The 270,184-nt window shown below is 40.0% G+C and overlaps 1 protein-coding gene across 28 annotated transcripts; it reads left to right on the top strand.

Moving 5' to 3' along the window:
- Positions 1-38,173: 38,173 nt before the first annotated feature.
- MAP4K4 (mitogen-activated protein kinase kinase kinase kinase 4) lies at positions 38,174-229,064 on the top strand. 28 transcript variants are annotated; one of them, XM_035001817.1, is made up of 33 exons: positions 38,174-38,404; positions 38,755-38,820; positions 121,415-121,471; positions 155,400-155,525; positions 156,768-156,878; positions 160,862-160,952; positions 163,019-163,149; positions 165,686-165,740; positions 167,222-167,300; positions 170,697-170,872; positions 173,259-173,331; positions 174,715-174,925; positions 186,763-186,924; positions 189,700-189,786; positions 190,361-190,573; positions 191,535-191,696; positions 194,283-194,516; positions 195,464-195,570; positions 197,027-197,178; positions 197,838-197,935; positions 198,750-198,758; positions 200,033-200,208; positions 200,702-200,822; positions 201,924-202,115; positions 204,188-204,305; positions 204,629-204,799; positions 210,545-210,688; positions 217,545-217,679; positions 220,101-220,201; positions 221,759-221,932; positions 222,462-222,621; positions 223,364-223,503; positions 225,447-229,064. In XM_035001817.1, the coding sequence occupies exons 1-33, from the start codon at positions 38,348-38,350 to the stop codon at positions 225,528-225,530; spliced, it is 4,173 nt and encodes a 1,390-aa protein (XP_034857708.1). In that variant the 5' UTR covers positions 38,174-38,347; the 3' UTR covers positions 225,531-229,064. The 28 variants fall into 28 exon arrangements, with proteins under 28 accessions (XP_034857708.1, XP_034857709.1, XP_034857710.1 ...); XM_035001818.1 differs by having other exon boundaries at positions 197,030-197,178; XM_035001819.1 differs by having other exon boundaries at positions 194,289-194,516.
- The last annotated feature ends 41,120 nt before the right edge of the window (positions 229,065-270,184 follow it).

The following is a 270,184-nucleotide window of genomic DNA, read 5'->3' on the forward strand; positions in this document are numbered from 1 at the left end:
TGACATATATTTGTACATTTTCATCTAATAAATTTATAAGCTCTTTTTTTGTGCTATAGCTGTTTTGCTTCCTCATTGCTTGGCACATATTAGGTGCTCAATAAATGCCTGGGAGAGTGAATACCCAAGAAATTTCCTATTTTCTAGTAATCACATTAGAAAAATGTAAAAATATGGGGCGCCTGGGTGGCTCAGTTGGTTAAGCATCAGCCTTCGGTGTGGGTCATGATCTCCAGGTCCCGAGATCAAGCCCCATATCGGGCTCCCAGCTCAGCAGGGAGTCTTCTTCTCCCTCTCCCTCTCCCCTGCTTGTGCTCTCTCTGCCTCTCTCTCTCTCAAATGAATAAATAAAATCTTAAAAATAAAATGTGAAAACATATAAAACAGGTAAAACTAATTTTAATATTTTATTGAATTCATTGTATCCAACATATTGTCATTTCAACAATCAATATAAAAAATGACTAAGCCTTAGAAAGTCAGTGTGTATTTTGCACTTAAAACTGATATCAATGCAGATGCTAAATTTTCATCAGAGACACTTGATTGGTTTTTAGATTTCATAAAATTTAACAAATTTAAAAAGTATGTTCACATACCGAAGTTGTTTGATACTTACTTAAAAGTTTTCCAATAACTGAATTGTCAGCTTTTAAATTTAAATATTAAAATTAAATAAAATTTAAAAATTCAGTTCTTTAGTCATACTGGGCACATTTTAAGCACCCAACAGCCTCATGTGGCTACCTAGAGGCTATAGTATTAGACAGTGTAGTCCTTGTCCATGAAGATATTCATGGAGCACAAAACTGCCTTTTCCAAACTATTCCTCCTTGCCTTGTCTGCTGGCCTATGTTAGGTTATAGAACTTTCCATTCTGACCTCAATATAAAGCAACTTTCCTGCCTAAGCTACTATGTAAGAAGTAAACTAGCTCTGGACTATCAAAGCAGCACCTCTTCCAATAGCCCATGAAAATTTCTATTTAACAATAGCACTAATCACATTACATTCTTTGTCAAGATCAGTAAACTACACTTCAAAAAATATTAAAACCTTATGTAATGGAAGCAGTAGGGTAGTTTGCAAGTGAATTCACAGCACTAGATTTCAGAGGACCTCAGCAAGAAAGTGGTGAGAATTCCCTGGGTCCATTCTCTCCCCAATCTCCAAATTGACTGCCTCTGGGAACAAAGTGGAAGGAGAGCTCCTGGCAACACTGCTCCCTGTGTTTACCCACCTCCCACCCTCCAGGGCTTCATTACAAGCACAACACCAACACACCAGGCCACCTGTCTCCTCCTTCCCCTGCTTGGCTTGGTCAGAAAGGAGGGCTTATTTCAGCTAAAGAAACTAAACACCCCGATCAGGTCATTCTTTCCACTTTGGCATAAATTCAAGACATGCAGAACCCTTGGGAGACTCTTCACCACATGGCCATGTCCTCTTTTCCTCTCAAGCCTTGTCCTTCCAGCTTGTGGAAAGAAAAACTCAGAAAAACAGTTCAAGGGCTCTGCTTCTGGCATGGCTACTGACTCACAGTGAAACCTGGAGCAAGTCTTTTTGGCTGAGATTCTAAAACAGGAATAAAGTCTTCCCTACTTATATCCTAGACTATCATGAAGGTCAAAGGAGAATACATAGTCTACATAAAAATACCTGGAGAAGTATAGAGTACTTTACAGACCTAAAGTATCATTTTAAAATCATGTTGGCTGCAGGTTTCCCAACATATACCCAAGAAAGACTTAAAAAGTAGGTAAGCCCAACAGGCCTTCTCATTTCCTGTTGCAGATATAAATCAGAATAAACTTTTTGGAGGGAAATGCGACAGTATCCATCAAAATGTTAAGTGTTCATAGCCTTGGAATCATAAATTCCATGTCTAAGAGTAACCAGAGAAATACTCATATGTGTTGAAGAAGACGCATGTGCAAGGATTTCACTGAAGCATGGTTTGCAATAGCAAAAACTGAAACTTGCCTGAAGTTCCAGCCATAAGTAGTAATAAAGAGAACTACGCAGCTGCTACAGAACAAGGGAGACCTATGTATATCTATGCAAATGAGGCCACAACCTTCGGATAGTTTATAAAAGCAGATTACAGATAGAATATATTAAATAGTATAAATATATTATTCATATTGCATTAAAACTATGGAAAACATCAGTAAATGATCTTTTAGGAGACAGACTTTGGTAGTAGATCTTTCACTTTTTACTTTTGTTTCTGTACGGTTTAAACTTCACATTGAACATATGCCACTTTTTGATAAGCAAAGGCAGTAAAGATGTTTCCATCTTAAAAAAAAAAAATGGCGCCTGGTGGCTCAGTCATTAAGCGTCTGCCTTTGGATCAGGTCATGATCCTGGGGTCCTGGGGGCTACCTGCTCAGTGGGAAGCCTGCTTTTCCCTCTCCCACTACTCCGGCTTGTGTTCCCCTCTTGCTGTGTCTCTCTCTGTCAAATAAATAAATAAAATCTTTTTAAAAAAATGATGAAAGAGAAAAACTTATGCCAAAAATGCACTCAGCAGTAGGGATTTGAAATGATTAAAAGCTATGGTCCATTTCCTTGAGGGATTTGCAAATTAGGCAGGCATATTTAAAGAAAAGAGCAGCTACTCCTTCCTTACCCTCCAAATAATTATCTCAGTTTTCCAAATAACTTTGTATTTTATTTTTCCATAGTTATGTGAGACCTTCCTTTTCACTATTTTTAAACCTTTTTTAGCTTTCAAAGTCCCAAGATATATTTAACTGCATTTTTTATTTGTTCATTCAAGAAATATTCATAATGTACCCCACAGCCAAGGCACTGTACCATATACTATGGTGGAATGGAGGGATTTCTTATTGTGATCTTGGAGAGTTTGCAGTCTGATGGGAAACACAAGGGATGTGTATGAAGAATAATAATGCAAGGGAGAGTGACAAGTGCCCAAAGGGATAAACTAGATAAAGGATTCTGGGGCCTCAGAGTGTATGCCCTGGGGAATGTAACAGGCAAGAGGGTGGTGAGAGATTTGTGAATGGGGGTGTTGGCCCTGGGTTGTGAAGTGGTGGGATTTGGAAAAGTAAATATCACTTTCCAAATGTAGAAATGAATTAGAAATGTATAGGAGTTAAAGCAAGTGCCAAAGTTTACTGCTTTTTAAAAAAATATATTTTATTTATTTATTTGACAGAGAGAAACACAGCGAGAGAGGGAACACAAGCAGGGGGAGTGGGAGAGGGAGAAGCAGGCTTCCTGCAGAGCAGGGAGCCCGATGTGGGGCTCGATGCAGGGCTCTATCTCAGGACCCTGGGATCATGACCCGAGCCGAAGGCAGACGCTTAACAGTTGAGCCACCTGGGCACCCCTACTGCTGTTTTTATTTCCAATGACTAAACCGACCCTTTTGCCACACACCAGTCCTTTGTTGTTGTTTAACCAAAGGGAAAGGATATGAACTTGGTGCCCACTGGTGGTCTACCACTCTCCCTCCCAGGGTGGGCCTTTGGAGCTCTGACTGAGTTTTGGTAGTGCTGGTTCAGAGTTAGCACCCCTCCCCCATAAAAGGAGCTGTTGGGTAGATTTTTCTGGTAACTGGAAATCTCTGAACAAACCTGATCTCGGAACTGAGTCAAAAGTCATGTCTGTGTGCAACCCATGCTCCACCTTCTGCACATGGGGAAGCAGCTCATGTTCACAGTGGCCTGACACATCCAGTGGGACGGTGTATGGAGCCAGTCAGTGCTGTCTTTCACAGAACCAGGCCCTTGAGCAAAACGCTACTCTGTGAAGGAGCAATTCTAACCATTTCCTCCTAAATCCTTATTTCAACATTCTAGAATGTCCCTCAATAAAGATGCTCATTTTCTTTTTTTTTTTCTTTGTTCTCACAATAGTTTAAAGAAAGCTTGTAGGAAGGTCACCCCTTCCTTTGGTAGCAGGGCTGAATCCTGATAACCAAGAGGGGGCCATCATGCGACTGGTGAGTAAAACATCATTTGATTGAGTAAAACATCATTCCAGCAAACATTTTGGGAACCCCTGAGACTGTGGGCAACAGATGTTCAGAGATGCAGTTAGCCAGGTTCGTTCTCTTCCAATCTGTTCTACAGATATTTATTAAGCAGTTAATATGTCCCAGGCACAGGGGATACAAAGATGAATGACCTGGTCCTTAACCTCTAGGCATCTGCAGTTTGGGAGAAGAGATGTTGTGGCAAATCATATTAATAGCTAGCTAATAGCTTCTGGGTCAGATGCTATGCCAGTATAGTTTCCGTCATATTCTACAATCCTGCAAGATAGATTTTGTTAGCTTCTTTCCACAGATAAAGAAGCAGAGGCCTCAGGGAGCACAGAAGAGATACACAGAGCATAGGAGAGCCCAGGTAGAGGCTGGAATGGGATCTGTCCAACCAGTGAACTGGAAGTGTACACAAGGCCCATAGTGAGGAGCAAAAGCGTGCACAGAAGCTGGGAGTTACGATAAAACAGAGAGGACTCTAAGAGGCAGGTGGAAAGGTAGGCAAACAGCCCTGAGACATGAGAGGTCTATAGAGAGAGAGTCCCAAATCCATGAAGCTGGACAGACAGAGAAGGCAGCACTTGTGACCAGGAAAGAAGCAAGAGCTATGCCTCCAGGGCAGAGGTGGTATGAGCTCAATCTTCTTTTATTCAGCTGTACTTCTGTCAGCCATCTTGAAGCTTCAGGAGGGCAAACTCAAGAAAGACGTAGAAGGAGCATGCTAATCTACTTTCCTGGAAGGGTGATACTCCACTGGGAGTGACTTGGCAGAATCACTTCATGTCAAGCAGAGCACACTGTGTGTTTGCCACAGACCAAATACTCCAGGGGAGGGAGTGGGCCAGTGGGCTGGTCAAATTTGCACTGGTCCAAGAGGTTTATTTACCTTTTCCCCCATTTCCCAAAAGCCCTGCTGGTAGCGGTTGAACTTGATCTGTGACATAGGGCAAGACACACTTCCTGCAGATGCTTACTGACTCATCTATATAATGTGCAGGGTTGGACATGCTGATTTCCAAGGTCCCTCCCTCCCTGCTCTCAATGTCCACAAACTTGAGTCAGCATTTTGAGAAGATAAATTCTTACACCTCTTCACCCCTATTTGATGAGCTATTTTTATTGCAAAAGTCAAACTTTACATGTGGAAAGAAGTATCCAAAGCCCTAAGCATATTGTTACACAAGGGGAAAAAAATTATCCTAAGCCCTAAATGTATTGACAGAATATAGAAATGTGGGTGTTGAAGATCTTAAAAGTGGCAAGTGTCAAAATGAAGGTTTTAATCTGGGTTCTATCACCTATTGGCTACTGAGCTTTAGACCCACTCTTCCCAAACCCCAGTTTCTACATCTGCCAATTGTAGGAAAGCATCTTACTGTGTAGAATTGTTGCAAGGATTAAATAAGATGATAAATACAAAAGAGGTTTTAGAAAGAAAAGAAGCTAGACAAATGTATGTTAGGAATAGAATTTCCAGTATTAAATTCCTGATGGTCCAAGATTGGGCTGGCAGGCAAAAGACAAGAGGAAATGTATTATGGGAGAACAAGGCCAATTACGGATCAGGGCCCAGTAAAGTGGAGGAAAGAGCTTGCTGACAAAATAAGAATTGGAAAAAAAGGGTGATTTGATTTCATTTGAGAAGGGAGAGAGCAATTGGGAGCAGTTAAGAGTACTTCAGAGGAAAGACAGAACCTTATTAAGCAGGTTCTTCTTTATGTAAACGTATCTCCTCCTATGGGAAACCAAGCACCAGGGTCATAAGTGCTAGAGTTCATGTTGCTTCTCAGATTGCTCACCCTGGGATCATCTGGCTGCCCCAACCATGGCATTTAAGGATGAGGAGACAGACCAGGGAAGAAGAGATGACTTACCTGAGGTCACAGGAGTGGGAGCAAACTCAAAGGGCCTAGTGAAGGGAACTCCATCAGAAAGTGAAAGGTGCATTCATTGCCTGAGCTGGAGTCTGGCACTGTGCAGAAGGCCGACCTCACCTAATTCTAAAGGGTAGTACAGGGTCCTACCAGGAAAGGATTTTAACCTTCAAGAGGAGATTTAAGAGATTCTTGCATGAGAAGCAGGCCAGAACCAACAGGACACAGATGTATATCTTATGTTTTATCAAGTTAGGTTCAAGGATAACAATGTAAGTTTATATATTACCTACCTTTATACAGTACCATACAGTACTACATGGTAGATTCCTCATGTTATGGTAAAGTAATTTTGTACTCTATAAAGCTTCTCTGGGCATAGGATGTGCAAATGAGCCACTAACAACTGGTTTGTTGTTGTCATCCCCATTAAAATGGTGGAAATTATTATTTTGTTATATCATTATGTCTATTATGTACTCAGGGCCTTCCGTGTGTTCTGTGCTGTGCCACTATGTATATAACCTCCAATCTGCACAACGACCCAGTTACATAGGTATTTGCAGATGAGTAAACTGATGTTCAGAAAAGTTAGGTAATTTGCCTGAGGTCACACAGCTGGTAAGTGGCAGAGCCAAGGTTTAAACCCAGTTATGCCTGACTCCAGAGCCCAGCCAATGTTATTCATAACTACTAGTGCTTGGTGCTCTAGGACAAAGTGATGGCAGAGAAGCAAAGAAGCAACTGCAAGAGTCAAAACTCTGAATGGTCTCTGTAGCAAAATTATTAAATTGACCAAAAGTTTAAACTTGAGTCAGCAATCAAAATCATTATTTCTGCAATGCACCTAACTACTGTTGTATTTAGTTCAAGACAGCACTTCCTCAGTTTGGCAAAGAGAGCAAGTCTGCCAAGGTAGCAGGAAGTCCCATTAACATGGGATCTCAAAGAAGATGAGGATCCATGTCTGTGGGGTGTTGAGCATGCCACAGGAAAATATTTACTCTCAGGTAGCATTAGCTGAGTCAATTCAGCAGGGACTTTTTGAGCATCAACACTTACTAAATCCTGTGTATACTACCTGGGAAGGGGTGTGACGTGACCTGCAGGTGACATGTAAGAAGACAACATCATTATATTTGACTAATGCTTATTAAGTGTCTTGGGACTCTTTTTAAAGATAATCTTTATTAGCTGACTCCATAATTTCATCCAGCCAGGCCATATTACAGAAATGATTTAAAGAAGCCCTATTTCTATCACATGACTTAAAGATCTAGAAGAGAAAGAAAGAAAGGAAGAAATTCAAGTGATAAGCTTGGAGACATGAATCATTACCTTAGGCAAGATGAAGGAGGAATGGAGTGGCCCAAGGCAGAGCAGTTGTGTCTCCAAGTTGCTATTATGGAGATGTCCAGAGGTACAGGCCACAGTTGGGAGCTACCTGCATCCCTTGCTGTCTCCAAGGGCACTCCCCCATCCCCTCACAAATGTCAGGAACCCCGGAAATGAGGTGGCAGGGAAGCCAAGCTGGAAATATTCTAGTAGGGTAGTATTAAGTCTTAGGGGTTACTGACCCTATTTCAGGAACCTGTCCCTTTAAAATTATTCATTAATAAAAATAATAACATTTATTAATAGCTACTAAGAGCCAGGCATGGTGGCAATATCTACAGATACTATTTCTTTCTCTCTCTCTTTTACCAACTACCTTGTGAAGTAGATTTTAATATCTGATTTTTGGACATGAAAAAAACCAGAAACTCCGTAAGGTTAACTTGGCTGAGTTTACATATCTAGGATTTTCACCCTTGCTTTTCTAATTCTACGGCCCAAGCACTCCCCTCCATCTCATACAACCGTTGTGTCTTTAAGCCAACCAACATTTACTGAATCTTCACTCTGAACAATCAGAAACTGTTGTGGAGGAATTCAAGAAAGCAACAAATGTATGTCTGGACAGCAGAGAGCTTAAGATCTAGAACAGCAGACAGATTCACACAAGAAAAATAACATCACTACAAGGCACTGAAGAGATAATTAAATGCATGAAAAGAGGGCCTGGTGGCTTGCACTTGGGGAATGTTACCCTAGGCAGAGCGGGAGTGACGCAGTTCATCCCTGAACTGGTCTTGAAGGAGTGAATAAAAATTAGCTGGAAACAGGCGGGGTTACATATGTTCTAGCAGAAGATTTCCCACAGTAAACTTTCTTTTTTTTTTTTTTTTTAAAGATTTTATTTATTTATTTGAGAGAGAGAATGAGACAGAGAGAGAGAGAGCACGAGATGGGGGAGGGTCAGAGGGAGAAGCAGGCTCCCCACCGAGCAGGGAGCCCAATGCGGGACTCGATCCCGGGACTCCAGGATCATGACCTGAACAGAAGGCAGTCGCTTAACCAACTGAGCCACCCAGGCGCCCACCACAGTAAACTTTCTTGTTCCAGAGAAAGGACTACAATCTTGGGTCTTGTGAAGTCTGGGGAGAAGCAGCACCAGCATTCTGGAGACATTTTGAAAGATTTGCTACTTCATTTTAGTTAAAAAAAGTACTGAGGCAAAATTTACATGGAGTGAAATGCACAGATCTTAAGTAGAAATTCAGTGATTTTGATAAATATATACACATGTGTAATCACTCTAATCCAAGTATAGACCATATATGTTACCCCAGAAACTTCCTTCATGCCCCTTCTCAATCTCCACTCCCTGCCCCAATAGGCAACCTTGGTTTTGATCCTATATCCATAGATTAGAACTTCATATGAAAAGAATTGTATCTTGTGTGTTATTTTGTGTCTAACTTCTTTTGTGCTGCATAATGCTTTTGAGGTTAATTCATGCTGTTGCCTGTATTAATTGTTCATTTCTTTTTAGTTCTGAGTAGTATTCCATTGTATGGAAGTTTTGTTTATTGATTTTTCTTTTGTGATGGGTACCTGGGTTGTTTCCAGTTTGGGGCTACTATGAATGAAATTGCTATGAACATGGTTGTTACCCCAGTATCATTTAAAAATCCATTCTCTGATCTCTTCTCTCTCTCTATTTTGTGAGAATTCAGATGACATCCTGCCTTAGACACTAAAAGACCTAGAGCTCAAGCCCCTTCGCTGTTAGAATAATCACACACACGAAAGCCTTCATGTTCAGATCTACCCATATCAAATAAGAAAGTCAGTATGTGTACTTTGTTTATAAAGAGGTTTTAAAAAAGATTTTATTAATTTATTTATTTGAGAGAGTGAGAGAGAAAGAAAGAGAGCATGCATGTGAGCAGGGAGAGGGGTGAGGGGAGGGGCAGAGGGAAAGGGAGAGAGAGAATCCCAAGCAGACTCCGCAATGAGACACAGGGCTCAGTCTCATGACCCTGATCTGAGATCATGACCTGAGCTGAAATCAAGAGTCAGACGCTCAATTGATAGCACAACCCAAGAGCCCCTGTTTATAAAGAGTTTTGATAAACTTGGATAAAATTATTTGCAAGAAGTTATGGAAATACAGTTTTACAGTTCACAACTCATGGAAATTTTTAGCGGCCCCACATTTTAACTACTCTGTGTCTTCCTGAGCAATGTTATAGTAACAATTTCCCCAATACATACACAAGGATGTCCCACCCACTCATCTATGAACCTATGCTGTTAAGAATGAAAGAAGTAAAAAGAAAATGGAAGCAACATTTCTTTCTCTTTCTTCCATTTGCAACAAATTTGGAGTCAATGAGGTTAATAAACTTGACCTAGAATCAGAATTCTTTCCATATACCACTTTGGCATTCCCTCTGCAAACCCCCAACTCAACCCTAGTTGGCACCCTGCAGATTGTGAGTGCTGAAGACTGACCACCTTTGTGATGTGACCATCATACCACCCCTCATTCATTCACATCCAAGGTAGCTTTTCCTGTCATTTGATGTCCATGTTTGAAGACCTCTCTCATTACCAAGATTCCTGATTCATTTAGAAAGGCCTCTAGAGGAATGTGTAGTTAAGTATGGTAGACTGAGTCATGTATTTGTCTCTATTCTCTCCCAAATCTTCCATAAAATAACAGACATGAGTCTAAAAGAAAGAAAGAAATAGAGAAAGAAAGAGAGAAAGAGAGAGAGAGAGAAAGAAAGAAAGAAAGAAAGAGGAAGAAAGAAAGAAAGAAAGAAAGAAAAAAAGAAAGAAAGAAAGAAAAAGAAAGAGAAAGAAAGAAGGAAAGAAAGAAAGAAGCAAACAAACCTACAAGGACACTGAACAAGAGAGAAAATGACAGTAACAGAATTTTAGAGCCTGGAAGTCATATGGGCTTTTTGCTGACACATTTTGCACCCTTGAGAAAGCTAAAATCTAAACTAGCAGAGGAAGAAATTCAGAGGTAGACTGACTTCCAGGAGAAAGCTAGAAAGAGGGGCACCTGGGTGGCTCAGTCGTTAAGCGTCTGCCTTCGGCTCAGGTCATGATCCCAGGGTCCTGGAATCGAGCCCCGCATCTGGCTCCCTGCTCCATGGGAAGCATGCTTCTACCTCTCCCACTCACCCTGCTTGTGTTTTTGCTCTTGCTATCTCTCCCTCCATCAAATAAATAAATAAAATCTTTAAAAAAAAAAAAAGCTAGAAAGACTCAAGAACTAGAGGCAATATAGTACCTTTCAAAGTGGGAGTCCGAGTGAGACTAAAAACAGGTATATATAGTTTAAAGTCACTTTCAGAACCAGTTACACTTGAATTTCCCCTCTATCCTAAGCAACTAGGCAATTGTCCCAACCCAAGCTGGGATAAGATTCACTCTCTGGGGAGGAGGAGCTAGAGAGATTCTGGCCCTAAGGACAGCAGGAATGGTGGAGAATGGTGTTACCATACTGAAAAGAGGGGATTAAGTGAAGGTAAACTCTTGGGAGAGTGACATCTCTTATCCCTTCCCCAATCTGACTCCAAGGACACAGACAGCCAGGCTTGTGTCTCCCAGGAGGAAAAGGAGGACTTCCTCCTACTCTTTACATTTGGAGATTTCCCAATAAAACATCTCTGTCGATGACCCAGTAATGAAGCCTAGCAATCAATAAGCATCACAACCCCACATAGAATTTCCACTCTCAATTGTAAATGGGTCACCAGACTTTTGAGAAAGTCTAATATGAACTACAAGGGTCAAAACAAAAGGAACTGGGGGTGGGAAGTAGGGAGAAATAGGCAAAGAACAGAAGAAAACATATATAATTAATATCCTTATAGAGATAAGTAAAGATATTGCATCCAAGAGACAAGAACAAGAGGTTATAAAAGAAATTTTTAAGAAGGGAGTCCTCAGGAATTAAAGATACGTAGACTTCAATAAAAGGGTTAGAAAAGAATGGTAGGTAACATCACAGTCATAGAACAGAGAGAAAAATTTAAAAAGTTGGAAAAATTTTTAAATATTAGTGAATAAATCAAGATGGTCTGATATCTGGAAGGGCATTTGAGAATGAACAAACAGAGAAAGCAAGGAAAGGAAATAAACCAGTCATAGGAAACAGTTTCCTGGAATGGAAGGATGTGCATATACAGATGGGGAGAGTTCACCAAGTGCCCAGAGCAATGGAGGAGCAGCAATGCAAAGGCCACGTGAAATTTCAGAACAGCAAGAACAACAGAATATCTTAAAGGTTGTCAGTGATAAAAAAAAAAATTAAAAAAAAAAAAAAGACACAGTCAAAACCTTAGGAACAGATGAGGAATCAGAGAAGCTCAGACTCCTCCTAAGTGACAAGGATAATAATACACCTTTTAAATTCTATGGGAAATTATTTCAAAATCAAAATTCTACCAAACTTCAGTGGAGGGTGAGGGTAGAATAAAATTTGTAAAACTTAGTCTTACTTTTCACCTCCCATAGTTTTTTTTTGTTGTTGTTATTTTTGTTTGTTTGTTAAGGAATGCTGTGCTCTACCGAAATGAGGGAGTGATCCAAACAGAGGCAAAGATGGGATCCAGGAATAGGTACTCGAACTCAGCTGAGAGAGAAGGGTGTCTGTTCCATGCTGATGGGGACATCCTGTGTGACTTCAGAGAAGCAGGCCTGGAGTGCTACCAGTTCAAGTTGAAACAGGAGGATAAAGGGTTATAGGAGGGATGTCCCCGGGGGGGAAGCGAAATTGATAAATTACCTATCATATTTATACATATTGAGAGGCAATTTACATTCTGGGAGATTAATTAGTGATTGGCACATGAAATCTAAATAGAAAAATTAGGGCTGTTCTTCTCTTAAGAAAGCAAAACAAACAAAAAAGACTGAACAAGAAAGAAAAAAAATTATAGTACATTACATGCCTAAGCTTCCAGTAATATTTCCAAAGTCATAATAATATAAATACTAGATACTAATTCGTACCGCATACAAAAGCAGAATATATTTATATGGGGAGGGAAAGTATAATGTATGTGAGCTAATTCTTCTCTTCCACAGAAGAGAGACAAAAGATAAAATCAAAGTAGAAAAATAAATAGGAGCATATGCAAGTTATTTTAAAAATATGGAGGCAAAAATAAAAAATAAACAGCTAAACTAATTGGAACTGGGAACCTCTTAAAGTGGTAATCAAGGGTGAGGAGGCTGGCATCGGGGCTCCTGCTTTTGTTACAAGCTTATAAAATGATTTCACTTTTAATGTATGCATATAACCTCAAAAATGAGAATTTTCTAAAGCAAAGAAAAAAGGTATAGGCTTCTGGAAATCTTTGGTGTCCAGAGACATGAGCACATTGAGTATATAGGATGTGATGCGTATAAAAACCTCTGATCCCACCGGACACAGCCACCCACAAGACCCCAGGGTGGCATCTCAGCTTATTCAAGGACTTCCACCTGTCTCTGGTTCCTCCTTCAAAGTTGTTCTACGGGCCACTAAAGGCAGATTGATTTCTCTTTGGCAGCTTATATGTGGTGACCAGAATGCATGCTATAGCTACAGGATTATCTTTTTTAGTGTGTGAAAGAAATGCATAGGTTGGCAGGCGAATGAACTACATGTTATATTTAGCTGGGAAGATAACCTATCCCTAATGTTTGGATTTATCAAAACAAATTCCAGATGGCAGGCAAGCCATAGAGAGAGGGGCCATCTGGTAAGTTAAAGCAGGGTTCATTTTTTTTAAAAGGTGAAATGTAGTAAATGTCAAAACTTCCTATGGTGAAAATACATCTATCTGTTGCTTATGACTGGAGGAGCACTCCTGAGCCGCATGTCTTATATGTGCTAATTCAAATATCTGTGACATTATGCTCTTTCAAATACGTGAGTGATTTTTTTTAATGATTTAAAAAACACTTATTGAGGGGCACCTGGGTGGCTCAGCCGGTTAAGCGGCTGCCTTCAGCTCAGGTCATGATTCCAGGGTCCTGGGATTGAGCCCTGCGTCAGGCTCCCTGCTCAGCGGGGAGCCTGCTTCTCCCTCTCCCTCTGCCTGCCACTCTGCCTATCTGTGCTCTCTCTCTATGTCTCTGTCAAATAAATAAATAAAATCTTAAAAACAAAAAACACTTATTGTATATAAGAAGATTTCATTGTATACCTGCTAAATGTATATTGTATGATGGAGCTGGAGGCATTAATAAAACCACTTAACAGAGTCTACAATTACACAAATTCTTTGAAAGTATAAACCAATAAAAACTGAAACAATTTTTTTTTCAAAATGATTTAAGATGTTGCTGCCATTTTTGATTTAGCTCAGCAGTGCTATTTTTAGTGTATTTTTCTGTTTGACAGAATGTTTCTTGCGCATATTTTCTTCTCTCTCCATTCCCACTGCTCCCTCTGAAACTAATCATTACATGCCTGTATTTATTCACCAGTTTCCCACCCCGTCCTCCTGGCCCCACTTGCACACAACGTCCAGCTTAATCTTCTTTAAACATTGCTCTGTTTATATAACTTCCTGGCTCAAAAAACAGTCAATACCTCTCCAATGTCCAGAATATAATGTGCAGGCTTCCACTCACTGACACCCCCACCTTCCCCATGATACCCCCTCCTCCCCTCTCTCCAGGCTGCAGCCAGGCCATCACCCCCCAAGAAGTGGAGCTCTGCCCCTACCTCAGTGTCTCTGGTGGGGGCCCTGATTCTCTCTGCTGGGCCTAATAGCCTTCTCCCCCATGAGCTGAATCCAAGATGCCATGGTCAGCATGAAGGTGAAAAGTGCTCTAACACAGAGAGGCTTCTGTGGCCGAGGCCACCTCCAGCAGAGCTTCCAGGGGTGATATCATAGCCTAGATCTTATGTGATGGAAAATGTTGGTCACCCACCATGGTGGCTCCCCAAAAATGTCCTTATCCTCATTCCTGGAACCTGTGAATATGTGACCTCACATGGCAAAAGACTTGGCAGATGTGATCGAATTAAGGAATGTGAGACAGAGGATTTTATTCTGGATTATCTCAATGGACCCAATGTAATCACAAGAGTCCTTATAAGAGGGAGGCAGAAGGATCAGTCAGAGAAGATGATGTGATGACAGAGGCAGAGGTCAGAGAGAGAAATTTTGAAGGTGCTAAACTGTTGGCTTTGATGATGGAGGGAAGGGACCATGAACCAAAGAATGGAGGCAGCCTCTAGAAGCTAGAAAAGGAAAGGAATGGATTCTCCCCTAGATTCTCCAGAAGGATCCAGTCCTGCCTACACCTTAACTTTAGCCTAGTAAGACTGATTGGGACTTTTGACCTCTAGAACTGTAAGATAATAAATTTGTGTTGTTTTAAGCTACTGAATTTGTGGTAATTTGTTCTGGGAGCTAATATAGCTTTTTTGCAGGCTCTCCTGGTTCCAGCTCCAATAATTCTGGCCTACGCTCATCTCTCTCTTGGCCCATATTGAAGTCCCAGCAAGTTTAGGTTAATATTAACGTAGGTTAAAACCTACATTAACCACTAGTCACATGTGGCTATTTATATTCAAGCTTAACTGAAATAAAAGAAAATATTCAGTTCCTGTTATACTAGCTGCATTTCAAGTGTTTACCAGCCACATGTGGCTAATGGCTACAGAACTGGATAGTGAAGATAGAGAGTAATTGCATCATCACAGAAAGCTCTACTATATAATTGACCATATATAATAATATGCTGTGGACCACTAATTTTTATAAGCCACTGAACTCTTGATTCAGTCTGGTTTTACCTTTCTCCCAGAGGTCTGAGATAATGGTATAGGTCCCTTGGGTTTCCAGGGTGTGGAAACAGGGCTTAGAAGTGACTGAAGTGGGGCGCCTGGGTGGCTCAGTTGGTTGAGCGACTGCCTTCGGCTCAGGTCATGATCCTGGAGTCCCTGGATCGAGTCCCGCATCGGGCTCCCTGCTCGGCGGGGAGCCTGCTTCTCCCTCTAACCCTCCCCCCTCTCATGTACTCTCTCTCTCTCTCTCTCATTCTCGCTCTCTCAAATAAATAAATAAATCTTTAAAAAAAAAAAAAGAAGTGACTGAAGTGAGCACACTTGGGCGAGTGTGCATCCTGAAATGCTCCCACTGCCTGGGTCAGGGGCGGAGTCTTGAACAAAGCCAGGGAGGTCCCTTCAGGTCAGCCCCCAGTGATAGGTCCTGGTCTTGCCAGGGGCTGCCACCTGACCTCAGGGAGCACGTCTGGTCTTTTGAATTGCTTAGGAAGTCTGTCCTTGTGGTTTGATGATACAAATATTCTTCATTATTTTCTTCTAGTAAACTCAGAGTTCTTACTTAAAACTTTCTTTAGCTCATCTGAAATTTATTTTTGTGTATGATGTAAGGTTGTGATCTAAGTTTATTTTCCCCGATGGATAGCAAATGTCTTTATCATTCCCCCTCTCCCCCATTTTGAAATGCCACTTTGGTCCTACAATAAATTCCCAAGTATAAACAGATGTTTTTCTATTTAGTCCTACATGACTGTCATCCTACCTTAAATGTTATAGTTTTGCAGTCTATTTTGCCATCAAACAGGGAAATTCCCCTTTCATTGTCCTGATTTTTCAATATTTTGTTTGTTCTTGTTGTTTCCTCTTCCTGATGCACTTCAGAATCAGTTTGCCAAGTTTCACCTAAATATCCAGCTTGAAATTTTTTTGGAATTATTTTGAATGTAGACAAATGAGAACACTGACATCTTAAAAATATTGAGTCTCTTGATTTAAGAACAAGATTTCCTGCCATTTATTTAGGTGTTTATTTTTTACTTCTTAAAAAGTGTTATGCTTGTTTTCATTTCATTGTTAGTCAATTCTAAGGCTTTTGTTGTTGCTAATGTGAAAGAGTTTCCTTCCCATGGATTTTTAAATTGCTTAACGTTCTTATACAGGAAACTGTGGATTTTTGTGTATTGCTCTCTTACCGAACCCTTTTTCTATTTTAATAGTTTTTCTGCTGATTCTCTGGGATTTTCTAGATAGACTATCATACCGCCTACAAACCAAGATAGTTTTTCCTCCTTTGTTCTTGGTATCTCTATCTCTTCCTTCTTTTCCTGGATTCATTTAGTGGAATAACCAGCATGATGTTGAATAGTAGTATCCCTGTATCTTCCTGGCTTTTTAAAAGGAATACTATTAACTCACCATTATGAATAATGTTTACTGAGGAAATTTCTTTCTTTCTTTAATTTGCTCAAAAGGGATGTTGAAATTTAAACCAAATATTGTTTTACATTTGAAACAATTATTGGCTTTTTCTTTAAATTGTAAATGTTGAATTCTAACAATAGATTTCTTAATATTGAACTAGACTTGTATTTCTGGAATAAGCCCTACTTAGCCAAATACTTTAGAATTAACCTTTAAACACACTGGTAAATTTCATTTGTTAGTATTTTGTTTGTACTCCTCTTTCAGGATTTTGCATCTATATTTTTAAATGATGTTTCTTTATAGTTTATTTGTTTATAATTTATTATTTGAGTCTTGTCCAGTCAGGTTCATATTAGCTTTGTAGAAGATTTGGGAAGCTTTTTCTTTTTTCTAGCCTCTGGAAACTGTAAATGTCCTAAGTCTGGGAGAATTTCGCTGTAACTGAGACCAGTTGCTTTTTAAAGATACATCTTTCACTAACTTTAATTTCTTCTATAGTGACTAGTTTATTCTGTTTTCTATCTCTTTAAAGTCACTTTGGCTCCCATGTTCATTGCAACATTCATAATAGCCAAAATGTGGAAACAACCCAAGTGTCCATCAAGAGATAAATGAATAAACAAAATGTGGTATTTACACTCAATGAGATATTCACCTATTTTTAAAAAAAGTTGTGATACATGCTACAACATGGATAAATTGAAAATATGCTAAATGAGGGGCGCCTGGGTGGCTCAGTTGTTAAGCATCTGCCTGGGCTCAGGTCATGATCCCAGGGTCCTGGGATTGAGCCCCACATCGGGCTCCCGGCTCAGAGGGAAGCCTGCTTCTCCCTCTCCCACTCCCCCTCCTTGTGTTCCCTCCCTCACTGTCTCTCTCTCAAAGAATAAAATAAAATCTTAAAAAAAAAAAAAAAGAAAATATGCTAAATGAAATAAGTCAGTTACAAAGAAACAAATAGTGTCTGATTCTACTTTTTTTTTTTTTTTAAGATTCCATTAATTTATTTGAGAGAGAGGGGTGGGGGGGAAAGCATGAGTTCAAGCTGGGGGCAGGCAGGGAGAGGGAGAGAATCTCCAGCAGACTCTGTCCTCAGCGTGGAGCCTGACGCTGGCTTGATGCAGGGCTTTATCTCAGGACCCTGAGATCATGACCTGAGCTGAAATCAAGAGGGGGTCACTCAACCAATGAGCCACGCAAGCATCCCTGATTCTACTTTTATGAAATATCTAGAATAGGCAAATTGAGAGACAGAAAGCAGATCAGAAGTTACCAGGGACTAGGAGAGAAGGGGAATGGGGAGTTATTGCTTAATGGTTATGGAGTTTCTCTTTGGGGTGATGGAAAGATTTGGAAACAGATAGTGATGAGAGTTGCACAACAGTATGAATGTATGCTTAAAATGGTTAAAATGACATATTTTATGTTATCTATATTTTATCATAATAAAATTTTTTTAGCCCACATAAAGTGCTTTTTGTTTAAAAAAGTCATTTGGGGTAATTTAGATTTTCCTAGAATACCTTGCTTTTCTCTAGATCATTACATCCGTTGGTATGAATTTTTAGTTTTGTCTTTTCCTTAATTTTATGTCTTTCCTTTTCTATTGTTCAGGCTTGCCAAAAGCTTATTTATTTTATTGTTTTTTCCCCCTCTTCCTCACAAGAAATAGCTTTTGGTTTTATTGATGAAATATGTTGGGTTTTTTTTCCTTTCCAATTAATTCTTCCTATTATCTTTGGAGTTTCTTTTTCAAGAGTCATTTCATTGTCCTTTTTAGCTTCTGTTTTTGTTGTGTAGTCCCTCCACTATCCTTTATTTCAAAATAACTCAAAATTTTAGTGAAAATTTATTTTTTTTATCCTAGGGGTTAAACATTTTAAACAATTTATTACAAATTGATTTTTTTGGCCACCCTTTGGTTGTTGCTTCTTTCTTTTTTTTTTTTTTAAAGATTTTATTTATTTTTTTGAGAGAGAGAGAGCACAAGCAGGGGCAACAGCAGAGGAACAGGGAGAAGTAGGCTCCCTGCTGAGCAGGAAGCCCGATGCAGGTTCGGGTTCTATCCCAGGGTTCTAGGATCATGACCCAAGCTGAAAGTAGATACTCAACTGACTGAGCCACCCAGGTGCCTCTGTTGTTGTTTTTTCTAATTTTATTGCCTCACAGCCAGAGAATGTATCCTGTGCATATGATTTGTACATTTTAAACTGTACTGAGATTTTTCTATGTGGCCTGATTCACATGGTGTTCTGAGGTTAACAGAAAAGAATGCATATGAATATATACATATGTATGTATATGTAAATATATGTGTGTCTGTATTATTCAATAGTTAATTCTATTATTCAAATCTCCCACATACATACCGAATTAATCTTTTGTCTGTTTAATTTTTCAATTTCTGAGAAAAGTATCTTAAAACGTCCCACTAAGATTTTTGACTTTTTTTTGCACATTTGCATATATATTAAAGTTGTGTTAAGAGGGCAAAGATCTATGACAATTTGTTTTCTTGGCAGATAGTACCTTTTACCATTATCAAATACCTTTTCTCATTATATCTAATACTTTAGCCTTAAATCTTATTTTGTCTGGTATTAATATTGCCATTCTTACTGTCTTTAAATTATTTTTTAATCTCTATAGCTTTTAATTTAAATGAGTATATGGTTTTTAAAATAACTTTACAAGACTTACAATAAAATGAACTCCTTGAATCACCTCTCCCACTCTGATTTTTCTCTCCTTAGAGACAACCACTTATTACTCTTTTCATTGTTTCTTCTGATAATTGCTTCTACATTTCTAAGTAATAACTTTTCTCACTGCTATCTCTTGCTTTTTCAGTTTTAGGTTTTATCTATTTCCTGTTGTGGAACGTTATTACTTAGCTCCCTTACATCACTCCATCACATTCCCACTTCCATTCCCCACATCCTCCCAACATAGTTATAATTTTTGATTAGATCAATATTTAATATTCATAATGATATCTATGAGAGTTACTTAGTATATTTTGATTATATATCCTTTTAGGTATAACTTTCTATTTTCCTTGGAGTTAATAAATTTTCCCCTTTGCTTGGCTAAGCATGTATCACTAACCCACTCCCAACTTTTCACCAGGAGTGTACATCTCCCATCCACATCACACAGTCTTCTCTCTGCCCGCTGGTGCCATTGGTTGATCTCAAGACCTCCTGCATCACTGTCCTCCTTGGACTTCTATGTGCCCTCATCCCGAGCATCCCTCGGATCATTCTCCTGTGTGTTTATTCTCTAGTAAATCCTATCTTTCTTTTCTTTGTTTTTTACTCCCTTGTTTTGGTGGGCCATATCCAAAGCTTCTGAGGACATGATACATAAGGGTAGCCTGTCAGAAAATGTCTTTATTCTACTCTTACATTCGATTGATAGTTTGGGGGTATATGTAGAATTCTAGGTTGATAATCAGTTTTCCTCAGGATTTTGAAGGCATTGCTAGTTTCTAGTCTTGCTGTTGAGACATGTGATGCCAGTGTGATTCCCACTCCTTTGTGACCTGTTTTGCTTCCTGGAATCTTTAAGGATCTTTCTTTTGTCCCGAGTGCTCTGAAATTTCACAAAGAGTTGCCTTGGTATGGATCTCTTTTCATCCACTATGCTGGGGGTTAGTTGGTGCTCTCCACTTAGAAACTCATGTCATTTATTTCAGGGAGATCTCTTTTGAGTTGATAACTTGGTAATTTCTTCTCCTTCATTTTCTCTTGGAAGTTCCAATTTCTCAGGATAATGAGACTGCTAAACTGTTGCACTGATCCTCTATCATTTCTAGTCCATTTTCATCCTCTTTCTTACTCATGCTCATTATTCCTTCTACTTCCGGGGAGACTTTCCCTGATTTATTTTCTTATCCTTTCATTGAGTTTTTCATATGCACTATTATTTTAAACTTCCAAGACAACTTCTGAATGTTCCTTTGTTCTTAGTCTATTGGTCTCTTTTTTCATAGATACAGTTACCTTTTTTTACTTGTCTGTAAACAGCTTTATTTTGCTTCTGAAGTTTCTTGTACTTATACATTGTTTCTGTCTCCCCCAAATTTCGTTTTTCTCTTTTGTTGATTTTTGTTTTGTTTTCTGCTTGTATGTGGAAGCTTTCTTTGAATATCTGGCAATCCCTAGATGATTTTTCATAGTCAGGAGTAAGTCACTTAAGAGCTTATTGGAAGCTCCCTATGAGTGGGTGTGGCTTGTGTCCTAGTGGGTACACTATAAGGAGATCTGGATGGGCAGTATAGTTGGAGGACCCCCATTATTAATATTTGAAGGTCTTTCACTTAGAATAGTCAGATTCCTGAGAGATTGTCTCCAATGCCTGCAGTAATAGTGCAGACTACCATCATTTTTGGAGCCAAATGGAGGAAGGAGATCAGGGGTTTATACTTTATACTACTTTATAGTAGCATTTCCCTTAAGCTTACTGAGTCCAGGCTTACTCTAGTTTATTCTCTCTCCAGTCTTCTGTGGAGGTGGGGAGGATAGTTGGAGATCTAACTACATCACAGATGAACTTCAATCAATAATCCCATTTTTAGTCTCATATACACCCCACCTTCCATACTCAGAGTGGTGCCTCCTACTCTTGAAACTTTCTGGCACATAGTTGCTTACTTCTGGGTTTCTCCCCCACTGCCAAACAAGAATGAGCTTTTTAAAAAAAAAAAATCATTTATCAATTAGATATCTAACTGCTTTCCTTTTCCTGAGATGTTGTTTCATGTCTTTGTCCTTATGGGTCTATGTCTATATATTAAAAAAATTCCCTTTGCTATATCTTCAGTGGGTTTTTGGGTGGGCGTGGCAGCATCTTCAATCCATTATATTTAACTCAATGCTCTCTATTTATTTTTACCAGTATTTGCTTGCCCTATCTTGGACTGTTCCTGTATTTTCCAACCATTTTGTTTCAGGTGTCTCTTACAGTACTAATAAGAGCTAACATTTCTTGAGCACACTATTTGTTAGGTACTTTACATATATTATACATGGATTGGGGTACAGATATCACACATGCATTATCTCATTTAATACTCATAAAACACTATGAAGTAGGTAGTACGCATTATTCTTATGCTCACTTTACATATAACTAGTAAATGGTGTACCCAAGATGGAAATCCAGAGTCTATACTACTGTACTAACCACTGTAGTACTAGTAAAGGCACCTAGTTTTTTTAATCCATTAGTGTCTGTCCTTTAATAGGGAAATTTCAACCCATCACATTTACTGGGATAATTAATATGGATGAAATATATTTTTACTATCTGTGGTAAATTATTACAGAAATAATAATTATATTACAAATTTAATAATCATATTATTTCAAAAATAATAATTATTTGTAGAAATTCACTCTCTTTTTCATCTCTGATATTGGGTTTATACATGTCCTTTGTTTTAGCCAATTGAATATAATAGGTGGCCTAGGGGCGCCTGGGTGGCTTAGTCGTTAAGTGTCTGCTTTCAGCTCAGGTCATGATCCCAGGGTCCTGGGATCGTGCCCCATTTTGGGCTCCCTGCTCGGCAGGAAGCTTGCTTCTCCCTCTCCCACTCCCCCTGCTTGTGTTCCCTCTCTCACTGTTATCTCTCTCTGTCAAACAAATAAATAAAATCTTTAAAAAAAAATATAGGTGGCCTCTCTCTCCTTTTCCCACTGCCATGAACACAGATATGTCTCAGATAAGGCTGCTCCTTCATTCCAGGTCCTACAATGAGAAAAAACATGGAACAGACCTATAGCCTGAAATAGAACCATACCCAAGCTATGGCCATCACATAATGTGAGCTGGAAATGAATGTTTATGTCATAAGCTACTGAAACATTTTTTAAAAAGATTTTATTTATTTATTTGTGAGAGAGAGAGAGCACAAGCAGGGGGGAGTGACGGGCAGACAGAGAAGCAGGCTCCCCGCTGAGCAGGGAGCCTGATGCGGGACTCGATCCCAGGACCCTGGGATCATGACCTGAGCCAAAGCCAGTTGCTTAACTGACTGAGCCACCCAGACACCCTGCTACTGAAATTTTTGATCTGTTTGATACAGCATCTTTTATCTTCTAAATCCATAAAAACTTTTCTTTTGCTGAAGTATATTCTTCAGTATTATCTTTCTAACAGGTCCTTTGGAACATAAACTTTCTTAATCTTTGAATGCCTAAAAATGTCTTTATTTTGACCTCCCACTTGAACATTAGTTTGGCTGGGTATAAAATTTAAAATTTGAAGTAATTCTCATTCAGAATTTTGAAATTAGTTTTTAGTTTTTTGCCCCATCCCCACCCCATGTCTATTGTTTCTAATGTTGACCTGAGTTTCATTCCTTTCTAGATAACCTGCTTTAATTTCTAGAAGTTTTAGGAATTTTTCTTTATTCCTGAAGCTTTAAAATTTTAAGACGACATTTCTGGATTATTTTTCTTTTTTTCTTGCTCAACACAAAGTGGACTCTTAAATCTGAAAATTCATATTTTTCCATTAGTTCTGGGAAATTTTTTAAAATTATTTATTTGAATATTTCTTCTTTTCTTTTGTCTGTGTTACCTTTAGAACTCCTGTAGGAAAAAATGTGCAATTCTCTTCCATGCCTTATGCTTTCTGTCTCATGATTGACAATTATCATTACTTTATCCTTTAGAACTATATTGAAGGAGAAATTCTTGGTTGATCTTATACTTTCAGCTGAATCCATTCTTCTATGTAGCCCAATTATTTAAGTTTTCATTTCATAAATTACTAGGTATTAGAGTCAGGATTCAAATCCAGAGCCTGTGCTATTAACTACTACATTACAAGTAAATGGTATTTTTTCTTTAACCTAATTGGAGTCTTTGTTCTATAATAAATAAATTTTAACCCACCTACATTTATTGAGATAATTGATATGTACAAATATGTACTCTTATCATCTTGATTTAAGGACATGAAAATCTTTAAAATTTCTCTGAGGATATAACTTATAAAGTACTTTTCTCCTTTCCTATGTTAAGGCTATTTACTCAGGGTTGTTGTGTTTTTTTTTTCCCCCCCAAAGTGATTTTGATGCCTTTCTCAGTGTTGCTTTTCCACAAATAACTAGGTTAATCTTGGCTATTTGCATTCATATTTGAGATTCTTTTTTCATCTGTCATTGAATGTTTTGCCTTTTTTTTTTTTTTAAGATTTTATTTATTTGAGAGAGAGAAAAAGACAGAGCATGAGTAGGGAGGAGGAGGGAGAGGGAGAGGGAGAAGCAGATTCCCCGGTGAGTAGGGAGCCCAACATGGGGCTTGATCTTGGGACCCTGAGATCACGACCTGAGCTAAAGGCAGATGCTTAACTGACTGAGCCACCCAGGCACCCCTGTCATTGAATGTTTTGCTTAGAATAGTTTGCCTCCTTCTGATTGTGAAGAAGGATCAGCATTTGGGATTAGATTGGCATGAGAAGCTTGTCTTCTGGACCTCTCTCCCTCCTTTTGGATTTCATTTGTTCTCTGGAGCCCTAGCCCCATTACCTAGTTTGTGGGTCTCCCATGCCAAATTTCCCACTTAGGAGAAGCATTCTTGTACTTTGGAAGCAAATATGGAATCAGCTCTTTCTACCTCTTTCTTAATGTCCCTCAATGTCCCTATGAAGGTCTGGAGGCCCTTCAGAGTCCACCTGTATCCTTCTTTAACCCCAACATAATGAATATTTCTCTTTTGAAAGCAGTTCACTTTTGAAAACAGTTCTATTAACCTGGGGACATATGCTGCTGTTACCACTGGATGTGCACAGTGAAAGAAGGGGAAGGGAAAAGACTGCTTCAGATATAGTTATTTAACTTACTGCCTTCACATTTGTTTGGAAGTCCAGGCCTGTTCTTTGTAATCCTTTATGCTGAGTGTTGAGATATTTTAGAATTGCTTTTGTGGCCCTGAATTTTAAACAGGATTTTCCTTTTCTTGTTTTGCCACCAATGCAGTCCTATTCACCCTTTGTCTTCTAGGAATTTCTAACATTTCTGGAGTATGAAAATTTCTTTCTTGTATTTTTTTGTGTTGCTAGTGTTCTGTTTAAGTTATTTCTTTAATAGAGGCAAGGATAATTCATATCTTCAGTTCTTCAGTTAGCCAACTTGATTCAGTACTTCATTTTAAAAATACATTTTTTAGTCTCTTAAACAAAGTAAGGAAAGGGAAAGAAGATACATTTGTGGGTGAATTGCTTCCTCACAGCCACTTCCAACAGGTTTAAGTGAGGGACCTTTATCATCAGTCTCATAGTCCACACCCACCGGAGACTATGATGTCTGGCCAAATCAGACTAACAAAAGTTAACTACTTTTTGAATTTCTTGGTATACTCTCCCTTTTAGTTTTATGTTTTTACTTGATCTTCTCCCTCAACCCACCTTTTACCTAACTTGAATATTCAGAGTTGTCAAGTAGTCTATTTTCTCCTATATAGAAAATCATCTAAGACATTAGTTTGCGGGGTGCCTGGGTGGCTCAGTCGTTAAGCGTCATCTGCCTTCAGCTCGGATCATGATCCCAGGGTCCTGGGACTGAGCCCTGCATAGGGCTCCCTGCTCATTGGGAAGCCTGCTTCTTCCTCTCCCACTCCCCCTGCTTTTGTTCTCTCTCTTGCTGTCTCTCTGTCAAATAAATATATAAAATCTTAAAAAAAAAAGGTATTAGTTTGCATTAAAATGTTAGGAATTTAATATGTTTTCCCTACCAGTAACATGTATACTTTGAAAATGATGAATGAAAGAAAGCAATGCTAGCAGTGCTCACCCTAAGGGGTTGCTATGGGCTGAATGTGCCCTCTAAAATTCATGTTGAAATCCTAATGCCCAATGCAATGGTATTAGGAGGCGGGGTCTTTGGAAGGCAATTAGGTCATGAGGGTGAAGCCCTTATGAATGGGATTAGTGCCTTTACAAAAAGACATGCAAGAGCTTGCTTCTGCTCTCTCTGCACTTTCTGCCTTGAGAATACCATGAGAAATCAGCTGTCTGCAATCTAGATGAGGTCCTCATCAGAACGTGACCATGTTGGTGCCCTGCTCTGTCTTCCAGACTCCAGAACTGTGAGAAATAAATTTCTGTGGTTTATAAGCTATGCAGTCTATGGTAGATAGCCCTGCCTTCTACAGGTGAGGTAAGTCCCCTCACCTCACCACCTGGGCTGGATCCTTCAGCAGCTCTGTTCCAAGTGTGCAATGTGAACTGTTGACAGTCATTTATTTTCTTTTCTTAGTCCTTTATAGTAAAATATAGTAATAATGCTTATTATTACTATTTTGAGCAAAAGTCAGTGAAGTCCCCTGGATATTTGTTGGGGGTAGTTGGTTGGGTAGTTATAAATAGGCACCTTTGAAAAAATAGAGGGTATGATGGATGAGGGTACAAGGGAGGGATTTCATTTTTACTTCAATGTCTTCTGACTTTTCTATAGAAATGGTATAAAGACAGCAAGAATTTCTGAAATCCCTCCTCCCTGCTTTGTGATCTCTCTTTTAAGGAAGTTTCCTGGAAGGAGATAACTCCATTGTGCACACCTGTGGCTGAGAGGATTAATCCACACCAAAGTGGCCAATCTATAGAGCAGTGTCAAATCACTGAGGTATGCACATGAAACAGGATAATTATTTCTGACAACTGCCCCCAATAATTGGATCCCCCTTACATTGGGTGGCAAGGACCTTAATGTCTTGTCCAGATTCCATGCCTTTCCTGCCATTTTGGGTTTTTTAACAACTCCCTTGATTTTCATTCAATTGCTTTGGTAAGCTTGGACTAGAGTACTCTGATCTATCCTCCCTAATTTGAGGTTCTTTCTTTCTGCTTCACCATTTTGATTCCTGTCAAACACAGCAGTGTTTTTTTTTTTGTTTTAAGTTGAGGTATAACACACACTAATCTTAAATGTACACTATGATGAATTTTTACATTTGTACACAACCGAACAGCTAGATCAAGTTATGAAATGCTAGCCATTACCAGCTAACCTAATGGTTTTACATTATTAAGTTTAGAATGAGTGAACATAGCACTATAGTGTCCATGATATAAAATGAAAAAAAGTTGCACAATCCCATCACAGTTTAGAATTAGAAAAGTTAGGATAACAGATTTGCTATAATATTGCTATCTTTGCATGCTCTTTCTAGAGCCATCTATGTAGGAACACCATGAAAAATGTATTTTTAATGTTAAACATGTTTTAATATGCAAATTAAAACATAAAATATTAAAGCCTCCGTGTTAGCCACACTTTATCACTCATCTTCCCCATCAGAGTCAATTTCAGGGTTCAACAGGCTATTCTCTAAATTCTCCTGGGTGTCCACCATGGTTACTTTAGAGTCACAGAGTCACATAAACCCACATAGTAGCCAAGTCCCTGAAGAGCTATAGCTACAACTTATTTCTTTTACAAATGATCTCATGCTTCCTATTCCTGCCCCAGTTTAATACTGTATAAGGTAAGTGTTTGGTAAAGTTTATATCGTTGTGTGTTTGTAACATTAAATACATCTGAAATAAATAGGCAAACCTGGAACTACTCTCTAGGTTTTGTTTTTCTTCATTTTTAGTGAATTTAAGTATACATCACACATGATAATCCCTGGCTTTCTGGTTTTGACGTTCCAAAATGGCACATGGGCTCACACTTGGGGTTGAGCCTGTTTGCCTTTGTTCAAACCAACAAACTGGGCATTGTCTTTGCACAGTTATTTAGAGCTCTAAATAGTTGTCAAGAATGTGTAACCAGACATGTAATTGCCCAAAGTGCCCTTTTTCAGACCCCATGTTAACTAAGTGCATTCCACTCATTTCTCACATTTGCCAGGCTTGTTAGTTTCTCAAGCTTGCTAGCCCAAAAGCTCAGTACTATCTGTGTTTAGGACAGCATCTATGCAGCTGGAATTCAGCAAATGTAGAGAAATAAAGATAATTACTTGTAGAGCAAGTTCAAGGGTTCCTTAATATAATACCAAGTATTTCCACTTGTTGAGTGACAGAATCTTTTACATAGAGGCTTTTCTCTTGAGGAGAGGCAGCCTGATATAGGAGAGTAGGACAAGCCAGACATCGTCTAGGCTTCTCTGCATGAAGTGGTGTGACCTTGAGTAAGTCCCCTCACCTATATCTGACCATCATTCTCTGCAAGATGCCAATGGTCATAAAGCTGTATCATTTCAAGGCTGTGACAAAGATCAGAGGAAACAATGAGCAGGAACACACTTTGTTAACTAGTAAATGTCCTGCAATCTTTGCAACTGCTTTACTTATTGAGAAGCAGTAGTTTCATGCTTCTCAGGGATCACTGAACTCACAGCCTTGAACAGGCAGTGTACATCCTCTGTTCCAGCCCTTCTCTGGTAGTCCACAGGTCCTTCTTGGACCCCACTAGGAGACATCAGGAGCCTACCCATAAGGTACGTCTTGAGAAGTGATAGGTGGTCTACAGTTTCCCCACAATATCTCCTGTACTACAGCCTGTTACTGGAACTTGAAATACCCGTCTTCAAACCTTCCCATCTCATAATTTGGCAAAGCCTTTTCGGAGAGAGTTTGACAAAATAGACCAAGAACTTTACAAATGTTCATAGTCTTTGATTTTTCAATTCCATTCCTAGGAATTTAACTTAAGGAAATACTAGCATGTGTGATATTTAGAACAGTGACTGATTAGAAATAATGTAACCATACAAGATTGGTTAAATAAATCATATTACAGTCAACACAGCTATTAAAAATTAGATTGTAAGAGAATATTTAATGATGTTGAAATGTGCATAACATATGAAGTGAAAAAAAGCAGGTCACCAAACTGCACAATTCTGATTATATTAAACACACGAGCACACATGTGCACACCCACACACACGCCTATGAAAACAAAGTACATATATTAAGTGTTAATTATTGTTGGTAAGGATTATAGGTGAATTTGTATTTTTTATTTCTCTGTATTTTCTTCAATGAATATATGTATATTTATAATCAAAAGAATGTAATTTTTTAAAATCCCTCTTTTGCATTAGAGAATTAGATCTTCCAAAACTTGGTAAAAACGCGTAAGTTACCTAAAATTTACTGGCCAAAAGCATGAGTTGTCCACGTGAATCTGGTTTTTAATCCTGGATTTGCTACTTTCTAAAGGTGCAATCACGGCCAAATTACTTAACGTTTCTGCATTTCAGTTTCCTCGTTGATGACAAGGGGACAGCAAAAGTACTTGCTACACAGGGTCATGCGAGGCTTAAATAACACAGATAAAGTGCTGAGTATAGGGCCTGGCACATGGTGAGCACCCAGGAAGTAGCAGCGGCGGGAGAGCCCTGCATTCTGCCGCACTCTCCCCCTGCGACATCAGCACAGGCAGTGGGTCAGTCTGATTTGTGGCTGCCTTCTTGCGGAGTACAGAAGGGAAGTTGGGAGGGGAAAAGGTTGAGGACCCAGGGGCCAGAGCTGGAGGGCACCTTCTTCCCATCTGGCTGGGTCAACCCTGCCAAGAGTCCTGTGCACTGAGTGGGGAGAAGTGATATTCTTTTGTATCCTGATAAAATCTTCATGAGAAAAAAGGGCCCCACTTTAACTTTTCTGACATACAATGTTCCGAGTAGCCCAATACCAGCTGCTGGAGGAACGACATATTCTAATTTCCTGACTTGTACACAGTAAAGTTGCATTGTATTGACAGAGCCTTGCATTTAATTTCCTTAGCTTTTTAGACACAAACAAAGCATTCCTAACTAGAAATTGGAAATAAAAGGGAATAACTGCACAATGGAATACACATGCTGATTTGAATATGTCATTGAGTCTCATAAATATCATTAAAATAAATGCATGGCTGTGACAAGGGAAATAAATATTTTTGCTTCCAAAGGCATGCAGCAGCAATATAATCATATTTAGAAAATATAAAGAAAGTCATCCTTTTTTTACCCATGCCACAATATATTCCCTTAGTTACAGTATTACGTCAAGGAATTCTGTCAAACTTAGCAAAAGACAGCATCCTTTCAAAAAATTAAATAAACATGCTTAAATTTCAATTAAAAAAAAAAAAGAAGCTATTTCTAGCAACACAGTGGGGGAAAGTCACAAAGAATAGTTCAAAGCCAGTAAGACACTACTTAAAAACATTTAGCTTATTTACAAATATCCCAACCAAACTGGGGATTACTCTATGCCAAAAAATATTCCTTTTGGCTTTACAACAAGCAAAATTAATTTCTATTTGGACCACTTCCTCTTTAGTTTTTTTCTTTTTTTTTTTTTCTGTCTGTAATATATTTGTAAAGAGGTCTAAGAAATTTGTTTACAGTCTAACTTAGGATAATTCTTTACGGTGATTTGCAAGCTGAAGTCATTTATTATAACATCAGTCTATCTGAAAATTACAGTGTAAATGAAAGCTACTTGTAGCTAATGGTTAGAAGGAAGTTTTGTGTCATTTTTAAATTTTATGGGTTTTACACAGTGCTACGAACTCAGTGTACGCCTAATAAATACATGTTAGATAAGGAGAGGGATGGCAAGAGAGCAGGTGAAGAAGTCATAGTAAAAACTATCAAAACCACCACTTTTCTAAACTATCCATGTGCTAAAATGGAAACCACCAAATTAGGGTCAGAAAGAATAATGGTCTTTAACTTCTATAAGAAACATCAGAATGGTTAGATTACTGTTATAGGTTGAATTGTGTCCTCCCAAAGAAAGACATGCTGAATCCCTAAACCCCAGTACCTCAGAATGTGTTCTTATTTGGAAGCAGGGTTGTTGAAGATATAATTAGTTAAGATATAGTCATACTGGAGTAGGGTGGACCCTTAATCCAATATGACTGGAGTCCTTACGAGAAGATGGCCGTGTGAAGACACAAAGGAAACGCCATGTGATTGGAGCTACGCAGCTGTGAACCAAGGAATGCCAAAAATTGCCATCAAACTACCAGAAGTCAGGAAGAGGCAGGGAAGGACTGACTCTCCTACAGGTTTCAGAGGGAGCGTTGCCTACCAACACCTTGACTTCAGACTTCTGGCCTCCAGATTGTGATACAATACATTTCTGTTGTTTTAAGCCACCCAGCTTGTGGTACTTTGTTAGGGCAACCCTAGGAAACTAATCCAATCACTTTATTTCATTTTCTTTTACAATGTCAGTTTATATTTTTTAATTCCTAAAATAAGGCATGTTTGTAGAGGGAATTTGTAGAACATGTCTTGGAAGAAGAAAAAAATATCATTCACAGTTTTGCCAGCCAAAGAGTACTAAAATTTGATGTATTTCCTCCTAATTTTTCCTTTAAATAGTTTTTAACTTTTGTGCAGCTATGACTATAATCTCATACCAACTTATAGCGATATTTTCAAATAGCACAATAACACACATTTCTATATTACTACAAACTTTTGGTAAACATCCTTGAAATTTGTCAATATAAGCAGTGTTGCCCAGATTATTTTTGGGCAACTCTATTTTATTATTCTACTGTTTTCATTTTTTCAGTCATTCTATTGGATCTGACTTTAAGAAATTAAAAATCATCATCTCATCAATTCTCTCTACATCGTGCTGTGTGAGAAATTGGAGGTAGGTTATTTAGTAAAAAACAGGCCGTCAGGTAGACCCTAATAGATCATGGTCATACTTAAGACAGGAATTCTCAGATCTATGTATATAAGAGGTAGTATGAGAATGAAGCATTTGATAATTAGTGAACCGGTTAGTGACTACTTGGTCTCATGACACCAGGCTGTGACAGTATAGACTCTGGTAGAACCAGAATCTGGTTTCCTGATTCCCACTCCTGCATCATTTCCACTCAGTTCATGGCCATGATTTAAAAATGCCTTAAGTGCTGCTTCGTTTTGAGCTCAGCATAAATCTAACAGATATCTGTGTCATGGGATCGTAGAAATCTTGGTTCTAAGTATACCTTAGCTTGTGATTTGCAAACTTTTCTCAGCCATGGAAACCTTATCTTCATAAACTGTTACTCATATTCCCCATTTATAAAACATAGAAAAGCAGAACCCATGTGATGGCACAGAGGGCCAGGCAACAAGCTCAGCAGTCCTATTACCAAGTCCCTAACCCTCCCTTGGGATCCAGGCAGCCCCTGAACTGCCTTTAGGAAACCCCAGGGCTTAGGGGAACACCTTTTGTAAAAGAGAACACATCGTCTAGTTCTTCATCCACTGCATGTGTAAAATGGCTATACAGAAAGGGAGTTTCTTAAGGTCTGTTGTGTGTAAAGAATTAAGTTATGAAAAACAGCTTTTCAATTTTTCCTAGGCCTAGTTCTCTCTTCTGAATGACTGTCTTGTTCCCAGTTCCTGGAAATTTCAAAATGGGTGGTGACATTTATAAGTTGGTTTATGTTGTTGCCATATCCAGAGCATTCCCTCTTCAATTCCCCTTGCCATCTATTGGCACTCCACTTCCTCTGCATTTTCTCCTCTCTATATAACTGAAAAGCTAAGTTGTGAATTCTAAAGATCATTTTTGTGTAACACTTCTCCACAAGTACTATTATAAATTTGAATACAGGTAGGCAGCTAATAATGGTAAGTTCGAATGCAATAAAAGATGCAATTCTGTGAGAATAAGTGGTCTTTCCTTTTTGTGACTCTGAGTTGCATGTCTAGGAGCGATAAACACTTTATGCTGATCTAGATACACATTCTTGTCCAGCTTGTCCTCTCCCCAGCACCAGGGTCCGCACTCCCAACTAACCTCATGGAGCTGCCTGTAGCCAAGAATTAGGACAAATCCAGGTGATCCATGTCAGTCATGGCTGGCCTCTTGATCTGGTCCTGATGATATTTTCTAAGTTAGCTGGCCACTAAATATAGAATATACACAGACAAGAAGATAAAGATGATAATTATATTTATTCAAAAGAATAGGAAAGGCCTCACATTTTGTAATTCATAAATATGGCATTTACAGTTCATAGTTTATCATTGGTAGGTCACCACTTAACCTTTTATTATAGAGCATATTTTAGAAGATTTTGAGAGCGGAATCACTATAATCAACTGAGAACTGCAAATCTATAGCACTGGCCAACTTGCATATCACCAATGGAGACTTGTGGTTCATTCATTTTTAAAGGGATAAACTTGATTATGATTGAACTCCTCTTCAATGGAGGTTCTGATGCATATTGGCCAGGATCTGATGCATCATATTCAAACTCATGATCCTATTTCAGTTGTGAGATATTAAATGGCTGAGCATAAGAGAGGCCCATTGGTCTAATCACTTCCTGAGATTTCGCTGTACAGACCTAGGACACAAATATGTGATCAATAAAAGTCTGTTCTCTCTTCAGCTAGCAGGCCTACCTTGGCCTTCTGTTGGCAGAGCCTGATTCCACTCATTCAACCATCTATCAAAACCAGACATACTTGACAACTATTTAATGTCCCCATCCGGCTTCTCCCAACCACTTCCTATGGCTTGCACCTTGATTTCTAAAGCTAGGGCTATCTCTGACTTCATTTTTGAGGCCCCTTGATGATTCTGTAGGTAAAGGACTTTTCATAGTGGAGCTTGATTGAAGCAATCCTTACATGCAAAATACAAATTTACAAAAAGGGGATTTTTTTGTAAACAAACAAACGGTAATCCCCTTCATAAAGCATTTCAAATAGGTGTTCTATAAAGAGCAAGTTCCTCTGCGTTTAAAATACTGTTCTGTTTTTTAAAAATATGTTTACCAAAAACTTTTCCATGAACACATAAAGTAAGAGGAATCTACATTTTCTTTTTCTAGCTAGCTAGGGACATCTAGCCCAGTTGCCCAGAGTGAAAACCTGCTCATTAACACACTCCTCATTGGCTCATCTCCATGTTTCACTTTTCCTTCTCTTTCACTTGGGCTTCCTGCAATCATCTCTTAAATAAACTACCTGCACCAAATCTTTGTGTCAGGATCTCCTTTTGGGAGGTCTGAGCTAAGATGACTTCCTCATCACAGAAGTGACAGCATTGATAGCCCTGGTAGCTAGGGTAGGATGTTTGTCTTGCCTCTGGTCTGCTTCTTCTTTTGTTGCCCATTTGATCTGCTTCTGCATCCCTCGCCTTCCAGCCTGTTGTGCACTAGAGTACTTGCTTCCTTTTAATTCAACTGATATGCCAGTCAAAAAAGATTCTTATTCTCTCTACCAATGCTCAAAGATGGCTTTTAAACGACTGAGCTTTGCTGCCAAATCTACAGCAACCACATGTTCCATGAATTTCCGTTGCTCATATCAACCCCTTTCCACTCTGGCTAAGAGGTATAAGCAGATGTAGGGCTGAGGCCTGGGTTATAGGAGTCTCTAAGGTCCTAAGAGTCATTTCCATCCAACCCCCTAATCTCACATGTTAGAACACTGAGGGGCAGAGAGGGTGAGCATTTGCTTAACAACTTGTCCATCAGAGAAGAGGAACTCAGATCTCTGACCCCTAAGCCAGGCTTTTCCCTTTTTGAGATTTTCCTGAACACATTCCACCATTGCTTCCTTTGCTTGACTCAATTCCCCCTGCTTCCAACATTTATTTCCAGGTGTCCTAAGTCCTCACTAACCCTGAGCTCTTAAGTTATATTCATGCAGTCCAGTGTCACAGATCTGCTGCCCTCCTTGCCCTGCCTCAAACTGAGGTTAAAAATTGCCATCAATATTTTTGCAACAAAGGAAAAACTAGGAAGTAAGTAAAGTGATATACAGGGGTTGTCATTGACAACTTCTTGCATAATTCAGCTCTCCTTGGGATTTCTGTGACTGGGTGAGATAATTGCCGACTGGCCCATTGTACCCTGGGAAGATGCACATTATATCCCACAGCCAGCTAAACACATAAGCATCTAACCTGCCACTGGGGCTCTTGGAAGCCAAGGCTAGGCTGCTCCTTCCTTGACTTGACTGATAATCTGGCTTCTGTTTTTAACTCCACCTCACCCATGCCTCAGCTGGGTCTCCTGGTCCCACCTAACCGGTCTAGATTTATCTCTCCGGGTTCTCTGAGTGAGTCCTCTGGCCCAGTGTGGCCAGTTTCCTCATTTTCAACTTCACGTTCTTTGTCTAAGCAAGCTATCTTTTCCGCCAGCCTAAAATGCCAAAGTAGCATTTATTTTCCAAATTATTATCTTGATTATCTTTTTGGGTGGGTTTGTGTTCTCAGACAGATTCTTAAGGACAAGGGCCATGACTTAAGTCTACTTGCTGATATTATGTATTGCACATGGCTTGTAATGGACTGAATGTTTGTGTCCCCCTTATATTGAAACCCTAAGCCTCAGCGTGGCGGTATTTGGAGATGGGGTCTCTAAGGAAATAATTAAGTTTAAATTCATAAGGTCATAAAGGTGGGGCCCTGATAGAATAGGGTAGGTGTCCTTAGAAGATGAGACACCAGATGGTTCTCCCCCCCCCCGTGTACTAGCACTGAGGAAAACCCATGTGAGGACAATAGTGAGAAGGTGGCTATCTGCAAGACAGGGAGACAGCTCTCACCAGAAACCAAATCAGCTGGAACATTGATCTTGGATTTCTAGCCTCCAGAACTGCGAGAAAATAAATCTCTGTTATTTAAGCCACACAGTCTATGGGATTTTATTATGGCAGCCTGGGCTAACATAGGGCCGCTGACTGAGAAAATGGTCCTTACCCTTGGATCTCAAGCAGAGTTACAAGCTGGGCAGGTGTCACTGCTTCTGCGTGAAAAGATAACTAACTTCCCACAGAGTCCAAAACCTTCCTTTGTCACCACCACTCAACAACTCCTATCCTTTCCTCTGTGCCTGACAGTATCCTCCCAAGTGTGAACAAAGCTCTGGGCCACAAGCAAATCTTTTACCCCCTTGTCTACACTGACTCTGGCATCCCATCAGATGCCGAGTCTTAAGAGAGTCTACTGGCCCAAAACCTTGTATCTCCTTTCTCCAGGCCTTATTCCTTTGGCCTGTGCTCTTGAGATGGCCCCTTCATGGCTCTTCTAAGCCCTAGTCTTCATCTCGTAAACAGAAGAAGAGACAGAGGCTCAGAATTTAAACATGTTCAAGGTTGCACAGTTGATAGTAGAACTAGGTTCAAACCTAGTTCAGTTTTGCCTCAAATCTAGCATACTTTTCATTAGACCTGTTTAATGTTCTTTCTATACAGCCAGAATTTATAATGTTCTGCCTTTAACTATAGATACTTCTGAGACTGTCTCATACTCATTATCAAATTGTAAGTTCTTTGAGAGTAGCTGGCTTCATCTTCCTTATATCTTGGGCAATGGCTAAGTCAGTGCCTTGTGCTCGGTAAGGCACTTCAAGAAAAGGTCCTGAATTGAAAATGAGAAGTAACTGTCACAATGGTAACATGGGCAATAGCAGTTTAGGAGAGATTCAGAGAAAGCTTGTAGGAGAAAGAAGAGTTGGTTTCTGAGTTGAGCTTGAGGTGATGGAGAATCTGGCCAGGCAGAGAAGAAGGCAGTGGTCTGAGTTGGGCCTCAATATCATGAGTGAACCTGTGGAGGGAGGTTGGCTTGGGGTTGGGGGTGGGGGGCGGAAGGGGCTGCATTCCTGCATTGGGTTCAGCTGTGCACACCAAGCAAGTCAATTAACTTCTTTAAACATTGGTTTCTTAATGTGTAAAGTGGGAAAAATAAGAGTACCTACCATTCGGGGTTAATGTGAAGAATAATGAGATAATGTATATAAAGGACTTAGCACATTTTCGGGACTGAGTATGTGTTATCTATTATTAATAATAAATACTATTAAAATACTATTAGTAGTAATATGGTCTGAAATTTCACATGCTCACCAACCTAGCTGAGTAAATAATTATTTACACCACAGATAATGCCAATGCTGTGAATACATTAAAAAACAAAATCATTTAAAAGTACTACTGAATTCATAGCAACATGTTGGTTACCATGATTTTCCTAATCAAAGGATTCCAGGAGTCCCTTACAAGGGATTCTCATAGTTGAAAATCTTGGAAACCAAACCCTTGAGAGGCAGGAGAGTGCTAAACATATTCCTGGTAAAAGATTAACTTGGCTGAATCAGAATATTGGATTTTCAGAGTAGGCTGACCTAGTGAGAATCCCTGTTCTACTTCCAGGCTGTGCTTTTAAGGAATTTAGGCACATTTCTTATCTCTCAGTACTTTGGTTTCCTTATCCTTAAAATGTGGATACTAATACACAAGGGCTATAAGTACTGTACATAAAGCAAGAACTGCTGGATGATGATGACGGTGATGTTTGTGAAGCCTAATTGTGAAGGGCCTTAGATTTTCATCCTGTAAGGCTCTTGTTCTCCAAGTGTGATCCCTGTAACAGCAACGTTAGCATCATCTGACAACTTGCTGGAAATTCATATTCTCAGGCCCATCCCCAGACCTGCTGAACTCTGGAGGTCGGGTCAGCAATCAGTGCTTTTACAATCCTTCCTGGTGATTCTGATGCACTTCGGTTTGGGAACCTGCTGTGAGGTAATAGGGAGCCATTGATAGTTTTTGTACAGTGGAGTGATGTGATAAAAATGACTGTTGTGCACAGACAATATATTCCTTTTAACAGGATCAAATTACCTAACTACCGACAAGCTTCCAAAGTTGCTGGCAGAAGCCGGTTCACTGATCCTTAACGATCTCTAGGCACAGAACGGGGGGTTAGCACTTAGTGCTCCAAACATAGTGCTCACCTACTGAGGGAGGTAAGGAAGACAGCGCTGTTTTGGGTTCTGTTTCCCCCGAAAGCCTTGGGCCCCGGCGGCCAGGTGATGCTCAACGAATTCCGCACCTACAAGCCTGTCACAAACGTAGCCTGCAAGATAGAGAGGAAAAGAAAACCGTGTAGGGAAACCGGAAATGAGGGTTTTAGGAGTATAGAATCTGGCGGTGGGGGAAAGGGATGGGATACGCGGGGGGTGAGGGGAAAGGCAGGCCCCTTGTCGCTGGGGGTGGCTACACCCCCTCCGCGTCCCTCTAGAGCCCGGGCGCGGCCGGCCGGCGGGGCGGGATGCAGCCCTTCCCGGAGACAAGGGTCCCTCCGCCTCCGTGCGCTTGCGGCCAGGGTCCAGGTCACTTCTGCTTCCTTTATTGTTAGTGCGAGATGGGGCGTTTCCTCACCCTCGGCACCTCACCGCGGACGTCCCGGTCCGTCCCATCCCTACTCTGGCCCTTTCCGCCAGCCACCCGCCGCGTCCCGGCCGCTGTCCGCGCTGCCCGCCGGCCGGCCATTGTTCGGGCCCCACCCCTGCTGAATATTCACGCCGCGCGGGCGCCTCGCCCCGCGCCCTCCCCAGCGGGGCTCGGGCTGGGAGTGCGTTTCCGCTCGTTTTTCCTGCCGGGGAAGGAGAGGGGGAGCTGTTTTCTCTCTCCTCAGAATATATTTTCGGTGTCCCGTTTCTCCTCCTCCCTCCCCGCCGCCCCCGCCCCCTCCCTCCCCGCCTCCCTCCCCGCCTCCGCCCCCGCCCCCCGGGTTATCTTTGTCTCGCTGCCTCGCGCTCACTCGCTCAACTCTCGGCGGCGCCGCGGCCCCACGCTCCGGGCCCGTCCTCCAGGCGCGCGGCGCGGGGCGCGGGCGCCGGGGCCTGAGGCGGCGGGCGACGCCCGGGGGCCTGACGGCCGCCCCGCGCCATGGTGTGAGCGCCGCCGCCCCGCGCACGCTCCGTCCGCCGTCCGCGCGCGGCCCGGGCCGGCCGAGAACCGCGACCAGCCCGCCGCCGCCGCCGCCGCCGCCGCCGCTCCCGGCCGCGCGAGGCGGAGTCCCGCCGCCAGCTCCCGTGCGAGGAGGCGCCGTCGGCGGCCTGGCCTGTGACGGAAATAAATAGAGAAACAGATATATTATTGGTACTATTTTGTTTGGTGGCAAAAAGGGAAAATGGCGAACGACTCCCCTGCAAAAAGTCTGGTGGACATCGACCTCTCCTCCCTGCGGGTGAGTGGCCACGACGGGCCCCGCGGCGAGCGCGCCGGGAGCGGGGAGCCGGGGCCGCGCCCTGGCCCGCCGGGCGCTCGGGCGCCGCCGCGGGCAGAGCCTCGGGCGCGGCGGCCCCTTTGTCTGCCTGCGTCGGCATGTGCGGGGCGGCGGGGCGCGACCCTCCGCCGACGCCCCCACCCCGCCGCGCCCCGCGCCCCCCGCGCCCCGGGCGCGGCCTCGGGCGCTGGGGGACCGCGCGGGACGAAGCCCGCCCGGCTTGCAGTCGCCCTTTATCCCCAACTGCCCCGCTTTATTTATTCATTGTTGTGCTGCTTTTAAATTCTAACCCCTCCCCTCCTCTCCTCTAGGATCCTGCTGGGATTTTTGAGCTGGTGGAAGTGGTTGGAAATGGCACCTATGGACAAGTCTATAAGGTCGGTGTGAGGCGCCGTCTTTGTTTCCCGTGGCACGTTGGAACTTCTTGTTGGGGGACGAGGAGAAGAGTGATAAACACGCTGCTGACTGGAGGCCACGCCACTTGGCCAAACTTGGGAAAGGGGTTTCGCCTTGCAGTCCCTCTCTTTTTAAACAGGAGTTTATATTCAGGCTGGCCTTAAAAGACCTCATTTCCTGGCTTTGAGATAAGGAAATAAGCTACACTCTTAGGCATGCACTTTTCTTCAGTAAATGGGAAAACATTTTTTCATAAGGCGACCTTAATTCTTCGTTTACCCCAATTCCGGCCGTCTGAGTTTGTGTGTCTTAATTAAAATTCAGTATAGGCAGGCCTGGCCTATGATTATCCTAAACCACTGCCTTGGCCTTCTTGAAAATTGTCCTCGTGTTGCCTCGTTTTAATGTTTGCAAAGTGCTTAAGGTGAGGAGTTTGGTGTTACCTGGGACTGCTTCTTAACTTTATCATACATGCTGCTGATGGATACATACATATTTTGGGGAAACAGGGAGGGGTGTGTGTTTGGGCACCAGGAGCAGGAAGAATTACAGCATGAGGATTATAAAATCTGAATTCCAGGAATAACCTGTTTGACAGGTGTGTAATTGAAACAGATGAGGGAGAGCGAGGAGTCAAGAGGATGCCCAGATTTCACACCCACCCCAGGCCTGTCTCTTTTTTTAACACCCGCCTCCCAACGGTAAATGAAACTAACAAATCTGGAGACTGTGCGTCTACTCTGAGTGGCTGACACCTGATGTGACTAACAGTGCTGTTCATTTTATTCAGAGCACATTCTAGAGCTTCTGAAAGAGCTGTAGGTAATGGAGGCGCAGGCCTTGAAGATTCGAAACAGAATGTTAAATTTCCCCTGTCCTGATTTATTTCTTATTGCTAAACTTTTTCTAAAAGTAATCTGCACTGGTGGTGTTTTCTGGCTGTTAGAGTGGATACAAGGGGCTAGAAAAAAAATATGAGCAGGGCTTTGTGGTTCACCATGAAGAATTGTCATTGTCTCATTAGAAATGGAGGGAGGGGGTTGGAAGCTGACTGTAGACATTTTCTTAGGCCAAATTAAGTGTGGATCCTATTGTCTCTTTTATGCTTTATGAATAGGGTTTATCTATCCCTTGAACGCCTCTCCCCAGCTCCAACTTCCCCTGGCCTGGGCTGGGTACCGGGCTGTGTACCGGCCTGTGCTCTGAACTTGAGTCAGTATTCTTAGGTGATCTCAAGTGAATTAGCATGTGTTTTGTTGGTTAACTGTTGGGGCCGGGGCCAGATTTTTGAATTTGAAAGGAAGCCCTGTTAACTCAGCCTGCTGGGCTCAACTGAATTTGGAAGCCTTTGGAAAATTTTGGAAAAGATTGTGTTGCAACTCACTGAGTGGCCTGGTAACTGGCTCTAAGACACTCTCCCCAGCCCCAGTGTTTGTTTAAGCCCCAGTCGTTTTTTTCTAACCTAGTTTTTCTGGCCAAATCTAAGTGGTGAGTGTACTCTTCCAAGTGAGTTAGCCAAAGCTTGTTTTTGACCTGGTTACACAGTAGTTGGATTGTTTGTATCTTCCTCGGTCAGCATGGATGGATGTGAAGGGTAGTGAAGTGAACTAGAAGCCAGCAGTCCATTTTTAAACCGTAAGAAGAAAGAAAGAGTGAAACCTGAATGTGTACTAAGTGGCTTTAAGAGGTGGGAGTTCTTTATGGTAACAGTTTGGGCAGGTTCACTGTTAAATTTTTTCCCCCTCTTCATTTCCTTTGGTTCCACCCCTCCTTCCCCCAAGCTTTTGAAATAGATTTGCTGAGCGGTGCAGTTGGGAAGCATTTGGGATACTGGCGGTGACACAGCTCTCTGACTACAAAGTCTGTACAGTTGAGAAGAAATTCTCAAATTATGCAAACCTAACAAATTAAGAAATCTGTGCAAAAGTGGCATACACACATACAAAATAGTGCCTGAGGTTTTGCTCACCAGCAGTTCTATTTTATTCTGTAAGATTTCAAGCATACACAAGGAGAGAGAGATCACCCAACTTAACAGTTAATCAGCACATGACTGATCTGGTTTCATTTATAGTCTTTCTCCGTTAGTATTTTAAGGTTAAAGCCTAGATACCATTTCACCCATAAATAGTTAAGTATGTATTGTTTTTGTTTTTCAGATAATCACAGTGCCATTCTGACACCTAAAAAGTTAATTCCATAGTATCAGATATTCGGTCTTAAGGTTTTCCTGATTTTTCATAGATGTTTTCTTGCATCACAATATGAACTGATACTGGGAAGTTCAGTCTTGGTAGATGGTAGAAATAGGAGAAGCATTTAACATCTCCATTTGCGTCTCCCTTTCAATGTCTAATTTCTAGAATGATTTATATTATGCAGAGGAGTTTATTTAGGATTTGTTGGCATGGTTTGCATGTGGTGGTTTGGGGATTAGATTATTAATATTAGCATTTATTTATTACTAAACATCCACTAGTGTGAATAGCATCTGAGTTGGGAAAATATTTGTAATAACTTGTTTATAAAGAAGCTTTTTTCTTAACATAAATTCAGGTAAAATACCTTTAAGCTGACCAACCTGTAGCCCTCCTTTGTTTCATTGCTATATCTTCTATTTTCTGTTTTTTCTATGAGCTTTTTATTTTTTAGTGATTGTGGTTGCTTATTTTGAGAAGGCTGTATTTATGTGAGGCGAGTGAGTAAAAAGAGGGAGTTTTCTGGGTTTTGCTGTTAAAAGTGACTTTTTTAGGGGGTGGTTTATAATTTTCTCTATCGTTGACAAAATTGGTAAATAGTCTGGGTATAGTTGAACAGTATATAACTATCTTTAAATATTTAAAAAAATTTTTTTTAAGGATTTTATTTATTTATTTGACAGAGAGACAGAGAGGGAACACAAGCAGGGGGAGTGGGAGAGGGAGAAGCAGGCTCCCTGCCGAGCAGGGAGCCCCATACGAGCTCTATCCTAGGACCCTGGGATCATGGCCTGAGCGGAAGGCAGACGCCCAACGACTGAGCCACCCAGGCGCCCCCGCGAACAGTGTATAACTATCTTAAAGGAAAGAGTTGAAACACAGAATATGTCCTATTCAGAGAAATACATTTTTTGCATTAGGTTTCTTAGGGATCACTGGGAAGAATGCTCATAAATTAAAACTTAAGAAAAATATTGTGAATTTCAGTTTACAAGGTTTCATTCAGAATACCATTTATAAAAAAGTGTTTATAAGGTGATCTTGTGCATGTTAAGTAAATCTAGTGAATTTTAATTATTTTCATCAAAGGGGGACAGTGACTGTTTAAAAAACAAAACCAGAAAAAATGTTTGTTTTTGTGTTATATTGGGTTTTATTATTTTTATATTATATATAATATTTTTAATATTTATTTGACCATTTTTGTTTTTTCCTTGGGGTTATGGTTACCCTGTTATTTTGTATTTTGTAAGCATACAGTGACTGGTGTTCCAAATGTCTTGACTAGGAGAAGGAAAATCCTACACCTGGAAAGGTACTGTAGGTAGTGAGAGGGGAAGTTAGGGAGTTTAGAATCCAGCAGGTGCAATGTCTGGCATCAGGACTTGCTCACAGGAAGGATGGATGCCTTTTTTGAGGACTGAGCATCTATCTTGACCCTGTCTGACCCTGTCTGACCCTGTCTTTGGAGGATAGGCTGTAAACCTTGAAAGTTGAGAAGGAGAGTACTCTGGGCCTAAAGATCGTAAGCAGAAGCAACACTGAGAGTTTGTTGCCGTTTAGGGCATGGTGCTAAGGCTGTCCCCCTCATTACTGAAGAAAGGGGGGGAGGGGTGTGTGTGACAGAAGGGCTGAGGGTGACCTCTTTGGGAATGACAGGAAGTTTAGGGAGTAGTGGGCATCTGGGGAGAGATTATTTGTTCGTGAGTTAAGGAGAGATGAGCATTGAGGGATCATTGAAGATTTTGTTGGGTTTGGAGACCCCTGGGAGTAAGAAACCTGATTAGATGATCTTTGGGGAAGGAGCAGGTAAGATGGTTGGCCTAGGACAATGGTCCAGAAGAGAGGAGGTGAAGGCTGGGGCAGGGTAGTAGCAGTGGCGGTAGAGAGGAATGTTGGGCTGGATTCTTGGACATTCTTCCTTGCTGAGGTCAACCTGCTAAATTCATTCTCTGCAGGCTTTGGTGTGGCCCTTTAAATGGGTACACTGTTTGTCCACTGGATTAGGAGGAGCCTTGGGATCTGTGAAAGTGCTAAAATTACTTCCGATTGCTCAGCAATAAAGTGCTGTATAAATTGTGTGGCTTTTAAAAATCATTAATATTTTGGATCAAACACTTAAACTTTTTTGAGGGGCTTCTCTAAATGTTATCCCTTAAGTGTAGCATCTATTTTTCTTAACTAGAGGTAAAGACATCCAGTGGGGCAAAATGAATTTTGAGGAACTAAATGTTTTCATTACGAGGAGGATTGACTTGCCACTGAATGGCATGTACAGACTTGTTCTGAGACATAGGGCTCCTTCATGCTAGAAGAATTCTGGACTTGGGTAAGGTGGAAGGAAGCCAACCCCATTGAACATGTATTGGTGTGTAGCTCTCCTAAAAGATACCAGCCCTAAATTTCCCAAACTCTTCAATTAAATAAAATCATAAAATAAAAGCCTAACAAAATCCAACCACCAGATAAAATCCTACTCATGGTGGTTTTAAAATTTCTTATTGCTTGAAACTTTCTAATAAATAAATATTCATTTGCATAGCTGCAAACTTGTAGTTTTGCCTTTTTTTTTTTTAACCAGTTTTGGATATATGTATATTTCTACATATTGAGATAATCCAAAAGTATTATCTGGGGGCACTTTTGGTGCAGTGTGTGTGTTTGTAGATTTTGTGGACTGATACTAGCAGGGCAAAGACTTTGAAGTAATACATCCTACTTTTGAAATAATGCATCCCTGAACAAGTGTGCTAATAAGCCAAGGAATAATCATCTAAGGCGTTTCATTCCCAGGGAACTAAAAATAGTATAAACTGGAGATGGATGCTTTTACATGAATTTCATCCATGGTCTTTTATTGTGTTTCTTTGCTTTATTAGTAAATACTTGGTCATCTTGCTTAAGCCAAGAGATTGCCTACTCTTAAGGCATCAGATGTTTTCTATCTATTGAGCTGTTTTAAATTTATGATCCCTGTGCTTCCTATCATTAGTATCAGTGCTTTCATTTTTTTATATTCCATCATTTTTAAAATTGGTAGAGAGCAATAGGATATTTAAATAACTGCACAAGTGTACCGCTTTCAGGCCTGAAGCACAACTGTTGACCGGAGGGCAGCCCTAATATGTGATAACCTGGAAGGCTCACTCTCCATCTTATATATGGGTCTATTATGGACCTTGTACACAAGTGCAGACCCCATGACAGTTGACTGTATTAGAGGCAAGGGCTTATTCCACAGTAAGTTCTTAAAATCAAACAGTACTTACTTAGAATTTCTGATAATTTTAAGGGTTGAAACAATTTTAGGTCACCATCTTACCTTGTGAAATCAGTGCTTTAAAAACGTTCATAGATAGTGATCACAGATCATCTGATTAACTACTTACAGGTAATTGCTTTGAATAGTTACTACAAACAGATTTTTCATGAATTCAAGTTGGTTTCTTACAATACTAGTGTGAATTGCCCACTGTGTTAAAGTATTAAAATATATTTAATATTTAATTTGGGACCAATTTATGATCGGGGGTAGAGATTTCCAAGTGCTTATTTAGCTTTTGGAAGATTTGGTTGGCAGTTATTTTGTTCTCATAACATGATAACACCAGAGTTGAATCAAGATAAATATATGGAGGGATGGCTAGGAGGAGAAGGGAGAAGGCCAGGTGATATATTGCCAGTGACCAGTGTGGCAGCCATATGCTCTTAGGTTTTATAGTGCTGTACGACTGTTCACCGGACAGAATATGATATTCTGTTAGGCTGATTCAGTAATAAAAGTCCACTGGCATTATTCAGAAGAGAAGTGATGTGGGAGGCACTGAGTTGGGACACAGTTTTTTCATTATTTATTTGACAGAGAGAGACACAGCGAGAGAGGGAACACAAGCAGGGGGAGTGGGAGAGGGAGAGGGAGAAGCAGGCTTCCCGCCAAGCGGGGAGCCCGATGTGGGGCTCGATCCCAGGACTCTGGGACCATAACCTGAGCCGAAGGCAGACGCTTAACGACTGAGGCACCCAGGCGCCCCTGGAGGCAGTTTTTTCTATGAGAGTTTAAAAAGAAAGGGTAGAATGATAAGTTTTAGGACTTTTGGAAACCCTGACATCTGTGTGGCATTATGAGGAACTTAGAACTAAGTTGGGGAGACAAGATGCAAAATGATTAACCATAAAGGGCTGGTTTCATGCCACTTCCAGTTCTCATTGCGCTCTTGCCCAAGCTGGGCCCTGGGCACTGCTCTGCATGTTGGGTATATATACAGTGGTGAACGAAGCAGGCAGTTGGCTTACCCTCAAGGAACTCAGGAAGGATGGGGGGATGGGCACAAAATGCCAAGCATGTGATATGCACTCTAAATCCAGTAATGTCTCTGTCTCCCCAGGTCCTCTGCCCAGCATACTTGCATTCAGACACAGCACATGCACTAGGGCATGAACTGGCTCAGACTTCAAGTGCACTTTTTCAGCCTCAGAGGGCTTCTTTGTCCTGTAAAATACAGTACAAACAAATGACTAGAAAAGTGAAAGGAGAAAGTAGACACACAAAATACCAGCCTAAGTCTTTTTATTATTAGAATGAAAAGCCATAATGTTACATTGTTAAATTGCTATAAAAATTTTTACAGTTTTTCTCGGTTTCTGAAATTATCTCCTTGTGTACCCTAGTCAGCAGACCACACTTTGAGGAGCACTGAACTGGCAGGATTGATTCTGGGCTCAGGGCTCTTTATGAGCCTTTGGGTTGATCTGCTGCATCAGCAAGCTGGAGAATTGGGGCCATTGTCCAAGCCTAGCAGGTGTTCTCCCACCCTGGAGAAGGAGGGAGCCCAGAGCACATGCTGCCCACAGCTTGGTGCTTAATTTGCCTTTGAGCCCCCGGGGCATTGTAACTATCTCAGTTAGGGCCCGATGCTGACAAATTATCCTATTAAATTTAAATAATGGAAAAAACCACACACTTTTACATTATGACTTTAAAAGTTTATTTTCGTTTTATGATAAATAGAGCTTTAAGAACCTATCAAAGTTATGAATGCATGTGGTTGCAGCCAAATGGTACCGAAGTTCTCCTATCAGACCTTGGAGTTTTCCTGTTTCCAAGAGGGCATCTATTTTCAGTTTTTGGTTGCCATCTCTGAAATTTACTTCCGTATTTTTAAATTCTGTGCTCATGTGGCTATTTCTTGATTTATCAGTTTTATGCATTTCTTGACTTACTGTAATAGTAGTTACAGTTGTTGAACTATGGTTTTTGAACTTCTGTGGTAGTCGAAGATTAGCTCTTAAACTCACCTCCTCTCTTACATGAGTACGTATATCATAATTTTGGGTTGATAATTGTTTATATTATCGTGACTATGTAAATACCATTTATCTCTGAGCCGCGCAGTCTAATATAATATTTCCTTTTTTAAACATCCCTTCCCCCTTACATTGACATACTTTTTCATTCGCTTAGTTTTCTGTATACCTGTGATTACTTTCTCCCCCATATGCCCTAAAAGATACATCAAATGCCCAGCAAAGTTAATCCTTTATCAACAGTTTTTCCAAACGCTTAAATACATCAGATGATTTTTTGTTTCAGATAACCTATTGATTCTACTTGTTTTTTTCTCTCAGGAGGTACCTCAGAGCTGGCCAGGTATGGTTGCCCCTTAGACCTGGTGCATAACTGTTCCCTTGGATCATTTCTCTTTCCTGGATATGATAGTCTTCTTTTTGGATTTGCTACCTTATTTTTCTGAAGCACATCCTCTAGTAGCTTTATAAGAAAGGGTGCATAGCATGTAAAGGTTTGAAGTCCTTGGATGGCTGAAAATGTCTTTATTTTTCTTTTGCATTGGATTTTTATATAATCTGGTAGAAAATATTCTAGGTTAAACATCCATTTTTCCCTTGGAATTTTAAGACATTGCTCTTTTGTTTGAGTGTGATCTGTTTTATTTTTTTATTTTTATTTTTTTAAAGATTTTATTTCTTTATTTTAGAGAGAGACACAGAGATAGAGGGAGAGAGAGTGGGAGCAGGGAGGAGAGGGAGAAGCATCTCCCCGCTGAGCAGGAAGCCCAGCATGGGGCTCGATCCCAGGACCCCGGGACCACGACCTGAGCCGAAGGCAGACACCCAACCGACTGAGCCACCCAGGCGCCCCTGAGTATGATCTGTTTTAGAGAAGCTTTTAGGATTTTCTATTTATTCCTGGTGTTCTTAGATTTTATGAGTATCCTTCATTGTCATTCACTGTTCTGAGTACTTAATTCTTTTTATCTGGAGATGTCCTTTTTTTCCCTGGGAAATATTTTTGTTCTCCCCTCCAACTTCTCTGTTTTCTCTTTCTGGAAGTTCTCTTAGTCACCTCTTCAGTTTATTTTCTTATCTTCTCCTCTACTTTTTTTTAGGGGGCGTCTTTTTGCTCTATTATTATGAGATGTCTTTGACTTACACATTTCAATATTTCTGTTGGGTTTTTAACTTTATCATATTTTTAATTTATACGAGCAGCCCTCTTTCATACCTTTTTTTGGTTTTTAACTGCATGTAATCTCCTTTGGATATATGTCATCTATCTGAGGGTATTGAGTATAGGTTTTTTTTGTTATGTTGGTTTTGTTGTTTTCTTGTGCTTGTGGATTTTCTTCTGTTTTTTCCAGATTTTATTTTTCCTGTTTATTTTGGTCTCTTTTTGATACTAAAGATTTTCCTTAAGTGCCTGGAGATTCGTGACTCTGCTCATATTTAAGAGTAAGGCACTAGAAGTGAATTGGAGACTCAGTGTGTATGGGCAGGTGGCTGTTGACTGGTGGTACTTAAGTGTAGGGAGGGCAGGTGGGGATCAGTATGTTCTCATGGATGGGGAACCCCACCTCTTGATACCTGTGGATCTTTTCTTTGGGTTCAGTTTCTCTAAGAAGAACACTCAGAGGCCTTTCCTGCCTAGGGCCTATCCATCTGTTTATTGGACTTCTGGGGCTCAGGGTGGAGGAATGAGACTGGAGTTCCTGCAGTCTAATATCTTAACTTTTCAAGCCTGTGCCCAGCACTGTGTCTCAAGTCCTCTCATCTGGAGCATTTGTCCTTCAGTTTCTTCAGAGACTAGACCTCTGGTTTCTTATGTGTATGGTGTGATGTGAAATAGTCACCCGACTGTGAGATTGAGAAAGAGGTTCTGGGGTATTCAGTCACTAAATACCAGTGCTCTGGATTTTATTAGTCATATACTTTATACTTCGTAATATGAGTTGCTTCCAAATATGATCTTCTCAGGGTTCTGTGGGGGTGTATTGCCTCACTTGGTGTCCTGAAGCAGGCACTTAGGTTGTACTGTTTTCCTCTTTACTAAGTGAATTACCTCTCCTTCCATTTTTAGCTGTCAAAACCTGATAGAAATGATTTTGCTGTCATCTTTTCCCCTTTGTCTCTTTATTCTTCTGTTTACCTTACAGTCATTTTCATGGGAATTAACCCTCATGACTCATGTGATCAGTCCACCAGATTAGAAGTTAACTAGTTTTATCTTTGATTTTAAACTTACCTTTGATTTTAAAACTACAGTTTACTGAGGTATTTGCTACTTTTTGTCCAGAACAACAACAGCAACAACAATATTGAAAACAGTGCCTTAGTGCATGACCTCTGGACTGATACTTGATTTGGGAGATGCCAGCCCGGGGAGGTGATGATGAGGAGGGGAAGTGAGGCAAGGTGCAGAGCAGTGCACTGTTACATGTATCATGAGGCTTGCTGCTTGCTGAAGAGATAGAAGTTTGTTCAGTGGATTTGTTTGGGTTTTTTTGACAGCTTTCTTGAGGTACATTTTAGTATATGAAATTCACCCAATTCAAGCTTAGATTTCAATGATTTTAGTAAATTTGCCTAGTGGTACAACTATCACCACAGGTCATTATTAGGATACTTTCATACCCTAGCAGGGTCCCTTATACGCATTTACAGTTAATCCCTATTCCAGCCCAGAGCCCTAGACAACCACTTATCTATTTTCTGCCTCTATAAATTTGTCTTTTTTGAACATTTCATATAAATGGAATCATACAGTGTATAGTCTCTGGCGTCTGTTTACTTTTACTTTGTGTAATGCTTTTGAGGTTCATCTGCACTACTAAGTATGGTATTTGTTCCTTTTTATTGCTGAATGGTTTTCCAGTGTATGGATAATGCTGCGTTTTGTCTGTCTGTTCACCAGTTGATAGGCATTTTTGGGGTTTCTAGTTCCTGGCTGTTGTGAGTATGCATTCAGCACGTGTTTTGGCCTGGCACCCTGGACTTGTTCAGAAGAGCTATACAATGGGATTGCACCTTGGAGCCTTATGTAGAATGGGGTAGGAATTTACCTGCTTGGGTCTTCCCATTTCTCAGCAGTATAGCCAAACACCTCCTATGACCCTATGTGTCTGTCTGCTTCCCTGAAGCCTGTACCTTCCCCACTCTCATTATTAGTTGTCCCTGGGTTTAAGTCATTTCTTTAAACATGAGTACAGTTTCTTATCTCTGTAAAGACAAACTGTTCACTATCAGTGAGGTCATTGGTAACAAGAACCAGGCTAAACCAGTTTTTCCTTCTCACTATTTATTGGGGGGATTCCAATGTGCAATAGTCAGCCCATGTGCCATGTGATACTAAAGACAGGAGTGTTATTTTATCTTGGGCGGAAGCTATTGACTCGCCATGATTTAAAAACAAAACAAAACAGAATCTATTATCTTTGGCCAGAGGATGTATACCAAACTAAATATAAGTGATTTGTTATGTCATATGGGAGAATATGAGTAATCATGTGATTTGCTTCAAGTGTACCTTTTAGAGTATTTTTCTCATTTTTTATTCTACATACTTTTATGATACCTTTTATTAGGGATTTATGCATTAAAATAAAATTAATTAAATTTAATAATGTGTATTTTTTTGAAATTCTTGGGCTTAGAGCTTTCATTCTTATCTGCTTATGATAGTAACAGAATACTGTTGACTACCAGACCCTCCCCCCCACCCCCAAATCAGGTTTTCTGAGACTCTCTGTATGTAACTGCTGTGTAGTTTTATGATTATTCTGTTTTGAGATCTCAGGTCAAAGACTGAATATTACTTGAGTTTGGGCTGTACCTCCCAGGGACATACAATTTATTATTATAGGGATCCCAGGTTAGGCACTGAGTATTGCCTGAGGTTGAGGATGTGCATTCAAGTGATGCACAGTTCATCGGATGTATTCATTCACCTGCTAGGGGCATGCCTTAATTCCAGGGTCTTTCCTCTTTGAACTTCGCATATTAGAGCATTCTGTTCTCTCTATATACATACAGTCTTTCATCCATTCTTGTTCCTCCTTCCCTTAATTCACAGGAAAAACTTGTGCATGTTTACTTTTTACCCTTCAGTGATTTGAGGGTTCAGTATCCGTTTTGTGTTTCATTGCCTGTAGATCATTTTGAGCCTGCTCTGCTAGGCATGATTCCTTTCAATCATTTATTACTCAAGTACTTAAGGCATACAGGGTATGTGCCAGGCGCCATGTGGGGCTTGCTCACTGGTGACAATGAACAAGGAGAGCAGTTAGTCAGCTTATGTTCTTGTGGAGCACATAGCAAGCAAGCAATTTTAAGAAGATGATAATTGCAGATGGGGAAGAGCAGGGCTTATGGGAGTGTATAGCTAAGCTGGATCTGATAAAGTAGATATGGTTATATATGCAATGAAGTTTTGTGATTTAAATTCAGATTCTCTGGGTGAGGCATAGATGGGTGAGGAGCAAAGAACAGTGGGCTTACTTTTCCATGGAGCTGATGACTCATCATCTTGGTTAATAGAACTTTGAATAAAGATAGGAAGGGGTGTATTCCATTGATTATGGTAATTGCTGGCCCCTTTTAGTTTGCCTTGAGCCATCTGTCTCTTGGGAGGCCTTGCATCCTACATCTGCTGCTGTTTTTGGTTTTCATTATTTTTCATATTTAACCCCTGTTAACAGTTAGGGGTTATCTGCTTATCCATTTAGTACCCTCAACATCCCCATACGAGAGGTAGGGTGGAGAAGGGGCTCTCATCGGACCTCTCAGAGTATCTTGTGAGCAGCATCTGGAATAATATCTGGAATATTTGGTGAATGGATGGCCCAGAGTAGGCCACATTGTGCCCTACACTGTACACATAGGAGAGACTACTTTATTCAGCTGCTGGTCCTCCCCTTGATCTTAAGGCTGAAAACAACCTCTGTAAAATAGGAACAATGGTGTGCAGCTTTGTGATATTCAGATAGTTTTAAGCAAGTTTCTGGAGTTCGGGTTATACAAGGAAATGATTTAAAAGATGAAGTTTTGGGGTGCTTGGGTGGTTCAGTCGTTAAGCGTCTGCCTTTGACTCGGGTCATCATCCCAGGGTCCTGGGATCGAGCCCCACATCGGGCTTTCTGCTCAGCAGGAAGCCTGCTTCTCCCTGTCCCACTCCCACTGCTTGTGTTCCCTCTCTCACTGTGTCTCTCTCTGTCAAATAAATGAATAAAATCTTAAAAAAAAAAAAAAAGTTTTGCATTTCTTTTCAGGTGTTACGTATTTGCTTTTTGATAATATAGACAAAAGATAATTTTCTTTTCCAGAGCCTCCTGAGTAAAATGGTTTTGTGGGCTTTTTTTTGAAAATAATTTAATATCAAGTGAAATATTTCTAACCTTTCACTAATCATACTGGAAAAAAGGACTTTTTAATTATTGATGCCATCAAGGTGTGAAATTCTTTTTATTTTATTTAAGCAAGGCCTCTGTCAGTCATCAGCCCCAAGATTGAATTAGACGTTTTATTAGTTTCCTATTCAATTAGCTGAAAATATATATTCTCCTTTTTACTTATTATATGAAAAAGGTGATTTAAAATCCTAAATTTTATATGTAATTTTTTCCCTTGACCTTTAATTTTATTCTCTGTTTCATTTCTTTCTGCCTCTCAGTATTGAGGACTTGTTCTCATGGGTGGCTTCTTTTTCCCGTTTTGCTGCTTTCTTTTGGAATAATTGAGTGTTTTTATGATCCCATTTTTTGGTTTATTAGCTTTAATTTCTATTTGTATTGTTTTATAGGTTGCTTTAAGGTTTATAGTACACACTTTTCACCTATCACAGTTTACCTTCAAGTGATAGGTACTTCATGTATAATGTAAGAACATTATAGTAATATCACTTTCATTCTCCTTCCTGGCCTTATAGTATTTTTGTTATACATTTTCCTTTTATATATGTTGTAAGTCTTAACATATGTTGGTGTTGTTTTGTTTAAACAGTCAACTGTCTTTTGTTATTTATTTATTTTTTGTCAACTATCTTTTATTTATTTATTTTTTATTTATTTATTTATTTTTTTTTTTTTTTAAGATTTTATTTATTTATTTGACAGAGAGAGACACAGCGAGAGAGGGAACACAAGCAGGGGAGTGGGAGAGGGAGAAGCAGGCTTCCTGCGGAGCAGGGAGCCCGATGTGGGGCTCGATCCCAGGACCCTGAGATCATGACCTGAGCCGAAGGCAGACGCTCAACGACTGAGCCACCCAGGCGCCCCTCAACTATCTTTTAAAAAGATATAAATAATAAGAATAAAACCCTTATACTTGTACCCATGTAGTAACATTTCTGGTACTCTTCATTCCTTGTGTACATCTATATTTCTCTCTGGTACCATTTTCCTTCTGTCTGAAGGACTTTATCTTTTTTTTGTAGTACTGGTCTGTTGGTGATGCATTGTTTCAGGTTTGTATATCTGAAAACTTTTTTTGAGCCTCCATTTTTGGAAGATATTTTTGCTCCATAGAGAATTCTCGGTTGCTGGGTTCTTTTCTCTTCTTTCTTTCGGATGTTACTCCATAGTCTTCTCACTTGCATTGTTTCTATTGAGAAATCTGCTGTCCTTGTTATGTTCCTTTGTGTGTGTGTGTATGTGTATATATATATATATATATATATATATATATATACACATGTCATTTTTTTCTGATATTTAAGATTTTCGCTTTACCCCTGGTTTTGAGTGGCTTGATTGTGATGTGTCTTGATGTACTTTCTTCACATTTCTTGTGGTTGCGGTTTGTGAATTTCTTGGATCAGTGGGTTTGGAGGTTTCATCAAATTTGGAAAATCTTTGGCTAGTATTTCTTCAGTTTTGTTTTGTTTTGTTTTCCACCTCCCTTCTCTCTTCTTAGGCTTGGGAACTCCCATTACATGTTTACAAGTCCACTTGAAGTCTCACAGCTCACTGATGCATTTTCTTTTTTCCTTTTTGGGCTTCATTTTGGCTGGTTTCTTCTGCTGTGCTGTTAATTAAGTTTTCTTCTTCACTGTTGATTCTGCCATTAATCCCATCCAATGTATTTTTCATCTCAGACGTATTTTTTATCTTGAGAAGATTTGGGTCTTTAAAAAAATATTTTTGAGGTCTCTATTTAACTTTTCAAACATATGGGATACAGTTATAATACCTATTTTAATGTCCTTGTCTGTAATTCTAATATCTGTGTCAGTATTGAATTAGTTTCAATAGATTTTTCTCATTTTCGTTATGTGTTTCTGTCTGATAACCTTTGAGTGGATGCCAGACATGATAAATTTTACCTTGTTGGATGCTGGTATTTTTGTATGCCTATAAAGTATCCTTGAGCTCTTTCCTTGGGGGTGCATTTAAATTACATGGGAATAATTTGGTCCTTTTGTGTCTTGCTTTTATGATTTTTGTCCAGGAGTTCTGGAGCAGTGGTCGGTTTATTGCTAATTACGCCCCACTGCTTAGGCAAGTCCTTTCTGATACTGCTTAATTCCCCATGATACATGAGTTTTTCCATTTGTTTTGTGGAACAAATACTTTTCCCATCGCTGTGTGAGCACCTGCATTGTTCCTTCTAATCCTTTTGAATAGTTTTCTTTTTTCTCTCCCAGCCTTGGGTAGTTTTCTTAAGATCAGCTGGAGTTGATCATAACTTGGCTGAATATGTAGGGATCTCTCTGCAGAGCTTGGGAGTTCTCTTTTTTTGTGTGTGCAGCTCTTATCTCCGGTACCCTCACCTGGAACTCTAGGTACCTTGGTCTACCTAGAGTCCATGCTCCTTCTTCTCAGCTAAGGGGGCCTGCTGGGCTCTGCTTGGGTTTCCTCTCCTTGTGCCATGCCCTAAAACTTTGTAAAGGGAGTAAGTTCAGGGAGTCCTGTGGCTTACCTCATTTGTTTTGTGTCTCTCAGGGATCACTATCCTTCATTGTTTCATGTCTAGTTTCTTGAAAACCAAAATTTTCATGAATTATGTATGGGTTTGTTTTGGTTGTTTTCAATAGAAAGGTAATTCCAGTCCCTGTTAACTCCATCTTGGCCAGAAGTGGAAGTCCAGTGATAGGTCTAGTCTTTCTGTCTATTCACTATTCATTCATTATGAGACATCAGCAACATGGCAAACTGTGGAAACAACTCTTCTCCCTTTTCTGATAGGTGTAGTGGGGCATAGGAGGGGAACAACATTGAACATTGGATTTTAAAAACATCATTTAAAAAAAATTTATTGAGATACAGTTCACATACCATTTAATTCACCCATTTAAAGTGTACAGTTCAGTAGCTTTTAGCATAGTCACAGAGTTGTGCAATCATAGCCACATTTTAGAACACCTTCATCACTAAAAAGAAACCCATTACCACAATCCTCCTATGACTACCTCTCTCACTTCCCTCACCTAATGCCACAGGTTACCACTAATTATTTTCTGTCTTTATGAATTTAGTTATTCTAGACATTTCATATAAATGGAAAGAAAACAGTATGTGTTTTGTGACTGGCTTAATTCACTTAGCATGTTTTCAAGGTTCATCGGTGTTGTATGCATTGGTACTTCATTTCTTTTTATTGCAGAGTAATATTCCATTGTATAGATATACCACATTTTATCTCTTAATCAATTGATGGGCATGTTGATTGTTTTTACTTTTGGGCTTTTAGGAATAATGCTGCTATGAACATTTTTATACAAGTTTTTGTGTAGACTGTTTTTAGATCTCTTGGGTACATATCTGGGAGTGGAATTACTTGGTCCTGTGAACTCTGTCTAACCTTTAAAGGACCTGCTAGACTATTTTCAAAGCAACTGTAATATTTTACATTCCCACCAGCAGTGTATGAAGGTTTTAGTTTCTTCACTTCCTTCCCAATACTTGTAGTTATCTGTGTTTTTGATTGTAGCCATCCTGATGATATCTCATTTTGGTGTTTTTAATGTGCATTTCTCTGATGACTAAGGATATTCAGGATTTTTTCATATGCTTGTTCACCATGTGAATTTCTTCTTTGGAGAAATGGTTATTCAGATCCTTTGCACATTTTAAAATTGTGTTGTTATTTTAATATTTGAGTTTTAAAAGATTTTTTATGTATTCTGGATATAAGTCCTTTGCCAGGACTTGTTTTTCTCCCATTCTTTGAGTTGACTTTTTTCCTTTCTTGATGTTCTCCTTTGAAGCACAATAGCTTTTAATTTTGAGTAAGTCCAATTTGTCTATTTGTTTTGTTGCTTGTGCTTTTGGTGTCATATCTAAGAAACCACTGCTTAAGCCAAGGTTATGAAGATTTACTTCTGTGTTTTCTTTTAAGCTTTATAGTTTTAGCTCTTATATTTTAGTTCTTTGATCTGTTTTGAATTGATTTTTGTACATGATGAGAAGCAGGGATACAATTTCATTCATTTGCATGTGAATATCCAGTTATCCCAGCACCATTTGTTGAAAGGACTATTTTCCCATTCATTTGTTTTGGTACACTTGTTGAAAACCACTTGACCTTGAATTGGAGGGTTTCTGAGCTCTTTGAAATTTCTGGACTCTTAATTCTATTCTCTTGATCTCTGTTTATCCTGTACTAGTACCACACTGTCTTGACTACTGTAGCTTTGTAGTAAGTTTTGAAATTGGGAAGTGAGTCCTCCAGCTTTGTTCTTCAAAATACGTATTGATTTTGTTAATCTTTTTACTAATCACTGACCCTTAGCACATACTTGGAAGGAGGAAGCTTTTTTTGTGATTGCCAAACATTTTGTGATTTGGAATGAACTCCTCTCATGATTAAAAGCTTTAATGTTTTGCAGATTAATATCTATTCATACATATGTCTGTTATCATACAGATAGTAGGGTTCCCTACTCCGAAGCACATATTTGTGAGAGAGCATCTAGAGATACTCCTGAATCCTCTTACTCCTGCAAGTGCATTAATAATCTGATGATGATTCTTCCAGAATCTCAATGACCATATAAATTAAATACCATATAGCACAAAAGAGGAAAAAATAAAAAAATCTAAGGAACCAAGCCAAGATATCTAGATGTAAAATAAATCTACCTAGATTTTTTTATCATTTGTTACAAAAATTTCATGGTAAAAAGTTTATATACGTAGGTAGCATACCTATCATTTATCAGGAAAGTATAGGGAAATAATGTTCTTTAAGGAAGATCAAAGACTCTGGCCCTGAACCACTAAGAAGTAGTAATTTGCCTTGAACTTCAGTGATTGATTAATCAGAAATTTCTGTGAAACTAAAATCTTTTTTATGCTTAAAATACTTCATCTAAGAGGAAAAATGTGCTTTGCTCACCAGATATTCCAGTATGACAATGATAAATGAAAAAAGTTCCTCATCTCCCATCACCCTGTTCACTAAAAGTAACAAATACTCAAGGAGCTTTCCATTTCAATTGTAGTCCTGAAACTCAACTGACCTTGTGGTAAGAGCAAGTTGTTTAATCTCTTTGTTTAAGAACCTCCCTCATAAAAAGAACCTCCCTCATAAAATACAGATAAGTCTCAGATCTAAGCCAGAGCATTGCTTCATGAAACAGTGGTGACTTTAAGGCACTTTGGAAATCTGATGGTGCTGTATAAATGCTAAATTATCAAGTCTTGTCAGGTATAATTTAACATTAAGTATTATACCCTCAAAATATGGTTTTCATTGAACTTTTTCAACTGCTTGTTTATAAATATTAGCAAAAGAGGAACTACCCAGAACACAGATTTCATCCAGGCACCTGTTCAGACTAAATTACAGGGAAGGAAGATTTTGCTAAAATACACTTCCTCTGCTTGTGTAGAAACCTTTGTTGAGAAATGATCTTTAACTCTGAGAAAATTATGCCATCTCTATGCAACATATTTATATTTAAGAAACATAATTGTCTTTCATTTCAAAAGAGGTTCTTGGAAGAAAGCAGCAAGAAAGCCCCTCTCCCCTAAAAAGTATAAGAAATATGTTCTACAACTATTTTATATAACTAATCATAAGGGCTCATCTTTGCTTTCATCAGCAAACTATGGGAAAACTATCCTTCTGTGAAGTTCAACACTGATATCAACCAAGCCCTAATAAAAATGGGAATTAAAACTCCTTTTCACATTATTTGCAGAAGTCATTTGAACATTCTGATAATTACTCCATGTGTGCTCATTGACTGTGACGGCTGGGGGGAGGCTTGAAGTTATCTAGTCCAAACTTTGGTAAAAGAATGGATCTAAGATTTATTCTAAAGAGGCTGTAGAGGTCACAGAGCCATCAGTCACAGAAATGAGACTAAAACCTAACTTCTTGTTAAAAATAAGTTCAAAAAATTGCTTGCCACCCAACATTTCTTCCATGAATTCCTCAATAATTTTTTATTTTTCAGAGAATGTGGTAAAAATATGAGTCCATAAGAACTATAAGAACAGATGTATGTGAACAACATGCCTGTATTTGCTTGAGTTGCCATAGCAAAATACCACAGATTGGGTGGCCTAAACAATAGAAATTTATTTTTTCACAGTTTTAATGGCTAGAAGTCTAAGATCAAGGTGTCCATAGGTTTGGTTTCTCCTGAGGCCTCTCCTCTCGCCTAGGTTTGCAGATGGCTGCCATCTTGCTGTGTCCTCACATGGTCTCTCCTCTGTGTGTATCCCTGGTGTCTCTTTGTCCAAATTTCCTCTTCTTATAAGGCTACCAGTTGACTCTTAACAGCCTCATTTTAACCTCATCACCTCTTGAAAGGTCTGGTCTCTAAATATAGTCACATTGTGAGGTATGCCTGGGGTGGGGGGGGGGTGTTGGGTGTTAGGGCTTCAACATACAAATTTTGGGGGTGGGGTGGGGGAATGACACAGTTGAGTTCATAACAATACCTTATTGGTTTTTTTTTTTTTTTTTACAGTAAAGACAAAACAAATGTGATGTAATGTTTTATTAACTAGTAAATTAAGACTTCCATTTAAAAACTAAAATTGCATGTGGTCTTCTCCGATGTACATATAGCATATTTATTCAACACAGAAATACTACAGACTCGATTTGAGATGATGGAGGTACAGATTAGCAAAAAAGACACAGTTTGTGTTTTCATGGAGTTTAAGAAGACAAAAAATATATCAGGTGGTGATAAATGAATGCCTTTTTCAGTTGGCCTTTGCTGGGTAACAAACTGCCCCTAAAACGTAATGGCTTAAAACAGCCATCATTTTATTTGCTTGTGATTCTATGGGTCAGCAGTTTGGACTGGGGCCAGGCTCTGTATGGTATTCTTTGGCTGGTTTCTCCTAGGGCCCCTCAGGCAGCTGCAGTCACCTGTCCTCTCACTGGGAGCTATGAGCTATGCAGTGAAGACAGGGGCTGGCAAACATTTTAAGCACCCTGTTGTTTTCTTTGATCACTGTTTTCTCTGTCATGTCTCAGTTGTGTCTCTTCCTTCTGTTCTTCAATAAGGAATATTAAAAAGGTTTTGGATATTGTGGAAGATTCCATTTGGGGGGGCTTGAGATGGAGATACAATGCTGACCTTTTAAAATATCTTTATTTTTATTATTTTTTAAAGATTTTAAGTAATCTCTGCACCCATCATGGGGCTTGAACTTCCAACCCCGAGATCAGGAGTTGTATGCTCTACCTACTGAGCCAGCCAGGCACCCCTAAAATATCTTTATTTTACAAAAAGCGTCTCATTGCCATTAATTGCAGTATTATCACATGTCCTGTTTTACAGTTAGGAGTTGGGATTTTTTATCCATTTATTGGATAGGATGACAGTGGCAAAATGATAAATAAGTCAAAGTTTGCTTTGGTTTTAGGTGCTCAAATGCCTCAATTCCTGTATGGCAATGCTAGACCTGCTTTTCTTAGCTCAACAGGAAATAGAGTAGGGCTTGGACCAGAGGAAGTCATGCATACCCAGCTTGCAGTTTGTGGGCTTCTTATTGGTGGTTAGGAGAGTAAGTGAAGTTTATTTCCTTCTCAAAAATGTTGATTATGAAGAGGAAATGAGATCTGTCTACAGGTAAACTAACCAGATTGTATCTGCTGCATATGGGTCAGAAGATAGAATTTGAAGATGAGTTCCAGTTCTTAGGACAAATAAAAGAAACAGTGGGATTGAGGTTGGAAGTGTCTGAGGTTAAGGCTCTTGTACATTAACTCTTAATTTTTTTATGTGTCGGGAAAAAAACAAACTCTTTACATGAATTATCAGTTACTTCTAAAATTCATAGCTTTCTCTCAGAGGAAAAGTTGGCATAGGCTCCATTATGGGGTCATTTTTTAGTTTCAGTCGGTCGACGTATGGGGAATGAATATCTGGGGTATGCCATAGGCAGCGCACTTTTGTTTGAGAGTTGGGTATTATCCACAGTGATTTTGGTGGGTTTAGAAAAGAACCAAGATGTGGTAAGCTCATTGAGGATTCATTTAGCCTTTGGTAATGTTGTTATATAAATTCATGAAAATTGAGAGGGGAAGACTTAGAATAGAAAAATTGTTGACATGGGAGGCTGGACTGATTTGTGCAAGATTAGGAACCCACATGCTGTGATTGAGTAAGTGAAGAGAGGGGACACCTTGACAGTGTGTTAAAAAAATAAGTTATTTCAAGTTCTGACTCAGATCTTTTACATACATTTCCTCATTTTTATCTTTATGTCTGCATAGAGAGGTTAAGTAATTTGCCTATAGTCACATAGCTAGTAAGCAGTGGAGAAACCAGATTTTAAGGCCTTTCAAGTCTTGACTTGTAAGTTTAGCACTGACCCATTTGCCAGACTTTCCCAGGATATTGACAGGTTGAGTTGATGGGCAGCATGTTTCTAGGCAGAGAGAAGGTAGAAGAGTTGGGAACCCTGGGTGACAATTGGAAGAGGGAGGGGAGGGAGTTAGGATGGGGTTAAGCAACAAAGGAGGGCAGATGTTGCCAGCCCTGCTTTTCCTTTTTCCCCCCTCATTTTTCTGTGCCTGGTTCAGTGCCTCTCAAACTTGAATGGTCACTTGAGTCTGCTGGGGAGCTTGTTAAAGTGCAGGATGCAATTCACCAGGTCTGGGATGGGGCCTGAGATTATACATTTCTAATATGCTCTCAGATGGTGCTAAAGTAATTTCACACTTTGAATGCTAAGGACTTAGGCCAAAAAAAAAAAAAAAATTAGAGCAGGAAGTGTTGGTAGTTAACAGCTGATTTAGACATTTCTTTGGAACACAGCTGTAAGAGTGGCTTATTTGGGCTAGGATTATGTCTTATCTGTGTGTTGTATTTGTCTTGAGTATCTTTGTGTTTAAAATTGGTGATTTCGTGAATGGGCCATAACTTGAAGTTGGGATTGTAGGCTCTCTCAGAACCATAGGATGTTTATGTCGGGAAGGCTGTTAGCAATTATGTAGCCTGACCTCTTGGGTTACAGATGAATAGTGAGGGACTTTTGGCCTGATCAGGACTAGGGTCACAGAGGTCTGGGGTCTCCTCTGCCCTCACCCTGAAGTGCTTTCTTTCTGGGTGGAAGGCAGTGCAGTGAAGTGCTACCCCTCCCACCCTGTTTGGTGATTTAGTGACATGACAAAAGTCAAAATAAGAAACTGGTTATGATTCTCATATTGCATTTCAGTTTCTAGTGCATTTCTTGGCACAAAAGTGTCTCAGAGAGTGAATGAGTGAATGAATAAAGGAATGAGCCAAGGTTTCTGGGTGAGGTGGTCGCAGACTGGGTCAGAGGCTGAGGGTGGTATCTGAGCCATGGTGGTAAGTTTCTAGTGAAAATAGATGATGCCATTGTGGTGTTGTAGAGAAGGTTGCAGACCCAAACAGAGGCAGGCCTTTCAGACAACAGCTGTGTTTTGAGTCAAGAGAAGAAAAATGGGCAGGTATAAATATAATCAAGTGGATAACTTGGCAAGACTTTTAGGCATGCTGTTTGGTTCATGATTATATGCTCTCTCTTGTGTCTGGGAAAACAGGCAGTAGAAGGTGTCATTGTTGGAATTAGGACATTCAAAAGCCTGGTTGTGAAAATAAGGAAGTTCTAAAAGGGGGACTGGTGGATGAAAGGGAGAAAGAACTTGAAGATTTAAAGTACTGCTGAGAAGCAAGAAAAAAATCTGTGCAGAGATGTGTCTGTCACAGTGGTACTTCAGGGTGTATCTTGGGGGGGTGGGATAGTGGGTAAGGTCGGTGGTTTTTCTGGTGAAGGCTTGGAATCAGACTGAGTTCTGAAAAGAACTTCAGAGAGCATCTTATTCAACCTCAAGGACCCAGAGAGGTGGAGGGAGCAAATGGCTTAAGATATTTATCAGCTGTATAGTAAACTGCCAAATGGACTTTGCATTTTTCCCTGAAATGACTTGTTGATACTCTGGCTTTCTGTCATCTTACTCATTTTTTTTTTTTAAAATACACTTTAACTGCATGCCTGTTATGTGCAGGCATTGTAATAAACATTTTTCTTTTTATCATTTTCCTTTGATTTTTAGCTTGTGCTTTCTGAAAATTCAGATATTCAGGCTGATTAATTCAGTAATCTTTTGCTTCTGTTTTCCTGATGTAGGAATACTTAACTACATTTATCTGTCCTAGGCTTCAGTTTGGAAAGCAGACAGAGTTTTTGCTGAAACTGGTTTTGGCAGAATTGGTATTTTGCAGTTTGTTGTCAGTTGCATCAGGCTGTTCTTTGGAGAATATTTTTAATACTTGATTTTTCTATCTGTCGCCTTAATAAAAACCACATTTTATAATTTGTCCTTTAAAAGAAAGAACTGTACTCCAGGGGCGCCTGGGTGGCTCAGTTGTTAAGTGTCTGCCTTTGGCTCAGGTCATGATCCCAGGGTTCTGGGATCGAGCCCCGCATCGGGCTCCCTGCTCTGCGGGAAGCCTGCTTCTCCTCTCCCACTCCCCATGCTTGTGTTCCCTCTCTCGCTGTGTCTCTTTCTCTCAAATAAATAAATAAAATCTAAAAACAAAAACAAAACCAAAAACAACTGTACTCTAGCTGAATGGCCATTAGCACTACTCATAGAGCTTTACCAGCGTGAATTCAGATCTCAGTCATTTAAAAAGTACAGAAGTAACAGTCCCATTTTACAAATATGGCTTTATAAAACTAAATTTCCACTGTAGAACATGTTTAACTCTGAGGTTAAAGAGAGAGTAAAACCTAGAAATTGTCAATATTTCATGGGAGACATTGATATAAAGGTAATCCCCTAAAATAGCCTGGAGAATCTGAAATCCACTTCTAAATGGCTTTGAAGAGGTGTATTGTTTTCCTCTAGACTAGGGTAAAAAGGCCATTTTGAGAGAGGAGGTGGCCCAGACTTTGTGAACTTAGGGGGTTGGCTGATGGGTGGGGAGGAAAGGCCCCAAGAGATAACCTGTATGAGAAATGTGTTTGAGTAGTATGTTAAGATTAGGCGTGGCATGTTGCTTCTTGTTTTTATGTGGTAATTCCTATAGAATATGAGTTTTCCTAAAGCTGTAGTAATGCTTTCTTTCAGTTCCCTAGCAAATGCCTGGCAGGCAGAGTTCCTCTCTCATTTTCTCCTCTTCCCTTACCCAGTAAAAGTCAGCAAGACAGTAGGCTCACTTTCGGCCGATAGCAACTTCTCTGGCTAGTTTTATTAACTAACTCCCGCTGTACTGGCTAAACAGAGGTCCTTCTGAGCACCTTCTTGTGGCCTTGAAGCTCCTGACTCCAGTTTATAGCAGAGAAGCAGATAGTAATAGTGGGAAATCCGAAGCCATAGGCAGGAGGTTCTCCACCCTTATGTACCTTGGAATCACTGGGGAGCTTGTGAGCCTCCCCTAAACCAGTGAGTCCTAGCCTTCCTGCATATCGCAGTCATCTAGGGAGCTGAAAAAAAAAAAGATAACTGAGCTGAAACCCCAGAGACTCAGAATTGATTGTCTTGGGGGTGTCACCTGCATTGTGGGATTTTAAAAAGCTCTGTAGGTTGTTCTGCTGTGCATTCATAGTTATAAACAGCTTGGTCAATGCTTGTCTGGAATTGGTAAGCTTCTGCCCTGTGGCTCTGCTAGCAGTTGAATTTGGAAGTCCTTTGCATCTTTTCTTCTTACTTTTGCTCCTTCTACCTTCATTTTTTTTTTTTTAAGATTTATTTATTTGAGAAAGAAAGAGTGTGAGCATGCGATCAGGGGGGAAGGGCAGAGGGAGAGGGTCTTAAAGCAGACTCCCCACTGAGTGCAGAGCTCTGTCTTCTGACCCATGAGATCATGACCTGAGCTGAAACCAAGAGTTGGCCGCCCAACCGACTGAGCCACCCAGGTGCCCCCCCCTTCTACCTTCATTTATAGTAACTCAGTTTTGGAGGACACAGATTCAGTTGATTGTGGAAATTTGCTCCTTAGCTAGTTTTGTATTTGAGAGGAAGAGGTAAATCAGAGTCTGCTTGCTATGTTTTTTTTTTTTTTTTTTTTTTTCTTTTCTTCTCCATCCCTGAATGAAAAGGTCATGAATTACTATTGATTTTCTGACGGACTTAAAGTTTTCAACTAGGTATTATGTTGGAAGTTCTTCCTTTGGGAGTTTGTTGTTAATTTTCATGGTTTGTAAAGATTTCTTTTTATAGATAGGACTTTATATGTAACTTCATTAGAGGACATTTTTTAGGGGACACCTGTATTGTTTTTGGAGGAAGAGGCTATTGAGGCTAAGGACTAACAGGGTTTGAGAATCATGTTTCTTACCCATGTTCTCTGTGTTCTGCAGAATGATGCATAATTGAGTTGATCTTGCATATATCAACTAGTAGAATGATATGATACTAGTAGAAGTATACAGCATCTTATCTGAGGATATTTCCCGTAATTTTTTTGCAGGTAATAAAGACATCTTGTGTAAACTAGTACACTGGTAACATTTTCTTGTAATTACTTGTAGTAAATATAGGATAGAGTTGCTGAAAGTGTTTAGTTGTATATAGTAAAGGTAAGAAAGATAGGCTTTGGATAAGCACTGAACTTGGATAAAGCAGATTATAATTTGCTTTTTGCATAAGCTCTGGAAAACTCTTAGACTCACCATTTCTGTGAGGTTAGGCTGAAAGCCTCTGCCATTGTATAGCTTCCATGCCTTGTGTAGCCAAGACCTTGGGCCAGAAACCTGATGAATAGAGGCTGTAGGTTTCACATTAAGAAACTTAGATATGATCTTTTGAAGGTTCAAAACATTAACTACTTATTTTTAAATTCTTTGTTACCAGTCTTGTTTTGTTCTCTCAGCAGAGATTGAGAAGAAACCATAAACTGGCCTAGTGAAATGAGCTCTTGATCAGGGAAATGGAGAAGGAGCTTATAGGTTAACTAGTCTGTGCTTCCTCCTGCCCACATTCAAGAAGCCCTCCTACAGCACAGCCTCTCTGGCCAGTTCTTTGTCCTTGTCCCTTGCGAACTCATAGGGACAGGAGCTCCTGGCCACCATTATTTACATTGCAGTTACAAATGTCGGCGGAACTTTTCTTCCCTGTAACTTTTGCCCTGGTGAGTGATGACTAGCCAGATAATGGAGACCTCACTCATGTCTCCCGAAGGCTTCTTAGCTTTAGACTGAGCACTTTAGTCTTCTCTGTGTTTTTATTTTTGATGATCTCTTTGTCTTTGTCATGATAATTGTGGATGTGTTCCAGTTTGATAATGACCTGTTTAGAGATGGTGGTGCTTAGGAATGGACCCAGTGTTTGTCCTATCTAGCCAGTGTGCAGGGTAGTGTTATACTTGCTTGCCAGGCTGTGTACCCTGGAATAGTCCAACGGAACCAGATAACGGGCAAAGCCATGAGGTCAGTGAGCAACAAAGCCTCAAGGGACCAGGAGGGGATCCTTCAGTGAATCAGTTATCTTGAGCTGGTCATTGCATTTCCTTGGGCCTTAGAGTTCTTTTCTACAAAAGGAAGGGGTGGGCTAATGTGGGCCCATTTATTGCTAAAATTTTGAGTGCTTTCAAAAGCAGCCTTTTTGAAACCTCTAGTACAGGGATTCATTAGAAGGTGATTGATTTACAGGGCACCTGGTTCCACTCACAGGCTATATCCCCAGACAGTGTTTTAGGTCTAAATTGGTTTCTTGGTTTGATATTTTTGTCACATTTTCCACATTCAGAAGATTCTCTTTTTTGAGGGAGTGAAACAAAAATCAACTTTGGATCTAGAACTTAAGGAATAGTTCTGTTACAGTTGTGGGAGATTTTACCCTGAAGGATTACAAAACTGATTACAGTACCTTACCTACACCTACTGCTGAGGCCCAGAAGTCGGCTTTTTTTTTTTTTAAAGACTCTGCAAGTGACTGTACAGCCAGTTTTGGGACATACTAGTTTCCAAGGCATTTGCTGCTTATAAATAGTGAAGTGTTTGCAGATGAAATACATGCCTGGGATTTTACTTCAAAGTAGCCCAGCACAAGGAGGAGATGGTTAGGAGTAAAGATGAAACAAGATTGATCATACATTGATAATTATTAAAGCTGGTGATAGATGCATGGGGCATTGTTCTACTTTATTTTTGTGGTAGGTTTCAAGTTTTGCAGACTAAAAAGGTAAGCAAAAAAATGTTTTGCGTTTTGAAACCATTTACTCTTGCCCATTGCATTCATTCTGTAGTCACGAAAGGTAAATAGTGAGAGGAGCATGATGCATACCTTATCTGAGACTTATTTGAATTAGATCCCTTGGATAATCAAACCTTTCCCCCAACTTCTATGCAAGCACACTAGAGACACTGGGTGTGTTAACTGATGTAACGATGGATTAAAAAAAAACTGCTCGTCATCATTTTGGCTTCAGGTCTACAAGATAACATGAAAAGAGACGTTCTCTCATCATGTCTTGTGCCAAAATCAGCATCTCAACACTTTGGGTGTGAAAGGAAAACTCTGGTGGGTGGCATTTGTGGCCGATGATTGGGGAGGAACCAGGACACCTGTTGTCATGTGGTATGGCATTCAGAATTCTGCAGAGCTTAGCCAGGGAGTTTGTATCCTGGGTTTCCTCTCTGTCTGTCTTCTTGTCTTTACACGCTGTTTCTCTGTGGCCACCTCATTTCTACTGGTGGAAGCCTGGGTCAAAGCTAAGTGTCAGACCCATGTAGGGAATTCTTGACCTGTTGTTTTTAGTTGCACAGCCTCCTCAGGTTTGGGTGCGGCTACTGGCTGGAACTTGGGAGTCTGGTTGGGGATAACACATTCAGCCATGCCAGCTCTTATATTGTCACTGAGGACAAACCAGATTGATTTATACACTAGAGAGTTGCAAATTTAGACTTTTGAAACTAGTTTTCTGACCTTTGAGGGAGGATTCAGAATTATAAAGGATTTTGGGGGGGCTTGCTTTTTTTTTTTTTGGTGGTGATTCAAGAACTTTGGAGGAATTGTGAAAACTGATTTTGAACTAGTGTGGCATTTACTATCCCAGGTTATGTGGTCTGCTTTGGGTAGGTAGGTAGATATGGATGCTATGCCACAGGGAACCAGTAATTAGCTAATTTATGAGCCTTTCCTCTTTAGTATTTTAGTTTTGATTTTATTGTTGATTAAACTCCATCAGTTTTAGCTAAATATCAGCTAATGCTAGCTACTCATCTTGGAGTTAAATTATGGGCTTTTAATGGTTACTAAAAAGTCTTTTTTTCAGTTTTCACTTTGCAGTTGGCCTGGCTGATACTGTCACATGCCATCATGAAGGCTTCAAGTTTTACTGAGAACATAAAAAACTTTATTTTGGAGTGAAAGGGCTTTAGTGGACAGGATTATAGAACATGTTCCTTAAACTACATAGGAAAGAGCAAATGTTGTTGATTTGTTTTGCCTGATTGTTTTACAAATGAGATAGAAGAGAACTTCATTTCTACTCTTCCATAACTTTCTAATGCTTTATGTTTGAATAGTCTGCAGGTGATCTATAGAAACAGAACATTTAGCATTTTCTCATGCACCTACCATTTTCAAAAAGAAAAGGATTGATTTCTTGTAAGCTCAGTAGAGTGTATTTCCAAGGTCTTGAGAGAGTTTACAAAAAATATTTCAACAAATACTATTATCTCAAAACCCCAGAGGTGTCAAAGAACCTTGTATAGTAGGGTGAGGTTGTCTTTTGACTGTAATTGTGGAACTCCTTGAAGCCAATTTTATTTATTCATTTTATCTGAAATGAAAACTATTTTTCTCAGATGTAGCTTACCAAATAAATGCCCTGTGTTTTAGATTCCATATATTTTTGCAAGTACAGATTAATATAAGATGAAAGAGAAATAGGCACTTAACTGTTGACTTGGCGGTTAGCTCTTGTGTTAAAAATTGCAAAAAAAAAAAAAAAAAAAGATTGTGCTGAGTACATTTAGGACTCAGTGTAGAAAACATGGAACAAAAAAGCTAGAGCATCATCAAGTTCAGCTTGCTCTCATGAAGTAATAAGGAAACACCCAGAACTGGTAACTTTAAGATTACAGCCCAAGTAGTCTCCTGATTTCCCAGCCTAGAGCATTGTTGGAATTTTGATTCAGACGTACAAGACTGTCATAGCATATTTTTCTGCAGCACATTAGCAAGGTCATGATCAGTGCTTTTCCTTCCCTGGGGCACTTGCTGAGCCCCACCTCACAGTGTAAAGTCCAGTAGATCTAGAGTGGTGCTAGGAATCTGTATTTCTAACAAGTTAGTGGGCACTGTGGAAGCTGCTGGTCTGAGGACCACATTTCAAGGTAATGTTTGTATATTATAATCACCTGAGAAGCTTTCCTCTCAACATTTTATTATGAAAAATTTTAAACCTACAGAAAAGGTAAAAGAACTGTAGAATGAAAAATTATATATATAATATCTTTTAGGTATTATAATTAACATTATATTTGCTTTCCCACATAATTATCTGATAGTCCGTTCCTTTTTTTTTTTTTTAAGACTTTATTTTCATAGGGTAGTTTTAGGTTTGCAGCGACATTAAAAGAAGGTACAGAGATTTCCCATGTACCTCCTACCCCCACATGCATAGCCTCTCCTATTATCAATATCCCCTACCACAGTGGTACGTTTATTACAGTTGGTGAAACTACACTGATACTTTGTCATCACCCAGTCATAATTCATATTAGTTCACTTTTGGTGTTGTACATCTATGGGTTTGGACACATATCTGTCATTATAGTATTAATACAGAGTATTTTCACTGCTCTAAAAATCCTTTTTTTACAAATGAAATGATGTATGGAGGCTAGGGGGAAAGGAAAGGATTTTGAGCCTGAACCTGATGCACCCTGTTCCTGTTTTTTGAGATTCCTTTTAAATGAAATAAGTTTTAGTTCCTGTTGGCAGATTTTACCATTCTTCCCTTCCTCCAGAAATGATTGGGAAAATTATTAGGACTCCCGTAATCTTCTATGGATGTACCAATATAGTGAATCCTCCCCTTAATTTTAAATTATTCTTCAGAATTGGAAGGGGAAGCTGGTTCTGCAAGTTTCTGTGTAACGTGTATAGTAAAACCAGCATCAAAGGAGTAGGTGTGGGTTTTAATATAATTTATTATTAATTTAAAACTCAGTGGGAGATGAAATGGGCTCAGAAAGCCCACAGGAGTAGCTGGTTTGTAATTTACTGTGGCCTGGGGATGAAGTGACCCACACACCCTTCCTTCATAAACTCTCCAGAACTTATTTATTTTATGTTGATTTTATTCCTTTGAGAACTGATTACTCCTCAGGATTGTAATCAAGATGGGCTTTTGTGGAGTGGGGCTGAAGGGAAAATGGCGGGCACCCATCTCAGAATGAGTGGTTTTACCATCTTGAGATGAGTAATGCTTAAAAGTGTTGCTATTCAGAAAATGGGATATTATAAAATCCAGGGGAGTTGTTTCCTCTACCTGGCCTCCTGTCCCTTTCCTACCCTGTGCAACTACGTTTCCCCTCTTCTCTAGCTCTTTTGACAGAATGGAAAGCAGTCTCTCCTTCTCAGGTCTTGTAGAGTGGTTTCAGTTAACTGTTACTCCTTCCCCTCCCAACTGCGAAGTGTTGATGGGCTTGGAAAGACAAAGTGTAGTCTCTTAGAGCCTTTATCCTTTGTGTATTTAGAATCTTGGAGCTGTCAGTCCTTCTGGCCTGGGACCCCGTGTCAGTTGACCTCTGAGCCCATATTACAGCATCCCAGAGAGGCATTTCGGGTGACTTCCAGGACTGTGGATTGGAACTGATCGGATACTTGTGTTGTGGAATCTCCCACTCAGTGAGCCGCAGTGATCTAAAGCCAGCCTGTTATTCGGAGGCTTTCAGAATGCCCCTGGCCCTGGCCTGGAGTCTTTGTGTCTGCAGGAGGACAAAAGCAGCTGAGCCCAGACCTGGAGCATGTACCTGACCCCATGTTAGTGAGGAAGGAAGTGACTATTGCTGGTGATGGTTAGGAGAGGCCTGATTCTTCAGGGAAGGATGAAGGGATGTCTGGAAACCACTGAGGGTAAGGCCTGTAGAAGACCTTTGTGGTCATCTGGTCCGTTAACCTCAGGGGGCCCAGAGAGTTTAAACTTCTTTCACGAGGTTCCCAGCAAGTTGGTATCAGTCAGGTTCTAGCATTAGAACTTGGGTCTCTCTGAAAGCTGGCACTAGAGAGATGGACACTGCGCATTAGGCAGTGCCATTGACCTGGGAGCGGCAGCAGACACACTCCAATGTTGAGGGAGAGGAGCGGAGTCAGGAAGGTGTAGGTGGTTGGCTTGCCAGCCTCCTGTGGCTCTCAGCTTGTCGGGCCAAAGGGCAAAATGTATAGAGATTGTTTGGGGCAGTGAGAACAGGGATTTAGAGCCAGACAGACCAAGATTTAAATATCTTTTCTACCATTTAGTAGCTTGGAAACCTCGGACAAATTACGTTCTCTTTGAACTTTAATTTTTCTGACCTGAAAAATGGAGATAGTCACCTCCCCTTCCCTCTCCCAGTTAAGTTTCACCTTGAAGAGGTGTGTGCAGGTGGCCTTGTACAGTGCCAGCCCAGGGTAGGTGATCAGCACATAGTTGTCTTCCAAGGGCTCACCAGCTCTGGGCAGCCATTTTCCTAGACAGATGACAGGCTCTGCTATAGAAAGAGCAAAGCTTTGGAATGGTATTTCCGAGCCAGTGTCACTTCTATCACAAACTGGCTGTGTGACCTTGAAAAAGTCACTTAACCTCCTGGAGCCTTTGTTCCCTGCACTGCAGCTTGGGAATAGTAACCCTGCCCTCAAGAGGGATGGGGGACTAAGGGTGGATCCAGCAGTGTGTGGCACATAGTGGCACTTCGTAAATTTAACAGAGCTTGTCCCCTGAGACTGTCTGGTAAGAATTTCTTTACCTTTTTTCTTCTGTTATTATTGAGATTGTGGATAGAAAAGAGATCCTATGAGTGAGTTGATTCATTATCCATTATACAGGGAATCATACTATAGTTTCTTTAATAATAGAGAAGATTGAAGTTTGAAATCTGTATAGAATCAGATATCAGAAAATATAAAGACAGCAATCACCTGGTAAAATGTTATGCCCATCCCTTAGCATCTTAGTTTTTCTTTTACATTGTAACAGCTGATTGTTACATGTACAGAGTTTACTATTAAAAAAACCCCTAAAACTCACAATATAAATCTGAAGCACATAATTGTCTATATGAATGGTAATTTACTACCAATATCAGGTAGTTTACTTAAAAGATTGAAATATCCCTTACTATATATAGCAAGCCAAAATTTTTATATATATGTATTTTTTCCCATTTCCATTCTTTTGTATCTGTGATCATGTACCCATTTGCCGGATGAACAGCATTTGGTTGTTACCCATTGACTCATGCACACATTGGCAAGCTCAGTGCCCTGCGTGTTGCTCTCTCAGAACTGGCCTACCTTCCCTATGCTCCCATGGCCTTAACTGCAGAGGGTTGGCTGCTTTGACTGTGCAGCCAACCCTTCTTCCTTGCTTGCTTTCTGGTCCTGCTTTGCAGGGAGAGAGGTTCTGGGTCTGTGTGCTGGTCATGTCATGCTGTGGTCTGGCTGGAATCGAAACCTGGGGTGGTTGAGGAGAGAAAGAAAGCTCCTGAGAAAATGGGCTCAGAGTTCCTCAGCATTGGTGGACCTGGAGGAAAAGGGGATGGGAGTCAGAAGGGGCCAGGCGCAGTAAGCTTATGTTCTGACTTGTGACTGTGGGCAGGGTGCTGTTCAGAGACAAAGAGGAGGCATCAGACAAAGATTATACCACCCCCCTTCTCACTGGCCAGAACTTAAAATTGCTCTGTGCAGCACTAAAGCCTTTTGTTTTCCCTTTATGTACGATAAAGGCTTAACATGCAAATGTACAGTGTAGTGACTGAGTTTCAGTTGCTGTATAAATAAATTACCTGTTAGATGGCAAGGAGATGTTGAGCTGGAAAGCAGGAAAGTTCTAGGGCAGAAAGGGAGAGTGGAAGGGATGAGGGGCTGTCTTGCAGTGACAAATGGGGTTCTCCTTGGCAGACTTCCAGACCAAAATTTTTGCCAAGGCTAGCCCTGTTTATCTTCATCTCTGTATTAGACAGGTGGAAGTTGTCAGAGGGCAAAGGTCTTCCTATTTCTTGGACAGTGTCTGAACGGAAGGCTCCTTGAACAGCCTGGTCAGGGCACCAAGGAGGCACCATCTGTTTTATTTTTGTAGTAGGGTTTCCTTCAGAGATCAAATGAGAAATCTGTAGGTTTTGGAATAAATGCTTCCCATAATACCCTTAAGTCACTCTTCTCAGTCATTTGTTGGGGGTGGGGCAGGGCCAAGGCAAAAAGGCAGGCAGGGGCCAGCTGGCCCATAGGAGGCCCTTTGCAGCTAGCCAGAGGAATTCAGGTTTCATCCTGAAGCTGCAGGATGAAGGCTTTGAAGCAGCTTGGCGGGGTTGGGGGAGAGTGAGTCAGGTTTGAACTTGGAAAGAGCTCTCCAGCAGCAGTGGGGAAGGTAGCATGGGGCAGAGTGTGGCTGAAGACAAGGAAGACCGTTTGGATGCTGTTGGAATAGGAGCTAGAAATGGGGGTAGAGAGAAGGGTGTAAATTCGAGAGTGGCATGAATAGGATGGCTGACTGGCTAAAGTGTGATTGTGACACTGAAGTCTCAGAACTTGGAATGGTTGCTGACAGATGCTCTTGGGACAAGTGGTGCTTTTTCTGCAGGGGAGAAACCCACTTCTCCAACCTTCTGTTTTCTATGCTTTCCCCCCCGTTATACTTTACAGAAGTCCACTATTTGTAGGTGTTTTATTCCACCAAAAGCAAGCGAATATTAGATACTTTCAAAGTTTAAAAGTTCTAGAGGTGCTGCTGCAGCTGAGGTCTGAGTTCCTTCCCATTTGTTTTTACACAGTCCCTGGCAGTAGCCTTCATCCTAACTGACCTGGCCTCTCTACATCTGATCTGTTCCCCACAGCTCAGCTGTAGGGATCTGTTCAGAACAAGAGCTGTATTAGGTCTCCCTCCTTCAGCAATTAGCCATTGCCCATAGGATGAAGGCCAAACTCTTTAATATGACTCTATGCCCAGGCTGGTCCAGGCTCTGACTCAGTCCAGGCCCCAGCTGGGTGCCATAGTCCCCTCTCTACTTCATGCTGCCATCACACTGGCCTTCTGTCAGCCCCTACTTCTTGTTTGGGTCTTACCTGCCAGGCACCTCAGACTTCTGCAGGTCCCTCCTGGATGTCCTCAGCTGGATCCTGGTCACAAAAACAGGCACTTTTAGCACTGTCTCTTGCTGACATAGCTCGTGGCACAGTTGTGTTATTACATTTGTTTGTGTAATATTTGATTAGTGTTAGAGAGGGATCACCACTATGTGCCCCTTTGCCTATCAGAGTGGCCTGGCACATAACTGCTCCTTGTGTTTTGAATTCAGCTCTATTGCATTACAGTAACTAATTCTGTTGCAGATTCTCCATCATTCAGGAAAGTTGTATCAGTGTGTTTTTTCTGATTGTCCAACATAAGATAAACACCATTGCAGCTTGTCCCCCAGTACCCTGTTCTAAGTTTGTAATACTTGTTTTTGTGAATTTTTGCTCCCTACTGCTAGGATGTAAGCTTTATGAGGACCACAGAATTGCTGTTTGTGACACTTACAATATTTGGCACCTGGTGGGTACTTAATAAAGGTTTGTTGACTGAAAGTACACTTTAGAAAGGTATCCATTAAAATAAAAGTAATGAAGGCTTTGGCATCAAAAAGATTAATCTTTCCCTCCTTCTCCCTCTTTCTTCCTTTCTCTCTCCTTCCTCATTTCCTTTCTTTCTCTCTTGACAAGTCATTTTTACTATCTCAGTATTACTGCTTGCTGCACTATCATGAGCTGTCCATACACAGGAAAAAGGGGCTATTGGGTAGTTTGGAATTTTGATTATGAGAAGTTAGTCATTATGACAAATTTATGAAACCCGGATGATAAAGCTGCTAATAAAGTTTAATCTTGTGTAATTATTTGTCACCTAGAAGAACTGCCATTCTGACATTTGTGCTTTTTCTCTCAGTGAGGTGTGTGGGTTTCTGTTGGCCAGACATGTTGAATGATGTCTGGTTTCTGGGAGATGTGAAAGTGGGGCCAAGGCTGTTAGTTTACTGTAGCAGTAGTAAGCTGCCACCCTAATTTGGGGAATGAGGGCCGTGTCCCCTTTTTAATTCTTGGATTAAATTAAGTTGGTTACATGGTTCAAAAGAATTTATGAATGTACATTATTGCTCTGAATTACTTAAGTTAGTTAGGAATTATCTGATGTGAGCTGTTTTTTTGTTTTTTGAGTTTTTTTCCCTATTACTAATTATTGTCTCTGATGGATCTGAGATTGGGAAATATTCAGTAGTATTATCTGGAAAAGAAACAGGCCTGGAGTAGTCTGGAGCTAGGGCTGCTTAGTGTTTCATTAAACATGCTGATGAGTGCACACATTAAAGATGATGGGCGTTCCTTTTCCTTTCTCTGCCACTCCTTTTGAATTGCTCAAGGCCAGGAGTGTATGTCTGGAACAGGTGACTCAGATGAAAGAAAGTTTGAAAAGGAAAAAAGCTGTCATTTTCTGGTTACTCACTATCATTCAGGCCCAAATTATGCTTTTCTTTCTACTCTGTCCTCCCTTCTTGCTCCTTCATTTAGATTCCTGTCTTCTTCTGGCTTTTTAAAAAGTTTGCCAGGAGTAAATGAACATAGAAAGGAAGACTGTGAATTAATATTTGTTGATCCCCTGCTCTGTGGCAGGCTCTGGAAACATGATGAAATTCGGAGAGGTCACCTAACATGTCAACGTACTGTAGCTCGTAGGTGGTAGAGAGAGCTGGGCCTGGACCAGGGTTTGACTCAGAGCTTGCTTCTGCACCATGGTGCCTCCCCTGCCTTGTCACCACGACACACGTGCTTCAAAGTCAGCAGTGACAACTGCCTGCCCTGTCCCTGCAAAAAATTTTTAAAAAATGGAGACAGTTCCTTTTTACTTCTCTGAAGTCACTAAAATACATTCCTAAAGACTGGGATCCTCTCTTAATACATTGAACAAAAGAAATTAGAAAAACAGCTCCTGACCGGAAACTGACTTGGACTCTTAATGAACACAGGGGCCAACCTGAGAGATTAAAGCATTTTAGGCACAATATACTGAGAAGGAAATGCTTGCAGTCAGTACTAGAAGTAACTTATATGCAGATTTTTCTGTTTTTAAAAGCAGTAGGATGTCTTTTTTTATACTGGGCAATTAAACTCAGTTTCCATTGAACAAAATTGATAGTAGTTGCCTCTGGGAGGCGATTTAGTGCTTTGAGATTTGTAAAGTGAAAGAAATAGGATAATGATCTGCAGAAGGTTTTTTTCGGTTCAGTGATTTTTTTTTCTAGACCTCTTGAATCTGTCTTATTCCCCCACCATTCTCTTGTACTTTTGGAGTACCCTAGGGACTTAGTCTCTGGTGCTTTTTGCAACATCTAATGACCTCCCTTTCTTTTTTTGGCCCTTGTGACTCTGCCTTGCTTTCTGGGTTCTCCTGTCCCTGTGCCAGTGTAGTTTACAGGAAGTACCAATGGTGGACAGTTTACTGTTTGCCTGGGCTGCCACCAAGTAGGAGGGGACCTTGGGAAAGTGACTGAACCTAAGAACCCATTTTTTCATCTGTAAATTATGGTGAATGACGATAGTGCCTTTTTCATAAGGTGGTGGTAAGGATTGTCAAAGATGAACAGAGTCAGACACTAAAGTAGTAAAGACAGATTTTAATCTGTAAAAACTGTTCCAATAGGGAAAAGAGTCCAGCATGAACTGAACTCAACCTCAATCTATACAGAGATGACTGGCCATTTTAAAGGGAGAATGAAGGAATAGGGAGCAGGGTGAGCAGGACCTCTGTAGAGTCAGGAAAGTGGAAGGTTGGTCCCTGTGACACCCATCTGGGTTTGCTAGCTAGCCCTTACTGAAGTTAGTCTCCTCCCCTCCCACAGAGGCTGGGAGACAGGGGCCCTTTCTTCAGGTATCAGCTAGAACTGTCCCTTCTTTTGGCAGCTTGAGTTTTCTCAGGAAAGTACTTTAAGGGGAGGGGGACATTTTAGGGATGTGCCTTGAGCTGTTAGAAACTGTTTGAGCTTGTTTGAGTCCATAGGTTAAGGCCTGGTTGAGAAGAGAGTTTCAGAGGAGCCTGGCTAGAATTTATTCAAGGAGAGAATCTCCCAGTGAGATTGTGTTTATAAAGTGATCCATGTAAGCATGATTGCTGGCCATCATATTCCTTGGTACTTCTGGCAGGACATTTGACTTATTGTTTTTTTAATCATGGTTGCATCCTGTTACGTGGTAGTTCCTGGAAGGCAGAATTTGTGGCTTAGAGATGGTGCTGCATGGTAGACAGAGTAGGCAGTGAAGCCACTCCGATAGTCCCGTGGTAGCTGACTGCAGTTCCTGCAGTTGACTGCTGAAATGAAAGTGGCATTCAGCACAGTGCTTTCCTTCCTTGCACGCAATTGATGTTCAGTGAATAGACACATTAAATCAGGAGAGTAGTTCTGTTTTAAAAAGACCAGTGAGGGATATAGATTTCTGTGTGGCACCAAATCCTGCTGTACCCGGACTCAGTGGTCCAGCCCCTAGGGCTCTTTCTTTGTGGTTCTCGGTACTGATGGTTCTAGTGGGAAGGTGTTTGTTCTTTTGCCTTCACTTTACAGCATGGATGACCCAAAAGGAAAAACACTTATGAAGACATGTCAGTATAGGATGTAAATGACATTTGCCTTTTACATTGTTAGGAGTCCTCAAGTGGTTTTTTTCCCCCTGAAATATCATTTAGTTCTAAAGGTTTTGTTTTTGTTTTTGTTTGTTGTTGTTTTTTGCTCTTTTTAATAATTAAGTACAACTTAAGAAATACAAAGCAGAGGACACTTCTGTAATAGTTGGTGCACTGTTGTGGGTTGTTCTTAGTGTTTGTAATTTAAGTTCCCTGGAGGTTGCCAGCTGCTTTTTCAGTGCCTTATTGGATTAAGGTTTAAGGTTTGTTATATAGATTTACTTTGCATAAGCCCTGTGGACTAAATAAAGTTTTAAAAAAACATGTAAATAAACCTGACTCTGAAAACTTGTTTTTTGTTTTTTGTTTTTTTTTTTTTTTTTTACAACATGGCACATGAGGGAATTTTTAGGGACTCTCAAAATTAAACTCCAGAAATGAATTCAGAATTCCCTCTGATAGATTAGGGTTGTTAATAGATTAGGGTTCTTTGGCCAGGTTTAAGAAGTCAACTGTAGAAATATTGAGGGAACCAGTCTTGGGACTGTCAGAATGGCTTCTGCCTCTTACCTATAAATGAAGAGGGCCCTGTCAGTCTTTTTGTTAGCAGGCTCCTTATGTCTGAGATTCTGGCCCTTCCTATGTTATATGTGGGTTATGGTCCCTAGGCAGCAGACGTTGAATATCCTGGGAGGATGGAAAATACTATTGGACCTTCCATAGAACCTCTGCCCATGCCTATGGCTTCAGAGGTGATTTGTATCGCCTTGATTTAGTTTCCTCTAACTATCAGAATCTAAAGTCTACTTTATTGTCTTGTGATTCTAACTTATATAAATTGGACTTCCACACAATTAAGGTCATTTACTATCTCTAGCAGAATCAGGATTTGAAACAGTGCTTTTTGACCTTAATACAAGGTCAAAAGCAGTAGCTGTTCTTTTCAAGCTTGCTGTAAAGACAGAAAGGAATGTTGACATTCAGATGGGAAAATAAATATTTGAAGATGGGTTTTAGTCTTCTCAGTTTGCCCTGTCAGCATAAGCAAGCCCCTTCCCTTATTCACGTATTTTTAGAGTAAGGGAAGGAAACATGTCTGTTCAGAAAACCTTGCTAAGTTTTGTGGAAGTGGAAAATTCTCTCCTTGGTCCTTCTCTTCCTTTCTATAGCTAATAATAATCGTAATAATTACAGTCAGCATTTGAGTGTTTATGCGTTGGACGCTATGCTGAGTTTTGTAACGTAAAAATACCCCCGTAGAGGTTATTTCTCCCACCTAAGACCAAGAAGAGTTTTTTTTAAAAAGGGACCTGATAATTAAATCCAACTTTGTGTTGCTTGAGGACTCTTAAGGACTCTTGAAGACACATTATTTTATTATAAACTTTGTAGTTTCGACTATCCAGCTTATACAGGGGAGTGTAGAGGCGATAGATCCTTTTCTCCCTTGAGCATATCACAGATTCCGTGCTAATGAGGGATTCCTTGCCCATTTGCTAAGTTAGATCAAAGGAGTCTTACTCTTTTTCTCTCCCTCCTTCCCTCCTTTAATTACTCAGTTTTAATTTCTAATGTGGTAAGTATTGTTATAACCCTCCTAAACAAAAGCTCTTTGGGGTTTTTGATTTTTATGAATGTAAAGAGATCCTGAGACTAAAACATTTGAGAACCACTGGCCTGGTGGTTAAAAGTGTAGGCTTTGGGTTCAGCTGTCCCTGTTCTAGCATTATTAACTGTGGGGCCATTGTGAAAGTTATTTTTCTGAATCTCAATGTCTTGAGGGGGCCAGTAATGGTAACTAAGAGGGTTGCAAGGCTTAAATAATGCATGCCAAGTGTTACAGGGTCGGGTGCTCAGTAAGTATTGTCGTTACTGCTGTACTGGTGGGGGTGATGCAAAGATGAGTGTCTGCCAGTCTTCAAGGAGTTCGCAGTTGTTTTGAGGGAGGCAGACATGTAAACAGATGAATGAATTTGTGTTTGTAGGTGATGCAGTGAGCACTCTAAGAGCATGCTCTTTGTATTGATCTTTGGCTTGAAAGAGATATGTTATCAAATGCATAGGAGTGTTGCAAGAAAGGTTTCACATGCCTCAAGGGTCTTTCCATCTGGGCAGTAGGAACGTTGTTAAGGACTCTTCAAAGTCCTGCACTCCTGGGTTGGGCTCATCCTAACTGTGGAGGGACTGTGCTGCCCAGCAGCAAATCTGAGCCCTAACTTCCAGGCTCCTGGAATCTTGCTTAGAGGCCTCCCAGGCAGGTACCAACAGGTTCTGACCTTGATTAGTTTGGGCAGACTGAGGAGGCCACAGCCCAAGGCAGCGGATCAATGGACCCACAGCTGATAGGTAACCTAGGGAGTGCCTGTTCTTGTCAGTGACCTCTTTGGACTGGTACTTTTTCCTTAAGCCTTTATTTAAAATAAGTTACTTCTTTCTAAGTTTTTGGCTTCCTGTGCCAGTCCTTCCATCTCCCTTTGTGCCACCCCCTCTTCTCTCCCTTCCCTTCCCTCTTCTCTCACCTTTTCTCCCCCCACTGTCTCTGTCTTTTCCCTCCCTCTAGGATGTTTATGATAAATAAATATGTGCCAAAGAGAATGAAGTGTCATTTAATTTAGTGCTAGCTTTGGCCTGAATAAAATGAGAAGTAGAATTATTTATTTAGTACTCCTTTCTCAGCCCTACCTTCTTTATATGGAAAAAGTCCCACCTCTGGTTGTTTTTCAGTAGCTGGCAACTGGGAGAGCTCAGAGGCTTTGCTCACTAGTCTTCTTCCTGCAGTGATAGTGAGACATTCAGGGTTCGCCAGGTAAAAGAGAGGGAACACTTACCAAGTACTTAGGACATACAGACATATCACTTGTAACTGTATTTTATGAAGTGGGTAAAGGAAGACTTATGAATTATTATTATCTTGGAATGGGATGGTGAGAACTAGCTTCCACCTATACCCCCCGGTATATAAGTTATAATTTAGAAGCCTGAAAGAACAAACCCACTTTTCTCCAGTTTTTAAATCTAAAGTGAAATGAGAGGCTTTCATCCAGCCCAGCACACCGCACCCCCCCCCAAGATGTTTTACTTAAATAGATTTTTAAAAATAGAAATCTGTTTACATCCAGTTCTAACTTGGCCTCAAGTTTTGTGTTTGAAGGGGCTGTTGGGACTACAGCAAGGTAAACTCAGACTTTTCCAAAATTAGAAGAGCCTGAGGGATGTGTGAGAGGGATTTCTGTTAACCTGATGTTAACATATCTTGGAGACATTTGAAAAGGGGAGGCTGCCTTAATTTTTAGGACTGGAAGGTCAGATGTTTCTAAAATGTATATACTGACCTGAGAGGCTTTTTTAGGGTTTTCATTTGGTCAGCAATATTCCTAACATGGGGAAAGTAACAAAACAAAGAGTTCTTCATAGGAGTACTATGGACCTTGTCTCAGTAAATGACTTGTAACAAGGAAGAGCGTTGATTGGGTCATTTTTGGATCAAGTGTTATTAAGGCCCCAACTCTCAACAACAGTGATACTTTTCAATAAGTGTTGTCTGTTCCCTACCCATGTGACAGGACTGCCCATTGAGCTCTTCATGGGGACTTACATTTCTCTGACAAGATGCTATTACTCTTTATTTTTACTCTACCCGCCCCCCACCCTGACACAATAACCATTTTTACTGGGGATAAAAACACCCCACATTTTACACCAGGCTTAGAAACAAATAATACTTGAAAGAAGAAAACTGTGGTGAGGGAAAGGGATGGAATCTGGCTGTTAAAGCCAGTGTAAAATTTGTCAATGGAATTTCTCTTAGCATATTAAAACAAAAGAACATGGAAGTCTAGAGGTGACTCCTGAAATTGGACAGAGCAGATTTAGCGAATTTGATCTTTTTATCACTTACTGAAACTTGTTTAGTTTTCTTTTTTTCTACTTACTGAACTGTAGATGTTGGATTTGCTGAGCCTGCTTTTTGACCAGCACCAAAGGGTTCAGATGCCAGAGGTTTCTGTGAGGAGGTAAGGAGGCAAGGAGACCTGAGCTGGTCTGTGGCCTTTTCCGTAGCCTGGGTCTGCAGGAGCGCTCATGCCCTTGACCATGTGGGCTCCACTTCCCCTCACAGAGCCTGCCGCCTCTTGCCTCACTTGAAGACACAGTGGTGCAGAGGGCATTTTCTGGCCATCTGCTCTTTGCTGATCCTTCCCAAGAACAGAATTGGGTGGCCACTACAGTTAGCTCATGGTTCTGAACCTCTGAGACCTGTTATTTGAAAGAAGCAGGAAATGAGTTATTCTGAGCAGTCAGTTTCCCAGAGAGCAACTCCTGCAGCACCGGAAGTTTATTTAGTAACTTCTATGGTGGGAAGAGTTCTAGTACTTCTGTCATCTCTAATGGGGTAGAAAATTTTAGTTTCGCTTTATTGATAGTACAATATTACGTTTTTAATATTCTGTCTCACCATATGAGTAGCTAGTATGGGAGATGTGACTAGTATGAAACCAAGAGTTGGACATAGATGAAATACAGCACGTGCTGCCTATGAAGATAGCAGCTCTGGATGATGTATTGCAAGATTTCTTCTATAATTACATTCCATATTATAAAATTGGTTGAATCAGAGAGATACTAAAAGACGGAAAAAAGTGAAAACACCCCTCCTCCCCCCTCCCCCATCGTACTCCCCCCCTTTTCTCACAGACAATACCACTTCAGTTAGAGTGGGTGTTCTGTGGTAGTTTCTCTCACAAAATGCTGAGCGTTATCGTTTGCCCCCAGGTAAAAAACAGAAGTAATAGGACCTGCATCTTCTGGCTCTGAATCCTGAATCTGTCCTATTTTACATAGCTACCTTTGGGCCTTGAGTTCTGAGCTTTTCCTTACTGTGTGTGTAACTCTGATGTGCCCCCTGCTCCCACTTCTCCCACTCACAGGAGCCTTTTAGAGCTTTGGGTCTTAAGCGCGTTCCAGTTATGAACACTGACTGTGTGCACACATGTAGCCAGTCATAGCCATTAAGTGCCCAGCTGAACACTGTGTGTGAAAGTGTGGTTAAAACGACCTTTCTGGTTGTGAGCTGCCAAATTGATATTTGGAGCCATTTGCTTGGGAAACAGCCCTAGAGTGTAAATAAACCCTCGACTTGCTTTTCTTTCATTGCCTATTTTTTCCCTTTTAGGTAAAATTGGCCCCTACTTAGTTTCTCTGCTGTTGTTGCTGCCAGTCATCTACACATACCAAATTTCTTGAGATCCTATATTCACGTGTCCTTTTGATTTTTTTTTTAATTAACATATAATGTATTATTTGTTTCAGGGGTGATTTTTTTTTTTTAATAAACGTGTATGCTGGTATTTTTACTGTTGGCATGATAAATGAATATGGTTTTCATTGTTTTAGAGAACTTGTGAGAGACTTATATTTTCAGTTTCAGAAGTGGCTTAATTTGTTGATACACCACGGTAATGTATATTATATTCAGGAGAATTGACTGCTTCTCACAACTGAATCATAGACGGGCACCTGATTTATACATCCTATCTTTTGGAATTTTAATTTTATGGGATTACTTTTCTCATTGCAAGATGAGAACTTGCTATAAAAATGCTATTTTGTGGGTCTTGTGCATTTTGGACTATGCCTTTAACTATAAACAGTATATTTAAAGAGATTAAAACTCCTATTAAAACTAAATTACCTTTCACTTTTGAGAACATTACAGACCGTTGTGAAAAATTATTTTGTGCCAAAGTGGACCTGTTTCCTGAAGTTCCCCCTGCCCCCCCCCCCCCATTCTCTTAGGTAGTTTTGAATTTTAGATCCATCCCATCTTTTTTTTTTTTTTTCCCTTTCCCCAGTTCTTTATAGAAACCTGAAATTTGTAGCATAGGGTGTATTGTTGCCAAAACGTAGGTAATATCCTCAAAGAGTTATTAGCAATTAACTACCTTAGATAAGCAAAATGTTATGTCTCCACCTTTTTTCCATCAGACACATTTTGAGGTTGACAAGATGGAAGTAACTGAGAGTTTAGGATGAGACCCTAAGAGAGAAATCTTAAGGTTTGTCCTGGGGCTGCTTTTATGTCAAGACTGGTGTATGTTTCTGCTGGGTTTGGTGAGGGGAGAGTGATGAATCTGGTCCCCATGGCAGGGGTAGGCATTTCAAGGGTGGAATAATTAAAGACTTCTTTAAAGAATAGATATTCCTACCTTCTAATTAGAGAAGACCTGTACCACAAGTGACCACAAATTAAAACAGCTCAGTTGGGACAGAAGATTAGATGCTAAGTTACAACAATCTTAGGTATCTCTTCCCCCTTCTAAGATTTTTTTTTTTCCCCTCTACGCCTTTGATAAGGGATTAGGACAGTTGTGTGAGGAAATGAACAAACTAACCAACAAACAAAAAAGTCCCAGTGTTTCATTTCACTACTAGTTGTGCCCGATTTGGTACAAGAAGTGGGCTTGGTTCATCTTTGCAGCAGGCTTTGAAAATGATTGGAAACAGTATGAATGTGAAGCTTTCACTTGAGCCATTTCATCTTGTGATTCTAGTGGAAAACGCTTGGGAGGCAATTGAGAAACGGGAGTTGTGATTAATAATAGCACTACCAAAGTGAAGGGTAGAGTTACTTCCTTCAGAGAAGCAGAAGGGCTTTTTTTTTTTTTTTTTTTAAGATTTTTATTTATTTATTAGAGAGAGAGAGAGCACAGGTAGGCAGAGTGGCAGGCAGAGGGAGAGGGAGAAAGAAGCAGGCTCCCCACTGAGCAAGGAGCCCGATGCAGGACTCGATCCCAGCACCCTGGGATCATGACCCGAGCCGAAGGCAGACGCTTAACCGACTGAGCCACTCAGGCACCCCGCAGAAGGGCTTTAATGTCTTCTTAGCACATTGATATGTTGGGTATATTGTAGTGTGTTTTCTAGATTGTATAGTTCAAAGGAGCAGCTGCAGCCTGAGTCTTTGGTGTAAAACAGTATTTTATGGGATTTCCAGAGAAAGTTGGTGGGTATAGTCTGTCAATAATATACCTTGCTTTTTGCTTTGAAGAAGAGTCTAGAGTTCACAAAGTGAAGCTGTTCAAAGCAGGGAAGCACCGGAAATGGATTTCCATTTGAACACCTTAAAAAACTTATGTGCGGGGGGGTGTGTGTCTGTGTGTGTATATGGAAGTAACAAATGCTTCTGGTATTTGCCTTTTAAAAGCAAACAAGCATAATAGCAAAAAATAGTTCCCACTGTTTTGCTTTGGGATTGAAACTAGAATTGTTTACCTATCACATGATGAATTTATGGAAGAGCTTTCATGTGTCCACTTAATTTCTATTTACCATTTCTTGACTCTCAACTTGAAATGCGCAAGACTGCTTTTCAAAATAGGGAATGAAGAGACATGTCCCAGGGTCAGCAGGATGACCTCACAAATGGGGAGGGATCCAGGTAATGTTATCTTCTGCTGTAAGCAAGCTGTCTTTTATCTTTTCATTTGACTTCCTCCTGGCCCACAGCTTGGGAGAAGCTCCATGGGCTTGTGTTGATTCCTGCTGCTGGGAGGGAGGGAGCCTTTCTTGTTTCATTTTGTGTGCCACTTCCGCCTCCCTGTTGGTGTGTTGGGAGAGTGTGACAGGGTTTTAATAACAGCTTCTCAGTTGTGAATTAGCATTTCTGCAAAGAATTCAGTGTTCCACAGTTGAACATACATACGTATTCTTTTTTTTTTTAAAGACAGAGAAAGACAAAAAAACATCTCTGTTTATTTGACAGAAAGAGAAACAGCGAGAGAGGGAACACAAGCAGGGGGTGTGGGAGAGGGAGAAGCAGGCTCCCCGCTGGGCAAAGAGCCCGATGTGGGGCTCGATCCCAGGACCCTGGGATTATGACCTGAGCCACTGTCTGAGCCACCCAGGCACCCCATATATACATATTCTTATTAGATGAAGAAGCATGAAGTCAACTAAAAAAGGAAAGGAGAAAACAATTCAGAAATTGGTAAACTTTCAGTAGAATATATTAAAAAGGATACCAACTTTGTGGAAACGTTTTCTTTCCCCCCTTTTTTTATACAACTGAGAGTGGAATGCTTGGATGAGAGACCTATTCTCTCCGTGTTCTCAGTGCTCCTTCCTCTTCCCAGCTTTGTGGGACAAATCGTTTAACCCCTAGAGTCTAACATGTCTCATCTACAGAATGGGGCTCAGAGAAAAGATCAGAATAGGTGATTGCCTGAGGTCCCTTTAGTCATTCAGCTAATATTTATTGGGTACGTACTGAGTGTGAGGCACTCGTCCCTAGGTTTTCAAATCCAGGGAAAGGAATGGAGCAGATAGGGTAGTACGGAGCACGGGCATGAAACAGACTGCTCCTAAATCAATGCTGATGTGGCCTGTAGGTTGAGGTACTGTTAGAGGTGCTGAAACTTAAACTGGTGCTGGCTTCTACTCAGAGATAGGTGAATTGTCCTTAGTTAGGGGCCCAACCATAAGCAGCTGCAGACAGCTGACTTAGAAGCACAGTGTGGAAGCTTTGATGAGCATCACTACCCTTTGAATGTGTGTGTATTGTCCTGGTTGGACGCCCGGAGTTTGCGTGCATCTGAAATGTCTGCAATCTACTGTTAAAATCAGAGGTGTTGCTAGGATTCTCAAGGTTGGTCAGTCCTAGTCAAGTCTGTAACTTCTATCTAGGTCACTTTTGGAAGGTTCCTCTTTTCCTGGCAGGCCAATTAGCTTTTAGCTGATGGACTTTTTTGGGTAGACTTTTGCTGTTGTTGATTTGAGGCTTGATCTACAACTTAGGGAAAAAAACATTCACAGCTTCAAGGATAGTTCTAGCCAGAGAGAATTGTCTGGAGGCCATAAAAGTTGAGATACTTGTGTTGAAATTTGCTTTGGAGTGAAAATGTTGCAGTCTACGGAACTGTAAATCCACATGGGTAAAAGGGTTTCCTTGTCACAAGTCTGTAGACAGTTTTATGTGAAGTGTCTGCATGGATGGTGGGCCCTGCTTGTAGCCTGTGGGAAGTCCCCACCAGTGAGAAAGGACAGGACTAGGCGTCTGCAGGCCAGGTGCTCATGTTAATAGTCTTTGGGTAAATGACAACCTCTTAAGTCTCAGTTTCTGCACTGGACACAGTGAAGATGAAACCTCTGACCTGTGTGCCTTTCAGAAAATTGACCAGAGGACACAATGGAGGAACTTTTGTAAGCTGCATCGATGTATAAAAATGATCATTGCTGTCTGTGGACAGTCTCTTCACTATCCTAGGGTCTTTGGTGGTAGTGGTCTAGTAGTTCCCTTCATTGTTACAAAAGGATAGTGATACCCTGCTGGTTCTGGGTCTAGCAGTATCAGCAGTGATATGTCTGCATTGTGTTCATGTGCTATTGCTTTTAAGTCTTTACTTTAAATAGCACAGGTTCAAAGCATATTTCTGAGGAATAACCCATGGTTTGGTGGGGCTTGGGGGAGGATACCATTTGTGAGGCTTGAGTGGACTGTGGTGTGGTGAGGACATCACCAAAAGCGTCTGTTCTTCTGACCAGCGAAAGTGTCTATTGTTATGACTCTTAACCTCTGAGCACCGGATCCCTGGCCTGGTACTTCTGGATGAGCAGTTCTTAAAGCACATTCCTTTCTTTCTCGTGTCCCTACTTGCAGAATGTGGGAGAAATGGTTAATGGAATAGGCAACTCATCTCTTTCTCTCTCTCTCTTTACCCAGCATTTAAAAAAAAAAAGTTCTTTATTACCTAACTTCCCCAAAAAGGGTTAGGAGGGTGTAGGGTGAAATTTGGACAGTGAGGGGATAACATAGAGTGGAGAGGGGGGTGCATTATTACTGATTCAAAAAGTACCCTTTAAAATGCCTTTCATACTGCACTATTTGAACCTTTAACTCCCTCAGATGTATTAATCTTCACTACAGTCTGGACAGTGTGTATCACATTCATTCTTATACTTGGGCCTTTCATTTATACTGGATTCTACCTCAGCTTGGTCCCAAAGGAGCCAGCACTGGGGGCAGGTGTCAGCTGTTAGGCCACTGTTTCCTTATCAGAGCTTTATAGACTAGTTGTTTTCACTGGTCAGGTGACCTCAGGGTCTGGAAATTGAGCCATGTGAACATTCCCTGAAGATGCTGGAGAGCAGCACTTTCCAAACTTTATGTTGTTCACTACCCTATTTATTTTTTGTTATATTTTTCTTCTGAAAAAGGATTGTAAAGAGGATTAAAATGATTTTTTATATTGAAATTGGGAATTTTTTGGCATTCCCAAGGATAAATGAAGTTTTACCCCAAGGTATTGAAAACCTGGTCTGTGAATGAAAGATTACCTGAAAGTCAAGGAAAACAAAATAACATAGGGATTACACGGCCACACAGGTATAAATTTCATAGGTTATGTTCACAGTGCACCGGCTTGTCTTTTATTGAACAGTTAGTTTCTCAGTGATTCATGCTCTTATCTGAAAGGTAGCATTATCTCTGTTAGTCCAATTGTGTGTTGTTTATTCTTGGCTCTGGAGAGAATGCCACTCCCTGTATCAACCTACATTTTCTCTTGTCTTTATTCATATAACACCCAGCCCATTTTCTGATTATCACAGTTTGACAAGCTCACACCTTATGCCCAAAGGCACTTAGATTAGGAAGTTACAGGATAGAGGAGGAGGGAAAGAAAGGGTGATATTTATGGTGCACTGAGCCAGGCACTATGCTAGTTTTTCACCTGCAAGGATTAATTTAGGTAAATGTAATATTCCCATTTAATTGAAGAGAAGCCTAGGGCAGGCTAGCAAAGCTAATTACCTGTCTGTGATCATAGAGCTGAGTTGGATAACTTAAACTCATCATCGCACTGAACTGCACCAAGCAGTTTTCCCACAATGTCCACATCATTCTCACTGCCGGCCACTGCCCCGTGTCTGCTTGTGAGACCAGGTCAGTCTCAGGAGACCCAGTCTGGTCTCGACTGGTGCCAGGCTCCAACTGCAGGGAGTCACAGCATTGGAGGCCAGCAGCAGACCATAGGACAATGCTGGTTCTGTGCTTGTTGCAGAGTAAGTGATGATCGCAACAATACCCAGCATTTATTGCATGTTTTATGCATGCCAGGAATTACTTAGCTCCAGGAGTAGAGCGCACTTAGACACACGCTATCTCATTTAATCCTTCAAATGAATGCCATGAGGCAAGCACTGTTATTATATCCATTTTTTAGATGATGAAATTGAAGTTTAGAGACATTTTTGCAACTGGCCTGAGATTATATAGAGCTAGTCAGTGGCAGAGCTATGATTTGACTTCCTTGTTAAGCTGAAACGCCTTCCCAGCTTTGCCTTTGATTAAAACAGTTAAGTCAGTTTCTTGAGTGCACTCTCTCCCCAAGCTCACCCTCCCCCCAACATGCTTTTCAAAGAAAATCTTTGTTTTAAATACAAGTTTTTGAAATGTGCCTGTGGCATTTTGAATATAAACATTCTCATTGTGCTCCTTACAGGAGATCATGCAAGTGCATTCCCTCGAGGACTTAGCAAAATAGGGTAGATACCGATCTTTTTTGTTGAGAAATCAAGTCAGTGACAACCTAAGGTTTCTCTAGCTCTGATATATGAAATAGTGGTGTGGTTTTTAACAAGTGTGTATACCACTTCTAGCATTTTGTTGTATTGTCCTTCCAGACATTTTAGTCTGCAAGTATCCGCCGAGTTTTGTTTAATCTGAATGCATGACTATAGGACACCCAGTGGAAGCATTTCCTTGCTCCAGTCTAAAAGGCAATCCAGTTGTTTCAGACAATACTGACTTCAGAAATTGCCAACACATTAAGGGATTTTGGTGATTGCTTTGGATTTAATCCCGTTATGCACCTCTTAGACAGTTACCTCAGCCTTTTGTGGCCTAAAGAGTTAAGGGCCATTCACACCAAGATGGATCAACTCTTGAAAGGACAAAAAGTTGAGGCAGAAGTTTCTTGTGGGCATCTTAACTCCTGCTGCTTAGAGATGTCTCTGTGGGCCTTGCAGGAACCACTGAAGCACAGCCCGTAGAAGGGTGGACAGCGCTTACGGGATCTTTATTATTAGTTACTATTTGCAGTGAAATGAACAGGAGGGGATGATTCACCAGCCAAGTGTGTGTGGCACTTGTTTTATTTCTATTAGTTGAAAAGCCTCAAAGAATGAATTGCTTTTGTTTTTTAGTGTTGTTAATCTAAAAATCTTCTGCAATCTTCAGTTTATGTGAATGTGAAATGCTTTCAAAGGGAGAGATAATCTGCAGGACATCTCTTAACACTAAATGTTTCCATGTTTCTCACCAGATTCAGGAACTGGTTGCTGCCAGATTCTGTGGGAAATGACTTTAAAGTATGGCTTTTGATGTGCTTCTATTCACAGTATATTGGAGGCTCTGAGTTGGGGGACAGCATTGTTGGTGTAAGTTTTCACTAAGCAGAGTGAATTAAAACAAAGCCCCAGAAGAGAGTATAGGTGGCATATTGGCTGGAGCTAAAAGCAGCAACAACTTCTCAGTGCTCAATAGCTCCTTGTTGGAAAAGGAAAGCCTGATGACTTTTTTGGTTTTGAATTTTTATGAGGGAAAGAAAGGTATGGAGGTAGGAAGGGAGGTTGAAGGATGAAGGGGAAGGAGCCAGAATATTGTTTGTAATGGCTGCAAAAACCCAGTGACTTGTATGCAGTCCAAAGATTAATGAACTAACATGGTGTGGTTCCATTATTATTTTTTTTATTTATTTACGCCTTGCCCCAGGAAGAATTTAAGGGGACTATTTATTATCTAGGTGAACCTGTTGAGGTAGTGAAACAGTTAGGGACATGCACAGCTACTCCCTTGACATTAAATCAGCAAAGAAATCTTAATGAGAAATTGACCTGATTTGCTAGATTTGGAAATCACTAATGACTAAGAGTGACAAGATTTGTCATGCTTTTTAAAATTTCATTTGTTTTGATGTCTTCTTTTGAAAGCAGGGTGAAAAATTCTATTCTAGTCTAAAATTCGTAAAGGTTTTCTTGTGGACTTCCTAGTAAAGGCTCTTTGTGTGTTACACACACTCTGAATTCACATGACCACTGCTGGGGATAAATAAGTGCTTAGAGGCTGCAGAGGGAAAGGCAGGCCCATCTTCTTGTTCCTTTCATCCTTGTTTATTCTGCAGCCCTGGGCACATCTTTCCTATTCCCCATCCCATGCCCTGCTGCACATCTCTCCAGTTATCGCTGTCCTCAGAGAAACTTGAAGAAAAACTTTACTTTGTAGGTGGCCTGTCCTGAGACAACTGTTGAAGGAACAGAAACTCCAGAAAACGATACTTTGAGATATTTTGAGAGAGAGAGAGAGACCACATTCACATAACTTTTAGGAGAAAGATTTGATTGCAGTACGTTCTTAGGCCCATTTTTGATAGTGGGAAGAAGGTAGTAAAATACAACTCAGCATTTTTTGTTGGAAGGAAAAATATTTGTCCTTACAAACACTCTGGAGCTTTAGACCATAAGCACGTGCATAAAGTAACAATTCTTGGCACTTTGCCTTAGTTCATTGACTGAGGTAGTCATGAAGCAATTTCAGGAGTATTATTTTTCCCCTGCTTCCCCCTGAAGTGGCTTGAGTAGTGGGCCTTCTTGGTTTCAGCATTAGATTTACCACATGATGAGGGGGTGGGGTGTGTGGCTGGAGATCTGTCTTCTTTTTACTGTGCTGTACTGGGTTATGTCCTTAGGCTTTCTGGGCACATAAAAGTAATTTCCTGGGTTTTGCTTGCCTTGGAGAGCTTGTTTAGTTTTGGTTGGGGATGTGATGGGGAGAGAGGTAGTTTCATTTTGCTGATGAGTTTTAAAGTAAGCTCACAAAAGTGAGTAATTTTGAGTAGAAAGGTATGCTCACTTTCAGCCTAAGTTATAAGCGGAATAACGTACACCACCTCTACCTGTTTTTGGCTCAGCTGTGTTTCAGGAAGTTATAAAGACATCTTGATCTTAATGAAACCATGGGATCCCAATGCTCCTTCTTAGACCTCCTGTAAGATTTCAGTATGAGCCTTAAAAATCTGATTAAACTAAGAGGGAATCTAGAAGCTGGGTAGATGCCATCTAGTTCAACCTGTTCCTATTTTGCAGCTGGGAGTACCAGTACCTGTCTCCTAGCAGTTGAAAAATACTGTTGAAATATTGTTGAAAGTGAGAGATGAAGAGGTTGTTAGTGACAGGACTGGTCTTTAACCTGTGTCTTCTGGATCCCAATTCGCCTTTACTACTGGTGTGTTTTATTATTGAATGTCCATTATCACTTACAAGTTCTCCTATTCTGCTATGAAAAAATGTTTAAGTATTTTCTTGGTGGGTTGTGTTTGGGTAAGATCCTTAACGCCAGTGTTATTTATGCTTCCATTTTACTTCATGCAGAATGCAGTGGTACAGGGCTGGTTGGACTTTTAAGATCTCATTTAACTCTTGAGATCTCAGAAGTATGTGTGTGTCCCTTTGGGGTAAGGGACATGCACGAGGGAAGCTTCTTTCACAGGGAAAGCTTAGGGCATTAAGAGCCTTGGGGCTTTGTTTTATACAATTACAGTGCCATTAGAAACTCATTGAAATAATTACAGTTTGGCAAATGCTTTTTGAGATAATGATATATTTATTATTTTAGATCATCCTCTCTTTATAACCTCAGGATACTTTGTACAGATTACTATATATACTATATATATATATATATACTATATATACTATATAGTATATATATATATACTATATATACTATACTATATATAAACTTTTTGTTTTTGCCTCTCTTTCTATAAAATTTGAGAACAACTTCCTGGTAAATAATGAGTAAATAATAACTAGTAAGCGAATAGATTGGATCTGCAGAAGAGTAATCTCTACCTTGCAAATATGAAAATCAAGACTTGAACCCAGTGCAAGATTTTTTTCCCAGTAAATCAGATATATAGTAGTAGTGATAAGTCCTAAATATACAGATAGCAGGAAAAACAACTTTAAAATAGCTTTTATAGTAACAAATATAGTCATGGAAACTTCTATTCTTGGAAGATGATAAATCAGGGATATCAGCGTTTCAAAACTAGCCAGCTATTTCATATCCTTTATTTGAAAAGGGATGCTACAGAGGGATTTTTAAGGACACATCAAACATTGTCAGAAACATCTTATTCCTCATTTGTTTATGCTTCAGATCAGGTTATTGATCAAGGGCAATAAAGTTCTTTATTTACTGAAATTTTACCAGGATTTAGGTTTTTCAGCCTCTCTCCCTTGATCATCTTAACCCTGACTGATCCCATAGGTTTTCTTTAGATGCTCATCCTTTTAGGAGGAAATGTGCTTTGAAGAAAGGAGAGAAATCTAGCAGAGGTCGATAATTTAGACGTTAGAATTAATGGGGTTAAATTTGATCTCCTGGGAGTCTGACACTATAAAGCAGAATGGCCATTTTAACTTTAGATATTTTAGAATTTTTGTTTTAGTTTTCATTAGACTGTAAAGGCTCATTAAGTTAGACTTCTCTCTGTTTGAATGAAATTTGCTTCCTTGGGTCTCCTTGGGCATTTTTCTCCTAGAAAGAGGTCTTATCTATTTTCCTTTTCTTAAGGGAGTCTTGTATGACACCATCTCCTTGGCATTTCCTCTGAGTTTGTTCTCAAATTATCTAAGAGGAAGGGGTTTGTTTGTGAAGGGGAGCTGTGATATAAGTGAAAATTAACTGAGCTTTTCCTCTAATTCCTTTTTAAAAAGAAATTCAGACTCTTATTTCACTTAAGCCTTTAAAATATTTGTGGGTTTTCATACTATATGGGTTCTTAAGCTGGCTCTCAGACATTCTGAGACATCTATATAGGAACTAGAGAAGATGTTCTTCTACTGAAAAAAATCAAAGTGGTGGAGAGGCTGTTAGAGTAATATAATTTGGGGGTGGGGCTCAAAACTGATTATTTTAACTTGTTGGCAGTTAGATAATAAAGACTAGATTGAATCCAAAGAACCAACTTCTTATTTTTGGAATCCTAAGTCAGTTGCGAACAAACATATTTAAGGAATAATAACTACAGTTTTAAAGTGAAATGTTTGTGTTTTATGAACTCGGCTGTAGAAGTTAAAAGTACTGTTACAGTGGTGTGGTTTTCTTTTCACTTGGTTTTGGTATAAATGAAGTACTTCCTTTTTAAGGTTATGTAAAATAAGATTTGGGGGGTTACTATTATTAGATGTATTTTTTTTCTTTTATGATTGGGTAGATTGTGGAGACAGTGTTGCTTGACCTTTTCCAGTGACTTGTCTGAGATTTTGCTTGGGCCCAGTCATCCAGCAGACACTGACCCAGTGTGCTTTGTTTGTCTGGCATTGCGCTGGGTTCTAGAGATAGAGTAATGAGTGAGAGAGTCAACAACCCTTACCCTCAAGATCCTCTTTGTAGGCAGGCAATTAAATTACAGTGAAAATGGGAGTTCTGGGGAGAAAGGGACACTATAATCCTTCAGCTGTAACTGTTCCCCTCTGTCACCGACCGCATGCCCCACCGGTACAGAACCAGGGCCTCTGCACACCACTTTCTTTTTAATGATCAGTGACAAGGAGGAAATGTGGTTGGAAAAGGGTGAGTAGATAAACTGTGAGTTAGGAGACTTGGGTTGACTCTCAAGTCAGTGGGCTAGTAGGTCTGTAAGCTTGGGCAAATTAATTAGCCCCTCTCAATTTGTTTCCTTGTCCAAAAAAATAGGACCAGGAGTTCCCCCTGCCAAGCCGGGTTGTTTTTAGGATTAGAAGGTGTACGGAAGGTGAACTTCCACTTAAGCATTCAGTAAACGGTGTTATGATTCAGGTGATGACCTTTGGCGCTAGGAGTTGTGTATCCTACATTTAGAGGTACCTCATTTTAATTTTTTTTTTCTAAGATTTTATTTATTTGCGAGAGAGAGAGAATGAGAGACAGAGAGCATGAGAGGGAGGAGGGTCAGAGGGAGAAGCAGACTCCCTGCTGAGCAGGGAGCCCAATGCGGGACTCGATCCCGGGACTCCAGGATCATGACCTGAGCCGAAGGCAGTCGCTTAACCGACTGAGCCACCCAGGCGCCCAGAGGTACCTCATTTTAAATGTCTGGGAGAAATTGTCTCTGAGAGAATATGGAATCTGGCAGATTGCCGTGTCTTGATAAGCTACTAATCTCCCCTGACTTCTCTGTGGTGGTGAATCTACGGCTGACACAGGTAGCGCAGTTGGTCATGTGCCCTGACGCCAGCCCCTCTGGGCAGTGAAGGTTTTCCCTTGCAGTGATTTGGATTTCTGGGATTTAGAATGCCAGAGGATTTTCAAAGGAGGTCCTTCTGAATAGGACCTCTGTCCGGCCCAGGCTCTCATACTCCCATTCAGGCCTGAGTACAGAAGTACTTTTGATACTGTCTTCTGAGTTGTCAGCTCTTGTGGAGGTAAAACGGCTAAAGTGGCACAGGGGAAGATTATTAAGGGCATGGCCATCTAAATGGGAGCTCTTTAACAAAAGTCTGCAGTAAATGGACTTTCCTCATTCTCAGTTGCTGGTGAGGAAACCTCCCAAGCATGTGTCTCACAAAGCTTTACTGTTGTCTTACTGGGGGCTAGCAGAGGGCTGGGAGGCTTTCCCTCTGACTTGATAAAATCCCCTCCTCCCTAGCTTTGCAGTGCTCCGTTCTCCCTGTGTGGGTGTAATTGGAACTGGGAAAAGAAAGGGTTATGGAAAGCAGTAGTCTGCGTTCTGCTAGTTTCCAGCAGCTGTTTTGGGCTTGTGGGGGCTGGGTGTTGTGGAGAGTTGGAGTGGCTGCCGTTTGTGGGAATGTGGCATCTGATCAACAATTGATAGGTAGTTTGATGGGGTTCCTTGAGGCAGCCTATCTGTTTCATCTCCTGGGGGTACGAAGCTGAATAGAGTCATGGCTCAGGGCCCAGACTCTGTAGCCCCAGACAGCTGTGTTGGAGCCCTGCTCTACTACCACCTACTAGTGTGCCCTGGGGTGGGCTACCTGGGCAGTTAGGGAGCAGTGAGTCTACTTCATCAGTTACTACAGAACTCCAGGAAGAATCCTGTATACTGAGGGACTTAGGTAGCAGAACTTCCAGAACTGTTTTTCTCATCTACCGCTTCACCAAAGGATAAAGGCTCTGTTCTCAGGGCTGCTATACAGTTGGATAGGAGTTAGGTCACGGCAGAACCACTTTGCAGAGTGTAAAGCACAACACAGTGATTGGTATTACCTCTTTACGAGGTAACCCAAGTCCTTGGGCTTATAAAATATATTTTTAATTCATTTCTTTCTGATGGGAGAATGACCAGAGTTGTTATGAGAATGTGCAAAAATGTGCACAAGTCCTTCCTTGCATTTTGTAGTTCAGGTAACAATTTGCAGATTTTAAATCCACTGGCAAAGAAGGCATGAGGTTTCACAGACTCTAGATCGCTTAGTCTCCTCAGAATTTCTATGAGAAGCATAGAATTCTGATATTTCTGTAAAATAGGGTTATTTTCTGATTTTGGAAATACCTTTTACTTAAAAAAGAACTCTCCTGGTGCATTTAAAATGCATTCTGACTTAAGTAAATTCAATGCCAGTCAATGTCCAGCACAAGACTGTGGGTGAAGAGAGGCTAGAGAGAACTAGACCCACGGAAGCCAGGCTGCACACACGATGATGTTTTGCTTTAGAAATAGGGATTGATTTTCATCAGAGCTGTCATATATCTTTTATTCTTTGTCATGTGTGGCTATCGTGACAACTTTATGTGGGAAGTCTGTGTAGGATCGATGTTGCTTAAAGAGGATTTATTTAACATACTTATAAATATTGTTTACTCAAATAGAGGAACAATGAGATTGAAAGAACTATATGTATTACATGTATATATGCCTATGCGTGATACTATACGTATATAAAATACGAATGTATTCATATAGCTTTACACTGTGGTACTACATGTAATGGTGTTTCTGAGAAATTGTACCCAAATTGAACCCTACTGTTAAATCATAGCTCATTTTATTTGAAAGGTCATTGTACTAAGTGTCATATGACTTGGAATTTAACCTTGGTTTTGACATTAACTGTGATCTTGGCTGAATCATTGCCTTTGAGTTCAAATTCCCATTGGTAAAATGAGGATGTGAAAATTCTTGCCCTTCTTATTTCCCTGGGGTGGTTGTGATGATCCACTGTGTGAGTGTATATATATGGAAATGCATGTTTGGAAAGCATCTAATGACTCAGAAGATGGTATTCCATACATACTGCATTTTTAAATGTATTTTAATGGTACCTGAGGAATTAGCTGTGTGGATGGTTTTGCAGTATTATTAATCACTAGCTAATTGTGTCTGCCTTAAAGCTCTTAGATTTTTCTAAAGGATATTATACACGAATACTACAAACCCCTCATTTTCTGTTCACATTTGTCATTCTTAACTTAGGCTAATTTACTTGAAGTAAACCAAGACCCCGACTTCCACATTTTGGCTCATCTGTTTCCCTGATTTTTGCCAATTATTCCCTTTTTCTTTTTCCTGTATTCTCTTTTACTCATTTATAAACATCCCTAGAGATCCTAAATGCTTTTAAGTGAAATAATTACAGATTAAAACATTTATCCCACTACATAAGTGATCGAGTATAGGATCACTGATAGTGGACAGCCTGACATAGCGTAATCCCTTGCAATGCTATAGAAATACAAAGTGTTACCTATGAAATACTGTTCCAAAAATTATTAATCAAAATCTAAGGTAAAATTGGGGATGGAAGAACAACAACAAAATAATATCAGGGAATAATCAGATAAATCCAAAATGTAAGCCCTTCTGTAAAGCAGCTGGTTTCATTTCCAAAAAGTCAATGCCATGGCTATCAAAGGAGTGTTGGGAGGGATTGTTGTAGGAACAAGTTAAGAAAAAAAATGGGGAGCGGGGATTAGAAACCTTTGAATATGGACTAGGTATTGGACGATATGGGGATTGTTGTTTTTCTTAGTTGTAATAATGGTGTGTGATAATGGCCAGAGAATATTCTTAACCTGTATTTAGAAATGAGGTTTTTTTCATGTCTGTAACTCACTTTGAAATGGCTCAGGGGGATATCTATCTTAATAAGAGAAGTAGATAAATATGTCACATGTTAACAAATGTTGGCTCCAGGTATTAGATATTCATTATATTTAGGACCATCACTTCCTTTTTTCTTTATGTCTAGAAATTTCACAATTAAAAGTAGAAAAATAGTATTTCCATTTTTGAGGCAATCACTCTGCAGCTTATATTTTAAAATGTAGGCACACACGAATTCTAAAGGTGTTTTTTTTGGTTGTTGTTTTTTTTCATATCGACTTTCGCCTCTTTTCAGCTTGCTTGTTGAATCTCTAATGATAAGGGACTGCATACCCTACACCCTGGCATGGGTGGTTGGGGAGGTGCTTGTAAATGCTCTTGACAGGCTTGGCACTGGCCTTGTGGCTGTCTCACAGGCCCAGCTGTGTCTTGGTCAGAGTATTGGACCCTCTTTGTCCTCTACTGCTTCTGGGGAGACTTCCTCCCTCACCTGATGAATTAAACTACTGTGAGCACCTGGCCTCTGCTCTGAGTCTTGAAGTTATGGAAGAATGAAGTTATTGGAGTGATTGTGCTTACTCTTTTTGAGTGGGTAGGGGCTGGACCAGAGGGGGAGCTGGTGGCAGTCACACAGGCTTAGAGGGAAGGAAGTTATGTGTGGGGTTTAGAAATCAAGTAAATTGATTTGATTTTTGTGTTATGATTAGCATAATCTTTTTAAATGTCTTATAGTTAGACTGGGAGGGCGCTGGAGGCTTGGGGTAGCCCTTAGCTCAGTCTTTGGGGTGTGGCTCAGGCTTCTTGCAAGTTACTTTTCTGTATAAATACAGATGCAATTTGAATTGATTGGGTAATTTTGAAGGAGAGTAACCTTAAGCCTCCAATTTCCAGCCATAATGAGATTTAGAGCCTTATTGTCTAAGAGTTGTTTAAGTTTTCTTTTAAAAAAGTTAAACATTGTGTATTTTTTCCTAACTTGTTTCTGGCTTCAGGATATCTAAGCTCATTCCCGTTATGTTTCCTGCACTAGGAAATAATTCTTTCAGACTCTGGTCACTTCTTTGAGAGATTTGTTGACAGTAAACAGGGGATGACTAAGTGGAACAATGGGTAAGTGGCCCAATCTGGTGAGAAAAGCCACCGAGACATATTTGGGATACTCCTTTAGGAAGAGTAAACCAACAGCCACACATACTTTGCAAACGAGTTACCTCACTAGCAGTTGGGCAGAGAGGTCCTAGAATTTAACCTGGTTTTTATTAGAAATTTTTCAAAATTCCAAAATTGTAAAGAGCTCATCTCTTCTCCCACAACTGCAGTTTTTCAGAAGCTCTTCAGTTTTCTTCAGAATTCAGAGAAAGGTAAAGCTGCTCTTTGAAGATAGAGGTTCTCCTTGGGGCAGTTTGCTTTGGCTTGTCTTTGGCTTTTGATTTTGCTGTAATCTGTTATGTCCAGATTGGCCCTGTCCTTTAATTCTCAGACCTCAGGAAAGTACACCGATACTATGCATTTGGTATAAACAAACATCTCACCTTTGGAGATGCTTCTGCCTCTATTTTTATTCAAACCAGAGTCTTCCCTGGGCAGAGTCCTCCCAACTGCTGTCTCCAGACTGGTCTCCCAGACAGGGATGTTCCCCTCTAAGTGGTACTGTTTGTGGGGTGTATGGCAGGTTGGCCTAGCCTTTAATTAGTCAGGAAATTTGCTTTAATAATTGCTGTAATAGTTTGGCTTCCTAATAACTGGGTTAGAACGAGCTGTAATACTCTGTTGCTTGTACTCAGACATGGTTTTTTGTTTTTTTGTTTCCCCCCCACCTTTTTTTTACTTTCCCATAAATAAAACTGCCTTTGGATTTGGAGGCTTACTATAAAGCAGTACTGTTCAAATAAAAGATTTGGAGAAATTAATTGAAACACAGATTTTCTTTATTTTGTTTCTTCATCATGCTTCCTTTTTTACATGTGGCCTATTACTGCAGTTACTTATACTGCCTCTCTAAGTATATGATTATCTTGCATTATAATCATAGTAATATTTTAATATAATGAGTTGGGGGCATCAAGGTTTGCATTTCCACATCCAGTTTAGGGGGTATTTGTGCTTTTCAGAAAGATTTTGATCTATTTCTTCTATAATTGACTAGTGGGCTTGGGAGATAGAGAACATTATTGTATTTAATACATGCTGCTTTTCTTTAATTAGCAGTAACTGCTTTTACCAGAGAATTAAGTGTTGGATTAGAAAAGACAAAGTTAGCTTCTCAAGGAGCAAAAAGTACTTGTTTTGAAACCCACAGTGGGGTCTTCAGTGTCCAGGTTTTGGCTTTGGTATTGTATGCTTTTGGTTTAGTCCTGATATTTTAAATTTTGCTTGCTTTTCCTTAATGTTAGTGTCTGCACAAACCATATAGTCCACTTTTTTTTGGTGTATACCTTGGGATACTGTGGTAGCACCTGTCTTGCCTACTCCTCAAGTAATAGTATGTAGCACTACGTGCTTCTTTCCTCTGTTAGTGGAAGGGTAGGTGGGTATGGGGTTAGATGGGCAGAGAGATTTGTTCCAAAGCAAAGTGTATTTCTGATATCTAGCCAACATCATTGGTGTTAGTATTTCTTGGGCAGTCTAAATCTAGAGGTTTTAGGAGATAGTTAAGTGTCTGATAACTCCCTTTTCTGCCCTTTCAGTGTTGCTTCTTTTATTTTAATAAAAAAAAAAAATTATTTATTTATTTAAGAGCATGAGAGTAGGGGTAGGAGCAGAGGGGGAGGCACAAGCAGACTCCATGCTGAATGTGGAGCCTGACGAAGGATCCCACAACCCTGAGATCATGACCTGAGCCGAAATCAAAAGACGGATGTTTAACTGACTGAGTCACCCAGGTGCCCCTGTTGCTTCTTTTTAGCAGAAGGCACAAATGCCTTTTGTTTGCTCTATAGTGAAAAGATGCCAGTTCTTAGGTACCAGGATGTCAGTGGCCACAGTTGGTATAAGCCTGTTCAAACCCTTCTAATTTAAACCCTAATAGTGTTTGGTTATAAAACTGAAAGGAGAAGAATCTTCGAAGGTCCGGAATTTTAGTTATTATGTACTAATTTTGTAATTATAGATGTATTATAATTAAAGAATATGTTTGCCTTTTGGTTTTGCCAAAATCTTTTGCATATGTTTGATATATGTCTTCTTGGAAAAAATTACAATTCACTAAATCTTAAGTGGTATTATGTGACTTCGCTTTTTTTTAATGTGAAATTAACTGCTTGATTATTTTAAAGTCGCATTTATTCCTGTCTTATCATTTTAAATATTTTATTTATTTATTTGACAGAGAGAGAGAGAGAGTGAGAGCAGAAACACAAGCAGGGGGAGTGGGAGAGGGAAAAGCAGGCTTCCCGCCAAGCAGGGAGCCGGATGTGGGACTCGATCCCAGGACACTGGGATCATGACCTGAGCTGAAAGCAGATGCTTAACGACTGAGCCACCCAGGCGCCCTCCTATCTTATCATTTAAACAAAAAAGCAGAGTGAGTTTCAGCTCCTCCTAACAAATACTTACTGAGTATTAGCTAGGTGCTAGAATTACAGTAGTGAAAAGTCAGCCAGGTAAGGTCCCTGCCCTCCTGGTGCTTACAGATGCATGAGTTCTTAAATAGAGGGTAGGGTGGTCATGGTGGATAGAATTTTGAGAAGACATAGGCTTAGTTGATAGGAGTGGAGTAGGGTGGGAAAATCATTGAAGATTTTTGTGGTATGAGCTTCTACATTATATTACAAATGAATTAAGTTCTCATGTTTGCATATTTTTTTTAAGTGTTTTATTTTTTAAAAGATTTTATTTATTTGTCAGAGAGAGCACAAACGGGGAGCGGCAGACAGCGGGAGAAGCAGGCTCCCTGCTGAGCAAGGAGCTGGATGTGGGACTTGATCCCAGGACCCTGAGATCACGACCTGCCATCGGCACGGCTTCTGTGCAGTTAAAAATATTGTAGTAGGAATGAAATTCAACCAGAGAGAAGGGCTAGAGACAATATTAGTGGCAGTAGTTTAGTTGGACTGTGGCTCCACTTAATGAGGCCAGATTCACCATTGCTGTTCCATCATTCACATAATGATTTGAGATGCACAGTGCTCCAGGATGGATGTCATAATACAGTCGTATTATGTTATTAATATGCAAACATGGGGACACCTGGGTGGTGTCAAGAAGTGTCGAGATTTTTGAGTCATGATTTTGAGCCATTTGTTGGGGGTTGTATATTTAAAGCCATGTCTGGAGGGAAATAGGGGATGACTGACCACTTTAACAGCTGACTGATATCAGTGAGATAAAGTTTTCTAGCTTTTATTAATTTGTTATCAGCAAAATTATGTTTCATAAATAAACTAGGAGGATGAACTAGGTGTGTTCATATTTCTTAGTTACTGTTGATTTATCATATCACTTGTTCACTTCAGCAAGTAAGTTTTGTACTTTAGATGCTGGTAGTTATTTCCAGTTAATAACATGTTAACATTCATGTCGTTTGGAGCATTCAAAGATGACCATTAAAAATATGCTTTAGGTCTAAATTTCACAAAACATTATATTTTTGTTCATTCTGATTTTTGTAGAATAAAAATATTACACTGTTAAACTCTGTGGTCATGCATATTCAGTTTAATGTGATTAGCAGTAGCTTGTCTTTTTATCTGGTCTCATTTCTTAAATAGAGGATGGGTCTTCATGTCCCAGTAGTCTCCTTACCTAATCTCCTTGGATTGGACTAAGAAGTCTAATTTGGGATTCTTAGAATTGCTGATGCTATCTTGTATGGCAGCCGGCCAGCCACAGGACCCATTATTTCCCAATAGGTATTTAGGCTGGAGCAGACAGCTGTCACCAGGTGGTGCCAAATTGTGGCAGGAGCCAAGATGAATGTGGATTGCACATATGGCTGCTTCTCTCCTCACTCCACCCCCACCCTCCCATGGGGAGGAGATGCTGGTACTTAACTGAGTGAGTAGCAAAGGGGAAGGAGCAAAAACAAACCTTGCACCTTCCTGGGGTCATGATGGTCCTGATTACCTTGGTGGGGAGAACTTTTTCTAGACCAGCAGCATCTGCAGTGAGATTTGAAGATGGCATGGCCGTTTTTAAGTTACATCTCCTTTGCTGTATCACTTACACTTAGGCCCAGGTCTTCTTTAAGCATGCCATCCCATCCCCTGTTGTCCCGTCCAGTTAGGCAAGCCCATTCTCCTTTCACATATCCTTCTGTGCTGGCTGCTCAAACTCTGCTGAGTTTTAGGAGCCTACTGGAAAGAACAGGGAGCATTTTCAACCTAATATTGTCTCTAGCCCTTCTCTCTGGTTGAATTTCATTCCTACTACAATATTTTTAACTGCACAGAAGCCGTGCCGATGGCAGTCAAGTAGTTTAGTTGGACTGTGGCTCCACTTAATGAGGCCAGATTCACCATTGCTGTTCCATCATTCACATAATGATTTGAGATGCACAGTGCTCCAGGATGGATGTCATTATTTGAAGAATTTGAAGCTATAATGAGAAGATGCCCGATTAACCCCATCCACTGTCATTCTTTAAATAGAAGCAAAATCCCTTCTTAATTTACTAAAATCCAAACACAATAGCTGATACCTTGTGATTGGTGGTTTGAAAATTAACTGCTGGTGGTCCTGAATTGTGGTTCATAGTGGGTCATCAGGGCTTCTTTTTGGGCCTCTCAAGTCTCCCACAGCATAGTAAAAGCCAGACCTCAGGCAAGACCTGCTGTCCCTATGCTATGTGATTGCTCTGCTAGGGTTCAAAGTTCTGTCGCCTAAGTGTGTTGAAAGAATGTTGCCCCAAATTGTTGCCCTTGGCCTCTACTTGAGTGTACCCCTCCCTGATGGAGAGGTCTGGGGAAGAGTCCCACAGATTTGTACTCAGCATCTCAACCACCTGCAGATCATTCAGAAACAAAGTCTTTGTTTCTTACTCCCTGAAAGGGCAGATTGTCTCCCCAGGACTTACAGTCCGCTGTCTCCCATTTTAAATAAATCCTGTATTCAAAGTTGTAGTTCACACACATGAAAAAGGACACCCAATAAAATTTCTTCAATCTTGATGAACTTTAGTGACTTGCAAAAAATTCTTTGATCTAAATACCAGCTGTAGGAACACATCTACTGATTGAGAACACAGCTATAGAAATATTTGTGTGTACATGAATTTTGTTCCTTTTAAATTGTGGATTGTTGTGACTCCCTTTCCAAAGATCAGATGTGATTATTTTGTGTGTTTCCATCCAAAAAGGATGAGAAAGAAAAGTTGCTACTGAATTTTCTGTTATCCCCCTAGTCTGGAATAATAGTGTGCTTCTCTTTCAGTGTTATGTGGCAAAAGTAGTGCACAAAGCACAATTTAGTGATGAAGTTCCATCTGGCATCTGTGATACAGAGGGTTTCATCAGTTTCATATAATGAATTGCTTGTGCAATCATGCTGTTTAATGCTTCTTTATATTAGCATGTCCTGGGCACTGTGCTAGACTTTCCACACATATCCTTACATTGGTCCTTGGCTTCTCCCTGAGGCATAAGTGTCAGTGAGGGGACTGGGCTCCTGAAGTTGAAAATTTTGCTCACTGCTTTATTTAATTACTCTGCTTTGCTTTTATCTGCGTTGGCTGGGTTCATTTTCTTTGCATTGGGTTTTCAGAAGGTGAGTACACCTTCACGTTGGTGTAGGATAGTGCTTTGTAAATGCTGCAGAATCTGTGATCTCCTGTCCTGCGCTTCTTTGTTCCCTAGTGGGCCTATGGTGGCCCAGCTTTTTCTCCTTGATAAGTAGCATGTGGGGTAGGAATGATAACTGCCCTTGTATCTTCCTAACTGGAGACCTGAATTGTAAGTTTGTCGCATGACAATGTCATAAGAATAGGAAAAGTAAAGGCCAGGAGGGGGAGGAAGGGAAGATAGTGCCAACAAAGCAAAATCCCTAAGCGGATATGTCTGTCTGTCTGAGGGGCCCCTCACTGAGCAAACAGGAAAAGAGGCTGAAGGTCCCAGAGGAGTCCTGGGTTTTGATTATTTTTGCTTCCCTTCAGTATTTAAATTTTATTTTAAAAATTGTCATAAAATAAAATTGACTTTTGTTTTCTTTTGGTGTACAAGTCTTTGAGTTTTAACACATGTATAGATCTAACCACAGTCAGAATACAGAACAGTTCCATCACTCCCGAAAGCCCCCTTTGTGCTATTCCTTTCAGTTCAGATTTTGAAGGAATGCCTTGGTGCTGAAGAGACTTACATTCTTACTAGGCAGGGCTCTTTGGTAGGACCCAGAAAGGGGCTGTTGAGGGGCATGGGTATGGCAGAAAATGGGCAGCCCCCAGTTCTTCCCAAGAAGCCTGGAGTGTACTCTCAGGTATGCTGGAGGCCTCTCCCTAGGAGTCTGTGATGGTGTGCATCTATTCTAGGTCTCATTGCTCATTGTATCACACTTCAGTGTTGCTTATCCTGGTAATGAGCTGGAGTTTCCTCTTCCTTTAAAAAAAAAAAAAAAAAAAGTCTGGATGATGATGGTTGTAGGCATTCATGGGTTTTGTAGTTGTATTTCAGGACTTCCCCTGTCAGTCTTAACCCTTCAAGCTTCCTGCCTATTGAGTGGCTTTCCAGGGCAAGTTATGGGGGGTAAGTTCCTGAGGGCAACTGGCCCACATCCATAAGGAACAACACGGGGTACCTAGCCCTAGAAAAGGGAGAACCCTGTCTACCCCAGAGGCAGGTGGGGGAGAGTCTGTACCTCAGAAGGAAGTCGACTCTTGGGTCCTATTTGGCCTCCTCCATTTGATTGTATTTCCTGTGAAGAATTTGTATCTGGCCAAGTTTATTCCTGTATGGTCTGTTGAGGTAGGGACTGCTGTGGTAGACTTGCCAGGGAGCCCCTGGGGAGAGATCATCTGAGCCATCTGAAGGTTGTACCTCTTCTTTGAGATTGCTTAAAGGTTGTGTTTACAAATGACTGAATAGATTTGTCATGCCATCTACCACTCATGACTTGGCCTTCATTGGCCTCCTGAGTATTCATTGAAAAACCATTATTGAGGGCCTGCCATGTGCAGGCACTGTGTTAGGGGTGTTACTTTTCCTGCCTCTAACTTAGGATCTAATAATTAGAAAGTCACCACCTGGGTGTTTGTTGTTTTTGTTGGTAGTGGGGTTTTTTTGGGGGGTGTGGGGTGGGTGCTTTGTTCCTTTAAAATAAAAATTCTTGAAGCATGGTGCAGTGAAGGGGGGCGGTGACCATACCTTCTGTTTGTCCAATGCAATGCCGGTTTACATCTGCTGTCCTAGCTTATGACTAGTGCCTCATTCATTCTCAAGTGTCCTGTTTGGATGATAAATTAATATGGTCGCCCCAGTGAAGGGGAAAAGGAGAGGAGGGCGCTTGCTTGGTCAGCCGCTAGCTGGTCGGTGTTTTTGATGGAGTACATCTGTCGTTTGGGCTTCTCCCACGCTGTCGGGGCCACACCTGTTTGTTTTACATGCCCAAGAGATAACAACCTTGCATTTGTTAGCTACCCCACGGTGCTTAACTTATCCTAACAGGGGAATCCAGGGTGATGGTGTTCTGGGGCTTTTTATTTTTTATCGAGAATGTGGGTTTTGTTGGTACATACTAGAGTCTTTCTGACATTACTCCTCATGGGGCCATTGTTGCAGTTACTCTGAATTCTGTAGAGGTGATTACAACATATGGTTGCTCAGGCCCCAGTCCTAGGGATTTTGATCTGGGTGAGGCCTAAGATGTATAATTACAAACAAAACAAAACACCCAGCAACAACAACAAAAATGGTGACCGATTGTCAGCTAGGGTTGAAGAACCACTGCTTCAGTCTCTGATTGAGGACACTTGGCCCATGGTAGTACGTACATATGTGAGTATTTGGAGGAGTGAGGGCTGTGGGGATTGCTGGAGAGCTCCTGCTGGCCTCCTGGGCAGCCTCTGCTCAGCTCAGCTCTACATCTTGTTTCCATGGGTCTAGGGACCCAGCTTTAACAAACCTTTTTTTTAAGAGAAACGTAAAACTTAAAAATCTGGGTTTAGAAATATGCAGCCTCTTCATTTTTGGGAAAAAAGCACCCTCTGCCACCACTATAGGAAATGTGATGTCCAGTTTAGCCAGTGAATTACCAAGGAGAAGAACCTTGCTATATTAGCATCTAGAAAGTGGCTTCAGGTCTTCGAACTCAGAAGAATTGCCTTTGTAAGATGCCAAGATAATCTGAAATGGCAGAAGCACAACCACAACAAGACGACACACTGAAGCTATGAATATGGCTCTGGTAATAGACTTTTGTTATCATTCAGCCATCGACTTTTGTGACCTCACAGCCCAAGTAGTCTCATACCAAATGTTAGTATGCAGTGATGTGTGCACCATAAATTTAGGGATTTAGTTTTCAATTAAAAATTTGTTGTGTTTTTTTTTTTTCCTGTTGTTGTTCTTGTTTTCCCCTCTTCCTCTGAGTATTGCCCTTAGAGGAAGAAGGGAGACTTTGGTTTCAGTGCTTGGTTAGAAAGTCATAATCAGGCTCTGCCAACAGAGACCTGATACCTCAACCTTGAGGATGGGTTTTGCTGAAAAGAAGCTGTGCAGTCAGGTGGAAAATGGAGAAATCTTGCAGCTCTTTTTGGTCCAGAGCCTCTGGTTTTGCCTCTCGCAGCCCTCTCTCTCTAACCCAAGCCTGAGCTTTGCAGGAGGACGTAGTCCATACTGAGAATGGTTTTGCTTGCCCAGAGAAAAGGTTCTGCGCTAGATGTCCATGTATGCTGGGTGGTGCCTGTTTTCACAGAGATGTTCTTGGGGCACTGTGTCTGCTGTTGACAGGAAGGAGTGGAACATGTTGCCGTTATTGGAGCTTGAATAGAACCACCATATTGCCTACAAGCTGCAGAGGATGCTGCCCTGGCTAAGGTAGTAGGGCTAGTGTGGCGTACCCTGGGGCGCCTGTGAGTTTTTCTGTGTAGATGAATTCTGGCTCAGAAGGTCCTGCAGGGCAAGTCATTCATCACCTTCTTCGGCTCTCTGCCCAAATGACAGGGTATCAGAGAGGCCTGCCTCCCTGACCACCAGTATAAAATAACAACCGCCCCCATCCTGGCACACTACCTCTCCTCTTCACTCTGCTAGGTTTCTCCCTGTAGTCTTTTTTTTTTTTTTATGCATCAGAACATACTCACAACAGCAGCACTGGTGTATTGCTCGTGTCCCCTCTTAGAATAAAGAACACAGACTTTATCTACTTTGTTCACTCTTGTATCCCTGGAGTGTGGACCTCAGAGCCAAGAACATTTTAGAGTGAGATGACCACACTTCTGAGAAGTTAAGTCATAAATCTGTCTAGTGGCAGAGTGAGCAGTTGACTCAGTGATCAGAATTTTTGTGTACTTCTAGTATCTTGGGTTTATCTTGGGAAAGCAAATTTTGGTGTCTTCGTGGCTTGAAGAGTTTCAATTCAGTGTTCTCTTTCTAATGCAGTTCCATAGGGTAATTTTGGCTGCCTGTGTCTGGGTTGAAGAGAACGACTTCCCTGGAGCAGCACATTCATTGCTTGCTCAGAGTCTATGAGACCTTGTTTTATCAGGGCGTTGTTCAAAGGGAGGGGCTGAACCACAGGGAGGCAAGAGTGGCACTGGGCATCTCCTGCCATCTCAAGTTAAACACGTTGAAGGACAGAGTTAATTAGGCAATTACATAGATTCGTGAGTGCTCACAGTCACTTATCCTGGATTTGCTTGGCCAGCAAACCATGTGAGGCCATGGCTTCTGATCCCCTAGGTGGTTTGGTTTCAAAGTTAGGGCTTTCTCCTTTGTATTATTTTTCTGAGTCCTGCCCTTTTATACTGATAGTCCCAGGCTTTTTGCAGACCTCAGTACAGAATCCTGCAAGGCAGGCACTGGATAGGAGGTGTCTTGTGGGGGTAGCAGCAGAACTTGGGGTGGCTCCTTGGCAACTGTCCGGTTTCTCAAGGTGCCTTGATGGCGACACCTGAGGCTGTGGAATGAGTAACGGGATGACTGAAAAGGATTAAGAAGAGTTGAGAGGAGAGGGCTTTGATAAAACAGCCTATTGAAATCTTCCCTCCGCCTGAGGGGGCAGGCAGGGAAGCAAATAAACTTGTATGGAGGCACATACCAGCAGCCCCTGACTGACCACAGGTGCTTCGTACCACGTTTCACATGCCAACTTCTGCTGCTGGCTATTGTCAGTTACTGAGATGGGAGCAGGTTCTGGAATGCAAACCTTTAGCTTTAAATTGCTATGGCCTGTGAGAAAATGTGCTGATCCAAGTCACTGATTCAGGTACCTAGAGCTTTGAAGCCGTTTTGCCCTCTTTCTAGCTGTGTGACCTTGGGCTAGTTTTCCAATCTCATGGAACCCCACTTCCTTTCTTTCTATAAAATAGAAATGGTTTTCTTCTTTGTAAGGTTGTTGCAAGGGCTTCCTGTGCTTTATATTAAAGTACTTGTATATTTTTTAGTGTGCCAGGCACAAAAATACATGTTATTGAAAATATTGTGGAAAGAATGAACACACAGTGTGTGCTTCTTTACCATCTTTTCCTTTGTGGGATGGGAGAGATTTATTTGTTGGTAGGAAGAAGGAAGAAAGGAGGAGACAGAAAAATAGAGGGAAGCATAAATATCATCCCCATTTCACTTTGCCTTTTCATTGAATTATGAAATGTGATCGTTGCATGGCGTGTCTTACAGAGTAGTCAGGGAAGGCGGTCAGAACACTGCCTTTATCAGCCCTACGGAGTTTATGTAAGCCCTAATAAAGTCCTAAAACTGTTTTTTATTTTATTTACTTATTCACAAAGTCTTTCATTGTGATTCTAATTCTGAGAAAGCTATAATATAATGGGTGTGCACAACTCAAAAAGAAACGGTTACATAACTGAGGAAAATTCATCTGTTTTTATAATATGGTTCTTTGTAGTAGATCATGATTTTTAACAAAAGATGCTTTGAAGAGAGAATTTTCTTTTTCAAATGCCAAGGCAAGAGTTCTTCCTATTTTCTTTGGAAATATCTTCTAAGCTGTCAATTATCTTTATTGATTTTGACCTAGTTAAATTTTAGATGGACATGGTATGAGTTTGCATGAGCATACTTTGACTTTGAAAACTTGAGTTGATGGTATGAATGCATCATTTCTGGTAAGAGATGCTATCAAATGGACCTCAAAGGGAAATTCTAAGGGTGGGTTTTCTCTCAAATCTCTTTTTTTAAGGAAGAATAGGGGAATTATGAGGAATGAATCAATTCATGAATATGCTTATGAATATTCAACACAAGCATATTAAGGGTTGGATACAGACTTTGAAAACCAGAAGGAAATAAGAAGTATGCCCTCTACACTGTGTCAGTGCTGAGGACACAGCAGCAGAAGTAGTTGAGGTTCAGAAACTAGGTTATATTTGTATTTAGAAATCTTACAGGGAGACACGAAGCTGCTTACAGGATGACATCATATGAATACTGTAAATATATCTGGGTTCAAGGGCAGTGTTAGTGTCAGCTTCTTGAAGTGCTGAGAAGAGGTAAGGAACAATTTGAAAACCTTAATTAAAGGTTGGGTTGGTGATAAGTAGGAAGGGACCATAGGCGGATCAGGAGCCCAGAATGGAATCGGAATCCCTTGCATCGTTTAATCTCTTGCCTCTTTTCTTTTCTTTTCTTTTCTTTTCTTTTTCTTTTCTTTTCTTTTCTTTTCTTTTCTTTTCTTTTCTTTTCTTTTTTCTCTTCTCTTCTCTTCTCTTCTCTTCTCTTCTCCTCTTCTCTTCTCTTCAATAATCTCTACACCCAACATGGGACTTGAACTCATGACCCCAAGATCAAGAGTTGCATGCTTTACCAGCTGAACCAGTCAGGCACCCCTAATCTCTTGCCTTTTGATTTGTGTCTGAAACTTCCAACTCTTTTTCTCTGTCTAGGCCAATGAGAAGAGTTCGGTTTGAGTGCTTTAGTGATGCGTGAAATGATATTTCAATATTGAAATTGTGCTGTGGGTAAATACTGAAAATCTGGTGTCCTGTGGGTTATGGGGAGAAATGTAGGGGAGCTTTTTGGTGGAGTAGGGGGTTAGTGATTGGAGGAGAAGGAAGGGAACCCACAAAATTCTGTGTTTCATCTTTTGTGGGTAAATGGTTAGACATTGTAATAAACAAGCTTTTCATTAAAATTCACTGCTCTGTGTATGATGCCTCCTAGAGTCTTATAGGAATCACGGGAATCCTGGAACTCTGGGCTTCAGCACTATGTCTGCTCTGGCTTCACAGTGGTTGGTGTAGTTGAGCCCTTTTGGTTGTTATGCTGTGGTGTAACACTGGGCTCCCCAACTGGTCGATCAGGTCACAAGGCCGCAGTTCCCTTCTCTGAGTCTTTCTTATCTCCTCATTTGAGAAACTAAAAAGTTAGACCTATATATAAAAAAATAAAGACAGGATTCCCTGCTTTGGAGTTAGGGACCTGTGGTCACCTTACATAATGCTAAGGGAAGGCCAGAGGAAGAGGAGTTCAGATTGAGGATTATGTTAAGGATAAACATGGATCATTAGTATTGTGGTAATTTAAAAAGGAAGTGTAGTATATGATGTGGTTTTACGTAAGAAAATATTTCAGTGTCTAATAGTAGTTACAGGTACTGTTAATTTGTATGGGGTCTCAAGAGAAAAATGCTGGTTGTGTATTTTGTTTGAAATCTTAATGAATAGACGTTAATTACATTGTGATAGATTTGTATAAGTAGGTTTATCTCTCCCTCTGCCCAAAGATATCTCACATTGGAGGGAAACATCTAGCATGACCATGGTCGTTTTGAAATTGGGAAGGTTTGACCTTGAAGGACCTGCCCCCTGCCTTGAAAGCTCCTCAGATGCCATGCTCAGCCGTGCTGACCTCTCTGCCGATGGCACTGCTGCCCTGTCGGTGCTCTCAGTCATGATACTGCCCCCTGGCACCAGGGCTGCCGCCTCGTGTGTGACCTATTGCAGAGGGTTATGACTGTCACCATTTCACACAGGAAGCAAATGATGTCCAGAAGAGGTTAAGTAACTGGCCTGAGGTCGCCCTCCTAGTGTGTAGTGGACTTGGGCTTTGGATCTAGGGCTCCCGGCTTCAGTGCCTGCTTTGGGTGCCATTCTTCTGTAGTATTTGAGTATCTTACTATGTGAAATAAGAGGAACTGATTTTTAAATTTTCTTATTTTTCTCCCTTAAAAACATTAATAGAAATTTTTATCATAACAATAGCAATCATACAGAAAAGTAGAGAAAGGTGAACTCACCATTTTTTGTAGCTTGAGACCGTCAACAAATATGAAAATAATGTTCATTACATGCAGTTCTTGCTGTGAGAGCACTTAAGTAGGGAATGTGTGTTCTAGGAGTTGTGCATTGTATCTCCATTGGTCATTTTCTTTTGTCCAGTGCTTAGTTAAAATACCGTCAGGAGTATAGTATTTTAATGTATCTTGAGAGAGTCATGCAGCAATCAAATTTCAGTTCTAGCATTACCACATTGACTACTTAGCTGTTGAATATAGCATACTGTATCTCATGGTGGCTAATAACTTTATTCATATGTTTGCCTATAGTAAAGGATATGGAGTTTGTTATGCTATTAGACATTCTTTTGTTATTTTAAACTAAAATTGCTGAATCTGAAGTCAGTTGAGTTTTTCAGATAATTAGGGGGAAAGGCAGTTGCATATGCGTATTAAATGTTAGTGATAGCTTGTTTGCAGAATCCCAGATCTCTTGTTTTAGATGCTTGGATTTGAAGATTTTCCAGTGCCTTTTCTTTTATTATTAATCTAAGAATAGATATGCTGATTTTTTTTGTCCTTTGTATTTTCTGAATGCTTACTATTGGTGCTTTTTAAATTTTCCAGTTTCCCTTTTAAAATAGGATTCCTCACACTTGGTACTGTAGTCCAGCCACTGGCTCACGTGAGTACCATACCACGGGGCTACTGCCTCCTTTGAAAGGGGCACTGTCCTCTTTAATGCAGCTTTACTAGGTGTCTTTAAAAAGCAGCTGCCCTTCCTTCCCACCTGACCCACTACCCAGCCATATCCCTCCGTGTCTTTGAAGGAATTATGATAAACTCTCGTGGCAGCATTTCTTTTCTTGCCCCTTTCATGTATGTGTCCATCTAAATTGTCTCCACTTCTCAACATGAAGGTGCTTTTTGCTACAGTGCTGGCTTACCTAACTGGAACTTGCTTGCTGTCTGTCCAGCAAACACCCCCCGCCCCCCGCCCGCCCTGCCGAATCTGTCCTAGAACACAGCTGAAAATGACAGAACAAGCATGCAGAACCCAGATGACTGAGCCCTTTCTTTGTAGGAGTCAGAATATTACCACCTTACGTAATATTCCCTGAGGCTGTCACTTAATTGCAAGGACAGGATAGTAATTGATGTTGATAATAATTTCCCTGAGCCATTAAGAAAAGTAACTTTAATGTACTCAAGATTTCAGGATTTGGAAAGATTTCCATCTAGATTGGGCTTTTAAAGAGAAAAGATGTATGCATCAAAACGACTCATTTATTGGGGAGTGGGCACTAGAAAAAAGTTTTTCATGCTGATTATTTTGATTGTAATTCTTAGTAGACATTAAATCTGTACATTCTCTGCTACTGAGGCATAATTTTCTTTTTTTTTTTTTTTAAGGATTTTATTTATTTATTTGACAGAGAGAGAGAGAGCAAGAGCAGGACACAAGCAGGGGGAGTGGGAGAGGGAGAAGCCGGCTTCCTGCTGAGCAGGGAGCCTGATGTGGGGCTCGATCCCAGGACCTGGGACCATGACCTGAGCCGAAGGCAGACACTTAACGACTGAGCCACCCAGGCACCCCAGCATCATTGTCCTTAAAGGGAATGTTGTTCCAGATAAGATAGCTCCAACCTAAGAAAGACATAATTCTATATTGAGGTCTTTAATTTTAAACTCTTGAGGGAATAGAAGCACTGTCTTCTTATTAAATTGCAAGTGTGGACTGATCTCCTAACGCTCACATATTCCTGTGCTTTCTTTGCCTTCCTGCTCATCCACAGCCCTGATCATGGAAGGGAGGAAGAGGCAGATAAACAGTTGTTGACTGTAATGAGAAATATTAGTTACAAGGATTAAATGTGCAAAAATATGAACCTACTTACCTCATACTTGTTTGGGTTGTGGAGAAGTGTGATGGGAAAAGCAGGTGTCGGTGGGGATATGTTGCCATTATTCCTGCTCTGTTGTAAGGAGGTGTTTAGAAGACTGAGGTGTTTCCTGAAGTGCTCTGAGCTGTCTCTCTCAAGTTAATTATGTGGTTCCTTATCTTAAATGGCTTATGGAGTGCTGTCTGGGTAAATATGCCTCTCCTCTTTGGTTGAGTTTTGGAATTTTCACAGACACTTCCTAGAAAAGAGCACTCAGGAGTGGGGGGACTGTGGTTTTGGGTTTACAGTGCAGAACCGGTGAAGCTGGTCTTTGCCTTTGGGGTGGATGGATGTGGAATCTTAGAAAAGAGTGGTCAGTGGATTTCCCAGTACTGAGCTCATGCCATTCACACATGGTCATGTAGGTTCATATTTGTCCTTTGAAATAAGGAAATATAAGGGGGAGCAGATTGGAATTTAAAAAAATGGTTTAATCTTTATTAGGGCAGTTTTAGGTTCATAGCAAAATTGAGAGGAAGATACTGAGATTTCTATATACCCCTTGTTCCCACATGTGCATAACCTCCCCCATTATGACATCCCCCACCGGAGTGGCACATTTTGTACAATTGATGAATCTACACTGACATGTCATAATCACTCAGAGTCCATCGTTTACATTAGGGTTGCTCTTGGTGTTATACCTTCTGTGGGTTTGGACAGATGTATAACAACCTGTATTCATCATTATGGTATAGTACAGAGTAGATTAACTTCCCTAAAAATCGTCTGTGCTCCACTTGTTCACCCTCCCTTCTCCTGTTGGAATTTTTAAGTTGAACTATGTGTGATGTGATAAGACATCCTGGGGAGAAAATTGGCACACTGGGGGCATAGCCCCACTGGTGTACGTCCTTCCTGCTCTCTGGGTGTACTTTCTTGTCTGTAAAATCAGCTGTTTTGTTAACTAGGCTTGCCTATCCTTTCAGCTCCTGGAAATTTCAGAACATAAGTTCTTTGTTTTTATTATAAACATATTTGACATTTCTTAGAGTTTATGTGTTATAAATCTGACCTTCACATATCAAAACCCCCAGCTAAGACAATGAGTGTATATGTTACTGTAAGTAAATACTGTATAGTCCAAAAAGGATATGAGGGCTTGAATTTGGGCTTTTTAATACAAGCTTGGAAAAGTGATTTCCAAACTTCAGAATGCATAAGAATCACTAGAGACTGGCTTAAAAAGTCATGGATTCCTATACCCCACTTAATGGAATTCTCACGTGTCAGTCTGGGATGGAGCCTGGAGATCTATACATCATGGGTGAAAGTGAGTGATTTTTGTAATTGACTTTGACATGCTTAATAGAAATACTTAACATCTCTCTCTCCCATAGTAAACCTCTTATATCTAAAATATTACATCTGCAAACCAATAGAACACCACTAAAAAATCATTAAGATCAAGTAACAGTTCCCAAGTTGGATGGGAATGAGGAGCAGCTGGTCCGTTGCCTCTTCTGCGGCAGCCATACACATCACCCCTTGATGGAATGCCCTCTTCCGACTCAGTGGGAGACTGGCATCTTCTTGGTCGGGTGCAGAGTATGAAAAGCTCCTTTTGTCCTTATGTTTGGAGAGAAGTGATGCAGTTTTGTGACAGATCTAGTCCTGGGTGAGTTGCTGAGTTCTCCCCCTTCCTCCTGGCCCGTTGATACCTGTATAAACTGTCCCTTTCTGGGATTTGGTAAGGAGTATTTGCAGTTCAGATCTCAAGTGATCCGCATCTTGTCCTTTGATGATCTTTGAGAGCATCGGGGCAATCCTTGAAGGCCCTGCTACAGCCTCCATGGTGGGTCTACACTATTAGCCTCACAGTGATGGTCCCTTTAACAACACCTTCTGCGCCTCGTGCCAGAGCAGACCAATTGGTGTCACACTGTCCTGTTTGCTAAGTGTTTCTGCTACAGAGTACAGTGTTTCTCTGTCACCATGTTAGTGCCCCTTCTTGTGGATTTTTTTTTATACCCCTGTAAATTATAAACTTCCTGAGGGCTGATGTGGTGTTTTATCTCCCCTGGAAGCATAGGGCATGTCCTGGGCACTGGTTAAAAATAGTCAGTCTTCAGTTCACTGAGTTTTGGTGTTGATGGGTTTTTCTGTTAAGCAAATAGAAAACCAATATAAGGAAGTTAATCTCTGGAGTTTTTATTTCAGGTTAAACTCAGCAGAAAGGAAAAGCATTCTGATCTCCAGTATTTATTGAAAGAAAATTTATGGTGATATGAACAAGCCTGTTCATATGGTGATATGAACAACAAACAAGCCTGTTAACGAGTTTCAGAAAGCCAAGGGTGAGGGGCTTGAATGTGTTCACATATACCTTCAGATTCCCTAAAGAATTCCTTCAGGATGTTCTTTCATTGACTTTTACTGATTTATCATAGGAGAGTAAAGTCAGATTAAGTTTTTATTATTGGTTACTACATTTCCATGTTTGATTATAATCACTTAAAATATTTATGTTACAGAATAGTATACTTGGCAGCTCCTATGTAAGTTGGTTTAATGGGGCGTTTGTGGTCATTTCTGTTTTAAAGTTTACAGCCTTGATATAGGGAACAAGTCTGGGTATGAATCTTGAGCTGATTAACTTAACCACTTAATCTTTTTAAAGCTTCAGTTTCCCTTTCTATGAAATGGGGACATTGGTACCTATGTTGGGTTGTATCAGGAGTAAGTGAAAGTGCATAGATAATGCTTTGTTCACTACATGCCCCAAGAGTGGGGACATCCTGGTGCCTTGTGTCCTGTTCTTACAGTCCTCTCTCTCGTACTGGAATGCTTCCAAGGAGTCACAGGGGTCATACTTGCTGGAGTTCAGGCTGTGATGTGCACCCCTCTGGGTTGTTGAGGGAAGAAAATATTTGTTGTTCCTGAATTGTGTTTACTTATCTTGCAAAGTGTCATAAATTTAATAGAGTTTTCTTCTCTAATAGTCTGTCCACTCTCTCAGGCTGAGTGAGTACAAAAACTTTATGATTCTGTGAAGAAAGGTAAGAGTTAAGTAGGAAGCTCTGAGTGCAGAAAAGGAGCTGCTAAGTTGCAGTGCAGGTCCTTGTTAAGGCATGCGATGCTGATGCCGTATAATGACAAGGGATGATTGGTGTTGAACAGCAGCATGACCATCCCCGAGGAGACGAGTCCTGAGTTAAAGACTTGGTCTTTCATTTCTTAGATTCATTTGCACCCCCTCTAAGTTTCCTCTTGTGAATGAGACCATCAGATTTTGCCTCTCAGTATGAAGTTTTGTTTTGTTTTAAGATTTTATTTATTTGCGAGAGAGAGAATGAGAGACAGAGAGCATGAGAGGGAGGAGGGTCAGAGGGAGAAGCAGACTCCCTGCCGAGCAGGGAGCCCGATGCGGGACTCGATCCCGGGACTCCAGGATCATGACCTGAGCCGAAGGCAGTCGCTTAACCAACTGAGCCACCCAGGCGCCCAGATTTTGCCTCTCAGTAAGCATATGTATTCATTAAGCGTGTTTTAATGGAGTTAACTGGGGGTCTAGGTAAAGATTATGTAACATGAGTTAGTTACCTAGTAGTTGGTGATATGCCATCTTTTTCCTCTTGGGATTTAAAAGCTTCCCTTGGATGCTGTTCCTTCTGCCACTAGGTTCCTTTTTGTGGATTAGTGACAGACTTCATTAGAGACAGACGGACAGGCTGCCACAGTGCCCTGCATTTTAAAGCCACATGGTGTGTGTGCATGTTTTTTTTTTTTTCTTTTCTTGGAACATGTATCATAAATGTAATGCATATTTGCAGATGCAAGGTGGCAGTTTCGACTCTGTAACAAACATGAAGGAGAGTTAGAAATTTAGGGCATTTTCCTTAGCTTGAAGGTCTATCAGGAACAGTTTGAGTTTTCCTTTTTAAAAAAGAAACATTCATTTCCCCCATTTAAAGACCAAAAATGAATCAAATGCCACAAAGGTTGCTCTACTAAAGGGGACAATTCTGGTTAGTGTGAGCCAGTTTGTGTGAAATATTTATTGCAGCAACAGTTTTAATTACAAATCTTGGTAACCCTTTAAGGGCATTGAGGGGAAATAATTTAAGCTATTTCTTTAAAAACAAAGGACCTCAGTAGAAGGAATTTGACAAGTTGGTAGAAATGGTAGGAGTCCATCCCTTGCATTTTATAGAATCATTGTGGAAAGGGAATCCGGCTGCCATTGTACCATGGGCAGATAGCTTAATAACATTCACCTCAGAGTTCTTTATCTGTAGAATAGGATAATGGCCTGTTTTGCTGGCCTTCATCAGATTTTTTTAGGAGCTATAGCTGTGAATGGTATTTGGGGGCTTTTCCTCATTGGGTGCCTCATAAGTGCATTAATGTTCACATGGTGCCTCATATAAAAAGCCAAGGGCCTTTAGTCTCTTCCTTCTGGCATTTTATAACACTGGATGGGACACCATGTCCAAGAAATGAGGCAATAGGTCAAGAGAGTCAAGTTCATAAATGGATGTTAGGTATGTATATTTAATGCTGACCAAATCATATACTGGGGTGTTCTAAAAGTGGATGATACAATGGAAAGAAAGGTCCTATTATTAAGTTCCAAACCTCTCCATGCACAGGCTAGGCATTTCAGTGACACAGCATGCTGGATCCAGACTCAGATGAAGGAAAGTGGTCATACTGGTCATCTGTAGGGAGCAAACTGCATGAAGCAGCCTTTAGGAGATGGTATAGAGGTCAGAGTGGAATGATAAGAGTACATGTGAAGCCTCAGACTTCAGTGAAATAATGCCTTTGCTTGTATCCTTGAGTTGCTAGCACAATGCAGTTGGTTATGATTATGTGTATTTTCTCTTCATGTACTACGGAGGGCCGTTGGTTATAGCTCTAAAGTGATGCCAAGGGAGCACGGATAGGGCCTCCCTGATGGGTGGGGGCACCTGACTTTTGTAGACTTAAGCTTGTAACCTACCCCGAGAGTAACCTTTAATATATTCTCTCTGGGGTAGTGTTGAGTAAATCATGGACAGATTTTTATCCTTTCAAACAACTCTTCATATGACCTCCTTTGTGCACAATTATATGCATATAGATGTTTGGTGCATTTCAGTCCCAGCTGTAGTTTTTCTCCTTGGGCTGTTGCTCGCCATTTTGGTTCTTTTTTGCAAAGATAACCTATCTGAGTGGATAGATTATTATTTGTTTCAAATTTAGAGGTTTTCTTTTTAAAAAATAATTAGGGATGTACATTACTTTCGTACCCTAACTGCCTTTCCCCATATTGGCCATGCTTTTTGAAAATGAGAAATGGGCCTAAATTGACTAGGGTTAGGGTAGTGGCAAAGGGAATTAAGGAGAAAGGGTTCGCATAGACCTCTGGTGGGAGTGGAGAGAGGAAGACTCTCATCTTAGAGCCCACTATATGCCAGATATGATGGCCAGAGCTTTATGTACTTTATGCATTTTATTTCTAGCCTGCCTATTCTAAAAAGGACATTGGGATCCTACAGTGATCCTAGGAAGCTTTCCCAAGGAAATATATAGTAATGAAGTGGTATCAGAGAAATGAAAGCCAGAATCCCAAATCTCATTTCTTTCAGTATGTTGTCTTGTTTCTTAGAAAGGAGGGAGACAGAATTCTTAGTTTCCTGATTTAAATTTAAATTTGAAATGGACCTAATTTTGGAAGACCTGGTATGCATTAATGAAGACTAATGCTTTTGCATGGTCTACCCTCTGACACAAAAATAATTGATTAGTTGTTAGGTCCTGATTCTCTAATCCCTTAGTAAGGGAAACTCATGTTCTGTGTGAAACAAATACCGAGTGAATTCACAACTCTAAGCTTTTATGCCACTGTCAAACTGCTAAGTTTTGAGAATACTCCTGTGGTCTTGAGTTCAGGCATAGAGGGAAATACTGCTATATTACATAAACATCTGGAGTGGTTTTTCCCCTCCCCCACACCTCCCCTAACACATTCCCAGCACAGTGCTATTTATCTCTTTAAAAAGAACAAAAGCTGGGGGGCAACTCTTGTGACATTCTCTCATCATTTGGTTCTGTCAGCAAGAAATTTGTTTTAGTAATTTGGAAATAACCCCACTGCAGGAAGAGTAATCAGTATGTGTTTCCAGTTTTGAGGGCTGCCTGGATGCTAAGGAGATAGATGATCTTTGTGTCTCTTGTATAGAAAGCACTGGAAGGTTACCTAATACTCTGTTCTCCTGAGTTCTCCTCTTTGCTCTTGGATTTAAGGAAATCATAATTTGGCTTCATGGTTCTGTTAACCAGTCATAGTCATGGGAGTTGTTTTGATACTATGCTAATAAATTAATTTTCCATCTTCAGGGAAACAGGGTCCAATTGTATTTTATTGCCGTATTTATTAATTTATTTACCATTGACCGTGGGTACTGCACGGCTCATTGCATTGTAGTTATTCTTCATGATAGACCTGTGAGTGAAGTGGGCACCACTGTTCCCCTCTTGTACAGACAGGAGGCTGAGGCACTGTTATGTTATCAAGTGGAGGACATGAAGTGTGGACACAGTCTTGATGCTGGAGTCCATGCTCTGGGTCACTATCCTGTAGCTTTAGGATCCTGCCAATGCCCATGACATGAAGGACAGCTCAGTTTCCTGTGTATTAGTGCTTAGTACAGAGCTGGGGTTTACAAAGCTTAAAAAGGCTGAGGTTACAGATCCAAAACACACATAGGCAAAAATTTTAAATGAGTGATTCAGGAATGGGCATTATGAAAAGATACTGAATCTTGGACAGACAGGTAGTAAAAAATGTCAGTAGAATCAGAAATATGGGAGCCCATATAACATTCATAAATTACTACTTTCCTGACACACAGTTGTATTCCATTCTGTACGTCTCTGAGGTGGAGCTTCTGTAGATGTCAGATGGCTTCTTAGATCATTTTGTGTGCTGTATGGTAACACATATACAGGGAAGCATTTCTCTTTCAGAATTATGGGTTACTCAGCTGTGAATGCAGAAAGAATTCCAGACTGTTCAGCAGGGCTGTGTGACGATGTTGGGGAAGGTGTGATGATGGAGTACTGAAGCCACAGTTGAGGGGACAGTTCAGATCTGCTGAGGCTGGCCATGCTGGAAAAGCATGCTTGTGGAATGGTAGCTGGGAAATAGCTGACAGGGCAGGAGGCAGTTCCTTGGGCCGTGGACCAATGTGGGACAAGCCTGCTCCCATCAGAAGCAGAACTTGAGACGGCCTAAACTGCAGGTGTGTGTGTTGTGGGAGTTGGTGCCCCCACTTGCATGGAAGCACTTTTGAAGACGAGGAAGGTAGTTCACTTTAGAGGGAGGTGGTGGTATCTGTGGGTCGGTGAGAGTTGGGATGAAGTTCTTGGCCTGTGGATTTTATTTGTCCTGGCTACCTGTATGTTACTTTGTTGTGTAGTTCTTGCTCGTGAACTGCTGGGCCATTGCAGGACTCCATGCCACCATGACCTCATATAGTTGAGATGTAATTGTAATACAGTGTCATTTTCATGAAGTTGTTTTGTCCTAGATGTAACTTGAGTTCCCGGGTAAGCTTTCCAGACTAAATGGAGAGCTTTCCTCAGGTTTCAAGTTCTGAAGTTCATAACTGTTCGTCATGAGACCACAAGCGAGGCAGGAGGCTCTTGGGAGATATAGTGATGTTCTTTCTGTTTTACATTTGTTGAAGAAGGACCATTGTCCACAAAGTCCCGGGGTAGATCAAGCCCAGGAGATCTGGGTAGCTCTTTGTTACTCACCTGAGGAATGGCCACCAGAGCACTGCAAAGAGTGGATGGAGAGACACAGGGCTGACAGGAATTAAATGTAGTCCTGTTCATCTGGGTGAGAGATTGACCTCACATTGGTTTGAAATGCCCAGGGAGAGAAATAATGAGTTTTAGGTCCTAGGTGAGGAATTATACTATCACTGTAAGAAGACTCTCTCTCTTTGTGCATCATCCCTATCTCTTTGTACACTCCCTTATTCTGGGTAATTATTCTCCAACTTCCCTACCATGGGACTGCAGGAAAGCTTCAAAGAAGACTGTCAGTATAACTTTTGTAAAATCAAGTAATGGGTCTTGGGAGTACACTAGGGAAAAATGACTGCTATCCATTTCTGAAAATAAATATCAAGAGGCTTTTTTGGGTCATTTCATTCATGCAGAATGTTAAGAAAGAATATGTGGTCAACTTGATGTATAGAAGAAAATATTTAAGTTGCTTAGGTTGAGAGGTAATGATATGCAAATTGAACCTGAGAAAGAAAGGAATTGATACTTTATCAAAACTCATTGGCTCTATTACTAGTCTTGTTTATTAAGTGGAGTTCATTGGTATTACAACCCATATTGTTCTACTGGAGAGCACGGGACTATTTCATCATCACTTTTGGGAAAAAGTACAAAAGAGATAATTTATTGAAACTTCAACCATCCTGTTCTAATGATCATGCAAAACAGTGGTGCCAATTATCTTTCTTTTCTCTGTTTTTCAGGGTCGACATGTTAAAACTGGTCAGCTGGCGGCCATCAAAGTTATGGATGTCACTGAGGTAAGGTTGGGTCACAGATAATTTTAAAGAAATCATTATATAAAAGACAAGATCCTCCTGTCCCTCCAACCCCAATTTAATAATATTGTTTTGTTTGTAGAATTGATCTTCAACAAATTGCCCCCCTGTGACATGGTGGGTTCATAAGGCCCAGCAGACTAGTTGGCTTAAATTGTTGCAGATGGTCCCCAAGTAACTAGGAATCAGTAGCATTTTCTTTAAAAAAAAAACAAAAACAAAAACAAACTGAGTGATGTCATCCTTGGCTACTTAATGGACCATAATTGGAAACATCTTCTCTAATGGAAAAGAAAAAATTTGAGAAGGGATCGTGGAGGTCACATGAATAGGGAGATCGAGGGGTGTGGGATGGGGAAAAGCTTCTCTAGGGTATTAGGCCACATTTGGGCCATTTCTTTTATTTTTAACATGGGGAAAGAAAACAGATCCAGCCAAGTTCCCAGAGGTTTGAAAACAGAAACATCTGGTAGAATGCTGAGCAGATTGTTGGCAAAATTTAGTAGCAAAAAATAGTTCTTGAAATGGTCACATGAGGATTTACTCTGTAGCTTTAGATGGGAAAGAGGAGAGATTAACTCACACAAAAGTAAGTGTATATGTTCCTGAAGTCCATACTTAACTTTTTAAAGATAACCATGGACTGTAGTGAACCAAATCCATTTTACTTTATTTTTATTTGAAATTTTACTTTTTATTCTCATGGTTACTTCTAACTTACCTAATTATGAATAAGATTTACCATCATATATCACAGATTTTAGAGAGAGTTAGCTAGCAGCCATGGGGATCTGGGATATCTTTTTTAAATTTTATTTTTCTTTGAGAGAGAGAGAGCGCATGAGCACTCTTGTGCAGGGGGCAGGGGAGGGGCAGAGGGAGAGGGTGAGAATCTCAAGCAGTGGCTCGATATCACAACTCTGAGATCATGACTTGAGCCAAAATCAATAGTTGGACATTTAACCGACTGAGCCACCCAGGTGCCCCGATTTGGGATATCTTTAAATCAAGCCATAGTCTTCCCCAAATCTGGGGTTGGTCTAGGGAAATAATGGCTAAACCGATCTCAGGTGTGCAGTTGAGCATTCTAGAGAGGTTTCCTTCTCCGTCCTGTTCTCACCTTGGTTTCTAAGAACATGCTCATCTCCAGTGTGGATATTTGTAGTAAGAATTAGAAAACATTGTTACCTGTGGACTACGGGACAAATGATAGAACTTTATATAAATATTTAAAGATGGGACATTTTATGGGCGCCTGGGTGGCTCAGTTGTTAAGCGTCTGCCTTTGGCTCAGGTCATGATCCCAGGGTCCTGGGATCGAGTCCCACATCCGGCTCCCTGCTCCACGGGAAGCCTGCTTCTCCCTCTCCCACTCCCCCTGCTTGTGTTCCTGCTCTCGCTGTCTCTCTCTCTGTCAAATAAATAAATAAAATCTTTAAAAAAAAAAAAAAAAAGATGGGACATTTTATGAGATGGCTGTTCTTTTTTTTATGCCAAAGAGAATCCTGGAGACTTTACAATGAAAAGGGACCCAATGCTTGGTTGAATGGCCTAAAGATTCTTGTAACCTACTGAGATAATGGACTATTCTGTCGCCTTATAGTCACCCTATCTTGGTGTACAACTTGGGGAAATTGGATGCTTTCCAGTTAAATATTATTTTTAAGATTATTTCAAAGAGTGGTGAAGGAATAAAAATGGTAACTTAACTGTGATTTAAATACAATAGTCAGGTTATTTCTGAAGCGCCCTCCGTGAATGGAATGATGGATGGCACATTCCTCTCAAGCCTCCATTCCTGCCACTGTGCATGGTGCTGGTGCCTCAGTGGGAAATGGTGTAGCTGGAGCCTGTGTTCTTTGGCATTTATTAACACACTTCCTGACTTGTTTATTAGCAGACTGGGCACCATTTTAAATATAAGCTTTTGGGATTTTATGAGGCATCTGGAAGTTCTGACAGTTGCATTCCTTTTTTTTTTTCTTTCTTTCTTTCCTTCTTATTGTTTGAGAGAAAGAGGGAGAATGCGAGTGCACACGTGAGCCGGGTTGGGGGCGGGGAAGCAGAGGTTGAGAGAATCTCAAGCAGACTCCCTGCTGCGCATGGAGCTGCTGCAGAGCTTGATCCCAGGACCCTGAGACCATGAACTGAGCCCAAATCAAGAGTCAGACGCTTAACCAACTGAGCCACCCAGGTGCCCTGAAAGTTGCATTTCTTTTCTCACTTCAGCCTGTGCTGCCCTGGCTGACGGAGCTTTTGTCACCAGCCAGGCTGTGCTCCCTTCCACATCTCAAATGAAATCTGAACGAGGTTTGTCTTCTCCAGAGTGACCCTCTTCCCCCAAGCCCAGCTCTGATGATAACTGTGCAGTATATAATCACTGCTTAAAAAAAAGTGTAAAATAGAGGAAAATATATATTTTTTAATTTATTATTTATTTGACAGAGAGAGACAGCGAGAGAGGGAACACAAGCAGGGGGAGTGGGAGAGGGAGAAGCAGGCTTCCCGCCGAGCAGGGAGCCCGATGTGGGGCTCGATCCGAGGACCCTGGGATCATGACCTGAGCCGAAGGCAGACGCTTAACGACTGAGCCACCCAGGTGCCCCTAGAGGAAAATATTTTAAAAAATTAAATCTTTATACTGCTACGTTATAGTAACCACTGTTGGTGCTTTGGTTTATTACTTTTAATTATCTTTCTAGGAGCATAGCTATGAAACACATATCTACGTGTGTGATAGATGCTTTTGTATTCCACTTTTGTTGAGTTATATACAAAAGGTATTTCCTTGCCTGCAAAATCAGGCAATGTTGGACAAATGCATTTTCAGGACTCCTTAAAAAATAATTATGCAAAACCCATGTGTTCAGGTAAAATGAAAACCAGATGGTGAGTCTTCAGAACAGATACAAACCCAATCAGCCGTTTACCATATTGGCCTCTCAGTAATGTTTCTTGTGTGCTGTTTTCTTACAGTGACCTCTCTACAGAGTAACTTCTGTGCTGTAGCTTGGGGGCACATTGAGGGCTCAGAGCAAGTGTTGCTTATGGAGAGAGGATACTGTGCAGCCGGCACCCTGGAAAATATGCCCTTGCCACCCCTCACATCAAGGGCCTCCTAGCTCTTGTCATGTTTTAGGCATTGGCCTGGCGGGGGTGGATCTGGGAGCAGGAGGGAAGCAGGCTGGCATGAGGGGAAATTTGCGGCTGATGTTTCTGGTTTCAGCTCCAGCAGAAGGGGCTGTTGGAGTGGTCCTATTGATGAGAGGGGGATTCTGTATGGTTCCTGAATTCCACTCAGTTTCTTCTCAGGAGCAAAAAGTGTGAATGCTTATGCTTTGGAAAAATCACAGACGTGTCCTGACTCTTGAGCCTCTTTCTTAGATGAAATTGAGAGGTGATTACCAGCCTAGTTATTCCTCGGGCTCAGAAGGCCAGAAAAGCAGCAGACGTGGGGAGGTAAATGGCATGGCTGCTCTTCTCCCCAGCTGTCATCTGTTGGCATCCCTGAATGAACGTGCTCTAGGCTGGCTGCACTGAGTCCTCATCACCTCTGTACTTGATTTTGTGATCCTGGAAAATGGAGCCAACTGAAATTCATATTTCACCCTGGGTGAAGTAAAGGTACTATGTAGGGAAGTGAGGAGTCTAGACGGGAGGCGTTTATTTGCAAGAGATGTAGGGATCTCTTTGTATGTCTTCTCAGACTTTCACAGTTTTAAGAATTGACTATCTTTAGGATTTTGAAGAGTTCTTTTTAAAGAAAGCTTGTCATTTATCAGATTGGTTGTGGGAAAGGGTTTAAGGAGCAGGTTAAGGATATGTTCAAACTGGAGAAGATCAGAACATGAGATCTATAATGTGGTGTTTTTGTTTTTGAAATAATTATAGATTCGAAGAATTTGCAGAAAATCATACACGGGGGGGGTGGTGCATGTACCCTGCACCCAGTTGTCTGCAGTGGTAGCATCTTCATAACTGAGGCCCTTGCCCAAAATCAAGCAAAGCAAACAGTTGCTCTTAACAAGTTAAGGATTTGACCCATACTCTGATGTTCGATTATAGCAAATAAGCCTGCACCATTACGCACGTCTGCCAGCATGGCTTCGGACCAGTGCAGGCCACCGGCGCTTGGCCCAGATTCAGCCCACAGAGCTTGTTCAGATTTCCCCGGTTGGACATGCACTGCTGTGTGTATATATGTTTTTGATGTGTTTTCAGGGAAACTTGATTGAAGTGATTGTTTGGATTCTTGGTTAAATCCTTCCTTTCAGTCCTTGTGTCTTAACGTGAGGGGCTGATAGTTTGTTTCTTACAGTTTTGGGATATCCCATTACTTTGAGTTAATGCTGTGGAAGGTAAGAAGATAAATTAACTTACATGAATAATTCTCAACTTGGGGTCTATAAACTCTCAAGAGTAAGATTTATCTCCCAATAATTAAATTTTATGTTTTTATTTTAATAATTTCCCCCGAACTTTTTACTATGAAAATGTTCATAATTACAGAACTGTTGAAGGAATGAACACGCTCTATCCCTTGCTTAGATTCAATAGTTGTTAATATTTTGTGTATGTTATATGTATATTATTGTGGCACCATCAAGACCCTTCACTTGTATGAGTGTGCTTCTCTTAAAATATGGTCTTCCACATAATCATAATAACAACTAAAAGAATTAATGCTTACAGAATATTCAGTCTGTATTCAGATATCCTCAAATGTGTCAAGGCTTGTGCATTATATTTGGTTATCTTTTGACTCAGTTTTTGTCTAGATCAGTTCCTCTGTGTCCTCCTGGCCATGCCCTGCCCTGCCCTTCCCTTCCCTCCCTTCCCCTCCTCTTCCCTTCCCTCGTCTATTTCATTTTTAAGAAATTGACTTTTGGGGCGCCTGGGTGGCTCAGTTGGTTAAGCGACTGCCTTCGGCTCAGGTCATGATCCTGGAGTCCCGGGATCGAGTCCCGCATCAGGCTCCCTGCTCGGCAGGGAGTCTGCTTCTCCCTCTGACCCTCCTCCCTCTCATGCTCTCTGTCTCTCATTCTCTCTCTCTCAAATAAATAAATAAATTCTTTAAAAAAAAAAAAATTGACTTTTGGAAGAATCCAGCCAGTTGTTTTGTAAAATATCCCACATTCTGGATTTGACTGTTTCCTTGTGTTGGCTTTAACTGGTCCCTCCCTCCTACATTTCCTGGAAACTGGAAATTAGGTTGGGAGGCTTGATTAGACTCTTGATTAGATTGTGTGTGTGTGTATGTGTATGTGTATGTGTATGTGTATGTGTGTATTGGCAAGAATGCCTCATTCGTGGTATTAGATCCTTCCTGTTGTATCGTATCAGGAGGCACAGCCCTTCTAGTTGTCTCACTATTAGTGAAGCCAAGTTCAGTCTTTGATTAAAGAGGGAGCTGCCAGAGCTCTCCTCTCTCAGGATGCACTGTTAGCTTTGCACTTTGTAAATAATCTCCAGGGCGATCCTTTGGCACTGTGTGAATATTCTGTTCACCAACAACTTTTTAACTAACTGTTTTGGCATTCATTTGGTGATCCTTCCCTGATTCAGTTATTGTGGTGAAATGATGACTTTTAGATTCTGTTCTCTATATTAGTTAGCATTGGTCTATAAAGAAGAATTTCCTTACCTACTATCACCCTTCTTTGTTTTCTCTCTTTTTCATGGGCAATTCTATTTATTCAATGTGTTTCCATCAGTTAAAGCTATTACTACTTATTTAATCAAATTGTGCCTCATCTGGCCATGGGAGCTAATCCATGCCCTTTGACAGGACTCCTTTAATTTTGAGTACTTCTGTGTTTTCTGGCACAGGTAGGTATTTGAAGCTCACTGGCCAGAATTTGGAATCTCTTCCGCTCAGGAGCCTTAGTTCCTTTTAGTGGGAAATATATTTAGAAACCAGTATCTGAATGCTTCTCCTCTGAAGTGTTTTTCCTTAGAATATACCTCTTAAGGATTTATAGTCAGAATGCTATGCTCAGAAGTTACTTGAAATAATTCCTTTCTCTGCATGGTTCATAAATTTGTTATGCAGCTTGGTTCAGTTTCTGTTGAGTCATTTATAGGGCTTGTTTTTTCTCCGGATTAAATTTAATTTTCAAATGTGTAAATCATTTACATTGTTCAAAGTCAAACTATATAAAAAGATACGCATTTTGATAAACAGTTTTTAAAAAGCTTAGTCTAGGTCATCTGGATGATGGACCCAACTATTGCCATGCAGTTTCAGTGTCCTGATTTGTGTTTGTCATTGCTTTGGGCAACATAGGGCTAAACATTTCTTGGGGTGATGCAGAGAGAACAAAGGCAAACTTAGTATGTCGTGTTTCATGTCAAACTGAGGTGAAATGGTGCTCTGTGGAATGATGTTTCATTGCAGTTCATCACCATGGAGTGGGAGAGTTGTATCCATTCCAGTCTTCTGGCCAGTCCCATAGTCTTTTCTCCACTTGGCCGTTTGGGCATGGAATGGGGTTAAAATAGTAGATTCTCTAAGTATAGTTTCTGGACCTGCACCAATACCTGGGAACTTGTTAGAAATGCAGTGTCTCAGGTTCCACCCAGACTACTGCATCAGAAATTCTGGGTTGGGGCTAGGACCCAGCAGTCTGGGTTGTAACAAGCCCCCTTGGGGATTCTCTGTACACTCAAGTTTGAAAACCCTTACTTTAGTGGAACCTTGGGAAAGAAGCCTCATATCTATGAGTGAAGAATTCTTGCTCAGGATTACATTGCTAGTTAGATTATAGGGATTAGAACCCAGATCTTTGATTCTCAGTTGAATGAGTCTTTGAAAGTATTAACAGTTTCAAAAATTAGATTCTAGGTAGAACTGATTTGATCTGGACCTTAAAGACTGGATGAGTCTTGACCATTTTTCTCCTTTCTAAAGTTTGTTTTTAGCAAATCAGCCAGAGCAGACTTTTTTTTTTTTAAGTCTTAGGGCCAAAATGTTTGTGGTTGGTAATCATGGCATATTCCTTGGAGGAAGGGAAGATGCTGGGCCTGATGCTCGTTGGGGTACAGGAAGCCAGCCATCATATTTTATTGAGTACCCTTCGTATTCCTTGCACTGTGTTCCTAGGGATGTGAGAATAAAAGTTATGCAAAAATATGCTTTGCCTGGAACAGCCAGTACAAACCTAGCCTCTGCCCATCATCAAACTGGAGAGTCAGGAGCCACAGAAGGGACCCATTGCTAAGCAGTATAGATCACATCTGGGAGAACAGTGTTTGAGCACCATCTGAGCTAGGTCCATGGAAGAGGAGGGGGACAAATTTCTTGCTCTTCAGGACTTACTGCTCTGACAATAGGGAGCAAAACAAACTTACTCTAGTGACAAAGCAAGGCCCTGTCAGGCTTCACAATTTTATCTCTTTTCATTTGGAGGGGAGCACAATGTAATGAATGTGCTGTTCTTGTCTAGACTGAAAATAAGAACAAAAGGAAGGGAGGGAGGGAGCGATCTCTGTGGACTGTGGGACCTGTTGTTCCTCAGAGACCAGTGAAACGCTGCAGGCCTTCTAGCGTGGTACTGGCTTCTTCCCTTTCAGGCAGCTGCTGGCCCTTGGTCCCTGCCCTTCTGTGGCTCTGGCCCACTCACCACAGCACCACTGAGGGTTGTCAGGAGAAGCCGGCTGTGTACCCGTGAGGCTGCGTGCAGCTGTCAGTTTTCACAGCAATTGGGCGCCCTCCTCCGCCTCCCCCCACCCCTGTCCCAAATTGTCTGTCTGTCCTTGTTTTTTGTTTTTTACCTTTCTTAACAAACTATCTTCTCTCTCTTTGCGCCTGAGACAGAAACTGATGTGCCAAGTTTATGGGATGCCAAATTTCCCTATCTGGCATTTTCTTATCTTTGATAATTTCTAACTTAATTTAGATGATCTTGATCTTAGATTGCAATTCCTAATTAGGATTGTTTTCCTTAGTCAGCTTTTTTATAGGTAAAGATCAGAAGTTGTACAAGTTGGACCTCTTTTATTATTATTATTATTTTAATATTGGTACAAGTCCTTGAAGAAAAACTCTTAAAGAAATTGACTAAATTTTGATTTGTTTTAATTAAAAAGTATGACAGTGATTTTGAGAACTAACAATTCTACTGTATCCTCAAAAAATATAGCAATATTTCTCAGCCTTATTTTCATTATCACCTCCCTAAGAAGCCTTTGAAGATATTTTTTCCTAATCACTCCTTATGGAATTTTAAAATGTCTATATATCTGTTCATGTTCTGTATGTATATCTTTATGCTCTATACATAAAAGTGATGTTTTTTCCTCCACCTTCAAAACCTACTTTTCATCCCTGTTGGGGAGGGGGATGATATCACTCCAATTGAGAATACCTGGTATATACATAATAAAATAAATTAAAATTAAAAATGAGAATACCTGGTATAGAATAAGATAAATATACAACCTTATACAAATAAGCCAGAGTAAGGATTATGCTATTTCTAATATTTTCTCTTTATAAAAAAATTTCCTAGATATTAGAATTCATCTAAAGTGATGAAGAAGATCTACTGACTGGGAAAGTGTAGAGTGCATGAAGTGAACTAATATATTTTTTTAAGGACTTGTGCCAGCCATCACATATGGTATGGTACAGGCACTTGCTTGAATTCACACAGCAGACTTTGAGACAGAAAGCACCCCTCTTTTTAGAAAGAAAGAACAAAGCTTGGGACTCGTTTCCAAGCTTTTCTGATTGTAAAGCTTGCTCCTCTTTCTTCTGAATCCATCTATCCTTCTTTTCCCAAAGTAATATGAAGGGTAAAGGTTGAACTTCTCAAGAAATAGGTACCTGTTGAAGGGTTTTAAAAATAACTATGCTGCTGGTGATATGATAGTGAAATTTTTTAAAGGATTAGGTTTTATTTTATTTTATTTTTTTTGCAGAGATAGAATATATTTCTGTTTTAGATTAATGGAATATATTTCTATTTTGGATTAATTCATTTTAACTTAAGAATGTAACTGGATTTTACATAATACCAAAATTCTTCTATTCTATCTATTTAATAAGTAAATAAGCAAAGGAAGATTAAAACTAAGTCAGCTATATATCTCAGACATTTTAGGTTTTTCATGTTGAAAAGCCTTCATTTTACTTATGGATGACAACAGTTGATATTCAGAAAGGCAGTCTGCCCAAAGTTTCATAGCTTGTTGTCAAAACAGCATCCCAGTCTTCCTTTCATTGCACCATGATATCTCCTGGTTCACATTAGGAGCATGGCACAGTGGTGTTCTGTAGTTGGGTTCTAACACAGTAGCAAATGACAAGTTGCAGTGCCTTGTAAGTTGTAGGTACTCAGATCTTTGATGAATTGTATAGGATGGTCTATTTTTGGTGGACACTTGGAGAAGCTTATAATAGATATGCAGTATTGTTTCATTGTCCAAGAAAATTACAGTAATATATTGTTACCACAGAGGACTTTGAGGATATGATCCTGTTTTATAGCATTCTCAATCTTTGTAATAAAAAATACTAAAAATAATCATGGATGTTATACATTAACCATTAATCCCAGCGATGCATCATCCCAAGCACCAATTCAGTGCCTGGCATATATAGAAGGCATTTCATGAATGTTTGTTGAGTGAATGAATAATGTCAGTTCTAGGACACATTAGAAATCTACTAGAGTGTCCCTTCTTTCTTTTTCTATGTGAAGAAAACCCAAAGCCTAAAGAAGTTATATATAGTTGGTTAATGGTTTTGTATGAGTGTGTGTGTGTGAACATGTGTGCTTTTGTTTATGAAACTATTTGAAAATTAAACTTTTAATCTTTTAATTATATATCCTGATACACCCTTTGAGATGTGGTAAAATGGGGAAGCAGTACAATTGGAAAGAACAGATTTCAAATATCCTGTGCCCATTCCATTTGAAACACTTCACCTTTTAAAATGGTAACCCTTTTTTGTAGTCTTTTTTTTTTTTTTTTTTTAAGATTTTATTAATTTATTTCACAGAGAGAGAGAGAGCACAAGTAGGCAGAGCAGCAGACAGAGGGAGAGGGAGAAGCAGGCTCTCTGCTGAGCAGGGAGCCTGGTGCGGGGCTCCATCCCAAGACCCTGGGATTATGACCTGAGCCAAAGGCAAATGCCCAACCAACTGAGCCACCCAGGCGCCCCTGGTAACCCCCCCCCTTTTTTTTTAAAGATTTTATTTATTTGACAGAGACACAGTGAGAGAGGGAACACAAGCAGGGCAAGTGGGAGAGGGAGAAGCAGGCTTCCCGCAGAGCAGGGAGCCCGATGCGGGGCTCGATCCCAGGACCCTGGGATCATGACCCGAGCTGAAGGCAGATGCTTAACGACTGAGCCACCCAGGCGCCCCCTGGTAACCCTTTTTAAAAGGACCTCCTCAACGTCCCCAGCCATGTTTTTCTAAATTTAATTCCAATAGCTGCTTCCTAATTGAAATTCTTTTTATAGGCCCTGAGTATAAATTCATAGCCTAAACTAAAATGCCTGTATAATAAAACTTACTGGAATTGCTTGTTTTCTTACTCTGTCAGTGTCCAGTGAAAATCCACAGTAAGAGCATATGGTGTCTTAAGTTGCTATGACAACAAAAGAGCTTTTAGAATAAAAGCTTTGTTTAACTGGAGAAAGCTCACTGCCTCCCTTCCCTTCAGCATCATATCCGGAGAGAAGAAAAGTGAGAAATCTCTAGTGACAGAATCCCTATCTTCTAATTATTCTGACTTTTGTACTTACCTTATAGAAAAGAGTGTTGACTTTAGTGGGAATGATCTAAAGTAAGATTAGAGAAACAGCTAGTTGGTTGGTTAAGTTTTTAGCTTCCACAACTGCATTATTGTGGGTGCACTACTAATCCATACATGGCCTTCAAGCAGTGCAGGAAGCTAGGTTCTCTCTACCCCAAGGTAGGAAGGCTGTCCTTTGGTGCAAGAGCAGACCCTGAGAGAGCACCCTCTCTTCCTATTACTCCCCATGACAGCTCGGCTGTGCCACAGATGAGACTCTGTCCCCTAGATTTTTAACTCTACACGCTGATGTGGCATGACAAAGCCTAGATTATATTATAACTTGTAATCCTGCCCCAAAACTTGTGTTTCTTTTAATTGTTCACTTTCACAGATTCAAATTTGTCCCTTTGAACCTTGGGCATTATATTTATTCAGTATGTGTTAGAGGTTTTCAGTGATCTTTAGGGTCATTGTAATTGTTCAGCTTCTATTCAAAGCCATGGTGAGGTGAAAGAAATTGACCTGCTGGCTCCTCTCCCTCCTACTCACTGCTGCTAATTGGTCTCCCACTCTGACACAGAGCGAAAGCCCTGAGTAGGTGGAAACCTGCCTCTGAACCCAGACTGCTCCTGTGATCTGCGATCCAGTGGTTGTCACGGTGTCTGGGGGCTCTGCACCCATGCCAGTTTTTATCTTGTTTCTTTTATCTGGACATTCTCAGGTACCTTTTTTCTTTCTCCTTACTATACCTGTGCTGTAGCAATGTGTTTTCAGGTTTGAAAAGGTTTGGAAGAAGCCACTTCTCAAGGGTAATTGTGTCTACTTGCCTTGTCTGTATGTGAAGTATAACATGAATACAGAAAAAAGCATACATTATAAGTTCAGTGAATTTCCAAAATGTGAACACATCTACTCATGAACCAGCAACTAGATCAAGAAACAGAACATTGCTAGCTCCCTAGGAGTGCCCCTGGTGCCCCCTTTCAGTCAGTAATTCCTTCCCCCCCAAGAATAAGCAGTATCCTGAGTTCTAACACGAGAGATTATTTTTGCTTGTGTTTGTACTTGATATAAATGGAACCATACGGCACTGTTAGGTCTGGCTTCTTTCACTTAACATTATATTTGTGAGATCCATTCATGTTGCTGGTTTATTTATTTTCATTTCTTCTAGTATTCTGTTGTGTCTCACTAGCTTCCAAGTGAATTCATCTCTCCAGTTGGGTGTTAGAGCTGGCCATGCAGCCTAGCACCATCTTGCACATAGTAGGTACTGAACTGACTTGCTGCAGAAATAGAAGGAAATTTATCCGGTGTAGGAACTTCTCCTTTAATAGATAAGAGATGCTGAAGTGTATGTTATAGGGACACCTTCACTTCTTTATTTCTCATGTTTGGGCATGATTAAATATTTAACCTCTTTCCTGATTTAATATTATTTACTTAACTGCAAGAGTCATGAGAAAGAGTGGGTAATGTTGCTAACTTTTGGTGACTGGAAATAAAGTATTATTTAGGAACTTCTTTGAGAACTCCCATCTTCACTGGAGACAGAACTTTTTCCACTGTCACAAGTCTTCAGCAAAGAGTTTTTTTAATACCGCGCCCTTGGGGATTCTTGTTTGGCTTGGGTCTTAGCAGTGATGTCACACTGTTGTCGAATTTTCATCCTGTTTGTGAGGCTGGTTGGCTTTTCTGCTGACCTTGCTGCACTTGGAGCATGTCCTCCCCACCTCCCTTAAGGTTGTGGAGGTTTGGGGTGAAATAAAGATAGGGAGATGAAACCAAACATAAAATTCCAAGCAAGCCTGTGTTCTTGCCCCCACCCTACCCTGTCCAGTTCCCTCCCTACACCGGTCCCTCACGGATCTTCAGTTGAGAAATGTCTCAGGGTCTACTCCTCATTTCTAAAGGACAGGAATGTTTAAAACAACAAAGTCTTTGGTGTGACATTCTGTCATAACTAAGAGTGCAGCAGTAACTGTTACTGTTAACAGTAGTAACTGTTAGGATGTGGGAATGTGTCATTATGTGGTATTTCCTGGTGGTGAATCACCTTCCCATGAGCCCCTTTGGTGATCACTTCTCTTGTGAGTGAGTGAGTGAGAGGAGGTGTTCTTATAAGAAAAGAGTGGACAGATACTTTCTTTGTCTCTGTTTCACTTTTAATGTGCCTGGGCTACATCCAGTCTCCTCTCATTTTTGTTCACTTACTGAAGATGCTGGATTTTTTTCCGCCTGAGGCTAGAACTAAAGAAGATTCCCTGGTTATTTGTTCTTGCCTAAGTTGTTTAGAAAGAAGAAAATCACTACACAGATGTTTTTGTTCCAAAGGGGAAAGGAAGAAAAGGCTGTTAAGATAGAAGAGATTGAAATTTGGACCTGCAGGGTGAAGCAGCAGCCTCTCTGGGTCTTTGTGAGAACCGTGGTGTGATTGGACCCGGTTACTCTGTGATTTGGTACATTGGAGTGATACTGCTCACACAGTTCAAGCAGCCTTTTCTCATCTTTTCCCTTCACCTTCTTTAAACTAACAGGGCACTTCTTTATGATAGTTTGAGTAAGTAGACCAACATCGCATCTTGCTATATTGGTGTGCTTTGTAATGATACTGTGGTTCAAAGAGGGTATGTAAGGTAACTGCCATTACCCTTTAGTCAGTCCAGAGACAAAAGGGACAGGAAGGTGGTAACATTGTGATCAAAGATGCATCTTCATAGTGAAGTCCAGCAAAGTGAGTTGTTGTTTTCAAGATAAGCCCCACTGCCTTACGTCTAGTGACCATCAGTTCTAGTTCTTTTCCTCTGTGTGTTTTTATTTTCCCCTCTAGGAGGATGGGGAGTAGATATCCATTTCTCCTGACTTTGCCAGTAGGAAATAATTCAAGATGAGTGCTGTTAGGGGTTGTGGCCTGGGAGCTCATGGAGAAGGGTTGTTGGCTTCATGCAGACAGATGCAAGGACTCTGCATCTTCCTCTTAACCCATGGAGCTGGTGGCTGTGGCCCCACTTCTGGTTTGAATACAGCAAAATTTACAGCTGATGTTGCTGCAGGTAGAGCTGAGGTCATCACAGATGGTGAATGTTTTTCTAACTGCTCTCATCATGTTAGCTTAGAAGTTCACGGTCTTTGGGGCCTTTTAGTTTTACTGGTAATGCTTATCTTCTCAATGGTAAGAAAATGAAAATTTATCCTCCCCTTCCTCTAAGAAAAGATTAGCATACTGACAGTGGTATATGTTTATATTTATTGTAAGTTATAATTTTATAATAAATTGTATATAAATTAGATACATTTGTGGTATATAAATTATAGCTCAATAAAACAGTAGGAACAAAAATTTAAGTGACTTCTGGAGTATTGTTTTTGTTTTTTAGTTTATGAAATGTAGATAATCTAGGGAGAAAATACAGAAATAAAATGATGAAAAAGCATTTCATAATTCTGTCTCCTTGGCTTAATTACTGTTAACGTGTTAGTGTATGTTTTTCTAGTTTTATATATATGCTAGATATATACATATGTGCCTATATATAAAAAATTATTTTTAAAATGATAAACTAGCCCTTTTTCTAACATTAAAAGTAATGTACTGTCTAGAAAATTGAAAGATGGAAAACCTTTTTCCTTACCGTTTCCTTACCTTTCCTTACCCTGCCCCCCGTCCCCTTCCCTCTGCTGCTGCCTCCCCCCACAAGATCACTATAGTTGACTTTTTGGTGTGTTTCCAGTCTTTTGTGGATTAAAGCTATTTCTTATTGCTGCTAATCACTCAAGGAACTCCCCACTGAACATGTGTGTTTATTTATATGGCTGCATTTAGTTTAAAAATAAGTTTGTTTTTATTCTAAGAAGATTTCTCCTAAACAGTTTAGATCAGTGCTTTACTCTTATGCAGTCTTAAACATAAACTTAAGTCACTGCCTCACAATACATTTCTATCTTTAAGCTTATTAATAGTGCATATATACTCTTTATTTTCATGTAGTGGTTACTTCTTCTGTCCCTATACTTCGTTGGGGTTTATATAGATTATAAAATACTGCAGAACAGGCTAGTTTAAGTAACTTCATAATACTGTGCGGCTGGAAGCACTTTTTTGTTTTTAGTTGTTTTTCTCACTGGCCTGGAAGATACTGAAAGGTGGGGACGAATCGCCACTGTACAGCATGGTTACTTAATCTCAATTCATTTTCCTTGATAGCTGCTCCATAAATGACAAGGTATTAACCTTATTATTTTAACTTATATGAATATAAAGAAAATGGGAGTTAGGGAAAGGAAGCAGTATATGACTTAGGAAAAGCCTAACTATTTGAAACTAATGTACTATTTTTAAACTTCTTTGATAGATTCTATGTATTTCTACTGATACTTGATTAAAATCTTCCATTAGTTGCTTAATTGAGGTAGTTTAGTCTCAGTATTTATTTACATACTATCTTCAGCATCTGTTGCTTCATTTGTATGGAGGGAGGATAGCCGGCTGCCAGCCCGTCTCTAAGCTGAACTGTGACCTCATGTCTGTGATCGATGGACACAGCTGTGGGGTTTCCATGTGTGCTTGGCAGCACCAACACCCAGAACATCTGGTCTAAGAATGTAGTTCTCTTCTCCTGCAACTATATGAAAATTATTTGGTGTATAATGGAATAATACTAAGTATCCTTACTCAGTATAGAAGTCACAAGTGACTCAAGATGGCATTCTTTGTAGACTTGAAGATTTCATTGAATTCAAAGTATCATTGTCTTATTGAGTATATACTTATAAATCATCTGGTCCAGTGCCAGTGGATACATGCTACTTTCCTTCATTCTAAGTTTAAGGAATGGCTATTTTGGTGTAATAGGTAGCAAAAACAGCAATGAAGGTTTTGGCCAGAGTGAATTTAGTTTGATTCAAATCTCACAAGGATTGCTGTGTCTGAGATGCATTTCTTAGCAGTTCCTGTACATTTTTAGTGAGGATATTGAGGCAAGATTACGTAATACCACTGTGGGTTTTTCCTTTATATAGATAGTAAATGCATGCATATTAAATTACTTATATTTATCTTATATATTATACATTTATATATACTATCGTTTATATACTTAATTAATATGAAACCAGTTAACCTCTCTAGCCCTTGCCTTGGCACTTGTGGGGAAGTCTTATTGTCTGGATTGGCACTTGTTTTTATAGTATCTGAAGACTTCCAAATAACCATTTAAAAACAGAAAGCTCTCCAGAATTATGGATCTCTAAGATTTTATGATTTTTTTTTCCTCTCAAGGAATTAAGGATGTTATTATCTTCAGTTAAAATTAACCACTGAGGGGATCTGAGCTCTGTATAGCAAGCCCCAAATTAACCCATTATTTACTTTGGACTCTTAAGTCAAGAGACATTTCTTTTTTTCCCTGTTGATTTTGAGGTTTTTCTTTTAAAGATTACAAGCCTTAGAGAACCTTAATTTTTTTCTTTTTTTTAAATTTTAATTTATTATGTTATGTTAATCACCATACATTACATCATTAGTTTTTGATGTAGTGTTCCATGATTCATTCTTTGCATATAACACCCAGTGCTCCATTCAATATGTGCCCTCTTTAATACCCATCACCAGGCTAACCCATTCCCCCACCCCCTCCCCTCTAGAACCCTCAGTGGGTTTCTCAGAGTCCATAGTCTCTCATGGTTCGTCTCCTCCTCCAGTTTCTCCCCTTCATTGCACATACCCTCCCCAATGTCCATCACCCAGCCACCCCATCCCCCCCACCCCCCACCACTCCAGCAACCCTCAGTTTGTTTCCTGAGATTAAGAATTCCTCTTATCAGTGAGATCATATGATACATGTCTTTCTCTGATTGACTTATTTCGCTTAGCATAATACCCTCTAGTTCCATCCATGTCGTTGCAAATGGCAAGATTTCATTTTTATTGATGGCTGCATAATATTCCATTGTACATATATACCACATCTTCTTTATCCATCCATCTGTTGATGGACATCTTGGCTCTTTTCCATAGTTTGGCTATTGTGGACATTGCTGCTATAAATATTGGGGTACACGTGGCCCTTTGGATCACTACATTTGTATCTCTGGGGTAAATACTCAGTAGTGTAATTGCTGGGTCCTAGGGTACCTCTGTTTTCAACTTTTTGGGGAACCTCCGTACTGTTTTCCAGAGTGGCTGCTCCAGCTTGCATTCCCACCAACAGTGTAGGAGGGTTCCCCTTTCTCTGCATCCTCGCCAACATCTGTCGTTTCCTGACTTGTTAATTTTAGCCATTCTGACTAGTGTGAGGTGGTATCTCATTGAGGTTTTGATTTGGATTTCCCTGATGGCGCGCGATGTTGAGCACTTTTTCATGTGTCTGTTGGCCATTTGGATGTCTTCTTTGGAAAAATGTCTTTTCATGTTTTCTGCCCTTGATTGGATTATCTGTTCTTTGGGTGTTGAGTTTGATAAGTTCTTTATAGATTTTGGATACTAGCCCTTTATCTGATATGTCATTTGCAAATATCTTCTCCCATTCTGTCGGTTGTCTTTTGGTTTTGTTGACTGTTTCCTTTGCTGTGCAAAAGCTTTTTATCTTGATGAAGTCCCAATAGTTCCTTTTTGCCCTTGTTTCCCTTGCCTTTGGCAATGTTTCTAGGAAGAAGTTGCTGTGGCTGAGGTCGAAGAGGTTGCTGCCTGTGTTCTCCTCTAGGATTTTGATGGACTCCTGTCTCACATTTAGGTCTTTCAACCATTTTGAGTCTATTTTTGTGTGTGGTGTAAGGAAATGGTCCAGTTTCATTCTTCTGCACATGGCTGTCCAATTTTCCCAACACCATTTGTTGAAGAGACTGTCTTTTTTCCATTGGACATTCTTTCCTGCTTTGTCGAAGATTAGTTGACCACAGAGTTGAGGGTCCATTTCTGGGCTCTCTATTCTGTTCCATTGATCTATGTGTCTGTTTTTGTCCCAGTACCATACTGTCTTGATGATGACAGCTTAGTAATAGAGCTGGAAGTCCGGAATTGTGATGCCGCCAGCTTTGCTTTTCTTTTTCAACATTCCTCTGGCCATTCGGTGTCTTTTCTGGTTCGATACAAATTTAGGATGATTTGTTCCATTTCTTTGAAAAAAGTGAATGGTATTTTGATAGGGATTGCATTAAATGTGTAGATTGCTCTAGGTAGCATTGACATCTTCACAATATTTGTTCTTCCAGTCCATGAGCATGGAACGTTTTTCCATTTCTTTGTGTCTTCCTCAATTTCTTTCATGAGTATTTTATAGTTTTCTGAGTACAGATCCTTTGTCTCTTTGGTTAGATTTATTCCTAGGTATCTTATGGTTTTGGGTGTAATTGTAAATGGGATCGACTCCTTAATTTCTCTTTCTTCTGTCTTGTTGTTGGTGTATAGAAATGCCACTGATTTCTGTGGATTGATTTTATATCCTGCCACTTGACTGGATTCCTGTATGAGTTCTAGCAGTTTTGGGGTGGAGTCTTTTGGGTTTTCCACATAAAGTATCACATCATCTGCAAAGAGTGAGAGTTTGACTTCTTCTTTGCGGATTTGGATGCCTTTTATTTCTTTTTGTTGTCTGATTGCTGTGGCTAGGACTTCTAGTACTATGTTGAATAGCAATGGTGATAGTGGACATCCCTGCCGTGTTCCTGACCTTAGGGGGAAACCTCTCAGTTTTTCCCCATTGAGAATGATATTCGCTGTGGGTTTTTCATAGATGGCTTTTATGATATTGAGGTATGTACCCTCTATCCCTATACTCTGAAGAGTTTTGATCAAGAAAGGATGCTGTACTTTGTCAAGTGCTTTTTCTGCATCTATTGAGAGGATCATATGGTTCTTGTTATTACTTTTATTAATGTATTGTGTCACACTGATTGATTTGCAGATGTTGAACCAGCCTTGCAGCCCAGGGATAAATCCCACTTGGTCGTGGTGAATAATACTGTTGGATCCTATTGGCTAATATTTTGGTGAGAATTTTTGCATCCATGTTCATCAGGGATATTGGTCTGTAATTCTCCTTTTTGATGGGGTCTTTGTCTGATTTTGGGATCAAGGTAATGGTGGCCTCATAAAATGAGTTTGGAAGTTTTCCTTCCATTTCTATTTTTTGGAACAGTTTCCGAAGAATAGGTATTAATTCTTCTTTAAATGTTTGGTAGAATTCCCCCGGGAAGCCATCTGGCCCTGGGCTCTTGTTTGTTGGGAGATTTTTGATTACTTCTTCAATTTCCTTAGTGGATATAGGTCTGTTCAGGTTTTCTATTTCTTCCTGGTTCAGTTCTGGTAGTTGATACATCTCTAGGAATGCATCCATTTCTTCCAGATTATCTAATTTGCTGGCATATAGTTTTCGTAATATGTTCTTATAATTGTTTGTATTTCTTTGGTGTTGGTGGTGATCTCTCCTCTTTCAGTCATGATTTTATTTATTTGGGTCCTTTCTCTTTTCTTTTTGATAAGTGTGGCCAGGGGTTTATCAGTCTTATTAATATGCCCAAAATCTAGTGTGTGGCACTGATCTATTCAACAGCCTGATCATATTTGATCATATTCTTTCTTTTTTTTTTAATCTTTTTTGTTTTCTTTTTTTTTTTTTTCTTTTTTCTTTCTTTCCCTTTCTTTTCCCCTGGTTTCAGGTCTCTTCTGATTTGTTTAGTGTATATTTTTCTGGGAACGTTGTTACCCTGTTAGCATTTTGTTCTCTTATTCATCTGTTCTCCTCTGGACAAAATGACAAGACGGAAAGAAATCACCTCAAAAAAAAGAACAAGAGGCAGTACCGACTGCCAGGGACCTAATCAATACGGACATTAGTAAGATGTTGGAACTAGAGTTCAGAATGACGATTATAGAGATACTAGCTGGGCTTGAAAAAAGCATGGAAGATACTAGAGAAACCCTTTCTGGAGAAATAAAAGAACTAAAATCTAGCCAAGTCGATATCAAAAAGGCTATTAATGAGGTGCAATAAAAAATGGAGGCTCTAACTGCTAGGATAAATGAGGCAGAAGAGAGAATTTGTGATATAGAAGACCAAATGATGGAGAATAAAGAAGCTGAGAAAAAGAGAGAGAAACAACTACTGGATCACGAGGGCAGAATTTGAGAGATAAGTGATAGCATAAGACAAAACAATATTAGAATAATTGGGATCCAAGAAGAAGAAGGGGGGGGGCAGAAGGTATCTGGAGCAAATTATAGCGGAGAACTTCCCTAATTGGGGAAGGAAACAGGCATTGAAATCCAGGAGGCACAGAGAACCCCCCTCAAAATCAATAAAAATAGGTCAACACCCCAGCATCTAATAGTAAAACTTACAAGTTTCAGAGACAAAGAGAAAATCCTGAAAGCAGCTCTGGACAAGAGGTCTGTAACCTACCATGGTAGAAACATTAGATTGGCAGCAGACCTATCCACAGAGACCTGGCAGGCCAGAAAGGACTGCCATGATATATTCAGAGCACTAAATGAGAGAAAGACAAAGCCAAGAATACTCTATCCAGCTAGGTTGTCATTGAAAATTGAAGGAGAGATAAAAAGCTTCCAGGACAAACAAAAGCTAAAGGAATTTGCAAACATGAAACCAGCTCTACAAGAAATATTGAAAGGGGTCCTCTAACTAAGCAAAGAGAGAGCCTAAAAGTAACATAGACCAGAAAGGAACACAGACAATATACAGTAACAGTCACCTTACAGGCAATACAATGGCACTAAATTCCTGTCTTTCAGTAGTTACCCTGAATGTAAATGGGCTAAATGCCCCAATCAAAAGACACAGGCTATCAGACTGGATTAAAAAACAAGACCCATCGATATGCTCTCTGCAAGAGACTCATTTTAGACCCAAAGACACCTCCAGATTGAAAGTGAGGGGGTGGAAAACCAATTACCATGCTAATGGACACCAAAAGAAAGCTGGGGTGGCAATCCTTTTATCAGACAAATTAGATTTTAAACCAAAGACTATAACAAGAGATGAGGAAGGACACTATATCCTACTTAAAGGGTCTATCCAACAAGAAGATCTAACAATCGTAAATATTTATGCCCCTAACATGGGAGCAGCCACTTATATAAGCCAGTTATTAACAAAATCAAAGAAACACATCCACAACAATACAATAATATTGGGGGACTTTAACACCCCCCTCACTGAAATGGACAGATCATCTAAGCAAAAGATCAGCAAGGAAATAAAGACTTTAAATGACACACTGGACCAAATGGACTTCACAGATATATTCAGAACATTCCATCCCAAAGCAACAGAATACACATTTTTCTCTAGTGCACGTGGAACATTCTCCAGAATAGATCACATCCTAGGTCACAAATCAGGTCTCAACCGGTACCAAAAGATTGGGATCATTCCCTGCCTATTTTCGGACCACAATGCTTTGAAACTAGAATTGAATCACAAGAGGAAAGTCAGAAGTCAAATACATGGAGGCTAAAGAGCATCCTACTAAAAAATGAATGGGTCAACCAGGAAATTAAAGAAGAATTAAAAAATTCGTGGAAACAAATGAAAAAAAACACAACTGTTCAAAATCTTTGGGATGCAGTCTTAAGAGGAAAGTATATAGCAATACAAGCCTTTCTCAAGAAACAAGAAAGGTCTCAAGTACACAACCTAACCCTACACCTAAAGGAGCTGGAGAAAGAACAGCAAATAAAGCCTAAACCCAGCAGGAGAAGAGAAATAATAACGATCAGAGCAGAAATCAATGCAACAGAAACCAAAAGAACAGTAGAACAGATCAACGAAACTAGGAGCAGGTTCTTTGAGAACCTTAAATTTTAAAGTCAGTTTGTACCCCACTCTGTGTCTATGGTTAGTTAGGCGAACAGATCAACCTAATTAATTCTGCAAACAGGCTATATAGTACTCTTGTGTGTCAGTTTTTAGTTCAAGGCTTAGGTATTCAGTAGAAAGCCTAGTTATTGAATATACACTGGTGTGTAAACATCCATGCACAGTGAGTGAGCACTGTTGATGAACTCATACATGAGGTTGCCAATTTATACTAAGCCTGACAGGAAAAGAGGGAATTTTCTTGATTTCTCTTACAGATTTGTTTTATCGATAACTTAGTCTAGGCTCAGAGAATTTGAAAGTAGTTTTGCTGGCCTGCGAGTGTTGTTGCTTCATCCTGTATGCTACGTGATTCCTCTTGTCTGGATTTCTTTTAAACTCCTTCCCAGCATCCTTAGGTCTGTAAGATCTGCCCTACATGCACCCAGGAGATCTTTTCTAACCCTCCAGGGCAGCTAGTTGCCCTTTTCTGACTCTGTCACTGGCCTTCGATTTCTGCATCCTGTCCTGCTGTCTCTCTCTTTCCAGTGCCTTCACAGTGTCTTTTACAAAGTGGGCCCTCAACATGCTGATCGAATACATTGGTACCAGCTGATGGGCATACATAGGGACGTGGTTCTTGCTAAAAGGCTGTTAAGAAAAGTGACTTAGCAACTTCCTAGCCTTCATTTTTGGGTCATGGTAGATGGTAAATTTAGCAGTTTATATTGCTGGGTAGGGGCAGATGAGTTGGGCAGGTTCCAACATGGTAACATCCTTCTTTGTTCTTAGAGGAGTTTGGGTTGGTGAATGACCTTTCAGGGTCTTCACTGGACAAATTTATTTGAACATGTAACTAAATGAATTGCATTTTGATCTCTGTAAATCAATGTTTTCTTTCAGAGGAGATGCCATTTGAAGTATTTACTTTGTGTGTTCTGATGGTGATGATTTACTTTCTTTTGTGCAGAAATCCATCCATCTCCCTCCCCCCCCCCCCCCCCCCCCCCCCCGCCCAAGTCTTAGGAGTAGGCATGGGCTAATTGGTGTTCTTTTTTCTTGCCCTCTGTGAGAGTTCTCGTTTTAAACAGTTGTTCTTACTTGGGAGGCTCCACACAAACACTCACCATGTGTTTTGCTTCCATGTCATTCAGAATACAGGGGGCCAGTTATCCCAAGAAAGGGAGGACTGCCATGTTCTTTAGGGAGTGGCACAGTTTGACCTTTGCCAGACGAAGAGCATCTGTAGTGTCCTCAGGCCTTCCTTTCAAATCTGTCTTCCGGTGATTCCAGCCTGCAGTTTAATTTTTCACTGTGTGTGTGGGTGTGTGTATGGAAGGAGGAAAATGGATTAAGGAACATGATCTCAAGTTAATGAGCTATTTTTAGACCAAAATGACTTACTACAATTTTGTGAGATACATGTAGTAGACTGCTGTAAAGTTCTACATAAACTGATTAATAAGAAAAAATTTGCTAATCACTTATTTTTCTGGTGATGTAAAAAAAAATCTGTACCTTTCCTTTGCTTTAAATAATTGCTGTACAGCAGGCTTGCTGCTGGTTGGGGTGGGGTGGGGGGACTATATGAGGTAAAAGAAGCAAGGTTAAGATAGGATATGAATTTATGTCTTCAAAATTTGTGGAAATTTTATTTTGGTTGGCCTGTTTAAATTGGATGACTTTAATCCTATATTATTGCCTTCCATTCTAAAGATTTATTTTATGGAAAATACTTTTTATTCCTATATGCAATAGAATTTACGTTTTAAATAATAATCCTGTATATCATTTAAGATCACATTTAAGGAAAGGTTTTCTGATAAAATGCAAATAGTACTCAATATCAACAGTAATATGTATTGTGTTCAGAACATGTCTCAGAATGAAAATACTTGAAGTTGAGGCGGAAAGAAGTGCCCATGGTAGTTGTAACATTCCTTAAGCCTTGGGAGTATATTGATTAATACCAATCACAGAACAAGTCACCTTACTTCTAGTTAAATTGCATATTGAAGATAATTGGTCATCTGTTTCCTTCAGTCTTAGGAATCTGGATTTTGGTATCTTTTCATGTTTTTCCAAGAGGAGCACCTGCAGTTTATCACCATATCCTTGTGTGAACAGAGATAACTGCATATAGGCTTAAGGACACCTGTTGCTAATCATTCTTAGCACTAGACCTAACCTAACTATAGCAGTCAGAAAGAAAATGGTTACGGTGGTGTTACCTGTTTTAATTGCTGGCCGATGGGTTAGTTGATGGCTGGCGTCCTTGCCTAGGCCTTCTTAGCCCGTCACAGCAGTGAGTCGGTAAGCCTGGCAAAGTGTGTGCTGTTGAATGTCCACCTACCTGTTGCCAGAGGCAGGTGATGCCAGAGATTTATGTGGTTTGAGTTCAACTGGGCTTCCTCTTTTACAGGCTACTTTAGGAATGCTTTGTGTGAGTACCTACTATGTGCTAGGCACCATCGGGGTCTTTTTTCATTCACCCATCCTGGCTTGTGACTTAGTGGCCAGTAATGGCTTAGGGTTTCTCATTGTACACGCAAGGACGCTGAGGCTCAAGGATTTACTCTCTCTACACTCGGTGTGATAGGCACTGTCAGGGTACAGAGATGAACAAGATAGAGTCCCTGTCTTTGGAGCTTATGTTCTCATAGAGAAGATAGATTTTAAACTAATCGTTGTGGAGCAGTGAACAGCTATGAAAAGTAATAATCTGTCTCCAGAGCATGTGGTTTCTGAGTAACTGAATGTTTTCATTGCCTTTCCGGATTCTTCTGGAGCTTGAGACTTGCAGTTGGCATGGGGCAAAGCTAGAGTGAGACTTCTAGAGAGGAGGGGCTTTCTTCAGCTGGGAGGCTAGGGGATACATTTTGATGAATTTCTGTGGCTATTATGCAGTATACTGGTTTTTGGTTCAGAATAAAACTTCCCTTTTGGGTTTTATTAAGTGATGTGGGGTCAGTTCACATATCTAGTCCAGTGCAAATGGTGGTCCTGTGGAATCAGATCCCCCACTAGCTGGTCAAGTGTAGTCCTTTTTCTGTTGGGATTTCGAAGCTTCTGATTCCATATTCTCTTTTCAGATGATTTGGCGTGTTTCTAAAAAGTAGAGAAAGGTGGGAGGGAGACACATTTTAAATAGTTTTCCTAGTTGGAGTTGAAAAATAAGGAGATGAATTTTAATTACTGAAGTCATTATTTCTGGTGCCATTCTGTAGCTTTCCTCTGCACCACAGTTGTGAGAAATGATCACACAGATTTAAGTTTTGATTTTACGTGTTGGAGTGGTCTCCATGTACGTGCTAGTAAGTTCCATCTTACCCAGAATGTGAGTGGATGCAGTGTGATATTGCCAAATGAATGATCTTAACCTGAATTGTGTCACCTAAAAGCTCTTAAATGGGGGATGTCTGTCAGCATTTAGAATATCTTGATTCTATTTTCTGTCTTGCCCAAAGAGATATTTGGAACTTAATCATTGTCTTCTTGAATCACTTCTATGGTAAGCATCTTTGAATACTCAGAGCTCAGGGAATGGTTCTAAATATGTGGTTTCCACAAGGATCTTCCAGAGACTTCTCCAGGCATGTGAAATGTGTGTCAGAAGTCACTCAGTTGTATTTGAATGTAAACTGCCATTTCAGAACAAAGAAGGGAATCCCTTTCCAGATATGCAAATTATCCACAATGAAGAGAATTATTTGAAAATAACAAAATGGTAGTATACATACCTTTAAACTGGAGCTTCTTTCCTTTTTGTGGTAATTGGCACAGTTGGTCTCCAGAGCTTGCTGGTGCTCTCTGTGCTGCTAGCTCTCTCTCCTCTGTGGTCTTTGTCCTGCCAACTCCAGCTGCCTAGTCTTCCCAGCCTCTCAACTCAGAGAATTGCCTGGGCTCCTATTGGGTTTCCTCCTTCTGTGAGAGACCCTGAAACCTCTCTCAAGGCAGTAAACTGGAGCAATTATAAAGCTTCTCTGATGTTTCCCATCTCTCAGGGGTCAACTATCATTCAATCCCTGATGTCCAGGGTCTTAAAACTTTTTCATATGTTTTGTCTATTGTAGTTGTTCAGTGGGAGAATAAATCTGGTCCTTGATAATGCATCTTGGCCAGGAGCAGAAGTGCCCATCATTCCTTTTAACTGAAGACATTTTTCAGAGCCCAGCCTTTATCTGATTTACCATGTCAGATATGAAGCCGGAGCCTTTGTGTTTGTGAGCACACAGATGGATCCAGTAGGAAATGCACAAACATGTACTGCTTAGCATAGCCATACCTTCCTCAGAGCTGTGCCACTTGTTGCCATTTATTACTTGGGCCTGATTTTAGGGTTTTAAGCAAGACTTTATTCAGTGTGCACAGTATTCTTTTCTGGCTTGAACTATGGGAAGCTTCATGGAGTTTGCCACTGGCTTAGGGAAGAATGTGAATGGACTGGGGCAAGATTCTCTTTAAGCCATCCTCTGGCAGGTCAGGAAGGTGAAGATAGCATGATGGTTGCTCCTGGACTCCATTTACCTTCTCATTTGCTCTAGGATAAACTTAAGCTTGAAAGATCTTGGTCTTAAGAAGTTACAGGTCTGGATTGGTACCATTGTAGAAAACAGTGAGAAATGACTGTGAAGGCCAGAGTTCTATGCTGCAGCTGACCCAGTAGAAGGCAAATTAATCAGCAAGGTTCTGGTACTTCAGGCTCCCATCAGTTTCTCCTCACAACTGACAATTGGTGGAAGGGAGATTGGCAATGACTCTTGAACAGCATGGAAGGGGTCAGGACCCTTATTCCAGGGAGACAGAGGGAGCCAGACCGTGTGAATTGCCAGAACAAACTCATTTTGAATTCTTACGGAGCTGTCTCCTCTAACCTGAAGTCTTCTCTTAACTTTTCTTTTTCTAATTAGGAGAATAGTACGTGTCAGTTATAGAAAAATAAGTAAGTTAAAGAAGAAAATATCTATAATCCAGAGATAATCTTTGATAACATTTCTTTTTTGCTTTGTGTCTGCTCCTTAAAACATGTATGTAAATACCTAAATATACTTACTTGTGTTGTAAATGGCAAAATGTTGATGTCAAGAATATATTTTATCTTCTGAGCATTTGGGGTTACTGATCTCTTTTTGGTCTCATAATAAAATTGCAAGTTTGATTATATAGAGGAGGAAGAAGTCTTTCCTTCTGTCCTTCTAGGTTCTTGACTAATGCCCCTGTAACAAAAGATAGATTAGCAAGAGAGAAACAGAAGTGTATTAATGTGTATCTCATATATATTAGTGGGAGTCTTTGCAAGAAAAACGAAGACTCAGAGAAATGGCAAAACCCAAGTGCTTTTATACTAGGTTGAATAGAGAGAGGCAGTAGTGGAAATGTAACTAAAATATATGGGGAGGCTAAAGGAAGATAAGAGATATGTTAACAAGATTTGCTTGTATCAGAAGTCTCTTGGCCCCAACTCCCTGTCTCTGGTGATAAGAATGTTTTTTCCAGTTGGTATAGGAAGGACATCTTTCACATGGGAATGTTATCTCTTGCTTTTAGGAAGAAAAGGGGAGGTTAGCATGCCCTCTTACACCTGCTGTTTTTCAAGTGCCCTTAAGTCAAAATAACCCTTATGTCAAAGCAGCATATTTTGGGGTGACATATTCTGGTTTCCTTCAATTATAGTAAAGTGTTTGAGTGGGAGATTTTATTTTGGCCACACTGAGCCTTATCTGGCGATCGGCTTTCCATTTCAATCAGAGTCTAGGTTTCAGGTCCTGCTTTAGGTTCCTATACTTCAGGGTCCTCTAGAGCAGGTACTCCTGTTGTGTCTGTATCTGTGTGTGTGTAGCTAATTCCCTCATGGAGGAAGAAAATGGATGGATTCTGAAGTTAAGTACTAACATGAACTGTTTCAAGTTACACTACCGAAGGCATTTGTACCCATGGTGTTATGTCCTGTAGATTGGAGCTTGATGCCAACTGTTAGGGCTTCTGGGTTTTGATGACAGCAAACTTTGGAAAGTTGTAATGGTTTCATTTAGTTCCGAGAGGAATCGTGATGTGTCTTATTTGACTTGCTTGTTTGAGTAAGAGTATCATGTTTATTTGCCGTGTTGAGCTTTTAGGTAGGGGGTTATTGCAGAGATGTATTTTGGCCTCCTTGTGGTTCTTGGTGTCAGTCATGGAAGCATCAGTCTCCCAAGGCTGTTCATGAGTAAGAAAACGGAGTGAGGTGTATTCACCATCCTGCATCATCTCGTCACAGCCTCAAGTTGTCCCTCATCACTCACCCCAGCATGTCCATCCAGGCGAATGGTGCTATTGTTTCATTCTCTTCTTTACCACACACTTTCTAGGTACCAGTTGAGTGATAGAATCTCATTGAAATACAGCCAGTAAAGTGGTCTGACAGACTTTGTAGAAGACAGAAGAGCTAGAGGGCTCTGTGAGTACTTTGTTGTGCCAAGTAAAAGTTCTGTGTGGTGCCTGTAGACACAAAAGACAGCAGGGTAAGGGCCTTGGGGCCATTGCCCTTAGACTTTGGAGTCCCAGAAGAAGTTCATTGAGTAGCAAAACTAGAGAGTGTGTCTTTTTGTCTGAAATGGGTCCAAAACAGTGTTTGTTGTTTTTTTTTTTAAGATTTTATTTATTTGTCAGAGAGAGAGAGCACAAGCAGGGGGATTGACAGGGAGAGGGAGAAGCAGGCTCCCCACTGAGCAAGGAGCCCGATGTGCGGGACTCGATCCCAGGACCCTGGGATCTTGACCTGAGCCGAAGGCAGCCACTTACCCGACTGACCCACCCAGGCGTCCCAAAACGGTGTTTCTTCTTAAGATGTCTCAAGTGTCTGATTTCCATTTGGTTACGTTAATTTTGTAATTTTTCTGTTGGATTTTTATTCTGGGACTGACTGATCTTGGGAGAAGTGGGCTGATTAATTTTAAAAACATGCCATTCCTTTCTCAACCTACAGAACCAGATCCTGTAACCTTATTTTGTTCCAGAATTTTGCCTACATCGGTCTGTTCACTTTTGTTTGGTTGAGTTGTCAGTGAATTTAAGTTGTATAACTTTTTGTGTGTCTGAGTAAAAATAATAATAATTTTGATTAATTCAACTGGTATGGTACTGAATAATACTCTCAGGTATAATTGGGATTTGTCTGTGAAAGGTCATCTGTTCTCATTTTTCTACTAGTTCACAGTCACAGAATGGAGGGTTTGGTAAGAGTTTACTAAAACAAAAAATAGATAAAACTGGTCTTTTTTTCTTTTTTTTTCTTTTAGAAATATGCCCCCCCCCTTTTTAAAAGATTTTATCCATTTATTTATTTGACAGAGAGAGACACAGCAAGAGAGGGAACACAAGCAGGGGGAGTATGAGAGGGAGAAGCAGGCTTCCCGCTGAGTAAGGAGCCTGATGCAGGGCTCCATCCCAGGACCCCAGTATCATGACCTGAGCCGAAGGCAGACGCTCAACCGACTGAGCCACCCAGGCGCCCCTGGTCTTTTTTATTTTCATTCCAAGTGTATATTCATTTTTACATTTTGATGGTGAAATCTGACAGATATTTGTATATCTCATTTTATCAGCCCTCTCTCCACTGGCAAAGATAGAGCGAATAATGAATTACCCTTCCTTTTTTGTTCCAACTATTATTAATGGGTAGATCTAATTCTGTAAAGAATTATGCTGGGAAAAAAGATGATTACTCAGAATATTTCTCAATCCTCTGGGTTGTTCCCAATTAACTTATCTGAAGTCTGCCTGTCTCTCCTTACATCATTACTGCCATCAGTGGAAGGAAAGAGAATTTGGGTAACAGTTTAAAAAACATTTTAAGGAGTCAATTTAAAAAAACGCACTCATAATATGTACTCCTCTGCTCAGATGGTGGAGTGGGCAGGGTTTGCCCTATGACTTATTTACAAATCCATAGCTGCTTTTGAAAATTACCACTATTCAGATGTTTCCCCCTCCTCCATCCTCTAAGCAGCCAAGGAAGGCAACAGAAAACTACTTGCCTAGTCCTATTCCAGTCAAAGACAAAGACCTTTTCTATGAGAGTTGGCTCTCCTGGTTGGAGTCCAAAATGCTAATTGGCATCAGCTGCATTAAATCGCTGAGTGGAGCCTAGCAGCTGCCTCATCATTGGAGAAAACCAGGAGGGAGCCTTCCTTTTCTCACCAAAACGTCCTCTTTCCTTTCTCTAGTTACCTTTAGTTTAGTTTAGTTTAGTTTTCATCTGTATATGATTGTGCCCTTCTACTAAAGAGGAGAATGAAGGGCAAGGTCGTTTGGACTTGGCCTAGACAGATGGGATATATAAACTTAGGTCATGTCGTTTTGTCCATTCCACTTTCTTTCATATATGGGGTTGTTGTTGTTAAATTTCAGTTCTAGCCTGCCCGAACTCTGTTTTCTACTGTATTTTCTCAGGCTAAATGAGGTGTTTGGTGGTGGTAGTGGTGGGTATATATTTAAATGTTTGAATGAGACCACCAAACTTGCTTTTAACTAATGACCAAAAGGAAATTTGAATTCAGAGGTTGGTTCATTATTACCCCAAAGACATGTATTATATACATTAGTCATAATTAGGATTCCAGATGTAGTTGGCTCAGAGCCATTGGCAGATTCTGCATTTCTGATGCTTTTTCTCTAAGGTGGGCATTCTTAATTAGTATATGACAATTAGTGGTGCTAAATATCCTTTTATTTTATAAGATGTGTAATAGTCATTTTTGAATCATAGAAGCAAGAGAAGGAATGTTCAAAGTATTGTATAAACTAGTTCCTAAAACACTAATTTGAGAGGACAATATGTTCCTCTTGATATTTTTGGTAGTTAAATTTCATATGCTTCCAGGATTTAACTACTTAAACCTCAGAAATACTCTGGCAAGTGGCATTAATCTGATTACTATATTTCCAGATGATACTTGGATGTTTCAGTGTATTGCCAAACTTGATTGTATTTAAGTTGTTCTTATATCATATTTCATTGTTTCTAATATGTAGCCCAATTTAAAAAAATGTTACAGTGTATGTCTGTGGTTCATGGTGAATCATAGTTCATTACATAAAGTACTTCAGTATCTCTATCTAGTGGCATCTTGGATTTAAGGAAATAGATTGTGCTGTGATAATCTGCCAGAATTATCTACCATTATGCATATTAAATGTCTTTCACACCAGTGACTAGCACTGAATTTAAGCCTGTGACAATTTTTAAATGTATGAAATGCACAAGAATTTCAACTCCATGGGCTCTGAAAACATTAAGTGCCTCTGGAAGCTCTTAATTCTTAGAAAAGAATGGCAAACAAGTCAGATCCTAGAAGACATTGGTTTGTGTCGCTAAAAGAAAAAAAAAAAACAAAAACAAAATACGTTGTGATCCTTAATTATTGCTCAGGAAGCTTCTCATGGGAGAATTGTAGAAGTGAAACGTACTGGCAGAGCATCCTATGAAATAATGACCCTTGGAATAATTTAGCCAATATGGGGAATGGAGGTAAGTAGTTAGGGATGAATCAATAAAGCAGTCTTGAAACCCAATAAGATGCACATACTGCATGGCATAATTGGCTGCAAATACACAATTAAAATCAATATTTTTATTTCCCTTATTTTAGTTCAACATTGTTCTTTTTGCTTGCTTTTTTATAGTCTTTATACCCCAGATCTTTGTACGTTGACTGATTTTGGATAAAAGGAAAAAAAATCAAACCTTTAGTTCAGTTTCTAGTCATCTAGTCATAGTCCAATGGAAGGAAAATGGGATGTTTAACTTTTCAGGGCCCAACATGTTTAGCCATAGGCCTGAATCCAGGAGTGACACCGCATGCCTTTCTACTAGAGAATGTTTATGGCCATAGTCAGGTGCTTTTTGTTAGGAACCTATTGGTCTTGACAAGTCCCATTTGACAAGTGCATTCTGTCCCTTTTGCAGACACATGACACAGCAAGGGCTCTGCCACACGAACTGCAGAGTTAATAAGTAAGATTCATGGATAGCGTGAGAACCAGGGGAAAGCAGGGGAACCATGGGAGTGAGTTGTCAGTTGTGGTGACTCAGGACGGAACAGGCTCCATGTGCTCTGTGCCAGCAAGTTGTGGTCATTACACACTGCCTGTGATGTGAACGTGTGGAAAGAGCACAAGATAAAGCTTTAGGTGAATTGGGCTTTCTAGTCATGTTTGGGGCATGCTTCCTTGTGCCTTACATTAAAAAAACTGTCACCCTTTTATGTTTTAGTATAAAGTTCCTTTGAAGAAAGGTCCCAAATAGAAGTGTGTTCTTTTGTAATACTAGCCAGGCTAACCACTGCCCGTCCCCCTCCCCAAGGCTAAACACTGCTTTTGTTTAGGATTAAGGTAGTTTTCCTAGTTATCCAGTATCTCAGTTTTTATTGCTACTTTAAATTTAAACATGGCCATGTTTAAATCAGATTGAAATGATACGCATGTGGTGTATTTTCATATATACAGGGTTTGAATGAGAATTAGTGCACACAGACTGCTATATAGACTGTATGTGTCTATGTGGCTTTGCTTCATATTTGCATCTACCATCTGCCAGAGTCACGTGACAACTATGCCTATTAATATGCTGTAATATTCTGATACTTATGTCTGGGGACCAAGCTGGAGGCCACCATCTTAAGAATCACTGTTCTAAGATGATTCCATGTTTTGTTACATGTTGTTTCTAAAGCGGTAGTGTACAGCTGAAAGTTGTATTTTAAGAAGACCTTTTCTTTGGGGCGCCTGGGTGGCTCAGACAGCTAAGCGTCTGCCTTCGGCTCAGGTCATGATCCTGGGGTCCTGGGATCGAGCCCCGCATTTGGCTCCCTGCTCAGCGGGGAGTCTGCTCCTCCCTTTCCCTCTGCTGCTCCCCCTGCTTGTGCTCTCTCTCTCTGTCAAAAATAAATAAAATCTTAAAAAAAAAAAAGACCTTTTCTTTTTCATTTGGTCTCATCACTAATATCTAATTAATGATGTATCTTTTATCTTAACCGTATTTTCCAAACCAAACTTACTTTAGGTTTATGAGGCCTTATGAATGGTTTTTGGAGCAAGGCTGCAAGACTCGGTTTCTTCAGCTGTGTGCATCCACATGGATACACTAGCTTTCACATGCACGGTCTTTCTCTTTTTCTCTTAGACACGCACATACAGGCATCTTGACTGCTCAGAAACCCTGAGTCTTCCTGCAGAAGGAAGAACATCAGTTATAAGTAGAATGAATGTGCCAATGGGGAGAAGTGAGGACATTGTACGGAACCAGTCATTAAAGGAAATTACAGAGATCTGATTATCACATTTTTCTTTAAGATCTTTATCTTCCCTCAAACGTGGCTTTTCTAGCCAGAGCTGGTTTTTCTCTTTTCCTCCACCTTCTCTCCTCTTCATCACTTTAACTCTGCTTTCCCCTGGTTCTCATGCTATCCATAAATCTTACTTATTAACTCTGCAGGTCGTGTGGCAGAGCACTCACTGTGTCATGTGTCTGCAGCAAGGGACAGAATGCACATGCTGTTGCAGGTTCTGCCCTGGGGGTGGATGAGAGAGAAAAGTGGAGACTGGCAGTCCTCCCCATTCACAAGGGCAACTTAGTTTTATTTTCCAGACCTGTGCCTCCATCTGTTCTTTCATCCCCCTTCTGATCTGCTCACACAAACTCTATTTCTTCTTCTGCTCATTTTACTTTAATAAAGCAAGAGGCTGGGGGATGAGCCAAGTCTAAAACAACCTGCTGTCACTGAGTGATGTTTTATTACTGTGGGTCCACCGGACTCACCTGAATCTCTTTTTGGGGTAGAGGATCTCATTAAGCCTGCCATCCATCCAGGGCTTGCGGTGCCGGTCTGTATTCAGTAATCTGCCTGTGGCCACACCAGAAGGTAATGTTCTGGTGTAAGATTGTCATAGGTGAACCTTCTCTGCCGTAGCTGTGCCAGATGATTTCTGTTCACAAACATTTTCTAGAAAAGAAACAGCCTTTCCTTGTAATTAGTTGAAATAGTATCAATCCGTTCTTTTCTCCCCCCCATTTTTTACAAATGAGTAAATTGAGGTTCAGAGGTCATAGTTTGTGGGAAAGCTGCTTCATCTACCTCTTATATACCTCTGTAACTTTCATACTTATGTATTTCTTGCAAAGCTTATAACGGCATTTCAAAGGAGGAGTCCTGTTAAAGTCCCCAATTCTTGTCACAAGGATAAAGTGAATGTGTCTTCCACTATTGCTGGAGGGACTGGGAACTTGTGTTCTTGCCTATGGGTGGGGAAGTTAAAATTATGCATGACATTCAAAAGCCACACATTTTATTTTTTTATTTTTTCTTAAGGATGAAGAGGAAGAAATCAAACTGGAGATAAATATGCTGAAGAAATACTCTCATCATAGAAATATTGCAACATATTACGGTGCTTTCATTAAAAAGAGCCCTCCAGGACATGATGACCAACTCTGGGTAGGCAAACGTTTCCCAAGCATTTTGTGTGGTTTCCTCTTTGGTGATACTCAGAGGACATTAAGGACCTTCTAGAGGGAAGGGAGAGAAAAACAAACTCAAAGGGGGTAGTGCCTGTTATCTTCCTTGGCCTTCTTGGTTAAAGGTATACTGAATGTTTATTTTTATGTTGATTTCACATTGCATGGAAAAGAGTTAACTTTATGTTTCAGGAATAAAATGGCATGTTTTAAAAGGAATGTAACCAAATAGCAAGGAAATTAGGAGCTTGAAAAATCCATACAGTAAAAACTGTATTTATGGAAATTAATTAATATGGAAGTGCAACTAAATGCATCTTCTTTACAACCTGGAAGTAAGGGACAAACATACAAGTATTAATAATATTAATGATAACAGTTAATTGAAAACAGTAAATTCCAGGGAAATTTCTGGAATTAATATATGTGCAGTCTTATCTCTTATTCAGCCACATCTATACTGACGATGATGACACTGAGATGCTGTCAGATCTATGGTTAGCACATTGGTTATGCCAAAGGTACTGGACTTATGAAGCAGGAAGATAAATACTTTTTCTAATTTTTTTAAAGCCATTATAGAAAATTTGTAACATTTTGCTTTAATTTTAACCTTTATTTTCATTGCCCAAATCCAATCAAAGTTAAAATTTTAAAACAGCTCAATTCAGTTCATTTTCTAGATATTTAAAAAACATGCTTTTGTTGATACTAAATGTTGTAAACATTTAGGTATTGTAAATAATGTATTTTTAAAATTATGTATTGCTTAAAATAGCATTTCTCTGAATATAAAGTAGTTTGAGAATCATAATGTGTGAAAGAGGATATCTTTGACTCTGGCAAATGAGAAAAGATGTTAGAGTATCTCTATCAGATATCTGATAATTGGGTACTGATTAAGGACAAAATGGTCCTCCCATGCCCATGTACTTGGGAGGGAGGAGGAATACTTCAGAATCTCTGTACTGGGGGATGTGCTGTAAAATACCAGAAACTCTTAATCTCCTGGACCAAACATACACAGTGAATAAATTGGATGGTGAAATGAGCTCTCAGTAACTTGGATGCTTCCAAAATGATCATATATCCAGATCTTTAGGAAAGGCGGAAGGAGTTAGATTCTGCTTTCCTGACTAATGTCCACTGTGTACTGATCGTGGTGATGCTCTCGCTGGTTGCTGGGATGTGCTAGTCACCGCCTGTCTTTTCTGCCCTGTAGCTTGTTATGGAGTTCTGTGGGGCTGGGTCCATTACAGACCTTGTGAAGAACACCAAAGGGAACACACTCAAGGAAGATTGGATAGCTTACATCTCCAGAGAAATTCTGAGGGTAAGGAGAAGGTGTCCCGTGCATGGTCTTGTGTTCCCATTTTCATTTTCCTGGCCCGAAATATTTCTCTGCATTAGTTATAACTGTATAGATTGTTCTTTCATGACAGCCAAGGGCTCTGTGTAACTAGCTGGCTTTGATTGTTTAAGCTACATCATGGTTTTGATTGTGACAAGTATCTAAAGAAAGTAGACTTAAACAAAAATAGTTTTTTGCATTTCCCTGAATTCACCCTCCAGGTGTTAAAAACAAAATCCAAGTGAAGAGAAATAGTCTCTGTTGTTTTTATCGGAATCCTTTGTCTAAGCTTATGAATCAATATTAATGTTGTCAAACGCTGGCTCTCAAAAATCATCTTGTGGACTTTGGCATTAGCTGTTAGATTCTGTTGCAGTATTAACAAGGAAAAGTTTGAATGTTTAATGTTGTTTACAGCCATTTGGAAAGCCGGTTTATGATGTTAAAGTTTCTGAACTACTGTTTTAGCAGATTCTAAATGATTGCTTTCAGTAGTAGAGCTATGCTGACACGACAGGCAAAGGGTCTGTATATTTTGCATTTGAAAAGTGCATGTGTTACCGGTGAGCCCCTTTCCTTTGGCCAGCTGTCCCAGTTTTTCTCTCTACTTTACCCCTTAATTACACATTTAAATTACTTGGTAGGATTTCATTTACCCACCACACTTAAAAAATAAAGACTGTGGAGTTAAACTGGAATCTAATTTTTATGCTTCTCTCACTAATAAAAAAACCTGTTACTTATTTTTTTTTACTTATAGGCAAATATACCCTACTTTTATGTTTGAATTTCATAGAGGACTGTAGGTTTAAAAAATGCTGTTTAGAATTCACAGAGATGAATTTTAATTCCTTTTTATTTAGATGTTTTATGAAGCCCTTGAAAAAATAAGCAATTCCCTTAAGAAAATTAGTTGTAGGGGGTGAGGTGGGAGAACCCTCTTTTTGTAATCACTCTCAGATTTCATTATTAAAACATGAGGGTCCTATCTTTTATGGTTATTATAGGAGGCAGAGTCTAAAAGTACAAAACTGAGTATCCTGCCCTGCACTACTATGAAGGAGTTCAGCAAGTGGGCAGATGTATTTATTATGTTAACAACTAAAACTCTTGGCATGGTCAGCAGGAAAGAATAGTGGTTAGAGTGAGTCAGACATGGGTTTGAGTCCTGCCTTTGCTACTTACCTGCTGCATACCCCTGGCAAAGTTACTCCCCTTTCAGGGCTTACTTTCTTCTGTAAAATTAGGATACCAATCCAATGAAGGGAGTACCACTGTAATGAGAATTAGATGAGTTGGTATATATGAATCATTTAATGTAACATGTGGGTACATAACTGATTGTCAGTAAATATAGTTGTTGTTATTGTTTTCCATTATAAACATATACATACCTTTTCTATATATAATTCCAGTGTGGGATTTCTCAAGTGGAGAACTAGATTTTAGTATAAATGTCCTAGGCATCAAATGTATTTCAGCCATCAAAGACAATTTACATGTTTTTTATATATATAGGCAAGCATTGTTTACCTATCATGTAATAGGTATATTTAGCTATTTTAATTCCGTTGATCTCAGGCATCATTTCAAAGACAGCCAGGTTGTTTGAGGCCCCTGACTGTCAACCTGAATATAATACCTTAATGGACATCGTTTTGAGATACATCAAATGTTTTCCATCTTGGTGGGCACCTGAAACAAGTGTTTCCTTCATTTATATTTCATCTAGAATGGGTTTTTTTTCCTACGACAAAAGTCTAAGTGAACTAAAAACAAACAAGCCTCTGGATGAGTCAGTGTGTCATAAGCTAGTGTGTGTTTTTCACAGGAATCACTGAGAGTCCACTTTGGTAAAGAGAAAGCAATATGGTAAGAAGGAGGTGAGCTGTTGGAATGCAAAGAGCCAGCCCGAGTGGATAACCTGGGTTCTCAAAGACATTGCTGGGTTAGCTCTTTTCTGCAGTGGCAAACTTGTCCTCATCCTTTAGTAGGTGTTAGATTCACATGCCGTTATTATGTTAAGATCCTCAAAAGGTTGAGAGTCATGAGCTTGTAGGCCTCAGGCTTAAGTAGGAAAGCTCTCTTGGGCTCGCCCACTGAAATCCTTGAGACAAGAGGTTTACCAACAAAGTCAGTGTGTTCATCCCAGCCCACTTCCACGTTTATAGTCTCCACAGCCATTGATTCGTTTTAGTAGAAACCGATGTTCATACTGAGTATGGGTACTTAACAGTGTTTCATAACCAATACTGAAGGACATCCTTTGACTGTTCCTTTGTTCGATGTCCATGAATGAGATAGAGTTACAGGAAAAATGTTTTCTAGCTTTGAAACATTGATGCATTTGCTCTAGGATGATATTTAGTGTGTATTTTTATCTGGACTATCTCTGCTAAGGAGGCATAATTGTGGCTTTATTTTGGCATGGAATAGTTGAACATACAAGAGTAGTTGAACATACATTCTCTCTTCATATAGGGAAAGATGTACTCGTTTAGAATAATCATAACTCAAGTTCACATTGCCTGCAAGGTATTAGACACACCTTGAGTGGTTTCACCTAGAGACACAGCAATCCTTCAGCAGTAGGACCAGGAAGTAGATGTTTCTTAACGTTTATCGCTCTTAAGAAACAAGAGTGCACACAGGCCACATTGAGAAGATGTGGATACTTAAGTTTGTTGCTAAGATAATCCTATGAAAGTATAAGAAGGGGGTTTGGGAAAGTTAGAGAATGTAAAATGAACTGAAGGTAGTAGAAGTAGGAATTATGAAAGAATTAGGGAAGCTACTTTTTTTGGTTTCTTCTTTGCTGTTCAGAGTTATGCCATGCTGAAAGGAGAGACTTTCTTCCTAACTATAGCACTAACATACCATATATTTTTAGCGCTTTTTCCCCTAGTCAGTGCTTTGTGGTATAACACTGCACATCCTGTGTGGTGGAAAAATAAACAGAGCTATCAAGTACGCTCTATTCTGCTTTATAAGCAGACTAGTAAGTTACTGTTTAGAAACCCCCTGTGTTAGAAAAATTAGTGTTCTAGAGCAGCTGCTATATTTAATGCATATCCTGCACAGTAATGATAATAGAACCTCACACAAAAAATCAAACAGGAAAATTAAATAAATGCTTGCTTCTGATCTAGCCTTTTTGAATTGAGACATTCCAGAATAGATAGCTCGTTTGTATGTTAAGGAGGCAGGCTATAGATTCGGCTTCTCTAGCTAAAGACAGAAAAAATACAGGAGTTGTCTCTCAGTTCATAGTTGGATGCAAAATGTGGTTTTGTCCTTCCCGCACCTCTCATAAGAGACATGCTCTCGGGCTTTGTTCCCGATACAAGGTCATCAGAAAGTGCTGTATGCCCAGTAGGGTTTATTTCCTTGGGAAAGAAAGCTATTTTATTTGAGCATAAAGCTCTTTCGATGGCAGAATTGTTTTACACTTGGGGTGGAGGTGGGATTGGTCAGCAGTTAGCAATTTGTCACTATGCGGTGGGAAAACGAAGCAGTGTTCAAGAGCCAGACTTGAAACCCCACTCTGGCTCTTTGTTTTTTCCCCTGGGATGGGTCTAGTTCAAATATACCCACAGGGTCACCCACTGAAAGATGGACGTGTAGCGTGGGAAAGGAACCACCCTATACACAAATAGCACAAATTACAGCAGAGAAACTGCAGATGGTAATCTAGAGTGTGTCTTCAAGGAGCAGCTAGAAACTGGTCATGTTGCTCACACGGGGGACCTAACCCGTTGGAACTGGGAGGTGGGTACTTCTTTCTGTTTGTGTGGTACTATTGGTGATGTCTTCCTGGAAATGCACTAAGACTGACTTGTAGTATGTTCTAAATATGGTTCATAAAACTTGTGGCCTGCATGTGTACTTTGTTATAAAAAGTGTGTTCCAGGCTCTTTATTTGCAGCAACAAAGAACTAAAATTCAGATCTGTCTCTCCTTTTCAGGGCCTGGCACATCTTCACATCCATCATGTGATTCACCGGGACATCAAGGGCCAGAATGTATTGCTGACTGAGAATGCAGAGGTGAAGCTTGGTATGTGACGCATGTGCCACATGATCTAATACTTGCCACTGGTGCAAACCAGCAGCACTCCCTACCTCGTTGGCATTTAGCTAAAAGCTCTGTTACCCACATTTTCTCTTTCTGTTCTATTTAAGAAGTGGGAAGTGGGCTTATTGCTTTGTCTGTCTCCAGCCTCCCTCCCCACCATGCTTCTCCCCCTGTTCTGCTCTCCATATAGTAGACAGACTAATGTTTAAATCAGATCATGGCACTTTCTTCTTTAAAGACAGTTAGTGGCTTCCTATTTCACCTGGAATAAAATCTGCATTTCTTACCATGGCCCATAAAAAGCCATGGCCCTTGCTACTTTCCAGCCCCATTTTGTGACCATCCTCACTTCTCTCCTTGTCCAGTTCACTCATTTTTTGACTTCCTTGGAATGTCTCGCAGGGTCTTTGCACATACTGTTCCCCATTGGGAACAGCTTTGAGGTTGCAGTTTTTCCCCTCATCTTCAGAGGCCTTCCCTAACACTCTGATCTGTATTCCCTGACTTTTTGATCTACGGCTTATTTCCTAGCTAATCCTGATCACAATTTATAATTACATAGCTATTTGTTTACATATATTTCTGACTTATTTACTAGAATTTAAGTTCTGGAAGTGTAGCAACTAGGATGTTTTATTTACAAGAGCATTCTTATCTGGCACCTAGCATAGTGCCTTAAATGTAGTAGGTGCTCAGTAAATTTATGCATGGGTGGATGGAGTCCAAAGTATCTTCCTGGAGATGATTTTATAATGGTTTTTCTGTATTTCTTGTTTCCTTTACCTGGTTTTGAAATTTTTTCAATCCACTTTTATATAATGGTTCTGTCAAATTTTTAACAATTAGCATTAAGTTTTCTTCCACTAAGGCATCACACAAAAAAATTGTTTATGCTTATAAGAATCTAGTCCATCTTTCAAAAATCTTAAGCACAGTAGTTACACCTTAAAAATAAAATCTTCCATTATTGCCTTCTTGTACAGTACCTCCATTTATTGCTCATCTGTGGAGCAATAGTGTGCCCATTGGGGAAATCCCCTCAAAGCTAAGATAGGAGGCACTTGAATTGTTCTCATTCCCAGTGACTCAGTAAGCTGTGTATTTCCCTGCGCTGGCCCCCTGGTGCTAGGACTGTGATGGTCCTTCCGTAATCACTTGGTGATCACTTGTGACTGCTGTCTGAGGTGCTGCAAATGGCATGTATTGCCTGGCCCAGGTGTCTCTGTGTCAGGACATGTGAGCCCACCTCCTGGCCAGTTGGTTTCCTGAGCATGTTCTGCCTACAGAAGTTGAATCTATAACCCAACCCCTGTGAGTGATTTCAGCCCTCCCTAAGGCCCTTCTGCAGGAGCTCATCCACCATCCTGCAGTCCTCCTAGGGGTAATGGCAGTGTGCATAGTGATGCCGCAAACATTCTGTTAGAGACCCTGGTCTTCCTGTCACCTCTGCCTCCCAACCTGAACTTTCCTCTAGACCACTGTCATTGTTCAGTGGCATGGGATGTAGGGGTCACTGTGAAAAATCTGAAGTCCCGGGTACTTTGAGGAGTGTTTCTTAGTATATTTGTGATTTAGCTTGATTCTCTTTATTGAATTCATTACTGTGTACTTTCCCGAAAACCTTTGTGGGTTTCTTCTCTTTCTGTGGTTAAGTGCTGCTTAAGCAAAGTCACATGGGTGTTAGTCAGTTCTCCTGAACTTGGAGCTTTCTATGACTTGATCTTGTTTGTAGCAGGCATGTTTCCTGCAAGCACTGAACATCCTAATTCATCCAAAAGTCCCTCTAGTGGTCACTGTCGTGGAAGCTCAGGGAAGTAGCTGGGTCCAGGCCGCCCAGGAGCCGGCAGACTGGAAGAGGATTTTGTCATTTTGGCAGCTTTGCTTTGGAGACAGTGCTCCTTATCGATGCTGGTGACCTTAAGGAGTTTGCATGTCCATAAAGTATTACTCTTTGAGTTTACACTGAAGACACCTCCTCCTCACATTTCTTCGTCTTGTGGCTTACTTGTTTGTTAATTATGTTCTACTCCTTTCTCTTCCTCCCACAGTTGATTTCGGTGTGAGTGCTCAGCTCGACCGGACGGTTGGGAGAAGAAATACCTTCATAGGCACGCCCTACTGGATGGCTCCTGAGGTCATCGCCTGTGACGAGAACCCAGATGCCACCTACGATTACAGAGTAAGCCTGTGCTCCGGGCCTTCACTGGGCCCCTCGTGTTCCTGAGGGATGGGCGCTCTGTTTATAGATAGCACAGCTCTTATCCCTTCCTGCTGGTTCAGTGAGGAAGGCTTGGGAACCTTGTTGCAGGTGCAGATTTTCCGGGGCATTACTGAGATGCTGTCTTGTTGTTGTTCGTTCCCTGTCACCTTTGTTCTCCTTACTAAGTAATGTACTGCTTTCACAGCAGCATGAATCACTGTCTTGTGCATAGAGCTTTTTGTCATGAGTAAGTTAAATACTCTGCCCTGTTTGCTGTCCTTTTAAACTTGAAGAATATATTATAATCAGATATTTATTATACTTTTAAAAATACTGTTGGAATATATAGCAGTAGCTTCATCTATGTGAAATTTTAGAGTATTGTTAAAGAGCTTTACAGCTTGATTTGGTACACAAATAAATTATTAGAGTGACCTCTAGGGACTTATATCAATAATGCACTTTTTTGATCCCAATGTAAAACCCATATTTGATCATCAGATTCGGGTTGAATATGTTTGCAAAAATTATTTTTTTTAAAAAATTGTTTTGCCATAATTAAATGAGTCAGAGTCTATTATGTACCTGTTAATGTTATTCAAACTTGAGTTCATATCTTTACACTTTCCAGTATATTTTAGTATTTATTATAAATACCCAATTAATGAAACTTATTTTAAGTTTATGGTATGGTGGAATTTTTATTTTATTTTTTCATATGCTGGAGTATTTTAAAATAGATTATATAGACTGTATGGCTTTTTACTCTTGAATATGTCATTTTGTTATCTCCAAAATTTGAAAACATCTTCCAGCATACCCAAAATATTATCATGCTTAAGTAAATGGAAAATAATTTCTTGGGGCACTTGGGTGGCTCAGTTGGTTAAGCATCTGACTTTGGCTCAGGTCATGATCTCCAGAGTCTTGGGATTGAGCCCCGCATCGAGCTCCCTGCTCAGCGGGATGTCTGCTTGTCCCTCTCCCTCTGCCTCTTCCCCTGCTCGTGCTCTGTCTCTCTCTCTCTCAAATAAATAAATACATAATCTTTAAAAAAAAAAAAAGAAAAGAAAAATAACTCCTTAATATGGAGTCTATAATTAGTCCCAACTGGTTAGTATCTGACTTATCCAAACGAGTGTTTCATATAGAACAAGACATTGTATTTGGCTGTTTGGCTACAGAGTATCTTTTAATCAAGGCTGACCAGCCCCTTCCTCTTTTTTTCATGACACTGACTTGTTGAAGAGGCAGTGTTCCACCATCCAGATTTGTCTTAACCATTTTTGAATTTTAATTTTACAGTCTTTGTAAGGCATTTACCTTGTTTCTTATAAACTGGAGAAATTCAATTAGTATCAAGAAAGACCTAAAGCAAGATTGCCCCAGGAGATGGGTATGGTTTATGTTACATCACACCAAGTGGCATGGAACATCTGCATGTCCCACCGCTGATGCTGCTGAGATTAGTCACTGGGTCAAGTTGGGTGAAATCCCTCCTTTGCACCCTATAGTAGAGAAAACCTCATAAAAATAAAGGAGAAATTTGTGGGCCTATCCTTCTTATAATCACACGTGTTTGAATTGTGTAACGTAATTATAGGTTATTTAGAAAATGCTTAAGCTGAGCAACTTTAAGTAATTCTTTCATTAGAATAGTATATAAACAAGAGAATGCTAATGATAATAACTACCCATGGTCTACTTTTAAAAATCTTGCTTGGATTTTAAGAAATCAGCCAATGTTTGTTGAGTGCCTACCACATGCCAGTCACAATTCTGGGGATACTAAGGTGAATAAAACAGACTAAAGTGCCTGCCCTCATGAAACTTGTATTTGAGTGGGGAGTGAAGTTAAAATTCAAATTTTAAAATTAATATTACAGGGGACTCAGAAGGAAGAGATTCCATGCACAGAAAGACAGCTTATTGCTCACCCCTTATTAAAGTTTGATGGGAGAGTGGAGAGGCTCATCAGCACTGTGATTCAAATTAGTGAACTACAGTAGATTTTATTAATTCAACTGTTGGACCTTTTATAAAAGAGTGCTTTTTTAAAAAAAATTTTATTTCAAGTATAATTAACATACAGTGTTATATTAGTTTCAGGTTAGCCTTTAAAATTTTAACATCTTAATTAAATTTTAGATAATAACATAAAACATAAAATTAAACATAAATCTGGGCCAGGGGTCCAGGTTAGTGAATGTAAAGAAATGAAATATACTGAGCAGCAGGGCACTCAGTGGCAGTTAGAAAGAAGCTTTTCTGTGGGCCACCTCTAGTTCAGTCATAGATGCGAGTGGTTCTAATTAGCAAACCAATTTTACCTTTATTTTTTCATTCATTCATTCATTCATTTGGAAGGTATTCTTACATATGTGTTTGCTTTTAATTTCATGGCAAACTTCTTTTCAAAAATGCCTTTATATCATTTGTGTGAGTAGCCAGCCGTGGTAAGTTAGTGGTTTCCTATCTAATCCAGTACCTGTAACATACTGTTTTATTTTTGCAGAGTGACCTTTGGTCTTGTGGCATTACAGCCATTGAGATGGCAGAAGGTGCTCCCCGTAAGTAACGTTCTTTCCTTTTTAGCCCAGTTGTTATATGTGACTTAAACCTAGTCTCAAGGCTTCAAACAGAACGGCTTCATGGGTAAAGCCATTCCTAGTGGGACATTCAGATGAAGGAAGCATAAATACAGTGAAGTTTTAGATGTAAAAGGATTCTTGGCATCCAGTGTTCCTTTTGAAGATCCCTGAAGTCTGTAGGTTACATTTTATCTTTTATTTAAGTTGTATTCAGATGTGTGACCTGAATTACGCTGACATCAGAATAATAGGCAGTAATTTTCATTTTACAATTTAAACTTCAATGAAACTAAATCCTAACACATGAAACTGGTCCTGACACATGAAATTTTAGTAATACTTCCGTTGACTTTACCAACAGAGGCATAACTTTTTATCTGTAGAATAAGGTCTGGGTTTTTTGTGGGGTTTTTTTGTTTGTTTGTTTTTTTGTTTTGTTTTGTTACTTGTGAAATTTGCTTCTCCTTTGAATTAACTGAATGCCAACTTCATAAAATTGATTTTTGAGCAGAGACAGGGGTAGAATTGCAGAGAATAGAGATAAAACAGCATTATCTGCTGGTCCCCTTAAAAAGGGGGGGTATACAAAGAATGTATACTTGTCTGCTGCCTAGTTGCTGCTGAATAAATATTTGTTGAATGAATGAAAAAAATTTCCAACGGCTAAAATTTAGTTTGCGGTACAAGAAATGGATGTCAGTCTTGACCACCATGTGTTTCCTCATGTTTCCGTCTGAGGAATTGAGACGGGGGTGTATTGCCGGATCCTTTGTTTCAGTTTTCTTTCACAGTGGGAATAGATTGTCTTCTTTGGCCCCCATTTCCCAGCTGCCTTGTAAGATTCTCATGAAGGTAAATAGACACACGAAAATGCACATTACCTACTGTGAGATTGCGTGCACCTGACATAGCTTTATTGGGCAAGTGGTAGAAGTATAAACGGTACTTGCACAGGATCAAATAGTCTGTTTTATTCTCTCGTCTTTGCTCCTTCCTAGCACTACAGCGAACGAACAGTTAACATTTCTGGAGGGCTTCACAGCCGCTTACTGTGTCTAGGCACTGTATGAATGCCTTTACAAGCAGTGTCTGATTTAAATCCTCACCACGACCCTGTGACAATAAAATTATTTTCATTGCGATCTTATAGATGATTTAGAAACTTAAGCTGTTCACTCCCTTAAGACTATAAATCTGTATTTATCTTTGATTTACAAAAACTTTCCAATGTCAATTTGAAATTGTGTATTCTTCTTGTTGCTCTTGACCTCCTTATATTTTGCTGTGTTTAAATGGGGAACTCAGGTTATGCCCTAGGGTTCATATCTGAATGTCTAGACTGCTTGACATAAAGATTGTCCGTCAGGTGATGGGACAGCACATTAGATATTTTGAGTGAGCCCTAGAAATAAAGAATGAGTAAAAAGTGCCATACTGACGTCACCGTCTCCTCTCCCCAGCTCTCTGTGACATGCATCCAATGAGAGCACTGTTTCTCATTCCCAGAAACCCTCCTCCCAGGCTGAAGTCAAAAAAATGGTAAGCTATGTATGCTTTGTTGTTGTTGTTGCTCTTTCCTTTTACAAAAAACTGTTACTTTTCAGTTTCACTCCAGTACAAAACTCTAGTCATTCCAGTTCCCAAAGAACATAAGAGCCAGTGCCCTGAAACACCAATTAAAAAGTATTTTTTTAAAATGTTTTTTTCTTGATAAATTCTCTTTTAATTACAAAATAGTAACAAGTGACCATAGGAAACACTGTAACATGGTTAAAGAAAAAGTTTCATTTTAATATTTAAGCCCTCTTTTAAGTATAATACATTTCTAAGCATTTTCACATTCAAAAGCAAAGCTGTACTGACTTTGAAGCTCCTCAGGTGAAATGGGATTCGAATGTTAATGGAGGCATTTACTCCTAATTGTTGCAAAACATTGAAATTAGGTGCATCTTTTTTCATTCCAGAAATGAAAAGAATGGTCCTGTCTTTGGGCTGCCACTTTTCTCCCTGTGGCCCTCATATATTTGCTCCAGAAAAGTCACTTATCAGTGAAGGGCAATGATGGTGACCTTCCCTGGCGAAAACTTTAAGAATTGTGGTGGTGCGGGAAAGTGTTGATTTGGTTTAGTTTTAAAAGTGTTGAGGGAAAGGGTTTTTCACCTGAGAATTTTGCTTACTTATTTCCTCTTGAACTTTTTTCTGAGTGCTTTCCTCTCAATTCTGTCTCCACTCAGGCTCCTCGTGCATGTGGGCCCTCTCCCCTTCTGTTCCCGTTTTCCTGGGCACATCGGTCTTATTAGTGCTCACACCTGCTACCATGGTGGTCTTTTCCCCTTCTGTAACTATTCTCACTGGGTTTCCAGTGAGTGTCGTCTCTTCTTGGGTTTTCGACTCTAATTGTGAAATATGCAAAAGATCTCAATTTCAAGCCTTTTTCTCTTCTGGATTTGGTCTTTTAGCTCTTGCTGTCTGTTCTTTTCTTCTTGGTTGCTCATTTTCTGATGTCCTGTAGTTCTCTTTTCCCATCTGTGGGCATTATATGCACACACGTATTTTTACTCTTGCTTCTTTCACACTTCTCCCTGTTCCTGTCTCTCCCCACCTTTTGTTTGCTGGCAGGATTTTTCTCATTCTTTTTATACTGTCTTTAACCACATTCAACTCCAGATAACTGAGCTTATCTAGTTCCACTTACCAGGTTTTAGAGAGTTCTCTAAGGCAGTATGGTTGCCAAGATTTTAGCCCCGGTTGGTCTCTTGTATTGAAACTTGATAACTCTGGACATCTATGGTGGCCAGCCCTAGGGAAACCAAATGTATATAGTGGGCATCACCAAGGAGTAAGCTGTGGGGCTGGCCAGCTAAATTAAATAATGCTATTTTTTTAAAAACGGAGTTTATGCTCTGTCTTCAGGGTACCTCGCAATTCACAAGTCTTGTCAGCTGGCCCCACTCTGATTATTCTGTCCATTACTTGCATTTGGGGATTAACCACTCTGTGCATAATACAGTGATGTAAAGAGACAGATGTAGATGACAGATTCTTTCTGTGTTCTTACATGAAACTTTCTTTAAACTTGATTAGATGCATTTTCATCCATTTAAATCATTGTTCTCATTTTACCCAAGTATTCCAAAAGATGAGATGATTGCACACATAATGTTCTTCCTCCTTTCTGATTGCTGTCTTCCTATCCACCAATGTACATTGCTACTGCTGGTTTTGGAGAAGTGATCAGCGAACTCTCTTCCAGCAGAACTTAACAATCGATTTTAAAGAAAATATTGTAGATCATTGATTCCCAAATGTTAATTTTTAGACTTGGTAGGTAAGAATCCCTTTGGAATCTTTTAATTTAGGGTTTCAGCCTTAGTGTTTCTGGTTTGTTAGGTCCGAGGAATGACCCAGGTATTTGTATTTTTGATAAACTCCTCAAGTGGTCTTTGTGGGCAGTGGAGTTTAGGAATCTCTGTGTTAAAAACAAAGTCCACTACAACATTCTCATTAACCACAGGATAAAGTCACAACTTCGCTGATGACTTTGAGAGCCCTTCTCTGAGCCGACCCTGACCTATTTTTCTGTTCTTTTCCACTTTTCATACTAGCATCAGAAAATGATTCATTACTCTCTAGTACTTTTCTACCTTTGTTCATGTTGTTCCTTTCATTCTGGAATGGTGGCTTCTCTCTCCCATCTCTAGAATATCGACTATCCTACTTTTTTTTGATGTCTAACCTCCTGTAGCAGTAGTTCTTTTCTTTCTTCCTCTGGCAGTTTGATAACACATCTGCTGTTGTTTGTACATAGATTTCCTCCACTTTATTTCCTATGTGTATTTCTTACAGAGCCTAGCATAAACAAATGTAAATTGTTGATATATAAATATTTGTTGAATTGAAAAAAATGGTAAGTTTGAATGGAAATACAAGACAGTAGACATGATTCTTAAAAGCAGTGAAGTAATTGGAAAGAACTGAACTAATTTTCTAAATCACATTTTTAAAAGACTGAACAACTCATTCATTCAACAAAAATTTATTACATACCTCTTGTGGTCTGCCCATGCTCAATGTTGGGCATTGCCGACATTGAAAAATCAGAACCAATTCCTGACCTGTACCTCAGCAGAGGAGACAGAAACATAAACATGACATGTACAGTCTATTAAATGCAGACAACCTAGAGGAAAGGCTCCTAACTATGGGGATGTAGGGGTAGAGTGTTGCCAGGAAAGCCTTACCTAAAGAGACGACGCCTTACCTGAGTCTCAAAAGATAGGATGGGTGAGTGTCTTGGCCAAGACCAGGGATGGGGGTCATCATGAGCCAGGCATGGAGAAACAGGCAAAAATAGTTGTAGCTGGTAGGGTAAATGTAGGTGACAGAATCCTTGCCCTCCTTAGAACTATTACGTATTTCTACCTCTGTACATTAAGCATAGAGAATTGATAGATAAATCAGTTGGAAACTGATTGAAATGTCTTATTAACAGGTTCAAGAGCCCCAGCATTTGGTCATATACCGACTCCTTATCTCTATGTCCATCCTTGTCTTCCAGGTTCCAGACATCTGCTGTCCTCTGTCTGCCTTCATTTTCACAAAAGCCTTCCTTTACCCCCTTGCTTTCTCCACCTCTGTGATTCAATGATTAATAAGCAACATTACATTTAAACCCAGTTTGTTTAAATCTGACTTCCTTCAAAGCTCTCTTTTGGTGATTTGTTGTCGATGATGTGGCATAACTCTTAAACCATGCTTAAATAATGCTTCTTATCCACCATGGTCCCGAGTTCCTAATATTTTCCTGTGCATTTGCAGAATGTTCACAGTGAATTCTGAAGCTCTTATATGTTTTCAGACTAATAATTCACTCATATTATGGAGTCTTGCTCTTTGCAGTGGAAATTTGATGATCTTTTTTACTTCCTCTTATAGGTCAAAGAAATTTTTTAGTTTTATAGAAGGGTGCCTGGTGAAGAATTACATGCAGCGACCCTCCACAGAGCAGCTTTTGAAACATCCTTTTATAAGGGATCAGCCAAATGAAAGGCAAGTTAGAATCCAGCTTAAGGACCACATAGACCGGACCAGAAAGAAGAGAGGAGAGAAAGGTATTGACCTGTTTTTATTTTCATCTTGAAAAAATAATATTTTAGGTTTTTGCCACTAGAATAGGTTACTCCTTTTCCACCCAGGAGTGTGTGCTCCCTTGGCCAGTGCTGGAGTAGCTTGTCTCTGCTCTGCAGGTCAGTCATGAGCATGAGCCTCAGGTCCAGCCTGGCTCAGGTCGAGCTGACTGGAGCTGCGTGTTGTGTCGCCAGGCGGACACCAGATAGAAAGCGCTGTGGCTGGTCAACACGGAGGGGTGTTTCTCTCGTTCCCCCACAGGAGCATGTCTTTGTGCTGCTCTTTTTCTTCATTATGGGCGTTCTGAATACATCACTCAAGGTTTATTGAGCATCAGCTGTGAACATCTGCATCAGTATGTTCACCCATTTCTCTCCTGCTCAAGAACCCTCTGGGTTTCTTATTGCTGTACTCTGTGCAGGTGGCGTGGTCACCTGACTACTTTTCTCTCGTTACGGCACAACATGAACATGCCCTTATGCCAATTATTTAACATTCCTTTCTGTTCCCAGTATCTTGGTTTTATATCTTTACATGTTCTGTGTCCACCTGCTTGGAGTGCCCTCTGTTTACCTCTGTCCAGCAAGGTGTAGTCAAGCTTCGTCACCGTTTTCACAGCCCTTCCTAAGGCCTCGAGCTCACAGTGATCAAAGAATTATGAATTTATGAATTCTTACCATAACTTTACAGAAAGACATTTGAATACCTGGCATCTTGATAATGAATTTTTCTTGACATTCAAACTTTAAGGTCAAAGAAAAAAACTAAAAAGTGCAAGTTCAAGGCGATAGAAGAGTTGTTCACAGTCCTCTTTGGAGGTCTGTTTGAGCTTTTTACATGTTCATTTCAGTCTTCAGAGCTAAATCATCAGTGATGCTCACAACAGCTTTTTGGCCCTCTGATAAATTCAGTTATAAACGTAATTAAGCTTTGTACGTTAAGCTATGTAGTTACAACAAGTGAACTAAAGTTTGTAAACAAAGCTTTTTCTTGGGAAAAGGTTATTTGTAGATTGGATCATTTTCCCAGTATGTATTTTCTTAATAATAGCTGACAGTCCTGGAACATTTGCTGTGTGCCAGGCATTTACTGGCTACTCAGCCTGGAGTCTCGTGCACATTTGCAGGTGGGAACAGTAGAGCACTTTATCTTCATTTTCTAGTTTTCAAGTCACAGTGGCCTTTTTTCCCGCTTGGCATTTATTTACCTTTCAAATACCCTCATCCCCTTGTCAATAAGGAAGAACTTATAGTACAAAATTTTAAACATAACACAGTACTATTTAAAGGAGTCCAAAGATTATTTAGGTTGGAATTTCCTTTGGAAGATAGGCTATTTTAATGTTCTTTAAAATTACATAGTTTTGACTGTCTAGCAATGAAAAGAACTAATGTCATATAGAGAGACTCATGAATTTGTAGAAATATTTATGTATAATTGTATATGATATAGACTGCAACCCCATTTTAAGTTCTCAGATTTGTTTTCTTTAACCAGGACACCGATTTTCAAGTTCTGTGTCTGAAAAAAGTTGGAAATGTGTTTTGTGAATAGATTGGTTTTGTAAATCTCTTCAACCTTTTTAGTTTTGATTGCTCTCTGGAGTGCAATGCTCCCTCAAAGTTGGGTACTGACGTTAGGTACAGCGTCCAATAAGATGGGCTGTTACAAAAAAAAAAAAAAAAGATGGGCTGTTACTTTGGGGAAAATGGCATAAAACCTGTTGAAGTGAAAACAGGTTGCTCATGTTGAAATTTGTGCTTTATCTGGTGAGAGGAGAGCAACTTTTCTCTCCTTTTGCTGTATTGTTTCTGCATCAGTTTTTCCCCGGCTTCATCTTTGTAAATTTGTGGGAACATTTGATTCATGTCTTTATGCTCTGAGTGCTTCCTGCGCTTCACCCGTGGTCAGGCCTGCAGACCTTTCTGCTGGGCTCTAAGTGGTTCCCTGAGTGCCAATAATAACCAAATGATGTCTCCTAGTTGCCTTGGTTTGGGCTGTTAAATCTCTTTCTTTTGCATTTTGGCATCAATGGGACTTTCCGAATTTGCTGACTCTTTGGGACCACTTTTCTTATGTGTCAAGAGCTTGAGAGCCCCTCTCACAGCCCTGGACCCCCTCCCCAGTGCATCCCATAAGGAGCTGTCTGGAATGCAGTAGAATCCGCTCTTCATGCGGAGTAAGGGTAGCCCAGGGAATGCTGCCGTTCACTCTAGGAATTGGATGTCACACTTCTCCTCTTTCCAGGTTCTCTGTACACGTTATTATTTTCATAAAGGACATATTGTTTATTTTTTGCTGTAATGCTATTGGAGATGCATGTGTCATGATTTGTGAACTGTCCCGTTTATCTTGCCCTTTTCTTTATAGATGAAACTGAATATGAGTACAGTGGGAGTGAGGAAGAAGAGGAGGAAGTGCCTGAACAGGAGGGAGAGCCAAGGTAATGATAAAGCCACTCACTGTTCAGCTTCCTGCTTATGAAGAAATGGTTTTATATCGATGCCAGGATTTCAAGAAATCTTCAAGTACCTTGAAAGTGCCTTAACATCTCCCCCCTCTGGATCCTCGCATCCAGTGGTGCTTCCCCGAGATTGCATCTGGCAGCGTGTGGGGCTGCATTTGGTTCTGGGGACGGGGAGCCTACCGCTGGCGCTTGCTGCTCTAGGAGGCATGGATGGTACGCGCTGTGCAGTGTATAAAAGAGTCCTGTTCACAAAGACTTGTCCTGCCCAGGGGCCAGTCGGGCCTCCGTTGAAAAACACTACAATCTTTCCCAAAATGTTTGTTTTGTTTTGTTTTATTTTGCTTTTCCCACAAGTATGGTTATCGGCAATACAGTTCTTCTACTTGTGTATATTCTGCCCTGATCCATCTTACAGACTATGTTTTGGGTGTCTGTGACTTCCCAAGGTACAATGAAGCAGAAGGTTGAAGGTTTGGTAGTATGAACCTTAGAGTAACTAATTATTCAGAGAATGGAGGGTTTTAAAATTTTAATAATGGTCTTGCCTGGCAGTCCTTCATGCCTTCAGCTACACATAACTTGACTCACTGGACAAAAAGAGCCTGGAAGGGTATGTTGAAAGACCTATGGAGACATATGTCCAGGCAATGGGAGTTTGAAGAGAGCAGATGAAGAGATAAGAAAATGTACTGTTAAAACTCCATATGTTTTTCTTCTTACATAGAATATTTGAATCCATTTGAGACTAAGTATTTTGGAGTAATTTGAACTGATTTCGTGAGCAGTGTAATTGTCTTGGGTAGGAGCATGACACAAGGAAAGAGGCGGTTTCAGGAGATTGATTTGCCATGTTTTTCTGGGTATCGGAAATGGAGCCGTGGCTCTCAGCAGGGAGACCAGCTAGCGGTGATGCTGTTTATCTGTGCCGCGGCTCATTCTTGGGACCCACTTGGGCTCAGCTGCTTACTCTGGAAACAGGCAGTGGGAGAGCATACATGGTAAGACTTGGTAGGAAGTAAGGTGGTCAAAGAGGAAGGTGGGTCCACTTCTACTCATCAAGTGGGAGAAGGGGATTTCCACCTTTCCTTGTACAGAGTTTGAGTTGATGTGAGAATCCTGAGTAGAGATGTCTTATCAAGCAAACATCCAGGATGGAGTTGAAGATACTTGTGAAACGGATAAAAGATGTAATACTATTGAATGTAGATACAGTTATTCCCATGGGTTTATTAGTTGAGCCTCAGAGAGGGAGGAACTCAGTAGGAGGATGAATAGAATAGCAGGCTGAGGCCCCGGTCTCACCTGGAGGGCAGAGTGATCTGTGCGCACCCCTGAAAGCCCTGCGTCCTCCTCTTCCAGCTCCATTGTCAACGTGCCTGGTGAGTCGACGCTTCGGAGGGATTTCTTGAGACTGCAGCAGGAGAACAAGGAACGTTCCGAGGCTCTTCGGAGACAGCAGTTACTGCAGGAGCAACAGCTCCGGGAGCAAGAAGAATATAAAAGACAGCTGCTGGCAGAGAGGCAGAAACGGATTGAGCAACAGAAAGAACAGAGGCGGCGGCTAGAAGAGGTGGGAAAAGGGAAACGTCCAGTTGGTTTTCTCTTTCTTTATTCACATTGGTAGCCAGACACTCAAAGGGATGTTTTCTGTGGCCTCCTGACATAATACCTTTCCCCTGGCTTACCTGTTCAGGTAACTTCGGAGGGAGAGCTTACACTTTTGGACTGGCAGGCCTTCACATTCCTTGTGGTCTTCGAAATGTTTTCCTTGCTTGTAAAAACTTAAGGACCTGCCCCACAGTTACTCATCAGCATATTGTGCTTAGATGCAGAACAGCAGGGGCCCAGAGATAGCATCATACCAGTTCTGCAAAGGGTGTTTCTGTTTGTGGTTTAAGTTGGCGAGCTCAGGCTTGACCTGATTTCTTTTCTTCTCTTGGCCTCTGGGTCTAAGTTCATGTGTACATATTTTTCTGAAACTTCAGACTTTTTCACAGGAAAACATTTTTTCCAAGAATGCCTTAACTTTAGGAGTTTTTTTTTTTTTTAAATGAATGCCTCAACTGTAGCTCCATTTAAGAGTAAGGGATGAAAGGGGCACCTGGCTGGCATAGTCAAGTGGAGCTTGCAACTCTTAATCTCAGGTTGTGAGTTCCAGCCCCATGTTAGGTACAGAGATGACTTAAAAATAAAATCTTTAAGAAAAAAGAGTAAGGGATGAGAAAAGAATTACATTGGGTATAATACACCTGCTCTTCTGTAATCTAGTTGTTAATGTAGTGGAATTAGTTATATTCTGCAGTGGGAAAATACATTTTGTACTACCTGCTCATTTAATTCATTAATACTATTAACATTGGTGCTCTGGTTACCCACAGCGTTTTCATTTGTAATTCATAGAAACGTCATTTCTCTCTATTTCACTTGGGGCTCAAAAAACACCTTTTGATTTTTTTTTCCTTTTATTATGTATTTCACAGCTCCAGATTTCTCATTCATAGTAGTTTCTGTTTCTACTTAATTCATACACCTTGATTCATATTTCCTACAGCAGAAAAAGAACCCAAAACAACAAGAAAGCCCTGTATTGATACTAAACAGTGGAGGTTAATGTAAATAACAACACATGGTTTATTACCCAAGTTATTTAAGAGTATTTTGGGGTTAGGGGGAATCTTTATGTGTTTTGTAGTCTCAATCTGAAAACTTTATCCTTTGTTCCTAGTTTAGAAAACCAGTGCCTTTCTAACTAAGGAGACTGGAAATATTCAGCCCGGGCTTATGGAAGAAAACATAGGACGTAACCTTCCTCTGTAGGAGGGACAACATTGCTGTTTGTGTAACCCTTTTTGCAGTTTATTTGCAAACTCTTTTGTAGTATTTTTGAGGCTCTTCTCAGTGCTCTTTGAACATAACAGAAACCCAGAGTGGCCCAGGGTTTATTGAAGTTGCATGTTGACCATTTGAACTTCGTATGTGAGAATGCTTGAGTGTTGAGGCTCCGGCTATTTCTAGTACTTTATGCAGTATTCTCCACTGTCCATTTAAACCCTAGGCTGTACTTTGCCTAAGGACACGATACAGGTTAGTTTGGTGGTTTATAACTTCAGCTCAAGCTCATTTGTAACACATGCCACGGAAATTGCTTTCAGGCCCAGTGGTAGTGAGACAAATGTCCATTATCCAGCATCTATGGGGAGGAGGATTGCAAAGTGAAGGCCAGCATTGGTTAGAGGAGAGAGACTGAAGTTTGACAGCCATTTTGTTTATTAGTTAAAACAAAGACTAGAGGATTAAGGATGTCTGCTAAATGAGAACTTTGGACTTTACTTGCTTCAATTAGCCCTTTAATTTCAGCTTCTCAGTAAAAGTTCAAACTCAGAGTCACCTCTTGGCACCTCTTAAGCAGGAAAGATGGAGCTGGGTATGAAAGAGGGAACATTTGCATGAATAGAATCCACTAATTTGGATTCCTGGTGATCTAGCTCCTCTTTACTAGCCCGGGGTAATTAAGTGTTATCTACACTCTAGGTCCCAGAAGGTAATTTGGGAATATTTAAACCATAAATCATTTTTAGCTCTTTATTGGCATTAAAGCTTCAATCAGAACTGTTTGGGGAATAGGGATTCCTTTTGTTATTAACAAAGTAGATAGAGATGGTCAGCCCTAAGTCATAAGATAAATGACAATTAAAACTGAAAGGAGAGGGGCGCCTGGGTGGCTTGGTCCATTAAGCATGCAACTCTTGATCTCAGCTCAGGTCTTGATCTCAGGGTCATGAGTTCAAGCACCGCCTTGGGCTCCATGCCAGGGTTAGAGTCTACTTAAAACAAACAAACAATCAAACAAACGAAAACCCCCCCAAAATGAAAGATAACAAATATTTGTCATTGACTAACAAAAAGAAATGGCCCAAAAGTCGGTTGCAGGAAAACTGAGTACAGATTTTCTTCTCTTTGCAGGTGAGTGCTTTTGCCCCTCATGGGTCCTTCATCTTTTAGAAATCAGTATGTGTGGGGCACTTAGGTGGCCCAGTAGGTTAAGTGGCTGCCTTCGGCTCAGGTCGTGATCCCAGGGTCCTGGGATCGAGCCCCACGTCGGGCTCCTTGCTCAGCAGAGAGCCTGCTTCTCCCTCTGCCCGCCGCTCCCCCTGTTTGTGCTCTCTCTCTGACAAATAAATAAATAAAATCTTAAAAAAAGAGAAATCAGTATGTGTGTATACTCCCCTTTTCCTTTGCTCCTTGAGATGTGCTGCTGCTGGCATCCCTCTCCTTTAGCTTCCTCCACTTCCCTCTCGGCTCCTGTGTGAACTGGAGGTCTTAGAAGTCTTTGCAGATATTTTCAGGCTGTCTCTCAGTTTAGCTGGAAATGAGGTTTCTGTTTCTGTTTTCCATTTTCCTTGTTGCTTTTGGTTGGTCCCAGGCTGAAAGGGGGAGAATGCAGAGCTCAGGCAGCCGAGTTCACACTGGCAGCTTCGGTCCAGTCCTTTCCTGGACCTCACAACCCCTCAAGTGGTTGAGTCTGCTCCCCAGGCTTTCTCATCAGGACCCACTCAGGGTGTTCTCCGCTTACTGAAGTACTGCATCCAGATTCAGAACCCCATGTGGTAATGACCCCCTGAATAAAAAATGTTAATATGACTGTATTACCTTTCATATTTAGATGCATCATCATACCTCTGCCTCAAATAGAATGTTGCCCCTAGCTCATTTTTTTTTTCCGTAAAAATTTTTCACAGGCCAGCTTTTTCTCCCATTCCATGCTTTCCCTTTTTTGGGGGGGGGGGGGGGGGCGGCACAAATGAAGAATATTTAATTGTATTGTGTTATCCTAATGGTTTGTGCTCTTGTTCCATTGAGTCTTGATTTGATATCTATTAACTATTTTTCCCTACTCCCCTGACATCTACATATTTGATTAGCATGTTTTCTCATTCTTTGTCTATTTTTAATACAAATATTAAGAGCAAAAGATCAGTGGTCTAAGTTAAGATTACTACATTAGTTGGTATGCTTGGATATGTTTTTGAACCTGTTACAGATTTAACTGTTTCTTGTCTAGTCTATATACTTCTTCATTTTGACCTCATGGAAACTTACCAAATTATTAGTAAAAGCAAGATATGTTTGTGGTTTGTTTGCTACTTTAGTAAACTTCAAAAAAAGACAATTTCTTAGGGAAGATTTGTTTTGAGCAAGCCTTTGGTGCCATCATAACAACAGCACCTTCTGGTTGGGTTATTTTAACGGTGTATAAATGATCTTTTTAGTATATATAGGAGTCAAAATCAAACTTTCTGTTTAAGGTTAGAATTTATCCTTTCCTTTAAAGAAAAAAAAAAAAACCCAATTCCCTATCTCTTCCCAGTCTTACCCTTTGGGAAGATGACCCTGTGCCTGTGCTCCGTAGACTGTTTTAGCCCTGGGGTTGCCGTTGTCACTTGGTGATTTTGGTTGCCTCAAGTCGGGGGTCAGTGTCAGCCCCAGCAGTTTCTTTGCTTTTTATTCCATCAAGAGGACACATGGTTATATTCATTTCTAGCATTTCTACCAGTTCCAAAGTGACTGAAATTTTAGAGAGGTGGGTGGAAGTGGAAGAAATTAAAAGCAAAGGAAAGCAAGAGAAAAATGAGATCTGTACTGAAGCTAAATTGTACCATGAGGAAAATAAACTTTCTAAGAAAAAAATCAATAAACTGCCCAATGTATTTGTTGGCTCTATCTTGGAAGGAAGACATGGTGGACTCCTTCACCCCTACAGGGTCTTCATGTATCATAAAGAAAGAAGAAACATTTCCTCACCCCTCTTTGCCTACACAAAGGCCTTTGTGTGGCAGATCATGACTATCTCACAACAAGAGTACACACTAGCACAATGCTACCTTTTTTTTACAGTTCAACCTGTGATACATGCATTGGGGCGTGCAAGTGCACCTACAGCCCAGGCCTTGCTTTCTGTCAAGTTGGCAGCTCCGGGTTTTTTGCAGAGGGTAGCTGTCTTGTCTTTCAGAACTCCATAAAAGTTCTCAGGTGTTCTTTTGACATCCTAGTCTAGTGTTTGGTTATATTTACAGCTAAATTTTCTAAGAGTTAGCTTAATTCAGCAAATGTTGCTTGTTGCCTCAAGATGGGGAAGAATTGTCTTTGGGGAGAAGCAAATAGTTTTTCTACTAAGGCTTCATCAGAACTTGTACAAATAAACCTCAACGATTGGTGGTATATCTGTGCAGTAAGTAACATGACCTCAAAGTGCGTGGAGGTAGCTGAATGTGAACAGGCTGGTTTATTAAAGTCGGTTTCTGCTAAAGCCAGTAAGTCCAGTGGAGTGTGTTTAAATGGACCTCACTATTAATCAGTTGACCTATTTAGAAAAGTTTTTGGAATTGTGAGATGAAAGCATTACTTTTAAATAGCAAACTAGAAAGGGAGCCTAATTAAAGCATAGCTGGAAAAGTACATACTTAGGCATGCTTGGGAAAATTTAAGGAATAGGAAATCTCTTTACAGTTTGAGAGATTTGGAAATCACTTCACAGCATCATGCAGTTTTTCAGTTTGTTTGATTTTATTTTCAAAGAGTGATTTAAGAAAATAATGATGACATCAGTTTGCAAATGCTTCACAGGATTATATCATGTTAATCATTCCTAGTGGGGAAAGCCTGAAAAGGCATGTCTGTTAGAGTCTCCTAGGTTTTGTTACTTGAAATCACAGGCATAAGGTTAATCCAGTATGAATTGATGTTACTTAGTTGATGGTTGACGGCATATGTGTTTTATTTTTGGCTACCTTCTTTTGAGGTTCTATTGCAAGAGGCCAACTTTTCACATTAATCATCTATTAAGATACATTTACTAAGGGCTTTCTTTTAGTTTTAATCATCCTTCCTCCCTTAAATTGAAAGCCTGTTCTGAGTGAGGTGGTTTTTATGGTTGATAGTTTAAAATCTTGCTCTGGGTCCAGTTTACAGTTTCAAATGTTAAAGCATAATGTGGAAGAGGAATCAGTAATTGCGTTTTTTTTTTACTTTAGCCTCAGTGTTGTCAACCAGTTGGTTTGCAAACCAGAACTTGCTTAGTGGTCTATTCCTAGGAAACTCAGCACTTTCCACATTGTCTTGTGGATTTTTTTTAAAGTGTATGGTTTATGAGACTTGAAGGAGAGGGACTGTCTAGTTTATCTTTGTGTACTGATCATGGTGCTTAATATTTCTCAAATGGATGAATTGGTCATTTGTAGTCCTAGATGCATCTCTGGAAAGAAGGGACTTGTTCTTGAAGTTTATGCCCATTCTTAAATGGACTTTGGGGCTTGAGATCTCTAATTTGAGTTCCAGAGACACCTTAAAGTACTTTAATGGACCTTATAGAATATCCTGAGGAAGAGGAATCAGTGTTACACATGAAACATGTGTTGTAAAAAGTATGAGGCACTATCCAAATGTAATCATTATTGTTTAAGGCTTTATGTACTCAACAAGTGATCTCAAAAAGATGGCTTTAGGATTTGATTGGATCTTGTTAGGACATAGAGATAGGAATGGATTCTTTAGTCTTTTATTACTCTAAATGCTAAATGGCATCCAAGACAGCAGCAGTTTTGTCTTGGATGCCATATGTTCAGTGTAAGAGTTAGATTCAACTGAGAAAAGTATTTACTATGATATCTATGACAGAGTGAAAAAGATGAGTGAAACATGATTCCTGCTCTCCAGGAGTTTATGGTCTTTTTTGGTGTGTTGATCTTGTAACCAAGAGTATGGTACTTTCATAGGGAACAGAAGAAAAAGCCTTTTGGAGGTTTTCATTTGACAATTGAGAACATCAGTTGTAGCCTATTCTTGTTTGTAAGTTGTTTGCTTACTGTTATTTTATGGTGTGCATTTTGAATTAAACTTCTGATAATTTTAATTGTGTTAATTAAAATAAATAATTACATAATAACAATTATATTGACTTTGGAAAACAGTTTGAACAAAAACAACATGATGCTTATCTCACTTCCATTGAGAAATCCTGGTAAAGTGACAGAACAAACAAAAATGGTATAAACAACAAGGACAAACGAAAACAAGGAAGGAAACCAAGTTGTGGAAATTAGATAGTGCATGGAAGAGTGAAGACTGTAAGAAGGCTAGTACTGCAAATTCTGGAAGAGAGTCAAAAATGAGAGGCAACAGGTGAGGCGGAAAGCATGTGTATGTGGACAGTTAGATTCTCCAACCCCAGGCAGCCAGGCTGCTGTGTTCCTTCTCCTCGGCCGGAGCAGATACAGACTTCCTAGAAAAAGTGAACAGCAGAGCATCAGAACAGAGAACTCCGGCACAACTGAGTATATGGAGAGAGGGGTACTGCAAGCACTCTCACCTTAGCTCCCATAGTGCTGGCAACCACACTTATCACAGAAGCCACCTTTTTTTCCTACACCTGCTGCTCAACCCAGGCAGGAGATTGGGAGGATGCTTAGAATATTGCAGAGATTCCTCTGTGGAGATACCGACTGGCCCAAGGGACATAAGGCACCAATGAAATGACCATACTGCCTCACATCACCTTGCTCTAAAGCTTAATAGTTACCAAGTGCTCTCCACAGCCCTTAGGTGGCTTTTTACTGTCTTACATGTGAGTTGGCAGCCAAGATTGTGGGCACTGAGAAAAATCTTTAACATGAAAGATTCTAAGACAAATGGAAGAAGGACCTTGAGGGAAGTAGACAGTGTAGGGAACAGAGTAAATATTTCACACATATGCACATGCACAGAATCTTAATAGTCTTAGAATGAGAAGAACATATATTCATGAAATAAGAATGTTCAGAAAATAAGAATTTTTGAAAAGTTTTTTATAAACTAAAACTCCCAAAAAGTAGGTGTGTGTCTGGGGCGGGGGGGGTGTTAAGTTTATGGGGAACAGAGGAGAAACAAAATCAATCCAGGGGCTTTAACTTCCATTTAATTAGATGGTCCAGGAAATACTATAGGGAGAACTATGAAAATAATTCAAGGAAAGTTTTCAGAACTAAGAAATAGAAATTTCTGGACTGAAAGATGTACTGAGTACCCAGCACAATGAACAAAAAAAGACCCATAAAAACGCACATACATCATCTTGACATTAAGAATGTCTGGGATGAAAAGAGGATCCCTGAAAGCCACGGTGGGGGGAGCCAGGTAGAGGGGTGTGCGTGGGTCTTACACTAAGTATCAGGCATCTGAATGGTCTGAGATTCTCCAGGAACACCGTCAGAAACTAGAAAATGACATGGTTATACTTGTGGAAACCTGAAGGAAAATTACTTCCCTCAGCCAAAATTATATGTACATTGTGAGGGTAAAAATTCTGTGCCCTGGCCTGCAAAGTCCCTAAAGCCTTTGGCCTTGTCTTCACTCCTCCTCAAGAAGCTACTGGAGGATGTGTTCCCACAAATGAAGAAGAAGGTGACAAGGGCTCTAGGAAATGGGATCCTGTACAGGAGAGAGTTGAGAAGGGCTCCTAGTAAGTTTGTGGGCGAGTACAGGATGCCTGAAGAGCAAGCAGTGTTGGTTGGCAGAGGGGAAGAGAGTGCTGTGAGAGTAGTCTCTAAGACTGAAGGAAAGAATACCTGATTGACTTTGACCATATTGGAAAGAGGTCTGTGGGGGTATAAGACTTGACAGATGATTTTGTGATAGACCCATAGAAAGGCAGTGAAACAGATGACAACAACAACAAAAATAAGGCAATTAATAGCTTCCTAGAAAACTCAAGTTTGCCTTGAATATGGTTTTTATTTAACCAGAAATTATTACAGGACTAGATTGGGAGCATAGGATGGTGCTGTATGATGGATATTCTTTAGGAGAAATCAATAGATGGTATCTAAAGTGGAAAAAATTTTTTAAATAGCTCTCTCATGATCGTTTCTCCCAGACCTCAGCTTGGCAACATCCAGGACTCCCACTGAAGTTGTTTCCCTCCTGGCTCTCTGGAGGAGTCCTTGCTCATAATAGCCAGAGCATCAGCAGAGATGATGAACCCCTTCTTCCTTGCAGTCATTTCACTTCTCTTTCTAGGATTCCATGGTGGACCCAGCAGAGATGAACCCCTGTTCCTTGACCCCAGCAGAGATGAACCCCTGTTCCTTGAGTCATTTCACTTCTCTTTCTAGGATTCCATGGTGGACTACAACTTCTCAAAGGACCCCTCTAACCCATTTTGGCTTCTTTGTTGTCTAAAAGTTGTAAAATTCGGTGTCCGTGTATAAAGTTCTTTGCCTCCTCTGACCTGTTCCTATTAATCTGATTACTTGGAACCTAAATTCTCAGAAGCTAACGGGGAATTTTAAGGGTATAGACATTGCTTTCCTTTCTTTTTGTTTCCCTTTTCTTCATTCTCCTGTTTTCCTTTTGTCTAACTTGGAAGAAAATTGTGTACATACCTTATTAGGTAGCTTTCTGTCCAGCTTTGTTGTAATTGTGGGTTCTTTCTTTCATCCAGAGGTGAGGCCCTTCTTGCCTGGCCTGCCAGGTGTTTGCTAAACCCAGTGTATTCTAGCAAGTCATTTCTCTTTTATAAACCTTAAAGTGTCCTGATTATTGCCAGCCTTGCCCATGATTGTTCTCAGAACTAAGCAGTGCTGAGTCTCTCTGTAAAAATCATAGGGTACATGAAACCACTGTCACTCCTCAGGATGGAAGCTTCCACAGAACTTCCATGTTCACCTCTTCAAGGAAAACATACCATTTTAAGCTTTCAAACTGATTGAATGAGAGATTCTTCGTGTTTTTAGGTTTATTATAATGGAGGCTTTTTGTTTTATTTTGAATGTCTTTATATTCAACAGAGAAGTTCTGAAGCTAGGAATACCTGAAGGAATTAAATAATTTCTATTTAAAGCAAAGAAACCGGTTTCCCAATTGGCAAAACATAATGATTTTTATGACCAGCATTAGAAAAATGGTTGTGTTAGCTACTGTATATTTGTTATAAGCGATGTACTGGTAAAAGCCACTCACTTCTTTTTGCTCCTGTATCGAAAAGGCAAAAGATAGAAAATAAAAGATCTAACTTAATTTGCTTTGAAGTAGAAAGGCTATAGTAACACTGCTTGAATGAGATTCTCATATTTCTTTTTTTTAATTTTTTTTATTTTTATTTTTTTTAAGATTTTTATTTATTTATTTGAGAGAGAGAATGAGAGACAGAGAACACGAGAGGGAGGAGGGTCAGAGGGGGAAGCAGACCCCCCGCTGAGCAGGGAGCCCGACGTGGGACTCGATCCCAGGACTCCAGGATCATGACCTGAGCCGAAGGCAGTCCCTTAACCAACTGAGCCACCCAGGCGCCCCGAGATTCTCATATTTCTTACCTCAAGTTTCTGTGTTACATTGCTCATGAAGTCCTGGGGCTGGGGGAAGTGGTTTTGTTTATTTTCTGGTAGCTGGTTTTAAAAAAGAAAGACCTCCCAGGGGTGCAGGGCAGTGCTCGGGCCTGGTGCCCTGAACACAAGCCTCACCATGGCAGTAGAGAAAGACCTCGGTACAAAAAGCCCTCGATCCTGAGTTCTTTGGCACGTAGGCGGTTGCTCTCTGTTGTCCTCCCTAGATTTGATTTTGAATAGGGTCCTCTTTTTCTCTTTTTTCAAGATTTAAAAAAAAGTACAAAGGCATTAAGCCAGCAAATGACAGGCAGCAAGTGCATTGTACGGGGCAGTGTAGGTGTTTGAATTTAATAAAGATGCCTTGGCTGTTAAAGTTGTAATTTCTAAACAGACGGGAACTCAGTTCTTTTTATGACCTCCACCCCCACCCATGGGAACTGGTGCATTTTTGTGCATTGAATTCTAAGAGCAGACAGTGTGGGGGAAAAAACCAGTGAAATGTATGGAATAAGAGAGGAAGGTGAGCCAAAAGCTGATTCAGGACTGTATTGAGAGTAGTGGTGATGTGGTACTTAGCCGAGAGAGGCCAGGTACCAAGTAATCCTCTCTATCCAGAGGTTCCACACATAAGACATTTCTGTACATTTCTCAGGAAATCATTTTAAATGTCTGCCTTCAGAATGAATGCTTGTGGTGGGGATGGGGGTAAAAGGGACCCAGAAGGAATACTGAAACTATAATAAATACCTACTTTTATACCCATTATATATATTTGCATCTAGTATCTCCAGTAGCTTTATCCCAAACTTTCTTACTTAATAATCTCAGTATCACATTAAAGTTTGTGGTAATAATATCAGCTTCTTGTGTCTTAAGAAATTCGGTAGCTGTGTATTCTTCAGCACTTTGTGGTCCGACATAGTAGCCACTAGCCACATGTGGCTATTTAAACTTAAATTAACTTCATTGAAATAAAATTGAGAACTAAGTTCCTCAGTTGTGCTAGTCACATTTCAGGTACTCAGTAGCAACCTGGGGCTCTTGGCTACTCTAGTGAATAGTACTGAAACCGAACATTTTCATCATCCCAGAGAATCTCTTGGACGGCGCCAGTCTAGAGGCTAACATTTTTCATATTCGTGAGAAGAATTGGTTAATTTATGCTTCATACTGTGGAAGTAAGTGCTTTATTGACAGATATCTGGGGCTGGATGGGACAAGTGTTCTCTTCTGTGGGGTTACATAGGATAGCCGGGATTAGGAAGGGCCGTCAGCGTGAGTCTGGTGATGAGTGGCACCAGCCTCCCCGTTGATAGGATGCACGATTGGGTCTGGTTAGTACTATAGGCACTAGAGGCAGAGTGGCCCTTCTGGCCGGGGGCTTGTTTCCTGGGTGACACTGGGCAAGTCACTTAACTCTTCTGAACCTGTTTTCTCATTTGCAAAGTAGGAGTGAAATACCTACTTCCCAGGTTTGTTTTGGGAATTATGTTAGATAACGGAAATGGAGCAAAGACTATCCGACACTCAGCACAGTTCAAGACACATAGTAAGCATGCGTGCCATAGCAGTTTCTTACATTCATAGTAATAATGCTGGCATTTGTTACCCTTGTTGATGTCCGTTTCTCTTTTTCCTGATATATGCTTCCTTTCCTTCTTTTTAATTATTTCTTACCTTTCTTTGCTCTATTTCTATTCTCTTTTATTCCTTTGTCTTCTTTTTCTTTGGCTTACCACGGGCCCTGTGTAATTCTGTTAGCGATATGCAAGGATAAAGAATTTCCTGTCCCTTGGTTGCTCTTTTAATACAGTGAAGAATGGGGAATAGTTGATATCAAAATGGAACCAAACCGTGTAAAGATTCACAGAAATAGACCACCTTTGACCAATATTTATGAGGACGCTAGTACATAGGGGCCAAGGGGCAGTGTGGAAATCACTGGCCAGTAGAGCTCCCGTCATTAGCACCTACCTGTTACTGGTCAGCAGACTGTCATGAGAGCTATAGGGGGAAGATCCCTGCTGATTACATATCTTCGCTCCTGTAGCAACAAAGGAGAGAGCGGGAAGCTAGAAGGCAGCAGGAACGTGAACAGCGAAGGAGGGAACAAGAAGAGAAGAGGCGTCTAGAGGAACTGGAGAGAAGACGTAAAGAAGAAGAAGAGAGGAGGCGGGCAGAAGAAGAAAAGAGGAGAGTTGAAAGAGAACAGGTTAGTTCACAAAAGAATGTTCTACCCATGAATTTTTGAGGTTTGTTGCTTAGTAGAGTTGGGGGATTTAGGGCAAAAAGTACACACACGTGAGCGTATGCACAACCCATTCAGGACTTCAGAGGTTTCAAAATGCTGAAGCACAATTGGAAGCACAGCAACAAATTGAGTCTCATCTTTAAAAACTGATGGATAAATCTTTACATTTAGAAGCCTTGAAACCGGTCGAGTGGTCTCCAAATAGTGTGGTACCCAAAAGATTTCTGAAGATGTCTTCTTGGGTTTGGCTTAAATGCTTTGAACCCCAAATATCTGGATGATAATTAACCTTTTCTCTAGTGAAATTAAAAACCAAACACAAGAGATGTTTGAAGTATCCAGCAGCTGAATATTGTAATAAACATATTTGCATATAATGCAGTGTATATCTCTGTAGCATTAGAAAAACTAATAACATTGTGGTTTTGTTTAGCCAAAAAAGATCATCCATGTTTTGATAATACTTAGAGCATTTTATTGATGCCAGCTATAGTTGTCTTTAGAAATCTCTGTTCCCTGAATCACCTGGGCGAATAAAACCTGACCGTGCTTTTTTGTCTGTGCTGTCCGTGGGAGCCCCTCAGAGCCTCTTCAGCTCTCACATCTCTGAATTGATCATTCTTTGTTATGAGGTTTGGGTAAAAGAAAAAAATATATGAATGGGGACTGATTTAAATAATACTTGAAATTCGTACTTAAGATACTTATGAACAATGGTATTAACTTCCAAAGTTGATTATTCGGCCGCTGTCCTTGATACTAATCATATGCTTCAGGTTTTTTGCATGTTTACCAGTTCTTCCTAGGAATTTAAGTGATACTTTTTATTTGTTACCTTATTGACATTCTTGGCCAGTTGAACTTGGTGTGTGTTGGGGTTTTTTGTTGTTGTTGTTTTTTTGGTTTTTTTCCCACATTGTAATTTTTACTTGGGGACTGCAAAGAGGTGTAAAATGAGCTTTTAAAAATTAAATGTCCTCGGGATAATTCTTGCAATTCAATGGTGAGAGGCAGGTATGAAAGTAATAATCTTTAATGTTCTAGGGGCAGTCATTAGCTTTTGTGTACAGCAAGTATTCTTCACCTCTTAAAAAAAATAGCATCAAAGTAGTTTCATTCTGCTTTGCTTATTGTTTTGCAAAATAGTCCCCGTGTTAGCAGTGCTGTGAGAAATGTGTCATTTCTGCATTACGTGTGCATGTTTGTGTATATGTATAATTGTATTCTTTGTGCTCGTTATATGTTAGGACCTTTGTGATTTGGATAGATGTGAATTTCCTGGTTGTCATTGTGTTTTGAAGGCAAAAAACCCCCAACTGTGCTAATTTGATCTTTCAAGTTATGGTTCAATGCTGTCTAGTTCCAAGAAGAGATGAGTTGGGATTCAGATCCCTTTCTCAGCCGTTGCAGGGGAAGGCCACACGTCACACTAGGGCAGTGCTTGGCATAGCATGTGCCATGGATGGCTAGACTTACAGGCATGGGGCTTGGAGCCCAGTTGGAATCAGATTGACTTTTTTGGGCGAAATTTATTGTGTAAGATGAAGGTTTCTAAGGAAATACATATGTCATGATTTGTGTTATCCACCATTCTCTCAACCAGAATTATTGCTGAACTAAAACTTCTGTCCAGCCCAGATTTATGGCTATTTTTAATTTTAAAGTGTGTGCCATAGTATAAGTGGATGGTCAGCATTAGACACAGTAAAGACATAATCTGAATTTCAGAATAAAATTTCTTATAGACCCTTTAGTCTACTCCCCTATGGAGTAGTTAGCTTTTTTCCCTGTTGAAAAGGAAGGAAACTTCTTTTGTTTGTATTTCAAAGTTGTTTCATGTCTGTGTCCTATTTGAACCTCACAAAAAATCTTGGGAGAGTTACAAAAGAATATTCTTGATACTCATTTCTCAAATGAGACAGAAAATGTGAGGGCTTTCTAGAGGTCATAGGTAAAGGTTTCTTGATTTCCTAGTCTCTTAAATATGCATGCAATTTCAAGGTTGGATTTCTCCTCTTTACATATTTTGGGTGTGTTTACCTGTTTTCATTGTTGCAGAGACTTGTTTTCTTCCCCTTGAAAATAGGCTTCCCCCAAACCCCCCACCTACCCTGCTCCCCCCAGACATACACACACTCTGTCATAGTCTCATCATGAAGAGCCTGGACTTGTTCATTTGTGAGAAATCACCTGAGTCTGGTGTCCATGGACCATGGCTTTCAGAATTAGTCATTCTGTGTACCTTCTTTGTCATAAGAGAAAACACAAATCCTGTTTGCTCTGTTTTAGTATCAAACAGGTTTCGGTTTGGGGTTTTAAAAATTGGCAGTCCATGCTAGTTATAAATAATGACTAATAAGAACCCTCTGGGGCAATGTGAACCCTCTGGTTTATCTAATTAAACTCTTGATTTCTCTGGAGTCTACCATCCTTAAGAGGAATATCATGGTCCTTTGAAATCCTGTTTTTGTTTAACAGCTGTGTTCTAACAGAAAAATTTTCAGATACTTTTGTATATATCAGTGGAGTGTATATCATCATTTGTTAGACTCTTTAGATCTTGGCCAATTTGATGATCTTGGGGAAAATCCTTCACCATATGCTTTGGAATATATTCATCACTAAGTGAATTACCACTGAAGACCATTGGGGCAAATGGTTCTTGGTGCTCCATTCAGGTGGCTCTGATGCTTTCCTTTTGGATAAATTGATTGCTGGGTAATTTCTGTGTGACAGGAGTATATCAGGCGACAGCTAGAAGAGGAGCAGCGGCACTTGGAAATCCTTCAGCAGCAGCTGCTCCAGGAGCAGGCCATGTTACTGGTAACGCCCTGTATCTGTCTTGTTCCGTAGCATTAGGGCTTGTTTAGCTATCCCTCCCCTGAGCTTTGGGCAGAGCTGTGGTGATCACCAGACCATTTTGGTTAGTGCTGTGGACTGACAGGCTCAAATGGAGACGTCCTCTGTGGTCATGCTACTTTGGGCAACTTTTCGAGGTGGCTTCTATATATTTATTTCCCTGTTAAAGAGTTAACTGTTCTCTTGGTAGATAGCAAGGTTTTGAATAGAACTTGGCATTCTGTGAACAAACTAGAATGCTAAGGGCTGAAAGCTCTACGCACACACCATAGGATTTTTGTCTAGATATTCTTACTTTTGAAACCACCGAAACCAACTTTTAATTGAATTCTTTCTCTGTCCAGTGATACTATGGTTAGCAACAAGCTGTCAGATTTTTCCACAGGTAATATGCCATTTAAAATCCCAGTCATTTTGCTCTGTTATCAAACAGGGGGGGCAAAGGGCATTGTCTTTTTAAAAAGTCGAGAATGAATCCAGAGAAGAGGCGAGCTCTGCAGTGTCCCATAGATTTAGTGTTCTCCTCTCCCTCTCCAAGGAGTGCCGATGGCGGGAGATGGAGGAGCACCGGCAGGCAGAGAGGCTCCAGAGGCAGTTGCAACAAGAACAAGCATATCTCCTGTCTCTACAGCATGACCACAGGAGGCCGCACCCGCAGCAGCCCCAGCCACCGCAGCAGGAAAGGAGCAAGCCAAGCTTTCACGCTCCCGAGCCTAAACCCCACTACGAGCCCGCTGACAGAGCTCGAGAGGTATTTTCTTTCCTTCGTTGCTTAAACGTTGATCCGGTGTCCACTGTTCCCTAGAAAGTAATAGAATGATGCTTAGGAACTGTGTAATACTAAGGCTAGAATGGGGCATAGAGACCAGTTATGAGCCATTCTCTTGGTTTCCTAGCTGAGAAACTGCGGTTCAGAGAAGTGAAAGGACACTTGCCCAAGGTCTCTTATCTGCTTAGTGGTTTTTCCACAGATGACTAGAGTGCCTCTGTTAACAAATTGCAGAGGAATTGAACACTAAACAGAGAGAAGATTGTATGGCAGAATCATTCTTACAATGTAAACAAAGGGAATGGTGGCCTGGTTAGCTATTTTTCCAAAACCACAATGAAAATAAAGTGCGGCTGTAGCCCAGTTTACTAACTTTTCACAGACTGATTTGTCACTGTACTGGCACATTTGGGCTACCCAGAGCCTCACAGTAAGGATGTGGCAAAGCAGTAACTGTTTGGGGATACTAGGAATAGGGGGACCTGGGCAGCTTCTAGAGTGTGTTTAAACCTGGCCTATAGGTGGCATCCTTCTACCATGTCTTACCCTAATTCTAGGAACAAGTGTTCTGCTGATTCTGGAATGCCTTTATTTTTGGTAGAATAAAATGTGTTTTGGCTTCCTGGTGATAATCTTTTAATCTGTTGTTAAGTTTGTTGTGACATTAATTTTTTTTTCCTAGTTTGTCATCATGTACAATCTAAGAATTCTTGCCAGGAGATTTTAAAGGCTTAATTTTTATCTTCTTAAGTATTTCTTTATCTGAAATCGAATTTTAGCCCTATTTTATTTGTCCCCTCTCTTTTTAAGCCACCCCTCTCTTTCCTCATAGTTGGAGAAAAGAGAAAATTTCTCTCTAGGGCCCTTCCACTTTCAGGCTTTCTTTGGGATCTCAGCTTTTCCCTACTAACACCGAGTTATGTCTTCTAATTCTCTGATGCAGGTGGAAGATAGATTTAGGAAAACTAACCACAGCTCCCCTGAAGCCCAGTCTAAGCAGACAGGCAGAGTATTGGAGCCACCAGTGCCTTCCAGATCAGAGTCTTTTTCCAATGGCAACTCCGAGTCTGTGCATCCTGCCCTGCAGAGACCAGCTGAGCCACAGGTAGCAACAGCCACGTGGCTGTGGGCCGAGGAGACTCACACCATAGCTCACTAAGCCATGGGCCTGCTTGTAATGTTGACAGTTTGGTTTGTTACCACATTTAGAAAGAAAAGAGATCAGTAGGAGTGATTTTCGATTAACATACAGGCAGTATACCCTCAGTTGATAGAGGAAAGGGGAGGGCTTTTTTGTTTTTTGTTTTTTAAGATTTTTGTTGTACTTACTAAGAATATCTAGACTCCGTGATTTCTTCTTTTAGTCTTTTTGTCTTCCCTATCTCAGATGTTCATAAACAAGTGCCTCCTTTCTCTAATACAAAAATTTTTCAGTTTAGGTTTTGGAAAGTTAGTATCATAAGTACATAGAGGGAGAACCAGAACCTTTTCTTAACCTTTGGTCCTCGGCTCCTGGCCGGTTCCATGAGTGGGCTTTAGAAAACCAATGTCTGCCCTGAAATTGCATGTATAATTTCTTGATTTTGTCCAACTGTGCATATTTTTCTGGGAAAAGGGGCTTTTATTAGATTCTCAAAAGGTCCAAGAGCCAAAAGAAAATACGCTCTAGTAGGTTAAGTGTGCATTCCCCTAAAGTAGGTCAGGGTAAAGGTTATGACCTTTCATTGGGTTGGCCAGAGCATTCTGCCTAGTCTAGGTGAGGGAGAACCTCCTCTGGGCTGAGTGCTGTGTGGTTAAAAGAGAACCCCCAGTACTATCCAGAGAAGGAAGGCAACAGCAGGGATTGCCCATGTTAAAGATCTGAATGATCCTTAAAACGCAGATTCCTATTTTCTTACTGAAAGTAAGTGACTTTTAGATATTTTGCTCCTTGAAGCTGTGTAATCCAGAATATTGGGAACAGGTTCTTAAGCCTGAGTTTACTTGTCACTGATGTTTGCAAATGTTAGGGGACAAAAGTTCATATTTTTGTGATAAAAGTAGTTGTGGTGTTCTGAAAAATCCAAGCGAGGATTTGAACATGCTTTACAATCAATAGTCCCAGTGTGGAGGAGTTGTTAAAAAAAAAAAAAGAAGAACCAGAACTAAACAAAGGGCATGTTTGTGGCGGTGGGGGTTATTGGGGGGCAAGGAGATACTTACATGGGGTCAGCAGTTTCTTGATTCACACAAGAGCTGACCCACAAGCCAGAGAGTGAGGAAAGCAGGACAGAGGGAAGGGAAAGAGGACTGGCAGAATAGATTTGACAGCACTTGTATGAAGAGTCCAAGACTAAAATCTCTATTCTGAAAGTTAAACTATACTGCAAATTGAAAATTTTTATCTGTTTGGCCACTAAAAGTTTAAGAAATAGGAATTCCTGAATTATGTAGGCTACTTCTATATTAATTAACTAATGTAGTGCCTAGAGATAGTCTCCTTTTTCCTCCTTCTACCTAAAGTTGCTTTGGGCTGAAACCTCTACTTACGAAAACATTCTTTGAGGAGACTAGGATTCTATTTTGAAGCCCATTTTTTATTATAGTTACAGATAATAGTTTCATTTTCAAATTTTTCCCCCTGAAATTTTTAAGCATTTTAAAATGTTTAATTATTCCACTCTGAGATTTTTCCACCAATAAGTGGAATTTGTCACTCTCCTGGAAGACATAGAAATCATGACCTGGGACTTATTCTGAATCTTGCATTTGGAGAGATAGAACCAGTAGTGATTTGGATTTTTAGTTTTCTTAAATGTGTTGATATAATGGATAGCATAGCTAGAATTATGTAAATGGCAATCTTGAACACTTATTTTAAAATGATAAAATACAGATTATTTCAGAGATTGCTTTACCAACTTAAAAAACAACCAGATTAACTCAGGTGACAAGTAGTTGTCCTGTTTCTTCAGTTGTCAGGTAGAAGGCATATACTCCAGTAGCAGTCAGTAGAGGGAATGATAGTACTGAATATTCCTAAAGAAACCAAAATTCCTTTTTTTGTAACTACTATGAACATGGATGGAGATCTCTAAGGTTTGAGTGTTTTAGGACCTGGGAGAAGAAAGAGGCAAAATCGTGGGTGTATTTGAAAAGTTGGCTGTTTTTAAGTTGTATTACCATAGTCTGCCAACACACAAGGGGTTTGTCTTTGCTCATGAATGTGTTGTTTTGTGGTTATTTGGTCTGAAACCTTATGCTGCCAGGTGCCATGAGGATGGATAGCTAGGTCTGAATGTATGGCAGTGTCTGTCTTGTGATTTTTCTTTCCTCCCTCTCTGTGCCTGTCAACTCTGCTTTGACATGGATGTGCATGGAGCACGTTGTCCTCCCTTTTAGGACCGGAGGTCTACCAGGGTTTTTTTGTTTTGTTTTGTTTTGTTTCATTAATCTTCATGTTTACTGCTATCTGTAATGTTAGTCTGGATATTAAAAGTTTTCTTTATAAATGTACATTTGGTTTTTTCTATATATTGTGTTCCCCAGACTGCTTTTTCACTTAGAAGTGTAACTGTTCCACTGCTTGGCTTACCTAGGACTGTATTGCCCCTGTTTGCCTTTCCCCATTTCTTGGTTTGGATTTGGTATTGACCGGAAAAGCGTTTTATGCGGAACGCATTGAATGTTTTGTGTTTTGTTTTCTTGTAAGGTACAGTGGTCCCACCTGGCATCTCTCAAGAACAATGTTTCCCCTGTCTCGCGATCCCATTCCTTCAGTGACCCTTCTCCTCCCAAATTTGCACACCACCATCTTCGCTCTCAGGACCCATGTCCACCTTCCCGCAGTGAGGTGCTAAGTCAGAGTTCTGACTCTAAGTCGGAGGTACCTGACCCCACCCAAAAGGCTTGGTCTAGATCAGACAGTGACGAGGTGCCTCCAAGGGTAAGAAGCAGAAAGACAGATGTGTGCTGCTTTTTTCCTTTTTGTTATTTTTTTTTTAATTATTTATTTTAACTAAGGGTATGGTGACTTCACCAGAATGAAGGGGCAATGAAACTTCAAAGGAACTTTTTACAGTGGGGAAAGTTCCATAGTTACTCAGTTAAATTCAGCCAGCAGCCAGTTAGCTTTTTCTGGTTGTCGTTAACTCTATACTTAAACACAAAGTAACAGAATAATATATGAGTAAGTCTATAAAGAATATACTCCTAGAACAAAAAGAATCAAAATATATTTTAGCTGTTGTCTTAAACATTTATACAAAAGCTACAAATTATTTTGCAATATTAATGAATATCAAAATTTTCAGAAAAGGTTCTTTTAAGAAAAATTTTACATTAAAATTCCAAAAAAATGATTTTTTTTTTTTAATTGAGGGATTTTTGGTTTCCTTTTCAATTTTTTGTTGTGTTGTTTTGGTAATTACTTAATGGTGAAATTAAACAAAAGGCACATTTTCATTTCGTTTATTTTTCCTCCACTTGGAATTTGCTTCCTCTGAATATTTTCTTGCTTCCTACCAGTCTTTGTTTCCTACTGATCCATTTGTAGACCATTGTTTGATTCCTTTGAGCTTATTTTCCTGATTCTCACATTATCTCAGCAAAATGCTTTGTATGTCCCTTGCCATGAAGCTTCAGTCCAAACATCATTTGAATGTTACAGAAGCATAGAAAGGCTGTTTGTCCTGCCTCCTTTGATGCCTTTGACTGAATTTTCTCTATCGTATTGTATCAGTGGAGGGCAGAGAAGGATCAGGGATGGGGGGTGGGGGTTAGTGATAGTAAGGCTCACATAAGTAGGACTGTTCTAAAAATATGTTTTGGTAAGGAAGTCTTTTTTCTTCTCATATTTTCAATAATTTAATTGCTATGTTTTTCTACCCAAAGGTTCCTGTGAGGACAACGTCTCGTTCCCCTGTTCTGTCCCGTCGGGATTCCCCACTGCAAGGCAGTGGACAGCAAAATAGCCAAGCAGGTCAAAGAAACTCCACCAGGTAAGAGAAGAGGGAAGCTTAAAAACAGGTTTACTGCATGGCATATTACATCATGTTTGTTTTCATAAAAATGTTCATAAACATGGAACGTCTGAGGTAAAGAGATGGTCACTTTATAAAAGAAAAACTGCCAGAAAATCCATTATCGTGAATAACAGCAAACTGGTCTCTAGTGAGTCTGAATCCAGTTGTGTATTTCAGCACTTTTAAAATGAAAACTCTCTGGCTCTGTAAGAGCAAGTGGATGGAACAGCAGGGAAGGCATGGGAGAGATTAAGAGAATTGGAACCTGAGGGAGCTTATCATCTAAAGGATGTCCCAGGTGCTTTGGATTGGTACAGAAATCACAAACAGGCTACTAAAGAAAAGTCACTGGTTGACTTACAGTCTGTAATAAACTAGTGAATTAATCAAATAATATTTTTAGGTTGTAGAGCTGTTCTGCGTACTATACAGTAGCCGTTAGCCACATGAAGCTACTTAAATTTGTATTTAACTTAATTAAAATTCAATAAAATTAAAAGTTAATTTCCTTAGCTACACTAGTCACATTTCATGTGCTCAGTAGCCACATGCAGGCATGGCTACCATGTTATTACCAGTCAGCTATATATATATATATTCATCCTGTCAAGTGATTTCCATTGGCCAGTGCCATCCTAGGGGAAGGAAGGAGCACTGTTGACTGTTTTGTACTTAATCTCACTGAACCTCTGAAATTAGCCTTCTGCGCGTGGAGCCTTGATATAACTTGGAGCACAAAGATGGATGACAGACCAGAATCTGCAGAGAGCATTCTTAGTCCTTAAATGATGAGGGTGCACTGTGGGATTCTCCTGTGACTGAGCCTGTATATTAATTGTGTTCTAGCAAATTTAGGCTCTGGATGCATCCTTGGCCAGGGAGCATTGTAGCCTATGCTCTGTGGCATTTCTAACTCCGTTCATACAAAGTGTAAGTAAGTGTCAGCTCTTAATGGCATTGATGGTCAGTGAGATCAACAGCCTAGAAGCAGCATAATTTTGTGTGTGACTATATTAAGTGGAATTTTTTTTATAATAAGAAACTGAGTTTATAGCTGTGACAGGAATAGTTAACACTTTTCGACTGAGCAGTTGGATTTCCTGTCAGTCGTGATGAAGATTTGGGGTCTGGCTAATGGTAGCCTGTTATTTAACATTTTTTATTTAAGCTTATCTGAGATATTTCATACACCCAAAACTAATGTAACGTTGTGTGTCAGCTACAATTTAAAAAAGGGTATCTGAGATAAAAACCCATGAATGATGTCGTTGTAACTTTTGATGAATTTAATGTTGAATGCTGTTTTTAGGCCATTTTTCCCCTCATTTTACCTACATTTCAAAGACATTGGTGGACACTTCATGCATCTGTTTATCATTTGATACTACATCTTGGGATAATGCATTAGCTGTTCTCTCTTCTTTTCTAACAGCAGTATTGAGCCCAGGCTGCTGTGGGAGAGAGTGGAGAAGCTGGTGCCCAGGCCTGGCAGTGGCAGCTCCTCGGGGTCCAGCAACTCAGGATCCCAGCCTGGGTCCCACCCTGGGTCTCAGAGTGGCTCTGGGGAGCGCTTCAGAGTGAGATGTAGGATACCTTTGCTTTTCCCTTTCCCCATTAACGCTATTGGGCTATATGATCAGTATATTGGAGATCCTTTTCAATCATGTAAAAAGGCCTGTGGTTTTTTTCACAGCTGCATATCACAAAACAGTGTTTCAGTGCAGGTTGCTAATGATACCATAATCTTTTGAGAGCTTATACATGCCTAGCACTGTGAGCACTTTATATGCATTATCTCATTTAATCCTTAAAAGAACCCCATGAGAGAGAGAGAGAGATGTATTGTGTCTCCATTTTATAAACTTAAAGCAACTTCAATTTAGTGAGCTGAAGTAACTTGTCCAAGGTGATTAGCTAAATGTCCGAGCTGGGATTTGAACCCACTTCTTTCAATATGGACTCCCATCAGTGTTGTCATTATCATTGGTTATTTTAACCCTCAAAATAATAAGCTAATGAAAATCCCCTCTATTGTATTATTGACATAGTGTAACAACGTATTGTGAATACACGTTAAGCAGAGTCAGGTCTGCGTGTGGAGACCTGCCTTGAGTGGGGCTACCAGAAGTGGGCGGGAGGGAAGGGGAGAGAAACAAAGGCTAGGGGTGGGCTGGGTCAGATTTGTGACACACATCTCTGTGCTTATCTGTTTCTGCCTTTCTTGTTTTTCTTGAATTTCACAGCATCATCCAAATCTGAAGGCTCTCCGTCTCAGCGCCTAGAAAATGCAGTGAAAAAACCTGAAGAAAAGAAAGAAGTTTTCAGACCTCTCAAGCCTGCTGTAAGAATTATACAAAATCAGTTTTATTTATTCTAAGCTTGAGTGAGTGAGGTCTTTCTATTAAAAACACGTAATCGAGAGGCCTGCAGTCCTTTCTGTGGCCGCCCCCTCCTCCCACCCCGCACAGATTTGAAGAATTAGAAGGAATGCCATATCCTCAGACACATTTGTGCACACCCCCACACACCTCGCTGTTGTAGTAATTTTTTTTTTTTTTAAGTACAAAAGAGAGAAAAGCCTTTTTTTTTTTTTTTTTAAAGATTTTATTTATTTATTCATAAGAGACAGACAGAGAGAGAGAGAGGCAGAGGGAGAAGCAGGCTCCCTGCCAAGCAGGGAGCCCGATGCGGGACTCGATCCCAGGACCCTGGGATCATGACCTGAGCCGAAGGCAGACACTTAACCATCTGAGCCACCCAGGCGCCCGAGAGAAAAGCCTTTTTATAAATTTTATCTTTGCTCAGCATTAACCTTGACATATTCTTGATGAGTTGGGCATTTACAAAACTGGTTTTTAGAGTAAATATTTTTACATTCCCTTTTTCTTCAGCTCACCTATTGATTTAACTTCTGCCTTTGTTACTGGGAGTGACGGTTGTGACTTCCTCATACTTGGCCTGTAGTCCTTGTTGCATTAACTGACCATGTAACTCTGCCCATTGTGGGATTGTAAGCCTTTTGGAATTTTGATTTCCTGCTTGAATTGATTCCTGTCCTTCCCCTCACTCCCCTTCTTTGTCCCATGCTTCCTTGTGCTGTGCGTTCTTCATCCCTGATGGCTTCTCCGGCTCAATGAAACTGCTCTGCGCTGAAGGGCGAAGTGGTAAGCCCCATGTCTGGAAAATGCCACAGCCGAGCAGCATTCCAATTGCCTCTTAAGCTTAGATTGTAGTCCATCTACATTTCCTTCCCTCTTTCAACTTGCCTTTTTTTCATTTCTAGAATTCAAAAGTTCTAAGCTTTTGCTTTATCTTTTTTAACATAGAATTTGCTGTGTATATTTATTATTATTACATAGAACTTCTAAAAATAACTTCTTAAAAAGCCCCAGTTGTAATCATGAAATAGTAAGACTGAAGGTCTGATATTCTGTTATTTCAGAGGCTCAAGCTCAAAGAACAGCAACATACTCATAACTGCAGAGAAGGAAACTCCTTTGGAACTGCTAAAAAGAGAAAGGAAAAATGACTACATAGCCCGCTTTTTTTTTAAAAAGTCATTACTTTAAATTATAATGCCCAAGTAGAAACCTTGGACTTCTGCATGAAGGTGTAGAGTATAAATAATAATCACGCTTAAAAATTATCTGTGGATAATTGCGTATTAAAATATCTCAGTATGGAAGAATCATGGGAAATGAAGCTGCTTTTGAAAAATGTCTTTTAAAGTAGATTTCCTTTCTGTCTGATGTTCATATTTGTTGGCAGTATTGCAGGAAAACGTGGGTCAGGTGGTGCCAGGGAAGCACCTTACCTCCTGCCCACAGCAGCACATGCTGCATCCACTTTCTCACTTCCTGTGCCGTGGACCTTCTTAGGAATGTGGCAAGTTGTTAACACTCTGTGAGGTCAGATATACTCACTTTTTCACTTTTCGTAGGTCTGAAATTGTTAAAATAAAAGGTGGAGTTAAAAATAACAAGTTCACCAAAGAAAAACTTTCAGTCAGCCCAATTTAACTAAAATCTTGCTTTCTGGATAATCTCTTCGAAAGAAGACTTTGTTATATAGGCAGAACTCCAAGGATTTTCCTTCACAACATGTGTTGATCTAGAATTTTATGTTAGGGTTTTTAAAAAGCACTGTTAGCCTATCGTAAGCAGATTTATGTTTTTTATTGTTGTGAGATTTGAACTATGTACATTGGTAGCTTTTTATTTTTCCCCCTATTTTTTCACATTTTTTGGTCTTTTCTATCAAAAGCTTTAAGAGCTCACCTTCCTATGTTACTGGTAGATACAGAATAGCTTTACAAAATGGATGTCGTGGCTATTTTATCATAGTTAAAATGAAGAATGTCTCATAATTTGCTGTTTTCTTCCCAGTACCCCTGGCGCACACCCCTTTGCCTTACTCTCTTTTCTGTCCTGTGCGTTAGGATTTGACTGCACTGGCCAAAGAGCTTCGAGCAGTGGAAGATGTGCGACCACCACACAAAGTGACAGACTACTCCTCATCCAGTGAGGAGTCAGGGACGACAGATGAGGAAGACGATGATGTAGAACAAGAAGGGGCCGAGGAAGCCACCTCTGGACCAGAGGACACCAGAGCAGCGTCAGTCCTTGGTGTATTTTAGAGCGGCTGAGAGTGTCTCCACTGAACTCTTTCCATTTAGAACCAGTTTTTTCTAAACCTATCCTGACTTTATGAACATTTAACATTGAGTTCTCCTGGGTTCAGCAACAGGCAGCCTTCGTGTTCTTCCCCCTTCTCTTTGTCTGCATGCGTGGGTGTGTCAGTGCTTCTCCCCAGTACCCCAGTGTATTTTATTTTTTTCTTTTTAATTTGACAGTATGACAAAAGGGAAGTTTCAGTTCAGTTGAACCACATCAACCATGAGAATTCATTTAGATGTTTTTGCTCAAAAGCAAACTATACTGGCAGGCAGTTCTTTGTTGAAGGGGAAGAGCTAAGCATTTGTTTTCTTTGAGGAAACGCTATCTGTAGCCTGATCTCGTCTTAGGCCTTTGGGAAGGTGAAGAATCTAAACAGGATGTCCTCAACTCATGGGATGATAGCCCTTCACTTCTGAATTTTGTCTCAATAGGTCATCTCTGAATTTGAGCAATGGTGAAACAGAGTCGGTGAAAACCATGATTGTCCATGACGATGTAGAAAGTGAGCCAGCCATGACCCCATCCAAGGAGGGCACTCTCATCGTCCGCCAGGTACCTGTGTCTTCTCTTTGTTGTTAGAGGCAAAGCTTCTCCTGTAGTCATTAACCCACTTGCTCATTCACTCACTCATGCTGTTTCTACATCATCATCTGTTTTCATGTTAACAAGACCCAGAGGGTAGAGTGTCGGGGGCTAAGGAGGCAGATATGTGCTGCATGCCAAGGAGGTAGCTAGCAGTCTTCCACCCCACATTGCTGCTCCTCTGCATGTTGTGCGGCAGCCCTCATTCGAGCACCACGCTGATTCTCACAGTCTGTGTCTGAGTAGTAGAAAAGCCACAGGGAGTCCCTTCAGCAGGCTCGCAGAGCGAGGAGGCAGAGCCCAGGCTGGAGCAGAGCAGCCACGGAGGTTCTGCAAAGAGCTCCCAGCTCTGAGCGTCCGCCGTGCTGCAGCAGGAGCAGCCCTTATTAGGCAGGAGCAGTGGACGAGCGGATGAGCCTCATCAGTCACAGGAGGGCCTCATGGAGCAGAAGGGTTGGGAGGACTCTCCTGGCGTGTTCTAAAACGTTAGTTTCCTCACTTGTTGAATATTAAATGTGTACCACCCCGATGTGCTCAGTTCGGATTACTCAGCTTTACAACTGTCTGTTCATTTCTTAGCTTAGAAGACAGAGAAGTGATGTGCTTCCCATGACAGAACAGGCGCCTTTCTAGTGTTTTGGACTTTTCCTGAGTGTGTTTCATGCAATGGCAATGCATTCGGATAGAAAGTGGGAAGAACGTGGAAAAGACCAGGATTCAAAGAAGCGACAGGGTACTCTCTAGAGCTTTAGACAGGAAGATTTTTTAAGAAAAAAAAAAAGGGCGAGTGGTTTTGGTGACAACAGCTAGTGTGGCAGAGAAACCAAATTAGGCAGTCACTGACGCTCAAGTCCTGTGGCCACCAGATGATGAGGTACTTTGAATTCTGTTGGCTCAGTCGAGGCATTTGGCGAGGAAGTGTGAACAATTCCGACCAGTTTCCTGTGGTCTTTCCTTGATTATTTAACAGAGTTTGAAAAGTCACACAGCACCTTTAAGTCAGTTATCAGTAGGGTCATAGGGAATGTCAGCAGCGTTTGAGCGAGACGAGTGTGCCTGTTTTTTCTACAGAGTACAGTTGACCAAAAGCGCGCCAGCCATCATGAGAGCAATGGCTTTGCCGGTCGCATTCACCTCTTGCCAGATCTCTTACAGCAAAGCCATTCCTCCTCCACTTCCTCCACCTCCTCCTCCCCATCCTCCAGCCAGCCGACACCCACCATGTCCCCACAGACACCCCAGGACAAGCTCACTACTAATGAGGTATGTCTCGCACCACAGCTGGCTGCTTTCCTAGGGTTTGACCAGCACTGCCTAGTAGCTAGTTTGCAGAGGAGACCTTTCCCATGCCCCTCACCCCTCCTTCCCCACCCGCTTTCTTCTGTCACCTACCCTTCTCCCCAACCCCAAGTAACATGTTTCAGATCTGCATACAAATCCCGTAACCCTAGATCAATGTCCCTCCAACTTGCCAGTTCACTGTTTACTTTTCTCTAGATAAGTGTAGTTGCATGGCTTTCTTTATTCAGTTTATTTTTTTTAAGTCTAAATAAAATGATTGCTGTGTTCTCAGATCCATTATGTATTTGGCATGAAACTCTTGTAGTTGTTTGTGGATTCAGCCCTTTTCATTCTTTTTATCTGACAAATAAAATATAGAAAAATTTGGTTAAGCAGACCTGGCCTTATCTGGACACACTTGTTATCCTCTACAGGAATCTCCTTCAAACAGGGCTGGATTGGTTTTTTGTTTTTGATGGGGGGAGATTGTTGGTTGGTTAATCATTTGTTTTCACCAACCCTGTTAAAAGGACTTCTTTCCTTGAAATTCACAATCACTCAGAGTTGTAAGAAAAGGCCAAATGATTTTTAGGGAAATCTAGAAAATTAGGATGCTAAGAAGAGCAAAGGTCTGAGCATGCTTTTAATTTAAAATTTTGAATGGGAAATCCCGTGTGCTCGTTTGAAGGCTTGGCTGTGGTGCTCAGTCTGGGTGCTAGGTGGGTGATGCTTTGATCTTTGGAACAAGATGATGCCCCCAGTGCAGTGACAGAGTCCACCTTGAGCACCCTGTACTAAATTAAACAAGTGGTTTGATTTCTTGGGAGGTTTGGTTTAAATGCATTTGCCTAACAGTTGAAGGAGGTTGAAAGTGGCATGGAGCTTCAGCCAATCTTGTTAATGTAAGCATTTAACTGCGAGCCTGCTCCTATTTTGGTTCCCTTTTTAGAAAGAATCAGAATAATCCTCTCCCCCTGAGGAGCAGGGCCAAGTCAACTGCTTCTAAGGTGGGCTTGCATAAGATTGGCCATTGGATGGATTGGCCATTGATCATAGGACAGGGTGGGAAGCTTGCCAGCAGGCAGCTGTGTCAAGTGGAAGGAGAGAGCCTGGGAGCCTGGGTGGGCTTGGGCTCTAGGACATGGCGACTTTTAGCTGCCCATGGAGGGAGAGAAGGTTTTCAGGACTAAAAAGCACTTGCTTGGAAGTGTTCTTTTTTCTCCAGTGATATATCCCACCTACACTCACATTTCTCCTTATATTTATATTTAAACTTGGCTCCATTTTGCTCTAATGTACAGTATTTACTATAACCCTTAACTCACTAAACTGGCAAGTTTATTTTTCTGTTTGTTTTGTTTTTAATTGTCATTACATTTCCACTTAACAATTTGTTTCACTTTCTTTGTGTTTTTTTTGGTCTTAAGTTACACTATTAACCAAAACACTAGTGCTCCTAAAAGAGCAAAAGTATGTGCCATATCTTATCATTTGCACCTTTCACTAATGAGCCCCTGTTCGATACGGGTTTCCTGATGATGCGCCTAAAATGGTGGTCGCCAGAGCTTCTGTAGCTTTCTGGCAAGAGGCTCATGTTAAAATGAATAATACGAAGTAAAGATTTGCCAATATTCCAACAGAAGTTAATTGGCCTTTTTTGGGTAGAAGAGTAAATTCAGAAATTGATGAACTGAGATAGACATTTCAAACCTCCTTTAGGAGTTTTTATTATAATTATTTATTTAAAAAAAAAACAAACACAACAACCAGGAGCATGAAGTATAGATTTTGTTGGTAGCTTGCAGCATTCCTGTCTTAGATGAACAGTATTTCTGAAAAGAGATGTAGCTCTTTTGGTGGTTCCAGGTTGAACAGCCTACTGGTGGGGTGTGTTGTGCACATGCAGAGGCACCCCTGAGAGTATCTGGGGGGAATGATGCAGGAGGAATAGGGCTTCCTAGTGGGAAACCGTGCAGTACAGAAGTGGATTGAAATGTTTTATGTTCATCTTTTTAATGTCATTTGTATTAATAAAATTGAAATTTACATTGCAGACTCAGTCCGCTAGTAGCACACTCCAGAAACACAAATCTTCCTCCTCCTTTACACCTTTTATAGACCCCAGATTACTACAGATTTCTCCATCTAGTGGGACAACAGTGACTTCTGTGGGTAAGTAAACTAGCAACAAGAAAGCAGCTGACAAACAGGACTTGGTCACTTTGTGTTGCTCTTTCTGGTGGCTTAGGCATGGCACGGTGGTGGTTTGCAGGCACAGACCTCAGATACAGAAACACCCATCCTGCTTGCATTGCCTTATTTGCAATGAGCTGCATAGTCAGTTTCCTTTTTCCATATACATTTCTTACAAATTTCTTTTCCTTGACAAAGAGTTGGTTGTAACATGCGAATATTTACTTGAGGTGTAGTCAGGGAGGGAGGCAGATGCAGTGTTTGTGTGTGCAGAAAATAATTTCAAGTGTACTGTGTTCTAGTTGGATTTTCCTGTGATGGAATGAGACCAGAAGCCATAAGGCAAGATCCTACCCGCAAGGGCTCAGTGGTCAATGTGAATCCCACCAACACTAGGCCACAGAGTGACACCCCGGAGATTCGTAAATATAAGAAGAGATTCAACTCTGAGATTTTGTGCGCTGCCTTATGGGGTAGGTACCTTACTCCTACTGTGACTGTCATCGTTCTATTTTCCTGAAGGGTGGACTGGTCTTTTAGAGAAGGTACTATTTTGGACAGTTTGGGGATTTTGTAAAGAGTTGTTGACAGATAAGTGGGAAGACTTCCATGATGCCCACCCTTGTTACCTTCTCCTGCAGAAACATGCAGGTGTATGTGCGGGCTTGCACTTGTTTCAGCCACCAGGTATTGGAATGAAGGATTAAGTTAGATTGCTTTTTAAATGTTTCCGTTGAACATTTTTGCCTTGCTCTTCATGACTTGGGCCTAACGTGGAAATGAAGCTTTTAAAAGCAGTCTGCCACGGGCCAGAGTGTACAGAAGGAGCCTGTGGTGCCATCTTCCTGTTCCTTCTCCACGGTGGTGGTGCAGCCTCTTCACAGCTTATGACAGCACGAGAGGCTATGCCTGGGGAGGCCGCCACGTGAGGACTCTGCCCTCTCTCATTTGGGGGCTGGCCTCTCTGTCTCCCCTGAGCCATCACCTTCCTCACTCCCACAGATAGACCCTCTGTTGGCTGTACCTTATCTTCCAGTCCCACACTTTGTTCTTGTTCTCCTTCTGCCTAAACCCCGAAATCAGCTGTTTTTAGCAGGGACCCTCTTTCTAGTCCGTTTCTTCATCCCTTGAACGCAAGTGCCAAGTGGACAGAAGACATGTGATCCATTTTGGTTTAAGTGCACAGCACATCGACCTCAACATGCTGTTTGTTGGAGTGTTCATGATGGCCTCTGCATCCCCAGTGACCAGATCAGCCCTCCTGTCCCCGCCCACCTTACCCCTCACCCTCAACCCCTAACCTTGCTAAAGCCTTGAGGCTGACGTGAGGGTCTCAGCTCTCACCTCCTGAACCTCGAGATGTTCCTCGTTCCTGTTGAAGAGAGGATCTGTTAAAAGTTCCTCCTCGTCCACCTTTTCTGCTTGTATGTGTCTGTTGACTTCTCTCCTGCCTCTTTCCCAAGCTCCTGCTCAGCCTCTCCCTCGGGGTTCGGGAGAGTCTTCTCCCCTCTGCAGACATACCCACTTTTTCTTTCACTCTTGCAGCTCTGGATTTCGCTCCTTGTCACCACTGAGTATCTTAAGTCCCCTAATGATCATAAGGCCTTTTCTGTATTAACCTCGTAGGTAAAGGTAACAGTAGCCACTTTGAGGGGATTACCAGGCTCGCGTACGGCAGCTTGGTCACCGCACGGCGTGCTGAAGTGTTGCTCTGGGAATGCCAGTTGTGATCACATCACAGGGTTGAATTCCACCGTGTTTGGTCTTTCTGAAGGCCCTTCGTGGGGAGTGTGTATCATCAAAATTCAGTACATTACAGTTCGTATAGAAATTAAGTAAGTTAATTCTTTTGAAATTGCTGAAGTCATTTTTATCTAGAATGTTTGCACTTATTAGCAGTCTTACACTGATTTTATATTCCTCTACTGTCCTGCAAAGTGCTGGACCCTATTTTGTGCCATTAAATGATTTTTTAACTAAAATCCTTCTTTTTCCTAATTAACTTCTTTAATACCTCAGAGAAGAGAGTATCTCGAGCTTGTGTTTTTAAAGATGCAGTGGAACTTTCCATTTTATCAGTAGGTGGAAATGAAAGATAGGCAGATGACATAAAGTTGAAATCTGTTTCTGTAAATTGGTATATTTGAACTTTTCCTTGGCTTGGGGCACATCGGTGGTGGGTTTCCTTAAACTGCCTGTGATAGCTAAGCTAAAAGGTAAGTTAAAAAAGTAAGCCTTTTAAGTTAAGTTAAAAAAAAGCCTTTCAGAGACTTAGACCTAGAAAAGTTAAAACAAGTACTGTAAGAGTGGTAGACTGACAAGGGGAGAAAATTCAGAGGACACTGTAAGTATTAGTTTGAAATGGTGACACATTTAAGGTCTGCTGACCAGTGTTGGATAGGTTAGATGGGTTTTTTTTGTGCCTTTTTGGAACATGCTAGCCTCAGCATTCTTTTTTAATCATGTTACATAACTGACTTTTGTGAGTTGCTATATATTTATTATATTTTTGTAATAAGACACTTTTCCCATTTGCAGCCAGGATAATTTTAACACATATTTTGAACATCATTGTTCCCACCTTTTTTTTTTTTTTAATTTTTTTAAATAAAATCTCTACAGCCAACGTGGGGCTCAAACCTATAACCCCGAGATCAATAGTTGCATGCTCTACCAACTGAGCCAGCCAGGCACCCCAGTTCCCCACTCTTAATAGTAAACTGCAGTTTACTACAGAGCTTTGCCTGTAATATCATCATAAAATTTAAAGGAAACTTTAAATCACATGTTATAGAGCTCTTAGCCATTTTTCCCATCAACCTATACCAGATTCCTATGAATACAATTGTAGTGCCTAGTACAGCTTACCTTTGAGCAATTAGCATTTAAAGTTTAATTATATCTAACAGTTGAAAGGTTTAAAAAACACATTTATAAAAGGTTATTGCAGCATGCAGCTTAATTTTTTTCATAGGCCCATAATTTCCAAGGTGGTTATTTTCCAGTGACTGTCAATATTCCATTGACTGCTAACACTTAGTACTTCACAAAATTACACAGTTCTTAGAAATATATAATGGAGAATTACAAGGAGTGTAAGTGCCAAAATATATGCATTCTTTGTGTTTATGAATAGACTTTTTCAGCTTTGTCTTTTATTCCTTTATTAATTCATTACTGTAAAATCTTGATTGATGTTTGCATGCTATTTATTTTTGGAAACCACAAATAATAGGAAGATTTCAAAGGCTCATACTTCTGGTAGTTATTACCAGATTCTTGACATGGATTTTTTCAGCTAACTTGATATTGAAGATTGGGAAAATACTGACATGCTACACGAAATGGAACCTTTAGAATGGACTCTATCTGTAAGCAACTCTGTCAATTAATGTTTTGTTTTTCTGCTTCAAATAACTGAAACTAGTTAAAATTATCTCACCTAGGTATATGGAGGGAAAACACTAAGAATAATGTCCTATTATAGTTCTACATTTGGTAGGGAGATAGTCACCACAAAAAAGTAAAATGATACGAAAATGAGTGGAGCATTACATAAATGTTAATTTCTCTTACAGTGATGATAAATGAGTTTTTAAATTGGACAGCAGTTTTTTTCTTAAAATTCAGTCATTATCTGATGTGTATGATATTTCTATTAAAAAACTTTTTTGTGGAAAACATGATGGCCTGCCTGTAAGCCTTAAAAAAGTGTAAGGCTGTGAGCCCCACTTCAAAGCCACAGTGTTACCTGGTGAGTAAAATATCAGTATCAACCATAGCTGCACTGGTTGTTATGATAACCACTAGTCTCATGTGGCTATTTAAACTTTAAATGAATTAAAATAGAAAATTGAGTTCTTTAGTTGCACTGGCCATATTTCAAGTGCTCAGTAGCCACATGTGGCCATTGGCTAACATGTCCGACATCAAGGTACAAAGTTCTGTTGGACAAGGCTGATCTGGATGGCACATCCTAAAAATCTTAGTTATAGGTGATAGATTGAGCCATATGCATTCATAAGCCTTTTTCCTTATCTGTGCAAATGATCATATTTTGAGGGTTTTGTTTACTTTTAAGGATCACTCTAGATGGATAGTGAATACTCAGATTTTTCTCTTTTCCCAAAAATTCGAGAGGCTTCCCTCAAATTTTTGGAAGCTGTTTCATAGTATGCCAGGCTCTAACAAGTTCTCACTGCCGTTGTACTAGGTGGAAAGCACCTGTGATTTGGTGGAAGTGTATGTGGGGCAGCATAGACAGGGATACTCTCATAAAACTTAGGCCAAGGGCAAGATGGAAACCTGCATCATATGCCTAATAGATTTTTTTTTTTTAATTTTTTTATGCCTAATAGATTTTTAATGGGGTACTTTTTTCAGGTCACACTATTACTGGAAACTGTAGATGTCTAGAATTTATGGGCACCTCTTTACACGTTTTACGTTTTTTGAGGACTCTAGGGATTGTGTTATGTTAGCTTAGAGCCTAAAAGTGCTTCGGCATATTGGTAACTGTCGTCCTCGTGAACCTGGCACTCTGTTAGTTGGTGAAGTTCTTACTTGATTTTGAATGGCAGTGATAGTAACTGCATATGTAAATTCCAGGTTCCCAGCTTCCCCAAGATCCCAAAAGTTGCTTCCAGTTTCCTCAACAAGAATTGCTTGGGTAGATTTTGTCCTCCAAGTGTTCGGGTTTCACTTGCTCAGTACAGAACAGGCACAGAGCTGAGTGGGGGCTGGGAGAGTGTTTCCTTGTTGCCTTCACAGTTGTTCGTTGGAAGTTTTCTGGAAGCAGGGTGTGTGTGTGTGTGTCTTGTGTAATAAAACATGGATCCTATGATTCAGGAAATACATGTTATTCTTTCCTATCTTTCCATCTATCTGAAACTATTGATTGAACAGTTTGTAAAAGCACAGATACTTTATTCCTGTCTCAGTAAGTTTATTAGCCAGTTTAGGGAATCAGTGCAAACATGTATGTGCCCAATTGTGTAGGAGTATAAGGTGATCTGTACTATATGTTACAAAGTTGGCTTAGACAATGAAGGTTAGAGGTCAAGGAAACAAGGCATTTAGGGAAATAAGGGAATGATAAAGAGAAAAGTAAGTTGGTTCAAGGTATGGAGAGATTTGAATGCCAAATTGAGGCTTTTATACTCACCTATAGAGAGTGTATAGTTCTGAAAATATGGTAGGACCTAATGAGTATTGTAAGAAGATTAGGATTGTTTTGATTGCTACCATGAGAAGGTAGAGGGACGGTGTTGTAACAACCTCTGTTAAAGTCTCTGTCCATCAGTTACAAGGTGGCCAGTGCCTCAAGTAGGGTGGGAGCAGAGGAAAGGGAAAGGAAGGAGGTCTCCTCTGGTTCTGGTGGTAAGTTTGGCTGGTTGTATGGAGCAGGTGGTGGTGCTGTTACAGAAAAGGCAAAAGTTGAGAAGCTGGTCTCAGTAGAAATTTACAGCAGGTAGAAAAGCAGGTGGAGTATGGAATTATGAGTTGATGGTTCTGAGATGCTCCTCCAGCAGACAGCAAAGGAGAAATGTGTGTTTAAGAAGCAGAGAAGGTGCATGCAAACCAGGAAGGAGACTCAGTGCAGCTGGAGAGTGGGAAGACATGGCAGCACATAGAGAAGCCAGGACTGCTCCCATGGGGTGGTCATGGTATTTTAATATTCCTAAGAAGTTCAAGGGACAGAGGACTGAGTGCCATTGTTTCTTTTTTGATGATGATGGAGAATGGTCTTTAAGAAAACCTTAAGGTGAGTAATGGATCAGTCATAAACTGGTAAGGATTTGAGGTGGCTATTTATAGCCTGTGCCAGAAGTTTGCCGATGAAAATAAAGACAGATAAAGGAAGCACGAAGAAGTCATGGTATCCGACAAAGGTTTGTTCAAGTGTCTAATGTGGCTAATGAGATACAGAATCTGTAACACCAAGGAGATGGTGAGCTCGAAACATTCTGGGGAAACTGGTGAATTATGCAGGAGATTGAGGGGATGTGGTGTGTGTGTTTTCTCTCATATCCTTTTTTAAACTGCCACTTCTCTATTTGTTGTCATTTGGTCCCTTTAACCTCTGACTATTCCAAGCATTTCTTTTTGTGTGTGATTAAGGAAACCACTCTTTTCCAGATAGGTGCTGTTATCCTTTCCATACAACCAGACTGCCAAGCACAGCATAAAATTCAGGTCTTTCTGTGTCCTTGAAACAGGAGTGAATTTATTAGTGGGTACAGAGAGTGGCCTGATGCTGCTGGACAGAAGTGGCCAAGGGAAGGTATATCCTCTGATCAACCGAAGAAGATTTCAGCAGATGGATGTCCTTGAAGGCTTGAATGTCTTGGTGACAATATCTGGTAAGTGTTCATTTAGTAAAGCAGGATTGCTTCCCAGCACTAAACTTCCATTAGTTCTTTCTTTCTTTCTTTCTTTTTTTTTTTTTAAAGATTTGGTTTATTTATTTGAGCAAGAGAGCACAAGGTGGGGGGGCAGAGGGAGAAGGAGAAGCAGAAGCAGGCATCCCACTGAGCAGGGAGCCGGACGCGGGGTTTGATCTCAGGAACCCTGGGATCCGGACCTGACTGAAGGCAGACCCTTAACCAACTGAGCCACCCAGGTGCCCCTAGGTCATTTTTTGAAGTAATGGCTAAATGAGGTAAAACCATAGCATGGTTTTACAATAAGGTGATAGAAAAATGTATTCAGATGTGACTGACAAGTACACCCTGAATCTGTGGCTCCTCTAAAGAGCAGTCTTGATATGCACTGTCTAGTAGACCTCTTCCACGTGACCACTCTGCCCTGGCGCTTGTGGGGCTTAATGTGGCTTCTCCAGCGTGTAGGTTTGTGCCCACTTCCACCCACAGGACTCTTTTCATGCAGAAGGAACTCTGCCACGATGGTAAAAGTACCATATTATGTTTTTTTTTCTTACATCAGTTAACACTTACATACGTTGCTTTTTTTTTTTTTTAAGATTTTATTTATTTATTTATTTGACAGAGAGAGACACAGCGAGAGAGGGAACACAAGCAGGGGGAGTGGAGAGGGAGAAGCAGGCTTCCCACAAAGCAGGGAGCCCCATTCGGGGCTCGATCCCAGGACCCTGGGATCATGACCTGAGCCAAAGGCAGATGCTTAACGACTGAGCCACCCAGGTGCCTTCATAAGTTGCTTTTTAGAGAGTATTTTTTTCATATAAATTATGTAATATATGTTATTCTAGAAAATAAGAAACTAGTCAGAAAAGCAAGTAGGAGAAATGAAATGTAAAATCATCCAGAGATACTATACCTATTGACTCTTCAGTTTTTAACTTCTCATCTTTAAGCGTACACACACTCAATACAGACTTAAAGGGGGAAATTCTGCGTAAAAATGGTTATGCAACATTTCAAACATACAGAAAATAATAATGAGAGAATAATTACATAATAATGACACCCATGAGCTGATGAGTTACTTTTTTTTTTTTTAAGATTTTATTTATTTGCGAGAGAGAGAATGAGAGACAGAGAGCATGAGAGGGAGGAGGGTCAGAGGGAGAAGCAGACTCCCTGCTGAGCAGGGAGCCCGATGTGGGACTCGATCCCGGGACTCCGGGATCATGACCTGAGCTGAAGGCGATCGGTTAACCAACTGAGCCACCCAGGCACCCTGATGAGTTACTTTTAACAGGTGTTAAATATACTCTTGTACTTGTGGTTAGCATCCCCTGCCCCATCTAGCTGCCGTGGTAACCACTGTAGTGAAGTGAGGGTGTATCTTACTCATTCTGGTTTGTCCAGATCATGTGGCTTGCTCTTTCCATGTTATTAAACATTTCTCTATGACATCTGTTTTATGTGGCTATAGAGTGTTTCTTTGCATACATACTCTAAAATTTATTTACTTCTGTTGTCTTTTAGTTTAGCCCTTTTTTTCCCTCTCATGTAAACATTTTCACGTACATCTCGTAACTTAACCATTGTGCGTACATATCCATGTTGCATAGATAATAATTTCCTAATAATTTGTATTATTGCTGGAGTCAAGAGTATGCAAAATTGGAACACTTTAAATAGGTCTTATAATAACCAGCAGCAGTTTTGATTTAATCATCTGCTAACCCAGCTTCTTACATTTGTTTATATGTAACATTTCTCAGAGTTATTTTAGTTTTCAAATAGGCTTTTGGTTGTAAGTAAAAGACCTTTGTTGAAATGCAGAAATTTCTCCATCCATCTCATACTTAAATGAGAAAGCAGCCATTTACAACTTGAGTGTTGACAGGGAGTAGGTTTAAAATTAGAGGAAAAATAAATCTGCTGCTAAAAATGATTTAAACTTCATTTTGTGATCCAGTGAACAAGACGATTTATGGGGATCACTGATCAGCTGACAACATAAAAAATTTTTTGGTCTACTTTTCTATATTCTTTTCCTTATTTTATTTTATTTTTTTTAAGATTTTATTTGACAGAGAGAGAGCAGGAGAGCACAGGCAGGGGGAGTGGCAGAGGGAGAGGGAGAAGCAGACTCCCCATTAAGCAGGGAGCCTGATGCGGGGCCTGATCCCAGGACTCTGGGATCATGACCTGAGCCAAAGGCAGTCATTTAACCAACTGAGACACCCAGGTGCCCCTCTTTTCCTCTTTTGCAATGGTTTCTACAATCATGAAGGTAATATGTTAATTTTGGGAAGCTTTGAAAATAGAAAAAACTTAGGAAGAATAAAACAAAATGCTACCCCATCTCAGAGACAACTCTTGTTGACTTTTTTTTATATTTCCTCCTCATTTTTTTTTTTTTTAATATTTTATTTATTTATTTGACAGAGAGAGACACACTGAGAGAGGGAACACAAGCAGGCGGAGTGGGAGAGGGAGAAGCAGGCCTCCCGCAGAGCAGGGAGCCCGATGCGGGGCTCGATCCCAGGGCCCTGGGATCATGACCCGAGCCGAAGGCAGACGCTTAACGACTGAGCCACCCAGGCGCCCCCCCCTCCTCATTTTTTTTAAAGATTTTATTTACTTATTAGAGAGAGAGAGAGAGAGAGAACAAGCAGGGGAAAGGGCAGAGGGAGAGGGAGAAGCAGGCTCCCTGCTGAGCGGACCCTGGGATCATGACCTGAGCCAGAGATGCTTAACCCACTGAGCCACCCAGGCGCCCCTCCTCCTTCTCATTTCTATAAATATTTATCACAATATGGGAATGAAACACTATATACATAAAACTACATGGTTTTTGTTTCATTTAACATTTTATTGAATATTTTCCCACATTCAAAAAGTCTTCAAAACCTAAAAAGATTAAAGTGCAGGATGTAATACAGAAAGTGCACAGATTATAGGTATATACTCAATGAATTGTCACAGAATCCATCCACCTAGGATCCATTCACCTACCCTGGTGAAGAAATGCAACAATCCCAAGTAGCCCAGAAGCTCCCCTGCAGTACCCACTCTGCTGCCTCCCAGTCATTGCCCCCCTGGTCCCCAGAGGGAAGCACTGTCTTTTAAAATACATTAGGTTGGTTTTACCTTCACTGAAGTGAATTAATATAAATGGTAAAATGGTAAGCATTCTTTTGTGTCGCGCTGCGTTTTTTAAAGAGCACCTTTAAGTTTACAGAAAAGTTGAACAGAAAATACAGACAATTCCCATATTACACCCCCACCTCCTATCATCTTTCCCTATCATCTGCATTAGTGTATCACATTAGTGTAGTACAATTGTTGTAATTGATGAACCAATATTAACAATATTATTATTATTAACTAAAGTCTGAAGTTTACATTGAGGTTCACTCTTTGTGTTGTACAGTTCAGGGTTCTGACAAACACATAATTATCCACCTTTACAGACTGATTTCACTGCCCTAAAAATCCTCTATGCTCCATTTATTCATTTCTCCCCCAAAGTCCCTGGCAACAACTGTTTTTTTTTTGTTTTTTTGGGTTTTTTTGGCTCTCTATATGACCTTCTCCAGAAAGTCATAGTTGGAATCATGTAGTATGTAGCCTTTTCAGACTGGCGTCTTTCTTTAGCAATATGTATTTAAGGTTCTTCCATGTCTTTTCATGACTTGATAGTGCATTTCTTTAGTTGCTTTAGTGTGGATGTGCCACTTTGTTTATCCATTCACTTATTGAAAGACCTCTTGTTTGCTTCCAAATTTTAGCAATTATGAATAAAGCTGCTATAAATATCTGTGGACAGCTTTTTGCATAGACATAAGGTTTCAACTCATGTGTTTAGTTAAAAACCTAGGAGCATGACTGCTGGAGCGTAAGATAAGGCTACATTTAGCTTTGTAAGAAATAGCCAGCCTGTCTTCCGAAGTGGCTGTATCATTTTGATTTTCTACAGGCCTCAAATGAAGAGTCCCTTTTGCTCCACATCCACATCAGTGTTCTGTGTGGGTCTATTTCTGGGCTCTCTGTTTTGTTCCATTGATCTGTTTTTCCTTTTGTTAATACCATATTGTCTCGATTATTTTAGCTTTATAATAAATCTTAAAGTCACATAGTATCAGCCCTCCAAAGTTGTTCTTTTTCAATATTGTGTTGCCTGTTCTGGCTCTTGCCTTTCCATATAAACTTAAAGTCAGCTTATCAGTATGTGTTAAATAACTTGATAGGATTTTGATTGGGATTACATTGATTCCCTAGATGAGTAGAACTGATACTGTAGCAATATTGAGTTTTATCCATGACCATTGAATATATCTCCATCTGTTTAGATCTCCTTTAATTTCTTTCTTCAGAGTTTTATAGTTTTCCTCATAGAGATCTTATTTAGGGCTCCTTTGTTAGATTTATAACTAAGTATATCCTTTGACCTTAGTGCTTTTTTTATTATTTTTTTAAGATTTTATTTATTTATTAGAGAGAGAATGAGAGAGAGAGAGAGAGCACATGAGAGGGGGGAGGGTCAGAGAGAGAAGCAAACTCCCTGCTGAGCAGGGAACCCGATGCGGGACTCGATCCTGGGACTCCAGGATCATGACCGAAGGCAGTCGCTTAACCAACTGAGCCACCCAGGCGCCCCTTTAGTGCCTTTTTTAAAAAGATGTATTAATTTTTTTTTTTTTTAAGATTTTTTATTTATTTATCTGAGAGAGAGAATGGGAGACAGAGAGCATGAGAGGGGGAGGAACAGAGGGAGAAGCAGACTCCCCACTGAGCAGGGAGTCCGATGCGGGACTCGATCCCGGGACTCCAGGATCATGACCTGAGCCGAAGGCAGTTGCTTAACCGACTGAGCCACCCAGGCACCCAAGATGTATTAATTTTTTAAAGAGGGGTGGGGGAGAGGGAGAGAATCTCAAGCAAACTCTCCATTGAGCGTGGAGCCTGACGCAGGGCTTGCTCTTACAACCCTGAGATCATGACCTGAGCCAAAATCAAGAGTAAGACACTCAACTGACTGAGCCACTCAGTCCACCCCTGTTTTTAGTTTTTCTGTAGATGGTGCTGTGTTTTTAATTTCAAATTTCCAATTGCTTATTGCAAGTATATAGGAAAGCAATTGACTCTTATGTATGAACCTTGTAACTTGCAACCTTACTATAATCATTTTATTAGTTACAGGATTTTTTGTTTAGCCAGTTGTTTGGTATTTTCTACTTACATAATCCTGTATTTATTCCTTCCCAGTTTGTATACCGTTTATTTCCTTTGTCCTATTGCATTAGCTAAGACATCTACTTTGATGTTTAGGATTGGTAAGTGGAGACACCCTTCCCTTGTTCTTAAAGAGGAAAGTATCTAGTTTCTCACCTTTAAGTATGGTATTAGCCATAAGTTTTTTATACATGTTCTTTAGCAAATTGAAGCAGTTTCCCTCTATTCCTATTTGCTGTGAGTTTTCGATCATGAAATGGATATTGGGTTTTGTCAGATGTTTTTTCTGCATCTGTTGATATGATCATATGATTTTTCTTTTTAAGCTTATCAGTGTGTCTAGTTTCTTTTATTCAACATCATTTTGTTGTTGTTGCTCATAGAGCTATTTTGTTCCACTTCATTTCTGTGTATGACTGTACCACAATTTATTTGTTCTACTGTTGATACATGTTTGTGTTTGCTGTTTACAGCTCTTAGGAACAATGCTGCTATGAAAATTCTCATTTGTATTTGGGGGCTCATACACACACATTTTTATTAGAGAAATTACTGGATCATAAATAGGGTATGCGTATATCCTACTTTATTAGATAATGTCAGACTTTTCAAAGTGGTTCTAACAGTTAACACTAGTTTCTAGTTCCTCCACCTTCCCTACTTTTAGTACTATTGTTGTTTTTTTTAGTACTGCTGTTTTTTTTAATTCTAGACACACTGATATATGAAATTATATATCATTATGGTTTTAATATGCATTCACTAATTGACTATTGAGAGCAAGTACCTTTTTTAGGTATCTATGTGGTAACTTCTTTTGCCTGTTGTAGTCGATTGCCCACTTTTTCTGTTGGGTTTTCTCTCTTCTAAGTGATTTATAGGTTGTGAGTCCTCTGTCAGCTCTGTAAGTTATACCAATCTCCAGTTTATGGCTTCCTTTTTGCTGGATTTGAGTCCCTGCCTTGGGTGATTTATTTAATCTTTCTATACTGTCTAATGAGAAATAATAGCTACTCCAGAGAGTTTTGAGAATCAGAGGACATTATACTTGTGAAAGCACCTTATAAGTTCTATTGGTTGTATTGCTGTGTAGGGGTTTGTATTACTTTGTGGTTTATGAATACTGACTGTTTACATAAGTCTAAGTTCTTTATTCTTTTAAAATCTTTTCTTTTCGGGCTCCTGAGTGGCTCAGTTGGTTAAGCATCCGACTCTTGATTTCAGCTCAGGTCACGCTCTCAGGGTCGTGAGATCGAGCCCCGCATCAGGCTCTGCGCTGGGCGTGGAGCCTGCTTAGGATTCTCTCTCTCCTTCTGCCCCTCTGCTCTCATCCTCTCAGTGTCTCTCTCTCTCTCTCTCAAATAAATAAATAAATAAATAAATAAATAAAATCTTTCCTTCTAACTCAGTCCTATACTTGATAGTAATTCTATAGGAGTTTCAAAGTCCATCTGAATAGCTTAAATTGAGGTTCTAGTAAAATTCATCGAGATGGTTCCCTTAGAAGGATATTTGTTGTTCATTGACGTTTCTTTGGCTACTATTGTTATTAATGATGGTATCTACTTTGAATATGCATGTAAAATATTTATATTTGTTTTGCTAGGCAAAAAGGATAAGTTACGTGTCTACTATTTGTCCTGGTTAAGAAATAAAATACTTCACAATGATCCAGAAGTTGAGAAGAAGCAGGGATGGACAACCGTGGGAGATTTGGAAGGATGTGTACACTATAAAGTTGGTAAGTTCCAGGAGGGTCATGAGGTTTTGTTTTGCATGGTTTAGTTAGTGTTGTTTCTGATCCCCCTAGCTCATTTCTGCGATTATGTTTCTAAGGCATCTTCTAATCCTGAAGTGTCATCTAGACTCACAGTGCACCTTTTAGCATAACACCATTCATTCCTGCTGCTCACCCTGTCCTCTGTCCGTCTCATCCTCACAGTTCATCCTGTAAGTGAGGCTTTTCACCCTTCCTCTTTGACAGTCCACATTCTTCTCTGCAAGCTGTGGCCACAAGAACCTCTCTAAGGAAACCTTGCCAAAGGAAAGCCAGCCAATTTGGATTCTTGCTTTGCGCTCCAGGCCTATTCTCCATTTAGAGGACTTTGGGTTCTTGGCAGTCACTGATAGAAAGTTTGAGAGTTTGACCAAAGAGCTATGGCTTGCCGTTTTGAATGAAGTGCACTGTGCAGAGCTACTATGCTCTAACTACTAAATGAATCAGGCTGGTCAGCCAGTGTTTCATAGCAACTGTCTTGTTTTTTTTTCTTGCTGGCTTGCATGCTGTGGTTCTTATGTAATAAGAGCTTAAAAGAACAAAACTAAAACAAATTTTTTATGTATGAAGAAAATCAAAATACTAGTACTAATGTTGGAAATAAAGGGGAAATAATGGAACTTAGCCAAATTAAACTTTTATGGGAGAGATGATATATTGTAATAGAATTTGAAAAAGCAACAAATGGTCTCTATATACCTATGACTGACTAACGTAAGGGTCCTATTATATACTGATTGCTGCTAGTATGTTTTATTTTTTCTATGTTTATAAAGTATATGCTATAGTCAGTTTCTCTGCTTCCGAGAATATTACATTCTTTGACATTTTCTTCTTATTGATATAATCTGTCTGCAACTCTCAGTGCATTGGTTAATAATGACTGCAGGAGCTACCCCAATATTGGAGTGATTCTGTATTACTAAAAAGTAGTACTATCTCCTTGATTAAATTTTGGGATTAGGATTTTCTGTGTTGTGTTTATGTGAAAGAATTCTTGAGGTGTAACGAGAATCATCTAAGTCTAAATTTAATGAAACAGATCAAAACAGGTGAAATGTACAAGAATAGATTATCCTACAAGGGGAGCTAGAGGCAAATGTGTTAGGCGGTGCTGGGCTTTTCGTTGGAACAAAACAGCAATCCTCAGGCCTGTCATTCTTACAGAATGAATCAAAACATTTTCTGAGATAAGAGTGTGCAATACCATTCATTCATTGTCTTTATACTTTCAGGAAATTATATTCCGTTTATCAAAACCTGTGCTGTACAGTATAGTTGCCATCAAGAAGAGGGGCTATTTAAATGTATATTTAAATTAGTTAACGTGAAATAAACTTTAAAATGTAGTTCCTCAGTGACACTATTACATTCCAGGTGCCCGATGGCCACATATAACTAGTGGCTATCCTATTAACAGTACACATATATAAAACCTTTTGATCATTGCAGAAAATTTTATTAAGCAGCACTGCTTTGGACAACCTCTTGTAATCCTTTGTTTCTTAATATTAATGTCAGTGATTTATTTGAATAGTGACTGTATATGGAATTTAACAAGGAGAGTTATCAAGTTAACAAGTCATCTCTCATGTACAAAGGAATCAAGTAGTAGTGTGACATTCGATAGCTTATAAAGAAACTAATAGAGCTACATTTGTGGTCACAGCCCCTCAGAGCATCTGGGGTTTGTTTGTTTACAGTGCTGTAACCACACTTATTTTTTATTTATTTTTTTAATTTAAATTTTATTAGTTAACATACAGTGTAGTATTGGTTTCTGGAGTAGAAGTCAGTGATGAATCACTTACATACAACACCCAGAGAGTGTCTGTTTTTAAGTAGAGTTGCCTGGCTGCAGGAGAACCAAAACAGCCATGTAAAGAAGGCATCTTCAACTATATTTCCTTTACTACTGCTGTTTTTGTACAGAACTTTAGGTAGAATTCAAGTAGTCACTACCTCTGTAGATCAAGAAGTGGTTCAAAGTGATACTTAACTGATTAACCGCACTATTATCCTTTTGAAGTAATACTGAGCCCTTAAGACTTGAGAGTGGTATGGCTGGCATTGTCCTTGATTATTAAATACTTGCAATCTAAGAAGATTAGAAACATTAGTGAAAGGACTCACTGATAGTAACCAGAGTATTGGAGTTGATTGAGTCCCATACATCATCAAGAAAGATGGGAACAGCCTGAATCATACATAAAAGTATTGGAAAAGGAAACTCTGAGGTTTGATCACTCAGTATTTTTCTCCTGTTGGTCTGAATGACTCAAAAAAGGGCATATTTATAAAGTTTGCAAAAGACAACTAACAGAATTTGGAGTTCCATGTTGATTCTGACTTGTGCTTCTCTTGTTTTATGTTTGTTGTTTTCAGTAAAATATGAAAGAATCAAATTTCTGGTAATTGCTTTGAAGAGTTCTGTGGAGGTCTATGCGTGGGCACCCAAGCCATATCACAAATTTATGGCCTTTAAGGTAACAGCATCAAGTGTACTTAAAAGTAGCATCAGCCATGCATGTGTGACCAAGAGCCAGGGGATAAGTTTAAAAACTGTAAACAGTTAAAACTGGTCATTTAAAAATTATGTAATAACACAGTGTATAACTTTATCGTAAGAGAGGCCATTTCCAGTGTATAAGCCTCACTGTCTGCTTTCTGAGTCTTCAGACTATGAAAGGAGAAAGCTAAATATTTGGTAGGCACTTTGATTGATATGTCAATATGGTAACAGAAGAAAGAACAAAATAACACCTTCTCTGTTTAAAAAGTAGACTTTGACCTGCTACCTGAAGTCATGCATGTGTATAAAGATTCAGATATGTTTTTGATAACACTGTGCCAACAGGCAGCTTGAAGGTATATCTATTTGATAGAGTACTAAAAATTACAGAAATTCTTCATGACACAAGGAATATGTATTACACGTTAAATAGAAAAAGTAAGTTAACATGAATAATACATCATTTTTGTTTAAGGGAAAAACTGTAGAAAAATCTTAGCAGTTTTCTCTGGGTATTTTTAGTATTTTTTATAATTCTAGAGTTTACATTAGATACAACTTAGGAAATCCTTAGTTAAAATATTACTATGACAGTAGATATTATAAATAATAACCTCATTTCTAATATTAGCCACAAAACCTTAAGCATAGCCCTGGGGCTGTTTTAGCGCATATCAAGAAATTAAGAATTTTTCATCCAAAATGATTCTATTTACTTATTTTTTTAAAATAGTTTTTGGTACATTTTATTAAGAGTAAGCGTCAAGTATTTGGAAAATTGACATATTTAGATTGCTTATTGCTTGATTCCCCAGTAAAGCAGGATAAATGGGGTTACCATGTTTGCTTAAAAAATAAATCCACATATTATTGACTAAAAGTAATTGGTTGTAAAATTACATCTGTCTTCTGAGATTTGGTCTTAATATCCTTTATGTGCCAGGTGTACTCTCTGAGTTGCTTCTATAAATATATTAAGTCTGACTTGTGAGCTGTAGGTATTGATACTAATGAAGAACTGGGGTCACTCAGTCCATTATAGATCATGCAGGTTCTTGCAGTACAGCTTTTCATCACTGTATCACTCTAGTCGAGAAATGAAAGTAGAAGTCTGTATGGTGACTATGATGACCTTACTAAAAATTCTCAGTATGTGACTCCCACAACTCCTCCTCTTTCTCCATTGCCTGCCTCTGAATAGTTGAACAGTATACTACAGAAAGTCCTGATTATTTCACTTTAGATGTATTTGTCACCAAGGCAAACAACAGAGTGGAATTCTTGGACCAACTACGGGGATTTGCAATGTGACTTCTGGAAGAATTGTCTTCCAGATGCTGATTGACAGACAAAATCATAATAAATTTAAAAAGACTTATTTTCTAGAGTATTTTTGCTTATGGTTGTTGCCAGAGTAGCTCAGTAATTGAATAACTGAGTACCTTGGGTTTGGCTTCTCTAGTTTGATCTATCAGAAATAAGTTCTACTCTGTCTTACTGCTTCTCTACTCTGTCTACTACTTCTTTGTAGTCATTTGGAGAACTGGTACATAAGCCATTGCTGGTGGATCTCACTGTGGAGGAAGGCCAGAGGTTGAAAGTGATCTATGGATCCTGTGCTGGATTCCATGCTGTAGATGTGGATTCAGGATCCGTCTATGACATTTATCTACCAACACACGTAAGAAAGAACCCACACTCTATGGTTGGTTGACTGGCTTCATTTTGTTTTGACTTTTTTCTTTACTCTGCTTAATGAACTAACACAAGCAGGGATTCCTTGCTTCCCCTTGGTATGGGGGTGAGTATTTAAACGATGTGCCATTTTCAATAGCTGCATGCTCTGAGACAAGTGGAAATCCATTCTCCCGGCTCTGTGAGGCCCTCCTGAAAACCTCTTAGCCCTGGCTTTGACTAACATGGGATGGATTTGGGGCAGTTGCTGGCAGGCCAGAACATCCTGGGTTGGGAATGGTTTGGGGAACAAAATGTCTTAATAGAGTCCACAATCCAGATATGTTCCAGGGGCCTCAGAAATGTGAACTAGTAGAGTATATGACCTGTAAAAGGTTGTCTTCAGGATATATACTGCATGGGTTTCCAATTATTCAATTGCTGTATTTATTCACCAAGAATATTAACCAGTGCATTCACCAAGACAATCTTTTGAGCACTTTTGCAGGGATAGAAATAACCACAAACCTACTTCCCTGTACTTTGTTCCTCTTCTCTAGATCCAGTGTAGCATCAAACCCCATGCAATCATCATCCTCCCCAACACAGATGGCATGGAGCTTCTGGTGTGCTATGAAGATGAAGGGGTTTATGTGAATACCTATGGAAGAATCACCAAGGATGTGGTTCTGCAGTGGGGAGAGATGCCGACATCTGTAGGTAGGTATCACTCAGAGGAAAAGGTAGCACTTGTAAAAGTGGGGCCTTCTCTAAAACTGCATATATTTATCAGACAAGTTTTACCTGTTGTGTAGACCCTCTGGTCATTTAGCAGAACGGTTGGCAATAGATGGTGGCAAGTAAGATTGTAGACCATGGGACTGGTCATTGTCTATTTTAAAACAAAATCCAAGTAATTATTGAACACTTTTTAAAACTCTTGTCATTTAATCCTTAAGACATCCAAGGAATAGAACAGATGTTGTTGACTGATTTGTGGAAAGTAAGGTGAGAAAAAGCGTAAGGGACTTGTTCTTTTGAGTGGCAGAGCCACAACTAGAAACAGCCTCTTGATCTTCCAGCGTGCATTCAAGAATAAAGAGGCAGAAAGGCTGATATCTGAAATTTTCAGTTTATATCCCCGACTTCTTCTGGTTTCATTGCAGTTAGTCACTGTCTCTCTTCATCACTTCTTCCTGCCTTCTTCACGACTGGTTTCATAAAAATATGAGAGCAAAACTCTGCATCCAGTGGGTCATTGCTCACAATGAGCATGAACCATGTCGGGAATTCAAATTACCACTTCCCAGGATAAACTTTAAAAGGTTACAAAGGCAAAGTTCCTTAAAAACAAAAGTCTTTAAGTGCTAGACATGCAGGTATGTGTGTATTATAAGAGCAGCATCTTTTCATGGCTGTTTCCTTATCTAACAATTACATGTTTTCCCCTCTTCTCAAAAAGCATATATTCGATCCAATCAGACGATGGGCTGGGGAGAAAAGGCCATAGAGATCCGATCTGTGGAAACTGGTCACTTGGATGGTGTGTTTATGCACAAAAGGGCTCAAAGACTAAAATTCTTATGTGAACGCAATGACAAGGTAATGGTTTCCTTACAACTTCTTTTTAGCTACTACTAGCTTTAGTAATGGTTTATTTTCCATGGAGTTTGGTGAAGCCTTTTCTTGGGGTTTTGATAGATTCTGAAATAAATTCATCAAGCAATGTTTTAGTAGTGACTTTTTAAACCTGTTTATGGGGGATAGAGTATATTCTATTTTCTGTTTGCTTATAAGGGGACAAAAGATACTTACCTCCACCGAAATCATTATATGTTGGTTTGTTTGTGGTGGTTGTTTTTAACCCCATTAGGTAATCTGTGTGAGCTATGTTTGGGTTTAGGGACAGGGAAGGTTAAAGCTGCCAATTTAAATGAATGGGATTCTTTTGTGATTGGAAGGAAAGGAACCCCCTTGCAAATTTGGGTAGGTAAAAGTTTCCTCTCCCCTGATATGCATCAGACCACTTGTCTGCTTCTGAATAGTAAAATAATTATAGTTCGCGTGTCAGAAATACCTAACCACATAAATCATTTTATGCAGAAGCATGGGCACCTCCTGCAGCTGAGACCCCAAGGCTTCAAAGCCCCATTTAAAACCTTTGGTTTTCAAAACTGGCCACATCCTTGTCTCCTCCAGGGCCTACTTTCTCCCTGGAAGCCCCTCCCTAAGCCAGCTTTGGAGTGAAGCAGCTGGATGGCCTTGGGTGTTGACCCATCCCACCTGCTTTGAGAAGGACCTCCTGGTGGGCCTGGCCTTTACCAAGCCCAACTTTCTTTCTCATCCATCCACCTGGATGGAAAGCCTCTGCCCACCTGAGGCAGCCCATTGCAGCCTTAGGAATTTGCCTCTTAAGAACGTTTCCACCTCTTGCTTCACATTAAAATATATTAAATATCCTAGCCACTGGCCCACTGATTGACTGCTCAAATTAAATTTAAAAATTCGGCTTGATAAAGGAGCTGTAGATCTGTCCTTGGGTGGTCCTCCTGCCTAACTACCTGCTCACTAAATAAGCTACATCACCACCAGCCCACTTTCCTGCAATCCTATAGCTCATTTACTAATGGAGTTCACATTTTTTTCTAATAGTATCTCCCAAATTGTTTACCTTGAAACCCCATACAACCTCCGACCCAATCCAGGATTTTGCCAGCTTTTTGGCTTATATTTTCCTGAGTATATTTAATGTAGCCATAACTATAATATTCTTGGAACTTCGGGCATTTAGATATTTTTATTATTTATAATGTTACATCCCTTAAAGTCTATTAATAAAAGGCCCAAAAGTAAATTGTCATAATTTGACTGTAGAGTCTTGTGAAATAACTAATACATTTTAGCTTAGTTTTTTAAAAGAGAAAAGGCAGGGCCTGGGTGGCTCAGCTGTTAAGCGTCTGCCTTCGGCTCAGGTCGTGATCCCAGGGTCCTGGGATCGAGCCCCACATCGGGCTCCCTGCTCGGCGGGGAGTCTGCTTCTCCCTCTCCCACTCCCCCTGCTTGTGTTCCCGCTCTCGCTAACTCTCTCTCTGTCAAATAAATAAATAAAATCTTTAAAATATTTTTAAAAATTTTTTTAAAAAGTAAAAGCAGGTTGGTGAGGAGTCCTCTCCATTGCTCATTGTGTTTTCCCAGACACATTTATCTTTTAGATGTTATTAGCAGTGGAGATAAAAAGAAATTGCTCAATTTCAGAACTAACAGTTTTTTTCTTTTGAGTTCTCACAATATGGCAGTGTTAGCCTTCTTAGTTGTAATAAAAATTGCCTACAGAGATGATGACTACTTATATATGATAAATTGATATCATCTCAGATTTTCTTTTGGAAAGGGCCTTTGGGCTTTTAAGCTTCCTGCATTTGGAGCTGTTGAGGTGGCAGTGGCTCTAGGTTATCTGCCTAGGAACTGTAGGAAGCATTGCTCCCGAGGACTGGGTTGTGTTTTCATGGTAAATCTCTCTCTCTTTTTTTCTCTTGCTTTTGCAGGTCTTCTTTGCCTCTGTTCGGTCTGGTGGCAGTAGTCAGGTTTACTTCATGACATTAGGCAGGACTTCTCTTCTGAGCTGGTAGAAGCAGTGCGATGAGGCTTGCTGGTCCCCAGAGTCTTCAGGATCCTGAGAACTTGGAATTCCTTGCAACTGGAGCTCAGAGCTGCACCGGTGTGGTCCAGGACAGCTGTGTGTGCGGACACCATGTGTGGGGTTTTTTGTTTTGTTTTGTTTCGTTTTGTTTCCTTTCTTGCACCTCTTACCAGTTTATCCCCCTTCTCTTCTTTTCCCTACTCAAAAATAAATCAAGGCTGCAATGCAGCTGGTGCTGTTCACATTCTACCATCAGGTGCTATAAGTGTTTGGGATTGAGCATCAGACCAGAAAGCAAATGCCTTCCCTTCAGCTCCAGAATTCCTTGTCTCTGAGTGACTCTGTCTTGTGGGTATGGAAGGTGGAGACTATGAACATGCCATTGGTTTTGTTGGAAGTGGGCACACGGAGGTGTAAAATGGTGGTCTAACGAGCAGTTTGCTGAAGCAGAGAGCAGATTTAATATAGTAACATTAACAGTGTATTTAATTGACATTTCTTTTTTGTAATGTGACAATATGTGGTCAAAGAAGAAGGTGCAGGTTTAAGAAGTTAATATTTATAAAATGTGAAAGACACAGTTACTAGGATAACCTTTGTGGGTGGGGCTTGGGAGGCAGGGTGGGTGGGTTAAGGGGGTCCCATTTTGTTTATTTGGATTTTTTTTTTTTTTTTTTTTTTTTTTGGCTTGGCCAAAAACTCAGTCATTTTTCTGTGTACCAGGTTTTGCCTAAATCATGTGCAGATGGTTCTTTAAAAAAAAAAAAAAAAAGAAAATGTGTGCATTTGTATAATGGCCAGAACTGTGTTGTGTGACAGTATTAGCACTGCCTCAGTTAAAGGTTTAATTTTTGTTTAAACCTAGAAGCGCGACAACAGTTTTACCACAGTCTGCACTTGCAGAGGAAAAGAAATTTTTCAACCACATGTTTATTTTTTTGCCTACCTCATTATTTGTAATGCATTAAGAGGTGGTTTAGTTGCTATGTTTTTTGGAGGAAAACATTAATGTTTAATTTAATCTTAATACCAAAACTATCAGATTGAAGTTTGACTGTTAATTTTGTCACAGGTTTCAGTAGGCACGAGAGAAATTGTCCCTGAAGATGGGAAATAGCCATATGGCTTCATCATGCTGACAGATGCAATCTGTTTTCTCAGTTCAGAGAGCAGAATGCTTTGTTTTCACCAGATGCACCATTAGTGGTTGATGGGCAACCATGGCCTGCAACATAAGAGGCCTCATTGTTCTCAATTCGGGGTTTGGTAGCAGACGGATGGTCATGTTAGAATAGTCACACAAACTGTTCGGCGTTGCAGGAACCTTTTCTTGGGGTGGGGGAGGGTTGGTGTTTCCCTTTTCTAAAAATGCAATGCACTAAAACTATTTTAAGAATGTAGTTAATACTGCTTATTCATAAGATGGCATCTTCCTGTGTTTTAGTTGTAATATCAAAGCCCTGGCTTTTCTCCTCTCCCTTGCTCTCTTGTTCTCTCTCTGTTTTTTAAACCAGTTTTACTTTATGAATATGTTCATGACATTTGTAATAAATGTCTTGGCTAATAATTTGTTTTATGGCTTCATGGTCACTCAATTCCTCTGAGACTGTTAATCTCTTGGTAAAGGAGCAATGCTCGGTGTCCTGGCTCTGCCAGCTTACTTTCCTCTGGCTGAGTTTGGAGTGGGAATATTGCGTGATGGTGGCTTCAGACTTTGTTTACCAAACAGAACTTGGTGTTTCCTAGGCTTAATCCTCCTTTGTGGTTAAGTTTCTTTTACAACATGAAAAAGGAAGATTTTCCTCCCAAAAAGATAACAGTCATTTGCACCTATCTGTCAAGGCTTTGCCCAGCATTCTCATCCTATTTGGCATCCACTTTGACCCCTATCATTCTCTTCCTCCTGGTTCAGCATCTTTGCCACAGGTTGTCCTGGAATTACAAACACCTAGCAAGAAATAGATATACTCACAGATGCAGAAACAATACAGATGTACCTACCCACAAAGACAAGATAAGCTGAGAAAGTCTTGCCCTCTTTTGAAAAGGACAAGGCATTGGGAAAGGTTTTCCCATCTCTAAGACTTTGGAGTGATGCTCCTGTCCAAAGCAGAGAGGACTAGTTCCTTTCTACTAATTTGTAGTTAACATAGAGAAGATTGAAGACTTAATCCCACCTATGGAAGGGACTTTGGAGATGGGCCAGATGCCATCACCACAGGAATTCAGTCAGAATCAAATTACTGTTGGTGATTTCCTGCATGTTTTGGCTTTTCGATTAAGATGAAATGTGCCACAGTGAACATGTGTGCACGCTGAGAGGAGAAATAACTCGATGGCTGGGTTGATTGTAGCCTCTCCCATGACTTCACGGACAGGTAAAGTTGAGCAGGTGTCTGGAAAACAACAACAACAACAACAAAAAACCCCACTAAACTTCTGATACCAACAAGGAAGACAGAAAAGACGGAGGCATCACAGTCTTACGTATACAGACTTGAAAGACTTGAAGCTGTAAGCCAAGGGGGGTGGCCAGATAAGACAAATGGTTTTTCATTGGAATTACTGCATAGTTAGAACTTGACAAAAACTGGATTTCCTTTCCGAGGCGATAGGGTCTGAGCTCAAGCCAGAATCGGGCCTGTCCGGCTCGTGCAGCAGCCAGAGGCCCCCCGACAGCACTCTGGTGGTGTTTGCATGAATGCAATCACGGCTGTCTCTGGGCTTAAGTCACCGGAGGTCAGACACCCATTTGTCCTGGGGCGGGGGCAGGGGGCAGGTTCCTGGTGTGTACTTTCCTTGCCTTCCCAGCCTCGGCACCTCGTAAACCAGATTGTGTTGCTGCAGCTTCATACAGGTGCTCAGTTAGGTTTCTCCATAAAAGATTATGAACAGGTGAAATGTCATTCTTCCAGAGAAGGGATGGTTGGTTTGTTTTTTTCCTTTAACAGGGTAGTGACTTCACAAAAGTGCCAAGATGGCAAAATTACAAAACAAAACAGTATTATGATACCATTAAATATGGAACATTAAACTATTTATATTTAGCACTGCTCTTCAAAACAAAATACAGATATGTCTGTAGGTGTAGTCAAAGCTTTAATAAGTAATACCTTTCTGTATTTAAATCAGAGTAACTCTGTATCGAGTACAGTGTCTTTTTCCTCATGCACATGTTATGTTGAAGAAAATGTTTACAAAAATGGTTTTGTTACACTAATGTGCATCATGTATTTATGGTTTATTTTTAAAGTGATTTTTTATTTTATTTAGGTTTTCGTCTTAGTTGCAGTCCGTTTACAGTGATTCATAATCCCTAATTTTGCCAATTATAAATTTGCTCAACAGTAATACAAATGACAGACTGCATTAAATTTACTAATCCTAGAGCTACAAAGCAGACTGGTGGCAAGTACGTGGCCTCCCCTCCCACCCCCCAGTGCTAACTTGTCTTATGTGTATTATGAAAATTACTGTTGGCCCCTCCCCCCTTTTTCTTTAAATAAAATAAAAATGACACCTATGTTAATGTGGCATGAGTTTCAAATATATTCTGATCCTTCAGAATGTTTCCTTTCCATATAAATCCATACTTTATGCATACCTCCACCCCTGGCTAGAGAGGGTGGCTCCATATCCTGCCATCTCCTGTAACAGGGTTGTTTGTTAAAGGTGAGCTCTTGATCATCATGTTCTTGAAGCCAAGAATGGGTAAAGCTGATCCCTAAAGAAGATGTAGGTTTTATTTTTGCAAGTCTGAATTGAATCAAAAAATAAAATAGCATGATGTCTGTATCTAATAGGACAATTGAAGTAGCCCTTCCTCAAATTGGCACCATCAATACTAACTTAAGCCTAGTAATTACCAGTCCCTGCTGCTGCAGGTTGGCTTCCTATAATAACAGGACCCTTGATTCCTAGGTCCTATCTCCTAGTTTGCTTGATTATCGGAAATTTGAATTTGATGGTCCAGCTCAAAATGCCCCCTAGAAGTTCTGTGGAAAGATGTCAAGCTTGAGCAAGGCAATTCTGCCCCTTCCTTAAATTTGTTGAGATGTCAGACATAACTACAAACTTTAGAAACCAATATTACACAACTTTTTCATAATAAATGATACTAAATAATGCCTTGATTATTTTTTTAACAGCTTTACTGAGCTATAGTTCACATAACCGTACAGTTCAGTGGCTATTAGCCTATTCAGACCTGTGCATACATCACTACCACAATCAATTCTTAAACATTTTTTATTATCTTTGCTATTACCTCCTTGTCACCCCACCTCTTCATCCCCCTAAAGTTTTAGGCAACTACTAATCTTTTCCAATATGGATTTGCCTTTTCTGGACATTTCATATAAATGAAATCCTACAATGTGCATCCTTTATGACCCGCTTTTTTGATTTAGCAGAATGTTTTAGGATTTATCCTTGCAGCATGTATCAGTACTTCATTTATTTTTATTAGCATCCTTGGTTCTTCACCTTTGTCACTGGTGCCTGCCTTCAGCTTTAAAACCAACCACCTACCTCACTGATAGCCAACCGTGTTCTAGCCTCAAATGAAAACTGCAGAGTTAACCATCCACCCCACAGGGGAAGCAGGTGACAAGCGGCTTCAGAAATGGATTCCTGCTAAGGTGTGTTTTCAGTTTGAACTCTTAGAAACACAGTGATCCCCCCAACCACCGCCCTGGAGAGATCTTGATGCTAAACATCAGGCTCATCACAGGACAGGTACAGGGTGGTCAAGGTTTGGAATGGAGGACTGTTTGGGAAGCACTCCTACCTGCCCACAGAGAGCAGCTCTCCAACCCCCAGGAAGGTTGGGACTGGCAGGTGTTCTGCTTGTGTCCAAGGCCTGGATCAGGGTATGCAGCCGGTCCCTCTAACTTTTGTGTGCTCACCCCTAGGAAGGGACACAAAAGCTGGTATTGCTGAGCCAGATCCCTTTTTGTCATGGGAGAATACTTAAAACTCATATTTCAGAAGGGTCTTGTTAAGTTGGCTGCTCTTTTGTGTCTTACTGGCATCAAGGACATTTCTTTGGTGTTGCCTCCTGGGAGGCCTTCTAATTGTCCTCCACTTTCCCTTGCAGTGTACATCGTTGAGTAAGCGTGGACACTAGTAACTTCTGGGAACTTGGTGGCATTTTGGTCAATCTAACAAGTTGAGCAACCACTGGGTGCTGAGCAGTCTTGAGGTATGGCTCTCTTTGGGGAAATGGAGGGGAGTTGTCTAAAGGGCCAACTTTGAAAATGGTGCCTAATATATTCTAGATGTTGAATGAAGCAGGGCCTTTAGTAATGGTGCATATGAAAAAGATTTACACTTACTAGCCTGAAAAGAAAAAAAAGGCAATGTGGCTGCCAAAAGGGCTGGTGTGAGTTCAGACTGTATGGCTAAAACTGAAGTGAGAGAAGAAGATGCCCCCATTGTGGTTAGGTTGCATTTGGTTAGATAATGCTTGTCATGAAATCTGGACCAGTTGCAGCCTTGGCTTGAGAGAGACCTGGGTGGGAAGGGCTCCATAAAGTTTTCATAAAGATTGGCTTAAAGAAAAGGTATGTTCTCCAAAAATAATTGGGAGAAGTAGTTATAGAAACATCTAAAGATTGTTCAACTAAACAGTCCATTCTAGTTTTTTGCTAACAACGACAGCAAATATTTTGTGTGTATTTGCTATGCACCAGACATGTTCTAAGGACTTCTTACATATATCCTCTTAACCTGTAGAAGAAAAGATTCAAGTGGATACCCACTTGTTGACTTAAATTTATTTGGAGAGATAACAAATGCAGGATAGGTTGTTCTGCAAGGTGCCAACTGGTAGAGCTGGGAAAGGTGGGTTGAACCGTAGAGAGAATTTGTCTCCACTATGAAAGGCACCATCACAATTGTCCAGTAAAATGAAATGGGCACCTTGGATGCCTGGCCAAGCCCATGCCCTTGAGGCTGTTTTTGTTGGGATGTAGAGGAGGCCTCTTGCGGTGTTTTGGGATTAGGTACATACAAGGCTGGTTAACAGTCCATGAGCCATTTGAGAACATTCTTGAACCCATATACAAAATGGCTTTGGCACTCCTTGTAAACATGAATGCATTTTTCAAGCAAATAGATATTTAGGCAACAATCCTAAGAGTTCCTCTGGTCTGTGGCAGAAATGGGATAGGTAGTGGCAGAGAGAGGAACTTTGTCCAGGACACACTGATGTGTTCGCTGCCTCACAGAGCTCCTTCTCCGGGGCTTCTCCTGTGGAAGGCACACACAATGTTTGATCCCTCTTTCCCAGTAAGTGGCCACCACCCCAGTGAATGCTACAGCCATCACTTAAGACTCCTGCAGACTTTCCCACCTCAGAAGTGGGCAGGTTCTGCTGGACCTGAGACCAGGCAATGTTCTCTGTGATCTTGGAGGGCTTTCTGCATTTAGTCAACCCTCTAGGCTGCCAGATCCTGGTCTGTCTTGGGTTTTCATCCTTACCTAAACAGTGGAATGCCAGTATATAAAGCAGAGAAAAGAGGTGTCGATTTTAAATTCAAATTTATAACATCCTTCAAAGATGAAATAATGAAAACTGATACTGCTTTGCTCTTGGGGTTTATGGATCATAACTGTCAGTGTCTCTATCGCACTTCTTTTTCAGTTCTCTAATAAGGAGTTAATTCTGATGCCGGCAGGAGTATGATTGCCAGTTAGCCTTGCAAGAAAACAAACCAAAAAGTGTATGAAGTCAACAATGTGGGGACACTTTTTAGTGATTCATGGGTAGCAGCATAAGATGTGCACAAAAATAAGTGAACCTGGCAACACCAACTATTGTTGTGTTGGTCTCTAGTAGAAGATACACACTTGATTGTGCATGTTTTAATATATTTTATTTAACTCAGTATATTCCAAAACACAATTTCAACACGTAATCAATATTTTAAATAAAGGTATGGTTTGCATTCTTTTTTCATACTAAGACGGTGGGTATTTCACACAACACATCTCAGTTCTGATTAGCCACATTTTATGTTCTCAATAGCCACATGTGGCTAGTGGCTATCATTTTGGATGGTGCAGTGCTAGAGAGCCTTTATATACCTTATGGTAAGAATCTTTTGAGGTAAATATTGTTGCTACATTTTACTGGAGAAGAAACTGAAGTTCCTAGAAGTTAAATCCTACTGCAGGTCATTCTGGAGAGTCTGAATGGAGGAGCAAGAATTAGGACCTGGTCTGTTCATCTCCAAACTCTGGGTTTTTTTTTTTTTTTTTTAAATACATCGGTGCACATTATTTTGATTAAAAAAAAGTAGTTTTAAAAAACTTTAATTTTTGATTTTTTAATTTATGGTTTTATTTTGATTTTGATTTTTTAAAAATAATTTTAAAAAAACACTAATTTTTTTAAGACAAAGTTCCACAAAATGCTACTTGGGAAGAGGGGTTCTGGTCTATTTCACTCATTTGTATTTTCATCAAGAAACCTGAATTCTAGAAAAAAAATGGAGCACTGGGTGTTATATGCAAACAATGAATCATGGAACACTACATCAAAAACTAATGATGTAATGTATGGTGATTAACATAACATAAAATTAAATTTAAAAAAAAATTTTTTTCATTTATAAAGCTTTCGTTCCCTGGTTTATTAAAACAAATGTGAGATAGTCAAAGATAGGCAGACTACATCATTTGCAAAAATCAGGGGGCCAATTTGGCAATGTCTGATACCTAAGAAGACCTCATTCTTCCTGTGAGACTGACTTTTGGCGTGCTTTGACTTTCAAAGTCTCCCTGCCTTGGTGTTTCCTTCATTTCCTCCAGTTCATGGCCAAGGATCTCAGTGAGGTTTTTCGCATTGCCTACCCCTCCCACCCCGAGAAGTTGCATGCAGTGGGATCTGGGCAGCTGGGTGGCTGCTTTTCCTGAGGAAAGTGAGTGTTTTACACAGAACACCCTGTCTGGTGCCAGGAAACATGTTCAGTCAGGAACCTCTGAGTCATGTGACAGGAGTGACTAGGGCCTCATCCTGCTGAGAAATGAAGCTGTCAGAGATTTCTTGTAGTTGTGGGGAAAACCAGTTCCACCTTTATGTCCAGACACTGGTTCCTGCCGTTGCGTGGTCCATAAAAGAACGGGACCCGTGTGGTAGAAATTGAGAAACAACAGTAGCTCAATAATGGTGCACTCATGGCATACTCCTGTACAACCTAGTCATGGACAGTATTTTGAGTGCTCCATTCTTGAGTCATTCTGTTCTGTCCCCAAAATTTAGGATAGGTAGATATCTCCTGAGCATCCAGGTCATGATCTCCCTTGTGCTGAACTACAACCCCTTGCTTTAGTTTATATTCTTAATGCTTTGATGCCATTCTAGAGAATTTAGGTGCCGGTGTTTCTACCACGCTGTTTGTGTCGAAACCGTGGTTGTTGTGAATTAGATGTCACATAAGAGAGTGCTCATCCTGGAATCTGCCAGAATTAAGGGCCTATCATGTAGGACCAAACCCCTAGACCATATTATTCCCCAACATTATATAATCAAGTTCAGCTGTCTGAGAGCATATTTCTTACCTACATAAAACTGAAGCATCTGCTTCAAAATAACTGTTTTATAGATGCTTCAAATCAAGTGTTTTATAGTTTTATGCTCTAAATAGTTTATCCATTAAAATGTATTTATGAAGCACCATGCTTTGTACAAATCACTGTATAACATACGGAGACTGGTGTAAAAAGTGAAGGAAGAGGATCTAATTGTAGCTCAGGTTCCCAAAGGAAGTTCATTTTGAGGAACTAAAAAGACATGGCAGCCTCCCCGAAGTGCACGGAGACCCTGAGGCACACTGCAGAGAGTGAACCTCGGGCTCCTGTGAGACAGAAACAGAACAGCAAGGCTGTGCTGCCCTTCCAAGATGTGGACAATTCAGTCATCTAGATCAGTGGTTCCAGACCTTGAGCATGCATGCAGCATATCCAGGGGGCTTGTTAAAAACACAGACTGTTGGGCCTTACCCCCGAGGCTCTGATTCAAGAGATCTGAGGTGGGGCCAGAGAATTTGCGTTTGTAACAAAGGTCCAGGCTGATGCTCCTGATCTAGGACCCCACTTTGAGAACCACACTGTTCTATAGAAATTGTTAAAACTATTGAAAACTGGGCGCCTGGGTGGCTCAGTTGGTTAAGCGACTGCCTTCGGCTCAGGTCATGATCCTGGAGTCCCGGGATCGAGTCCCGCATCGGGCTCCCTGCTCGGCAGGGAGTCTGCTTCTCCCTCTGACCCTCCCCCCTCTCATGTGCTCTCTCTCATTCTCTCTCTCTCAAATAAATAAAAAATAAAATCTTAAAAAAAAAAAAAAAACTATTGAAAACTAAGGACAGTGAAAAATGCAGATCAGCACAGTAATTGGAGCCAAATTCCAAGATCAGATAGAAGCACAGAGAATTCCCAGAGGGGAGGGTTCAGACCAGACGGGTTGGAGGCTGTCACTTGCCCACACTTATTAAGCCTCATTAGAAAGTTCCTTAGTAAGAAGGAATCAGAGATTGACACCGGAATCTTTTGTCACCCCTGTGTCTTATTTTGTATATGTACATGTATTGATATAATATTTGCTTTGCTCTATCTGTTTTGGCTATGAACTGAACTGTGTCCCCCATAAAATTAATATGTTAAACCCCTAACCCCCAATGTGACTATATTTGGAGATAGGGTCTTTCTAGAAGTAATTAACATTAAGTCATAAGAATGGGGCCCTAATCCAGTAGGACTGGTGTTCTTGTGAGAAAAGGAAGAGACACCAAGTGCCCACACATGGAGAAAAGGCCATCTACAAGCCAAGGAGAGAGGCCTCAGGAGCCAGCAAACCTGCTGAGACCTTGATCTTGGACTTCCAACTGCCAGAACTATGAGAAAATAAATTTCTCTTGTTCAAGCCGCCCAGTCTATGGTCTTTTCTTTTGGTAGCCTGAGCAAGATAATATAGGGTGCAACCAAGGTGAGAAGGTGAGCTTCCTAGAGCAAGGGAAGGAGAAGCTTGGAAGGGGGCTCTGCAAGTGGAGACTCGTCCAGCTCCCAGCAGGTGACAAGAACTCTGAAGAGGTGAAGTGTCACAGGAAATGAGCACAAAAAGCTGAGGTCACAGTAGGCAGAGCCAAAGATCCCTAGGTAACAGACTCCACAGACTTGAACAGTGAGTATCTGCATCGGCTGAAGACTCAAGACCTATCTTCCATTTTCAGATGACATAAAAGCTCCAAAGATTCTGGTGAAGGGGGTGCCTGGGTTACTCGGTTGGGCATCCACCTCTTGGTTTCGGCTCAGGCCATGATCTTAAGGTTGTGAGATCGAGCCCCTACTCGGGCTCAGCACAGAGTCTGCTTGAGATCCTCGTGCTGTCCCTCTGCCTCTCCCCTGCTTGCTCATTCTCTCTGTAAAATAAACCTTAAAAAAAATGTGTCACTTATTGCTCTGAATGTTGTGATTAAATTCGTGTCTACTTTGTGATGTATTGAATAAACGATAAGCTAAGCTTATATAATACTTTAAAGTTTTTATAATGAAAAAATTTCAGTATGCACAAAAATAATAGAAAGATGGATGCCTGTGTATCCATTATGGTGCTTCAACTATTATCCATTTATAGCCATCTCTTTAATTTATTCTTTCACTCCACTTTACTGGTGGATTATTTTGAAGTGGTCCGCAGACACCGTTACCATTTGACTCATAAATATTTCGGTATCCATTTCCTAATCCATGAAACCATTATACCTAAAAAGCTAACAAAAGTCCCTTAATGTCTTAAAATATCATACAGTATTCAAATCTCCCCGATTTTCTCAGGGATCTTTAACCATATGTTTATATCCGGGTCAGTGTAAATTTACAGTGATTGGTTGACACTCTTCAAAAAAAAAGTCAGGATTATTGATGCTCAGATGGTTCCGGCTTTGGCCAGTGTGAGCCTCTTCATGTTGGCCCCTGGGTGTTCTATACATAACTGTAGTGGTCTGTGATAGTTTTGCTTTCTGGTATTAGTAAGTTTCAGGCTCATTTTGTTCATTTTCTAGCTTAGCTCTGGTATCCCACATCTCTCTAGAAGATATGAACTCCTTTAAGTGGGACATGCTATTTTGTGACCAAATATGGTGCTGGTGTTGGGCATTGCTTCAAAGTTGGGCACTTTTGTAGGTCTATTCAATAGAAATACTTTTTTTTTTTTTAAAGATTTTATTTATTTATTCATGAAAGACAGAGAGAGAGAGAGAGAGGCAGAGGGAGAAGCAGGCTCCCAAGGAGCAGGGAGCCCGATGCGGGACTCGATCCCAGGACCCTGAGATCATGACCTGAGCCGAAGGCAGACGCTTAACCATCTGAGCCACCCAGGCGCCCAGAAATAATTTTTTTTTAGTAAGAGAAAATATATCATGAATTCATACTGAAATTCAGGACAATAGGTTATTTAATCTCTTCCATCTCAAAGTGTATATCTCCTTTCTCCCATCCTGAAAGTCCTCGCCAACAATATCATTCATTTGCTACAATGTATACACCAATGGCTCGGAATAATAACACCATCACCAACAATATGAAAACAATTCAGGTTTGTTTGGAGGTAGGTTTTGTTTTTGGTTTTTGTCCTTAGAGCAGTCATGCCACCAACTTGATTTTATATTTTGCTTTGGATTTGGGAGGATTGCTTTAAAATTTTAATATATTTTTTTTTGATAATTATGTGGAGTATTACCTTGTTCCAAGTGAAATATACAAGAAAAAATGTGTTCAGAGAATTTCCTCCATTCAGTTTCCCTTTTCTTTTATAGTAACCATTTTGGTTAGTTTCTGGTTTATCCTTCCACTTAAAAATGTATAGGCAAATGTGTTTGTATATTTGTATTTATCCCATACCCCTCACATTTCTCCACCTTGCTTTTTTCATTTAATCCCAGAGATCATAGCCATATAATTAAAATATTTTGCACTCTTTTAAACCTTTTTGTGGTGTTATTTACATACCAAAAAATACACCCATCTGAAAGTTACAGTTTGACGAGTTTTAGTATATTTATGCAGTAATGCAGCCATCACCACAATCTAGTTTTAGAACATGTCCGTTATCCTAGAAGGTCCCTTCCTGTCCCCTTGCTTGTCCGCCCACGTTGGTGCCAGCAAAGATGATCTCTTTCACGTTGCTATTGACAGCTGCAAAGTATCCCATTGTGTGCATGTACCGTCCTTTATTTAGCCAGCCCCTACAATCCTTCAGTGAATAGCCTTAGGCACGTGTTTGAATTTTTGCCAGTGTATCTTTGGAATAAATTCCTAGAAGTGTTTCTGAGTCAAATTGTCAGTGAATATGCAATTTCTCTAAAAAAAAATGCCAGGTTTTCCTTTTGAAGTGGTTCTGTTTGGCATTACCACCAATAATGTATGACCGTGACCATTTCCCTCCAGCCTCACCAACTGAGTAGATTGTTAAACTTAGAAATTGTATTTCAATATAGTGTTAATATTCATTCCTCTTCCTAAAAGAAGGCTGAACATTTTTTCAGGAGTTTAAGGGCCTTTTGCATTTTGTGTGTGTATGAGATGTCTGCTTCTATTCCTTGTCCATTTCTCTATTCTTATTTTTAGAATCTATATATTAGAAATATTTTTGATAAGTTGCAAATATTTTTTTCATCATTTTACATTTCTAAATTTTTTTTGCTCTGGATAAAACGTTTTATTTTTTTGTGGTCAATGATCAGTTTTTCCCCATATTTCTTCTGGATTTTGAGTCAGGAAAAGCTTTCCCTGTCCTGATTGTGGAGGAATTTGCTCCTCTTTGCTTCTAGTATTGATATAGTTTATTTTTAAGAAAAATTTTTTTTTAGATTTTATTTATTTGAGAGAGAGAGAGAGAGACAATGGGAGGAGTGGCAGAGAAAGGGAAAGAATCTCAAGCAGATTCCCTGCTGAGTGTGGAGCCTGTCACGGGGCCCCTCTCACGACCCTGAGATCATGACCTGAGCTGAAATCAAGAGTTGGACACTTAACCAACTGAGCTACCCGGGCGCCCCTCCTTTTTTTATTTTTTAACATTTTATTTTCTGATTTGTCTGGATTTATTCTGATGTGCGGTATGAGGAACAAATCTGATTTTTATCTTTTTCTGTGTGGTTATCTTGATCTCTCATAACATGTATTTAAACCCCAGCTTATCTCCACTGATCTGAGATGCCATCTGTATCATACACTAAATTTTTATACATAATTAGGACTATTTATGGATTTTCTGTTTCATTCTATTTATGCATAAATGCCATAGTTTTAATGGTAGAGATTTTATAATTTGTTAAAATGTTTTTTTCTTCATTTATCAACTTTAAATATTTATCAACTCCTTGTTAAGAAAAGCAAGGTTTCACCTCATTAACCTCATTTCTTGTTCCTCCGCCCAGCTTTTCAGAATATATGTTTTTCTTCTTCTACCAGTTACATTTTAAATTTAAATTAATGGTTAATTCTAAAAAAAAAAAAAACTTTATTGGGATATAATTTACATACACTAAAATGTAAACATTTTAAATGTATGCTTTGAGGAGTTCTGACAAAATTATATACCTGTGTAACTACCAGCACAAAATGTAAACATCACATTTTTTGGTTGCAGCAAATTTAGTATGTGTTAATTTCTCAAGGAGTAAGATGAGGGCATTAGTCCCATGCCCTGTCCTTTGCCACTTTTCCTTATCTTCTACCTCTCAAAGTTCGTATGTGTAATTTTTTTTTTTTTTTTACAATTTCACACTTAATAACATTTGAATTGTTACTATACTTAAATATTCCATGCTTTGTCTATGGGTTGATTATGAAATTTGAAAAATAGAATGTAGTATTTACATTATTCCAACTCTAAATCTTATTCTCTGCCTAGTCAAGGGGTTGCTGAAACTCCTTTTCCCTCTTCACAGTCAAATGTTAGGACCTTGATACCACTGAAAACAGGGTATTTCTGATATCTAGATCAAATGGAATATCTTCTTCAGTCCTCTATTAATTGCTCACACCATGATTCATATTTTAACCATGGTTTTTCTAGATAGAATGTTTTTTTCTAGAATCCTGAAGTGCCTTTAAAAAAAAAGTCTCATCTTCCAAAACATCCAGGCTTTCACTGATACCAACTACAGAATGCAATCCGCTTTTCTTAGAGATATCCTTTGTAGACCATCACAACTTCCTACTCTAGCCTGGACTGGTTGCTATCTAGGACTGCCAGCCAATTCTCTGTCTGGGGCTTCCCTTCACTAATCACTGCCCCTCCTCCTACCTGGGTTATACTAACTGCTTTCTGGATTTCATTTCCTTCTCTTTCTTGTTTTCCTTCCTTATTTTCTTGAAGCATATCCTTGAGTAACTTCCTCAGAAAGAACACATGGGAAGACAACTTTAGGTCTTTGTCTTTCTGAAAATGTCTGTATTCATTCTATCTCATATTTGATTGATAGTTTGCCTGGGAATAAAATTCTATACTAACAAATTTCCCTCAGAATTGAAAAGTTATTGTTCCACTGTCTTCTATAATTTGATTGTTGCTGATGTGAGAACCTGTATCAGTATGATCCTCATTCCTTGGTACTTAAAATTTTCCCCCTCTGGAAGCATCTAGGATTTTTCTTTTATTCTTTGGTGTTCTGAATATAGTAGATCACCACCACCACCACCAATTGGTGATTTCACCTTCCATGGTCAACTGCAGTCCAGAAGCAGAAGATCCTCCTTCTGACATATCACCAGAAGGTCAATAGTACCCTAATGCTACATCACAATGCCTTACATCACTCACCTCACTTCATTTCATTGTGTAGATATTTTATCTCACATCATCACCAGGAGATGGGTGAGTACAGTACAATAAGATTTTGAGAGACCACATTCACATAACTCTTATTACAGCATATGATTATAATTGTTCTACTTTAATATTAGTTATTGCTGTTAATCTCTTACTGTGCCTAATTAAACTTTATCATATGTATGTATAGGAAAAAACACAGTATATATTGGGTTTGGTACTATCCACAGTTTCAGGCATCCACTGAGGGTCTTGGAATATATCCCCTGCAGATAAGGGCTGTGGCTACTGTACTCATGAGTCTTCTTTCATTTCAATTATCCTTTTAGTGGTCCCTTTCAATCTGAAATCTGGTGACATTGTGTAACCCTGGAACATTTTTTTCTATTATTTGGTTTCCTACTTTCACTAACTGACACCACAGGAACTCCTATTAATTGGATGGTCTATGGTAGATTCACGATCTCATTTTTTTCTTTGTCTTAAAATATTTACATTGCCTTTCTGCTTACTTACTAATTTTTCTTGACTTTGACTTTCAGCCCGTGTACTGATTTTTTTCATTTTAACAATCATATGTTGTTTTTCTAAGCACAGGTAAAGGAATCAGGTAATGATGGAATAGCATGTTCCAGAACACCGAGAACAACTAGAAATGCTATAAAAAAAAAAAAAACCAATCAAATCGGTTTGAAAGCTATTAATGCAGACAGGACTTAAGGGGCCATGATGCTATAGAGAAGGAGTTGCATATAGGTGAGCCCAGTATTCTTAGGCATTTGCTAATTTGAAAATGGTTTAACTCCAAAAGCAGGAAGTCACTACTGAGAGGCTGGGAAGTTGAGTTGAGCCTTTGGCAACCTCTTAGTAACTAGAGAGATGAAATGTAGACGTCAGAGCTACCAAAGCAGCCAAGAGTCTAAGGTCCCAGAGAAAGAGAAGCTACATTGACATGAACTCAACATTTTGTTCCATGTTTACCTCAGACATTTGCTAATTCATAAGAAGTATAGGCACAAGAAACTAAAAAGCTGGAAGACTAAGCAGAGCTTTTGACAGTTTTAGGAGTCTGGGGAGGCAGTTCAGTTAATGGCCCACTAATTAAGAGAGGCTGGTAAACATCGCAGGCTTCCACTGGTACCATAGAAAGGCTACACTATAGGATTAAGAGCAAATGAGAAAAAGACCAGTCTTCCCAAAAGACTAAAACCTGACTTTGAATTAAGCAAATTTCAGACTGGATAAGATGATGTGTTCCTACTCTAACTGCTACCAGAAAGCAAACTATATTCTCTGTGGAGGAAGATAACATTAGTGGATCTCAATTTTGGTCTCCAATTTTTCTATATACAATGTTCAGCATGAAATAAAAATTATCAGACAGTTCAAGAATTAACAAAAAATAAACCAAAGTAGGAAAAAGAATTATAGAAAGACTTACAGATGATGGCAAATATTGCAGTTATATTGGATTATTATCATGTTCAGTAAAATAGGTGAAAAGATTGAAAATTTCTGTGGAGAACTGGAATCAATGAAATAGAATCAAATGGAAATATAGTAACAGAAATTACTGCTAAAAATTCCATGAATGTAAATAAAACAACCTACAGAGTATGAGAATATATTTGCAAATCATATATCTGATAAGAGGTTAATAACCAGAATATAAAAGAAACTTTAGTAACTGAATAACAACAAATATAACTCAATTAAAAAGTGTGCAAAAGGCCTGAATAGATATTTCTCCAAAAATACACAGATGGCCGATAAGCACATGAAAAGTTGCTCAACATCACTATTCATAAGGGAAATGCAAATCAAACCACAATGAAGTATCACTTCACATTCATTAGGACAGCTACAAAAACAAAATAACAAACATTGTCAAGGATGTGGAGAAACTGGAACTTTAATGCATTGTTGGTGGGAATGTAAAATGATGCACCTGCTGTGGCAAATAGTATGATAGTTCTACTCCCAAAATAAAAATTAGTATATGGTCCAGCAAGTCTTCTGAACATATACCCAAAAGAATTGAAAGCAAGGTCTCAAATATTTGTACATCCCATGTTCATAGCATTATTCATAACAGTCAGCATTGGTGGTATAGTGGTTAGCATAGTTGCCTTCCATAACAGTCAAAAGGTAGAAGCAACTTAGTATCCATTGATGGATGAATAGATACACAAATGTGGTATATCCATAGAATGGAATATTAACCTTAAAAAGAAGGAAATTCTGGTCCATGTTATAACAGGGATGAACTTTTAGGACATGCTAAGTGAAATAAGCCAGTCAAAGACAAATACTGTATGGTTTCACTTACATGAGGTACCTGAAGTAGTTAAGTCCATAGAGACAGAAAGTAGAATACTGGTTGCCAGGAGCTGGCAGAATGAGAGAATGGGAAGTTATAGTTTAATGTGTACTAAGTTTCAGTTTTGCAAGATAAGAGCTCTGGAGATTGCACAACATTGTGAATGCACTTAACATTATTGAACTATACACTTAAAAGTGGTTGAGATGGTTAGAGAAAAGGGAACCCTCATGCACTATTGGTGGGAATGTAAATTGGTGCAACCACTGTGGGAAAAAGTATAAAGTTCTTTAAAAATTACAAATAGAATTACCATATGATTCAATAATTCCACTACTGGATACTTACCCCAGAAAAAAAGCAAATAATTTGAAAAGATAAGTACAGCCCTATGTTTACTGCAGCATTATTTATGCTGGCCAAAATATGGAAGCAACCTAAGTGTCTATTGATAAATGAATGGATAAAGAAGAGGTGGGGTACATACATGCAATGGAAAATTAGCCATAAAAAAGAAGGAGATCTTGCCATTTGTGATGACATGGATGTATCTAGAGAGTATTATACTGTGAAATAGGAGAAAGACAAATATATCATTTTGTTTATATGTGGAATTTTAAAAAAACAAAAACAAAAAACCAGAATCATAGAGAAAAATCTGGTGGTCACTGGTGGCTGGGGGGGGGGGGGAATTAAGAGGTACAAAATTCCAGTAATAAATAAATCATGGGGATGAAAAGTACAGTGTGGGGAACATAGTCAATAATATCGTAATAAGGTTATAAGGCAAAAAATGGTAACTAACTGTCGTGAAGATAGCATAATGTGTAGAATTGTTGGGGCTTTATGTCATACACCTAGACGTAGGTGTTTTGTTTACATAAGTAAAATTTACCATATGAAAAATAGTTAAGATGTTTAAATACTAAAAAAAAAACCCCAAACACACACAAAAAAACCCACAGATGAATTTAATGACAGGTTAGATATAGTAAAATAGAGGTTTAGTGGTGTGGAAGATAGGTCAATAGAAAATATCCATAATTAGAGAAGAGCCATGGAAAATACAGAAGCGAGCATATGAGATATATGGAACAGACATAATGTAGAAGTCTAACAATCATGGAGACTGGAGTCCCTGAAGAAGAGGAAAGTGAGAATGGGGCACAAGCAGTATCTGAAGAGATTGCAGGTAATGATATTCCCAAATTGATAAAAAGATGTTAAGTGACAAAGTGAGGAAGCTCTATAATCCCCACACAAGAAAAACACACCTAGGCACATCATTATAAACCTGTTGGAAACCAGGTAAAGAGAAAATCTTTAAAAGAGTAAAAAAAAAAAAAAAAAAAAATTGCACTCCATCCTCATTATTTCTAGTTTCCATATTTGTGAATTTGCCTCCTTGTTAAAATTCATTTGTAACCTAAAAGTCCATATTCATGTTGCTTTTACAGACATGCATAGAGCAGCAAAATATTTGAGTTATCCCAATGCCCTAAATGTCTTAGAACCACTAATGTTTTTACTGTCACCATAGTTTTGCCTTTTCCAGAATCTCATAGAGTTGGAATCATACAGTATATAGCCTTTTCAGACTGTATTCTTTCACTTGGTAATTTCAGATTCCTCCATGTATTTCTGTGGCTTGATAACTCCTTTTTATTGCTGAGTGATACTCCATTGTGTAGATGTACTACAGTTTGTTTATTCACTTTTTAAAAAAGGATTTTATTTATTTGAGAGGGAGAGGGGGAGAGGGAGAAGCAGACTCCCACTGAGCAGAGAGCCTGACGTGGAGCTCAATCCCAGGACCCCAAGATCATGACCTGAGCCGAAGGCAGACACCCAACCAACTGAGCCACCCAGGCACCCCTAGCTATTCACTTTCTGAAGCACATCTGAGTCATTTCTAATTGTTGGCAATTAAGAATAAAGCTGCTATAAACATTTGTATGCAGGTTTTTGTGTGGAGGTAAAGTTTTCAATTCTTTTATGTAAGTACCAAGGATCATGGTAGCTGGATTGTATGGTAAGAGTATTTTTGGCTTTGTAAAAAGTGCCAAACCCTTTTCCAAAGCGGCTGTACAATTTTGCATTCCTGCCTGAGATGAATGACAGTTCCTATTACTGCACATCCTCATCAGCATTTGGTCTTATCAGTGTTTTGGATATTAGCCATTCTAATAGGTGCATAGTAGTATCTCGTTGTTTATAGTATTGTGTTTTTAATTTGGGGTTCCACATCCTTTTTTGTACATAGTAATGTGATTGATATTTATGGCTTACCTTGTATCCTGCAACCTTTGTTTTTGTTTTTTTTTGTTTTTTTGTTTTTTTAAAGATTTTATTTATTTATTTGAGAGAGAGAGAGAGAGAGCGAGCATGAGAGCACGAGTGGGGAGGAGAGGGAGAAGCAGACTCCCCGAGAGCAGGGAGTCCAATGCAGAGCTCAATCCCAGGACCCTGGGATCATGACCTGAGCCAAAGGCAGATGCTCAACAGACTGAGCCACCCAGGTGCCCCTATCCTGCAACCTTTGTAAAGTCACTAGTTCTGGAAGGTTCTAGAAGGTTACAGTGTAGATTCTCTGAAATTTCTATGCAGAACAACCATGTCATCTGCAAGTAGGGACCGTTTTATTTCTTCCTTTCAAATCTTTATGCCATTTCTTTCTTTCTTTCTTTTTAAGATTTATTTATTTGAGAGAGAGAGTGCGAGCGGGAGGAGGGGCAGAGGTGGAGGGAGAGAGAGAAGCTCAAGCAGACTCCCTGCTGAGTGTAGAGCCCATCGCTGGGCTTGATCTCACGACCCTGAGATCACAACCTGAGCCAAAATCAAGAGTTGGACACTCAACCGACTGAGCCGCCCAGGCGCCCCTATGCCATTTCTTTTTATAGACTTATTGCAGTGGTTAGAATTCCCACTAATATACTGAATAAGAGTGGTAGAATGAACATTCTTGCCTTGTCCCTAATCTTAGAAGGAAAACATTCAGCTGTTTATCAAGTATGACATTTGTAGATTTGGTTGTAGACGTTTTTCATCAAGTTGAATTAGTTTCCCTTTATTCCTCACTCAGAATTTTTAAATCACAAATGGATGTTGCCAAACCAATGTTTAGGAGGTGAAATTACTGGTAATGCTTATATTTGACAAGAATAATGTTTCAGGGCACCTGGTTGGCTCAGTCAGTTAAGTGTCTGACTCTTGGTTTCAGCTCAGGGTCCTGAGATCAAGCCCCACATGGGTTCCCAGCTCAGCAGGGAGTCTGCTTGTCCCTATTCCTCTGCTCCTCTCTCTCTCTCTCTCTCTCTCTCTCTCTCTGGAATAAATAAATGTAATCTTAAAAGGAAAAAAAGAATAAAGTTTCTTCCACTCTGATTCACTGGAAAAATAAGAATGAATTAAAACCAAAGCATGTAAAAGGGAAAAAAGTGATAGAAGCAGAAATCAGTGAAATTAAAAACATGAAAAGAATAGGAAAAAATGAAACAAAAACTGGTTTATTGAAAAAATCAAAATTGATAGACCTCTAGCCACACTGACCAAGAAAAATAGAGAAAACACAAATTACCAATACTGAGAAATAGTGTATACCACTAAAGACCTTAACTAACATTAGAAACTTGACACAGGTGTTCTATAACTAACTCTATGATGGTAAATTTGACAACTTAGATGAAGAGGACCAATTTTTTTTTATTCTTATGTTAATCCCCATACATTACATCATTAGTTTTAGATGAAGTGTTCCATGATTCATTGTTTGTGCATAACACCCAGTGCTCCATGCAGAATGTGCCCTCCTCAATACCCACCACCAGGCTAACCCATCCTCCCACCTCCCTCCCCTCTAGAACCCTGTTTGTTTTTCAGAGTCCATCGTCTCTCATGGTTCGTCTACCCCTCCGATTTCCCCCACTTCATTCTTCCCCTCCCGCTACCTTCTTCTTCTTCTTTTTTTTTTTCTTAACATATATTGCATTATTTGTTTCAGAGGTACAGATCTGAGATTCAACAGTCTTGCACAATTCACAGCGCTTACCAGAGCACATACCCTCCCCCGAAGAGGACCAATTTTTGAATGACAAAAATGGCTAAAACTCAGGAAGAAATAGAACAACCTGAATAGTCCCATACCTACTAAAGAAATTGAATTTGTAGTTAAAAACCTTCCCACAAACCAGAACAACCACTATAGAAAAACCATAGAAAGTAATACTCTCAAAATCACTATAAATAAGTCAAGATAAAGTCTTTAACAATATGTAACCCATTAGTAGGCAAGAAAAAAAGAAACAGAAGACCCAAACAAAAAAGAATAAAATTGCCCAAAGTGCTAATATCAATGGTAACCTTACACTGGGATCTCTGGGTGGCTCAGTCAGTAAGCATCCGACTCTTGATTTCTGCTCAGGGTCATGATCTCAGGTCATGATCTCAGGGTCATGAGATTGAGCCCTGTGTTCGGCTCCATGCCCATCATGGAGCTTGTTTAAGATTCTCTCTGTCCCTCTCCCTCTGCCTCTCCCCCACCCACTGCTCCCTTAGACTCTCTCTCTAAAAAAAAGAAAGAAAAAGGAAACACACATATATGATACTTATATTTATGACAAAAGTCCAGAGTGGTGGGGAAAAAGAGTTCTCTTCAGTAAATACAACTGGATCACTTCTATAGCGATATGTGAAAAAATACCCATTCCTCACATAGTACACAAAATCAATTCCAGATAATTGTTGTTCTATTGGTGAAAGGTAAAGCAATTCTAAAGCATAATATGGAAGAATTTTGAGTTTAAGGCAAGTAAAGATTTCTCCAATAAAATACAGAAAGCATTATATATTGTTTTCTTGAGCTCTTTACAGATTTTCACAGCATCCTCTTCTTGTTTTATGGATGTAATATCTTCTCCAGTGATATAAATTCGAATCTTTTAACTTAGTTTTCCAAGACCACCTTTTTGCTTGTTTACTTTTTCACATTTCTGGCGTCCACATATGTCTGATGGTTCTAAGTTTTCCTAGGACTAGATACTTACAGGTAGCAGATGTAAGTTTCCTTTGCTGTTGTGTAAGTAGGTTTGTTTCTTCATTGGTCTGAATGGGAAAGCTGATGGGGAGCTCTGGGTACATGGCTGGATGGACAGCCCTTTGGCTGGGAATCTCCAAAATGTCAGGATTCCTAAACCATTAGCCTGTCATCACAGAACCAGACCCATTTCTCTAGAAGCTTTCTGGCTTCTTTCCCTGGTGATAAACACTGGACTGCCAGGCCCTTGGAACCTTGCCACCTCTGGGTCCAAAGCGCCCTAAGTTTCTCCAGGGATGTCTCTTCCCTAACCCTCTGTGGCCCTCTTTTGTATAAATTTGCCTCTGGCTTCCTCCACTGGACTTCTCTCAGCATCATGCTCTCATCCACTTCTCTTCTCCCAGAAGAATGTGAAAATCTTTAATCTACTGAACACCCCTTCCTTTATTCATTTCTTTTGTTATTATTGTTGTTATTCAATGGTAGCAAGTGAAGGAAAATAGATTTTGTCAAACTACCCTCTTAAAATGGGAACTTCTAACTTTTAACTCACTTAACTTAGTGTTTGCTAAAATTATTCGGACATAATATCCTATTAAATTCCAAATGGAACATATATTTAGAAACCGTGTTATATATGGATTTGAGGGGATTATGGGAAGGTTGATCAATCTGACTATGGGAATAAAATTTCTTGTGTCCTTTATGACGAAAACCATGTCAGTATCCCCACATGTAGAATTTTTTTTTTTTTATTGTACTAAATGTTTCAGTAATACAGCTTAGGCATCCTGGTGTTCACAAGCCCTGGGGTGTGAAATCTTATAACTGAGTACTTTTCCAAGTAGCAAAATGAATCTAAAAATGTTTCAAGGAAAACCCATGTTCTGTCCACTAGTACTCAAGTCTCTTTAGGGCAAGAAGCCTGGTTAACCTTCACATCCTTCAGAAAAGATTCCCAACTCATCTGTTCACTTATCACTTCTCTTCATTTATCTCTCTGCCTTCAGCCTGCCACATGGAAAAGCACAACACTGGGCTCTCCTCAGAAAATATAATCTCAACCTGTCAGCTATGCAACTTCTGCTCAAAATCCAGGCTGAGTAAAAACAGTCTGAAGGAAGATCATCTAAAGTAGTGTTTCCTAAACATTGTTCTGTGAAACACTGGCCCTGCCAGATATCAGCAGGTCCTTAAGGATTAAAGAAGTTCCATGATTAACCAAATGCACAATTGCATATTAAAGGGTCTGAAAAGGAAAGCCCCATAGGAACTACTGTGTTTAACTTCTTTTAAACCAGACTTTCCCCAACAGTATTCGACTCTGGAACCTTTCCTCAGGGGTTTTTACCAGAAGCACACATAAGAAATCCACTTCTCCATTTGTTACACAATGTTGCTGGAAAAAAATCATCTCTTGTGATACTTGTTGTCCAAAACACTCCACAAAACAAGTGTCTTTCTGAGTTTGTGTGAAGTGGGGGGTGGGAACAGGGGCACTTTACCCTTTCTGATGAGCAGAACCATGTAACTTGTTCCCCTTTTTTTCTCGAGGAAACTCTGAGTCAAACTTGATATTCAGTCTTAGTAAAGATATCGGTTTCTGTGATTAGCATATTTACTTCCTTCCTCTTTCCATATTCTTATTGTTTTGATTTTATTTAATCCTGTTACTATATCCTTTGGTAAACCCTCTCAAAAATATTCTAGGAACAGTTAAGACCAAAAAGTGTTTCAAAGGGCTAAGAAAGAAAACCTGACCAAAATGACATTTAGTGTTGATAGATGATAATGTAATATTTATGATCATACAGATTCAACAATACAATCATAGTCTAATCACACATTGTGACAACTTTCCCAGGACTTCAAAAATTTTTGTGTGGATTTCAATTGTAAGAAAATATTGGCTTTAAAAAATAATTACTATCATGTTGTTGTGCCATAGTGAAGTACTTGATAACAAAAAGAAAAACCTCAGAGAAACTATAGTTTTATATTTCCATGACATGGGGGGATGTGGACACATTTAAGAATAGACAAGTTTTATTTCAAAATGCAAATTCATCATCAGAGGAGGTTGGCTGTTTCCCTAGGCTTCGTTTGAACATATTACCTCATCTAGGACACATATCATGCTGTTCTTAGGAAATGTCTTCGGTTGGCTTTTTAAGTGACAATGCACAATCCTGCTAATGGGGGAAGGGAAGAAACGAGGGAAGAAGAGGATTCAGAACTGAGGTCTTCAGTGACACACATCCCTTAGAATTTATGTTGAGTTATATAATTAAGCTACTTTCCCCCTAACATTAATCATGATGTATGGGTGGGGAGGGAAACTAAACACCTTGGTAGTATGATAATAGTTAAATAAGTTATGGTGGAATACTGCAAAATCAAGAAAACTGAATTTTAAAAAATACTTAACAGTTTTAATGCAGCTTTAAGCACTTGTGAATTTGGAATCATAAATATTTAATCTTTTGATTTTTGTGTTAGTCAACATTTGCCACCTTCAGTTAGAGATACTAAAACAGAAAAGTTAAATTTATTATTCTGAATTCAAAACACTAAATAAGTACAAAAGAAAGTTAAATAAGTGATGTAATTTTATAAATTTATAGGTGTATTTATTTATTTATTTTTTAAATAGGCTCCATGCCCAGTGTGAGGCCCAATGTGAGGATTGAACTCATGGCCCTGAGATCAAGACCCAAGCTGAGATCAAGAGTCAGATGTTCCACCAACAGAGCCACCCAGGTGCCCCAAAGCTTAAAAGACTTTTAAGACTCCCTGTATTATTTATTGAGTAGTACAGGCTACTAACATTATGTACAAATTGTTCCAAATTTTCTAAAGCCTAACGTGTATGTCTATATAGAAAAAAATCTACAGAATTATAATGATGCATATTTACAAAGCTTTATTCCCTGTTATGGGATGTTTGTTTTCTTTTTCATGCTTTTCTGTGTTTTCTACATTTTCTACAGTCAACATATATAGAATTTTTAATATGGAAAGAAAACTTAAAAATGGCCATGTTCTGGTTACCTGCCCTTTCTCCTTCCAAGCTGAACAGATTTGGTTTAGGCTTGTGACCCCAGGCCTTCCACTCACTTCTGGCTGGGGCTTGATAGGTTGAGGTTGCCCCATCTGCCTGCAGGTGGACGATCGGGAATGGGTATAGGCTCACTCTGACAAGGAGACTGGTGGACAAGTTTCCTGGAAATTTTTGAAAAAAGTGTCTTCACTTTTGAGCAAGAGCTGCAGGAACAGACTACTGCTTTCTAGCTGAGAGGCCTGCTGCCATGGGATGAAGCCAACACACAGAGGAGAGCAGCAGGAGGGTCTCAGGGAACAGGCCAGGGCTCAGGGTCATCCAGCATGGGGCTGCCTGACCGCTGGCTGCCCAGGCAGGAGACCTGACACCTGTCATCGTGTTTAAGCCAATTCAAACTGGGATTTCTAATCCTTTCATCCTAAAACATCCTGACAGAAGAGGCTCCTTCTGAAATCCTTGCTGCTGTTGGCCATTGGACAGTGTTTTCCTTCTTTGATCCAACCTGTCAACTCTAGCAAGTGAGCAAAGCTTAGTTGATTTGAGACCACTAAGCTCAGGCTACCAACTTAGAAGGAAGGTGTTCTAGCTTAAGAAGGACTTCTAAACCCCTAGGATGTAAATAAACATCTCTAAAGATTTTTCTCGGATTTGTATTATTTCTTATATTTAAATTTTAATTCATCAGGAGTTTATTTTTGTATATAGTGTGTGAAAGGGGATTCAGCGTTCTTTTTTCCCAGGTGATAGGTAGTTGTGTTAGTAACTTCCTTTACCAGTAGTGTGAATAACATTTTAAACATCAATAAAAAAAATTTCCATCTAAGCATCTGCCTTTGGCTCAGGTCCTGATTCCCAGGATCCTGGGATTGAGTCCCACATCAGGCTCCCTGCTCAGTGAGGAGTCTGCTTCTCCCTCTGCCCCTCCCCCCCATTTGTGCTCTCACTCTCTCTCTCAAATAAATAAAATCTTAAAAAAATATTTCCATCTGTATTCATAGGAGGCATTGGTCTATTCTCTCTTTTTATTGTTATTATTGTTATAAAGTTTGTGTTCAAGTGATGCTAGATTTGTGAAATAAATCGAGGATATTGCCACATTTCTATAGTTTGAGATAGATTAAATGAAATTAGAATTAACTGAGAACTGGGACTCAGTTGGGACCATCTGGTCCCAGGTGTTTTTATCAATGGTATATTTTTAATTGCCATTTCAGGTTCATCTATGGTAATTGATTTATTCAAGGTTTCCACTTCTTGGTTTAATTCTGGTAATTTTACATTTTTCAAGGAAACCATCTGTTTCCAAGTATGTTGCCATAAGGTTGTAAGTAATATTTTTACAAGTCTCACCTGTCTCTGTGTCCTTGACTTTCTGATTTTGTCATTCTATTTTTGTATCCTTTTGCTGTTTATTTTTGCCTTTATCCATCTCACAAAAGTTTACATTATTAGTCTTTTCAATGAAATGCTTTTGGATTTGTTTATCCTTCCTATGTTTTCTTTCTATGTTTCTATTACATAGATTTTAGCCTTTATTAAGTTCTTCTTCCAACTCTTTGTGCTTTAATTTATTGTTCCCTTACTAATTTCTTAAAATGAGAACTGCTATGGGTTGAATTGTGTTGAATAATATGTTGAAATCCTAACTTCCTATACCTAAGAATCTGACTTTACCTGGAAAGAGGGCCATTGTAGATGTAATTAGTTAAGATGAGGTCATACTGGAGTAGGATGGGTCCTTAATTCCATATGACTGGTGTCCTTATACAAACACAGCCATGTGAAGAAACAGAGGCAAAGAGAGAACAACATGTAAAATGGAGGCAGAGATTGAAATATATATGCTTCTACAAGCCAAGGAACATCTGTGCCTACCAGAAACTGAAAGAAGTAAGGACAGATCTTTCACTGGAGGTTTTGGAGGGAGCATGGCCTGGCTAACACCTGATTTCAGACTTCTAGTCTTCAGAAGTATGAAATAATAAATTTCTGTTGTTTTAAGCCACACAATTTATGGTGCTTTGTTATGGCCACCCTGGGAAACTAACACATGTACTAAATTCCTTATTTATTTATTTTTAGTTTTTCATCAAGAAACATATTTGAAATTTTAAATATGGATAATAATTTCATTTTGATTTTTTTTTTTTATCCAAAGCTTATCTAGCTCTGGGTTTCATAATTTCCAAGTAAAGAAATTTTTTTTGAAGATTTTATTTATTTATTTGACAGAGAGAGACACAGCGAGAGAGGGAACACAAGCAGGGGGAGTGGGAGAGGGAGAAGCAGGCTTCCTGCAGGGCAGAGAGCCCAATGCAGGGCTCAATCCCAGGACCCTGGGATCATGACCTGAGCCAAAGGCAGTTGCTTAACGACTGAGCCACCCAGGCATCCCCAAGTAAAGAAACTTAAAAATTAATGGTTTTTTAAATGACTTCTAATTTTATTAAATTATTATTATAACCCTATCAAATTCCTAATTTTTAAATTTCTTAAAATTTTCTTCATACCTAAGAAATTAATCAGTTTTGTCAGTGTTAGATGGGCAAATGGAAAAAAAAGTATGTTTTCTATTTAATAAATGTGACAGTCATATATATCTACTAATTGACTTTCTTGATCAGCTTATTAAATTTTTCTATGTCCTTACTCATCTTAACTTGATTCAGTTTTCTAAGAATTATTTTAGTATTTCCCTTTATGGTGGTATTTTAATTTATTTTTAAAACTTGTAATTAATTTTTAAAATTTAATTTACTTGTAGATGTACATACAATTGTATGAACGAATACAGAAGAGTGATATCACTGAAAATGGTGGAATAGAGACTTCCAGGACTCTGTCTCTGTGTAGAAATAATAAGCTAAAACAATGGTCAGATTCAACTTTCAGAGAATTGTGAAATCCAGTCAAAAACTTACAATAAACAAGGAAAAGCTTAATAAAGAAGTTGCTTTATTAAGGTAAGAGAGCACTGTGGTTCTCTTTAAATTTTCTGTCCGCCATCCCCCACTACCTGATCAATGGTGGCCATGAAGCCCTACACTCTTAATGCAGGTATCTGGTGCCAGGGCCAGCAATACAGATCTTATTCTCAAGAATTGCCATTGTGTGTTTTGACCTGTATGGCAGTTCCCTGAAGGACTGGTGTAAAGATTTGTCTTTATTTTGCCCATCTCTCAATAGGCAGAAGAAAGAATCAGATAACTTGAATGTAGATCAAGTGAGATTATCAATTCTGAGGAGTTAAAAGATGAAAGAATGACTTGTGGGGATCCATCAAGTGTACCAACAAATGTAAAATGGCAGTCCCAGAAGGAGAGGAGAGAGAAAAGGGCCAGAAAAAATATTTCAAGAACTAATGGCATACAATATCCCAAATTTGATGAAAGATATGAATCTACATGTCCAAGAAGTTCAGTAAACTCCAAGTAGGATAAATTCAAAGAGATCCACAGCAAGACACATTATAAACTGTCTTAAGACAAAGGGAAAGAATCTTGAAAGCAGCAAGAGTAAAGCAACTCCAGTAAGATTCATAATCAAATTATCTTGGAGAAACCATGGAGACCAGATGTCAGTAGAAGGACATATTTAAAATAATGAAAGAAAAAAAGCTAACAAAGAAGTATCCTATATATGGCAAAACTATACTTCAAAAGTGGAAGAGAAGTTAAAACATTGCAAAATATACAAAAACTGAAATAATTTATCATGAGTTAACCTGACCTAAAAGAAATGCTAAAGAAAGTCCTTCAGGCTGAAATGAAAGGACACTAGACAGTAACTAGAAGTCATACAAAGGAAAGAAAGAAAGAAAAAAAGCAATGGCAACTATATAGGTAGATATAAAAGCTAGTATCATTACAGTTTTTATTCGTATCTCCTACTTTATTTCCTAAAAAATGCAAAAACCAATACTTATAAATCCACGTTAATGGGTACATATGTATAAAGATGTAATTTGTGAGAATGAAAACAAAGGGGTGGATGGAGGTATAAAGGAGCAGCATTTTTATATGCTATTGAAACTAAGTTGGATTAACTCAAACTTGATTGTTACAAAGCTATCGATTGTATTCCCCATGGTAACCACTAAGAAAAAGATGAAAAAATGCATAGAAAAAGAAAATGAGAATAAAATCAAAATTGTACACTAGAAAACAATCACAAAAGAAGGCAGTAAGGAGAGAATTGAGAAACAAAAATGATATGACATAGGAAACACATAGCAAAATGGTAGAAGTAAGTTCTACCATATCAGTGATTACTTCAGATGTAAATGAATTTTATTCACCAGTAAAAAGGCAGATCTTTGTAGAATGGGTAAAAAAAACCATGATCCAACTATGTGCTATCTATAAGAGACTCACTTTATATCCAAAGGCACACAGGTTGAGAGTGAAAGGACTGAAAAAGATATTCCATATAAATAGTAACCAAATGAGAGCAGAGGGTGGATATTCTAATATCAGAAAACTAGACTTTAACACAAAAATTGTTACAAGAGACAAAGGATAGTATATATTGATAAAAGAGTCAATTCATTGAGATTTAACCATTATAAACATATATAAACCTAAAAAGAGGACCCCACAACATACGCAACAAAAACTGATGGGATTGAAGGGAAAAATACACAGTTCTACAATAATAGTTGGAGACTTTAATACTACATTTTCAATAATGGATAGAACAACTAAATGGAAGATCAGTAAGGGAACATAGGACTTGAATGACACTACTAACCAACTAGACTTAATGAACATAGAACAATTCTCCCAAGAACAGAAGAATACACATTCCTCTCAAGGGTATATGGAACATTCTCCAAGATAGACCATATGTTAAGCCACAAAATGAGTCTCAATAAAATTATGAATATTGAAATCACACAAAATATCTTCCCCAACCACAATGGAATAAAATTAGAAATAGGGCGCCTGGGTGGCTCAGTGGGTTAAGTGACTGCCTTCGGCTCAGGTCATGATCCTGGAGTCCCGGGATCGAGTCCCATGTCAGGCTCCTTGCTCAGCAGGGGGTCTGCTTCTCCCTCTGACCCTCCCCCCTCTCATGTGCTCTCTCTCTCTCATTCTCTCTCTCTCAAATAAATAAATAAAATCTTTAAAAAAATTAGAAATAATAGAAGATCAATGGAAATTTTGCACATATGTCGAAATTAAACCACACATTTTAAAAAACAGTGGGTCAAAGAAATTACAAGTGAAATTTAAAAAGAGACAAATGGAAAGAAAAAGTCAATATAACTAAATTTATGGGGTTCAGTGAAGGTAGTTCTCAGAGAGAAATTTATAGCTGCAACATACCTACATAGAAAAAGAAGATCCCAAATCAGTTACCTAACTTTACATCTTAAGGAATTAAGTGAAGAAGAGCAAGCTAAACCCCAAGCTGGCAGAAAGAAAAAAATAATAAAAATTAAAGTGGAGATAAACAACTAGAAAAATAAAAAAAATAGTAAGAATTAATGAAATCAAAAGCTGGTTTTTGGAAAGATGAACAAAATTGACAATCCTTTAACTAGACTGACCAAGAAAAAAAGAGAGAAGACTCAAATTGCTAAAATCAGGAATGAAAATAGGAGATACATAACTCCAGACCTTATAGAAATAAAAGGATTATAAGAGCATAAAATGAGCAATTGTATGTCAAAATTAAAGTTTAGAGAAAATGGACAAATTCCTAGATACACACAAACCACCAAAACTGGCTCAAGAAGAAACAATATCTAACAGACATAAAAAGTAAAGAGATTGAATCAGTAATCAAAATCTTCCAACAAAGAAAAGACTAGGACCAGAAGTCTTTTTTGGTGAATTCTATAAATCATTTAAAGAATTGACACCAATCCTTATCAAACACTTCCAAAAATGGAAGGCTAGGGAACAGTTCTTTTATTTTCTTTTTTAAATTTTCAAATTTTTTTTAGTAATCTCTACATCCAACTTGGGGCTCCAACTCACGACCTTGAGATCGAGAGTCACATGCTCAGGGCGCCTGGGTGGCTCAGTCATTAAGTGTCTGCCTTCAGCTCAGGTCATGATCCTAGGGTCCTGGGATCGAGCCCCGCTTTGGGCTCCCTGCTCTGCGGGAAGCCTGCTTCTCCCTCTCCCACTCCCCCTGCTTGTGTTCCCTCTCTCGCTGTGTCTCTCTCTGTCAAATAAATAAATAAAATCTTAAAAAAAAAAAAAGAGTCACATGCTTTTCTGACTGAGCCAGCCATGCGCCCCTAGGGAACAGTTCCTTTATTTTTTATTTTATTTTTTTTCACCTTTAAGATCTTTTTTTTTTTATTCTTATGTTAATCCCCTACATTACATCATTAGTTTTAGATGTAGTGTTCCATGATTCATTGTTTGTGCATAACACCCAGTGCTCCATGCAGAATGTGCCCTCCTCAATACCCACCACCAGGCTAACACATCCTCCCACCCCCTTCCCCTCTAGAACGCTCAGTTTGTTTTTCAGAGTCCATCGTCTCTCATGGTTCATCTACCCCCTCCGATTTCCCCCGCTTCATTCTTCCCCTCCTGCTACCTTCTTCTTTTTTTTTTTTTTTTTTAACATATATTGCATTATTTGTTTCAGAGGTACAGATCTGAGATTCAACAGTCTTGCACAATTCATAGCGCTTACCAGAGCACATACCCTCCCCAGTGTCTATCACCCAGTCACCCCATCCCTCCCACCCCATCCCCCACTCCAGCAACCCTCAGTTTGTTTCCCGAGATTAAGAATTCCTCATATCAGTGAGATCATATGATACATGTCTTTCTCTGTTTGACTTATTTCGCTCAGCATAATACCCTCCAGTTCCATCCACGTCGTTGCAAATGGCAAGATCTCATTCCTTTTGATGGCTGCATAATATTCCATTGTATGTATATACCACTTCTTCTTTATCCATTCATCTGTCGATGGACATCTTGGCTCTTTCCACAGTTTGGCTATTGTGGACATTGCTGCTATAAACATCGGGGTGCACGTACCCTTTCGGATCCCTACTTTTGTATCTTTGGGGTAAATACCCAGTAGTGCAATTGCTGGATCGTATGGTAGCTCTATTTTCAACTTTTTGAGGAACCTCCATACTGTTTTCCAGAGTGGCTGCACCAGCTTGCATTCCCACCAACAGTGTAGGAGGGTTCCCCTTTCTCCGCACCCCCGCCAACATCTGTCGTTTCCTGACTTGTTAATTTTAGCCATTCTGACTGGTGTGAGGTGGTATCTCATTGAGGTTTTGATTTGGATTTCCCTGATGCCGAGCGATATTGAGCACTTTTTCATGTGTCTGTTGGCCATTTGGATGTCTTCTTTGGAAAAATGTCTGTTCATGTCTTCTGTCCATTTCTTGATTGGATTCTTTGTTCTTTGGGTGTTGAGTTTGATGAGTTCTTTATAGATTTTGGATACTAGCCCTTTATCTGATATGTCATTTGCAAATATCTTCTCCCATTCTGTCAGTTGTCTTTTGGTTTTGTTGACTGTTTCCTTTGCTGTGCAAAAGCTTTTTATCTTGATGAAGTCCCAATAGTTCATTTTTGCTCTTGCTTCCCTTGCCTTTGGTGATGTTTCTAGAAGAAGTTGCTGCGGCTGAGGTCAAAGAGGCTGCTGCCTGTGTTCTCCTTTAGGATTTTGATGGACTCCCGTCTCACATTGAGGTCTTTCAACCATTTGGAGTCTATTTTTGTGTGTGGTGTAAGGAAATGGTCCATTTTCATTCTTCTGCATGTGGCTATCCAATTTTCCCAACACCATTTGTTGAAGAGACGGTCTTTTTTCCATTGGACATTCTTTCCTGCTTTGTCAAAGATGAGTTGACCACAGAGTTGAGGGTCCATTTCTGGGCTCTCTATTCTGTTCCATTGATCTATGTGTCTGTTTTTGTGCCAGTACCATGCTGTCTTGATGATGACAGCTTTATAATAGAGCTGGAAGTCCGGAATTGTGATGCCGCCAGCTTTGCTTTTCTTTTTCAACATTCCTCTGGCTATGCGGGGTCTTTTCTGGTTCCATACAAATTTTAGGATTATTTGTTCCATTTCTTTGAAAAAAGTGGATGGTATTTTGATGGGGATTGCATTGAATGTGTAGATTGCTCTAGGTAGCATTGACATCTTCACAATATTTGTTCTTCCAATCCATGAGCATGGAACGTTTTTCCATTTCTTTGTGTCTTCCTCAATTTCTTTCATGAGTATTTTATAGTTTTCTGCGTACAGATCCTTTGTCTCTTTGGTTAGATTTATTCCTAGGTATCTTATGGTTTTGGGTGCCATTGTAAATGGGATCGACTCCTTAATTTCTCTTTCTTCTGTCTTGTTGTTGGTGTATAGGAATGCCACTGATTTCTGTGCATTGATTTTATATCCTGCCACTTTACTGAATTCCAGTATGAGTTCTAGCAGTTTTGGGGTGGAGTCTTTGGAGTTTTCCACATAAAGTATCATATCATCTGCAAAGAGTGAGAGTTCGACTTCTTCTTTGCTGATTTGGATGCCTTTGATTTCTTTTTGTTGTCTGATTGCTGTGGCTAGGACTTACAATACTATGTTGAATAGCAGTGGTGATAGTGGACATCCCTGCCGTGTTCCTGACCTTAGGGGGAAAGCTCTCAGTTTTTCCCCATTGAGAATGATATTCGCTGTAGGTTTTTCATAGATGGCTTTTATGATATTGAGGTATGTACCCTCTATGCCTATACCCTGAAGAGTTTTGATCAAGAAAGGATGCTGTACTTTGTCAAAAGCTTTTTCTGCATCTATTGAGAGGATCATATGATTCTTGTTCTTTCTTTTGTTAATGTATTGTATCACATTGATTGATTTGCGGATGTTGAACCAACCTTGCAGCCCAGGGATAAATCCCACTTGGTCATGGTGAATAATCTTTTTAATATACTGTTGGATCCTATTGGCTAGTATTTTGGTGAGAATTTTTGCATCCATGTTCATCAGGGATATTGGTCTGTAATTCTCCTTTTTGATGGGGTCTTTGTCTGGTTTGGGGATCAAGGTAATGCTGGCCTCATAAAATGAGTTTGGAAGTTTTCCTTCCATTTCTATTTTTTGGAACAGTTTCAGAAGAATAGGTATTAATTCTTCTTGAAATGTTTGGTAGAATTCCCCTGGGAAGCCATCTGGCCCTGGGCTTTTGTTTTTTGGGAGATTTTTGATGACTGCTTCTATTTCCTAGTGGTTATAGGTCTGTTCAGGTTTTCTATTTCTTCCTGGTTCAGTTTTGGTAGTTGCTAGGAATGCATCCATTTCTTCCAGGTTATCTGATTTGCTGGCATAGAGTTGTTCATAATATGTTCTTATCATTGTTTGTATTTCTTTGGTGTTGGTTGTGATCTCTCCTCTTTCATTCATGATTTTGTTGGTTTGGGTCATTTCTCTTCTCTTTTTGATAAGTCTGGCCAGGGGTTTATCAATCTTGTTAATTCTTTTAAAGAACCAGCTCCTAGTTTCGTTGATCTGTTCTACTATTCTTTTAGTTTCTATTTCATTGATTTCTGCTCTGATCTTTATTATTTCTCTTCTCCTGCTGGGTTTAGGCTTTATTTGCTGTTCTTTCTCCAGCTCCTTTAGGTGTAGGGTTAGGTTGTGTACTTGAGACCTTTCTTGTTTCTTGAGAAAGGCTTGCATTCCTATATACTTTCCTCTTAGGACTGCCTTTGCTGCATCCCAAAGATTTTGAATAGTTGTGTTTTCATTTTCATTGGTTTCCATGTATTTTTTTAATTCTTCTTTAATTTCCTGGTTGACCCATTCATTCTTCAGTAGGATGCTCTTTAGCCTCCATGTATTTGAGTTCTTTCCGACTTTCTTCTTGTGATTGAGTTCTAGTTTCAAAGCATTGTGGTCTGAAAATAGGCAGGGAATGATCCCAATCTTTTGGTACCGGTTGAGACCTGATTTATGACCTAGGATATGATCTATTCTGGAGAATGTTCCATGGGGACTAGAGAAGAATGTGTATTCCATTGCTTTGGGATGGAATGTTCTGAATATGTCTGTGAAGTCCATTTGGTCCAGTGTGTCATTTAAAGTCTTTATTTCCTTGTTGATCTTTTCCTTAGATGATCTGTCCATTTTAGTGAGGGGGGTGTTAAAGTCCCCCAATATTATTGTATTGTTGTTGATGTGTTTCTTTGCCTTATATAATTGGCTGCTCCCATGTTAGGGGCATAGATATTTACAATTGTTAGATCTTCTTGTTGGATAGACTCTTTAAGTAGGATATAATGTCCTTCCTCATCTCTTATTACAGTCTTTGGTTTAAAATCTAATTTGTCTGAAATAAGGATTGCCACCCCAGCTTTCTTTTGGTGTCCATTAGCATGGTAATTGGTTTTCCACCCCCTCACTTTCAATCTGGGGGTGTCTTTGGTTCTAAAATGAGTCTCTTGCAGACAGCATATCGATGGGTCTTGTTTTTTAATCCAGTGTGATAGCCTGTGTCTTTTGATTGGGGCATTTAGCCCATTTACATTCAGGGTAACTATTGAAAGACAGGAATTTAGTGCCATTGTATTGCCTGTAAGGTGACTGTTACCGTATATTGTCTGTGTTCCTTTCTGGTCTATGTTGCTTTTAGGCTCTCTCTTTGCTTAGAGGACCCCTTTCAAGATTTCCTGTAGGGCTGGTTTTGTGTTTGCAAATTCCTTTAGTTTTTGTTTGTCCTGGAAGCTTTTTATCTCTCCTTCAATTTTCAATGACAGCCTAGCTGGATATAGTATTCTTGGCTGCATATTTTTCTCATTTAGTGCTCTGAATATATCCTGCCAGTCCTTCCTGGCCTGCCAGGTCTCTGTGGATAGGTCTGTTGCCAATCTAATGTTTCTACCATTGTAGGTTACATATCTCTTCTCCCGAGCTGCTTTCAGGATTTTCTCTTTGTCTGTGAGACTCGTAAGTTTTACTATTAGATGTCGGGGTGTTGACCTATTTTTATTGATTTTGAGAGGGGTTCTCTGTGCTTCCTGGATTTTGATGCCTGTTTCCTTCCCCAAATTAGGGAAGCTGTCTGCTATAATTTGCTCCATTATACCTTCTGCCCCTCTCTTTCTTCTTCTTCTGGGATCCCAATTATTCTAATGTTGTTTCGTCTTATGGTATCGCTTATCTCTCGAATTCTGCCCTCGTGATCCAATAGTTGTTTATCTCTCTTTTTCTCAGCTTCTTTATTTTCCATCATTTCGTCTTCTATATTACTGATTCTCTCTTCTGCCTCATTTATCCTAGTAGTTAGCGCCCCCATTTTTGATTGCACCTCATTAATAGCCTTTTTCATTTCTACTTGGTTGGATTTTAGTTCTTTTACTTCTCCAGAAAGGGTTTCTCTAATAACTTCCATATTTTTTTCAAGCCCAGCTAATATGTTTAAAGTGATGATTCTGAACTCTAGATCTGACATCGTACTAATGTCCATATTGAGTAGGTCCCTGGCAGTCGGTACTACCTCTTGTTCTTTTTGTTGAGGTGATTTTTTCCGTCTTGTCATTTTGTGCAGAGGAGAATAGATTAATGAGAGAACAAAATGCTAGCAGAGTAACAACGTCCCCAGAAAATATACTCTAAACAAATCAGAAAAGACCTGAAGCAATGGAAAAAGAAACGGAAAGAGAGAAAAAAGAAAAAGATAAAGATAAAAACAAACAAAAACAAACAAAACAGAACAACAACAACAAAAAACCAGAATGTGATCAAATATGATCAGGCTGGTATATAGATCAGTGCCACACACTAGATTTGGGGTGTATTTTGGTCTGTTAGGAGAAAGTGCCTCCCAAAATTTTAAAGAAAGAAAAACTTATATATGTACAAAAATAAGGGTTGATATGATGAAGGGATGGAATATGACTGTAAAGATGGAAATTATAAAAAAATTTTATAAAAGGAGTTGATAAGAAGTTGTTTGAAAAAAGAAAGAAGAGGATTTTAAAAAAGAAAAAAGAAAAAAAAAAGGAGAGAATGTGATCAGGCAGGGGAGTAGAAAAAACCATATACTAGAGATTTAGGGTATATTTTAATCTGTTAGAAGAAACTATCTTAAAATTTTAAAGAGAGAACAACTTATATATATATGCCAAAAATACGGGTAACTACTATGAAGGGATACAATATGACTCTAAAAATGAAAAATAAAAATGTTTTTTTAAAAAAAGGGATTGATAAGATGTTGGTTGAAAAAGGGAAAAAGAAAAATTCAAAAAGAAATAAAAAGACAAAAAGTTAAAAAAAATTAACTTTAAAAGACTAAGGAATCATGGTAAAAAAGCCGTGAATTCTATGTGCAGTAGTCCCCTAGCGCTGGAGTTCTGTCGTTCTCATTGATTGGTAAACTTGGTCTTGGCCGGCTGTTCTCGCTGATCTTCTGGGGAGGGGCCTGTTGCCGTGGTTTCCAAATGTCTCTGCCGGAGGCGGAATTGCCCCGCCCTTGCCCCCTCCCGGCTAAGTAATCTGCTCGGGTTTGCTCTCCGGGGCTTTTGTTCCCTGCGAGCTTTCCGTACAGCTTTGGAGGCGGAGAGTGAAAATGGCGGCCTCCCAATCTCCGCCCCGGAGGAGCCGAGAACTCGGGGCCCCGCTCCTCAGTGAGCCCCCAGAGAAAAGGCGTCAGTCACTCCCGTCTCCCCGGTCTCCGGCCGCACTCCGTGCTCACCCGGCCTGTGACCGCGCGTTTCTATCTCTGGCACCCGACCCCGTGTGGAGTCTCCAAACCCAGCAGATCCCTGCGGTGCGCTCCCGCGCGGCTCCTCCCGGGGGAGGAAGGTGAGTCTCCCCGGATCTGCCGCTTGTTGGGTCCCTTCTGGAGGAGCAGGGGCCCGACTGTGCCGCGGATCACGGTTTATGGCAACCACGAGCTGAGAGCCTGCGCCTGGGCTCCGCCTCAGCAGCCGGCTTCCCTGCTCCGATACCTGGGAGCTCTGCCGCCCTCAGGCACCCCCGGTCTTTCTGTGACCCCGAGGGTCCTGACACCACACTGTCCCGGAGGGTTCCACCCCCCGCTTAGCCACCAGAGTGACGTCCCTCAGTGGAGCAGACTTCTAAAAGTTCCGATTTTGTGCTCCGTGGTTCTCTCACTTGCCAGAAGCGGCCGACGGAGGCCCCTCCCCCGCCGTCTATCCTCCCGAATATCGCCGCGGGTTCACTTCTCCGCACGTCCTACCTTCCAGAAAGTGGTCGCTTTTCTGATGAGAGAGTTGTTGCTCTTCTTTTCTTCAATCTCCTGTTGAGTTTGTAGGTGTTCAGAATGGTTTGATCCCTATCCAGCTGAATTCCTGAGAGGAGACGAAATCCAGGTCTCCTACTCCTCCGCCATCTTGCTCCGCCCCCCCCCCCCACAGTTCCTTTAAAAAAAAAAAAAGATTTATTTATTTATTGGAGGGGGAGGGGCAGAAGGAGAGGGAGAGAGAATCCCAAGCAGACTTCCCACTGAGCACAGAGCCCAATGCGGGGCCCGATCCCATGACCCCAAGATCACCACTCCAGCAGAAACCAAGAGTTGGGTGCTGAGCCACCCAGGTGCCCCTAGGGAAGAGTTCTTAATGCATTCTATGAGGCCACCATTACTCTGATACAAAAGCCATATAAATACAAGAAAAAAGCCTCCAGACCAATATTCCTTATAAATATAGATGTAAACATCCTCAACAATATATTAGCAAACCAAATCCAGAGCAGATTAAAAGCATTATAGATCATGATCAACTGGGATTTATCTCAGGAATACAAGTGGTTCAACATGTGAAAATTAATCAATGTAGTACACCACCTTATTAGAAAAAGGGGAGGAAAAAACACATGATCATCTCAATTAATGCAGAAAAATAATTGGACAGATTCCAACACCCTTTTATGATAAAACACTTAACAGACTAGGAATAGAAGGGAACTTCCTTAACATGATATAGGGCATTTATGAAAACCCACAGCTAACCTTTACTCAATGGTGAAAGATTAAAAGTTTTTTTCCTAAAATTAGGAACAAGACAAGGATGCCCACATTTGGCACTTGTATTCAACATTGTCCTGGAAGTTCTAGCCAGAGCAATCAGGCAGGAAAAAGAAATAAAAGGCCTAATGCCAGTTAAATTTTTTTTTTCCTATTTAAGTAATTTGATTTTTCTGTCTGGAATCCTATAAGATGTCCTCTTTGTCCATGGTGTTCAGGTGTTTTACCAGGACCTGCTCGTTCATGTATCTTTCTTAAGCAGTCTTTGACTCACTAAATCTTCTCATTGCACTTATTCATATCTTTTTTTCAGTTCAAGGAAACGATTCTTTACTGTTTGTTCATTGCCTCTCACCCTCCTGCTCCTTTTCTTCATTCAGGAACTCCTATCCTAGATCTGTCTTCCAGGTGTCTTTTGTTTCCCCTCATGACTACATCCTTCTGTATTTTGGTCCTATTGTTTGACCTGTTTCTTTCATTTGATTTTCCATAGCACCATTGGTAGCTCACATGCCCAATATCTCAACAGTGGCTGTAACAGTGTCACCTGCAAATTGTCTGCTCAACTTTTGGCTTGAAAATATTTTTTTAAGTTCTAAGATATTTTTCTCTTCATTTTCTTTTCTTTCTTTTTCTTTCTTTTCTTCCTTCCTTCCATCCTTTTGCATTGTTCCTGAAAACGTTGAATCACTCATTTCTTTTTTTGTCCAAGAGGTAGCATAGTATAGTGATTAAGAATGTGGGTTCTGGAGCCAGAAAAACTGCCTGAGTTCAAATCCTAGCTCAACCTCTTACCAACCTGCAACCTTTGGCAAGTTACTTAACCTCTTTAGGCCTCCATTTCCCCATCTGTAAAATAAGTATAATAATAATGGAGTTGTTATGCCAAAAACTATAGATTCTTCATAATCTCAATTTTGTGCATCTTACTCTATGACCACAAGTTTCATCTTTCCAGCTGACACTCTATACTATCACAACCCTGATTATACTTTGGCCTCACTTGTCTTCATTCCACCTGAAGCTCCTACTCAGCTTCAAGATTACTGTAAGGAGTTACACCCCTCCTTGCATATACCTTTCATTCTCTTGCTCCCTTTCCTTTTTAACTTGCTTTACAAAATCACAACTCTGGTTATCTGAAACTCCCCTCTCTTGCACCTGTGCATTTGACCATGCGTGCAGAAAAATCTATATCCAAGCTGATTGGTGTCCCTCTAAATCCTATGCACAGACCTCTGTGGGCCCTGCCTGCTGCTTAGCATTCGTCCTACATTTTCCTTCACTTTTTCTCCACCCTCACTTCTCACTTCTGGCATAATCATCCACAGCAGGGAAGCTTCCACTTCAGTTGAAGCTGGTGAACTAAGTACCATTGTTTGTAATCGAGTTCAATCTTGGAGCAATTCCAGCATCCTAGGCAATTTGATTTTGCCACCAAATCCTGAAAAGGCCTGAGATTAGCAGAGCACTTAATCCATCTAGGTGCTTGATTGTTTAGTTTGAACAAGAAAACATGTTTTGAAAATTTCTGTCCTCAACAACATTCCTGACCGGATCACTCCGGTCACGCTCTGGGCTTCAAACAGCACATGGTGATGGGTCCTAGTATCAGACTGTGCATTGTGTTTGGACCATTTTCATGGAAACATTTCAAGAGACTTATATGGGCAGCAAAACTGACAGATGGTGGGATGCCCTGCCTTACTAGGAAGAAAGATGAGGAGTTTAAAATTAAATTAGTTCTGCCATACAAATGTTCCAGTGAGTGGAATGTGTTCTCCAAATCCAGGAAGTAGAATTTGGGGGTGGAATATTTCTCCCAATCTCTCTGAGAAAGGAAAGTCAAGCCTTGAAATATCTAGACTTCTTAGAACTATGAGGTCATGCTCATTGACAAATGCATTTTTACAATGTGATTTTTTCCCTTTGTAATCCTTACTGTTTCCCAGAATTCCTCCACCAGCAGGCCACTCCCAGTTGGAAGGGGATTCCCTGTGTATTCACAGCGGTGTCCCAGAAATGGTGCTAAGGAGGAGGGAACAGCTAGACCACCTTGGGCAAAACTTTCCAGGGACTTATGAAATGCAGGCAGGTTTCCAGGGAGCCTGGGACTTACTGGGCACAGTGACCTGACTGGTTAAAGTTAGTTCTGCTGAATGAGCTCTGCGGAGTGGGCAAAAGCTTCTAGTTTCAAATGAGTCGCATGCAAAGAGAAGCCAGGTTGTTAAACAGAGGCAGGGGTAGTGTCATGGTAGAGCCCTCTCCTGTTTTAGCTGTTGTCACTAGTGGGATAGTTTGCGCCTCACAAAGGATTGTTTACTTGGGTGGTTAAGGTAGAATTGCATGTACATCTGGGGCTGCTGGAGATGGATGCATCCATTGGCCCTTGCCAGTATCTCTCAGGCTTGAGTCCAAACTCAGTGACCAGGAAGCAAACATAGAGAACATCAGTTAGCCACATGTCTGTCAACAACTCCCAGCAGCCAGATCCCAATATGCTCAGGTGGTAAAGATGAGAACCTACAGCAGCGCATCAGGAGGGGAACGGAAAGAAATCCTTCTCCTTCTTTGGACATTTGCTAGAAGAGAGTAATTCCATTCTGAGCTGTTTGAGCTCTGGACACTCAGTAGGCTAGTTGAACCTAGGTTTTCTCAACCCTTGGGTGGCTTTAAAAAATATGTTTGCCAGGCACCTGGGTGGCTCAGTTGGTTAAGCCACTGCCTTTGGCTCAGGTCATGATCCTGGAGTCCAGGGATCGAGTCCTGCATCGGGCTCCCTGCTCGGCAGGGAGTCTGCTTCTCCCTCTGACCCTCCTCCCTCTCATGCTCTCTGTCTCTCATGCTCTCTCTCTCTTAAATAAATAAATAAATAAATAAATAAATAAATAAATAAAAATGTGTTTGCCAGAGTCCAGTGAATTTGTTAGGTAATCCCAGGGTGCTGTCAGAGATGAGAGCAGCCAGGCTCCAGGCACGGCAAGAGAAGATGTCTTTCCAGCCTGGTGGGAACTGTGAGTGGAAAGACCAGACATAGGCAGGAGTTGGATTCTCCAAGCCCTGTTCCTTTTTGTTGTTTATTTTATCTCTCCAACTCTGCATGGACAGAGTGGCTTTAAAAAACAGTAACATTATTCCCTCATCCTTATCTTCCTGCTCTAGATATCTGCAGAGAAGTAAGGATCTGCAAAGCAGATGTAAGAACCCAGGATAACTTTCTGGCACCAAACAAGGGAGAAAAGGTAGAAACATAGATTTCCAGTGCTTGAAGTCTTTTTTTCAGATTCTCTCTACCTCCTGAAGGCTGTGCACCAATGGCTGTCTCCCTACCCTATCACTTATCTCCTCCTCTGCGGAGATGGAGGGTGGGTGGCAGGGCTGTTTCTGGAGCAGAGGTCCTTTTCCTGGAAACATGAGGTCAGAGAAAAGAGATTGCTGTGCATCCCACCCCCAGCATTACTGTTGTACTTTACAGAATATACAAATATTTATAAGGCCTATATTTGGTTCATTCTTCTTTTTTTTTTTTTTAAAGATTTTATTTATTTATTTGAGACAGAGAGAATGAGAGAGAGAGAGCACATGAGAGGGGGGAGGGTCAGAGGGAGAAGTAGACCCCCTGCCGAGCAGGGAGCCCGATGCGGGACTCGATCCTGGGACTCCAGGATCATGACCTGAGCCGAAGGCAGTCGCTTAACCAACTGAGCCACCCAGGTGCCCTATTTGGTTCATTCTTAAACTGATATTTTCATAAGACATGACAGTCTCCAAGGACTATTCAGAGGTTTATTGTACACAAGAGAGCACATGTGTAGGTGGACACTCACCTCATATACACTCATATAGCCTCATCACAGTAGGTGCCAAGTTTTAAGGCCTCAGGTGACTTACCCACCTTGCCCATTGCCCGGCCATTTGGCCTTTGTAACTAGGAAAGAACTGAGGAGGTTTGGAAGGAAGGGTGAATTTGGAAGATGACTCCAAAGCCCTTCCCACAAACTCCTACCAAGCACCTACTTCCTCTCCTAAACCAAGCAGCAGTAAGAGCTGGAGTTGGAAGGTGGGATAGGCCTCGGTTCCTCAGGATTTTTCCCCATTGGGCAGGATGAGAGTCTGGGGATTGGAGCCAAGAGCCTTGGGCAAGGTGAGAGTTGGTGGGTCGAGATCCCGGATTTCCCAGAGGGGCAGTGATGGCTAAGTCAGAGGCTGGGGAGGACTTGCTAGTCACCCTGCCCCCAAGTCCTGGCCCTGGGGCATTTGAGACTCTGAGGCTTGTGGAGTAATAGGCTTTGCAGCTAAAAAAATACCAGTACTAAATCTCACTTAACCATGATCTAGGTAGGAACTGTGCTAAGCACTTACATTGCCTTAGTAATTGTCACAACAACCCTATGAAGGAAGTTCAATTATTTCATTTTACAAAGGTGGGAAGTAAGGGACAGAGAAGTTCAGTGATTTGCCCAAGGTCGCACAGATAGCACTTGGCAGAGTGGGGATCCCAATTTGGCTTCTAACCACCATGCCATGTTGTCCTTCTGGGCCCCTTTGTGATTTAGTTATTATATGCTACTGGTGCTCCTAGTCACTCATCAAAAGAAAATGAACTCTGTCCTTACTCCATATGCAAGAAGAAACTCCAGATAAATGCTAAATGTAAAAATAATTAAGTAAAAAATTATGAAAAAGAATTTAAGCAACTATGTTTTACCCTTAGGATAAAGGAGAATTTTTAAGCCAAGACAATAAACCTAGAAGGTATATTAGAAATGACAGATGTACTTGATTACATGAAATTTTCCAAATAACAAATTATAAGTGAAGTCAACAGTGTAATGATAAAATGGGTACATGTGGTAGTAGTGGGGGGGATATTTTCAATGCACACTGAAAGATGGCTGAAAAAGCTTTTAAATTTAAGAAAAAAATTAGTAAACAAGTAGGAAAATGAGCAAGATATGTGAACAGGCTATTCATAAGAAAGCAAATCAAGAGGCTGATGAATATATGAAAAGATGTAGAAATTCATTCGCAGTTAGGAAAATGCAAATTGGGATAATGTGATTATCAAAAATTAAGAAGTTATATCCATTACTGACAAATATCGGGGAAAAGATCTCATATTATTGGTAGAAAGTGAATTGTACAGCCTTTTGAGAAAAAATCTGATAATAACTACTAAACCTAAAAAATATGACATACATTTCTTCCCAGCAGTCTTACTCCTGAGAATCTATCTTATGGAAATGAAAGCACCAACATGTAAGGATTTATGTATAAAAATGGTGCCAAAATCTAGACACAAGACCAGTGCCCATGGGTGGAGAAGGCTTGAATAATTTTGTTCATCCAGATAAAAGGATATCATGAAGCCACTGAAAGCATGCGTTAAATTATACTAATCGTCAGGAGATATTGTCATG

Source organism: Mirounga leonina, unplaced genomic scaffold, assembly GCF_011800145.1.
Source record: "Mirounga leonina isolate KUSES-001 unplaced genomic scaffold, KU_Mleo_1.0 Mir_125, whole genome shotgun sequence".
NCBI lineage: Eukaryota > Metazoa > Chordata > Mammalia > Carnivora > Phocidae > Mirounga > Mirounga leonina.

Coding starts and splice junctions, on each gene's coding strand:
- MAP4K4 (XM_035001817.1), top strand. CDS start 38,348: ATGGCGAACGACTCCCCTGCAAAAAGTCTGGTGGACATCGACCTCTCC. Junction 186,925..189,699: donor GGAGAGTTGAAAGAGAACAG/GTTAGTTCACAA, acceptor TCTGTGTGACAG/GAGTATATCAGGCGACAGCT. Junction 189,787..190,360: donor AGGAGCAGGCCATGTTACTG/GTAACGCCCTGT, acceptor TCCCTCTCCAAG/GAGTGCCGATGGCGGGAGAT.